Source organism: Budorcas taxicolor, chromosome 1 (assembly GCF_023091745.1).
Source record: "Budorcas taxicolor isolate Tak-1 chromosome 1, Takin1.1, whole genome shotgun sequence".
Classification (NCBI taxonomy): Eukaryota; Metazoa; Chordata; class Mammalia; order Artiodactyla; family Bovidae; genus Budorcas; species Budorcas taxicolor.
This window is the reverse complement of record NC_068910.1, coordinates 174,668,772-174,957,129: the sequence shown is the minus strand read 5'-3', so window position 1 is coordinate 174,957,129 and position 288,358 is coordinate 174,668,772. Positions and strand designations below refer to the sequence as shown.

Below are 288,358 nucleotides of genomic sequence, written 5' to 3'. Positions count from 1 at the left end.
TGGTGACTGCAGCTATGAAATTAAAAGACGCTTACTCCTTGGAAGAAAAGTTATGACTAACCTAGATAGCATATTCAAAAGCAGAGACATTACTTTGCCGGCTAAGGTCTGTCTAGTCAAGGCTATGGTTTTTCCAGTGGTCATGTATGGATGTTAGAGTTGGACTGTAGGAAAGCTGAGTGCTGAAGAATTGATTCTTTTGAACTGTGGTGTTGGAGAAGACTCTTGAGAGTCCTTTGGACTGCAAGGAGATCCAACCAGTCCATCCTAAAGGAGATCAGTCCTGGGTGTTCATTGGAAGGACTGATGCTAAAGCTGAAACTCCAGTACATTGGCCACCTCATGTGAAGAGTTGGCTCATTGGAAAAGACCCTGATGCTGGGAGAGATTGGGGGCAGGAGGAGAAGGGGATGACAGAGGATGAGATGGCTGGATGGCATCACCGACTCAATGGACATGAGTTTGAGTGAACTCCGGGAGTTGGTGATGGACAGGGAGGCCTGGTGTGCTGAGATTCATGGGATAGCAAAGAGTCGGACATGACTGAGCGACTGAACTGAACTGAACTGATAGATGTATAGAGTTAGAAGGGACCTCAGAGTTGATACAATTTTGAGATTATATATAAAACACTCTTAACAGACAGCATAAACAAGTGAAGTATCAGGCAACTAGGGCACCATGTCACATCAGAGAGTTCCTGCCCTGTGTTAAGGGACAGTCACTTTCCTTCTCAGGGGATTTGTTCCCATGTAGAAATGTAGGCTTCTTATTGCCCCATCTGTTGATTTCTTTTTCGTCTTTTTTTTTCCAGAGAGGGTAGAATTCCAAGTTCTCCAAAAATTTCCCAATTTTTTAACATTGCCAACTAATTTGAATTTTCCTCAGGCCAGATGAAACACATGCATGCGTCTCATTCAACCTGTAGGCTGCCATTTTGTTCTAGACTAACTAGACTAACACCTTTGTTCTAGACTAACTCTTCCATTTTATAGATGTGGGAAGTAGCCTGTTCAAAGTGGCCTGAAATTGTTCTCTAGGACTCCCATTCCAAGGCTTCCATCACTTAACTACACCTTCTTTCAACAGGAAAACAATTTTAGATGACTTCAAAAGGCACACACACACACACACGCACACACACAAATTGCAGTTAAAAAGCAACACATTGATATATTTTTTTAAAGCACAAGATGATATGAAAACCATAGGGTGAATTTATGGGAGAGAAGTAATAGAATGCTCATGGCAGGAAGAATTTGAGAAGGGTTTTTGCAAGCGGCATTTGTGCTAGATCTTGAAAGTTAATGAAAGTTGAAAAGTTAAGTCGCTCAGTCGTGTCCGACTCTTTGTGACCCCATGGACTGTAGCCTACCAGGCTTCTCCGTCCATGAGATTCTCTGTCCATGGGATTCTCCGTCCATGGGGTTCTCAAGGCAAGAATACTAGAGTGGGTTACCATTTCCTTCTCCAGGGGATCTTCCCGACCCAGGGATCAAACCTGGGTGTCCCGCATTGGACGCAGACACTTTAACCTCTGAGCCACCAGGGAAGCCCACTAGATCTTGAAGGAAGTGATTAATACAAATTCATAAGAAGGAACAATAGGGGAATTCAGTAGAAGGGAACATAATAAAGAAAATTCTTGATTAAGAATTTGTAAATGGACAGGCAAGACAGCACAGAGAATGGCTTGATTTAATTAGGGGGTAAAAATCATGTCACTATCATTCATTCAAGAAATACTTCTTGAGATGCAACTGTGTGCTAGGCACTGTTCTAGGCCTTGCAGTAAACAAGAGAGCCAAGGTCCTGGTTTTTTGTGGACTGGTTTTTCCAGTGGCACAGACAGGTAATAAACAAGTGAAAAATGATATAAAGTACTATGAATAAAATAAAACTAAACAATGTGACAGTAGCAGCAGAGAATGCACAGTAGATGGGATGATCAGGGAAGACTTCTCTGAGGAATCAGTAGTTGCTGACTGAGTCCAAATGATGAGAAAAAGCCAGTCATACAGTGATCTGGGCAGAGAACTTTCACATCAGAGGGAAAAGCTAGTGTAAAGGGCTTTGGGCAAGAAGGAACAGAAAGAAACAAGTGAACTGTGACAAGCACAGTAGGAAACAAGGTCAGAAAGATAGGCAGACACTTTATTAGGCCTTGGTAAGGAGTCTGGAGTGAAATGAGGTTTCCCATAGAGAAGCAGCGTAATTTGATTATAAATGCTCAGTTTTCAACAAGAAAGTAGCATAATTTGATAAGAAAAGGAGGTAGATAATGGAACTCTTAAGTGGAAGCTGATAAAATGCAGTTAATTTTAGGGAATTGCTGTAGATTCCAGCGGGCAGAACAAGGATGAAAATGGTAGCTGAGAGTCTGTTCTGCCTCCTGACTGCAGACTGGGTTGGGGTTGGGGGCTCTGGGTAGAGACTGTTGGACAATCCAGGGATAAGAAGGATTAGGATTCATTCAGGAGTGGTGGAAATGAAGGGGAGGAAGCAGTTATCACGAACTCTAAACAGAACAAATTGAGACAAATCAGAACAACCAGATGAGAAAAACTGTTGTGGGGGACTCTCAAGTGTCAGAGTTGGAAGTGACCTTGGTGATTAAGAAGGGAGAGAATTCTATCAAGATACTAACTCTCAGGGGATCATGAGACATCTTTTATAAACAACATAAAATATAAAATTAAAGAGGCTTTGGAGGTGACAGAGCAGGGGAGGAGAGAGGTTTAGAACTACTCTTTGTGTCAATAGAAATTGAGGCTAACAGAGAAGCAGAACTCCCAGGAGGTAATATAAAGAAGAGAAACAGATTTAAAAAACCTCAATCCTGATTTTATCCATAGTAAGGTTGAGAATACAGTGTAACTAGGTGTTTGTTCTTCTTTTTTTAATTGATCTGCTCAACCAAGGACAAAAGCACAAAGCCCATCTGTCAACTAGAGTTTAGGGGAAAAAAAGTGTGCTAGAAACACGTAGCTATTCTATATAAATGTATTAATAATAAACACTAATATGTTTTACTATAAAAAGTGTTATTTGAAGCAAAATTTAAAGGAATGTAAAACAGACTCAGATGGCTTCTCTCTCATTTTCACTTACTATTGATGATTGGGCTTCCCTCGTAGCTCAGTCGGTAAATCATCTGCCAGCAATGCAGGAGACCTGGGTTCAAGCTCTAAGTCAGGAAGATCCTCTGGAGAAGGAAATGGCAACCTACTCCAGTATTCTTGCCTGGAGAATTCCATGGATGGAGGAGCCTGGCAGGCTACAGTCCATCGTGTTGCAAGAGTCAGACACAACTTAGCAACTAAACCACCACCACATTGATGATTACATAATATTTGAATGTAAACCTGAGTGTTTTCCTAGAATCTTCAGCCTCTCTATACAGTCTGGGAAGGTTGACAGTCCTGAACTGGAAAGCTCTGAGTTTGAAAACCAAACGAAACAAAATTTTAGGCAGACTTTTAAACCAGCTCTTTACTCTTAACATAGCAAAGCACTGATTTTATATTTTAAGAAAAAAATTTTAAACTTTTATACCCACAAATATTTATCAGTGCCTATGTACAAGAATGAAGATATGGTCCCTGTTCTCGTGGAGTTTACAATTTTATCAACAACAAAAAAAATTTGGTAAGATCTTTATAGTAGAGGAATAACTTTTAGCAGACCAGAGAGAGTTAAAGAATAAGCAGCTGATTGTTTTCTAGGAAGACCCATGGCTATTGTCAGTTCCCTTTAAGAAGAATCAAGCTCATAATACGAGTACCGAGGAAAAGGTCAAGTACCTATTTTCCCAGTAAAAATGCCAAATTGTGCCTGCCTCCGAAAAATTCTCATAAATTTTGCTTGGCCAATGAGGAAAATTCTAGATTTCCTTCAGTTATTTTTAACAATGCATTCAAATTTCATTGTTTTGATTTTGAGGAAAAATGCTACTGCTTTTAACATGTTCATCAATCCTTGTCATGAAGAATTTGAACACTACACATAGTACAGATATGAACATGAAAAAAAATCATTCCACTTTCCACTACTTCATAATGACTTCATCATGATTATGAGTAGAAAAATATTATCTGGGTGCTTATACACAGATAGAAAGATCAAGTAGAAGGGTAAAAAGGAGGAGGGAGATAGAGAGCTATAACACTTATATAAATTAGGTTCTGTGTTGCTATTTTCAATAAAATATATTACATTTAATTGTATACGAATTTCAACTAGGAGAAAAGGAAAACAAAAGGGTAAAAATAGAAGAGAAAAAAAGGTGGAATAAAGTGTGAGAAAACACCACCAACCACTGAACTCTGGCCTCTGGTGCCATGGCACTCTATACTAGGTGTACTAATCTGTGACTTAGTAGAGATTTATTAGCTTTATTTATGTTAAGGTACATGTTTAACACTTTGCTTTCATGTATTACCCTTAACCTTTCGTGTTTAATCCAATTTGGTTATAACATATGAGATAGCTTTCTATCATGAGAACATATTTTTCTATTGATATACTCTGAAATCTAACAAAGATACGTAGAATAGGAGGTCTTTTACATGGTTTTGATATGTGTGGATTTCAGCTATTACACATTAATTAATAATACTAGGCCCACAATAACACAGTTCATATCTTACTCGGCATGCTCTACGGTTGGAGAAGGCAGTGGCACCCCACTCCAGTACTCTTGCTGGAAAATCCCACGGACAGAGGAGCCTGGTGGGCTGCAGTCCATAGTGTCGCTAAGAGTCGGACACGACTGAGCGACTTCACTTTCACTTTTCACTTTCATACATTGGAGAAGGAAATGGCAACCCACTCCATTGTTCTTGCCTGGAGAATCCCAGGGACGGGGGAGCCTGGTGGGCTGCCATTTATGGGGTCACACAGAGTAGGACATGACTGAAGCGACTTAGCAGCAGCAGCAGCAAGTGCATAAAGTACAAACTTTGTTCCTAACACTTCAGCGCACCAATCACTATGTAAATAACAGATGTACATCACGATCCATGACTAATCACATCACTTCCTCCAAAGCCTGTATGGCCACCTAGCATCTGTTATTCAGTTCACCCAGATTTGTTTGTTATCACAGAGATAGCAAAGTGTGCAGTTGCCCTGCTTCCTTGTCTCGCAGAGATAAACCTCTGTGACATTTTACAGAAATGGTTAACCAGAAGAGGGAATTGATCAACAATGAGGAAAGCTCAGCCAAGTACAGAAAGAGAGAATGCTGGAAGTAAAATCTGAATCCAGTGTGAATGGAATTATAGAAGAAATAACAGACTGTGGTGATATTGGCATTGCTGCAGTGTGAGCCCTTCTCCATGTGCAGCCAGAGGCACCTAGTGAACAAACTAATGACATTAAAGAGGAAAGTGGTTGTGATGAAAGGGTGACGATGTCCCAGAGGAAGTGAATCCAGGAAAAGACGTCATATTGAAAAAGCTCTTGGAGACATTTCACAACAGCGAACATGCAAGGGATAAAATGTTGGAAACTGATCCAAACTTAGAAAGAAATGACAATTTTGCCAATGCATGGAAAAGATTTATAGCAAGTTATATGATAAGACTATAAGTACAGTTGAAACTACTCTTGATGTGGCTTTCACAAAGAAATAAAATACTTTAATCCTCAATATTTCTAATGCTTTATAGTTTACAGACTGTCAGTATTTACTACTTTTTTCTTTTTCCTATACATTTAAGAGGAGACTTAAGAGGATTTTTAATGTTTTCAGAGAAAATTTTAAATGTCTTGGAATAATCATAATATTTCTGATTGATTAAGAAGATCACTTGGTACGGCTTCAGCTTGCATAGTCATTTTTACATTCTACACTGAAGCAAGGTGAGATCTGTCTGTACTTAAGTATCTTGTGCAAATTAGTACTTAAATATAATCTGTCCCCATTTTTTGTATCTCGACTTCTCAACTGAATTTGAAACTGCTTAATTTCAGATATAAGGCAAGCCCTCTTACTTCTACATTGCCTATTCCACCTAGCATAGCACTGAATATTTGGTAACTGCTTAAATAGCACTTATTGGTTTACTAAATAGCTACTCTTAGGGTGAACGAATGAGAGGGATTTTATAAAATGTAAAGCCATAATAATAAATATTATTCCTTTCATGAGAGTGTAAGATTTACCCATTTCCACTGTTGGAATAACAAAGTATGGTTCCCAAGATTGTATGCTCCGAGCTCACAGGTACAGTATTCTTTTGAATGATGGTCTATGGATTTGCTTTGTGTATGATCTGTATAAAATCCCACAGGTAGCCCTGATATTTATCCCTAGCACCTAGAACAATGCCTACCTTACCAAACGCACATGATAAACATTTATTATATGAATGTAATTAGTAATAATCACTAGGACTGTGCATAGCACACTACTTTGTACCAGATGTTTTATACATATTATCTTACATTATCCTTACCAATCCTATGGTCACCATTTTATAGATGAAAAAAACTTGGCTCAGAGAGATTATGTGACTCACCCAGCAAGGGTCTACTAACTAGAGTTAGAATGCAAATATATAGCTGTTTGATACTAATTCCACTACACTAATAATATAGTGACATTAGTGACATCAAATGATGTGAAAATGGATTAGAGAGAAAGAGATGATGCAATTTAAAATCTCTTCAAATTCATTTCCTTTTATCCCAGGCCTATTTTGACAAGGGGAGAACTTATCATCAAATTTATTTTTGCACAATTTTCTATTTATAATTTTCCTTGTGACATTCCTTTTCTAAAAACCAATTTTTAAAAAGAAACACAAAATTTTCCTACAATATTAGCTTAAAGCAGAAATGATTATTTAGAACAGTCTCTATGTCAGTTTATGAAGCTCTCAGTATATGTGTGTGTGTGTCTATGTCTGTAACACCTTATACCTTTTCAAACATGAACAAAAGTTCATGTTTTAAAAAGTCATTTCAGACTTCCCTGGTGGTCCAGTGGCTAAGATTCTGAGGTTCCAATGCAGGTGGCCTGAGTTCAATCTCTGGAATCCCTGCCTAGGGAACTAGATCCCACATGCTAAATTCTGCATCCTGCAACTAAAAAAAAAGATGCTGCAATGAAGATTGAAGACCCTGTGTGCTGTAACTAAGACTAGTGCAGCCAGATAAATTAAAAAAAAATTTTTTTTAATCACTTCATTTTCTGCTTTGATACTTTCCTACACAAACACTTTATAGGTACTTCATGGCTAATAAACTAGCAATTGCCAGAGAAGATGCATCACTGCAGCAGCACACACTACATAAATTTCTATTAATTTGTCATTCTAGTAGCGGCACCTCAGATCAACCACAGCAGGCTCTTCATGGGAAGGGTCAGGAGGCACATGAAACCTGAAGAGGCCATCATGGGCCATCAGAGACTGTGATAAACCTGGGCAAACCCACTATTGGTGGAGGGTTGTTATCACTGTCAACCCAGCAAACGTCCCTGCTTCAAACTTGAGTTAGTCTGAATTCACTGTTGAACAGAATATGGGTTACTATCTAATTTCTCTCCATCCCCTCTCTGTGTTTGTCTTTCTCTTTTTCCTGCTTTCTCTCCCTGATGGTATCCACCTGCTGCTCCATCCGTTTTCTCTCCCTAGGATTCTTTCTTAAAACTGCTTTTTAAAATAAAGCTTTTGTTCTTTGGTATTTTTCCTACTTTTAGATTTCTTACTGTGTACCTTACAGTGCTCTTTCCTGGCCATTTACTTTGTCCTCCTTCAAATCTTCACAGTTGTCTTCTCTCTTTAAACTAGCTCTGTTGCCTGAGCATTTAGTAAATGCTCTATTAGGGTAGTAGCTTGTGCTGAGGACCAGAAACAAACAGTTCTATTGGTGGTGGCCAGTTAATGGGACTTTCCCATCAATATTCTCTCTCAAATATCTCACTCTTCCTGGGACTTAAACTATATCCCCTCTGTAGAGACTCATTCATGGGGCATGACTATGTGCTAAGCCTATAGATATGATTGTAAACAGAGCAAATAATTTCCTATCTTCACTGAGCTTTCATTTTAGTGGGGATGACACTGAACAAAACATCAGCTCAGTTCAGTTCAACTGCTCAGTCGTATCCGACTCTTTGCAACCCCATGGACTGCAGCACACCCAGGCCTCCGTGTCCATCACCAACTCCAGGATAAACAATATAGATTTTGGTAGATAAGTGCAATCATAGAGGAAAAACTCTTCCTCTACTGTCTTATGATCTGTAGCTTGGACCTGTCTGACAAATGACAGATTAAGTAGCAGAAAAGCATATACACTTTATCTGATGTTCATATTTTTATATGGTATGGGGGCTTTAAAGAGGAAAGAGGTAAAACCCTAAAGAAGCAGTGAGACACGGGGGCTTATACACCATTTTAACAAAGAGTGATAAATTGTGGAAAAGTAACTAGAAAAGGAAAGGGTTTAGGTTTCCAGAGGTAGTAAATTGTGAAAATGTGACTAGGAAAAATATGAGAGGACCTAATGGAAGGGAAAGTTTATTATAATAAGATTTATTTATGCAGATTCATCTTGGTATCAATTCATCTCCAGATAAGAATGTTTTATTTTTTCTGATACCAAGGGGGCATTTTTTTCACTGGAAATTTATGCCATGCTTTTAGGTAGAAAGGGTGAAGAGCAGAGAGCCCTTGCTGCATCTGCTGTTTCTCAATTGTCTTCAGCTCAAAATAATAAATACACCAAAGCAGTGTATTTGGAGGTGCATGTTCTGAATCTCCATAAAGGCAATAAACTGGGTACTGTGATGGGGTAGAGATGCATTGCTTCAGATAGGGTGGTTACAGAAGGTTTTTCTTAGGAATTGACATTTGCTCTGAGAACTGAAAGCTGATATCTTGGATAGTCAAGTGAAGATTCCAAGAAAGAAGTTTGCAGATAGAGGGAACAGCATCGCTGCCCTATGGCAGCAAAGAGCAACAGAGACAGCCCTGCTAAAGAACAGAAAGGTAGCCAGAGGGGCAGAGGAAGGTGAGCAAGGGTGAGCATGGAGGAGATGAGGTCAGGGAATCATCAGGGGCTGGATCCTATGAGGCCTTTCAGAGCCATGGGAAGGAATTTTGATTGGCTTGGACAAGGTGGTAGCAGTAGCAACGGAAAAGTATATAGTTATAGAATACATTTTGGAGGACATGCTGATGAGGTAGACATATATGGGATAAGGAGGAATGAAAAATGACACTTGAGATTTTGGCTTGACCACTACTATGGTGTGTTTACTGAGATAGGAAGGATCAGGGAAGCAAGTGTTTGTGGAAGAGGAATGAAGAGTTCTGTTTGTACATGTTCAGTGTGAGTGGCCTATTAGAAATCCCAGGGGAGCTGTGTAAAGCTTGGAGTTCAGCAGAGGTCAACATCTCTTGCCCTTAAGTTTGGCAGAAATTTTACCGAGCAAATAGTTTAAGAGAAATAACAATATGTCTATACTGAAGTTAGAATTATCAATATATCTTCTTTTATTAACGTTTGAGTCAATTGCCTTATTTTGGAAAGCAAATGACTGGTGACAACAGGTTAATGCAACAGTAGGGCACTTTTGACATTTGCTGTTAAATCAGTGTAGATAGTATTTTTCAGAGCAGGATTCTTAAAGTATGCACCTGGGAATGTTCCAAACAAGTTCCCAGTGTATTCTGATATTTGACTAGATTTAAAACCCAACTCCATCATTTACTAACCTTATGGCTGTGGCAAGTTATTAAAGTTTCCACAGCCCTGTTCTCTTGTGTGGAAATGGAGATAATATTGACCTCAGAGTGTAGATTTCATCAATGGCCTCTTTAGTCTTATGTGGACATTATGCAAAAGGAGACAAGAGATCAGTGAAAGTTATATTTGTCTATGTCTCCCAAAGCTGACCTAGATCCAAGCTGGATAGGCCCAAGAGATGCTAGCTAAGGTGCTCAATACAACACTATAAGGAGGCCTGAGCCCTACCCATCACTTACTCCACTTTGAGATGCATGAAGATAGTGAGGCCTGCTGGCAACCTGGAGTGGATGATCATTTAATAAACTCAGGAGGGTGTGGCATCGATCTGAGTCTAAGTCTGGGGCTATTAAGATGTGCCTTGAGAAAAAGACTACATGCTTGTTATTCCAACTGATTCCACTAAGCAGTGGTTCTCAAATTTAAATGTAAATCAAATCCCTGGAGGGCTTGTTAAAGCACAGATCACTGAGCCCCACTACCAGAATCTTAAATTCAGTAGGTGTTGGATGAGGCCCAAGAATTTGCATTTCAACAAGTTTCCAGGTGATGGTGATGCTCTGAGAACCATACCGCCCCCCTGCATCCCAGAGAGCTAGGCTGTATGTATGACTGTGACCTCATATTCTGTATCTGGTACAGGCAGGAGTTATCTATCTCAGCAACAATGTTGACAACACACATAAAACAATTGTTACCGATTCCAAGCTTGGTCTGCTTGCTGCAAGACAGGCCAATTAACCTAAGGACTAGGTGTTGAGGCATCCTAAAAGATGATGCTATAAAAGTGCTGCACTCGATATACTAGCAAATTTGGAAAACTCAGCAGTAGTCATGGGACTGGAAAAGGTCAGTTTTCATTCCAATCCCAAAGAAAGACAATGCCAAAGAATGTCCAAACTACCATACAATTGCACTCATCTCACATGCTAGCAAAGTAATGTTCAAAATTCTCCAAGTTAGGTTTCAATAGTACGTGAACTGAAAATTTTCAGATGTTCAAGCTGGATTTAGAAAAAGCAGAGAAACCAGAGCTCAAACTGCCAACATTTGTTGGATCATAGAAAAAACAAGAGAATTCCAGAAAGACATCTACTTCTACTTCATTGACTACGCTAAAGCCTTTGACTGTGTGGATCACAATAAACTGTGGAAAATTCTTCAAGAGATGAGAATACCAGACCACCTTACCTGCCTCCTGAGAAATCTGTATGCAGGTCAACAAGCAACAGTTAGAATCGAACATGGAACAATGGACTGGTTCCAAATAGGAAAAGGAGTACGTCAAGGCTGCATATTGTCACCTTATTTAACTTATATGCAGAGTACATCATGAGAAACGCTGGACTGGAAGAAGCACAAGCTGGAATCAAGATTGCCAGGAGAAATATCAATAATTTCAGATATGCAGATGACACTACCCTTATGGCAGAAAGTGAAGAGGAACTAAAGAGCCTCTTGATGAAAGTGAAAGAGAAGAGTGAAAAAGCTGGGTTAAAACTCAACATTCAAAACACTAAGAGCATGGCATCTGGTCCCATCACTTTACGGCAAATAGATGGGGAAACAATGGAAACACTGACAGACTTTATTTTGGGGGGCTCCAAAATCACTGCAGATGGTTACTGCAACCATGAAATAAAAAGACTCTTGCTCTTTGGAAGAAAAACTATGACAAACCTAGACAACATATTAAAAAGCAGAGACATTCTTTTGCCAACAAAGTTCCATCTAGTCAAAGCTGTGGTTTTTCCAGTAGTCATGTATGGATGTGAGAGCTGGATTATAAAGAAAGCTGAGTGCTGAAGAATTGATGCTTTTGAACTGTGGTGTTGGAGAAGACTCTTGAGAGTTCCTTCAACTGCAAGGAGATCCAACCAGTCCATATTAAAGGAAATCAGTCCAGAATATTCATTGGAAGGACTGATTATGAAGCTGAAGCTCCAATACTTTGGCCACCTGATGTGAAGAACTGACTCATTTGAAAAGACCTTGATGCTGGGAAAGACTGAAGGCAGGAGGAGAGGGGATGAGAGGATGAGATGGTTGGATGGCCTCACTGACTCGATGAACAAGAGTCTGAGCAAGCTCTGGGAGTTGGTGGTGGACAGGGAAGCCTGGCATGCTGCAGTCCATGCAGTCACAAAGAGTCGGACACAACTGAGCGACTGAACTGAACTGAACTGATCCTGGATCTTCCTGTCAGAGCCTATATTGTTCTCATTGGAGGTTTTCTTGATGTCTGACTGGCACCTTAATCTCCTGTCTCGTTGTGCCACAATCTCCGTGACTTGTATTACTCCTCCCACATCCCGACTTCTGTTCTGTCTGCCTTCTGGAATGAATGTCTCTTCAATTAGGTCAAGGTACATTATACTGCAATAACATGAAATCCTGATAGTCTAGTGGTTTACTACAACAAAAGTTGTTTTTTGATTTAATTTCTCATTCATGTTCTATTCCATGTCACTTTTATTTTGGGACTTGGAGTGAAGGAGTAATCACTACCTGTGACACACTGGTCATTTTAGAGCAGAGAGAAAAGCAATGGCAGAACTATGCAGTCGCTTTTAAAAGTCACGTGTCCCTTCTACTCATATTTCCTTAGTCAAAGCAAGTCAGAAAGCCAAGCCTAATAGTGGTGTGTGGAAAATATTATCATCTTTTAGTATAATTCCTTCTATAATATAATATTTCCTTGTTGGGAGGGGCTGGCAGGGTGGAGCTGGACCTGTGTTTGCTTTTGCAAACTGATACAAATTAAATTCTAACTTTATGGACATGTAGGAGATCCAAGTTAGCAGTGATCTACTCCACCCTTCTTCCTTTTTATTTTTGCAGCCTCCCTGTTTTCACTGGCCATTTTACTCATTTTCTTTCCATCCTTCAAGCCATAATCAGCTTCTTTGGACTCCACAAAAGATCTCAAGCTATCTTTGGTTGAGAGGTTGAGAAAAGGAAGAAAGAAGTGAAACAGGAGAAAGAGGAAAGGAAACTACCTTACTTAAGAAGCTTAAACCAATGTACTTTCATAGATTTAAACAAAACTATGCTCCATAGCAAAATTTCATCTGTCCAGCATGGTACAGGCTAATGACATTATCAGTTGTCAGTGGCCATTTTTTAGTCACTGCCATGTTTGCTGTGATCGCGCATAGATGTGGGGGTACTTTATGAACCCTCTTGACTCTGTCTTGTCCAGAGAGTACAAAGACCATGGGACTGTTGGAAGAGCTGGTAAGAAGACGCAAATAGCTGTGATGGAAACCAAAGTAGAGAGAATAAACATTTTAAATGAGGAGAAAATGATGAGAGTTGCATGTGTGTAAGGGATGAGTTGTTTCCCAGAAGGAATAGTTCTGAAGGACAAAGAGAATCAGGCAGCAATTGAAGAACTGGGCTTTTGCAATCAAGGGTAATCAGCAAGAGATGAGGCACAGTGATTAACAAAATGGAAAGCCTTGCCCACAGAGATAGATCATCAGAATCAACACAGATGTCCTTTAGCCTGTGTTAATTCAGGAGAAGGCCAAGAGTTTGTTTGAGAACTTAAAGGCTAAATATGTTTGTGGTAGACCAAGGCCGGGCCTGCCTACAAAATAAGTGGAAAACTCCTACACCCTGCCGCCCAGGTGTAGATAAGGAGCAACTGCCCCAGGCTGGGCACAGCAAGCATTTCAAGGTCTGGAATCTGGACATAAGCCTGCATGAAATGGCTTACTGAGTAACTACATTTTTGCCTTATATGGTAGCATAAATTGTTTCTGGTTGCTAACGTGTCTGGAGGTAGGAAAGATATTGAGCCCACACCTCTGGGCTCCCCTGACCTCCCAGACATCTCAGTCTCTTCAGGCTGCCAAGATGAACAAATTTATGATGACTCTGTGAAAAACAAAGGAGGCAATAGACAGCTGCATCTGCCTTACCTCATGTCTATCCTTTGCACTGCTTACATCCTGCTTTGGAAGTAAATCAAAGTGCAGCATCTTTGAACTGAACTCAGAGTGTCACTCTCTCCCGTTCTCTCACCTAGACCAGGCTCCACGTTCTGACTCCACGTGGGGTGAAAGTACTGCTAAGGAAGCTCCTGTTAATAGCCACGAGTGGCCCATTAGTTTAAGGCTGGGCCCCATCTGCACTGTCAAATCACTAGGTAAGTGCAGATATTATATCTGCAGAGGTCAAGGGATTACTGCCTTGAAAGGTTTCCAAGGATCTATTCTGGTGGAGAAAATGCCCAGTAGCACACATGTGTCAGGAGAGACAGGACAAGTGATTTAAGTTTTGAGAACCGTCTAACTCCTATTAGATAGAAATGTGCTTATTTATTACAAGCTTAAATTCTCAGTCACATTAGACAGTGGCAATGGGGCCCTAATCCCACCTCGTTGGCATCTCCCTTTCCCTCTTAAAGTCTCTTCCCAGGCACCTTTACAAACCCCAGGCTCCTTTCAACATAATATGAACAGCGCTGTCCGACTTTATTCAATATTAGTAAGTTATAGTACAAACTGGGGCATTTTTAACCAAACTGTTGGTAATGATGCCAAACCATAGACCTAACTTGGGACCCTCATGGGAAAACTGGGATTACAGTCACCCTGTAGATGTCCTAATTCCAGTATCTGCCTGCTGAGGCTCCTTCTGAAGAGACCCTGTTCTGTCCACAACCCCTGCTGGAGAGGCAGCCCCAGGCTCATCAGACTGACCCTAAGCCACAAGACTGAATTCTAGTTGAGCATGTGACCCAAGGCTGGTAAACAACCCTAGGCTAGTGACTCTGGGAGACCTTGAGGCTTGGCTGGACACGATAAGCCTGGTCAAATGGATTCTCTCCTTCATAAATCAGAAATACTGACCAAAAGAAGCTGAGGGGGTGTGATGATTCTATTTTTTCTGCCTCCACACTGTTAACATGGAGAACAAGCATTGCCATTGTCAGTAAGTAACATCTGTCATTACACTGCAACAATTCTCAACTGCTTAGGGAGTGGAGCAGGGAAGTGGTAATGTAAAAGTCTCCAGCAGTATCTGCTAAAATCACAAATGTATGCATCCTTGACCGAGTAATTTCAAGTAAGTCTAGAAATTTATCAGATATCCTTGCACATTTGCAAAGTGATATAGGTAGATGTCATTCACTGTGTGCATGTATGTGTGTGCATGCTAAGTTGTGTCCAACTCTTTGCGACCCCATAGACTGTAGACTGCCAGGCTCCTTTATCCATGGGATTTCCCAGGCAAGAATACTAGTGTGGGTTGCCATTTCATTCTCTAGAGGAGCTTCCCAACCCAGGGATTGAACTCATGTCTCCTGCATTGTAGGCAAATTCTTTTACCATTGAGCTACTGGGGAAGCCCTGGCATTTTATAATAGGTGCCAAAGATATTAACAGTTTATGGAAATATATGAAAGACACAGGAATACCTTTGATTTCACCAGATTTTCATAAAGATTAATACTGATTCAGTGAATCCCCTCCCCAAACCATTTTGTTTTCAATGCCTGAGGTTATATAGCTGAACTTTTTATATTATTCCTTTTGCTTACACCTGCTTTCACAGTGAGGGTTTCCCAGGTGGCTCAGTGGTAAAGAATCCGCTTGCCAAGCACGAGACACAGGTTTGATCCCTGGGTCAGGAAGATTCCCTGGAGATGGAAATGGCAACCCACTCCAGTATTCCTGCCTGGGAAATCTCATGGACAGAGGAGTTTGGCAGGCTACAGTCCATAGGGTCACAATGAGTCAGATACGACTTAGCACTTAAAATACCACCACTACCACTTATGCAGTGAACAGAATTATCACCATACAGAAAAACATGGAGAGTCTGTCCTCCATAGCCAAGAAGAAAATGCATTGAGGATTTAACAACTATTGTACATATTTCATTTGTTCTCTTAGTGACTTAAAGCAATGTCAAGAAGACTATGCTTTTAGGCTGGTGTGTACTCTTTAATATTTCAAGTAGTGTTTGTAATGCTCAACAGTTTTTAAAATGGACTATGAACATATCAGAGTACAATTATAACTGGAACAACTTCTTGGGAAGTTCCTTTGCTTATACAAGAAATGGTTCAAATATGATAGAGTACAGTTGCTTAATTACTCTGTTTTCATTTTTTATGAAATGCTTCTCTCCGGTTTATGATATTGTGATGTAACTTTACCATTAGCCTCTACACAAACACACACATATCCCAACTACTTATCACATTTCTAAGATAATTTTTCCCCTGAGTAAGATAAGACTTAAATGTTGAAAGAGGAGGGAATTTATGGGCTCTCTGCTAGAATTAGAGATATTTGTTGTGGAAATGGTTTTAGAGAATATGTGTCTAAAACTTTTATTTTGTAGACAATGAAAAATGAGACCCCAGGAGGCAAAATTACATACCCAATGTCACACAGATGGTCAGAGAGGCAAGATTGGAATCCATTTCTTCTGACTTTCAGGTTGAGATTTGGTAGACTGATCAGAAGCAGCAAACCTTTAAACAATTCGTGTTAAAGGTGCTACTTGGAACCCATGTTCCCTTGTTCCTGGCGACTTTCTGCCCCCTCCTGTTTCCTTATCAGTACTTTTGGTTGAAATGTACAGCCTAGACGCTTCTCTGTCTTTCACCTCCTTGCAGCCTTTCTTTTATCCTTCCCCAACTCCACTCCAGTTCTTATGTGTACTGCTGCTCCTTCCTAGTGTGCAAGGATTTTACAAATCTGCTCAAAATTCAAAGGAAGTCACTGAGAGAAGCATTATATAATACAGAAGACTAATGGTTTAAAATGTAGACAGCAATGGAAGAGAGGTTTTTATTTGTTGATTACATTAATTCAGTGAATAATCTTGGTTGGAAGATGGGAAGGCTTAGTAGCATGGTTTTCAGCCTTTGAACAGACGCTTACTCCTTGGAAGAAAAATTATGACCAACCTAGATAGTATATTCAAAAGCAGAAACATTACTTTGCCGACTAAGGTCTGTCTAGTCAAGGCTATGGTTTTTCCTGTGGTCATGTATGGATGTGAGAGTTGGACTGTGAAGAAGGCAGAGCGCCGAAGAATTGATGCTTTTGAACTGTGGTGTTGGAGAAGACTCTTGAGAGTCCCTTGGACTGCAAGGAGATCCAACCAGTCCATTCTGAAGGAGATCAGCCCTGGGATTTCTTTGGAAGGAATGATGCTAAAGCTGAAACTCCAGTACTTTGGCCACCTCATGCGAAGAGCTGACTCATTGGAAAAGACTGATGCTGGGAAGATTGGGGGCAGGAGGAGAAGGGGATGACAGAGGAGGAGATGGTTGGATGGCATCACGGACTCGATGAACGTGAGTCTGAGTGAACTCCAGGAGTTGGTGATGGACAGGGAGGCCTGGTGTGCTGTGATTCATGGGGTCGCAAAGAATCGGACATGACTGAGCAACTGAACTGAACTGAACTGAGTGCACTATGTGGAGAAGGAAATGGCAACCCACTCCAGTGTCCTTGCCTGGAGAATCCCAGGGACGGGGGAGCCTGGTGGGCTGCCGACTATGGGGTTGCACAGAGTTGGACACGACTGAAGCGACTTAGCAGCAGCAGCAGCAGCAGCAGCAGCAGCAGCAGCAGTGCACTATGAGGAGAAGGCAGTGGCACCCCACTCCAGTACTCTTGCCTGGAAAATCCCATGGATGGAGGAGCCTGCTGGGCTGCAGTCCATGGGGTCTCGAAGAGTCGGACACGACTGAGCGACTTCACTTTCACTTTTCACTTTCACGCATTGGAGAAGGAAATGGCAACCCACTCCAGTGTTCTTGCCTGGAAAATCCCAGGGACGGGGGAGCCTGGTGGGCTGCCGTCTATGGGGTTGCACAGAGTTGGACACGAATGAAGCAACTTAGCAGCAGCCGTCCACTATGAATCATCAAAACTTAAAACCACCTTTGTATGAAATGAAGCTTAAAATCCATAGGAAAAATAAGAACTATGATTTAAAAGATTGCCCTTTAAGCCTATAAAACAACTAACATTTTTAGAGTTCTTTACAGTTTATAAAGCACTTACACATTCCTTTTCCTCTTTGGGCTTCAAACAATCAGGTGAGCTCAGTAAGACAATCTGTGTTGTTATCTAGAGGAAAAACAGAGATTCAAAGTTAGACAGATTTACCCAGGGGAGACTCAAATCTTAGTCTTCTAATTCTATAAATCCCATGTTCCTATCATCTCACTGTTCTGTCTCTCAAAAAGTCCAACCACAAACCCTCACAATTTAGAAACTGAGGAAATTGGACCAAATCTGTTTAGAAGGTATGATGGTTAATTTAATGTACCATCTGCAACAGGTCCAGGTGGCTGTGCAAGGTGCTCTGCTGTTTGGGCCAAATGATCCTGGAAGGTTATATGGATAATGGTTTAAGGTACTCTTCCCTGGATGCTGTGGCAGATGAGATCAGAGCACAAGGCACAGATATGCATGCTGGAGAGAAACTGGTTGGTTTGAGATGGTATAAATATGAGAGTATGCGCTCATTTACTTACTCATTTTTATGAAATGCTTCTCTCTTGCCTACATACTGACAGAGATTTTACTGATGAGAGGGCTGATATCAGACAGAGAGCTGCCTCATTTAAAACCCCAGTATGAAACTTCTCTTCCTGCTCAGAAGATCGAAAAAGGCCTCCTTCTGCTCTATTTGTTTTTGGGCCTGAAGGAGCAAAGAACATTCCCTTCAGGACAGCACAGTCTTAAAGAAGGGGAAGTGCTGGGCTACTCATGAGCTATTACTCTTTCCTAACTCAGATGTCCAGAGAAGAGCCAGGATTATTACATTTATTGAGCTCCCACCACACAGAAGGAGACATCAGGAGTGGAAAGATATGTTCCTCCTTACTAAAGTTCGGGAAGATTTCAAGACTTAATGTAGGTGAAATACTTAGGGCCTGGTCCAGAGTCAGTACTTGACCCATGCAAGTTGTGCCAATTAGAAATTCACAGACTCATTTCTGATTCCAGCTCCTCCATTAACTGTGTATTTTAAGGCAAGAAGCCGCGTCTGTCTGGTTCACTGTTGAAGGCCCAGAACCAAGATTGGTCCCTTGTACAGCACCAGTAATAATAATAACAATAATTAAAAAAATAAATTATCCTCTTGGAATTTATTTCCTCATCCATAGAATGAGGAATTTGATGTCTTGATGATACTTAAGTTTCTTTTTGCTCTATCGATCTAATTCTATAAGAGGGAGTTGCAGCAAATCTAATACACCTATTTTGTTTGTTTTAAAAAATATATAAAAGGATTTGCTGCTGGCATCTAGTCTGTGTATATTGAATCCCAATATTTTAAAAGAGCAAATTCACTTAGAATAGCAATATATGTATAATTCTTTAATTATGTTGGGGTTAATTAATTTTACTCTACCCTAAAATATCCCAATTTTAGTAATAGTGCCAGTATTTTCTATTATTCTTTATAATTTTTCAAAAAACTTACATTTGGGGTACTAAAAATCTTAACCCTATTAGTAAGTGTCCACAGCTATGCTACTATAAAACCTTCTCATTTTAAAAGTTTAGGATTTTATGGAACAAATCCAATGTTGCCAAGCATTCAGATAATTGTTTTAGAAAATAATCTCTTCCTTGCTCACCAAGCCAAAAACAAAACCATCCTCCAATTGTTACCATGTGAGAGATGAGAAAATAGGCTCAGGTAGTAATCTTGACCTTCTGAGCCACGAGGGAAGCTCTAGTAATATGACCAGGGCACAAAGTCAGTAAGTGGCTGAATCTAGTTCTGAGATTTTTAAGGTGGCTTTGTATTTTATTAGTATCTTATCAAGCAATTGGTACTTATAATCATGTGCCCCATTGTCCACTACACCGCTGGAAATTTAACATGGTCTGGAAGAGAACACGCACTGAACATAGTAGAATTTAGAAATTTTCCATTAGAAAATATAAAGTTTCTTATTTACGTTTGGATAGATTTGCCAACAAGGACAAATATCATAAATCTAAACCTGAAATAATCACATTGTTAACTGGCTATACCCCGATACAAAATAAAATGATGGCACTAAAAAAAATGTTTTTTAATTAAAAATAAAGTGAACTGCCTCAAAAGGCAGTGAAAAATGTCACAGTAGGTGACTGAATTCAGCAACTTAAAAAACAAAGTTTCTTCAAGACTCAGATCTCCTTTCTGCCCTGCTGTTTCAGTTTGGAGTCTAAAAGACTATCTATCTACTTTGTGTCTGACTTATTTTCCTGTCAGACAGGAACTGGAATTTGAACTTTGCTCTCCAAAAGCCAAAGGCCAACTAATTTAGAAGGAGACTCTCAAAATCAATGATGGTTTCTTCTAGTTTCATTAGTTTTGTCTAAAGTGATTAAAGAATTTGATTCCCAGATAGCCATGAAACTTACTGCTATTTTTACAAATCACATTAATTTCTATACTTAATTCTGATCACTTGTGGCATTCCTGAGGCAAGTCTGGATTCATGCAGCATTCCAACCCCAGTGCCTTTTCAAGTTTCCAAAAAAATCCTGTGCCAGTGAGTGATGATACCTTTATTGTAGTAGCCCCAAGGTGTGGAAGTTGTTTCCTGTGGCCTAGACTCAGCCCAACCCCTCCACTTGTTGAAACATCTGCAAATACTTTGTTCATTTCAGAGGCATCTGACCACAGCTAGCCTTCCATCTGGATTGCTTCCTCTTTCCTGATTGCTCACATAAAGCATCAATAATCTGGGAAGACACTCAGCAAGAGAGAAACTAGGCGGGCCTAGGGATTAGATTGAAGTGCTTGGAAGTTAGTTCTTAGGAGTTTTCTCTCATACTCATTAACTGATTCATTCAATCATCACCATTTATTGGGTGATACTAGTGGTGCAAATATCAACAAGAAGCAGTCTCTGTCCTGAAACAGGAAACAATATTACATGCTACATTTATTGTCTCAAGTAAGGAATTATATTAATCAGTTTATAATAATAAACTGTATTTACTAGGTCTCTTCTATCTGTAAAGTTCCACAATTGCTTTTATTCTTATCTTCAGTAGGTATAAGGTTTATAGAATCTTTTATCTGTTTGCCCACTTTGAAACTATATAAAACTGAAAGCAATACTCTCTAAAGGGTTTTGTAAATAATCATTAAATAATTTAAGAAATATCCCAGGAATTTTTACTTGATATGTGAAATGATAAATTGTGTTCCTCTGAGTAATCACATTCCTTAATATGTTGCATTTGCTTTAACATTTCTATATGTGAAAACTATTAGTATAAAACTATCTGCTTAACTATTATTAGAAAGACTATATTTTAAAAGATTTTAATGCAGTTGGATTATTTTTATGCTCTTACGTGTTTTAAAAACATAAAATTCCATGTTTTAAAAATATATCTATATTGTGCACACATTTGCACATTTTATTAAGTTTTTTATAATCAAACCATACAAAGATCTAATTAAGTCATCCCAGGAGTTGCTGAGCAATAATTATACCTTCAAAGTACCAGAAGATTTAAGGCGTATACAGGGCGGGACCCATCCACCCAAGATTTCAAAACCACAAGGTTCTTCAGGTCCTGTTGGGGCTTATCTATTTGCACGTCTTCCCTTGCAGGAGTTTGGACTAATCAGGTCACTACATCTTGACTGTAGTCTCTACCATTCATTGTTTGCAACACTGAAGTACTGTCAACAGACCACAGGGAAGTTAGCAATGGATAATGAAAAGGCTAATAGCAAGGCTGTACCCAGGGTTCAGCAGGACAGATAGCCTTTGTCAAATCATCTGATATCAAATCCAACAAACGAGCTCAGCCAAAAGGTTGAGCCACGTTGTCTGATGGCATTGTGTCCTCGGGTTGCAATGCAGTACTAAGCAAACTGTTGCACGTTGACAGTTCTTGCAGTTTGCTAAAATGGAAAAGTCAGGTTGTTTCTCCAGCACTGTTTCTGTTTTGCTGCAAAACATTTCCTACAGGGTTCATGCCTCAGCTAATCATCTTTGATCCAGATATTAATTGGTCATCTTGGAAGCAGACAGGCCTTCCTAGGTGGCCTAGTGGTAGAGAATCTGCCTGCCAATGCAGGAGACAGGGGTTCAGTCCCTGGATTGAGAGGATTCCCTGGAGAAGGGCATGGCAACCCACTCCAGTATTCTTGCCTGGAGAATCCCATGGACATGGGAGCCTGGTGGGCTCCAGTCCATAGGTTGCAGAGAGTTGGTCATGATTGAAGCGAGCTAGCACGCATGGAAGCTGACAGGAGTTGGTTCATTTCTCCTTCAGCCTTGGCTTCTTCCCATCCCCCAGTGCTCCCTGTCTGGAGACTCATAACAGAGTAGTGCTATTAAATATAGTATGAAAATACATGTCGAAGGGCAGATGAGAGCTAGGTGCCTGAGAACTTGGAATAACAGAGAGAGCCCCTGAGCCTTATGGTACTTTGTTCAAATTTTTTAAAAAGACACTACTTCCTGAGGTGGGTGACATATATCTTAGCAGGTAGAGGATGGAGTTCAAAGCCTACCCACCTCCTCTGCCAGGCACCATTATGCAGTCAACAAACTGCACATGTATATGGTCGCCTGGCAGAAAGAGTATCAGAGCCTTCCAATCATAGATGAGAGCACTGAGAAAGATGAAGTCAACTTTGATATGAAGAATAATGGAAAACAGGCAGTACTGGGTGGTTCTGTCTCATGATTCTCTAAGTAGAAGAGGCTGTTTAAGTATGGTATCTGCCTTCTGATTCAACTTAAAACTATACCATTTTATGGTGACTCCTTTCCTCTCAGGAGATTTCTTCTAAAAGTTCAGATGAGGAGCAGGTTTTACATGCACACAAAGATGTACATATTATATTTCTATTCCTAAGGTGGTCTGCATTTAAACAGAGGCAAAAACATTTAAAAACTGGTTACTGCTCTGTCCCCAACACCTAGAGCAATACCTGAAACACAGTAGGTCCCTTAATATGCTGATTAAATATATCTCTAATCCTAGACATTGAGTCACTGAGCATCAGGAAGCAAGAGGTATCTTGCTTTCAAGATTCCTCAGATCAAATTAGAGTCATCAAAATTAGTTTTCTCTTAGGCATGTCATAGGCCACAGGTCTCAACTCTCTTATAAAATAACATTACCACAAATACTACTCAAATGCCAATTATTTAAAACATCCCTTGAACATCACCAACAATAAAATGTCTATAAGCCAAACATTTTAAAAAAGGATGCAGCCTATATATAGTTCAGTGCTTGATAAGACTGTGAAAAGTGTGAAAGTGTTAGTCGCCCAGTCATGTTTGACTCTTTGTGAATCCATGGACTGAAGCCCACCAGGTTCTTCTGTTCATGGAATTCTCCTGGCAAGAATACTGGAGTGGGTTGCCGTTCCCTTCTCTAGGGGATCTTCTGGACCCGGTGATAGAACCCAGTTCTCCAGCAATGCAAGCAGATTCGTGACTGTCAGAACCAACAGGGAAGCCCGCTTGATAGACAAGTACAAAAAAAAAGTTGGTCGCAAAGATGCTTATAAACATTACTTTTTACTTTGTAATTTTATATATGGGGTTGCAGAATCACAGTGTATTATTTATAATTGAATGTATCACCTTCCATCAAAGATTTCAAAGCACCTTTGGTGAGTAGGTATAGTCCTCCCCACACATCTGGTGAAATAGGTATGCTATAAGCATTATTTTTATCAAACCAGGATCACACATGAGTCAATGTCAGGGCTGTATTACTCACTCAAGATACTTTAGTTTAGGGCTCTAACCCTCTGAGGACTGACTACACATTCATTCATTCATTCATTCATTCAAAACATTCATTTGATGCCCTTTGGGAGGCACTTAGGCTCAAGTCCCTATTTCCTCACTGAACTTGCATCATATGAACATTACAATATGTTAAAAAAAACTGTCATAACATTAAAAATTTTTCTGCACATGATGATTAATCCTAATTGTTTCATAGAGACATACCTGCCAGTGAGTCACATGCATACTGAGGAAATGACCGAAATACAAAAAAATTTAAAGATCACTTCTCTCTTATTTATGGATGTTAATCATGTGTCTATAACATGAGGCCTTTTTTTTTTTTTAATGTTTGCCTGGTGCAACTAAATACGTGGCGATTTCTGTGTCTAATTATAAGTTTCCGCTGTGTGTTGTAGGTGAGTTGGTACAAGATGTTCAAAACCATGAAATGATGAATGTAATGGCTACCTCGTGTCATGGTCTCAACTTTTTTTTTTCAGTTCATTTGTCCTTTTAGGTAATCATACTGTTTGTACTCTGACTCTCGTACTGAATCCACAATTATCGGTCTTGCCAGACCATGCCTCCAGACTTAACTGTATAAATTAAATGTGTATTCCTATGCATGCATATGCAAGCCGTGTGCACTGCCTGTTGAACGAAGTAATGTAAGCAACTTAAAGGCACATTTTAATAACCTTTGAGTTCCCGTGTTACAGTGGTTTTTAGACAGTTACCTACTGGGCAAAGTATAAGACAAGTGATTCACAGAGGTCATTATCAGTGTGCGCCTCGCAAATCGGTTTGATCGAGGAATCCAGCCCCCCAAGTGTGCAAGTTGCATTCTCCACGGTGTTCTTCTCTGGCTCCCCGCCCCCTAGAAGGGGCTGATTCACCCTCAGCTCCCTCTGCCGGAGCTAGCGTGCGGGGCGGGGCGGCCAGGCCACCGAGGCAGGGCGGGCGCGCAGCCGAAGCCGGGCTGCGTGACAGGCTGCACTTCCCAGCCCGATGCTGTGGTAACTGCCTGAGCTCATCGCCGCTCGTCACGACACGCGGTGCTTCGGTTGCACGCGGCGTAGCGTGAGAGGCGCCGGGGCTGCGCCCACCCCGGAGCCTGCGTGCGGATGCGCCCCACCGCCCCTCGGAGGCCCAGCCTGCCCGTCACCACGCCGCCGCCGTTCTCCGGCTGCAGGAAGACGGCCCTCGGACGTCAACAAATAACCTGACCTCCCAGGCGGTAGCCTTCGCTCTTTTCAGCCTCGGAGGACCCTGTCCCTCACCGCCCCCAGACACACAGCTGCCAACCCCCTCAGTGTGGGGAAAGCGCCAGGTCAACCGGGTCAGTCGCCTGGCAGCGCCACTTGCCTCCCGTGCGCCCCGAGTTCCCGGCAGAAAGGGCTGCGGTAGGGTACTGGGGGTGGAGGGCGCGGGACCTTCATCCCGAGGCACAACACCGGTAGGGCGCAAGGCCGCCAGGCTGCTGTGGTTGCCCGGGCAAGGCAGGCGGCGAGGAAGCGTCGGTGCCACTTAAGAAGCCGAGAACTGTCCGCGGAGGCGACTCGTGACTTCTCGTCCGCGTTCCCCTTCGCCCCTGTCCCGCCGCCCGAGCTCTTTGCCCTACAACAGCGGAGCTGGGTACTTTTCGGCGTTAAAATGAGTGCATTAGCCGCTCAGGCTCAAGTTGGCGGCGGGTGCCGGGAGGAATCAAGGATTCCTCACGGGATTAGGCGGCCGGCCCGGCACGCGAGGCGGACGCAGCGGCCGCCAGGAAGCCCGGGTTAGCGCGGAAGCGGCGAGCGCAGGCAGCGGGGGCGGGGCCGCGGGGTTGCGTGACCCGCCGCCCGGCGGCCGCACGCACTTCGTGCCCCGGGCAGCCCTCCCTGCCGGGCTCGTCGCCGCCGCCGCGGGGCGGGAGCGCAGGTGCAGGAGGGCGGTGCCGGGTTTCCACTTTTACAACCGCAGCGGGGAGGGGAGTCACGCTATATTTCTGGGACAGGGAGTGAGTTCACCCGGGAGGACACGGCGTCTCCTTGTTATCGGAACCTGGGTAACATTCAGTAATAAAACCCGCTCAGACAGGATGTATTAAACGAACTGGGAACCAGAGCTGCTCTATCAATAAGCAGTCGTTCCGGGGAAGCTTTCCAAGGAAAGCTTTACATTTAGAGGCTCGGCACACAGGTGCGTTCGTGTGACATGCTTACACAGGAAGGAACCAGAGCGAGGACGGCGGCTTTGGGACGCAAGTTTTGTGCACTCTACACAAAAATTAATAACAGAGTCGTGATGCTGGGCAAACTATCATTCCTCCTAGAAGCGTTCTTGCCAGTGCTTTATTTTGCAAGAAGAGAGAGATGCCTGGTTTTAATGGCGTACAAACGGGAGAGGCCTCTTGCATGGTGACTCAAGAGTCCAAGGATATTTGAAAAAGAAAAAGAAAAAATAACTGACTTTACAGGGGACCCCAACCAACTTCCTTCTAAAGACCATGCGGGGGGAAATGTTTTTTTCATTCAGATATGTTTATACAATTCAAATGTTTGTCAAAAATATTGACACCAAGACAGCTTAACATAAAACCACTTGGGTCGGCTGACAAAATTACATATTAGATTATTTAAAATTTCATTTGGTGGATCTACGCTCTTATTTCCCTGTTATTACCTTTGTGCCAGTGGTGCCTAGTTTCATACTCTTTTGTTACACAAGAAGCACACCCTCATGTAAGAGGGGCTTCTCTGGGGTTAGGGTACCTACATAAACTCCCAGAAGGCTCTTTCAGAATACATATGTTCACCTTTCAACTTACTACATGTGGAAAGATAGCAAGATTCACTGTTTAATTTTAAAATATTCTCTCAGTTAACTCAGATTCTCACTTCTGTAGGTAAGAACATTTATTTGCCTAGCACTCTTCCTTTCTTCTGGGACAGAACTGCCCCTTCTCCTCGGATTCTTCTCTCTCTTCTCTTCTAGACGTGTAATTAGAAAGGGAGGTACCATCCTGTATAGCCTGGCCTCCCTGGGAACCACAGTTGGTCAGGAGACTGGTACCTGACTTCTCCTGGTTTCAGTGATTTGATCAAGGGATTGGGATATAACTCAAGGTGTGCTAAACAGTCATTTCCTGGAATTTTTCTAACTGGAGGTTGGGAATAAAAGTCTCATTTCCTCTTGGTTTCAAAATGGTTAGCCACCACTGCTCTGCCACCGACAAGAAACTAAAAGAGAAAGGAACCAACTTTGAGTAAGTGGTAGATTTAAAGGGTTGAGACTTTCTATGGCTTTTTAGAGTTCCCAGAGTTCTCAAAGCAGTCCTGTTTCTTGTTTTCTTGAAGCTTGGTTATTTAGCTCTACTGCTGATTCTGTGAGATACCTTTAATATCCTAATAGAATATACATTGATAGTAATATGGAAGATACATGTATATACACTTAGAATGCTATTTGGAATCAGTTCAGTTCAGTCGCTCAGTCATATCCGACTCTTTGTGACCCCATGAATCGCAGCCCGCCAGGCCTCCCTGTCCATCACCAACTCCTGAAGTTCACTCAGACTCATGTCCATCGAGTCAGTGATGCCATCCAGCCATCTCCTCCTCTGTCGTCCCCTTCTCCTCCTGCCCCCAATCCTTCCCAGCATCAGAGTCTTTTCCAGTGAGTCAACTCTTCACATGAGGTGGCCAAAGTACTGGAGTTTCAGCTTTAGCATCATTCCTTCCAAAGAAATCCCAGGGCTGATCTTCAGAATGGACTGGTTGGATCTCCTTGCAGTCCAAGGGACTCTCAAGAGTCTTCTCCAACACCACACTTCAAAACCATCAATTCTTCGGCGCTCAGCCTTCTTCACAGTCCAACTCTCACATTCATACATGACCACTGGAAAAACCATAGCCTTGACTAGATGGACCTTAGTCAGCAAAGTAATGTCTCTGCTTTTGAATATACTATCTAGGTTGGTCATAATTTCTCTTCCAAGGAGTAAGCGTCTTTTAATTTCATGGCTGCAGTCACCATCTGCAGTGATTTTGGAGCCCCCCCCAAAAAAGTCTGACACTGTTTCCACTGTTTCCCCATCTATTTGCCATGAAGTGATGGGACCGGATGCCATGATCTTCGTTTTCTGAATGTTGAGATTTAAGCAAACTTTTTCACTCTCCTCTTTCACTTTCATCAAGAGGCTCTTTAGTTCCTCTTCACTTTCTGCCATAAGGGTGGTGTCATCTGCATATCTGAGGTTATTTTAAAAATTTATAATTCTATTTGTAACTTGCCTTTTTTCATAGAAAAAGGAATAGAATCCATTGGGACATTCACCACCAATAAACTACATTATCATTTTTAACAGCTGCACATTCTTCTTGTTTGGTAAATAAATTTATTTCATTTTGATACCTCAGATTTTAAACATTAGAAGCAACATTGTTATGAACATTAAGTATTTGTGCTAATAAGGAAGAATTTTTCAGAAGCTTACAGCCGACTTCCTTTGGAGTCTGTTTGGTCAGAATTGGGTCATAGGCCCATTCCTGATTTAAATCACTGGTAAAGGGAAAGTGGTCAGCAGAATTGATCTAATCATTCCTGAAGTTGGGCTGATTTATGTGTGCTTAGGGGTAGAGGGTGCAGCGGGGCGGATGATGAAGTCTGGATTTCTGAACAAGAGGAAGAAGGGAGAATCAGGTGCCCACTATAATAATTTTGAACATTTTAAGGTGTTTAAAACATAATGTATTAATTTTTCATGCTTAAAGCAGTGTTTAAGAGTGGTAATTGTGGGACTTCCCTGATGGTCCAGTGGTTAAGAATCTGCCTTCCAATGCAGGAGGTCTGGGTTTAACTCCTGCTTGGGGAACTAAGATCCCACATGCCAAGCCTGCATTCTGTAACTAGAGAAAGCCTGCATGCTACAACAAAGACTGAACACAGCCAAAAATACACATTAAAAAAGAGTGCTAGTTTCTCTATACCCTTGCAAACCAGGGCTACTATGATTCATCTTTTTCACCTGTTTGATAGTGTTTGATTTTTTTATCAATAGTTCATAAGAAAATACTTTTAAGATGATTCACAACTCCTGATTTAATGGCATTAAAATATCCTATTACTAGAGATGTAAAAAAAAAAAAAAGACAGGAAAATTACTCCAACTTGAATCTTATACATTCCACAGTTACCTGAAATTATAGGTGCAGAAACATGAACTTCATCTCTGTAAAGATAGAATGAAATCACTGCTGCCAATCACTTATCAAAACAAATATTAGATGCTTCATTAGAATCTATGGAAATCTCAGAAATAATTTCATTAAAAAAGCAAGTTCTTTAAAAAGTTTTTAGAGTGTATAAGGCAGTTATCAACTTTCAGTCTGATTTTATTGATATTTGTTATAGGCTAGATATTGGATGCTAAGGTTAAAGAACTGTCAGTACAATAATTTTGAGCATCAAATTCATTACAGAAGTATTAAATGAGTACTGTTAGCACTTTATTCTTTTTGTGTTTTAAAATATATTCATGAAAATAATTCCTGTGGATGTAGTGTTTCAGCACTGTGACATACTGTACTGTTTATCTGAAAGAAGCTAAGAGCATATCTTAAAAGCACTCATCATAAGAAAAAAAAATTGTATCTATCTGTGGTGATGGATGTTAACTAGACTTACTGCCTTTATTTTACAATATAAACAAATATTGAATCATTTTGTTGGATACCTGGAACTAATGTATTTCAGTTATATCAATTAAAAATCAATATATTCATATGATAAATATTAACATAATTGGCACACTACATTTTTGGGTGAAGCTCTTATCAGTAATGAACAGGCCACAAGAGTACACGTTTATAGTCATCAAAGGGTTCATTGTAGAGCTTGACTTTGAATATTTGAAAGTAGATGTTTATTTCTTCAAGGCCTAACTTGTCTCATTGGAAATTTTGTTCAATAATATTCTCAGGGCTAAAAAGAATATAGTATACAATTTATTGCTGAACAGATGACAAATCATTTGAACTCCTAGTTCAGTTCAGTAGTTCAGTCATGTCCGACTCTTTGCCACACCACGAACCGCAGGACGGTTGGATGGCATCACCAACACAATCGACATGAATCTGAGTAAACTCTGGGAGTTGGTGATGGACAGGGAGGCCTGGCGTGGTGCAATCCACGGTGTCATAGAGCCGGACACGAGTTAGCGACTGAACTGAACTGAAATGTTAACATGACAACACAGAGTTGTGTGAACCACGTGGAAAGTCCTAGGTTATCACTTTATATAGACTCCAAAAACTAGGAAGAATTTTTCTTTTCTTATCTCAGGGGTCAATGACCTCTGAGAAAAATTGACAGAAGAAAAATTATAATAAAGGGTCACAGTCAGTTCAGTCGTTCAGTCATGTCCGACTCTTTGCGACCCCATTGAGGGGTGAGAGGTAGACGGACTTTGTCTTCCACTTCTGCCACCGTCATTCCAACCCGCCTCTGGGCTGGAAATGTCTCCCTCCATCCCTGCAGCCGCCCCCACGACTCCAGCCCGCCCTCCTCTGCCTCGCCCTTAGCGTCCCTTGCCTCCCACTCACAGTACCCAGCGTAAACTAAGCCCGTTCTTTGACCCCAGCCAGGAGACTTCAAGCTTCCGCCCAGGACTTGGCCCGGGGCGGCGCAGGGGTGTCCTGTTTCCGCGTTGGCGAGCGGCGTGGGTCGTGACGTCATCGCGCCTTGACGTCAGGCCGACGTGCAGCACGGTCTCCTGGGAGACCAGGAAAGCCTTTTGCCCCCGGCGGAATCGAAGTATAGGTGAGAGAGACAAGGAAAGGCTTTCTTGAGCCCTGGAATGATCTGGTCCCGGCGCGCAGTTCCGAAGAAGAGGCGTGCTGGCACCCCGGGGGCAGAGCCGGAAAGCCGAGCCGTGGTGCCGCGCCCGGGGAGTGGGCCCCGCGCCTTGCCTCTGACCCCAGCTGCTGCCTTTGTCGAGTCTTCGCGAGCCCGTCCAGCTGGGTGCCCTCTTCTCCTCTGCGTGGCTAGGATAGGCCTCATCCCCGCGCCTTTTCTTCTTCCCGCCTTCTCGGGTCCCGAGGGAACGGGGTTATAAAGGGACATATTTCAAAACCCTTGCAGCCGGTTTTGGCTGTACTTGCAGTTAGTTTCTATTTGGAAAATCCTGTCCCTTCAGAAAGTCTCAGGACGTGAACTCCCTGTTCACCTGACCTTGACCTCATCTGTGGTGATTCACACTAAAGGAATAGTTCTTTAGGGAAGGGCCTGAAAGCTGAACGTGAGTTAATGGCCCAGCGTGACACTGGTGTCATGAAGGGAATCGGAAGTGAACGACTAGGGATGGGTCTGTATTTTTGACATCTTCCTTGTAACCCTGTCAGAGCAGGTTCACCAATACCTATGCGGCTACCGCCGGTTATCACCGCACCTCATGTCGAAGAAGAGTCTACAAAGTGTGTAATGTGAGAGAATAAAAGGGCCTGTTTGATTAAAAAAAAAAAAAGCAAAATAATGAAAGAGTAAATTAAGTTAAAAAAAATTTTTTTCCCCCTCTTGCTAAAGGGAAAGAGATCTGTCCCATCCCTTTCTTGGGAAACCTTTTACGGCTGTGTGCTTCCTCTGTTCCTTCAACATGTATGTATGCAAATCTTTTGAAGACCCAGAATATTTTTCTGGAGGACCTGGGAGCCATTTCTTTAAAATGTAAACATCAAGGGAAACCGGGCCCATATCTCCATATTACTTTGGGAGTTTAGTGCTTCTAGTAACCAAGTGCTTTGTCTAGAGATATGTATTCATTTGAACAAACGCTGTTAGCTAGCACAGGTGGCTACTTCAATTACCAGGTGAATTTAAAACAAACTATGAAATAGAGTATAGTAAGCTCTGTTGAGGACAAATTATCTTTTATCTTGGGAACATGTATGTAATGGAGTGTACCTGCTTGGCTATATTAAAAAGTGGGATTTCTTTCTGTCCTTGTGATCTTATTAGCAGATTAGCTGTGCATCACAGTTTAGTTAAATGCTTATGTGATAATAAAATTGCTTTCTGCATCGTGGGGAAATTTTCTGGATGGCAGGATTTTAAAAATTTCCCTCAATAATCAGACCTACGAATTCTTCCCACTCAGTATAGTAAGGCCACAAAATTGGAATAGATTTACAATAACGGTACTGTTCCACTGTGCCACTAGATTCATGCTCTCAAAATACATTTAGGTGTGAAATTTTAAAAAGGAAATTTAGTTGGTTATTTTAGGAAAAATTCTGCTCACAATAGAGTTTCATTAAGATGAAGCCATCTTATTTTTCTGATGGTGAGCTCACTGTAAAATGACAGAAATGAGAATAATGAGCTTTCTGTGAATAATGAGCTCTTGCCACATCACTGTGACAGTCTGCCAAACATCAGATTATTATGTACTTGGCCATGCGGGCCAATGTTCACTACGTCAGCTAACTTTACTCTCTCTGTCCATGCACATTGTATTACCTTTATCTTTAGATTGGAAGACAGCCCATTAGTTATTTATTTTAAACAGCAGCTCATTAAACATGGAACTTTGCTAACAAGGGGGATTGGAAATCCACCGTTCCACCAATACTTAAACAATTAAAAAAAAAATACTGCCTCACAGGAACTTTTGTCAATTACAGTTTTCTTGACATCTTGCTATGTGGCTGGGGTTACTTTTTCTAATAGAGTACTGTGCCTCTTTAGTCTGTTTGTCAAAATCTTGTCCAGATCAAATGTAAATCTCCTCAGGAAGCCTTTGCTAATTCCCCATTCCCATGAGGAAGATAAGACATTTTTTTCCTGGAACTTCTAGATCCTTCCTTATCTACAGCTCCTGACCCTCAGGCCTTTCCTGCTGTGGAATTGTGCCTATATTATCTTACTCTACTGTCCCCCTTCACTTCCCATATATATGTGTGTATATATATATGTATCTGTATATACCCATACATATGAATGAACATCTCTCACTCCTGAAACTGGACTGTCTATTCTTTCTCCTTATTTGGGAAACAATAAGAAAAAGAACTCAAAGTGCCCCTTCATTAATCTTGTGTGATTTTATGAAAGTAGTGATAGAGTTTTATATTGAATTGTTTTATTATAAAAGAAAATTATTAGAAGTTAAACATCTGCGTAAAAATTATATAAATGTCCACTTTTGGTAAAATTGGCGCTTCTTATGGTGACTTTTCTGTTCAGTGCTTGCCTATCATATTTAACTTGATAACTCTAAATATTTTTTCCTGTACGTCATTTAAACCAGCGTTAATGTCACAGTTGCTTTCTTTTGTCTGCTAAACTATTCTATAGATATTTTTTCCAGCAGTTTTTCAGGGGAAAAACTTTTCTTTTAAATGAAATAAATGGATCTGTTTAAAATTTTGTGATCCTTAATCTGTATTTGCAAAACAAATAACTCGTTGTAAGCCACTACAGAGTTACAATTATGAAGTTCCAAAGAAAGAAAATGTTATTTTTAATTCAGTAGTCTCTCTAGGTCCTTCCTGTTCTGTTGGCCTAATAACCACATGTGAAAACCTCATTTGTACCTTTTAACATTGAGTTGATAAAACAAACATCTGTAAAAATAGTTATCCCCATTGATTCCCAAATACTTGTAGGAGTTTATCTTTTAATTTAAAATTTTTTCATATTGTTTTAATTCTAATTATCACCATCAATGTTTTTAGATTATTTTACTTCAAAGCTCCTTCAGTATATTTTGGGAAATTATGGATCGTCATGTTCCCATGCATGCATTACCTGAAGAAATCCAAAAGGTATGATATTATGTTATTACAGCACAACATTAGAATTTTAACAGTTAATTCTAAAACATGGGAGAATGAATTCAGAGGTTTTATATTTATTTTAGTCAGGGGATCTGCAGTGAATTGGTGAAGTGGGGAAGGGAATAATTATAATAGTCAAAACGGTAGAATTCAATTCAGTGCAAAGAATGTTCAGCCTGTGAAAGAAGCTGGATATATAATTCTGGCATGGTATTTGACCAGGTGTTTTTGGAGCCCTTGTAAGGGCTCCAGCAATGGCCAAATACTATACTTAGATATTTATCTTGCAGCTTTTCAAAGAAAAAAAAAAAACTGACATAAATGGGTCCGTTTCAAATGTTAAGTAATCCTTATTGTGTATTTGCAAAACAAATAATTAGTAGTAAACCACTACAGAAATTTTCAGTTCAGTTCAGTTGCTCAGTCATGTCCAACTCTTTGTGACCCCATGGAATGCAGCACGCCAGGCCTACCTGTCTATCTCCAACTCCTGGAGTTTACTCAAACTCATGTCCATTGAGTTGATGATGCCATCCAACCATCTCATCCTCTGTCATCCCCTTCTCCTCCCGCCTTCAATCTTTCCCAGCATCAAGGTCTTTTCATATGAGTCAGTTCTTCACATCAGGTGGCAAAAGTATTGGAATTTCAGCTTCAACATCAGTCCTTCCAATGAACACCCAGGACTGATCTCCTTTAGGATGGACTGGTTGGATCTCCTCACAGTCCAAGGGACTCACAAGAGTCTTCTCCAACACCACAGTTCAAAAGCATCAATTTTTCGGCACTCAGCTTTTCTTCTTCTTTCCAACTCTCACATTCATACATGACCACTGGAAAAACCATAGCCTTGACTAGATGGACCTTTGTTGGCAAAGTAATGTCTCTGCTTTTTAATAGGCTATCTAGGTTGGTCATAACTTTTCTTCCAAGGACAAAAAATTTTAGTTTGTAACTTTAAAAAAAATAATTTTTGTTTATTCATGGCTGTGCTGGGTCTTCATTGGTGTTCAAGGGCTTTCTCTAGCTGCAGGGAGTGGGGGCTACTCTTTGTTACAGGCCCTAGAGCACACAGATTTCAGTAGTTGTGGCACACAGGCTTAGTTGCTCCGCAATGTGTGGACTCTTCCTGGATCAGGAAGACCCATGTCCTCTGCATTGGCAGGCAGATTCTTATCCATTGTGCCACCTGGGAAGTCCTACTTTGTAACTATTTATGATGCAAAAATTTTAAGGGTGTCTCTCTATAAGGGTCTATTTCAGTTTCACCTGAATTCTTATCTTTTACCATGTTTTAAGGCCTTTTATAGATATCAACTCATTTAATCTGGTTAACAATCAATTCTTTTCACCATTGCTATGCTATTTTCCTACCTGTTAATTTATATTTTTCCTCAGACAAAATCATTTCTCCCATATTTACTGTGGCAATGCATACATTGCTAACAGCGTAATTAAAAATATCTCTTTGAGACTGATTGACAAATTATGAATTAAAACCTCAAACCTTAACTGTCATTTATCATTCAGTTTTTAAGGTAAATCTATAGTCAGTTTAAGATTAATCACCAGTACATTAGTTTTTAATTAAAAACTGCAGTCAGCTCTCAGGTATATTTTTATCTTTTCTGTATGTAATGCCTGTTAGCATTAATCATGCCATTGATTTAACTTGATGTGTTACTTCTACTGCATGTCCTTTAGATTTATGTAAACTGCAGCCTAGCAGGACCTGGAAGGGAAGTCCAGTTACCATAAAAGACCTTTTAAACCATTGCCTTTAATTCACTTCACCTTTAAAGTTAGATATAAGAGAAAGTTCAGAGAAAGCTCAGCTATGCCATGCTTACCTGAGCAATGGTACCTAGATGTGTTTGAATACATGGAGTGTCCTCACATTCCCTCAAATGATTTCCTTCAGTGTACTAGCCTGGTGTGGTAGAGATAAAAAGAAACAAAACAATCTGCAAGAAACAATATCCATACTCAGATACCAGTCATCTGTTAGAAAGCAACTATATAATGACATGGAAAAAAAAAAAAGACCCTAAAGACAATGTTTGATTTAAATGTCATGTAAGATACTATCTTTTCTAAAAATAGAGAAAGTGGGAAGAGGAATCCTTGAGTATCATGATGGTCAAAGGAGGATCTTTATGCAGGAAATAGAACTGGAATTGGCCCTTGAAAGCAAAGTGCTCCTAGAGACAGACAGGGAAAAGGTTATTCTGGGCTAAGTGAACAAAATCTCACTGGTAAGAAAAAAAACTGGCCAGGGTAGAGAATGTTTAACAACGTCAGTGTTTTAAATGCATGAAAGAGTATATGTTTAACAGAGGTTTTAATGAGTTGAAGAGTGTGGTTTTTTTTCTTGTTTAAGGTACTTATATAAGTAAATTTTCAAAGAATGCTAAAACCAATCATTTTTAAATACACGTATATTCTCAAATCTTAAATGATGGGGAGCTGTCTGTGTAATGCAGAGAGGTAAGGAGGCCAGGGGTAGCTTAGCTGCCTAAGGCCCTGGACAAGTGAGTTGATTGTAGCACTTGGTCTGCTGAATGCTTAGCCTGTAAAGTGCATCTTTGCGCTTTTTCAGACTGAAGTTAATACACTTGTACGACAAGTGTTTATCAAGTCCCTGTAGTGTCCCAGACATGTTTTGGGTACTTGATTATAAAGCAATCAAAAGTATGCACATGCATCCCACAGCCTGTTAGAGCTTGTTTTGGGAATGTCAGTTACTCGTTTTCCATAACGTCTTACCTAATATTTGATTCCTCTAGATTGTCCATAATGTGACTCGTTAAAGCATATTTATTTAGTCAGCTTGCATACATCATTCTATATACAAGCACATTAAACAGATATATAAGCTTATAATAGCAATAAGAGTACTTCAGATTAGAACCATTTCGTTATTAAAGTTTAGTCGCTCAGTCATGTCTGATTCTTTGCAACCCCACGGACTGTAGCCTACTAGGCTCCTCTGTCCATGGGATTTTCCAGGCAAGAGTACTGGAGTGGGTTGCCGTTTCCTTCTCCAGAGGATCTTCCTGACCCAGGGATCGAACCCAAGTCTCCCACATTGTAGCCAGACGCTTTACCATCTGAGCCACCAGGGATTTCATTATTAAGATAAAACAAATCTTAGCCTTTCATAATGACTTGGAAATTGTGCTATAGTTCTTTATGGGATAAGAAAGAGGATGGGTGGATCAGTGTACAGTGACACAGAGGACTTTTAGAGGCTTTTTTTCTTGTTCTTTTGTTAACTTTCTACGTTAGTTTTTATGCCGGTTCTTCTTTCTAGGGGATTCCCTGGTGACTCAGATGGTAAAGAACCTGCCTGCAATGCGGGAGACCTGGGTTCTATCCCTGGAATATCCCCTGGAAAAGGAAATAGCAACCCATTCCACTATTCTTGCCTGGAAAATCCCCTGGACAGAGGAGCCTAGCAGGCTACAGTCCATGGAGTTGTGAAAAGTCAGACAGGACTGAGTGACTAACACTAATAGGTTCCCTCTAGAGAAGCCCCTGCTGTGTTTCCTTTTTTGCTGTGTGTAGGCAAGAAAGGTTAGTGTAGAAATCAGGAAAGAGGAGTGAGGGAAATCTTTTTCTTTCTGTACTTTTGCTGTATAATATGGAAATAGGATGGCTGATCAATTACTTGAAAAATATATGATAAAGGAAATGGAAATGACTGTACTACACTGTACACACACTAGTAAAATAGGTAGCAGTAGATAAGAGTTGCAAGAGAATATAAATGTGGGGGGAAATGGCCAACAAAGGAAAAGTGTGGAGAGTACTGATAATACTAAGCTCTAGTTAGTTCATTACCTTATTAGAAAGAGAAGATTGTTAAATCGTCTTGCCACTAGTCTCACCTTCTTAGGAAATCTTAAGGAAGAAAGAAAAAAGATAATCTTTTGACAACCACTCCCAGATCTTTTTGTTTTTTATCACAGTTTCTGACTGAGCATAAACACATTTCAGATTCCCGTCTCCACAAGTAGCAGAAAATGTCTAACAGACTAATGAGCTGGAAGGCAAGACCATACTCATCCCCTTTGTCTGCTGCTGGACTCTACAGCTTACTTCTTTATGTACTTAGACTATATCTCTAAATATACTCTCTAGACAAAGTTGACTCCTACCTGTTTCTAACTTCCAATAAGTTAGCAGCTTTGCTGGAATTTTCATCTAGCAGACTGAAAGCAGAATGCACTTGTAATGATAGTACACTTTGTGTTTAGTATTTTATTGCCACAATTAAAACTAAAACACTTATAGATTAGCAAAATAATAACTCTATATTTCTTCCCTTCCTGAATGTGCACCTATTTCAGAAACATATGGACTCTTTTTAGAAAGAACAGTGAGTAATATTCCTATTTGCTGTTTTTGCTAGAAGATGTACACAGAAGTCAGAAAACCTCAACAAATCAGTGGAAAAGTCAGTTATTTTGCAAAGGTAGAACTGATCTCTTGTTATTTTTTAATGGTGACAAAATGAGCACTTTTAATGGGATTTTAGCCTCAGGATATATTTATTATCACAGGACACAAAGTGAAATAAAGAGACCAGAGTTGTTTATTTTATAATACAGAAGTGGCGGTGCAAGGGCTGGAGAGCACACTGTTCTTTCTGGGATAACAATCCCTTTCCTTACCAGCAACAGCTCATTTTGTCCTGTTTCAGTAATTTTGGTACTTTGGAACTTTGAAATTTATTCAGAATAACAGTTTTATATTTCCAAGCACAGGTTATCATTGCCAGAAAAAATAAACTTAATTTTCCAGGTCATTTTGGGCCACTGTGGCTAGGATCAGATTTTGTGTTGAATTAAAGTAGAGGAAAAGGAGAGAAAATCATTGAAACATTAGCGCTATTATCCTGGAAAAGTAGTGATATGTCTATGTGTGTGGGGGTATATGTGTTGTCTTTTTAAGCAATTGTAGTTTTGAAACTAGTAACAAAAGACATAGAGCTGTATAATTTTTGAAGAGACTGTTCACTTAATATTGTGACCCAAGAGAGTCCATTAGGGAAAACTTAAAAAAAATAACTATGAATATTGAAAAATCTGTATTTGTTAATTTATAGTCCAGAATACTTTTGCTGCCTGGCCATAGAGAGTCCCAGAATTTACTAAGGTGAAGTTTTCTAGAAAAATAGGTGTTGGGGTAAAAATACTTTGGAGGTATGTTTAAATGTAACATAGTCATGTCATGTATAATTTGTATATGAAAACAATACTTCTTAAAATTGCTTATTGAAATTTCTCTGTGGATTAATCTCTAGCATTTTATTATCACTTTATTTATTTTATATTTTATTATTTTGAAACCAAACCTTTTATTTCAAGATCATTGTAAACTCACAAGAAGTTGTGAGAAATGATACCAAGAGATCTCATGTACCCTTCCCCCAACTTGCTCCAATGGTAACATCTGGCAAAACTCTACTAGATATCACAACCAGACATTGACATTGACACAGTTAAGGATTCTGTGACAACAAAGATTCCTCATGTTGCCCTTTTATAGCTACATTCACCTCAACCTCTGCTTTCACATGCCTCCACTATCCTACCCCTAATTCATGACCTCTAGCAACCGGTGATCTGGTCTCCCAATAACTTTGTGACCTCAAGAATGTTATAAAAATGAGATTATGCAATATGTAGTCTTTGGGATTAATTTTTTTTTGAATCAGTGTAATTTTCTGGAGTTTTATACATATTGTTGAGTATATTTGTAGTTTATTCCTTTGTATTGCTGAGTAGCATTCCATGGTATAAATGTACTGCAATTTATTTAACCTGTTGAAGAACATCTGAGTTTTTCCTGTTTGGGGCTATTATGTATAAAGTTGCAGTAAATATTAGTGTACAGGTTTTTATGTGAACTTGTGTTTTTATTTTCATAGGACAAATGCTCAAGTACAATTGCTAGATTGTTTGGTAGTTGCATGTTTAGTTTTCTAAATGCTGCCAGACTTTTCCAGAGGGCTGTAACATTTTACATCCTCACCAGCAGTGTATGAGCGAACCAGTTTCTCTGCATGTTTAGTACTTGATGTTGTCATTGGTTGAAAAAAGTTTTATTGAGTTATAATGTACAAAATTATATGTTTCAGGTGTATAGCATAGTAATTCACAATTTTAAAGGTCATATTCCATTGATAGTTATTATAAGATATTGGCTATATTCCCTATGCTCTATAATATATCCTTGTGGGTTATTTATTTTATATATAGTAGTTTATACCTCTTAATCCCCTATCCCTAATGTGCCCCTTTTCCTTTCCCCCTCCCCACTGGTAACCACTAGCATGTTCTCTTAATCTGTGATTCTGTTTCCTTTTTGGCATATTCAGTAGTTTGTTGTATTTTTTAGATTCTACATATATGTGATATCATACAATGTTTATCTTTGTCTGACTTATTCCATTCAGCATAGTACCCTTCAAGTCCATGCTTGTTGTTGCAGATTGCAAAATTTCATTCTTTTAATGGCTGAGTAATATTCCATTCACATCTTCTTTATCTGTTCATCTGTTGATAGACACTTAAGTTGTTTCCATATCTTGGGCATTGTAAATAATGCTGCTGTGAACATTGTGGTGCATGTATCTTTCTGAATTAGTATTTTCATTTTTTTCTGGATATACACCCAGGACTGGAATTGCTGTATCATATGGGAGTTCTACTTTAGGGTTTTCTGGGTTTTTTCTTTTTGAGAAACCTCCATTCTGTTTGCAAAAGTGGTTGTACCAATTTACATTCCCACCAACAGTGTCTGAGGATTTGTTCTTCCTTGCATCTTCACCCACTTTTGTTAATTTTTTTTTTTTATGTTGGCCATTCTTAATAGGTGTGAGATTATATCTTTGTGATTTTTAATTTTCATTTCTCTGATGATTAACAATGTTGAACATCTTTTCAAGTGCCTATTTGCCATCTGTATGTATTCTATGGAAAAAGATTTATTCAGGTTTTCTATTTTTAAATTGGGTTTTCCTTTTATATCAAGTTTTATGAGCTGTTTGTATTTTGATTATTAACCCCTTATCAGTCATATCATTTGCAAATATTTTTCCCATTCCATAGGTTGTCTTTTTGTTGTTGTTGAAGGTTTCCTTTGCTATGCAAAAGCTTTTCAGCTTGATTAGATCTCATTTGCTTATGTTTGCTTTTGTTTCCTTTGCTTTAGAAGAAAGATCAAACAATATTGTTGATTTATGTCAAAGAGAGTTTTCGTCTAGGAGTTTAAAGATTTCTGGTCTTACCTGTAGGTCTTTAATCCAGTTTGAGTTTATTTTTGTATATGGTGTTAGAAAATGTTCAAGTTTAATTTTTTTTTTTACGTGTAACTGTCCTATTTTCCCAGCAGCGCCTATTGAAGAGACTGTCTTTTATCCAATATTCTACCATATATTCTTGTCGCCTTTGTAGTAGATTAATTGACCATAAGTGTGTTAGTTTGTTTCAGGACTCTCTCTTCTGCTGCAGTGATCTATGTGTCTGTTTACTGTTTTTGTACCAGAACCATACTGTTTTGATTGCTGTAGCTTTGCATTATAGTTTGAAGTCACAGAACATGATACCTCTAGTTCTGTTCTTTCTCAATATTATTTTAGCTATTGAGGGTCTTTCGTATTTCTATACAATTTATAAAACTGTTTGTTGTAGTTATATGAAAAATGCCATTGATATTTTGATAGGAATTGGATTGAATGTGAAGATTGCCTTTGGTAGTATGGTCATTTAAATGATATTCTTATAGTCCATGAACATGGTATATCTTTTCATCTGTTTGTTTCACCATCAGTTTCTTTCATCAGTGTCTCATAGTTTTCCCTACCTCCTCAGGTAGGTTTATTCCTGGGTTAATTTTATTCTTTTTGATATAACTGTTTCTTTAATTTCTCTTTCTGTCTTAAAAAAAAATTTATTTATTTATAAATATAAATTTATTTCTTTTAATTGGAGGCTAATTACTTTACAATATTGTATTGGTTTTGCCATACATCAACATGAATCCACCGTGGGTGTACACGTGTTCCCCATCCTGAACACCCCACCCACCTCCCTCCCCGTACCATCCCTCTGGGTCATCCCAGTGCACCAGCCCCGAGCATCCTGTATCGTACATCGAACCTGGACTGGTGATTCTTTCCACATATGATATTATACATGTTTCAATGCCATTCTCCCAAATCATCCCACCCTCACCCTGTCCCACAGAGTCCAAAAGACTAATTTCTCTTTCTGATAGTTTATTGTTAGTATATAGAAATGCAACAGATTTCTTTTCATTCATTTTGTATCCTGCAACTTTACTGAATTCATTGATGAGCTCTAGTAGTTTTTTGGTGGTATCCTTAGGATTTTCTATGGACAATATTGTGTCATTTGCAAACCATGACAGTTTTACTTCTTCCTTTACAATTAGAATTCTTTTATTTCTTTTTCTTACCTGATTGCCATGGCTAAGACTTCCAATACTATGTTGAATGAAAGCGGCAAGAATGGGCATTGTCTTATTCCTAATATCAGAGGAAATACTTTCACTGTTGAGTATGATGTTAGCTTTGGGCTTATCATACACAGCCTTTATTATGTTGAGGTATGTTATATCTATACTCACTTTGTGAGAGTTTTTATCATAAATAGGTATTAAATTTTGTCAAGATTTTGTACCTATTATGAATGCAGAGTTCCAAAGAATAGGAAGGAGAGATAAGAAAGCCTTCCTCAGTGATCAGTGCAAAGAAATAGAGGAAAACAATAGAAGAGGAAAGACTAGATATCTCTCCAAGAAACTTAGAGATAGCAAGGGAACATTTCATGCAAAGATGGGGACAATAAAGGACAGAAATGGTAGGGACCTAACAGAAGCAGAAGATATTAAGAGGAGGTGGCAAGAATACACAGAAGAACTATACAAAAAAGATCTTCACGACCCAGATAATCACGATGGTGTAATCACTCACCTAGAGCCAGAAATCCTGGAATGTGAAGTCAAGTGGGCCTTAGGAAGCATCACTACGGACAAAGCTAGTGGAGGTGATGGAATTCCAGTTAAACTGTTTCAAATCCTGAAAGATGATGCTGTGAAAGTGCTGCACTCAATTTGTCAGCAAATTTGGAAAACTCAGCAGTGGCCACGGGACTGGACAAGGTCAGTTTTCATTCTGGTCCCAAAGAAAGGCAATGCCAAAGAATGCTCAAACTACCACATAATTGCACTCATCTCACACACTAGTAAAGTAATGCTCAAAATTCTCCAAGCCAGGCTTAAGCAATACATGAACCATGAAGTTCCAGATGTTCAAGCTGGTTTTAGAAAAGGGAGAGGAACCAGAGATCCAGTTGCTAACATCCTTTGGATCATCAAAAAAGCAAGAGAGAAACAGAAAAACATTTATTTCTGCTTTATTGACTATGTCAAATCCTTTGACTGTGTAGATCACAATAAACTGTGGTAAATTCTGAAAGAGATGGGAATATCAGACCACCTGACCGGCCTTTTGAGAAACCTGAATGCAGGTCAGGAAGCAACAGTTAGAACTGGACGTGGAATGACAGACTGGTTCCAAATAGGAAAAGGAGCACGTCAAGGCTGTATATTGTCACCCTGCTTATTTAATTTATATACAGAGTACCTCATGAGAAATGCTGGACTGGATGAAGCACAAGCTGGAATCAAGATTGCCAGAAGAAATATCAATAACCTCAGATATGCAGATGACACCACCTTTATGGCAGAAAGTGAAGAAGAACTAAAGAGCCTCTTGATGAAAGTGAAAGAGGAGAGTGAAAAAGTTGGCTTAAAACTCAGAAAATTAAGATCATGGCATCTGGTCCCATCGTTTCATGGCAAATAGATGGGGAAACAGTGGAAACAGTGGCTGACTTTGTTTTTCTGGGCTCCAAATCACTGCAGATGGTGATTGCAGCCATGAAATTAAAAGATGCTTACTCCTTGGAAGGAAAGTTATGATCAACCTAGACAGCATATTTAAAAGCAGAGACATTACTTTGCCAACAAAGGTCCGTCTAGTCAAGGCTGTGGTTTTTCCAGTGGTCATGTATGGATGTGAGAGTGGGACTATAAAGAAAGCTGAGCGTAAAAGAATTGATGCTTTTGAACTGTGGTGTTGGAGAAGACTCTTGAGAGTCCCTTGGACTGCAAGGAGATCCAACCAGTCGATTCTAAAGGAGATCAGCCCTGAGTGTTCTTTGGAAGGACTGATGTTGAAGCTGAAACTCCAATACTTTGGCCACCTCATGCGAAGAGCTGACTCATTTGAAAAGACCTTGATGCTGGGAAAGATTGAAGGCAGGAGGAGAAGGGAATGACAGAGGATGAGATGACTGGATGGCATCACCAACTCAATGGACATGGGTTTGGGTGGACTCTGGAAGTTGATAATGGACAGGGAGGCCTGGCGTGCTGCAATTCATGGGGTTGCAAAGAGTCAGACACGACTGAGCGACTGAACTGAACTGAACTCAACTGAATCTGTAGCAATACAGATTTACCTTGAAATCAGGTAAAATACTTTTCCCACTTTATTCTTGTTTTTCAGTACTCTTTTAGCTTTTCTAGTTCCTTTGCCTTTTCGTATAAATTTGAGAACAGTAGTGTTTATATCTTAGAAAAGCACATATTGCTGGATATAGGGGTTTTGGGTAGATGGTCCTTACCAAAGTGGTTTTCAAGTTGGAGGTACTGCCAGTTGACTTACTGAAAGGAAGGCTTTTGATGGCCTTATGAACTGGTCAGGCGGTCTGTGTTACTAATGACTTAAAAGGTCCTCTGTTCTGTCTGAAAATGTTTCTCCCAATCTGAATGAAATTCACTAGCTAGACACTTATTGTTTTGAGTAAAGGTATCTTTTTTAATGTAAAACTTATTAGAACGCTTAACATTTTATATGTGCTGTCATTTTTATAGCAGTGAATTTTTTCCTATTTCTTTCCTCCTTATGCAAGTATAGAAAGCATGGAATGGGTGGGGAAAAGAAGGGAGAACAATTTTTTTGAGCAGAGAATGCTTCACTTGGGCACTAGGAGGTTACTGAGTATTTTTTCCATTTGAAGCATAGTTAGCTTTGAAAAGCATCTGAAGCCTAATTTAACCTTTTAAAAAATTTGCATCGTTTTATATTAAATAACTATAATTTGAAAAGTACAAATATTACATTTGAGAAGTATAGTTTACAATTTATTTTTAAATGGCTCCGCATTTGTTTAATATACTGCTTTTGTTGATACCTCCTCCAAAGTGCATCTTGTAAAAAGCAAAAACATCCTGCTAATGATAGCTCTTTTCTCAAGAATGACAACATGTCATTATTTTACTTACAAAACGACATGATACAACACCAAGTTATAAGAATGAAGCACAAATTATATTTCACAAAAAACAGCTAAGGTTTACTTAGTTCATTTGGGAACATAATTATAGTATTTCATATCTTCTCAAGTTTCACAGAAATGTCCTAAGTAATTAGCCTATACAGATACAAAGACTTTGAAAGTGTTATTACATTTTACTGTTGCAGTTTTACTTACCGAAAACTATCTACAATTTAATAGCACTGAAACCTTTGTTCAGTATACTTGTTTCATGTAGATCATCAGTGACTTAGGTTATACTAAATGAAACCTAGAGACTACTCTTATGGATTTATTATTTATTTTATAATTGTTTTGTTTCCTAGATTATAGTAAATATCATATTTTGGCTTCCTATACTGTACATCTAGAAGCCTGATTTATAGCATGTATATTTCACTTATTTCAGCTTTTCCCACCATGCTTGCTATGGTGGAATAACATTCTAATATTTTCACAATTTTGAAGTTTATATGTTCTGTGTTTTGTACATCAAAAGAGCTTGCAAATAAGCTCTATCCAGCAAGAGTTTTCTTTAAAATAAGGACACAGCATTTTCCCAGGAGCAGGGAAAGAACTGTGATTAATAGGCTAAGGATAAAAGTTCTTTAGAGTAAGAATTTTTAAGTTGATGAGAAGGAACCAGAACTCATGATGGGCAAAGGGACTGTAAGAAAATATGCATATGTTCTGCATTCGTTCAGGTCTTTTGACCTGGATGATTTATATTCCTGGGGACTGATAGTATATTTCAGTAGGACTGCAGTGCCACTCTTGGTGATCTTTGAAAACATGTAGAGAGTAAGAGGATAACATACAAATACCATTCCATGTATAGAATGACCATTAATTACTACCAGTGAACTCCCAGACAAGATTCTAGACTATATTAAAGGGCAATTTGGGCGTTATGTTAGGGAAGACGACAACCCTTGAGCCAATTTTATGTTCTTGAACAGAACTAGCATGTAGGCTTTGCCATTCCATTTTGTGCAGAGTCACTGGATTTAGGGACTGTAGTTGACATAGAATATATGGAATTTATGAAGGCATTTGACAAAGTTTGTCTTAATATTCCTAAAGTCCATATGAATAAATATAGACAGGTTACATAAGTCATTGGGTTGTTTAGCAACCAGTTGAAACACTGTATCTGTAATGTGCTGAGTAATGGATTTAGTATTAACCAAGTAGATATGATTGCCTGGAAAATCCCATGGACGGAGGAACCTGGTAGGTTTCAGTCCAGGGGGTCGTGAAGAGTCAGACACGACTGAGTGACTTCAGTTTTACTTTTGACTTTCATGCATTGGAGAAGGAAATGGCAACCCACTCCAGTGTTCTTGCCTGGAGAATCCCAGGGACGGCAGAGCCTGGTGGGCTGCCGTCTATGGGTTTGCACAGAGTCGGACATGACTGACGCAACTTAGCAGCAGCAGCAGCAGCAAGCAGATATGAGAAGGAAATGGCAACCCATTCCAGTTTTCTTGCTTGGAGAATCTTATGGACAGAGGAGCCTGGTGGGCTACAGTCCATGGTGTTACAAGAGTCGGACATGACTTAGCAACTAAACCACCCCCAGACCAAACCAAGCAAATATGACAAGCTGTAGAGTTCTACCCTCAACCTTATATTGAGGGTAGAACTCATATTCAACATCCTTTATCAATAAATTAGATGGATAAAACAACTTGCCAGAATCAGTTTTGCAGAAGATACAAAGCTTAGAATTTTCGGGATACAAAGTCATGAAGGTTATTGGTTGTAGCTTTAGGGGGAAAAGTGAGAATAGTGGGAGAATATTGGGTATGGATTCCAAAAGGCAAGTAGGGTAATTAGGTCTTAGCAGGGACTGGAGTAAGGAAGTGGAAGGTCATTGGGTATGAGATAGTATCTGGTGCCAGTTTCTTTCTCTCTTACACTGGATCTGCAGTGTCTTTTTCTCATCTTTGTGTGTTTGCTCATTCTTCTCTCTCATCCCAGTAATGTGGTTTACTCTGTACCTTGCATGTGATCCTTATATATCCTGACTGTGCTAAAGATGTCCTCATTGCCTGAGACTATAAGAGTCTTAGCTGGGTCATCCCAGCTCAGGACTTGGTTTTTCTAGGTTAGATGTCCAACCTTCATTTATCACTCAGCCATGCTAGGGTGGCTTGTTGGAGTAGTCGTATTACCAGAGTAGCCAGGACTATGGAAGGTGGATTCTCTACAAAAGGGGACATAAGTGGGAAGGAATGGCTTGGTATATTCACTATAATGGGACATGGTTTTACACTGCAGTGTGTTTTTGGGTACGGGTTTTATTTAACATAAAAGCCAGTTATAGTATATAATAGCAACATATAATTGGTAAAAATACAGAAGACCATTGTGATCTGACTGTGTTAAATGATGTTACTAATGGTATTATTGAGATCTTATAATGAGGGAAATATGGGTCCACTCTTACTCTGCTTTAATGAGACCAACAGTAGTATTCAATTCTGGACTCCATACTTTGAAATAGATATAGAACACTGGAACATGTTTCGACAAAATTATCTAGACTGAGAAAGAAATTCAAAACTGTCATTATGTGAAATAGCTGAAGGGATTGGAAGTGTTGACCTAAAGAATTAAAAGATATGTAGTGTTCCTAATAGCCGTCTTTAAATATTAGAAAAAGATCTGGTGATTCCTTATGGTTACTAGGTGGTTTAGGACTGGTGGATGCTCCAGGGAAGCAGATTTGGGATCAGCATGAGAAAGAATTCCCTCATAGACAAAACCATCAGAAGATGAAACAGGCTGTTTTACAAAGTAGTTTCCCATCATTTTTGAGTGCTGAGATAGAATCTGGATAACAACTTATCTAGGTTGGGATAGTCTCAATGAAGACATCCACGTTTAAGCCAGGTTATCTTTATGATTTCTTTCAAACTTGTTTCATAAATCTATAAATTTGGTGTCAGTCGCAGTTAGATGACTGATGTAGTCATTCATCTGAATCCCATAGTATTATATCATAGTTTTTAATTTGATATTTTTATTAAGTTTAAATGAAAATAACTATAAAAGTTATTATTAGTTTGTGTCAAGTAACTCTTTTATAATGGCATGGATAGGCACATATGGTAGATGGCATTGATAGGCATATATGGTGGCATCACTCTTAGTTATAGGAGCAGTTTCTATAGTCTTAACAAAGTTGCATTAAGAGTAAGCATTCTTTGTATAGTCCAAGAGTTGCTTTAGTTTTAGTGCCCTGAAGCAAATATTTAATGAATCTCTCTTATCTTTATGAAAAGCAAGACAGGTAGAGGCTGCTTGAGGAATATTTATATACTTGATACAGAAAAAAGAATTACGTCTCTCGTGACTTCACTAAAATTTTATTTTTCACTCCCTGTATCTGGCCAAAGATATATAAGCATTTTATCTGAAGGAAGTAAGAGAATTTAGCAGACATTCACATGGTAGATAAATATGATACAAATGATTACAGGCATAAGTGCTGGTTTTAAAATAGACTTGGGTTTAATGTCAGCTTCTCCACTTATCAGCTGGTTATTTAACTTCAGTAGTCCCTATGTTCTTATCTGTAAAATAGGTATAACTATACCTACCTGAGGGGGAAAAGAACTGATTTAGGGAGAGGAGATTAAGTTCAAAGTGTTTCTTCTATCTGTGGTTTTATGACAGAATGTTAAATTCTGTGCAAATCATAAAATGTTAAAACTGAACAGGAACTGAGAACTCATTTGGCCCAATGCCATAATTGTATAAATGAGGAAAATGAAGTCTGAATAAGCTAAGAGCCATCTCCAGGATCACAGTGCAGTTGGCAGTGAAAGGCCAATTATTTCTTCCCATATCAGGGAAAATTCATCTTAAAGCAAGAATTATAAAGATATTTTCATCAAAAAGTTTTACTTTATGGCAGATATTTCAAGGGTAAATCTTTCTTAGAGATACTGTGGAGAAATTATTACCCTGAAAGATCCTATTCTAATTCCAAGATTTTGTCAGTCAATATCACGCCATTTTTAAAAATTTTATGAAGTGTTGTAATTATTACTCCATGGCAGAGCACAATATACATTTACTTCGTTTGGCCAAGATGATTGTAATAACATCTTCAGTTGAACTTTATTTTTTAGAAATAAAAAAATATCATTTCAGTAAATGTATGTTCTATTTTATAGATGTCTCCTGAAGAAAAAGTTTGTAAGTACTGTGGAGTCAGCTATCTAATTCTACATGAGTTTAAGGCTATGGAAGAAAAAGTAAAAGCAATGGAAAAAGAGATGAAATTTTATCAAGGAAGTATGGAACGTGAAAAGAGACTTCAAGAAAAACTACAGTCTCTTAGCCAAGATTTTGAACAGTGCAAAATTGACAATGAATCCAAAACAGAAAGGTTAGAGTATGTTATTCTTTTCTCTCATTTATTTAGTTTGGAAAAAAAGTATAGAAAATAGATTTGACTTTTGTTTTTCTAGAATTTATCTATATCAAGTATAATTTATACCTTGGTACATTTGAATTTGTTCAGTAATTATTACTGATTACTAAGTATAATTTCTAGATACAATCTGAACATTCCTTTGAGGCTGTGTTTCTGTCTGAATCATTGGTGGTGGTGGTTTAGTCGCTAAGTCACAACTAACTCTTGTGACCCTTGTACTATAGCCTACCAGCCTCCTCTATCCATCTGAATAACTGGAAACCAATTAATTCAGTAACTATAAGTTGAGATGGGTTGACTTTTACTTTTCTCCAGATTTATATCTTAATTTTATCATTAGAAAGCTTTGTCTCTAAAAAGTCAGGTGAATTTTGATAGTTTTTATATCTAGTATTTTTTTAAGATGTCCTTGACCATTTAGATTTATAGAATAAGGTTTTCATGTTATGCAAAGGTTGCCGAAACATTAAAACTGGCACCTGATTCTAAATCAATAAAGCTGGAGTAAAATCAGAGATTGAGTTCCTAATGCTGGTCAAGTCCAATCAGCAATTTATTCTGCCTAAAGACACCTCATTGGGCTTATATAAGACAAAAGGATTTTTGCTGTTGTTTCATGACTTTTCCTTTGAATAAATATTTTTCCACTTTAAAATATCGACAGTTAATGTAATAAACAATGAACTAATGAATATATTGAACATTGTGTCCTTGTAAAGTAGAAGTTTTCTTATATCTCTTAGGATTAAGTACTTGTCTTAAATTTTATTACAAATTTAAATAATTATATTAAATATCAGTTCTTAGTCTTTGGCTAGGAAAGTTTTGTTTCCTTGAATTTCAGGTCTGAAAAAGTATTTAATCATATTTGAGTGGAAAAATTAAAAAAAATAAAGTATTTAGTTTAAAATTTTAAATACGGAGGGTTTTTGCTTGTCAGATTCTTTTGTTTAGTGTAATAGTTTACTTTATTTAGTAATTATATGAATAATACATAAACATACAAAATAAAAGAAATATATAGAAGAAAATTCAAGAAAGTCCTTTTTTATTCTTCTGATTACTTTCTTTCACCGGAAATAAAAATTAATACTTTTAATGGTTTGGTGTATGTTTCTAGATCCTTCATTGTTCCCTAAGCTTTATTAAAGATATAGATTTTCAATATTTGTAATGTATTATATTTAAGTTATGTAGTTTTAAAACTTTTCAATAGACTAGTGTTTAATATAAGTAATATATTAAAAGTATGTGTGACTTTTACCACTTAATTTTATATTCTGGAAATTGTTCCATGTTATACATGTAGATCTATCTTATTCTTAACTGCTACAATGTCTTCCTTACTAAGAATATGCCATGATTTACTGAACCATTTCTCTTTTCAACGTTTAGATTATTTCCAGTATTTATGACTACACATAGTATTTATATTTATATTCTTGTGTACATATGTTTTTCCATAGGATAAATTCCTGGAAGTGAAATTGCTGAAAAGAAAGTAAATGCCAATTTAAGATTTTGATGGACATTATACCAAATTGTCCTTTGAGAAGACAGGGTTAATTTATATTTGGCCAATAGTTTATAAAGTGGCCATTTTCTTAGATCTTGTTAGTACTGGAATCTTCTTAAGTTTTCTCAAATTTTCACTCTTTTTCTTGGTGAAAAAAAAAGTTACTTCATGATTATTTAATTTGTGTTTCTTTATTGCTAGTGAGGTTGAATTTTTTTTCATGTTTATTAGATATGTATATTTCTTCTTTTATGAATCACTTGTTCATATATATTGCCCGAATTTCTATGGTACTATTTCTACGTTTCTGTTTATGTATAGGAGTTTTTAATATAATATGGACTTATACTTTATTTACACATTGCTAATATTTTCTCATGGTTGTTTCAGTTCAGTTCAGTTCAGTCGCTCAGTCGTGTCCGACTCTTTGTGACTCCATGAATCGCAGCACGCCAGGCCTCCCTGTCCATCACCAACTCCCGGAGTTCACTCAAACTCACAATATCTTACGCTGAATTCTGGAAAGGGTTCTGTGTCAAGTCCTTTTGGTTGCAAACAACAGAAACTTGTTCTGTCTTTTGCTAACCTAGATTCAAGCAAGTTGAAAAACAACATATATTTAAAACCTTTATGGTATTGTTGTTTTGGTAAGTCTTTTAATCTGTTTATTAGTTAGATTTGTGATTTCATGTTTTTTATTGTTCTTTTAAAAATATTTATTTATTTTTTGTTCCTATACACCTATAAGCGCTTCCCTGGTGGCTTAGCAGTAAAGGATCCACCTGCAATGCAGGAGATGCAGGTTTAATCCCTGGGTTGGAAAGATCTTCTAGAAAAGGAAATGGCTACCCACTCCAGTATTCGTCCATGGAGAATTCCGTGGACAGAGGAACCTGGTGGACTACAGTTCATAGGGTCACAAAAGAGTTGGAAATGACTTAGCAACTAAACAACAACACACCTATAACTTCTCTCATTATATACACCCCATATTACAGAGAAACATTTGTTATAGTTAATGAGCTTGTCTTGGTACATCATTATTACCCCAAATACATGGTTTTACATTAGGGTTAGCTTTTTTTTTTGCCACTTTATTCATTTTTTTTTAATTGAAGGGTAATTGCTTTACAGAATTTTGTGGTTTTCTATCATACATCAGCAAGAATCAGTCATAGGTACACCCATGTCCCCTCCCTCCCAGAACTCCCTCCCATCTCCCTCCCCATCCCACCCTTCTAGATTGTCACAGAGCCCCTTTGATGTTGTACATTCCATGAGTTTTGACAAATGTTAAATACCATGTATCTACCATTGTAGTATCATACAGAATAGATAATGCTGCCCTAGAGATCCTGTGTTCTGCCTGTTTGTCCCTCCCTCCCCTCTAAGGATGGACAATCACTGTTCCATTGCTGTCTCCACAGTTTTGCCTTTTTCAGTATGTCATAATGTTGAAAATGTCCATTGACAGAAGAATGGATAATGAAGATATGGTACACACATACAATAGAATATTACTCAACCTTTAAAAAGAATGAGAGAATGCCACTTACAACAACATGGAAGAACCTGGAGAGTGTAATACTAAGTGAAATAAGTCCGAGAAGGAGAAATACTATATGACATCTCTCATATATGGAATCTAAAAAGAAATGATGCCAATGAACTTACTTACAAAATAGAAACAGACTCAGAGACTTAGAGAATGAACTTTTTGCTGGGCAGAAGGAGGTGGGGAAGGAATAGTTAGGAAGTTTGGGATGATTGACATGGACACACTGCTACTTTTAAAATGGATAACCAAAAAAGACCTACTATATGGCATATAGTTATGTGGCAGCATAATGGTATGTGGCAGCCTGTATGGGAGGGGTGTTTGGGGGAGAATGGATACATGTATATGTGCGGCTGAGTCCGTTTGCTGTTCACCTGAAACTATTATGTTGTTAATTGGCTGTACTCCAAAACAAAATGGGCTTCCTAGGTGACAGTAGTGGTAAAGAACCCACGTGCCAATGCAGGAGATACAAGTTCGATCCCTGGGTTGGAAAGATCCTCTGGAGGAGAGCATGACAGCCCACTCCAGCAGTGTTGCCTGGAGAATCCCATGGACTAGAATCCATGGGGTTGCAAAGAGTCAGACATGACTGAAGAAGAAAGAGAATGTCATATGGTTAGAGTAATATAGTGTGTAACTTTCTAAAAATTAGCATCTTTCAGTTAGTAATATACATTTTAAATTTACTCCATGTCTTTTCATGGCTTTACAGCTTGTTTCTTTTTTTAGGACTGAATAATATTCCATTCTCTGGATGAAACACAGTTTATCCATTCACCAAACTGAAGGACACCTAGGTTGCTTCCAAATTTTGGCAGTTATGAATAAAGCTGCTGGAAATATCTATGTGTAGGTTTTTGTGTGGACATGTATTTTCAGCTCCTTTGGGTAAATACCAAAGAGTGTGATTACTAAATCAAATAGTAAAAGTATGTATAATTTTGTGAGAAGCTACCAAATTGTCTTCCAGAGTGGCTCTCTCATTCTGCATTCCCAGCAGCAATGAATGAGAGTTCCTGTTACCAAATTCTCACCAACTTTTGGTGTCGTTGGGGTTTTGGATTTTCACCATTCTAATAGGTATGTAATAGTATCTTGTGTTTTACTTTACATTTCCTTGAAGATGTATGAGATTGACTAGATTTTATTATGTCTGCTATCTGTATGTCTCCTTTTCTGAGGTGTTCATTCAGGTCTTTTGCCTATTTTAAATCAGATTGCTTGTTTTCTTATTGTTGAGTGTTAATAGTTCTTTGTATATTTTAGATAATAGTTCTTTATCAGATGTCTTTTGCAAATATTTTCTCCCATTAAGTGGCTCATCTTCCACTTCTCTTGATATTCTCTTTTGTAGACCAGAAGTTTTAAAATTTAATGAAGTCCTGCTTATTGTTTATTTCATGAATCTTGCCTTTGGTGTTATATTTAAAAAGTCACTGCTGTACTCAAGGTCATCTAGGTTTTCTTCTATGTTACCTTATAGGAGTTTTGCAGTTTGTATGTTATATTAGGTCTATAATTCATTTGAGTTGATATTTGTGTAGTGTGTATGACCTGTGTCTAGAATCCTTTTTTTGAGGATGGAGGAGGGGGCATAAGGATGTTGTCTAGTTGTTTCCAGTTTAAAAAGACAATTTTTGCTCCATTACATTGCCTTTGCTCCTTTGTCAAAGATCAGTTCACCATATATTTATTTGGTTCCATTTTTGGATTCTGTTCTGTTCCATTAATCTATTTGCCTATTCTTCCACCAAAACTATACCATCTTTAATATTGTGTAGCTTTATACTAAGTCTTAAAGGCAGATTTTGTCAGTCTTTCAACTTTGCTCTTTTCCTTCAATATTGAGTTTTTTCCTCTCTATGTAAATTTCAGAATTTGTCCATATCCACAAAATAACTTAATGGGATTTTGCTTGGAATTGAATTAAATCTGTAGATCAAGTTGAGAAGAATTGATGTCTTGACAATGTTGAATCTTAATAATCCACAGACATGGAATATCTCTTTCATTTTGTTCTTCTTTGTTTTTGTTCATATGAGTTTTATAGTTTTTCTCATATAGTTCTTATATATATTTCATCAGTTTGCACTTCATACCTATATTTTTGGAAGGCACTAGTGTAAATGGTAATGATTTTTAACTTCATGTGTTCTCGGTATATAGGAAAGTTACTGACTTTTATGTAATCAATTTTCTATCTTGGAGCCTTTCTGAAAGTGCTTGTTAGTTCCAGGAGTTTGTTGATTTTTCCAGTTTGTTTGTATAGGTGATCATGTTGTCTGTGAACAAAGTTTAATTTCTTCTTTCCTAATCTGTATACCTATATTTTCTTGTCTTCCTGAACAAGTTGGGACTTCATATACAATGTTAAATAGCAGTAGTTAGAGGAGATATCTTGTTCTTGCTCTCAGGAGGAAGCCTTCAAGTTTTCCACTATTAAATATGACATGAACTGTAGATTTTTTGTAATTTTTTTTTTGTCTGTGCTGCGCAGCATTTGGGGTCTTAGTTCCCTCACCAAGGATCAACCCTGTGCCCCCTACAGTGGAAGCACAGAGTCCTAACCACTGAAACTTCAGGGAATTCTCTAAATTTTTTTTTTTATAAAAGTGAGGAAATTTTTCTTTATCTTAGTTTGCTGAGAGTTTTATCTTGAATGGATGTTGGATTTTGTCAAATGTTTTTTCTGTACCTGTTGAAAATGCTTGTGTGATTTTTCTTTAGCCTGTTAATGTGATAGACTAATTGGTTTTTGACTATTGAACCAGCTTTGATACCTGGAATAAATCCCATTTGGTTGTGGTATATAATTAATTTTTACATATTTTAATATTTTGTTGAGGACTTTACTTCCATGTTCATGAGAGATATTGATCTGTAGTTTTCTTGTAATTCCTGTGTATGATTTAGTATTAGGGTAATGCTGGCCTCATTGAATGAGTTGGGAAATATTCTCAATCTTTTGGAAGACAGAATGGATATAATTTTTTCCTTAAATATTTGGTAGAATTTACCAGTGACTCCATCTGGGCCTAGTGCTATCTGTTTTGGAAGTTTATTAATTATTGATGAAAGTTTTTTGAAATTTTTTTTATGGTTAAGCTATGTTTAAATTGTCTGTTCTTGTGTGAGTTTTATCATTTCTTCAAGGAATTGAAATATTTTATCTTGGTGATCAAATTTTTGGGCATAGAGTTATTCATAGTATTTCTTTTTAAAATTTTTTGTACTTTTTTCTTTTTCTGTTGAGGTATAGTTGATGTATAATATTATATGTTACAGTTGTACAGCATAGTGATTTATACTTTTTAGAGGTTACAACTCCACTTATAGTTATTATAAAATATTGGCTGTATTCCATGTTGTACAGTATATCCTTTTAGTTTATTTTATACATATTAGTTTATATCTCTGAATCCCCCACCTTTGTATTGTCTCCTTTTCTCTCCCTGCTGGTAACCACTAGTTTGTTCTCTGTGATTCTGTTTCTCTTGTTATATTCATTAGCTTTTTTTATGTTTTAGTTTCTACACATAAGTGATATGTTATTTGTGTTTTCTTGGTCTGACTTATTTCATTTAGCATAATGCCCTCCAAGTCTATCCACATGGTTACAAATGGAAATTTTTCATTCTTTTTTTTTATGGCTGAGTAGTATTCTATTGTATAACTATAACACCTCTTCTTTATCCATATATCTCTTGATGGACACTTAGGTAGCTTTCATATTTTGTCTATTGTAAATAATGCTGCTTTGAATATTGGAGTGTGTGTATCTTTTTGAATTAATGTTTTTGTTTCCTTTGGTTCTATACCCAGGAGTGGAATTGCTGGATCATATATTTTTAGTTTTTTGAGGGATCTCTATTGATGATTTCTTTTTAACTTCTGATATTAGCAATTTGTAATCTTCTCCCTTTTCCTTTGTTCACCTTATCTGAAGATTATAAATCTTACTGATATTTTCAAAGAAGCGGCTTTTGGTTTTATTGATTTTTTTCTCTGTTGATTTCCTACTTCAATTTTATTGACTTCTGGTATAATTTTTTTTGGAGTTATATAAATTATTATTATTTCTTTTCTTCTGCTTACTTTGGATTTAATTTGCTCTTCCTTTTCTAGTTTCCTAAAGTGGAAGTTTAAATTGCTGATTTTAGATCTTTCTTTTCAAATAAGTGTTTTCAGTGCCATAAATTTCCCTGTAACCACTGCTTTTGCTACATCCCACAAATTTCAGTAAGTTGTATTTTCACTTTCATTTAATTCAAAGTATTTTAAAATTTCATTGTGATTTCTTCTTTGATATATCTGTTAATCAGAAGAGTGTTGGTTAATCTCTAAGTATTTTGGGATTTCCTAGCTCTTTCAGTTTAATTTCTAACTTTATCTCATTGTTAGGTGTCTGAGTGCAAACGTTGTATGGTTTTTTATTCCTTTAAATTTGTTAAGATGTATTTTATGGTCCAGAATGTGGTCTATCTTGGTGAATGTGAGCTTGAGAAGAATGCGTTGTACTGCTGTTGTTGGGTGAAATCATCCATGCATGTTAGTTTACATCAGTTGATTGATGATACTATTGAGTTCAACTTACAGATTTTCTGCCTCCTGTATCTGTCCATTTTTGGTAAAAAGGTGTTAAAGTCTCCAACTCTAATAGTGATTAATCTGTTCTTCCTTGTAGCTCTATAGCTTTTGCCTTACATATTGGGTTGGCCAAAAAGTTTGTTTGGGTTTTTCCATAACATCTTATGGAAAAATCCAAAGGAACTTTTTGTGTCAACCCAATATTTTCATGCTCTGTTGTTAAGCTCTCTTGTTAAGGATTGTTATCTCTTCCTAGAACACTGACCCCTTTATCATTATATAATACCCCTCTTTATTTCTGATAATGTTCCTTGTTTTGAAGTCTTCTCTGTCTGCAATTTCTTTTGTTTAGTGTTAGCATGATGTATCTTTTTACACCCCTTTCTGTTTAGTCTGTGTGTGTCTTTATATTTAAAATGTGTTTCTTGAAGACAATGTGATAGTTGATCTACTCTGACTGTCTTTAAATTGGTGTATTTAAATCATTGATAATCAAAGTAATGACTGACATAGTTGGATTAATACCTATCATTTTTTGGTTATTGTTTTCTATTTGCTGCCCTTTTTCTGTTCTTATTTTTGTCTTTCACAATTTTTTTCCTGTCTTTTGTGGATTTAATCAAGCATTTAATATAGTTCCATTTTATCTTTTTCAGAATATCAGTTATACTTCTTTTTCTCACTTTTTAAGGTGTTGCTTTAGAGGCTTCCCTGGTGGCTCAGACGGTGAAGAGTCTGTCTGCAATGTGGGAGACCCAGGTTCAATCCTGGGTCAGGAAGATCCCCTGGAGAAGGAAATGGCAACCCACTCCAGTATTCTTGACTGGAAAATTTCATGAATGGAAGAGCCTGGCAGGCTGCAGTCCATGGGGTCCCAGAAAGTGGGACATGACTAGTAACTTACACACAGAGTTTGCGATATATTTTTATGACTAATCCAAGTCAACTTTTAAGTAACACTTCACTGCTTCACCAGTAGTGCAAGTGCCTTATAATAGCTAAATATTCCTAATTTCCCCCTCCCATCCCTTGTATCATGGCTGCCATTTATTTTACTTATAAATAAGCATACATAAATATGTATGTATATATAAATATATATGTGCGTGTGTGCTCAGTCACTGCAGTCATGTCCAACTCCTTGTGACCCTGTGGACTATATCCTGCCATGCTCCTCTGTCCATGCCAGGCAAGAACACTGGACTGGGTTTCCATACCCTCCTCCAGGAAACCTTCCTGACCCAGGACTCGAACCTGCGTCTTCTGTGATTCCTTGCATTGCAGGTGGATCCTTTACCACTGAGGCACCAGGAAAGCCCATGCTAAACCTTAGTTGGCATTTATCCTGCTTGGTATTCTCTGAAGTTCCTGGATCTGTGGTTAGTGTTTGACAATATTATAATTTAGAGGAAATTGTCAATCGTTTCAAATATTTCTTCTTTTCCTTTCTCTATATCTTCTACTTCTGGTATTCCTATTAGGCAAATGTTATATCTTTTATAGTTGTCCCAGAGTTCTTGGATATTCTATTATGTTTTTAATTTTTTTTTTTTTGCTTTTTAGTTTTAGAAGCTTTTCAATTCTATTGTCATATCCTCCGGCACAGAGATTCTTTCCTCAGTAATGTCTATTTTAATGAGCCAGTTAAAGACTTTCTTCATTTCTGTTAAACACTATTTTTTTTTAAAATCTCTAATTTCTTTTTGATTCTTTCTTCAAAGTTCAATGTCTCTGCTTATATTATCCATCTGTTCTTTACATGTTGTCTCCTTTTTGTATTACATCCCCTTTCACATTAATCATAATTTTAAAAAATTTCTGATCTAATAATTCCAACACTCCTGCCATATCTCACTCTACTTTTGATGCTTGTTCAGTCTCTTCAGACTCCTTTGTTGCCTTTTAGTGTACACTATAAGTTTTTGTTGATAGGTGGACAAGACATAAAGGTATAAAAGGAATTGCAATATATACCTTTAGTAATGTGGTGGTAATGTCAAGGGAGGAGAAGTATTCTGCAGTCCTATGATTATGTCTCAGTCTTGTAGTGAGCCTTTGCCTGTGGACTGTCAACTTAACAGATATTTCTCAGTTGCCAGATCTTGCATCCCCCACCCTGCCCTTAGGTGACACAGTATTTCTAGAATGAGCTAGAGCTGGGTTTTTCCTTTTGTCAGGTCAGTTAGGCTCAGATAATATCCCAGCAGGTTAAGGTCTGCTAAAATAGTTTCTCCTGAGGGAAGGCCGTGTTAAACATAATAGAAAGCTCTGGCATATTTAAAATATTTGCTTTTCCCCTCCCTCTGACAGAAGCTCAATCAGGTTTTTCTTTAGATGTTAGGAAGTATCACTTAACAGATTTACTCTCTTCACTACTTCAGTTGTGATACTGTCTTCACTACTCTGATATGTTGTATTTTCATTTTCATTCAGTTCTGTGTGTTTTTGTATAATTCTTAAAATTATCCTTTGAGAGTTTTTCTTTGACATATGGATTATTTAGAAGTATGCTATTTAGTTTCCAAGAGTTTATAGACTTTCTTGTCAGATTTCTATTAATGATTTCTAGTTTGATTCCACTATGGTCAGAGAACATACTCTGTATGATTTCAACTTTAAAAATTTTGTTAAAATTGTTTTATTGCCGAAGATATGCATCTGCCTTGATGACTGTTCCATGGGTACTTGGGAGAAAATGTGTATAATGCTATTGTTGGGTGGAGTTTTCTAAAAGTGGCAATTAAAACCTGGTGATTGATGGTTTTGAGTTCTTTCATTTCCTTGCTGATTTTCTGTCTAATAAGTCTATCAGTTGCTCATAATGGAATATTGGAAGTTCCCAGATCTGATTGTGGGTTTGTCTGTTTCTCTTTGAGTTTTATCATTTTTGCTGCATGTTATTTTGTAGCTGTTTTGTTTGGTATGAACATATCTAAAATTTTTGTTTTCCTGGATTGATTGTTGTATCATTATGTAGTATTCTTTGTCTCTAGTAATTGTCTTTGCTCTGAAATCTACTTTATCTGATATTGGTATAGCAACTGCTGCTTTTAAAAACTGTTTATTACATGGTATACTTTTTCCATTATTTTACTCTCAACCTACTTATGTCATTGAATTTAAAGTCAGTCTTATGGACAACATATTTTTGAAGAATGTTTCTTTTTTAATCCACTCTGCCTATCTCTTTTAATTGGTGTATTTAGATTTACATTTATATTTAGGTAATTTTTTATATGTTAGGGTTTATGTATGCCATTTTATTTGTGTCCAGTTTATTTCCTCTGGTTCTCTTACTTCTGTTTCTCTTTTTACTTTCAGATTGGTTTGCTGAATATTTTTTAGGATTATATCTTGACTTACTTTTAGTGTTTTAAATATATTGCTTTGTATAGGTTTCTTAGAGGTTGCTCTAGTCATTGCAGTATATATACATAATTGGTCATAGTCTATGGTTTAATTATGATGGTCTTAACATGGATTTCTTTGGGTTTATTCTATTTGTATAGAAAAGACTCTTTCCTACAGCTTGTTGAATCTGTAGGTTTATATCTCTTGCCCTTAGAAGTTTTCAGCCATTATTGAATATTATTTAATCATACTTCCTCTTTATTCTCTCCTTTTCTGACTTTAATCATATGAATTTTAGCTTTTTGTTGTTGTTTTGTCACACAGGTCTCTGAGACTCTGTTAATTATTTTTTCTATTTTTGTTCTTGTCTAGATTGGGTGTTGATTTGTCCTAACATCCTCTGATTTTGTTTTCTGTCATTATACTCTGCTGTTGAGCCTGTCTTATGAGGTTTGTTTCTTTTTTTCTTTCACTTATTTATCTTTCAGTTCTATCATTTCTACTTAGTTTTTTAAACTTACATTTCTTTGCTGAGATTTTCTATTTTTTCTTTTGTTTCAAGAGAATTTTTATGATGGCTGCTTTATAATCCTTATCAAATAATTCCAGCATCTGATTCATCTCAATGCTGGGTTTGTTGATTATCTTTACTAATTAATGTTATGATTTTCTTGGTTCTGGCATGATGAGTGATTTTCTGTTGAGTCCTGATTATTTTGGAAGTTACACTATGAGACTCTGGATCCTATTCTCTCTCTCTCTCTCTCTCTCTCTCTCTCTCTCTATATATATATATATATAAAACACACACTCCCCTTGTTGTGGTAAAGCATGAAAGCCAAATGGGTGTGTTTGTTCAGCTTCCTGCTGTGTCCACAAATACTACTTTTCAAAAGTAAGGTTCCCCCTGCCTTGTATCAGACTGGTGAAGTTGAAGTTAACATATCACCCTTAGCCCCACTCACACCTTTCTGGCAAAAGTGAGTCACCAACTTGCAGGTTCTTGTGTCTCTGCATGGGAATATAAGATCAGTTCCCCACTTAACTCACTGTCACCAGAAGGGGAGAACCAAAGAGCTGTCTCTCACTTTTTTGTAGCGGAAGTTTGACTTCTTTCTGTGCCCCATTGATACCAAAGGATGGGAGAAGTTAGGTGCCAGCTGGCCCTGATTCTGCCTTACTGATGCCATCTGGGAGTAGAGGCTCAGCTCCCTACACATCCCACTGGCACCAGAGGATGGGAAGCAAAGTGACTACTTTGTCTCACACCACCTTCTTCTATCTCACTGATGCTGGGTGGGGTTAGAGGCTTCTAACTGAAACCCTCTGACACAGGATATGTTAGGGAGTCAGAATAAGAGTGCCACTAGTCTTGTTTTTCACTGCTTCCTTTGGTCTCTTTGCTGCCAATTGGGTTTGATTCCCCACTGGGCCTCACTGACACCAAGAATATAAGAAAAGTGGACTGTGTGCTCAGTCACTCAATCATGTCAACTCTGTACGACCCCACAAACTGTAGCCCGCCAGGCTCCTCTGTCCATGGAATTTTCCACGCAAGAATACTGGAGCGGGTTGCCGTTGCCTACTCCAGGGGATCTTTCTGACCCAGGGGTTAAACCCGCATCTCCTGCATCTCTTGCGTTGGCAGGCAGATTCTTTATCACTGCACCACGTGGGAAGCTCAGAATGGACTATTTACTACTAACAACTTGTACCACTTTGTTCGGATTCATTGGTGCAGGGTAGGGGTGGAGGCTCAGCTCCCCATTGACCCCACTGACACTGCCCTGGTGGGGGGTATTGGAGCATGCCTTGCTTCTACAGAGGGGAATGAAAGATCAGTTCCTAGCTTACCCCACTGATACTACACCAGCCAGGAGACTTGGAGTGCACCACCTGCATCAATAGGGCAGGGCTGTGGCAGTATGGAATATCAACTCTGCTCAGTTATGTCTGTCTTTAAACTGTGAGCTGGGGAGGTACAGTTTTACAGTTGATATTTGGCTTGAGAAAGTGAATATTACAAAGATTGTTTTCAATTATTTAGTCACACTTTACCTGATCAGCTAAGTTGATCAGACTTTTTTGGAGCTTTTCGTTTTCTTTTTTTGGGGTCTCTGCTGTTGGTGGTTCTGGGTTGGAAATTTCTGTAACACTCATCTGGGATATATGGGAGATAATAATAAAACTCAGGAATCTCATTGCCTTGGTGTTTCTCAAATCGTGAAGTCAGTAGGCCATCTGCCATCTTCTTTCTGCCTTTCATGGTTTTGCTGTGCTTGTGTTATATGGTATCAGGGTTTTTTAGTTAAGAGATGAACTTGGGAGTAGAAGAGCTACTCCATCTTGGTTGTGACCTTGGGTTGATTTTTTAGTAAAATTAAATATTGTTCTGAGTAACTAAGAACATTTTTTTTAAAGTAATGACTTAAAATTTCACAATGTTAATAGCTAGCTCACAAAAGTCAGTAGTTAGATATATGCATCACTACATGCTTGCTAAATAATTTCAATTTCTCTCGCTTATGCCAAATTGAGATGATCCATGGAAATTTGAGGAACAAAAAGATAGGCCTGTCTATGAGGAATTAGACTTAGGAGTTCTGTTGATAGCTGGCCATTCTCACAGCTATCAAGGAAGTCAAGTCTAGACTAGTCAGCTCAAGGAAAGGGCATAAGTAGGTACCAAGGGTTCAGAGCCCACAGTTTGGAATCCAATTAATAGAGTGTAGAGACACTGAGTTTATAAATGAAGACAGTTGGAGGAAGAGATGTACCTGGCTGGAGTAGAGGATAATAGGGTCAACGTGGCAGATTTTGTGAGTCATCATCTTCCTCTGTCAAAACTGCCTCCCTCATAGACCAGTTATGTCAGATAATAACACTTTCTATAGCAAATGGCTTACATGAACAAGGGTTTATTTGTTTCTTGAGTTAAGAAGGGGTGTAGGCATCTCAGAATGTCACCAGGGATCTAGCCTTTTCCATCTCTCATTACATCTTTCTCACTGAGTAGGTCTTCAGTCTCATACTGATCTCCTCATGATCTCAAGATGGCTTTTGCACTGTCAAAAGTATACTTCTAGGCAGAAATATGAAGAGAGAAGCTGTCAGGGGAAGTGCCTGTGATAGGAGGTCAGAAGCTTTCCCACAACTGCAGGGTAGTTTGGGGAACTTACTTCAGGGAGTTGGTTTGTTGCTTTCTGAAATAATAGGTTCTGTGGTAAGGAAGGGGCTTCCCAGGTGGCTCAGTGGTAAAGAATCCGCCTGCCAAGCAGGAGACGCAGGAGACCCAGGTTTGATCCCTGAGTCAGAAAGATCCCCTGGAGAAGGACATGGGACCTTACTCCAGTATTCTTGCCTGGGAAATCCCATGGACAGAGTCTGGTGGTCTATAGTCCACGGGCTCGCAGAGTCGGCCACGACTTAGTGACTGAACAGCTGCAGAAGTTGTAAGAAAGAAGACACTAGCAGGCCTCCCTCTCTGTGCATTACATTTCCCTCCAGAAAATCACACATTCATGCTTACTTTAATTCCTGAAGAAGGAAAAAATTAGTATCTCAAGAAACTTATCCAGAGCTCCATTTTTCTTTAAAGGTCTTATCTTTAAGATATCTAGGCTCAGCTTTTTCTACTTGTACCATATTCTCTCTTGTTTATGGAAATAATATAAGAGGCATACATGTGAAAAATGTTTGGGACAATGAATTTTGAGTAATCAAGATTTTATAGAACAAAGAACTGATGAACTATAGCTCTCATTGTTTGCGCATACTTCTTAGACAGAGAGTTGCACATGACTGAGCGACTAATCACAGCACGTAGACAATTATTTCAAATACCTAGGGGCCTTCTCAAACCTTCATTTCTCTCCTAGGATTCTGATTTACCTTTTGGGGCCAAGTGGGAATCTCTGCAGTGAAACAAAAGCTGTTACTGATGAGATTGTATTTGGGCATGTGAGCATGGGGAGCACTGGAAAGAAAAGGTTGAGTACCATTTGGAAGAGCATTGGTTCTTTGCAGGCCACTGAAAAATGACTCCAATAGACACAGAGTGTCATTAGCACGTAGTTTAAACCTGGATGTCTATATCGTGTTTCTCTTAGTCTAGATGTATAGATATCAATATATTATACTGATATTTATATTATGGATTTCTTAAACATTGAGAAACCTGAAAAAGTTTTATTTATACCGTGTAGCCCTAAGATCAGGTAATCTTTTCATTTTTCTCCTCTACCAGCACTAGATTGTGTTCCAGACTAAAGTACTTAGGGATAGAGCATACTCTTTTTCCATTCTCCTTTTTTCTCTGTGGATGCATTACACATAGTATATACTAGAATTTGACAGCTCTTTTTTACTATTGGTATAAATAATGTTTACATGGGTTTCTCATTACTAGATCTGGCAAGGTTGTAGAGACTGATATTTATTCAACAACATTAATAGACCTATGTATTCGTGTATATCTTTTATTACCAGTGTAACTTTGAAAGCTCTTCTGTGTATCATCATGTTGTTACTATAGCAACATGGTTACCAAAATAAGGTACACTTCTTCCTGCTTTGTGTTCTTAAAGATCTTTTTTCCCCTCAAGCTTTTTAATTATCTCTGTAGAGTTTCTGTCCCAGACATTCAGTACCCCTTCTATTTATCTTTTCCCCTTTAATTTCCCTTACTTAAAATTAGTTATCATTATAATACAAAATATAGTTTTTATTGGACTAAATCCTAGTAGGACAAGAATAAAGGAAGGGAAGCAGTGTATGATGTTGTATAAACAGTAGAGGCTCAGCTATCGCTTAACTCCCAACCTTGCCTGCCTCATAATCTTTTTGTACTTCTAGCATATAGCTTTTTTTTGGCCACATTGTGTGGCTTGTGGAATCTTTGTTCTCCAACTAGGTATTGAACCTGGGCCCTCAGAAGTAAGAGTGCTGAGTCCTAATCACTGGAGTGCCGGAGGATTCCCTCTTTTTGTGCTTTTGATTCTTCATTTATAAAGTGGTCAGAGAAATAGCTACTTCACAGGCATGATACACACATTACTCTGTGCCTGGCAGCAATTCGGCTCTGTTTCGCTTCTCTCACCTCCTTTTTTTCCCTTTCTGTGTTTGTTAACCAAGGTTAATAGTGTACAGTCATTTGTCCCCCTCCTCGCCACCATAGATACCATCACATTCCCATCTACTGTTTTTTTTTTTACTTATTTTTAATTGGAGGATAATTGTTTTACAATGTTGTGTTGGTTTCTGCCATACAACAATGTGAATCAGCCATAAGTATACATATATCCCCTCCCTCTTGAGCCTCCCTCTCACCTTACTCTCATCCCTCTAGGTTGTCACAGAGCCCCAGGCTGAGCTCCCTGTGTTATACAGCAGCTTCCCACATGGTAGTGTATATATGTCGTATGTAAATGCTACTCACTCAGTTTGCCCCTCCTCTTCTTCCCCTGCTTTGTTCATTCTCTCCATCTGCATCTCTGTTCTTGCCCTGAAAATAGGTTCATCACTACCATATTTATAGATTCCATATATGTGCATTAGTGATATTGGTTTTTCTCTTTCTGACTTACTTCACTCTTTATGACAAGGCTCTAGTTTATCCACATCACGACTGACTCAATTTCATTCCTTTTTATGGCTGAGTAATAAGGTCCCTTGGACTCCTCTGAAGGAGATTAGCCCTGGGATTTCTTTGGAAGGAATGATGCTAAAGCTGAAACTCCAGTACTTTGGCCACCTCATGCGAAGAGTTGACTCATTGGAAAAGACTTTGATGCTGGGAGGGATTGGGGGCAAGAGCAGAAGGGGACGACTGAGGATGAGATGGCTGGATGGCATCACTGACTCAGTGGACGGGAATCTGAGTGAACTCCGGGAGATGGTGATGGACAGGGAGGCCTAGCATGCTGCGATTCATGGGGTCGCAAAGAGTCGGACACGACTGAGCGACTGGACTGAACTGACTGACTAAATATTCTATTGCATATATGTACCACATCTTTATTCATTCATCTGCCGATGGACATGTGGGTTGCTTCCATGACCTGGCTTTTGTAAACAGTGCTGTGATGACCACTGGGGTACATGTATCTCTTTGAGTTAATGTTTTCTCAGGATATCCCTGGTGGCTCAGATGCTAAAGTCTGCCTGCAGTGCATGAGATCCAGGTTCAATCCATGGGTCGGGAAGATCCTCTGGAGAAGGAAATTGCTACCCTCTCCAGTATTCTTGCCTGGAGAGTTCTGTGGACAGAGGAGCTTAGTGGATTATAATCCATTGAGTTGCAAAGTCAGATACCGCTAAGTGGCTAATACTTTCACATGCCCAGTAGTGGAATTGCTGGGTCATATGGTAGTTCTTCAGAGAAGGCAATGGCGCCCCACTCCAGTACTCTTGCTTGGAAAATCCCATGGACGGAGGAGCCTGGTAGGCTGCAGTCCATGGGGTCGCTGAGTCAGACATGACTGAGCGACTTCCCTTTCACTTTTCACTTTCATGCATTGGAGAAGGAAATGGCAACCCACTCCAGTGTTCTTGCCTGGAGAATCCCAGGGACGGGGAAGCCTGGTGGGCTGCCGTCTATGGGGTCGTACAGAGTCGGACACGACTGAAGCGACTTAGCAGCAGCAGCAGCAGCATGGTAGTTCTTTGTTTAGTTTTTTAAGGAATCTCCATACTGTTCTCTACAATGGCTGTATCAATTTATATTCCCACCAACAGTGTAGGAGGGTTCCCTTTTCTCCACACCCTCTCCAGCATTTATTGTTTGTACACTTTTTGATGATGGCCTTCCTGACTGGTATAAGATGATACTTCATTGTAGTATTGATTTGCATTTCTCTAATATTGAGTGATGATGAGCATCTTTTCATGTGCCTCTTGGCCATCTATATGTCTTCTTTGGAGAGATGTCTATTTAACTCTTCTGCCCATTTTTTTTGATCGGGTTGTTTTTTGATAATTGAGATCCATGTGCTGTTTATATATTTTGGAGATTAATCCTTTGTCTGTTACTTCATTTGCAAATATTTTCTCTTATTTTGAAGATTGTCATTTGTCTTATTTATGGTTTCCTTTGTTATGCAGAAGCCTATAATATAACACTTATATTTTCAAACAAATCATTTAACAGTAGAGTAGATACTGTCTTATTTTGTGTTTTTGTTGATGGTTGTCCTTAAGTCTTGCCTTTTAATATGTCAAAATCCTTGAGGGCAGTAACTGTCTTTATCTCCCCCTGAATAACCCATTAGGACCTAGTACCTAGTGGTGGGTACCTAGGCCTGCGTGCTTAGTCACTCATGTCTGACTGTGACAGAGGAACCTGGCAGGCTGCCATCCATGGGACTGTCCAGGCAAGAATACTGGATGGGGTGCCATTTCCTACTCCAGGGTATCTTTTTGACACAGGGATTGAACCCACATCTCGTGTCTCCTGCATTGGCAGGTGGATTCTTTACCACTGTGCCACCTGAGTGTGTGGGAGGTATTTGCTAATTTGCTGAGTGATTGAGATGTATGATATTAATCATGAAGCCGTGGTTTTTGTAATGTATTTCATTTGTATTTTACCACTGTACATAACATAGAAATGTTTTCTGGAAGGTACTCAGGCATATGTGTTGTTCTGTATTATAAATGATATTCATGTCAAGAATGGAGAAATGGAACAGTATATCTCTTGCTGCCACTTCTGTTTTCTGTTAACAATAAATCCATGTAGGCTTCTAAATGGCTGTCTGCCATGAATTGCATCATTTACAATGGCTCTTAATATGCCTCCTGGCATTTCAGTTTCTGTCTCAGCAGGCAACCTCACTCATGCTGAATCCTTTAATATTTGTACCCAGATAAATGCTTAGATTGCTGTGAAAGATTCTCTCACTTTGCTTCTACATGTTTCAGATGAATGTCAATGACACATTGGAAAGCACATCATTCAAACATAATTTAAAATATTGAATCATAACAATTTCCTAGAATTTATATTCCATTTTTCTGTTAATGGACATGAGTTTTTATATTGAGTTTTGTCACCTGTATATGATTACTCCTGGGTTTTATCATCTTCTGCTCTCAGAAGAGGAGAGATGTATTTTACCTGCTGCCAGCCGGTGCCTTGTGAAATACCTGGGCTTGAGTTCAGGGTGGGGAGCAGAGAAACAGAGAGAGGAAAAATGGAAAATGATTTTATGATATTTTCCTTGCCCAAATTCCGGATGGAGTATGGCAAGGAGCCTGGGAAGAAGGAAAATGCATATTTAAATGTGGTATTAGCTTTTAATTTATTAAAGCTAAAGATAACAAGAAAAAATTTTACTTTGTAATTATACATTTTTAATGTATCAGTTACGCAGAAGAACTTAACAAACATCTTTTTAAAGCTTTTATTTTTCCTTCAGGATCCATTGTGTTTAGACTCATATTGTATGTGAGATAAAGGTAAAAGAAAATCACATTTATTTTCATGGAAAACAGTCTTTTTCAAATTATCTATTAGTGAAATAGTAGATTGGTTTTCTTTTTAAGGAATAAGACTTCATATTTAAAATCAGTATTCATAAATATTATGCATTATTTTTTAGATGTTTTGTGTGGTCATCAGAATCGTACCTATGAATTCAGAATTCTCTATTGAAAACTACTTGAAAAAAAGGAGAAACTTGAATGATTATATATTCTGCTTTATTGGTATATTAACAGAAACCCCCTGGTTATTACTCAGGGGAGATTACTCAAATAACAACTCATATAATTATATGTACTTTAATCCTAATGTTGGTTTAATTTGGAATCATTTTTCTCTACTAGAAATTAAAAAAAAATTTAAATGGAATATAATTATTGTGGTAAGGTGCTGGGGTCAGGGTAATCCTTCTGTCTCTCCACCTGCCATTTGAATAAAAATCTATAGATAAAGATTTAGGTTAACTCATTCACTCATTTATTCATGAATGACTCATCACTTTCTAATTTTTTCCTAGTGGTATATCTTAAGAAAAGTGTTTGAATATTCATTTGTATTTATTTTGTATCATTCTGTAATTATTTTGACAAACTTAAGAGAGTTGTTAAGTCCATGTTCTATCATTAATAGGCAAATAGAGTTGTGATAACAGTGAACATAATGATACAATGAGGGAATAGAAAGAATGTCTTCATTATCAGTATGTTCTAATAACAATAACATGGATGATGAAGATGAGGTGGTTGGATGGCATCACCAACTCAATGGACATGAGTTTGAATAAGCTCTGGGAGTTGGTGATGGACAGGGAAGCCTGGTGTGCTACCGTCCCTGGGGTCGCAAAGAGTCAGACATGACCAAGCAACTGAACTGAACTGAACTGATTCTTTCTAATATGTGATCTAAGTTTATGTAGCTTTTCTCTCCATCTAATGCAACTATCCAGCTGAATCCTATTGATTTAGAGATGGTCAATGGAGGTAGGAGAGTTTGGAGTAGGAGAGAAGGGACAAAAGAGTTGGTCAACACTTAGTTAAAAAGCAAGTGTACCATTGGGAGGCAAGACCAATCTTAACAGCAGAATATATCCCAGACCTAGGCTGAGACTGAAAATACAACATGGCCCAGGAAAACTAGTGCCAAATTCACACTTTAACTAAGCCATGTATAGATCTGTGATTTATGTTTTGTTTATCCTTTTGTTAATAACCTTGGTTTTGTAAAATAAGTAAATTTGTGAAGTGAAATTAATGGCTTTCTTTTGATAGTAAGTCAGAAGGTTTTGGAGAGGCACAGAGAGAGTAGCAAAAATAAAATGATTAAAAATGCCTATTTATTGATAGAATATCCAGCCATCTTGGGGGCTGCTAATGTGAGGAAAGAGACAACTAGCTCAACGTGCTGTATTCTTTGCTCCTTTCCTTTTGCTTAGATTTATTTGTTTTCTCTTTCTCTAATCTTTTGCTTTTAACCTGTCGTTTTTTTCTCTTAAGTTGTGTCTGTTAAAGGCAGACTTTTCTTGGAATATTTATCATTATTGTTCTTCTGTGTTAGACTTTATCCAGTGTTTTCAGGTCTTTCTTACCAGCGTCATATTCCAAACACAAGCCTGTCTCTTCTTCTTTTTTTAACTTCATGAAAAACTAATTAGAATATGAGCTGAAAAACATATTATGTTCATGCCTCTGTAAAAAGAAACATTATTGTAGCCTGTTTTAGAACTCTTATTTTCTGAAATAGAAAGTTTATTTTCTTGTAAATGTTAAATCCTAGATTTCTTTATTAATATTGTTTTATTTGGCTAGATATTTTATTCACTCATATCTTTATATCTAGATAAATAGGTTATAGTTTTCTCTGTTTCCTATCACTTTTAGAGGAAAAAAAGTTAGCTATGGAAGTAGAACTTAAAATTGTCAAGTTAGAAGCCAACCATTTAGTACCTCATTTATACTATAATATTAGCTTGGGGTTTAACACTGTTGTGAGAGGGAAGTCATAGCTCAGCTTGAGAGCTTTCTAGCGTTGATAGCAAGGATTATACTAAAGAAAAATATGTTTCATATAATTACGAGCATGTTTTGTTTGTCACAGTAGAAAAAGAGAGAAACACCAATAACCCCCTTGTGCCTCTTTCCTCCAGTACCTTTCTTTTGCCCAAATCTGAAGCCAGTTTGGAGGGAGTTAGAAGGAGATGAAAGAGATTTGCTGTGGAAGCTAGAATATTAAGTGCTTTGGCAAGCATTTGTATTTTCTCTCAGGAGGAAAGGAGCGGAGCAGTATGCCAAATTCTTACGGTGCTGAAAGACAGAGACTAACTGGGGTTGATTGTGAAAACATTTTATACTCATGAAAATAAAGTTTCATGAGAATTACCACTGAACTCTTTCCCTCTGTGAAGTCCTGGGTTTTGTGAGGGAATTAAAAAAAAAAAAGGATGTTTGGGAATATGTGTAAAGTTAATCTTCTGCTTAACTTTCCTTCATGTACATAACATTTTAAGCTGCAGCTCACTTCCCTTTCTTGATAAGGCCATTTCCCACTCCTCAATTCCTGTCAATTTCCAGTAAGTATCAATTTAATCAAGACAGAAGTCAAAGTACAATATACAAATAAAAATCCACCTTCCAAAGTGATATGCAAATAAATAATCAAAGGCGCAAAATCAGGGTAAAGTATGGTCAACTCCATGTCAGTAGCAGGATGGGTTCAAATCCTGGCTTGATCTTTGCTGGTTGTGTGGCCTAATTCAGCTTGCTTACCTCTCTGCCTCTTCATTCCCTTATAAAGAGGGAAATGAAGGCTGTCAAATGGGGCTGGTAATGAATTAACCTCATAGGAATATTGTGATGTTTCATGTAAATATTTAAGCATAGTGTCTGGCACTTGGTAAATGCTCAGTCGAGTTCCTTATTACTTTTGTTGTTATTGTTGTCATTGTTATAAAAGTTTTCTGAACTGTAGGAAAAAATGATTTTGAAAAATAAACATTTTAATATCAATACAAGAGCAACAGTATTGTATATAAGTTGTATATATAGTATATAAATTGTAGTATTGTATATAAAGCAATATAAAGTAGCATACTGAACTAACTCATTTATTTAAATGCCAAAATTAAGAGAAGTGAAATCTCACCATTTGTAATTCACCTCAAAATTCAGCATTATTTGCCAATAGCAATCTAATTTTAATACATATTCAGTTTTAATTCATTGAATCTATATAAATAATAAAACCAGGATGACAAAGCATTATGTGCTTGAATACTTCACCACTTCGATTTAATAACCCTTAACCTAATGTTGGGTTTTCTAGGTAGAGCAGTGGTAAAGAATCAGCCTGCCAGTTCAGGAGATGCAAGAGACGTGGGTTCTATCCCTGGGTTGGGGAGATCCCCTGGAATAAGAAATGGAAACCCACTCTAGCATTCTTGCCTGGAAAATTCTGTGTACAGAGGAGTCCATGGGGTCGCAAAGAGTCAGACATGACTGAGCACACACACAGAGCACAAACCTAATGTTATACTTTTTAATTATTTCTAAATGTAAATAGTTTGTACTTATTCTGAAGTTGTAAGTCATTATTAAATTAATATTTCCATCATAAATAATGCAGACAAACTAAGTGCATTCTTTTGTTCCAACTGTCAGAAATTCCTTGTTAGTATATTTGGAGTCAGTTAAGTTGTAATATTGCATTATATTTATCAGGCAACTCTGAGGTGTTAATTGAGATCAGCATTATCAGTTCGCCCCTGATGCCAAAGAGCATTTCTTTGACAGAAGGTGGGTAAGAAAAGAGGCATCAACCTTGAATATGGGCAGTTATTTTCTAAAAGCATGTTTCTATTTTACCAAAGCAAAGTACAGTATTTATGGGAAACTAGATAAGCATCTTTATATTTGTTTATACTGTGACACTGCAGAAGAATCTTTTTAAAATTATACAAGTTTCAGTAAACAGAATTATGATTTGACGTGTCTGTACACTACAAAGTGATCATCACTGCAAATCTAGTAACCGTCCATCATCATACAGTTGACCCACTTTACTTGTTTTGCTCACCTCTCATCTTTCCCCTCTGATAACCACTAATCTGTTCTCTGTATCTATGAGTTTTTGTTTTGTTTGTTTTATATTCCACATATGAGTGGAATCATAAGCATTTGTCTTTGATTTATTTCACTTAGGGCTTCCCTTGTGGCTCAGCTGGTAAAGAATCTGCTTGCAATGTGGGAGACCTGAGTTTGATCCCTGGGTTGGGAATATATCCCCTGGAGAAGGGAAAGGTTACCCACTCCAGTATTCTGGCCTGGAGAATTCCATGGACTGTATAGTCAATGGGGTCGCAAAGAGTCAGACACGACTGACCTACTTTCACTTTCACTTTTATTTCACTTGGCATAATGCCCTCAAGGTCCATCCATGTTGTCACAAAATGGTAGGATTTCATTCTTTTAGTTGTTGAGTAGTATTCCATTGAGTGTACCTACCACAGCTGCTTTATCTGTTTATCCTTCAGTGGACACTTAGGTGGTTTCTGTATCTTGGTTATTGTAAATAATACTACAGTAAACACATGGCTGCATTTATCTTTTTGAATTAGTGTTTTTGTGTTCTTTGGATAAATACCCAGAAGTGGAATAGGTGGGTCATGTGGTAGTTGTATTCTTAATTTTTTGAGGAATCTCCTTTCTGTTTTCCATAGTGGCTGCACCAGCTTATAGTCCCACCAAAAGAATATGGAAGTTCCCCTTTCTCCACATCCTCTCCAGTATTTGTTATTCCTTGTCTTTTTGATAATAGCCTTTCTAACAGGTATAAAGTGTCACTTACAAATTGGTGCTTGCCATCTACCTCAGCAAGAATCAAATTATGAGCCACTGCAGCTGTTGACCTTCAATACCTCCAAAAGGAGTTCAGTATAGAGATCAGGAATGATGCACTCTGTGCTCTGGGAAAAACTGATGGAATAGGACTTCAGATAGATAGATACTTTCAGGAGACAATTTTATGAACCCAATTCCTGCATCTCCAAATATCTAGAAAAGCAGTCAAATCCTTCATGGGGACATCTGCTCCTCGTAACATTCACAAGACTAGCGGAAATCTTCTGCAAAATAATATGAGGATGATTGCATCTACCAAAATCATGTATATACTGACCCCCGCTACCTCTTTGGAGCCATTTCTTAAAACTGAAATGCTGTCTCCTGGGATATAGTCCTCAAATAAAACTTAACTCACAACTCTCATGTTGTGCATTTTTTTTCAGTCAACAGAAGTGATATCTTATTGTAGTTTTGATTTGCATTTCCCCAATGATTAGTGATACTGAGCACCTTTTCATATACCTATTGACTATTTGTATGTATTCTTTGGAAAAGTGTCTATTCAAGTCCTTTGTCCATTTATAAATCAGGTTATTTGTTTTTTGAGATTGAGTTGTATGGCTTTCTTATATAGTTTGGAAATTAACCCCTTATTGGATATATGATGTGCAAGTATTTTTCTCTTCATCCATAGGTTTTTTTTTTTTTTTTTTTTTTTTCAGTTTGATGATAGTTTCCTTCACTGTGCAGAAGCTTTTTAGTTTAACACAATCCCCATTGGTTTATGTTTGTTTTTGTTTCCCTTGCTTTTGGAGACAGGTGCACAAAAACATGGCTAAGACCAATGCAATGAGGTTACCACTATGTTTTCTTCTAGGAGTTTTAGGTTTTCACATTTTACATTCAAGTCTTTAATTCTATTGAACTCAGGCCTGGAGTCAGAATCGGTGTCCTAACAAGCAGGAGAGAGAGGAAGGAGGAGAAAGGCTTGAGGGCAGGAGTTCAAGTCTCTAAGTGGGGGAATCACATGGCAATAGTTGTGAAGTAGAGTAAGCACTGATTGATACTCTCAATCAATGAAAACATCTGTAAGTTGAACTGTATAGGCGAAACAAGATTCTAAAGGAGAGGACTGATAGGAGGAGAGGGTTCTCCTCACATGTTCCTGAATTTCAGTCTCTGTGGAAGTTTCTTAGTGACTTCTAACAGAGCAGTCTTTCTAAAAGGCAAATCTGATTCCTGCCTCAAATCCTCCAGTGCCCCCTAGCACTGAGGGAAAAGTGCACATTTCATAACATGGCTCACATAATCTCCAGTTTGCTCTTAATTGTTTTCACTCCACAGGAACCACCAAGAATTAACCAGAATATGCTCTTCTCTCAAGCTTCTCTGGTTTGGCTAATACCCTTCTGAAATTCCTCCCTTGTTAGGCCCTCCTCTGCCCTACACTAACCCTAACTCATCTTTTACCAATATAACTTCCTTGACTGAATTCTTCTCTGTGCTCACATAAAATTCTATGCATGCCTGCTGTTACAGTACTTAACCTTTAGTGCCGGTTAACCAACCAGTGAGTCTTCTGAATCAACTGAAGTTCTTTGATAAATGAATAAATGAATAGATGAGACTGAGTGGAGAGAATTATTGCGAAGATTTAGCCTGGTTTGATGGTCAGGTTGTTTGAAGTGCCTCAGGTCTGCTAATGATAGCTTCCTGTTTGCAGTAAAGTAGCTATTCAGAAACTTTCAAGACGTCTTCCTTAGTCAGCTTCTGTTTTTCAGGAGAGCCCTTTGTGGGATACTGAAGCCTTGTAAGGTCAAGATATATAGGAGAATCTCTGTTACTGAGGTGCTCTGGAATTCTAACTATGCCTTTGCTGTCAGGGGAGGTTTCAGGTTCTAAATTTTGGAGAGTAGAGAAGTCTAAAATAATGTATTTTTGTCTTCAAGATCATGGTGAAGAACTAGCATTGGATAAACCTTCTTTGGCTATTAATTTTTATTCATAAATCTTGAAGTTCATGGCATGGGCCTCTTGGGAAATAATCTGAAAATCAGATAGATCAGACTTTGTGGATTTAACTATGGGATAACTTGTGGATATGAGAATATACTCGTCACTAGGTCCCTTCATGTGTCTTTTGGATTGGCCTTACTGATCTTTAATAATCAAAATATTAACATTCAACTTCACCAAGATTATAGGAACAGCATCCTTAAGTGCAGTACTATCACTCTTCTTTCAAAATCAAATAAATTGTCTAGGTTTGGGGTAGAAAATTGGTTTTGGGGTAGTGAATGTGCCCCAGTTGTTTCCTGCAGGTTAGGAACAGGATTGGGCTCATTGGCCTGCCCAAGGAGTCTAAGTTGAAAGCAGTGGATCAAGGGTGAACTTAGAGATGAAACAAAGGGTCTGGAGTTGGAAACCACTTTGGTTATCAAGAAAGCTTGTAGAGCCAAGCCTGAGACAATCCCTGAAATATTGTGTAGGGGAAGGAAGTCTTTAATGGAGCAGAATTCCTCCTGGGCAGGAGTCCCTCTGAAGGGGGACAGCTTATGTGGCCAGATGTGAGTCCTTTTCAGGACTCAGTAAGGAAAGAAGAATCTCTGTTCTTGTTGAGAGTACCCGCTGATCTGGTCGACTTTCTGCCATTTGTGGATATGTTCTGACACTCTATTGAAATGAACATTAAATAAAAAGTTATCACATAGAGTGGTTATTAAATTAATACTGAAAATGGAACACACTCAAAGTATGTTCAAAAGGATTCCTGAGAAATGTTGCTAAAAAAGTATTCTGTGGTCAGATTTTAAGTTTGAAACATACTCTACATCTGTCTTCTTTTGGTGATTTTTTTACATATTAGCATACTAAAAGCTGTGAGAAGTCTTACAATAAAGAAATCTGTTTTTTGCAATCATAGTTTCCTATGAAACCATTAATTGTGATGGAGGCTTACTGTAGAACACACCTTGACATCACTAAAATAAGGGTTAATGAAACATTTGGTATGGTGAGGAAACTGCTAAATATCAGGCAAAAATCCCTTGATTGGTACTAAAAGGAGATTGAAAAGCTGGAGCTAAACCTTAAAAGCTTAAATCAGAACATCTATAAAGCATGTTGCTTTGGGCCATTTGCATAGTTGGTGCTTGGTCATTTCTTTCTGCAGTTATTAATATGTTTGTTGTTTGATGGGAAAGGAGATGAAAATGCCTATTCTTGCCAGCTGTATGACAGCCAAATTGCTGTCAGTAGGGTAGATATCAACTAATCTTTCAACTAAGGAACCACTGCAATTTTGAAGCAGTCACGGTTTCTCCTTGCCTTTAAGTTTTAGTATCTTGGTAACTGTCAGTATAAATTTAGATTTTTCTCTATGGTTGTTAATGTTCTTTCTAGTTAGATAGACAGATAGACAGATGGATAGATAGATAGGTATACACGTTTTTATTTTTCAAAGTAAAAATAGAACTAATTTATTCTACAGGATTCCTCAAGTGAGTTACAGACAACCATCTTTTGTAATTTTTAAAGAAGAAAATATTTGAAGTAGCCAAAGGCTCATTCAGCCGGCCTCATTTTAGAAGTAGGCAGAAAGGCAAATTAAATTCCTGTGGAGTAAAACAGGTATGCAGAATAAGTGAATTAAACAGGCTGGGTGGGAACTATAGTGCTCAGAAAAGCACATGCTCATTGCGTAAGGCAGCTGCTCCAGGAGACAGAATTGTGAGCTGTTGTTTCTGAACTGCTTGACTTTTACAGAAAAGCAGAGAATATGCATCTTTACGTAAAACCCCTCAAATTTTAAAGTAGTGCTCATTAAAAAAAAAACACAAACCACTCTGTAAGTCAAGTAAAACATATTCAGGAACTGATTTGCAGCTTCTAAATTAGGCAAACATAAGATTGTTCACAATGAAGCAGGCCAAAGGCTAACAGGGTTTTGCCAAGAGAATGCACTGGTCATAGCAAATATCCTCTTCCAACAACACAAGAGAAGACTCTACACATGGACATCACCAGATGGTCAATACCGAAATCAGATTGATTATATTATTTGCAATCAAAGATCGAGAAGTGCTATATAGTCAGCAAAACAGCACTGGAAGCTGACTGTGGCTCAGATCATGAACTCCTTATTACCAAATTCAGACTGAAATTGAAGAAAGTAGGGAAAACCACTAGACCTTTCAGGTATGAACTAAATCAAATTCCTTATGATTATACAGTAGAAGTGACAAATAGACTCAAGGGATTAGATTTGATAGAGTGCCTAAAGAACTATGGACAGAGGTTCATGACATTGTACAGGAGGCAGGGATCAAGACCATCCCCAAGAAAAAGAAATGCAAAAAGGCAAAATCGTTGTCTGACAAGGCATTACAAATAGCTGAGAAAGAGAAGCTAAAGGGTAAGGAGAAAAGGAAAGATATATCTATCTGAATGCAGAATTCCAAAGAACAGCAAGGAGACATAAGAAAGCCTTCCTCAGTGATCAATGCAAGGAAATAGAGGGAAACATTAGAAAGGGAAAAACTAGAGATCTCTCCAAGAAAATTAGAGACACCAAGGGAACATTGCATTGATTGCTGAAGAAGGCTTTCTTATCTCTTCTTGCTATTCTTTGGAACTCTGCATTCAGATGCTTATATCTTTCCTTTTCTCCTTTGCTTTTTGCCTTTCTTCTTTTCACAGCTATTTGTAAGGCCTCCCCAGACAGCCATTTTGCTTTTTTGCATTTCTTTTCCATGGGCATGGTCTTGATCCCTGTCTCCTGTACAATGTCATGAACCTCATTCCATAGTTCATCAGGCACTCTATCTATCAGATCTAGGCCCTTAAATCTATTTCTCACTTTCACTGTATAATCATAAGGGATTTGATTTAGGTCATACCTGAATGGTGTAGCGGTTTTCCCTGCTTTCTTCAATTTAAGTCTGAATTTGGTAATAAGGAGTTCATGATCTGAGCCACAGTCAGCTGCTGGTCTTGTTTTTGTTGACTGTATAGAGCTTCTCCATCTTTGGCTGCATAAAATATAATCAGTCTGATTTCGGTGTTGACCATCTGGTGATGTCCATGTGTAGAGTCTTCTCTTATGTTGTTGGAAGAGGGTGTTTGCTATGACCAGTGCATTTTCTTGGCAAAACTCTATTAGTCTTTGCCCTGCTTCATTCCACATTCCAAGGCCAAATTTGCCTGTTACTCCAGGTGTTTCTTGATTTCCTACTTTTGCATTATAGTCCCCTATAATGAAAAGGACATCATTTTTGGGTGTTAGTTCTAAAAGGTCTCGTAGGTCTTCATAGAACTGTTCAACTTCAGTTTCTTCAGCGTTACTGGTTGGGGCCTAGACTTGGATAACTGTGATATTGAATGGTTTGCCTTGGAGATGAACAGAGATCATTCTGTCATTTTTGAGATTGCATCCAAGTACTGCATTTTGGACTCTTTTGTTGACCATGATGGCTACTCCATTTCTTCTAAGGGACTCCTGCCTGCAGTAGTAGATATAATGGTCATCTGAGTTAAATTCACCCATTTCAGTCCATTTTAGTTCTCTGATTCCTAGAATGTCGACGTTCACCCTTGCCATCTCTTGTTTGACCACTTCCAATTTGCCTTGATTCATGGACCTGACAATCCAGGTTCCTATGCAATATTGCTCTTTACAGCATTGGATCTTGCTTCTATCACCAGTCACATCCACAACTGGGTATTGTTTTTGCTTTGGCTCCATCCCTTCATTCTTTCTGGAGTTATTTCTCCACTGATCTCCAGTAGCATATTGGGCACCTAATGACCTGGGGAGTTCCTCTTTTTGGTATCCTATCATTTTGCCTTTTCATACTGTTCATGGGGTTCTCAAGGCAAGAATACTGAAGTGGCTTGCCATTCCCTTCTCCAGTGGACGACTCTCTGTCAGACCTCTTCACCATAACCCGCCCGTCTTGGGTTGCCCCGCAGGCATGGCTTGGATTCATTGAGTTAGACAAGGCTGTGGTTCTAGTGTGATTAGATTGACTAGTTTTCTGTGAGTATGGTTTCAGTGTGTCTGCCCTCTGATGCCCTCTTGCAACACCTACCATCTTACTTGGGTTTCTCTTACCTTGGGTGTGGGTTATCTCTTCACGGCTGCTCCAGCAAAGCGCAGCTGCTGCTCCTTACCTTGGACGAGGGGTACCTCCTTACCACCGCCATTCCTGACCTTCAACGTGGGACTAGAGATCTCTTCAAGAAAATTAGAGATACCAAGGGAACATTTCATGCAAAGATGGGCTCGATACAGGACAGAAATGGTATGGACCTAACAGAAGCAGAAGATATTAAGAAGAGGTGGCAAGAATACACGGAAGAACTGTACAAAAAAGATCTTCACAACCCAGATAATCATGATGATGTGATCACTAATCTAGAGCTAGACATCTTGGAAAGTGAAGTCAAGTGGGCCTTAGAAAGCACCATTACGAACAAAGCTAGTGGAGGTGATGGAATTCCAGTGGAGCTGTTTCAAATCCTGAAAGATGATGCTGTGAAAGTGCTGCACTCAATATGCCAGCAAGTTTGGAAAACTCAGCAGTGGCCACAGGACTGGAAAAGGTCAATTTTCATTCCAATTCCAAAGAAAGGCAATGCCAAAGAATGCTCAAACTACTGCACAATTGCACTCATCTCACATGCTGGTAAAGTAATGCTCAAAATTCTCCAAGCCAGGCTTCAGCAATACGTGAACCGTGAACTCCCTGATGTTCAAGCTGGTTTTAGAAAAGGCAGAGGAACCTGAGATCAAATTGCCAACATCTGCTGGATCATGGAAAAGCAAGAGAGTTCCAGAAAAACATCTATTTCTGCTTTATTGACTATGCCAAAGCCTTTGACTGTGTGGATCACAATAAACTCTGGAAAATTCTGAAAGAGATGGGAATACTAGACCACCTAACCTGCCTCTTGAGAAATCTGTATGCAGGTCAGGAAGCAACAGTTAGAACTGGACATGGAACAACAGACTGGTTCCAAATAGGAAAAGGAGTACGTCAAGGCTGTATACTGTCACCCTGCTTATTTAACTTCTATGCAGAGTACATCATGAGAAACGCTGGACTGGAAGAAGCACAAGCTGGAATCAAGATTGCCGGGAGAAATATCAGTAACCTCAGATATGCAGATGACACCACCCTTATGGCTGAAAGTGAAGAGGAGCTAAAAAGCCTCTTGATGAAAGTGAAAGAGGAGAGTGAAAAAGTTGGCTTAAAGCTCAACATTCAGAAAACGAAGATCATGGCATCTGGTCCCATCACTTCATGGCAAATAGATGGGGAAACCGTGGAAACAGTGTCAGGCTTTATTTTTTTGGGCTCCCAAATCACTGCAGATGGTGATTGCAGCCATGAAATTAAAAGACGCTTACTCCTTGGAAGAAAAGTGATGAGCAACCTAGATAGTATATTCAAAAGCAGAGACATTACTTTGCCGGCTAAGGTCTGTCTAGTCAAGCTTATGGTTTTTCCTGTGGTCATGTACGGATGTGAGAGTTGGACTGTGAAGAAGGCTGAGCGCCAAAGAATTGATGCTTTTGAACTGTGGTGTTGGAGAAGACTCTTGAGGGTCCCTTGGACTGCAAGGAGATCCAACCGTTCCATTCTGAAGGAGATCAACCCTGGGATTTCTTTGGAAGGACTGATGCTAAAGCCGAAACTCCAGTACTTTGGCCACCTCATGCAAAGAGTTGACTCATTGGAAAAGACTCTGATGCTGGGACGGATTGGGGGCAGGAGGAGAAGGGGACAACCGAGAATGAGATGGCTGGATGGCATCACTGACTCGATGGACGTGAGTCTGAATGAACTCTGGGAGATGGCGATGAACAGGGAGGCCTGGCATGCTGTGATTCATGGGGTTGCAAAGAGTCGGACACGACTGAGTGACTGAACTGAACTGAACTGAAGGGAACATGTCATGCAAAGTTGAGCACAGTAACGGACAGAAGCAGTATGAACCTAACAGAAGCAGAAGATTAAGAAGAGGTGGCAAAAACACAGAGAAGAACTGTAGAAAAAAAATCTTCATGACCCAGATAACCACTCACTTAGAGCCAGGCATCTTGGAGTCTGAAGTCAAGTGGGCCTTAGGAAGCATCACTACAAACAAAGCCAGTGGAGGGATGGAATTCCAATTTAGCCATTTCAAATCCTAAAAAATAAAGCTGTGAAAGTGCTGCACTCACTATGCCAGCATATCTGGAAAACTCAGCAGTGGCCACAGGACTCGACAAGGTCAGTTTTCATTCCAATTCCAAAGAAAGGTAATACCAAAGAATGTTCAAACAACTGCACAATTGCACTCATCTCACACACTAGCAAAGTAATTCTCAAAATTCTCAAAGCTAGGCTTCAACAGTAAACGTGCTGAGACCTTCCAGATGTTCAAGATGGGTTTAGAAACGGCAGAGCAACCAGAGATCAAATTGCCAACATGCACTGGATCATTGAAAAAGCAAGAGAATTCCAAAAAAAAATCTACTTTTGCTTTATTGACTATGCCAAAGCTTTTGACTGTGTGGATCACAACAAACTGGACAATTCTTCAAGAGATGCGAATACCATACCATCTACCTGCCTCCTGAGAAATCTTTATGAAGCAATGGTCAGGAAGCAACAGTTAGAACTGGACATGGAACAATGGACTGGTTCCAAATCAGGAAAGGAGTATGTCAATATTGTCACCCTGCTTATTTAACTTATATGTAGAGTACATCATGCAAAATGCTGGGCTGGATAAAGCCCAAGCTGGAATCAAGATTACTGGGAGAAATATCAACAACCTCAGTTATGCAGATGACACCACCCTTAAGACAGAAAGCGAAGAGGAACTGAAAAGCCTCTTGATGAAAGTGAAAGAGGAGAGTGAAAAAAACTGGCTTAAAGCTCAACATTCAGAAAACTAAGATCATGGCACTTGATCCCATCACTTCATGGCAAATACATGGGGAAACAGTGACAGAATTCATTTTTGGGGGCTTCAAAATCACTGTGGATGGTGACTGCAGCCATGTAATTAAAAGACGTTTGCTCCTTGGAAGAAAAGCTATGACCAACCTAGACAGCATATTGAAAAGCAGACACATTACTTTGCCAAGAAAGGTCCATCTAGTCAAAGCTATGGTTTTCCCAGTAGTCATGAATGAATTTGGACCATAAAGAAAGCAGAGTGCCGAAAAATTGATGCTTTTCAACTGTGGTATTGGAGAAGACTCTTGAGAGTCTCTTGGACTGCAAGGAGATCCAACCAGTTTATCCTAAAGAAAATCAGTCCTGAATATTCATTCGAAGGACTGATGCTGAAGCTATAACTCCAATACTCTGGCCACCTGATGTGAAGAACTGACTCATTTGAAAAGACCCTGATGCTGGGAAAGGTTGAAAGGCATGAGGAGAAGGGGACAGTAGAGGATGAGATGGTTGGATGGCATCACTGACTTGATGGACATGAGTTTGAGCAAGCTCCAAGAGTTGGTGATGGACAAGGAAGTCTGGTGTGCTGCAGTCCATGAGGTCGCAAAGAGTTGAACACAGCTGAGTGACTGAACTGAAGATTGTTCACAGCAGAACTCAGGCATGTTATCACATCATCTCAGTTCTAGGTTCTGTATTATGGTTCAACTCTTTACAAAGAAACTAGTGTAACAATGTTCCTCAGATCAGTTCGGTTCAGTTCCTCAGTCATATCCGACTCTTTGCGATCCCGTGAATCACAGCACACCAGGCCTCCCTGTCCATCACCAACTCCCGGAGTTCACTCAAACTCATGTCCATTTAGTTGGTGATGCCATCCAGCCATCTCATCCTCTGTCGTCCCCTTCTCCTCCTGCCCCAAATCCCTCCCAGCATCAGAGTCTTTTCCAATGAGTCAACTCTTTGCATGAGGTGGCCAAAGTATTGGAGTTTCAGCTTCAGCATCAGTCCTTCCAATGAACACCCAGGACTGATCTCCTTTAGGATGGACTGGCCAACCCCATAATTGAGTTTTTTTTATGAACCTTATGAACATCTGCTTATAATTAATTTGAGGCCTCAGTACCATTATTTGATGATCGGAAAAAAAGTCACATACATTGTCTTTTGCCCATTAGGAAATTTTCAGTTTAAGATGATAGGATTTGAGCTACACAATATTTAGTAAAACACTGATGGAAGAAAAACTGGTCAAAGGTAAAATAATAATCTTAACTGCAAGAATATTTTGGCTATTATATTTTTATGTGATTAAATTATTTTTAATTGGAGAATATTTTATAATTTTATTTCCTCAGAATATGGCTGGAAATAAGTTGAATTTTGAATAAATACTGCTTAGTTTTTGTTTTTCTTATTCTCTTTGAATGATGAACTGAAGATCATGTAATATCTTGTTGAAAAGATTTTGGGGGGTTTAAAATGTCACTGCAGTATTAATGAAGTTCTTTGTGTGACCTTTTTGGTTTGGGAGTAACCACAATGATTTATTTTTTCTCCTGATTATTAAATATTATGAGAAGGAAATTAAAACTTTGTAACAAATCTTCGTTTATTCCCTCCTTTACTCTTGGCTAATTGCCTCCCTCTTTTCCTCTCCCTTCCCTCCTTGCCTGTTTACAACAGCATGTAAGATGCAATTAAAGAGACTTCTCTAATCAGGAGCTTCTTCATGCTTTCCAGGACACACAAATAGCAGCTGGTACTTGCCTCTTTCTGCTTCCTCTCACCTGCCTTCTTCCTTTATCACTTTTATAGCACTATAATGTGACTATCTTATTTTTTACTTTCTTCCACATCTAATCATTAATCACTCAACAAGTACCATACCTTTACCTCTAAATAAATAAATGGGTCTGGTGTGGTATAGTGCATGTAGTATATAGTAGACATGTAATATGTACTTTACTTCCCTGATAGCTCAATTGGTAAAGAATCCAGCTTGCAATGCAGGAGACCCTGGTTCAATTCCTGGGTCACAAAGATCCGCTGGAGAAGGGATAGGCTACCCACTCCAGTATTCTTGGGTTTCCCTTGTGGCTCAACTGGTAAAGAATCCAGCTGCAGTGAGGGAGACCTGTGTTTGATCCCTGGGTTAGGAAGATCCCCTGGAGAAGGGAAAGGGTACCCACTCCAGTATTCTGGCCTGGAGAATTCCATGGACTACAGTCCCTGGGGTCACAAAGAGTCAGACACGACTGGGTGACTTTCACTTTCACTAATACATACTTTAAAGTGAATTACTTTTATCCTTCTTTTTTCTCCCTAGAGTAATTACAGTTTTATCAGAAGATACAGATAGTGAGATTCTGTCAGATATTCTCTTTTCCTTTTATTGAAACAAGATTACTGTTTCAAACCTAGAGTGGGAAGAAAAGGAAACCTTTAATTTTAATGATTCTTTGAACATCTTATAGTTGTGTGTGCTGTTTCTGGAAGCTCACCTATAGCTCTCTCGAACCTCTGCAAAGAAAAGTAGATGTTAGACTAGTATTAAAACAACTAAAGTAATCTAATGATATTTTGGGGCACATTAATAAATGGGTTATCTTATTGTGTTTCAGTTGTACTCATTTTTCATTGTTCCAAATGTTATTATATAGATAATTTGTTAATGTATTACCTATTCTTTAACAAAAATTAGCTCTTGTATTTTTTCTATACATATTATGGAATATTTGGAAAGTAAAAAGTAGGAAATTCCCTGGCAGTCCAGTGGTTAGGACTCTACACTTGCACCACAGGGGGCACAGATTCAATTCCTGATCAGGAAACTAAGAACCTGACAAGTCACACAGCAAGTCCTAAAAAAGAAAATAGAAAGTAGATGAAAAAGATTGCTGTTTATTTTATTTCCTGTGATAACTGATATTAACTTTTGAAGTCAGTTTCTTCTTTTAAAATGTATTCATTATATTACTCCCCAAAACTTTAAAACTCACATTTAAAAAAGTATATTTCAATGAGAAAAGACATTTAGAAGTTCTTTGTTGTTTTCTATAAGAATTTTAATAAAAGTTTTAAAATAATATTTTATAGATATTTTACTATTACAGGATAAAATTAATAAATGTAGCTTAGCTAAGGGACAAACATATAACTAAATATCACTGAGAACATCCTGAACAGCATGTAAGAATATATTGAAATTGAATTTCTAAGAATTGTTATATGTGTTTGAACCACCAACAGTAAAGAAGGAAAACAACCAATTGAGCAGCCAGCCCCTTACCAGAGTAGCTGTATGTTCCTATGTTTGGAGAACAACAGCTTTTATCCCTTCTCACAGAGTACTAATAGAGATCAACTTTTTACTAATATCAGCATTAAGAATGCAAATTATGTTCCCTGTTAACTATTGAATGATATGTAGCTTATATTGTAAAAATTTTCCTAGTCAAAGACATATTCAATTATTTTTATTGTTTATATAGTTTTTAAAACATTTAATTTTGCAATCTGATATCTTGATTTTTAAAAATCCAGCACCAAAATATAAGCATATTTCAGTGTTATTACACACACTTGCTATAAAATTATTTCTAATGACTAATACTCCATTGAATAAATTAATAAATCACTTTCATATCAAGCATTTGTGTTACTCTCAAAATTTTGCTACTGCAAATTACTATGGTGATTGGCTTTCTTTAAAGCCAAAGAAAACAAAAACATTTTCTATATTAAGACCTTTTTTAAAAATTAATTTATGATTGCACTTGCTGTGCAGGGGCTTTCTCTAGATGCGGTGAGCAAGGGCTGCTCTTCATTGAAATGCACCAGCTTCCCATCTGGGGACTTCTCTTGTTGCAGAGCACAGAATCTAGATGCATGGGCCTCAGCAGTTGTAGCAGGAAGGTTCAGTGGTTGCAGTATGTAGCTCTAAGGCACGTGGGCTTCAGTTGCGATACATAGGCTCCATAATTGTGGCTCATGGGCTCAGTAATTATGGAACATGGGCTTAGTTGCTTTGCAGCATGTGGAATCTTCCTGGACCAGGGATCAAACCTGGGACCCTTGCATTGGTAGGCAGATTCCTATCTACTCTAGCACTAGGGAAATTCCAAGAATTATTTCTTACTGCTGGATCCCAGCAGTGGAATTCCTGGGTCAAAGAATATGAATATTTTAAGCTCACAATAAAGTGGGAAAATTCTTCAAGAGACAGGAATACCAGACCACCTGACCTGCCTCTTGAGAAACCTGTATGCAGATCAAGAAGCAACAGTTAGAACTGGACATGGAACAACAGACTGGTTCCAAATAGGGAAAGGAGTATGACAAGGCTGTATATTGTCACCCTGCTTATTTAACTTATATGCAGAGTACATCATGAGAAACCCTGGGCTGGATGAAGCACAAACTGCAATCAAGATTGCTGGGAGAAATATCAATAACCTCAGATATGCAGATGACACCACCCTTATGGCAGAAAGTGAAGAAGAACTAAAGAGCTCTTGATGAAAGTGAAAGAGGAGAGTGAAAAAGTTGGCTTAAAGCTCAACATTCAGAAAACGAAGATCGTGGCATCTGGTCCCATCACTTTATGGGAAATAGATGGGGAAACAGTGGAAATAGTGGCTGACTTTGTTTTTCTGGGCTCCAAAATCACTGCAGATGGTGATTGCAGCCATGAAATTAAAAGACGCTTACTCCTTGGAAGAAAAGTTATGACCAACCTAGACAGCATATTCAAAAGCAGAGGCATTACAACAAAGGTCCGTCTAGTCAAGGCTATGGTTTTTCCAGTGGTCATGTATAGATGTGAGAGTTGGACTATAAAGAAAGCTGAGTGCTGAAGAAGTGATGCTTTTGAACTGTGGTGTTGGAGAAGACTCTTGAAAGTCCCTTGGACTGCAAGGAAATTCAACCAGTCAATCCTAAGGGAAATCAATTATGAATATTTATTGGAAGGACTGATGTTGAAGCTGAAATTCTAATACTTTGGCCACCTGATGCGAAGAGCTGACTCATTTGAAAAGAGTCTGATGCTGGGAATGATTGAGGGCAGGAGGAGAAGAGGACAACAGAGTGAGATGGTTGGATGGCATCACCAGCTCAGTGGACATGGGTTTGGGTAAATTCCAGGAGTTGGTGATGGACAAGGAGGCCTGGTGTGCTGTGGTTCATGGGGTCACAAAGAGTTGGACACGACTGAGTGACTGAACTGAACTGAATCCATAGTTTCAAAATGTGTTACAAAAACATATGAAATTTTATACTTCTAGAAATGGTGTTAGAGAATTCTGTTTCATTATAACTTGTCTATTAAATATACTCATTTTTGTTAAATCTTTGTTAATTAGATTAAAATATTTTTTCAGTTTTCATTTCTCTGACTTCTAGTGATGTATGTTAAAAAAAATTTTTTTTACTCAGAATATTTATTTTTTTCTGGTTTGCCTACTTATTGTCATTTGCTTATATATATGTCTTTTATTCTTAAGGATTGGTATAAAGCATTTGGTCCTCAAACACTATTAGTTGAGACTCTTGGCCATAAGTGATTAAAATCTAGCTTGAACTAACATACGCAGAAAGTGTTTACTAGATCACAGATTTCAAGGAAAATTTGAACAGGGAAGGATTTATGAAGCTAGGCTTCAGGAATAACCTGAACAAAGACATGACCACCCCTAAGATTTTCCTTTTTTTGATCTTTCATTTCTACTTTTCTTTGTATTTTGCCTTTATTCTCTTAAACTGCAGATTGTATTTTTTTAGCTAAAGGAAAAGTTGTTGCCCACAATGCCTAAGTTTTCATTCTTAAGAGAGACTGCGTGCTGTTATACAGCCATGGGACATAGCCCAAGAAAATAATCCTGGATAAGCAGAGACATTACTTTGCCAACAAAGGTCCATCTAGTCAAGGCTCTGGTTTTTCCAGTGGTCATGTATGGATGTGAGAGTTGGACTGTGAAGAAGGCTGAGCACCAAAGAATTGATGCTTTTGAACTGTGATGTTGGAGAAGACTCTTGAGAGTCCCTTGGACTGCAAGGAGATCCAACCAGTCCATTCTGAAGGAGATCAGCCCTGGGATTTCTTTGGAAGGAATGATGCTGAAGCTGAAACTCCAGTACTTTGGCCACCTCATGCGAAGAGTTGACTGACTGGAAAAGACTCTGATGCTGGGAGGGATTGGGGGCAGGAGGAGAAGGGGACGATAGAGGATGAGATGGCTGGATGGCATCACTGACTCGATGGACATGAGTTTGAGTGAACTCCGGGAGTTGGTGATGGACAGGGAGGCCTGGCGTGCTGTGATTCATGGGGTCGCAAAGAATCGGACATGACTGAGCGACTGAACTGAACTAAACTGAAGAGTTCTTAGCCAGTTTAGGGCAGATATTTCTTCCACTAAGCCATTGGGGTTGGGTCAAAGAACATGGAAATTTCTGTGGCAGTCATATGAATGGTTGAAACTGTAAGAGTTGGGTAGAAAGAGGCAATTTCTTGCATAAAGCACTGATGATTCCCAAAAGAAAATTATATTAGGTGGACCAAATAGTAGGTAACTACTATTAGTAAGTGAAAAAAGATGATATCCAAGCCTATATGCTTGTTCATCCTTAGGGTTGGTTAATCAATAGAAGAATATTTATCAATGCCTACTATGCTGCTAAAACTAAAGTCGCTCGTCGTGTCTGACTCTTTGTGACCCCCTTTGTAGCCTACCAGGCTTCTGCATCCATGGGATTCTCCAGGCAAGAATACTGGAGTGGGTTACCATTTCCTTCTCTAGGGGATCTTCCTGACCCAGGGATCAAACCCAGGTCTTCCACATTGGAGGCAGACGCTTTAACCTCTGAGCCACCAGGGAAGCCCCCAGTCAATAGAAGAATATTTATCAATGAGAAAAGGAAAGATATAAGCATCTGAATGCAGAGTTCCAAAGAATAGCAAGAAGAGATAAGAAAGCCTTCTTCAGCGATCAATGCAAAGAAATAGAGGAAAACAACAGAATGGGAAAGACTAGAGATCTCTTTAAGAAAATTAGAGATACCAAGGGAACATTTCATGCAAAGATGGGCTCGATACAGGACAGAAATGGTATGGACCTAACAGAAGCAGAAGATATTAAGAAGAGGTGGCAAGAATACACAGAAGAACTGTACAAAAAAGATCTTCACAACCCAGATAATCATGATGATGTGATCACTAATCTAGAGCTAGACATCTTGGAAAGTGAAGTCAAGTGGGCCTTAGAAAGCATCACTCTGAACAAAGCTAGTGGAGGTGATGGAATTCCAGTTGAGCTGTTTCAAATCCTGAAAGATGATGCTGTGAAAGTGCTGCACTCAATATGCCAGCAAGTTTGGAAAACTCAGCAGTGGCCACAGGACTGGAAAAGGTCAGTTTTCATTCCAATTCCAAAGAAAGGCAATGCCAAAGAATGCTCAAACTACTGCACAATTGCACTCATCTCACATGCTGGTAAAGTAATGCTCAAAAGTCTCCAAGCCAGGCTTCAGCAATACGTGAACTGTGAACTCCCTGATGTTCAAGCTGGTTTTAGAAAAGGCAGAGGAACCAGAGATCAAATTGCCAACATCTGCTGGATCATGGAAAAGCAAGAGAGTCCCAGAAAAACATCTATTTCTGGTTTATTGACTATGCCAAAGCCTTTGACTGTGTGGATCACAATAAACTCTGGAAAATTCCTCAAGAGATGGGAATACCAGACCACCTAACCTGCTTCTTGAGAAATCTGTATGCAGGTCAGGAAGCAACAGCCAGAACTGGACATGGAACAACAGACTGGTTCCAAATAGGAAAAGGAGTACGTCAAGGCTGTATATTGTCACCCTGCTTATTTAACTTCTGTGCAGACTACATCATGAGAAACGCTGGACTGGAAGGAACACAAGCTGGAATCAAGATTGCCGGGAGAAATATCAATAACCTCAGATATGCAGATGACACCACCCTTATGGCAGAAAGTGAAGAGGAACTAAAAAGCCTCTTGATGAAAGTGAAAGAGGAGAGCGAAAAAGTTGGCTTAAAGCTCAACATTCAGAAAACGAAGATCATGGCATCTGGTCCCATCACTTCATGGCAAATAGATGGGGAAACAGTAGAAACAGTGTCTGACTTCATTTTTTGGGGGCTCCAAAATCACTGCAGATGGTGACTGCAGCCATGAAATTGAAAGATGCTTACTCCTTGGAAGAAAAGTGATGAGCAACCTAGATAGTATATTCAAAAGTAGAGACATTACTTTGCCGACTAAGGTCCATCTAGTCAAGCCTATGGTTTTTCCTGTGGTCATGTATGGATGTGAGAGTTGGACTGTGAAGAAGGCTGAGTGCCGAAGAATTGATGCTTTTGAATTGTGGTGTTGGAGAAGACTCTTGAGGGTCCCTTGGACTTCAAGGAGATCCACCCAGTCCATTCTGAAGGAGATCAACCCTGGGATTTCTTTGGAAGGAATGATGCTGAAGCCGAAGCTCCAGTACTTTGGACACCTCATGCGAAGAGTTGACTCATTGGAAAAGACTCTGATGCTGGGAGAGATGGGGGCAGGAGGAGAAGGTGACGACCCAGGATGAGATGGCTGGATGGCATCATGGACTCGATGGACGTGAGTCTGAGTGAACTCCGGGAGATGGTGATGAACAGGGAGGCATGGTGTGCTGCGATTCATGGGGTCACAAAGAGTCGGACACAACTGAGGGACTGAACTGAACTGAACTTGCTACCTAAACTACTAGGAGAGAACAGTTAGGGAAATAAGAAATGTTAAGTTCTTGCATTAAAGAATAAATAGGTGATTTTTAATTAGAGTACTTAAAGTGATAGTGAAAGTGAAAGTGTTAGTCACTCAGTTGTGTCCAACTCTTTATGAGTCCCTGGACTGTAGCCCATCAGGTTCCTCTCTCCATGTAATTCTCCAGAGTAGAATACTTGGAATGGGTTGCCATGCCCTTCTCCAGGGGACCTTCCCAACCTAGGGAGTGAACCCAGGTCTCCTGCATTGCGGGCAGAGTCTTTACCGTCTGAGCTACCAGAGAAGCCCATTATGTAAAACTGTGTTTTATATGAGTAATGTGATTTTATTAAGAACACTTTAAAACAATGGAGATTTCATTTTTTCTCTAAATTGTCTTTTATTTCTTTACTTTCAATAAAAATACAGTAAAACATTTTGCCTCTGTTTTGTGAAGTGTATACATCAACTCTAAAATATGTGTCCTGGCTTTTTATTAAGTCAGGGTTTAGAGTTTTAACATCTGTTTCTTCACTAGGGTCTTCCCTGATAGCTCAGTTGGTAAAGAATCAACCTGCAATGCAGTAGACCCCCATTTGATTCCTGTGTTGGGAAGATTCGCTGGAAAAGGGATAGGCAATCCACTCCAGTATTCTTGGGCTTTCCTTGTGGCTCAGCTGGTAAAGAATCCACCTGCAATGCAGGAGTCCTGGGTTCTATCCCTGGGTTGGGAAGATCCCCTGGAGAAGGGAAAGGCTACCTACTCCAGTAGTCTGGCCTGGAGTATTCCATGGACTGTATATAGTCCATGGGGTTACAAAGACACGACTGAGCCATTTTCAGTTTCTGTACTACTAGTGAAGCTTATCATATTTAGTCAAAAGAAGATCTATTGTTTTAATACACTCTGTGCATATTAAAGAGACCGGGGGGAAATAAGTGAATAATCAAAGACTGAATAAAACTCACATGAGGTTAATTTAAGCAAGCAATGTTGATTCAATACAATGCAAGATACCTTTCTCTCACCATGTTGGGAGAGGGTGGGGAGAGACAGAGACAGAGGGGAAAGGAAAGAGGAGGGAATGAATATGAATGTGTTTTAGATTTTAGACATTAGACTTTTAATATTAGACTTTTAAGAGCCTTTCCTATTAGCAAAGCTAAGTATTCCTGATCCTTAACTCAATAAGGCAAGCATGTTTCAGAAGGAGTCAAACTATTAAGGAATGCATTGTAAAGGGTCAATGTGCAATCCACTGGTCATAGCAAACACCCTCTTCCAACAACACAAGAGAAGACTCTACACATGTACATCATCAGATGTTCAATACTGAAATCAGATTGATTATATTCTTTGCAGCCAAAGATGGAGAAACTCTATACAGTCAGCAAAGATAAGAGCAGGCGCTGACTGTGGCTCAGATCATGAACTTCTTATTGCCAAATTCAGACTTAAATTGAAGAAGCTAGGGAAAACCACTAGGCCATTCAGGTATGACCTAAATCAAATTCCTTATGATTATACAGTAAAAGTGACAGCTAGATTCAAGGGATTAGATCTGAGAGACAGAGTGCCTGAAGAACTATGGACAGAGGTTCATGACATTGTACAGGAGGCAGTGATCAAGACCATCCCCAAGAAAAAGAAATGCAAAAAGGCAAAATGGTTGTCTGACAAGGCATTACAAATAGCTGAGAAAGAAGAGAAGCTAAATGCAAAGGAGAAAAAGGAAAGATATATCCACCTGAATGCAGAGTTCCAAAGAACAGCAAGGAGAGATAAGAAAGCCTTTCTCAGTGATCAATGCAAAGAAATAGAGCGAAACAATAGAAAGGGAAAAACTAGAGATCTCTTCAAGAAAATTAGAGATACCAAGGGAACATTTCATGCAAAGATAGGCTCGATAAGGGACAGAAATGGTGTGGACACAGAAGCAGAAGATATTAAGCAGAAGATATTAAGAAGAAGGGGCAAGAATACACAGAAGAACTGTACAAGAAAGATCTTCATGACCAAGATAATCACGATGGTGTAATCACTCACCTAGAGCCAGACATCCTGGAACGTGAAGTCAAGTGGGCTTTAGAAAGCATTACTATGAACAAAGGTAGTGGAGGTGATGGAATTCCAGTTGAGCTATTTCAAATCCTGAAAGATGATGCTGTGAAAGTGCTGCATTCAATATGCCAGCAAATTTGGAAAACTCAGCAGTGGCCACAGGACTGGACAAGGTCAGTTTTCATTCAATCCCAAAGAAAGGCAATGCCAAAGAATATTCAAACTACTGCATAGTTGCACTCATTTCACACACTAGCAAAGTAATGCTCAAAATTCTCCAAGCCAAGCTTCAATAGTACGTGAACCGAGAACTTCTAGATGTTCAAGATGGGCTTTGAAAAGGCAGAGAAATCAGAGATCAAATTGCCAACATGCACTGGATCATTGAAAAAGCAAAAGAATTAAAAAAAAAATCTACTTTTGCTTTATTGACTACACTGACTTGTGTAGATCACAACAAACTGGACAATTCTTAAAGCAATGGGAGTACCAGACCACCTGGCCTGCCTCTAGAGATTCTGTATGCAGGTCAAGAAGCAACAGTTAGGACTGGACATGAAACAACAGACTGGTTCCAAACAGGAAAGGAATATGTCAAGGCTGTATATTGTCACCCTGCTTATTTAACTTATATGCAGAGTACATCATGCAAAATGTCAGGCTGGATAAAGCACAAGCTGGAATCAAGATTGCTGGGAGAAATGTCAATAACCTCAGATATGCAGATGACACCACCCTTATGGCAGAAAGTGAAGAAGAACTAAAGAGCCTCTTGATGAAAGTGAAAGAGGAGAGTGAAAAAAACTGGCTTAAAACTCAACATTCAGAAAACTAAGATCATGGTATCTGGTCCCATCACTTCTTGGCGAATAGATGGGGAAACAGTGGAAACTGACAGAATTCATTTTCTTGGGCTACAAAATCACTGCAGATGGTGACTCCAGCCATGTAATTAAAAGATGCTTGTTTCTTGGAAGAAAAGCTATGACCAATCTAGAAAGCATATTAAAAAGCAGAGACGTTACTTTGCCAACAAAGGTCCATCTAGTCAAAGCTCTGGTTTTTCCAGTAGTCATGTATGGATGTGAGACTTGGGCTATAGAGAAAGCTGAGCGCTGAAGAATTTTTGCTTTGAAATGTGATGTCAGAGAAGACTCTTGAGAGTCCCTTGGACAGCAAGGAGATCCAACCAGTCTTAAAGGAAATCAGTCCTGAATATTCATTGGAAAGACTGATGCTGAAGCTGAAACTCCAATACTCTGGCCACCTGATGGGAAGAACTGACTCACTGGAAAACTCCTTGATGCTGGGAATGATCGAAGGTGGGAGGAGAGGGGACGACAGAGTATGAGATGATTGGATGGCATCACTAGCGCGATGGACATGTGTTTGAGTAGGCTCCAGGAGTTGGTGATGGACAGGGAAGCCTGGTGTGCTGCAGTCCATGGGGTCACAAAGAGTCAGACACTACTGAGCAACTGAATTGAACTCAACCAGGGTAATGACTCTTCAGGATAAAAGTAAAACTACTTTAGCAGAAGAATATATTTTGATAACCAAGTTAGAACTTTTGTAGTAAGATATAAATATCACACTAATTTTTAAACATAAAAGGAATAGAATGCCATGCAAGAGGAAATTGTGTTCACAAATAATTTTGTCTTAAATACTGCTACTCTTCTTTTCAGTAGAACTTATATGTTAGTGACATTTCCAATCCTGTGTAATCTCTTGTTGACATTTTTGAAGTTGCCATAGGTCTTGATAATAGGCAAAGGAGCTTGGGTTCTGCCTCTGGGGTTTTACAGAGTGCTTATGACTTTTCTCTGCAAAATAAGGATTCTTTCTAGTTTAATTGAATCCTATGTGATTTACCTACCTACATACGTGGGCTTCCCACTCTCACTGTCTGTTTTCTGGAAAGGTAATGTAATTTTCTGGATGCATTTAGATAGTGATTGATTCCAATAGAGTGGTTACAGCAGCCACTTCTGATAGTCATATGTCAATGTCTAAAATCCATTTCCCAAGAACTCTTGAAGTACTATCTTGTTTTGATTGATTTCTCTGTTGCAATTCTAATTTTCCCCTTGATAGTTAGATGCCTTTTCCTGTCAGTTCTTGGTAGGACACAATCCTGAAAATCATCCACTGTATTTTTTTCATACCTTGAACTTCCATCTGTCATCTCAAATTGCTGCAAAACCAGTTTGATGGAAAGACTAAAAATAAGTGAATCCTTCAAGCCAGGACCTTGACAAAAAGAAGTTTAGGTTTCAGGTGGTAAAATACCCAATGATGTGATTGGCTTTCTTGTTGTCTTTTCTAAAGCATTTGACTACAGAATGGAGGGACGTTAAAAGGACATTTAAAAGTATTTTCCTTTAGAATATTTTTATTATGAATAACACTGATAAAGAATGATCCAAATGAAAATATGTAAGAAGAGACAATAATACCTTTCCCGAATTTGTTTTAGAACTCTGTGATTCTTACCACAATCCATTTTAATCAAGTTGGCTAAGGGAAAAACTGGAAAATAAGGGTAATAACTGTGTTGTTCTCATGGTTGCATTGGCAAGAGGGTTATAATACAAGTCATCTAACTCCCAGTACAGAACTCTGTCCACTAGAACATGCTGTTGGTCTTACTGTTTTCAGGAACACCCTCTCACTAGACAACAGCATGTCCTCACATCAATCAACATAGTGTTCAAATTCCATGCAGAATTATGACTCTTAGAGAAAACCATGTGCTTGCATAGTACATATTGGATTAAAATATTTTGTGAATTATTTATTTCATAAACTTAATATAATGTATACAATAAAAGTGAACATTAATACCTTTCATGCATATCACTTTTAGCCATATCAGTTTGATTGAAAGAAGTAAAGTAGCATTAGCAAAGACAAAACAGAGTGAACTAACGTGACCTAACTTTTCAGGGAGTGTTGTCAGAGGGCTTGAGATGTGATTTACAAGTAATATTCATTTGGGGAATATGACGTTATAAAGTTTTAATGTGCATTCTTTTCCTAATTACAAATAGGAAAATGTTTGTAAAAAAAATCTTCAAGTTCCTTTTAAAAAAAATATTTATTTTTTTTGGCTGTGCTCGGTATTTGTTGCTTTCTTTCTTTCTTTTTTGTATCAGCTTTCTCTAGTTGTGGTGAGTTGGGTGGTGGCTACTCTTCACTGTGTGTGCGAGCTTCTCTTTATGGTGGCTTCTCTTGTGGAGTACAGTCTCTAGGTACACCGTCTTCAGTAGTTGCAGCACACAGGCTCAGAAGTTGTGGCTCGTGGGCTCTACACCTCAGGCTCGGCAGTTGTGGTTCATGGGCTGAGTTGCTCTGCGGCATGTGGAATCTTCCTGGACCAGTGATCAAACCTGTATCTCCTGCATTGGCAGGTGGACTCCCATCCACTGAACCACCAGGGAAGTCCTAGAATTCTTTTCTGGGTAAATCTTAATAGCTGCAATGGGCTTTTTAAAAGAATTTAATTTTTCATACAATTTTAAAGGTTATACTCCATTTACAGTTATTATAAAATATTGGCTATATTCCACATGTTTTATTAAGGAATGTTTATACAAATTTCATTTAACCCCCAAATATACTAATGAGATTAAATTTTCTTCAAATATTTCTGGGCTTTTTGACCAATTTATCAACCTTAGATAAACACATATAATGAGATTAGGTGCTTTTTTAATTCAATTTTATTTTATTTTTATAAACTTTTATTGAAGTATAACATATATAAGAGAAAAATGCACAAATAATACATGTACAGCTAAAACTAAATTTCACAAAGTGAATTTCTCATGTAATCAGCACCCATATCATGAAACTGAACATTGACATCCCCCTAGAATCCCTCTTGTACTTATCTTAGTCACCCACTTAAAGGAAACTAGCCTTGACTTATAACACCATGGATTAATTTTGCCTATTTTTGAACTTTATGTAAATGGAATAATAGAGTATGTATTCTCTTGCCTAATTTTCTTTATTTAGCATTATGTTTGCGAGATGCATCCCATCTTGTTATGGGTAACTGCTGTTCATTCATTCTTATTGCTGTTCAGTTTTCCATGGTATGAATATACCATGATGGATTTATCTATTCTGCTGTGAATAAGCATTTGGGTGTTCACTCTTTGGGGCTATTAAAATCAGTGCTGCCATGATATTTGTATGCATGTCTTTGGTAAACATTTGAGCACATTTTTCTATTGGATATGTACCAGGTGTGGAAATTCTGGGTCATGGCATTATGCATATGGCCAGGCTTCATAGATCCTACTATTTAGTCAAAGTAGTTGTGTAATTTACATTCACACAAGAGTGTTTGGAAACCCTTGTTGACCTGTAAATTACAACTTGCTTTTTGTTTATTTCTTGTTAAGTCTTGGCATTCTTTCCATGCCAGGACATAAAAATCTACTTCATTCTTTTTTTTAAATATAGTATTCCATAGGAACATAGGTTACTTAATGTTTCTCTAATATTGACCATGAAGGTGTTTCATTTTTTATATAAAAATTGCATAACTTCTAAAATTTAATGTATATCCACCTTTTTACAACATAGTTTGTAACACAGATACATTCACATGTACAAATTATTCATTAAATATATACAAGTGATTTTATAACTTTTTATTTTGAAATAATTGTAGACTTATAGAAAGTTGCAAAAATAGTACAGCATTTTCTCATATACCAAGCCCCTCTAATGTTAACACCTTCCATAAATTTGGTACAATTATAAGATCTAAGAAATTAGCATTGGTATAATACTATTAACTAACCTACAGATTTTGTTTGATCTTATCAGTTTTTCCACTGACATCTTTTTTCCAGTTCGTGATTCAATTTGGGGTCACTGATTGCAATTAGACCTCATATCTTTTTAATCTTCTTTGATCTGTGACAGTCTTTCTTTGTCTTTTGTGACTGGAGGTTTTTGAAGAGAACTGGTCAGTTGTTTTGTAGAATCCCCTCAATTTGGGTTTGTCTGATGTTTACCCATAATTTTATAGAGATTATTAATTTTTTAACAAGAATGCTACAGAAATGATGTACCCTTTCCAGTGTATCAAATCAAAGTGTATATAACCTCAGTATGTATTTTTGCAGATGATGTTGAACCTTGATCACTTGGCTGAGGTGGTGTTTCCAGCTTCCTCCATTGAAAAATTATTTTTCCCTTTATAATTAATAAATGTTTGGGGGTAGAAACTTTGAGAATATTCAAATATTCTATTTCTCCTTAAACTTTCACCTACTTTTTACCATAGATTTTGCTTACAGCAGTTATTATTGTTCTCTTCTAATGCTTTTTCTTTTTCTCATTCCTTCTATATTTTTTAATCAGAGTTTTTCTGTAAGGAACAACTGTTTCTTCTCTCCTATTTAACTATTAAATTATTTGTTAATGTCAGTATGGATTCACTTACTTTTATTTTGTGGGTTATAACTCATCTCACATGCTAGTAAAGTAATGCTCAAAATTCTCCAAGCCAGACTTCAGCAATACGTGAACCGTGAACTCCCTGATGTTCAAGCTGGTTTTAGAAAAGGCAGAGGAACCAGAGATCAAATTGCCAACATCCGCTGGATCATGGAAAAAGCAAGGGAGTCCCAGAAAAACATCTATTTCTGGTTTATTGACTATGCCAAAGCCTTTGACTGTGTGGATCACAATAAACTCTGGAAAATTCCTCAAGAGATGGGAATACCAGACCACCTATCCTGCTTCTTAAGAAATCTGTATGCAGGTCAGGAAGCAACAGTTAGAACTGGACATGGAACAACAGACTGGTTCCAAATAGGAAAAGGAGTACGTCAAGGCTGTATATTGTCACCCTGCTTATTTAACTTCTATGCAGAGTACATCACAAGAAACGCTGGACTGGAAGAAACACAAGCTGGAATCAAGATTGCCGGGAGAAATATCAATAACCTCAGATATGCAGATGACACCACCCTTATGGCTGAAAGTGAAGAGGAGCTAAAAAGCCTCTTGATGAAAGTGAAAGAGGAGAGCGAAAAGTTGGCTTAAAGCTCAACATTCAGAAAATGAAGATCATGGCATCTGGTCCCATCACTTCATGGCAAATAGATGGGGAAACAGTGGAAACAGTGTCAGACCTTATTTTTTTGGGCTCCCAAATCACTGCAGATGGTGATTGCAGCCATGAAATTAAAAGATGCTTACTCCTTGGAAGAAAAGTGATGAGCAACCTAGATAGTATATTCAAAAGCAGAGACATTACTTTGCTGACTAAGGTCTGTCTAGTCAAGGCTATGGTTTTTCCAGTGGTCATGTACGGATGTGAGAGTTGGACTGTGAAGAAGGCTGAGCGCCAAAGAATTGATGCTTTTGAACTGTGGTGTTGGAGAAGACTCTTGAGGGTCCCTTGGACTGCAAGGAGATCCAACCAGTCCATTCTGAAGGAGATCAGCCCTGGGATTTCTTTGGAAGGAATGATGCTAAAGCTGAAGCTCCAGTACTTTGGACACTTCATGCGAAGAGTTGACTCATTGGAAAAGACTGATGCTGGGAGAGATGGGGGCAGGAGGAGAAGGGGATGACCCAGGATGAGATGGCTGGATGGCATCACTGACTCGATGGACATGAGTCTGAGTGAACTCCGGGAGATGGTGGTGGACAGGGAGGCCTGGCGTGCTGCGATTCATGGGGTCGCAAAGAGTCAGACACGACTAACGACTGAACTGAACTGAACTGAACTGAACCCAATATTACAGTTATATATTTTGGTGCTCACTCATTCCAGTTCAGCCATTAGGAGCTCTTTCACATGGCTCCTGTGCCCTTTTAACATGCCTCTGTCTTCCCTTGAACTCTTCCTTACTTTCAGCATCATAAAATGTACTAAGATCATTTAAAATTTTTCCTGCTTCACCCGTGCCAATGCAGGAGGTATAAGGGACATGGGTTATATATAACCTTGTCCTGTATTTTCCAAGTCTCCTGTAAATATGTTATCATACTTTCATAATTAAAAAATTTTTTAAATACTAGATTATATAGAAATAAACATATGGTAAAGAAAAAATGTGATCATGGCATAACATGTAGTGCACTAGTGAATAATATCAACACTAGATAGAAAGATTATTTTAACTATATTGCAAGGATGAGGGGAAGAAGGCTTTGTCTGTGTGCATGTGGTGTATGTGTGTGCGTGTGGTATGTGTGCATATGTATATGTCTCTGTAGGTGTGTAGGTATGTATAGGAGGGTTAATTCTTTTTAGGATTGTGTTAGAGATTGCAAGCTACCCATCCCAACATACATTCTTCTTTCTTCCTTTGTAATAGAATTATGGATATATCTGGGGGTTAATCTTTCCAATTAAAACATTATATTTTTCAGATTCACTTTCAGCTAGGAACAGTCAGATATTTAGGTTCAGGAGAAGTATACAGAGGTACTTCTAGGAAATCTCCTTGAAAGGGACAGAGGAGCCTTCTGCTGCTGGTGGTCTGGAATAGGAAAGTAATGGTCAGTGTTTTTGCCATTATCATAGACCATGAGAATAATGAACACACACCAATTATAGTAGACCAGAGAGTTGAAAGGATCCTGGGGCTGTGATGATACACTCAAGCTATCATATATCAGCATTGGACTGGCTACCAATACGTTCATCTTATGTAAGATAATATACTTCTGTATATTTAAGTCATCATATTCAGGTCTCAGTTAAGTAGCAGAACCAGATCTTAACTGATTTGTAATTCACTAGGTAATATCTAAAATGAAATTTAAGAACTAACAGTGTAAGTATGTTATTTAATAATGTACAGGTAAATACAAGAATAAAAAAGTTGAAAGTAGTTATTTTTGGCAGTAAAAATTGGGGTAAAAGCAAATGATTAATATTTTTTCTAACTCAGTAAAATTTGACATTTAACAGGTATTACTTTGATAAAAGTTAAACTATTTGTTTAGGTACATTTTAATTAGTATTTCAAGTAAAAATACATCTTCATTGCAAAAATTCAAACACTACAGAAGATAAAGAGTACAAGTTATGCTTCCCTTCAGTATTTGTTGCATTTCTTCTGCCTGTCAGTTCTACTCTCTCCCCAGGGATAGTGGCTATTTGGCATGTTTCTCTGGAGAAGGCAATGGCAACCCACTCCAGTACTCTTGCCTGGTAAATCCCATGGATGGAGGAGCCTGGGAGACTGCAATCCACGACGTTGCAAAGAGTTGGACATGACTGAGCGACTTCACTTTCACTTTTCACTTTTATGCTTTGGAGAAAGAAATGGCAACCCACTCCAGTGTTCTTGCCTGGAGAATCCCAGGGATGGCGGAGCCTGGTGGGCTGCTGTCTATGGGGTCGCACAGAGTCAGACACGACTGAAGTGATTTAGCAGCAGCAGCAGCAGCAGCAGCAGCATGTTTCTCTCTATACTTTTTCTATACATTTACTTTGCCTATAAAAGAGGCATAGTTTTCTCCTTTTATTTATTTTTATTGAAAGTAGATTTAATTAAAAAAATTTTTATTGGCATATAGTTGATTTATGATCTTGTGTTAGTTTCATGTGTACAGCAAAGTGAATCAGTTGTACATATACATATATCCACTCATTTTAAAATATTATTTTCCAGTATAACCATTAAGAGTATTGAGTAGAAGTCCCTGTGCTACACAGATTCTTATTAGGTTCTTATTAGTTATTTATTGAGATGGCCAAAACGTTCATTCAGGTTTTTCCATAAGATGATATGGAAAAACCTAAACAAATGTTTTGGCCAACCCAATATTTTTTATATAGTACTGTGTACAAGTCAATCCCAACCTCCCAATTTATTTCTCCCCCTTCTCATTCCCTGGTAACTGTATGTTTGTCTTCTATATCTTATGACTCTGCTTCTGTTCTGTAACTAAGTTCATTTATACACCTTTTTTACATTCCACATATAAGTGATATTATATGATGTTTGTCTTTCTGTGTCTGACTTCACTCAGTATGACAATTTCTAGGTCCATCCATGTTGGTGCAAATGGTATTATTTTTTCTTTTTTATGGCTGAGTAATATTCCATGTATATATGTGTACCACATCTTCATCCATTCCTCTGCTGATGAACATTTGGGTTGCTTCCATGTCCTGGCTATTGTAAATAGTGCTGAAATGAAAAAAATGGTTCTAAATTTTTATTAAGTACTGATGAGGAAATATTTAGATTTATAATAGTTGTTATTTATTTATATTTTTAGGATTCAAGATGCAAGCATGAAGTTAAAAAGTTACCAAGATGAATTTCAGAGGGTACAGAAAGAATTGAGTCAGTTGCAACAGGAGTTAAAAATTAAACAAAAACAATCACAAATCTTCAGGTAAGTAAGATTCCTTAAAAAAAAAGGAAAGTTATAGTATTGAAAAGATACACTCATTTAATACTAAGTTTAGAAACATTCAAACACATTTTAATAATATAGTTTCTGTTTTTATATAGCTTAATGTTATAGTGTTGCTAAAAATGTAAACACTTTTTGAAAGCTATTAGGTCAACTGAATATTTTCACTGGTAACCTTTTTTCCTTGGCTGAGGGGCAGGTGCTGAGTCCTTGTTGCAGTTGTGGGAGCTTCTCATTCTAGTGGCCTCTCTCCTTGTGGAGCAAGGGCTCTAGAGCATGTGTGGGCTTCAGTAGCTGTAGCTTGTGAGCTCAGTAGTGTGTGGTGCACAGGCTTAGTTTCTCAGAAGAATGTGGGATCTTCCCAAATCAGAAATCAAAGAACCCATGCCCTCTGCATTGGTAGGTGGATTCTTAACCACTGGACCACCAGGAAAATCCTGCCAGTAACATTTAAATCAGGCAAACACCTTGTTCTTATTTTCAGGGTCATTTAGAATGAAAGCACAGTAACTAATTCATTTTCCTCTTGACCAGTATTTCTTGGTGCATGTGATCTCCTGATAGTTCAGTGACATGAAAAGAATAGAATGGAGAAATTTTCTAACTGGATAGTAATAGACTTATAAATTTAGAAGTTTCCAACATAAAAGGTGTTAAATCTGTTTTTATATAATCTTCAGAGGGTTTATAATAACTAAAGGTAAAACCCAACAGTCTAAAAAAATAGGAAGTATTTTGAAAAAATAAATATATTGCACATATCAGAAAGAATGAATAATTTTCAAATTGAGTAACTTTTAGCTCTTAGAAAAGTGGAATAAGTTAAATGAATATTACAAATAGACACAGGTTCAGGTTGACTAAAATAATATGCCAGGTGAATATTTTTAATGTTCTTATTTTTTCCAAACTACTAGTTATTCTTAAAAATATTTTTCTGTTAAAAAAATGATCTGACTAATAATTTATATGGAGTGTCTGGTGAAAACCTGTTAACCATCTATGTTTCATTAATACCTTACACAAAACTGATGTTTGAATGAATGAATGAGTCTGCTCACAAAACAGATGGTAACTTTTGTCATCAGAAATCTCTGCCTTTTCCTAGAAATCTATATTGAATCAGCAGGATACCACCCAGGTGACCTCAACTCTCCATTTTAGTCAGGACCATCAGTATTCAATCTTGGCTCCAACAATAGCTTTCGTCCAAGTCTTCTAGGGAAACCCATTTTTTTATCCATAAATGCCATTATGGATGGCAGGATTGACTACATTTCAAAGGTTAGACTAGGACTAAATTAGATAATTAATGCTGCTTCAGAATATTATGGCCATTATGGACTGATACAGCTAGTCTTTATTATTTACATTTTACATGTAATTTGTAGTATTTTAAATTCTTGAAGAAACGTATACATCTTTAAATGCTATTTTTATTCTGTGTTCTAATTTTGTCATCATTTTACTGGTTATTTTTTCAAATGCTTTCAAAAGATCTATGATTTTTATATGAAAGTGAAAGTTAGTCACTTAGTCATGTCCGGTTTTTTGTGACCCCATGGACTGCAGCCCTCCAGGCTTGTCCATGGAATTCTCCAGGCAAGAATACTGGAGTGGGTTGCCATTTCCTTATATTTCTAGCTAAAAGATCACAAATTGGGAGTATGCTGCTGCTGCTAAGTCGCTTCAGTTGTGTCCGACTCTGTGCGACCCCATAGATGGCAGCCCACCAGGCTCCGCCATCCCTGGGATTCTCCAGGCAAGAACACTGGAGTGGGTTGCCATTTCCTTCTCCTAATGCATGAAAGTGAAAAGTGAAAGGGAAGTCGCTCAGTCGTGTCCAACCCTTAGCATGGACTGCAGCCTACCAGGCTCCTCCATCCATGGGATTTTTCAGGCAAGACTATTGGAGTGGGGTGCCATTGTCTTCTCCTAATTGGGAGTATGGGATCTGATTTATTTTTAAAAGTAGCATACTAAAAATTTTGAAAGTAACCATATAACTAGACACAATGTAAATAAAGTTTGTCACTGATGAATAAAGGTAATTACTTGTTTTATTAATGCTCTCAGTAGTAGGTGCATTGCATGGCAAAGAGCAATCAGGTGGAAATAAAATCAAACCCAAAGTTGTAGAGTTCAGTGATTTTGTTGCCTTACTAAAGGCTCGTTTTAAACTAGTTTACTGATTATTTAAAAAGTATCTACTAGAACATAAAACTTTGAGTTTGCTGTGGATAAAGAAAAGGAGCTTATAGTATTCTCTCTTAAGGTGGTAAGAAAAAGAAGCTTGAGCTTTAGCTACTCAGATGTAATCGTCTTAACCTGTGGAGCCCAAAAGGAACTTTCAAGAGATTAGTGAACTGTGTCTTTGATTCACTTTGCTCTTTTTAAATTATCCTCTCATTTGTTTAATTGCGATCCGGTTTAATCACCTAGCCTGCAACAAAGTGTTCTTCGTGCTTTGTATTTTCCCTGACATCATTTCCAACCTGTCTCTTGCAAAGGGATGATGAGGAGGAATATCTGTGGTTTGCCTCAGTTAGCTCAGCACATCTGCTATTTAGACTAAAGTGTCTTTTGAGAATGGAAATTAACTTTTGAAAACCTGTAAAGTAGATATTAAAAAACAGTGTGAAATATAGGTATACTTCACTTTATGTAAAGAGGGAATGGCAACCCACTCCACTATTCTTGCTTGGAGAACCCCATGGATAGAGGAGCCTAGCAGGCTGTGGTCCATAAGGTTGCAAAGAGTTGGACATGACTGAAGCAACTCAGCATGCATGCATGTGTATAACTCCAATATTCCAAATCAATCTATATTTGAAATATTTTAGACTAATGCTTACTTTTATAGGATTCCTATTGTGAATCTTCTGTAAATTGTTTGAAATACACTTATCCTTTAATTTTTCTTATTTGTAAATAAATCCAGAGTCTGTCATTTCTGAAACTTTAAAGCCAACTCCCCAAATCTCTCACTTTCACAACAACTCTTCGGCCACATTAAGACTTAGAGTATTTACTTTTTTTTCTGATTCTCCCAACCATTTCGGATTTCTCTTTGTTTTCTACCCTTGATACTGTAGTTAATAACCTTATATATTTAAATAGCTTTTTGACATATAAATTACAAACTACAAAATCCACAACCTTTTAAGTGGATAATGTACTGATTTTTAGTAAACCTACTGAGTTGTGCAACCATTACCACTTCCAGTATTAGAATATTTGAATAGTCCTGAGGAGACCCTCATGCCATTTGCTGTTAATCTCTATCTTTACCGCCAATCCTAGGCAATTACTTATCTTCTTCCTGTTTTTATAGATTTATATTTTTCTGAACAATTCAGTTACATGGACTCCTACAATGTGTTCTTTTATATCTGATATCTTTCACTGATATTTTTGACATTCATCTATGCTGTATTTTTTTCATTTTCATTGCTAAATGGTACTCCATTGTATGAATTTACCCCATTTTATTTTTATTAGTTGAAAGACATTTGTTAGCATTTATTAGTTGAGAGACATTTGGTTTTTTTCTGCTTGTTGGTAGAATACTGCTACTGTAAACATTCACATACTTTATGTGGATGTATGTTTCATTTCTTTTGAATAAATACCTAAGTATCAATAATTCAGAACTACTGAGTTGTAGAGAACGTACTGGTCATAGCAAACACCCTCTTCCAACAACACGAGAAGACTCTAAACATAGACAACACCAGATAGTCAACACTGAAATCAGATTGATTATATTCTTTGCAACCAAAGATGAAGAAACTCTATACAATCAGCAAAAAAAAAGACCGGGAGCTGACTATGGCTCAGATCATGAACTCCTTAGATATGGGGAGGGAGGTGGCAGGGGGCTTCAAGATGGGGAACACGTGTACACCCATGGTGGATTCATGTTGATGTATGGCAAAACCAATACAATATTGTAAAGTAATTAGTCCCAATTAAAATAAATAAATTTATTTTAAAAAAAAGAAAAACTAAAAAAAAAAAGCCAAATTCAAACTTAAATTGAAGAAGGTATGGAAAACCACTAGACCATTCAGGTATGACCTAAATCAAATCCCTAATCATTATACAGTGGAAGTGAGAAATAGATTTAAGGGCCTAGATCTGATAGACAGATTCTCTGATGAACTATGGACAGATGTTTGTGACATCATATAGGAGATAGGGGTCAAGACCATCCCCAAGAAAAAGAAATGCAAAAAAGCAAAATGACTGTCTGAGGAGACCTGACAAGTAGCTGTGAAAAGAAGAGAAGTGAAAAGCAAAGGAGAAAGGAAAGATATACGCATCTGAATGCAGAGTTCCAAAGAATAGCAAGGAGAGATAAGAAAGCCTTCCTCACTGATCAATGCAAAGAAATAGAGGAAAACAACAGAATGGGAAAGACTAGAGATCTCTTCAAGAAAATTAGAGATACAAAGGGAACATTTCATGCAAATATGGGCTCAATAAAGGACAGAAATGGTATGGACCTAACAGAAGCAGAAGATATTAAGAAGAGGTGGCGAGAATACACAGAAGAACTGTACAAAAAAGAGCTTCACGACCCAGATAATCATGATGGTGTGATCACTCACCTAGAGCCAGACATCCTGGAATGTGAAGTCAAGTGGGCCTTAGTAAGCATCACTATGAACAAAGCTAGTGGAGGTGATGAATTCCAGTTATTTCAAATCCTAAAAGATGAAGCTGTGAAAGTGCTGCACTCAATGTGTCAGGAAATTTGGAAAACAGCAGTGGCCACAGGACTGGAAAAGGTCAATTTTCATTCCAATTCCAAAGAAAGGCAATGCCAAAGAATGCTCAAACTACCACACAGTTGCACCATTTCACACACTAGTAAAGTAATGCTCAAAATTCTCAAGGCCACGCTTCAGCAATACATTAACCGTGAACTTCCAGATATTCAAGCTGGTTTTAGAAAAGGCAGAGGAACCTGAGATCAGATTGCCAACATCCGTTGGATCTTTGAAAAAGCAAGAGAGTTCCAGAAAAACATCTATTTCTGCTTTATTGACTATGCCAAAGCCTTTGACTGTGTGGATCACAATAAACTCTGGAAAATTCCTCAAGAGATGGGAATACCAGACCACCTGACCTGCCTCTTGAGAAACCTGTATGCAGGTCAGGAAGCAATGGTTAGACCTGGACATGGAACAACAGACTGGTTCCAAATAGGAAAAGGAGTACGTCAAGGCTGTATATTGTCACCCTGCTTATTTAACTTCTATGCAGAGTACATCACAAGAAACGCTGGACTGGATGAAGCACAAGCTGGAATCAAGATTGCTGGGAGAAATATCAATAACCTCAGATATGCAGATGACACCACCCTTATGGCAGAGAGTGAAGAGGAACTAAAGAGCCTCTTGATGAAAGTGAAAGAAGAGAATGAAAAAGTTAGCTTGAAGCTCAACATTCAGAAAACGAAGATCATGGCATCCGGTCCCATCACTTCACGGCAAATAGATGGAGAAACAGTGGCTGACTTTATTTTCTTGGGCTCCAAAATCACTGCAGATGGCGACTGCAGCCATGAAATTAAGAGACGCTTACTCCTTGGAAGGAAAGTTGTGACTAACCTAGACAGCATATTAAAAAGCAGAGACATTGCTTTGCCAACAAAGGTACGTCTAGTCAAGGCTATGGTTTTTCCAGTGGTCATGTATGGATGTGAGAGTTGGAGTATAAAGAAAGCTGAGCGCTGAAGAATTGCTGCTTTTGAACTGTGGTGTTGGAGAAGACTCTTGAGAGTCCCTTGGACTGCAAGGAGAACCAACCAGTCCATCCTAAAGGAGACCAGTCCTGGGTGTTCATTGGAAGGACTGATGTTGAAACTGAAACTGATATTTTGGCCACCTGATGGGAAGAGCTGAGTCATTTGGAAAGACCTTGATGTTGGGAAGGATTGAAGGCAGGAGGAGAAGGGGAGGACAGAGGATGAGATGGTTAGATAGCATCACCGACTCAATGGACATGAGTTTGGGTAAACTGAACCCAAACTGTGCGACTGAACTGAACTGAGTGACTGAACTGAAGTAAACAACTGATGGTAAATTGATATTTAACTCTTAAGAAACTACCAAAGTATTTTTCAAAGTGGCTGTACCTATATTCCTACCAGGAATGAAGATTCTACTTTTTCTTTGTTCTTGCCAACTTTTTTATTGTCTTTTTTTTTTATAATATCCATTCTAGAAGCTGTGAAATTGTACTTCATTGTGCTTTGATATGTGTTTCCAAAATGACTAATGGTGTTGGGCATCTTTTCATATGTTTATTAACATTTGCATGGTTATTTGCTGAAATATATTAAAATATTTTGTCTATTTTTTCACTGGTTTGTTTTCTTGTTATCAGATTGTAAGAGTTCTTTGTATGTTCTGGTTACAAGTCTGTTATTTGAAATATGATTTGCAAATTTTTCTCCCAGGCTGTGGCATATCTTTTCATTTTCATAATTGTGTCTTTTTGAAGAACAAAAGTTGTTATTTTCAGTGGAATACAATTTAATCAATATTCTCTTTTATGGATTGTGCTTTTGGTAATGTATCGAAGAATTCTGCTTAACCAAAGGTCACAAGATTTTTTCCAGTAGTTTGTTCTAAAGGTTTTAGAGTTTTAGGTCTTAAATTTAAGTCAGTGATCCATTTTAACTTTTGTGAATGATGTAAAGTAAGGATCTAAATTCATCTTGTTTTCATGTTCAATTGTTCTCTGTAAAGGACTTTACCAATACTCTAGCTACTTTTACCGCTGCTTATTTACCCTTAAAATCCTCATCTTTATATCTACATATAGAGTGTTAAACACCAGGTCCTCAATTTCCCTAATACTATTCTAATTCCTCAATATTCTGCTTAAAATTCTTTGTGCTACTTGTCTCTCAGCAGCTAGGTGTCTGGCCTTATATTTTTCAGGAAGAGAATTAAAAGTTATCAATACAGGCATATTTCCTGTGACTCAAATGATACTTATGTTTCAAACCCCCCCCACACCCCCCGCCCCGCCGCCCCAAGCTTCTGGTAGTGCCCCTGGCAAAAGTAGGTTGGTTTTAATTTGTAGGATAAATTTAAATTGTAAAAACTCTGTTTCTGTGTTATGATTTCCCTTATCTTACTTTGGGATAGTCATTGGCATTTGGGGGATCTGAAAGGGAAAGTCAAGTTGGGAATATACATTGTAACTGCCATTTAGAAAGACATTTTCAGTTCAGTTCAGTTCAGTTGCTCAGTCGTGTCCGATTCTTTGTGATCCCATGAATCGCAGCATGCCAGGCCTCCCTGTCCATCACCATCTCCCAGAGTTCACTCAGACTCACATCCATCGAGTCCGTGACTCCATCCAGCCATCTCATCCTGGGTCGTCCCCTTCTCCTCCTGCCCCCAATCTCTCCCAGCGTCAGAGTCTTTTCCAATGAGTCAACTCTTCGCATGAGGTGTCCAAAGTACTGGAGCTTCAGCTTTAGCATCATTCCTTCCAAAGAAATCCCAGGGTTGATCTCCTTTAGAATGGACTGGCTGGACATTTTAGACTGCATTAATTACACAAGCAAGACATTGAAGATTAAAAATCAGGGTGTATATGGATTTTTTAAATTAATGAAAAAAAAGCAATGAAGATAAACAATTTAAACAATAGAAATTATTCTGTCATGAAGAAACAAATTTTAACTTCTTTTTAGATTACATCATAAGAGATGCATTTTCAGTAAAATTTCTTGGATTATTTTGTAATCCATTCAGTGAAGAGGAATTCAAAATTTGAATACATTGAGGAGAAAGATTTAAGTTTCTTGCTGATTTGACAAAAGCTGAATTTGACATTACTGAATATAGCATAGAATCATGGTATACTATTTCAGGACATCTGAGATAAACTGGTTCATTAGTTTCATCATTTCAAAGATAATTTAAGGTGTCATTTTCTGATAAAACTTGAAATTCCAAAAATTTATCATATATGAAAGATTTTCACAAGGATTTTTCCAAATTTGACAATGCTTAATATTTAAATGATATTACCAATAATGGACTCTAAAGCTAAAAGAATCTTTCTAAATTACCACTGATAATAAAACTAATGGCCATGCTAGATGAAAAGCTGTATAATTTTTATATTTTCTTCACATAAAGTATTATTATACAGTGGTTCTCATATGAAAAGGTGCTTGTGAAGCATGTAGCCAAAAATTGTAGGCAAAAAGTATTGTAGAGCTGTTACTTACTTAAAAGTTATATTGTGTTTCGGTATTTTGTGATATTGATGGGACTTATTAACATTTACAGTTGTTTTTGTAATGATTTTTCTCAATCTACAAATAAGTACACACTTTTAAACCTAATTTTTGTAGTCATCTTTTAGAACAAAGCCATCCTTCTATCCACACCGATCATGTAAGATCTAGGCTCTACAAAATGTGATGGAAATGCTCTTATTTAAGAAGCTTGAATTTTCTGTTTCCTGCCCTTTTCCCTGCAGAAGCACATGCATCCACAACATTCTTCTATTAAATATCTCTTTGGGCCTTGACCCCCAGGTACATTGCTTGCTCTCAGCACCTTACATTGGGCCCATTAGTCGCTTAATCTTTACTTAGTTCATAGTTCTTATCTCTTTTTCTTACCATTTACTGGCTTTATGTTCAAAACCCTATTCTCACTATTGGGCCCCTTGATTTAGTGATTTATATGGACTCTCTCTTTGATTCTTTTTTTTTTAAACTGAGGTTCGAGTGATTTACAGTGTTGTGCTAATTTCTGCTATAAAGGAAAGTGACTCAATTATATATGTATATATACATTCTTTTTTTGTATTCTTTTCCATTATGATTTATCTCAGGATATTGAATATAGTTCCCTGTGCTATATGCTGCTGCTGCTAAGTCACTTCAGTCATGTCCGACTCTGTGCTACCCCATAGATGGCAGCCCACCAGGCTCCCCCGTCCCTGGGATTCTCCTGGCAAGAACACTGGAGTGGGTTGCCATTTCCTTCTCCAATGCATGAAAGTGAAAAGTGAAAGTGAAGTTGCTCAGTTGTGTCTGACTCTTAGCAACCCCATGGACTGCAGCCTACCAGGCTCCTCCGTCCATAGGATTTTCCAGGCAAGAGTACTGGAGTGGGGTGCCATTGCCTTCTTTGCCTGTGCTATATAGTAGGACCTTATTGTTTATCTGTTCTATACGTAATAGCTTGCATCTGCTAACCCAACCTCCAAATCCATTCCTCCCTCACCCCACCCTTTCTTTGATTGAGGAACCCCTATGGCTTTTGATCACTCACATGGACCTTAGTTGACCACACAAAATGACACCATCCTTCTTCCTAACAAAGTCTAATCTTTCAGCCTTTGTTTTACATCTGTCCTTTCTACCTCTTTGCACAAGAAATGATCACATCTCTTGCATGTGTTTTAATCTCTGTGACTGCACTCCTACTCAGCTATGTACACACTCAGGTGTCTCCCATCCTAATAAACTATTCTACTGTGGATCTTCTTTCTCTCCTTGTTGCCTCAGTCAAGGTTCTTGATTGCACATAACTATTTCCTCTTTTCTGCTTTACTGCTTAGTCTTTTCCTACCTGCCATCTCTGAAATTGTCAAAGGCCTCCTCAATACCAGGCATAATGGACTGTTTAGCCTTTATCTGAGGACTAAAATACTGACCACTACTCTTTCTTTAAATTCTCTTACCCCTGGCCTTTCAGACATTATCCTTTTATTTGTTTGTCTGTTTTTCCTGACACACTGATTGCTCCTACCTCGTCTCCTTTGAGAGATTCTTTTCTGTTTTATTCCCATAAATATTGGTGTTGCCCAGTATTTTATCCTCAGTACTTCTTACTTCTTTATCCCTCAACTGAGTGATTTTTTTTAAATCATTCATTCATTCATCAGTATGTACTGAGTATATACTATGTGGTAGGTACTGTGCTAAGTGCTAGGGAGACTGTGATGAACAAGACAGATACACTCTCTGCATAATAGGTCTTAGTCTACTTAGGGAGATAAATATTAACAAAATAATTAACTGCCATGGTTTCAGTCCTTTTCTTTTTCTGATAACACTCAGATCTGTTTGCATCTTGCTTGATCTGTTAGGTAAATGTTAGCCAGGACATCTGAAGTAATAAAAATCATTGGGATGACAAAACACATGTGGTTACTTTGAGTTGTGGCATTTGATGAAGCAGAAGCACTGGATCAGTCACTTAAAAAGTTTCACTTATTATTACCCCATGTTTTATACTGCCTATAGGGCCATAGCACAGGAAGAATGCTGTCTACAAATTTGAGACTCTGTTTTAGGCTCAGACACTGAGTCACTTTTGACTTAATTTTCTTCAAATGTTTGCTGTTAATTTTTAAAGAATAATAGAAAAAAATGTATAAGAGGATAGTTAGCCATCTTTATTTATAGTTAAAAATAACAACACAATGGAAATGAATTGGGGTGATCATATTACCTCAGTCTTTCTGGAATATCCTGTTTATATGTTGTCTTGGCATAATGTAGATAGCACCTCCTTTCACTTTCAAAATTGTCTCCATTTGAGTGGTAGATTATATGGTTACTGTAAAACCATTTTTCAAAGAAATTTTTAAAAAATAATTGTTATTATGCCTGCTATTTTTTTAAATCCTAATTTTTCTTTATTACTTTACAGTCAGAGATTGATGGAATACAAATATTTCTGGACTAAGACTCTTGCATTACTTACTTTTACTAAAAGCGAGCTGAACAGTATTAAAAATGAAGTATATGATTATTTTAAAAACTGGACTTCACTGAAGAGAGAAGTTTTTCTACAAATTAAATCAATAAGTGAAACAGCCTTGACAGGTTTGTTAAATATATTTAAAATATAACCATCCCTTTTCTGTAAATTGTACATCATAAGTAATAGAATAATGATATTTCACTTTATGTGATGGGAATTATGATTAATTTTAAACCTATTATTTCTTTAGATGACCATTAAAATCTATTCCAACCCCAAAATTCAATAATTATAAGCCTGATCTAAGATAAGCTCTGATATGTCAGTCTTGAACAGTGGCCGGAAGTCTGGTTATTCCTGTTAAATGTACAAATTTGTATTTTAAAACTTTATCTTCTGTTAATGACTGATCAGATTAGATCTAATTAGATCAGATTTCCCACAGATAACAATTATAAATTCTGGACAAAATAGCTACTTGAGAACACTGGAGAGTGACCAAGTCTAAACACATGGAAGGAACATTAAAAAAAAATTGAAAGAAGGTCTATAGCTGTTTGAAAAAGCCAATCTAAAAAGGCCATATACTGGATGATTCCAACTATATGATGTTCTGGAAAAGGCAAGACTGTGGAGATAGTAAAGAAATCAGTGGTTGCCAGGATAAGAGGGAAGGATAATAGGTAGAGCATGGAGGGTTTGAGGACAGTGAAACTGTTTTGTATGCTATGGACCGCGTAGAAGTGTGGCCAAGAGGAGCTACCCCTCGCCCAAGGTCAGGGGTGGCGACCGAGAGTGCCAAGTTGCATTGGCACAGAAGCGGCCAAGAGGAGCTACCCCATGTCCAAGGTTGGGGTGGCAGCTGAGAGGAGCAACCCCACTTCCAAGGAGCAGCGGCTGTGTGGGCAAAGGAGGGCCAAGAGGAGCTACTCCACATTCAAGGTCAGGAAGGGTGGCCTTGAAATACCCCTTGTCCAAGGTAAGGAGCAGTGGCTGCGCTTTGCTGGAGCAGCCGTGAAGAGATACCCCATGTCCAAAGTAAGAGAAATCCAAGTAAGACAGTAGGTGTTGCAAGAGGCATCAGAGGGCAGACACACTGAAACCATACTCACAGAAAACTAGTCAATCTAATCACACTAGGACCACAGCCTTGTCTAACTCAATGAAACTAAGCCATGCCTTGTGGGGCCACCCAAGACGGGGGGGTCATGGTGGAAAGGTCTGACAGAATGTAGTCCACTGGAGAAGGGAATGGCAAACCACTTTAGTTTTCTTTCCTTGAGAACCCCATGAACAGTATGAAAAGGCAAAATGATAGGATACTTAAAGGGGAACTCCCCAGGTCATTAGGTGCCCACTATGCTACAGGAGATCAGTGGAGAAATAACTCCAGAAAGAATGAAGGGATGGAGCCAAAGCAAAAACAATACCCAGTTGTAGATGTTACTGGTGATAGAAACAAGGTCTGATGCTGTAAAGAGCAATACTGCAGAGGAACCTGGAATGTCAGGTCCATGAATCAAGGCAAATTGGAAGTGGTCAAACAGGAGATGGCAAGAGTGAACATTGACATTCTAGGAATCAGTGAACTAAAATAGACTGGAATGGGTGAATTTAACTCAGATGACCGTTACATGTACTACTGTGGGCAGGAATCCCTTAGAAGAAATGGAGTAGCCATCATGGTCAGCAAAAGAGTCTGAATGCAGTTCTTGGATGCAATCTCAAAAACGACAGAATGATCTTGTTCGTTTCCAAGGCAAACCATTTAATATCACAGTAATCCAAGTCTATCCCCCAACCAGTAATGCTGAAGAAGCTGAAGTTGAACGGTTCTATGAAGACCTACAAGACCTTTTAGAACTAACACCCAAAAAAGATGTCCTTTTCATTATAGGGGACTGGAATGCAAAAGTAGGAAGTCAAGAAACACCTGGAGTAACAGGCAAATTTGGCCTTGGAGTACAGAATGAAGCAGGGCAAAGGCTAACAGAGTTTTGCCAAGAGAACGCACTGGTCATAGCAAATACCCTCTTCCAAAAACACAAGAGAAGACTCTACACATGGACATCACCAGATGGTCAACACCGAAATCAGATTGGTTATATTCTTTGCAGCCAAAGATGGAGAAGCTCTATACAGTCAGCAAAAACAAGACTGGGAGCTGACTGTAGCTCAGATCATGCACTCCTTATTGCCAAATTCAGACTTAAATTGAAGAAAGTGGGAAAACCACTGGACCATTCAGGTATAACCTAAATCAAATCCCTTATGATTATACAGTGGAATGAAAAATAGATTTAAGGGACTAGATCTGGTAGACAGAATGCTTGATGAACTATGGACTGAGGTTTGTGACATTGTACAAGAGACAGGGATCAAGACCATCCCCAAGAAAAAGAAATGCAAAAAAGCAAAATAGCTGTCTGAGGAGACCTGACAAATAGCTGTGAAAAGAAGAAAAGTGAAAAGCAAAGGAGAAAAGGAAAGATATACGCATCTGAATACAGTGTTCCAAAGAATAGCAAGGAGAGATAAGAAAGCTTTCCTCAGCAATCAATGCAAAGAAATAGAGGAAAACAACAGAATGGGAAAGACTAGAGATCTCTCCAAGAAAATTAGAGCTATCAAGGGAACATTTCATGCAAATATGGGCTCAATAAACGACAGAAATGGTATGGACCTAACAGAAGCAGGAGAAGCAAAAAAAGACACAGATGTGTATAGTGGACTTTTGGACTCAGAGGGAGAGGGAGAGGGTGGGATGATTTGGGAGAATGGCATTGAAACATGTATACTATCATGTAAGAATTGAATCACCAGTCTGTGTCCAATGCAGGATACAGCATGCTTGGGGCTGGTGCATGGGGATGACCCAGAGAGATGTTATGGGAAGGGAGGTGGGAGGGGGGTTCATGTTTGGGAACGCATGTACACCCGTGGTGGATTCATGTCAATGTATGGCAAAACCAATAGAGTATTGTAAAGTAAAATAAAATAAAAATTAAAATTAAAAAAAAGAAGAGGTGGCAAGAATACATGGAAGAACTGTACAAAAAAGATCTTCATGACCCAGATAATCATGATAGTGTGATCACTCACCTAGAGCCAGACATCCTGGAACGTGAAGTCAAGTGGGGCTTAGAAAGCATCACTATGAACAAAGCTAATGGAGGCGATGGAATTCCAGTTGAGCTATTTCAAATCCTGAAAGATGATGCTGTGAAAGTGCTGCACTCAGTATGCCAGCAAATTTGGAAAACTCAGCAGTGGCCACAGGACTGGAAAAGGTCAGTTTTCATTCCAATCCCAAAGAAAGGCAATGCCAAAGAATGCTCAAACTACTGCACAATTGCACTCATCTCACACGCTAGTAAAGTAATGCTCAAAATTCTCCAAGCCAGGCTTCAGCAGTACGTGAACTGTGAACTTCCTGATGTTCAAGCTGGTTTTAGAAAAGGCAGAGGAACCAGAGATCAAATTGCCAACATCCGCTGGATCATGGAAAAAGCAAGAGAGTTCCAGAAAAATATCTATTTCTGCTTTATTGACTATGCCAAAGCCTTTGACTGTGTGGATCACAATAAACTCTGGAAAATTCCTCAAGAGATGGGAATACCAGACCACCTAACCTGCCTCTTGAGAAGTCTGTATGCAGGTCAGGAAGCAACAGCTAGAACTGGACACGGAACAACAGACTGGTTCCAAATAGGAAAAGGAGTACGTAAAGGCTATATATTGTCACCCTGCTTATTTAACTTCTATGCAGAGTACATCATGAGAAAAGCTGGACTGGGAGAAACACAAACTGGAATCAAGATTGCCGGGAGAAATATCAATAACCTCAGATATGCAGATGACACCACCCTTATGGTAGAAAGTAAAGAGGAACTAAAAAACCTCTTGATGAAAGTGAAAGAGGAGAATGAAAAAATTGGCTTAAAGCTCAACATTCAGAAAATGAAGATCATGGCATCTGGTCCCATCACTTCATGGGAAATAGATGGGGAAACAGTAGAAACAGTGTCAGACTTTAATTTTTTGGGTGCCAAAATCACCGTAGATGGTGATTGCAGCCATGAAATTAAAAGATGCCCACTCCTTGGAAGGAAAGTTATGAACAACCTAGATAGCATATTGCAAAGCAGAGATATTACTCTGCCAACAAAGGTCCATCTAGTCAAGGCTATGGTTTTTCCAGTGGTCATGTATGGATGTGAGAGTTGGACTATTAAGAAAGCTGAGCGCCGAAGAATTGATGCTTTTGAACTGTGGTGTTGGAGAAGACTCTTGAGGGTCCCTTGGACTGCAAGGAGATCCAACCAGTCCATCCTAAAGGAGATCAGTCCTGGGTGTTCATTAGAAGGACTGATGCTGAAGCTGAAAGTCCAATACTTTGGCTACCTCATGCGAAGGGTTGACTCATTGGAAAAGACCCTGATGCTGGGAGGGATTGGGGGCAGGAGGAAAAGGGGATGACAGAGGATGAGATGGCTGGATGGTATCACCGACTCAATGGACATGAATTTGAGTGAACTCCTGAGGTTGGTGATGGACAGGGAGGCCTGGCGTTGTGTGATTCATGGAGTCGCAAAGAGTCGGACACGACTCAGCCACTGAACTGAACTGATAATGATGAATATGTGTCTGTATACATTTTGTCAAAACCCATAGAACTAGATCACTGAGAATGTACCGTTAATGTAAATATAGGTTTATGATAATGATGTGCCAGTGCAGGTTCATTAATTGTAAAAAATTTACCACTCTGGAGCAGAATGTTGATGGTGGAGAAGCCATGCATATGTCGGGGGCAGAGAGTATATGGGAATTCTCTGTACTTTCTGCTTAATTTTGCTATGAACTTAAAACTGATCTAAAAAAATATATTATTTTTTTAATTAAAAGAAGGGAATAGCACTGGTTGAATTCCTTGTTTGTCGTTGTTGTTTGTTTTGGTGTTTATTAAATGACTGTTAGATTGAGGGCAGTGTACAATCTATTCCATGCAGGGATGCTAAAACTTTGACAAAATCTGTGTCTTTTTGGTTTGAAAACTTGTGGACAGCTATCAAGGCAGCCCTGGCTTTGAGAAGTGAGAGAATACCCTCAAAAAGAGATAGAATGAGACAGCTCAACTTTCGCTTATAAATTCTTCCCAGATCTTCGGCTTATCCCTGAAATACATGTGCACAAGAAAGACTTTAAACAGCTCATCTAAGGTTAAACTGACATTACTGCTACTTACCCTAAGGGGAAACAGTCTTAAATATTTGAGTCAGCCAAGTTAACTACTTGTTAAGGCAAGACTAGAGTGGGTTGTCATGCTTTCCTCCAGGGGATCTTCCTGACCCAGGGATTGAACCCACGTCTCCTGCATTGCAGGCAGATTCTTTACCTACTGAGCCATTGGGGAAGCCCACTAAAACAAAGCAATTCCAAAAAAAAAAAATCAATACTCTAGAGGAATGTAATAGAATCCAGCATCTCCATAACATAACATCCACAGCATTTAGGATATGATCCCAGACCACTTGTTCTGGGAAGAAACGGAAAGATGGCTAATACTCAAGAGTAGACAGTCAATACAGACCAGCCTTGAACTGGACTAGATGATATAATTAACTGACTAGGATTTCAAATCAGCCATTAACTGTGTTCAGTGACATAGAGGAAAATAAGCTAAGAATGAATGAAAGTATAGAAACACTCAGCAAAAAACTATTAAACATTGGAAATTCAAGAATTTTAAAATATAATATCTAAAATAAAAATCTACTGGATAGACTTTTATATCATATTGTGATTACCAAAGAAAGAATCAGTGAACTTTAAGATAGATCAATTGAAATTATTCAATTTGAAGAAGAGAGATATACATTGAAAAAAATGAACAGGAAAGGATTAAAATATACTACAATTAATAAGTATCAGTAAATATGAAATTCCTTTTACCTTTAAATTGAAAATTATCTATGCTCATTTAAAGCTAAAATTATAACACTATATTGTGGGGCTTATAGAGTATTTTCATTTAACTTTTAACATATGACAACCAGAGCATAAAGAACAGAAGGATGGGGTAATAGATCCATATAGTTCCATGCTTTTGTATTTTATGTGACATGGTGCAGTATTCAATATATGTAGACTAAGAAGTTAAGGATGTATAATCCCTACATCAACCACTAAAACAAACACCAAAAGCTATTAAAAAGATAATAATAATGGAGAATTAACATCACCCAACTTAAGATTTATTATAAAATCACAGTAAACAAGTCACTGTAATACTGGCATATGAATCAACAATAGATCAGTGAAACAAAATAGCCTTGTAAATGACACCTGTTGATATGACCATTTCGCTTTTGACAAGGCACGAAAACAATTCAATGGGAAAAGAAAGTCTTTCAACAAATTGTGCTGGAATAACTAAATACTGATGTGGGAAAATATACTTTGACTCCTATATCACATTGTACATAAAAATTAATTCAGGATATATCAGAGCTAAATATAAAAGCTAAAACAAAGAACACCAAAATATCTTCATGAATTGATAGTAAATGAAGGTTTCTCAGAGAGGACAGAAGTAAGAACTACCCCCCAAAAACTGATTAATTAGACTTCATCAAAATTAAAAACTTCCACTCATCAATAGATACCGTTAGGAAAATGAATAGGTAAGTCTCAGACAGAAAATATTCAAAAAATCTGTGACAAAGGACTGCTGTCCAGATTACATAAAGAACACCTATAAGTCAATAGTAAAAGGACAAACAATCCAATCAAAAATGCCTAAAAGATTTGAACAGAACACTTTACAAGAAAAGATATACCAATGACCAGTAGGAACAGGAAATGGTACTTAGCATTATGAGTCATAAGGGAAATGCAAATTGAAACCAATGAGATACCTGTACATACCCACTAGGTTAAAGTGAAAAAGACTTGACAGCAGCAAATTTTGGTGAACAGGGCAATCAAAACTTTCATACAAATAGGTCAAAGTATAAAATGCTATAGTCACTTTCAAAGAAGTTCTGATAATTTTTTAATAAAACTAAAGATACATCTGTCTGATGACTCTGAAATTCTTCTCTTTGGAATTTATCATGTCCCGTAAATGAAAGCATATATTTATAAAAATATTCAACAACTTTATTCAAGCTTTATTAATAGCCTTAAATTGGTAAAAGCCTGGAAGTACATCACTAGAATGGATTATTTAAAAATAAACAGCAACTGAACAAACAATGGAAAATAAAATGGACTATAGTAATGCAGTAACCTGGATAAGCATCAGAAATGTTACGCTGCCTGAAAGTAACCTTATACAAATAATTGCATATTGTAACATTCCACTTATATGGTGTTCTAGAATAGACAAAACTGACCTACAGTGGGGAAAAAAGACAAGTAACACTAGTTATCTCAGAGGGGAAGATTGACTCAGGAGTGGCATGAAGGCACTTTTTGTGGTGATAGTAATGCTTTCTATTTTGACAGAGGTTTGGGTTACACGATGGATGCATTCTTCAAAACTAATCTAATGATACATTTGAGGTTTGTGCATTTCTTTGTAGGTAAAATTTCATTCAAAAATTAGAAATCTATATTGAATGATAATTAATAATGTGTTTAGGGAATCAAATATATTGTCTTATCTTGAAATGCATAAAAATGTAAGGTGAATAGATGAGTAGCTATGTGATTAAGCAAATATAGTAAAATGTTAATTGAAGAATCTAGGTGTTGTGTATATTTGGTTCAATTCTTCCAACTTTTCTGTGTATTTTAATTTTTATTTTTTTTTAGTTAAGTGTTAGTGAAAAGAAAGCATCTTAACTGTATAACAACTTCAGCTAATTTTATTATATGATGTGTGCCTTTAGAGGTGAGCTGTGTATGACAATATAGTACTCCTAAATTTTTTACTTAATTTTGAGGATTAAATTTAGACAAATACAGATAACTATTATAACAACCATGTTTTCAGCTGCAAAACTAACAATTTTTAACATTTTACTTTTTTAAAAATATAATTGTTTATACTTTAATATGTATGAAAAAAGAAAAGTGAAAGTCACTCAGTTGTGTCCAACTCTTTGAGACCCCATGGAATATACTGTCCATGGATTCTCCAGGTCAGAGGAGTGAGTAGCCTTTCCCTTCTCCAGGGGATCTTCCCAACCCAGGGATCCTGCATTGCAGGTGGATTCTTTACCAGCTGAGCCACAAGGGAAGCCCAAGAATACTGGAGTGGGTGGCCTATCCCTTTTCCAGGAGATCTTCCTGACCCAGAAATCAAACTGGGGTCTCCTACATTGCAGGTAGATTCTTTACCAACTGGGCTATCAGGGAATCCCAAATATTTAAATGTGAATGGAGAATCCCATGGACAGAGGAGCCTAGTGGGCTACAGTCCATGGGGTTGCCAAGAAGCAACTTAGCATGCACGCAGAAATCCTACCAGCAGGGCTCTTGAGTCAGATAGCCAAAGTTTACATACTTACTTTACCACTTACAAAACCTCTGGACCTCAGTGTCATCATCTGTAAAATGCACATGCACACACATGCCACAATATGCCTGTGACAGTAAAAATCAAGATATGTCAGCTTCTATTATTTTATTCTTTTTATTCTAAAGTCTGTGTTCCTTCTGTTGTATTAGATCTTCACTTATCCTACAGAAATGTTCATTTGGTTGTCTTGTAGATTTTCTCCTAAATAATGGAACAAAATTAATGCTCTTCACCTATAGTTTAAATATATGTACATATATGTGGTGTACTGGTTTAGTTGCACAGTCGTGTCCAATTCTTTGTGACCTCATGAGCTGTAGCCCACCAGGCTCCTCTGTCCATGGGGATTCTCCAGGCAAGAATACTGGAATGGGTTGCCATGCCCTCCTCTAGGGGATCTTCCCAACCCAGGTCTCCCGCATTGCAAGTAGATGCTTTACTGTCTGAGCCACCAAGGGAAGCCCATATATATATATATATATATCTCCATAGTGGCATTATTTACAATACATGCAAACATGTCCAAGACATGCAAACAACCTACATTTCTGTTAATAGGTGAATGGATAAAGAAATTGTGAGATATATATAACACAATATTATATATCATATAATATTATATATTATGATATTATAAATTACATATATATATAATTGGATATTATTCAGCCATAAAAACTGAAATCTTGCCATTTGAACAACATGAATTGACCTTAAAGAGGTTATGATAAGTGAAATAAGTCAGAGAAAGATAAAAACTATATGATATTCTTATATGTAGAATCAAAAAAAACAAAAAATAAACAAGAAAAGCTACTAACCAGACTCATAGGAAAGAGATTAGATTTGTGGTTATCAGAGGTGGGAGCGAGAGGAGGGAGAAGGGGAGTTGAAGTAAGACTGTTAAAATTTAACACTGCTCTATGATATGTAGGAAATTTGTTAAGAGAGTAAATCCTGAGAGTTCTTATCACAAGGAGAAAATTGTTATTCTTTTTATTGTATCTATATGAAATTATGGATATTATTAAACCTATTGTGGTAATCATTTCACAATAAGTATAGATTAGACCATCATAGTGTACACGTGAGACTTATACAGTGATATATATCAGTTATTTCATAATTAAATTTTAAAACTAAATTTATATGTGTATGTGTTTTTTTAGATCCATACAAATATACTCAACAAGGTATTTTTTTTTTGAGATACAATTGATGTACAAAATTATATATGTTTCAGGTATATAACATAGTGATTCACAATATTTAAAGTTTATATTCCATTTATAGTTATTATAAAAAGTTCACTATATTCCCTGTGTTTTGCAGCATATCCTTGTAATTTATTTGTTTTGTACCGCCCAACTAGTTCTTGATAAGAGTGACTAGGTTTTTGACAATGATGCACAGTAGAGGAAAGATAGCCTAGCCTTTTCAACAAAGGCTGGATGGTGCTGGATATCAAAGACCTTGATCCGAACCTCATACCTTATACAAAAATTAACTCAAAATGAATTATAATTTTAACTGTAAAGGATAAAGTTACTAAACTTTTAGGGAAAAAAGAGAATCTTTGTAACCTCACATTCTTAGACTTAAAAGCATATACATAAAAGGAAAAACTGATAGAGTGGACCCCAACAAAATTAAGAACTTTTCCTTTGTGAAAGACCCTGTTAAAAGGATGGAAAGGCAAGTTACAGACTGGAGAAAATGCATATCTGGCAAAGGGCTTATATCTAGAATTTTTTTTTTAACTTTCAGAGCTCTACATCAGAAAAATAGTTTAGTTCGAAAATGGGCAAAATACATGAGCAGAAATTTCACTGAAGAAGATATATAGGTGGCAAATAAGCACAGAAAAAATGTTTAGCATCATTAGCCATTCAGTTCAGTTCAGTCGCTCAGTTGTGTCTGACTCTTTGCGACCCCATGAATCGCAGCACGCCAGGCCTCCCTGTCCATCACCAACTCCTGGAGTTCATTCAGACTCACGTCCGTCGAGTCCGTGATGCCATCCAACCATCTCATCCTCGGTCGTCCCCTTCTCCTCCTGCCCCCAATCCCTCCCAGCATCAGAGTCTTTTCCAATGAGTCAACTCTTCGCATGAGGTGTCCAAAGTACTGGAGCTTCAGCTTTAGCATCATTCCTTCCAAAGAAATCCCAGGGCTGATCTCCTTCAGAATGGACTGGTTGGATCTCCTTGCAGTCCAAGGGACTCTCAAGAGTCTTCTCCAACACCATAGTTCAAAAGCATCAATTCTTTGGCGCTCAGCCTTCTTCACAGTCCAACTCTCACATCCATACATGACCACAGGAAAAACCATAGAGTTTTGCCAAGAAAATGCACTGGTCATAGCAAACACCCTCTTCCAACAACACAAGAGAAGACTCTACACATGGACATCACCAGATGGTTAACACCAAAATCAGATTGATTATATTCTTTGCAGTCAAAGATGGGGAAGCTATCTACAGTCAACAAAAACAAGACCAGGAGCTGACTGTGGCTCAGATCATGAACTCCTTATTACCAAATTCAGACTCAAATTGAAGAAAGTAGGGAAAACACTAGACCATTAACCATTAGGGAAATGCAAATTAAAACCATGATGAGATACTATGAAATATCTCTTACAATGTCTAAAATTTTAATTGAGTATAGAAGTGTTGGCAAGGATAAGAGAAACCAAATCACTCAATATTGCTGGTGAGAATGTGACATGGAATAGCCATTCTAGAAAATAACTTTACAGTTTCCTCTAAAGCTAAAAATGCACTTAACACATGACCCAGCAGTTGCGCTTTTAGGCATTTATCCGGAAGAAATAAAAATCTAAGTTCATGAAAATACCTGTACATGCATTTTCATAGCAGCTTTGTTCATAATAGCCCAACCTGGAAACAACCCAAATGTCCTTCAATGAATGAACAAACTGTCCTTTATCCATAACATGGAATACTACTCAATAATAAAAAATAAGTAGATTATTAATACATGCTCAAGGGAATAGGCTGATTAAAAAAATCTAGCCTCAAAAAGATTACATATTATAAGTCTATGTATATAGCATTCTTGAAATAAAATTCTAGAGAAGGAGAACAAACTAGTTGTCGCCAGCGATTATAGCTGGTGGGGATAGGAGTAGGTGTGGCTGTAAAGGGATAGCAGGGTAACTTTATGGTGATAGAATAATCTTGTATTTTGATCGTATTGGTATTAATAGTTATATAAAGCTACATATGTGATAATATTGCATAGAGCTATGCCCATGTGCACATGTGTGCACACCACACACAAATAAAGGTGTGTATAGCAGGTCGAATCTGAGCTAATTCTGTGGATTATACCAAGATCAGTTTCTTAGTTTTGATAGAGTACTGTAGTTATACAAAATGTGAACATGGCAAGAGGAGGAATAAAAGCGACACAGGACCTTCCCATACAGTTCTTTATAACTGCCTGTAAATCTGTTTCAAAATACAGGTTTTTTTTTTTTTAATCTATATAGTGTTTTATGATCCCTTCATTAAATAGTAAATCTAGCATTTCAGAGTTTTTAAATATTATTTTATATCAGTATGCCTTGGTGATAAAGTTATATATAGAGGCTTCCTAAAAGCTTATTAACTTAATATATTTTTATGATAATTTGACTAAGCTAACAGGACTAAACAATCAGAGAGTCTTATCAAGGCAAGTAAATTGATTGTATGAGATTAATTTTGATACTAATAACTATACTTGCATCAGGTAGCAAATTATATCACACCTACTTTAAAGCTAAAAACATCCATTGGCTATAAACTTGGACAATATTACATTTTATTTTATATTTTTTAAAAATTATTTATTTTTGGCTGTGCTGGGTTGCTACACACGGGCTTTCTCCAGCTGTTGGTGAGCTGGGTGCTTGAGCTTCTAACTGCAGTGGCTTTTCTTGCTGCATAGCACAAGCTCTAGGTGCATGGGCTTCAGTTGTTGATGCTCACAGGCTCTAGACTGCTGGCTGAGTAGCTGTGGTGCATGGGCCTAATTGTCCCATGGTGTGTGGAATCTTCCTGGACCAGGGATCAAACTCATGTCCCCTCCATTGGCAGGCGGATTCTTTACAACTGAGCCACGAGGGAAGCCCCACAAACATTTTAAACAATATACTTCTTTTCTTTTGTGATCCACACTTTTCATAAAATTGATGAAATTAGGGATAGAATAGGCCTATTTGCTTATCCTATTTAAAATGTTTGCTTCTTTTAGATGTGCATATTTACTGCCTTACCAAGTCTGACATTAAATAATTTAGGGCTCAAAATGCTTGCCTCTGAAGTGAAGGGAGAGGTAAAGTAAACACATATTTAGGATCTTCAACTAGTGGTATATTAGCAACTATTAGAAGCTTTGCTCAGTAATGCTTTTACTCATTTAGTAGACATTTATTGAGCTTCTGTTAATTCTAGGATATTGTAGTAGAAATTATAGGAGGAATAAAAAGTGAGTAAGATACTGTTGTTCAGTTGCCAAGACGTGTCCGACTCTTTGTGACCTCATGGATTGTAACACACCAGGCTCTCTGCCCTCCACTAACTCTGGGAGTTGCTCAGATTCTTGTCCTTTGAGTCTATTACCTACAGCCTAAAATAACTTGCTGTCTAATAGGAGACCACATGTTTACATATGATCAGTGCCATAGAAATGGTGTAATTGGTGTAACAGATCTGATCAGGAAACATTTCCAGGCAGAGGTATCATGACAGCTGTGGTAGATCTAACATATGAGGCTAGGAGGAGCTTCTTCATGGGATAGTGCAAAGATAGGGAAAGCATGAAGTGGGTACAATGACCAGAATAAGTAAATCATAATTTCTGAATCCCAAATTGGGACACATAACTGATAATTATGAAGTTGTGTTAATGACAAAAGTAGGATTGAGTATTTGACACCAGGATTGCCATAGGTATAGGGGATGTATAGTTTGCTAAGGGTGAGTTAATTGACCCCATTGTGTTTACTCTTCTAATTCCATGTTAGAAACATTGTGCTTCCTGTTAGTTTTAAAATCTTGCTGTACTTTTCCATGTGTCAAAATATATTTCACAAATGAATTTTTATTGCAGATTCTTATTCTTTTAATATCAAATAGAAAGTCACATTGACACGAGTAGTTATTTTAGAGACAGATAGTAGTGTACACTGAGAGAGTCAGCCTGCAAACCTAACCAGTATCATTCTGGCAAACGATAAATAGGTCACAGCATGTGTGTGCTCCTCTGCAGTGTCATTCTGACTTCATCTTAGATAGATATGGTTAGGGTATGGTACAATTTATTCAGCCACGAGAAGCCACCTTTATGGCTACAAAAATACCCAGATTTTTTTAGGCCTGAAGAAAAATTGCAACCTCCTTGTTTTCTTCAACTATATTCTTTTAAAAACTCTATGTACTGTTAGTAGTTTTCCTCACACAAATGGTAACATACCCATAAATTTTCAGAAGCATATAGCTAGTCCTAGAAGAAAAAATTCCCATGTAAAGGAACCCCTGGAATATAATTGACCCTCACTTATTTGGTCTCTGCCAAATTATTTCTCTAGGTTTTCCATTTTGAGTAGGAATAAAAGTGAAGAAGGTGCCAGACCCCTTGTGTTCATGCCCTTGGTCTACTTTAAGTGCCACTTTTTCTTCCAGAAGTACTTTCTTCCTACAGAAAAACATTTTGCTTTTCTCTCCTTAGACTACATTTCTGATCCTACTCATCCCCATCCCTTAGGGCATGCTCTCTTCTCTCTGCTCTGTTCAGCATACTGCTTTATTTCTCTTGTAACCTTTTACTGGTCATGTTGCCTCTGCAGCCATGTGTATCCCGTAGAAGTCTACTTCTCGTCTTCACTGGCCCATGTGGCTACTATTCCTGCTGCAAGACCAGTAAACCAAGCCGCCTTTCTTTGACACCCTATCATACCCTAAACCAATCACATAGTCCAGGATGAGCTAAACAAGGAAGGGAAAGCCACGTGAACTCTCTAGAAAAGCAGACTGTCCAGATTTTTATGTAGATCACCTCTTCTTCAATTCAGTTAATTGTGGTTGTACAAATTTTATAGTATTTTTTATTATTATTGCATGTGTGTTTGTATGTTTTAATGGTGATTTAAGGCAGCAGTGCTGAAAAGACTGTTGGAGAGCTTGATGCTTATCATTCTGACAGATAAAATGTTCTATGCATTTCTCACAAAATTGTATAAAATTAGCACATTAAAATCTACATAATGCTGTGAAGGCATATTTTTATTAAACTTAATCTAAGTAGATAGAGTAATAAGAAGTGATTGCTATGATGAAATTCTAGTCTCATTTTGAGGGGACAGAGTGTTATTAGAATCATTAAGATATACTAACTAATACTTTCTGCCCATAAATTTATTAGTTTTAAACACTGTTTCCTTTTATTTCTCTCCAACCCACCACCTTTCTTCATAATTTATGTAGAATATAGCCTAGTTATCTCCCAGAAATTCCTCACAACCAGCTCATGCTAGCTCATTTAAATTTACTTTTCTGAATCATGTTGCCAAGAAAACAATTTAATTTCAATAAAACCCAGAACATTACAGAGATATTATGCTATTTATTCATGTGAGTATTTAAAAAGCAGGCAGGATTGTCATTTAACACAATTTACAGGCTTTAACAAAAACTACTAAAAGGTTTCATGTATCATTTTGCGATACAGTCTTTTTCATCATTTCTTTTTCAGAATAACCTCTAAGTTAAAACTCAACTTTTTGGTTATACTCTCTATACACTCAGAGAAGTCATCTTGGCTTTCAACTATCAATTTTCTAAAATAAAATAATCAGTTTTTTAAAGAATTTTATGACCCAATGTTGTCTGTTTGTAAACTTTGAATTTTCTTTATAGAAATAAAGATGCTAAATAAAAGTTTGACAGTGTCCCAGAGAAACAATGTATGCCTTGAAGAGGAAATGAAAAATCTGAAGTTGTTGTCAGATGCAGCCATATTGAGATCTCAGCAGATTCAGACATCCAAACAACAGGAAGTAAACTTGCAAACCAGATGCCATGACTTGCAAAAGGAAGTACTAGGTAAAAGAGGATTATTTTTTGCTGTCGTTAGCAACTAGCTGTAATAAGGAAATGTATAAATTTTTATTTCTCTTATAATCACAACAAAAATCTTGTTTTAACTAGTTTGTGTTATAAATATACCTAATTATTACTATGCCAATAACTGATTCTGTTATAAATGTTTGCTATCACCCATTCCTAATCTGCCATTTACAGTGGCAAGTATTAGTGAATATAATAAAGACTTTTCAATTACAGTGAGATTTCAGGAAAACAAAGTAGGAGTTACTTTTGTGTATCATCATCCCCAGTGGGTGGTGGTTTAGAATACTGAAAGACTATACAGCATATGCTGTTATATAAGGTAGGCCCAAATTTTTAGGTGTTCCTTCATTTCCCAAATGAAAATATTAAAAATTATGTTTTGAGAGCCTTCAACAAGGTTTTAAAGTTTTTACCTTAGAACATTGAGTGTATCAGCAGTAAGGCTATGGGGATTTGTACTTTTTCCTGAAGGCAGTAAGAAATCATTGACAACTGGTAATCAGGAGAATGATATAACACAAGAAGTGTTTTAGCAAAATTAAACTGTTAGCACTGTATGGAGATGTTCTGAACATCAAAGAATTGGAGTCAGATAGCCATTTAGAAAACATGTTTGCTGGTAACCTAGTCCCTAGACCAACCATAAGACACTGAAATAGGGTAGAACATAGAACACTAACATTTTTTTAAGTGGTAGTATGTACTAGGGGCTTTCCAGGTGGCTCAGTGGTAAAGAATCTGCCTGCAATGCAGGTGATGCCAGTTTGATCCCTGGGTCAGGAAGATCTCCTGGGGAAGGGATAGGCTACCCACTAGTATTCTTGCCTGGGAAATCCCATAGACAGAGGAGCCTGGCAGGCTCTATGTTGTTGTTTTTGTTTAGTCACTAAGTCCTGTCTGAGTCTTTTGCTACCCCATGGACTATAGCCTGCGAGGCTCCTCTGTCCATAGGATTTCCCAGGCAAGAATAGTGGAGTGGATTGTCATTTCCTTCTCTAGTGGGTCTTCTCAACCCAGGGATAGAACCCACGTCTTCTGTACTATGCTGCTGCTGCTGCTGCTAAGTCGCTTCAGTTGTGTCCGACTCTGTGCGACCCCATAGATGGCAGCCCACCAGGCTCCCCCGTCCCTGGGATTCTCCAGGCAAGAACACTGGAGTGGGTTGCCATTTCCTTCTCCAATGCATGAAAGTGAAAAGTGAAAGTGAAGTCGCTCAGTCGTGTCCGACTCTTAGCGACCCCATGGACTGCAGCCTACCAGGCTCCTCCGTCCATGGGATTTTCCAGGCAAGAGTACTGAAGTAGGGTGCCATGGCCTTCTCCCTTCTGCACTATAGGTGAATTCTTCACTGCTGAGCCACCAGGGAAGCCTATGTTAGCACTGTATATAAATTACTTCTGTTAATCTTCGTAATGACTATGAGTAGCAGGTACAATTATCCCATCTTTAAAAGGAGAGAATGAAGGCCCAGAGAGGTAACATACCTGTCCCCACATAACTGGTAAATGGCAGGAAATGAAAGCAAACCTAGTTGGACTCCATGACTTACGCTTGTTACACTATGTCTCCTTGGCCCTCTCCATGGCCGCACTGCTACTGCTGCTGCTAAGACACTTCAGTTGTGTCTGACTCTGTGCAACCCCACAGACAGCAGCCCACCAAGCTCTCGCATCCCTGGGATTCTCCAGGCAAGAACACTGGAGTGGGTTGCCATTTCCTTCTCCAGTGCATGAAAGTGAAAAGTGAAAGTGAAGTCGCTCAGTTGTATCCGACTCTTAGTGACCCCATGGACTGCAGCCTACCAGGAGCCGCAGAGGAGCCTGGTAGGCTGCAGTCCATGAGGTCGCTAGGAAGGCTTAAATAAAATCAGAGTTAAGAGGACTACCCAGGTCTAGAGAGTATGCATCTGGCTGAATAGACAAGGGAATGAAGGAGATCACAGAGGGCTCTCAACCTCCTTGCTGGGGAGTATTTAATGATGGAGTTTTCTAGAGAGAGAACCTAGTTTTGAAAGGTAAGTTGTCACATGAATGTGGAAGCAATATGAAACTGAATACAAATTTTAAAATCAGGTATTTTAATGTCTCTGGTCAATTACTTTGTCAATTAGATTTTCCCAGTTTTCTATTGAATTATTAGAACTTTCCAACAATTTTAAGGGCAGTTTATATACTAAAGTAATTAATTATCTTCTATATTCAATTTTTTCTAATGTATAATTTGTCTAGTGATTTTTTTCACAGTAAATTGTACCATATCAACATTTTTCTTTTTGGTATTATAAAATTATTATTTTTTATTGTTTCTAGTTAGTCTTAGTTCAAAAAGTCCATTTCATTTCTAGATTATGTATATAGTCTCTTAGATTTTCTTTCATTTATATCATTAATACATATGCAGTTTACCTTTTATATGGTGTGAGATTTGAGGTCCAGTTTTATTCTTTCCATATGCATAGCCATTTGTGTCAGCATTGTGTATTACAATAAGTAATCTATCCTTTACCTACTAAATAAAACTACTGTCTGTCATATGGCAAAATTTCAAAATGCTGACATCTATTACTATATTCTGTTTTCTGTTCCACTAATGTATTGGATGTACCATTAATATCATATTCTTTAGACTTAATAGCATATTCTCATAACTGGTAAGTCTTTTCTTCTTTGTTCTTACTTTTATATACATTTTAAAATATATTTTAAATATTTGGAAGTTTCCTTCAATTTGAACTTCAAGATCATTTATTCACCTCTAATCCAAAGACTCTGATAGAGATCTAGTAAGGTTTTTCTCTTCCCGTCTGTATACTTTTCTTACGTATTCACAGGTAGATATTCTTCCACATAAAATTTAAAGTAATTTTATTCAGCTCTAATCCCAACAAGAATTCTAATTGGGATTGCTTTATATTTACACTGATTTTTAGAGAGTTAATATTTTTAGTGATATTAAGTCTTATTAATATTAATATTATAAAAGTTTTCTCATTCAAGAATATGATATGTCCATTAACTTCTTTAAGTGTTATTTTTAATGTAGTGAGCATCCTTCTATCTTTTATAATTTTACAGAAACACACTGCTGAAAAACTTTGAGGTTTAAGCAGAAATTAAAGTGAATATAAAATATCTGGACTTGTGTTGTATGAAAAAACACTACATATCAAGAATTTGTGTGATGCAGCCAAAGTGATGCTTTGAGGGAGATGTATAGCTTTAAATGAAGGAATAAACTCAACATAAAAGAAAAAATACAATAAAAATAAGAGCAACAGTTAGTGAGATAGAAAACAAAAATATGATAAAGAAGATAAACAAAAAAGCATTGATTTAAAAAAAAAATAAAACAGACAAACCTCTAGCAATTCAGTCACAAGAAGAGAAAAGAAACAAATGAAAAATATAAGGAATGAAACAGGAAAAGTAACTGCAGATGAAGAGTAAAAAGAAAAGTGAATGCTGGCAACAACTTTGAAATTTTACCTGAGATGGACATATTAGAAAAATATGTCTTACCATGGCTTACTCAAAAAGATTAAATGTTCCTATAACTATTAAAGAAATCAAAGCAATATTTTCTCACCAGAAAAAAGCTAGATTATATTTTATAAGCAATTTCTGCCAACTTTCATGGAAGAGAGGATCCTAATTTTATACAATATTTTCTAAACAATTGAAAAATTGGAAATATTTCCCAACTCATCCTATAAGGCCAGGGTAAACCTGTTACCAAAATCAAGACAAAAATATTAAAGTAATATTATAGATACATTTATGTTATAAACATCAGTATAACAATTTCAACTGTATATTTGATACTTTCAAAATATTTTGAACCACTTGAATATATTCCTCATTGATAAAATTAAATAAAATTATATAAAATAAAACTCTTAATATGCCATTCTATTATTTCAGACTTCATAGAGGAGGACAAATTTAGGATGGATTTGCTAAAACATATATTTCATAGTTATAAATAACTTAAAAAAAATGCAGTCCCCCCCAAATCAAAGGTTATTATTCTTATCTCTTTTATTCATCATTTTAATCTGATTTCTAAGATAAGCCATTTCCTTGAATGTTTTTGTTTCTTAAAAGAATAGTAAAACACTAGAGAATGTGTCTTATATTGCATGTAACAGGCAGTTAAGGGTTAAGTCAAGTAACTACCTTTCTATATTTGAAGAAAAGAAGTAATTTACTGACATAAGACAAGACAAAAAAAGGAGAACACTTTCACTAACTAGGAACCCTCTCTGTGCTAGTCATTTGACTAGCACTAAGCATCTTTCATCTAATCCTCATAGTATTCTAACGTATGCATGCAGTCCTGTCCAATTCTTTGTTACCCTATGGACTGTAGCCCTCCAGGCTCCTCTTGTCCATGGGATTCTCCAGGCAAAAATACTGGAGTGGGTTGCCATTTCCTTCTCCAGGGGATCTTCCCATCCCAGGGATCAAACCCAGGTATCTTACATCTCCTGCACTGGCAGGTGGGATCTTTACCACTATTGCCACCTGGGATCAGACACAGAGAAGCAGGCCATGGCCACACTGCTAAGATTCAGACTCAGGTCTCTGTTGGGCCAAAGCTTGTTAGCTCTTTAATCATTTCACTCAGTTCCAAAAAGGCATATGAAAACACTGAACTCCTTTTCTGTGTAAAAAAAAAAAAAAAAAAGAAGGGGATGAATTTCCACCCTCCACTTTCCTCTTACAAAAATGGACCATTAGCTTAACAAGTTTTCTCAGAATTAAAGCTAAGGAAGTGTTTTCCAAAATTGCCCGACCACAAGAATATCTAGGACTGTGGAAATTTGTGTGGCGAGATAATAAAGGAACCTATTGAAAGTGTATAGTCTTTCACATCAGTTCAAACACATTGAGTATCTCCAAAATTCTGAGATGCTGTACTCTTAATAAATGCTCAAGGTGATTCCTGTGATGAGGCAAATTTTGTGCCTATAAAAATGTAGAATACCTGAATTAAAAAACCTGCCAAACAACATAAAAATAGATGGAAAAAAATTTATATCATATATGGTATGCAAAGGGTTACTATCCAATCCATATAAATAATTTATTCAAGCATGTGAGAAGACTCCAAGCAGGAAACTGCTAAAAAACAGAAACAAAATTAACACCAGAAATATGGTAAACAAGCAAGAAACATTTAATTACTAATAACTAAACAAAATTAAAAACATTCACCTCCTTTTATATTAGTACAAAGACTTTAGTGGTAAAGCTTCTCCCTTTCTTTGGCAATAGAAAAATATTATATTTTTCTAACCCATAAAACATTATACAAAATGCCAGGCTGGATAAATCACAAGCTGGAATCAAGATTGCATGGAAAAAAGCAATAAACTCAGATATGCAGATGATACCACTCTAATGGCAGAAAGTCAAGTGGAACTAAAGAGCCTCTTGATGAGAGTGAAAGCTGGCTTAAAACTCAACATTTAGAAAACTAAGATTGTGGCATCCTGTCCCATCACTTCATGGCAAATAGAAAGGGAAAAAGTGGAAGCAGTAACAGTTTTATTTTTGGGGGCTCCAAAATCACTGTGGATGGTGACTGCAGCCATGAAATTAAAAAATTCTTGCTCTTTGAAAGGAAAGCTATGACAAACCTAGCCAGTGTATTAAAAAACAAACACATCACTTTGCCAACAAAGGTCCTTATAGTCAGAGCTATGGTTTTTCCAGTAGTCACATATGAATGTGAGAGCTGGACAATAAAAAAGCCTGAGTGCCAAAGAATCGATGCTCTCGAATTGTGTTCCTGGAGAAGACTCTTGAGAGTCCTTTGGACTGCAAGGAGATCAAACCAGTCAATCCTAAAGGAAATAAACTCTGAATGTTCACTGGAAGTTCTGCTGCTGAAGCTGAAGCTTCAATATTTTGGCCACCTGATGTGAAGAGCCAACTCGTTGGAAAAGACCCTGATGCTGGGAAAGAATGAAGACAAAAGAAGAGGGTGGCAGAGGATGAGACGGTTAGATAGCATCACCAACTCAATGGACATGAATTTGAGCAAACTTCAGGAGATAGTGACGAAAAGGAAAGCTTCTCATGCTGCAGTCCATGGAGTCGCAAAGAGTTGGATATGACTCAGCGACTGATCAACAAACCCATAAAGATGTTTGTGATCAAATAATCTCCTTTTTTGAATTTATGTTTAGAAAACTGCTGAAGAAATTTATTTACTCGCAAAGATCATGTTTTTAATTGTGAGTGGTTAGGAATAATTTATCCCTAACTCTAATGAAATAGGTAATAAATTATCATATGCCATTACTCGGAACATTATTTAGACTTTTAAAATAACAATATGAACACTGGGCATCAGCATGGGAAATGCTGTAAATATAACATTACATACTAGGAAAAAAAAATCACAAAATTGTGTATACTTTAGAATTATGTCAAAATAAGTGTGTTTATGAATAGAAACTAGAAGAGAACAATAAAGATATGAGAATAAAATTTAATGTGATGGAAATATGGGTGATTTTTCTCTTATTTAATTTTTTCTGATTATAAAGAATAAACTTTCTTAACAAAAAGAAGAAAAGTCTACAAATATTTCAAGACTCAGCTCACATTCCACCTCCTACAATTAAAAAAAAAAAAAACTCACCAAAATAATTTGATGCTGGTTAGCCATAGCTGTTATATTCATTAACTCCTCACTTGCATTAACTACAGTCCATATACAAATCAAAGGTGCAGCTGATCTGTTCAGTTCTTCATGTAGAAGTTGTGTAGTTATAGGTGTAATACAGGTTCGTCTAAAGGACAGTGTAATTGCAGGGCATAATAGCACAAAATTTCAAGACTAAATTAGGTTTCTGCTGCTCGTATAGAATAGATTCACTCCATGGGTAACAGCATTCAAACTGTGTTAAGAAAGAAAGAAACCATCTTAAAAGGCTATCTGTTACCGCTCTCTTGGTTGAAACCATTGGAAATCGATAGGTCATAGTGGACAGGATCATTAATGCTTTTCGTAACTCAAGATGACAAGTACCGCTTCCTATGAACCTACCCATGATGGGAAATAGGTTTGTTGTTGTTTTGTTTTTTGGATTTTTTTTTTTAAACCACAACAATCTTATTTCCATATCAAGTTCTCTATTGAAATCGTCAGAACATTTGGAATGTTTTTTAATGTCCCTCTTACTTTATCCACAAGTACCCTTGGGTGAACTGATTGCACCAACATATTTCTCTTCAATTCATTTTACAAAAGTGGATACAGTGGCTTACGAAAGCTATAGAACTACAAGTGCAGGAAAGACAGCAAAATTTCCATCTCAGGTCTTGGCAGTATTGTATTCCCATACTTGGTACACTTTTTTCTCCCATCTAGGGTCCATGGGGGAATTTTACAGGTGTTCCCATTTCTAGTGGTCCAAGACAGCCCCTCTGCTACCCTCCTCTCAGTACCTGTTTTCTATTTGCTATAATCTGCTTTTGTCTATGCTCACTATCCATTGACCTATATGCCGGGCTCTTACCACAATGCATCTTTTCCCATCAATTGGGCTGACCATATCCTGGGAATAGCTTCATTTTTTCAGCAAATATTTATTTGGCATTAACCACCTACCAGCCAACTGGCCTTATTTTCACTTTGACTTCTGGTGTGCAGATACTCTTCACCTCTTTACAGGTCTTCATGGGATGTCTGATTCCTAGCCCCACACTGGTTATATGTGCCAGCACTCTTAATGTTAGCCATTCTTAACAGCCTTTTTTTGTCCTTTATATTAAGAACATGCTATAAATTTCTCTAGCTCCAATTTTGTAGCCATTCAAATTACTTTTACTTTCTCTACTATTTTACATTTACTTTCATAATTTTCATAAACTTTAAGAATCTTACTTCTTAGTCTGCTTTCTTTTAAATACATGCCTAATTTTTCAATTACTAATGAATTAATGTGCTTAAGATTTTCCAATATCTCAATAATCATCATTGATAGCTTTTCCAGCTTATTAATATCTTTTCAGAAATCATGTCAATTATTTGAGAAGAGGAAAAACCATGCATCATAGTGAATATCTTCTCCTCAGACGAATCACTGGATTAACATAACGAACATAGCATTTTACAGTTTCTTTGGCCAGATTAAAATAAGGGCAGACTAATACTGTTCATCTCTTGACTCTCCCTGTGTCTTGTTTTAAAGAAGCATAATTATTTGTTCAAAGAATACAATAAAAAGTATTTAAATTCATTTTTTTGATATGAGCTTTGTAAATGACTTTTTATAATTAATAATCTTAAATCCAGTTTTTAAGTATTTGCATTGTTTATATTCCTTCTTACAAGTCCTTTTCCTGGCTTCTCCACAGTTGCAGAACCAGCTTTTAAGTGAGTGATAAGCATCTCAATAAGGCTTCCTTTCTAGTACTAGTTAAACTTCTTCCCTTCTGTTTTCTAGCCTAATTTATCTGCTCTAGCTTCTGTCCCCTGTTTTTTCCTTCAGAGAATTCAAAGGTTTTACTATTAATTTCCCCTGTATCTTGCAATCTCTAATTTCCTATCACTTGCACTTTTATACTGTCTTATTATTTATGCTCTTAGTTGTTCCTAAATCTCTCTTAGCTTCTCTCTTAATAAATGAATTAGCATGTTATACTTTTAACTAGCATGAAATATTTTTTATATTCTGAATTTTTTAAACCTGTGCTGTATACTGTGTCATTACTCTGTGTACTTATAAATAGAATTTAAAAGTTCTAATATTTCATATAAATATTTTTATTTTTACACTGATACTTTTTCTTTTAAATCACCATTGAACAATTTCAACTTTAATTCAAGTATATAGTCTTTATGATCTTTACTTTTCTACATAAAAACTTTTCTTTGGCCCACATTTTCCCTTTGTCTTTTGAAACATAAATGCTTGAAAATGTAAGTTCATATGATAATTCTAGTCCATATATTTGATAGTGGTGTAAAAGTAAATCCTAGGCACTAATTAGCAGCTTAATCTTAATGCCAAACTTTCCTCTTTTTCATAGGAGAGCTTATAAATGAAATTTTAGAAGCTAAATTCTCAGTTCCCTTTTAAAGATTTATTTACATAACTTCTGTAATTTTATGTTTAGCTCACACTAATATAGCTTCCAAATGCATAATTTATCTCAATTGATAATACTCCTCTTAGAGGTCATTGTGACCCACAAACCCATCCATTTAAATGATTTTCCTTCCACCTAGTAGAATAGAGTGTCCTTTACTTTTTGTCAGCAGTCACAAATATTAGCAGACAGAATTCAGATAAATCACTTTAGCATTAATGTTCTTCCTAAAATTTATTTGACCAACTTTAAAATTTATTCCTAGTGAAAACACTTTTGGGTATTTTTTTCTCTCAGGAAACTTTTTGATGTAATAAATAATACATAAATATTTTACTTAAATTGTTTTGCACATATGTTTTAACATCCTAGTTGAACTTTTAAAGAATAGCCTTATTGAGAAATATTTAAATATCAGAAAATTTATGCATTTTAGCAAATTCAGTGGTTTTTAGGATATTTACAGAGTTTATGACCATCACCATGATCTAATTTTAGAACATTTCTATAACCAAAAGGAACCTCCTGGTCATTTATTTCCCTTGCCCTCCTGCCCCTCCGCCACAAGTCATTCTGTATAGATTTCCCTATTCTAGACATTTCATATAAATAGAATCATATAACATGATGATTTAACGTGATCTTTGTTGTCTGGCTTATTTGACTTAGCATAATGTTTTTGAGTTTCATGCATGTTGTGTAAGGTATAAGTACTACATTCCTTAATTAGTAGCTCCTGTGTTAAATTGAAAAAAAAAAAAGAGTGACGTGGTTCAGTTTAAAAAAAGTACTGATTCAGGGGTCAAACACATCTGCTTTTTGGCAAGTTTATGCCTTTTGCAGGACTTCTGAATAAGTTATCAATTTCTTTGACTCAGTTACTTCATCTATAAAATGGGAATATGATCAGTTCAGTTCAGTCACTCAGTCATGTTTGACTCTTTGCAGCACACCAGGCTTCTCTGTCCATCACCAACTCCTGGAGCTTTCCCAAACTCATGTTCATTAAGTCTGTGATGCCATCCAACCATCTTGTCCTCTGTCATCCCCTTCTCCTGCCTTCAATCTTTCCCAGCATTAGTGGTCTTTTCTAATGAGTTGGCTCTTTGCAACAGGTAGCCAAAGTATTGGAGCTTCAGCTTCAGCATCAGTCGTTCCAGTGACTATTCAGGATTGATTCCCTTTAGGATGGACTGGTTGGATCTCCTTGCAGTCCAAGGGACTCTCAAGAGTCTTCTCCAACACCACAGTCCAAAAGCATCAATTCTTTGGCACCCAGCTTTCTTTATGGTCCAACTCTCACATCCATACATGACTACTGGATAAACCAGAGCTTTGACTATATGGACCTTTATCAGCAAAGTAGTGTCTCTGCTTTTTAATATAGTGTCTGGGTTTGGCTCAGCTGCTAAAGAGTCCACCTGCAATTTGAGAGACCTAGGTTCAATCCCTGGGTTGGGAAAATTCCCTGGAAGAGGGAAGGGCTACCCACTCCAGTATTCTGGCCTGAAGAATTCCATGGACTGTATAGTCCATGGGATTGCAAAGAGTTGGACACAACTGAGAGACTTCATTTTTGAGATTGCATCCAAGTACTGCATTTTGGACTTTTTTGTTGACCATGATGGCTACTCCATTTCTTTTGAGGGATTCCTGCCCACAGTAGTAGATGTAATGGTCATCTGAGTTAAATTCACCCATTTCAGTCCATTTTAGTTCACTGATTCCTAGAATGTCAATGTTCACTCTTGCCATCTCCTATTTGACCACTTCCAATTTGCTTTGATTCATGGACCTGACATTCCAGGTTCCTATACAATATTGCTCTTTACAGCATCGGACCTTGCTTCTATCACCAGTCACATCCACAGCCAGGTATTGTTTTTGCTTTGGCTCCATCCCTTCATTCTTTCTGGAGTTATTTCTCCACTGACCTCCAGTAGCATATTGGGCACCTACTGACCTGGGGAGTTCCTCTTTCAGTATCCTATCATTTTGCCTTTTCATACTGTTCATGGGGTTCTCAAGGCAAGAATACTGAAGTGGTTTGCCATTCCCTTCTCCAGTGGACCACATTCTGTCAGACCTCTCCTCCATGACCTGCCCATCTTGGGTTCCTCATGGGCATGGCTTAGTTTCATTGAGTTAGACAAGGCTGTGGTCCTCGTGTGATTAGAATGACTAGTTTTCTGTGAGTATGGTTTCAGTATAGGGGACTGGAATGCAAAAGTAGGAAGTCAAGAAACACCTGGAGTAACAGGCAAATTTGGCCTTGGAATGCGGAATGAAGCAGGGCAAAGACTAATAGAGTTTTGCCAAGAAAATGCACTGGTCATAGCAAACACCCTCTTCCAAAAACACAAGAGAAGACTCTACACATGGACATCACCAGATGGTCAACACCGAAATCAGATGGATTATATTCTCTGCAGCCAAAGATGGAGAAGCTCTATATAGTCAACAAAAACAAGACCAGGGCTGACTGTGGCTCAGATCATGAACTCCTTATTACCAAATTCAGACTTAAATTGAAGAAAGCAGGGAAAACCACTAGACCATTCAGGTATGACTAAAATCAAATCCCTTATGATTATACAGTGGAAGTGAGAAATAGATTTAAGGGCCTAGATCTGATAGATAGAGTGCCTGATGAACTATGGAATGAGGTTCGTGACATTGGACAGGAGACAGGGATCAAGACCATATCCACAGAAAAGAAATGCAAAAAAGCAAAATGGCTGTCTGGGGAAGCCTTACAAATAGCTGTGAAAAGAAGAGAAGTGAAAAGCAAAGGAGAAAAGGAAAGATAAAAGCATCTGAATGCAGAGTTCCAAAGAATAGCAAGAAGAGATAAGAAAGCCTTCTTCAGTGATCAATACAAAGAAATAGAGGAAAACAACAGAATGGAAAAGACTAGAGATCTCTTCAAGAAAATTAGAGATACCAAGGGAACATTTCATGCAAAGATAGGCTCGATAAAGGACAGAAATGGTATGGACCTAACAGAAGCAGAAGATATTAAGAAGAGGTGGCAAGAATACACAGAAGAACTGTACGAAAAAGATCTTCATGACCCGGATAATCACGATGGTGTGATCACTCATCTAGAGCGAGACATCTTGGAATGTGAAGTCAAGTGGGCCTTAGAAAGCATCACTACGAACAAAGCTAGTGGAGGTGATGGAATTCCAGTGGAGCTATTTCAAATCCTGAAAGATGATGCTGTGAAAATGCTGCACTCAGTATGCCAGCAAATTTGGAAAACTCAGCAGTGGCCACAGGACTGGAAAAGGTCAGTTTTCATTCCAATCCCAAAGAAAGGCAATGCCAAAGAATGCTCAAACTACCGCACAACTGCACTTATCTAACACACTAGTAAAGTAATGCTCAAAATTCTCAAGGCCACGCTTCAGCAATACATGAACCATGAACTTCCTGATGTTCAAGCTGGTTTTAGAAAAGGCAGAGGAACCAGAGATCAAATTGCCAACATCCGCTGGATCATGGAAAAAGCAAGAGAGTTCCAGGAAAACATCTATTTCTGCTTTATTGACTATGCCAAAGCCTTTGACTGTGTGGATCACAATAAACTGTGGAAAATTCTGAAAGAGATGGGAATACCAGACCACCTGACCTGCCTCTTGGGAAATCTGTATGCAGGTCAGGAAACAACAGCTAGAACTGGACATGAAACAACAGACTGGTTTCAAATAGGAAAAGGCATATGTCAGGCTGTATATTGTCACCCTGCTTATTTAACTTCTATGCAGAATACATCATGAGAAACGCTGGACTGGAAGAAATACAAGCTGGAATCAAGATTGCCGGGAGAAATATCAATAACCTCAGATATGCAGATGACACCACCCTTATGGCAGAAAGTGAAGAGGAACTACAATGCCTCTTAATGAAAGTAAAAGTTCAGTTCAGCTCAGTTGCTCAGTCGTACCCGACATTTGCAACCCCATGAATCGCAGCACGCCAGGCCACCCTGTTCATCACCATCTCCTGGAGTTCACTCAGACTCACGTCCATCGAGTCCATGATGCCATCCAGCCATCTCATCCTTGGTCGTCCCCTTCTCCTCCTGCCCTCAATCCCTCCCAGCATCAGAGTCTTTTCCAATGAGTCAACTCTTCGCATGAGGTGTCCAAAGTACTGGAGCTTCAGCTTCAGCATCATTCCTTCCAAAGAAATCCCAGGGTTGATTTCCTTCAGAATAGACTGGTTGGATCTCCTGCAGTCCAAGGGACTCTCAAGAGTTTTCTCCAACACCACAGTTCTAAAGCATCAATTCTTCGGCACTCAGGCTTCTTCACATCCAACTCTCACATCCATACATGACCACAGGAAAAACCATAGCCTTGACTAGACGGACCTTAGTCGGCAAAGTAATGTCTCTGCTTTTGAATATACTATCTAGGTAGGTCATAACTTTTCCTCCAAGGAGTAAGCATCTTTTAATTTCATGGCTGCAGTCACCATCTGCAGTGATTTTGGAGCCCCCAAAAATAAAGTCTGACACTGTTTCCACTGTTTCGCCATCTATTTCCCAAGAAGTGATGGGACCAGATGCCATGATCTTTGTTTTCTGAATGTTGAGCTTTAAGCCAACTTTTTCACTCTCCTCTTTCACTTTCATCAAGAGGCTCTTTAGTTCCTCTTCACTTTCTGCCATAAGGGTGGTGTCATCTGCATATCTGAGGTTATTGATATTTCTCCCGGCAATCTTGATTCCAGCTTGTGTTTCTTCCAGTCCAGCATTTCTCATGATGTATTCTGCATATAAGTTAAATAAGCAGGGTGACAATATACAGCCTGACGTACTCCTTTCCCTATTTGAAACCAGTCTGTTGTTTCATGTCCAGTTCTAGCTGTTGCTTCCTGACCTGCATACAGATTTCTCAAGAGGCAGGTCAGGTGGTCTGGTATTCCCATCTCTTTCAGAATTTTCCACAGTTGATTGTGATCTACACAGTCAAAGGCTTAAAAAGTTGGCTTAAAGCTCAACTTTCAGAAAATGAAGATCATGGCATCCAGTCCCATCACTTCATGGCAAATAGATGGGAAACAGTAGAAACAGTGTCAGACTTTATTTTGGGGGGCTCCAAAATCACTGTAGATGGTGATTGCAGCTGTGAAATTAAAAGACGCTTACTCCTTAGAAGAAAAGTTATGACCAACCTAGATAGTATATTCAATGCAGAGACATTACTTTGCTGACTAAGGTCCGTCTAGTCAAGGCTATGGTCTACCAGTAGTCATGTATGGATGTGAGAGTGGGACTGTGAAGAAGGCTGAGCGCCGAAGAATTGATGCTTTTGAACTGTGGTGTTGGAGAAGACTCTTGAGAGTCCCTTGGACCGCAAGGAGATCCATTCTTCAGTCCATTCTGAAGGAGATCAACCCTGGGATCTTTGGAAGTAATGATGCTAAAGCTGAAACTCCAGCACTTAGGCCACCTCATGCGAAGAGTTGACTCTTTGGAAAAGACTCTTATGCTGGGAGGGTTGGGGCAGGAGAAGAAGGGGACGACAGAGGAGGAGATGGCTGGATGGCATCACTGACTCGATAGACACGAGTCTGACTGAACCCCTGGATTTGGTAATGGACAGTGAGGCCTGGCGTGCTGCAATTCATGGGGTCGCAAAGATTCGGACACGACTGAGCGACTGAACTGAACTGAACTGAGAGACTTCAGTTTCTCTTTCACTAGGTTTGTCATAGCTTTTCTTCCAAGGAGCAAGCGACTTTTAATTTCATGGCTGTAGTCACCATCTGCAATGATTTTGGAGCCCAGAAAATAAAGTCTCTCACTGTTTCCATTGTTTCCTCATCTATTTGCCATGAAGTGATGGGACTGGATGCCATGATCTTAGTTTTTTGAATGTTGCATTTTAAACCAGCTGTTTCACTCTCCTCTTTCACTTTCATCAAGAGGCTCTTTAGTTCCTCTTCACTTTCCTGCCGTAGGGGTGGTGTCATCTGCATATTTGAAATGACACCTCCTGGTAATTACCGGAGATGACTTCTTCCGGTAATCTTGATTCCAGCTTGTAGCTTTCCTTAACTACCTTGTAGTGTTTAGAGAGTCAACAGGACAAAATGTAGGAACACAAAAGAACTGCACAAATAGAGAACATTAAACCACCATTTTAAAGTGGTTTTTCCTGGTGTGAGAGGAAACCAAATGGTTATATTTAGGATAAAAGTATTAGAATTTCCTTAAATACTCCTTTAATAACCAATGAAAACTATGAATTTTAATTTACTCAAAAATCTGCCTCTACTAATTTATTTTCAGTCAGCATTGGCTAGTTGTAACAGCAGTTTGCCTGCTCTTAGAACACATTGCTGAAGAAGGGAGTGGCTGTGATTAATTCAGGAGTCATCTCATGCATGGCAGATGGAAGACTCTCTGAACAGAGTTCCACTGTGACCTTACCTGCAAGGCATGATTTTCAAAGGGAGTTCACTGTAGTGAATTGACCAGCCCTGTGATTGCTTTTGAAGCCTTGAACTCCAGAAGGAATAACATAACCTTGTCTTCCAAAACAGAAGAAGTGCTGATTTTATAAACAGAAAACTAGGGAGGTTTAAAGTAATCCTTAGTTTTGCTAAATCCAACAGCTGTTTTTTCTTTAATGGAAAAAAAAATTCTTTGTTTCAAAACAGATTTTCTCAAAAAGAAGGAAGTAGGAGTAGAGGTAGGGAAGGAGGTAACACTTAAATTCTTTTTTAAAAATTCTTTTCCATTTTGGCTTATCATAGGATATCCCAACAGATCTTAAAAGAGGCTAGCGTGACATTGGGATACTGTTTGGGATGCTTCTATACCCAGAAGCAGGGATTTCACACACACACACCCACTTCCACAAAAAAATACATGGATAACCTACAGACTCTAGACAAGTTGCAAACCAGATGATCTCAACTAGAACCCAGAGAGTTCTTATATAAAAACAAGTCACAACTGGAATATGGAGAGTAATAAAAGGGCCTGTTGTAGAAGCCAGTTCATCTTTGATCACTGGAGTCTTAGAAGAAGTCTTTGTTTCCTTTGTCGTCTGCTCCTGATTTTGAGCTTTCTTATAAATATTATCTCTATTTTACATATTTTCTTCATTTTACAAATGTTCAGATCTTAGAATTTTCTTCACTTCTCTTAGGCATCCACTCCTTAGTACGGTTATCTCTTCTCTGAGATTCCTTTCTCACCTTTGGGATAGCTGTTATTCTGGTTCATTCTCTAGTCATGTTTCACCTGTGCCAAGGCAACCTTCTTCCTCTCCCTCCTTCCCCTCCAGCATGATTTTTCTCTTTTAAGGCTAGATCTTAGCCTTGCCACTTTCTCTGACTTTTCTTTGACTGCACTATTGCCCTCAGGTCCTTGGGTTAAATTTAGACTTTTTTTTTTTTAAATTTAATCCTGTGGACTCTGCCCTTTGCCTTAATTCCTAAATCTGCCTCTCTGGGAAAGATTAGCACCATTCATTCTTTTTGCATTATTGAAATATAATTAATGTATATAACATTGTGTTAGTTTCAAGTGTATGAAATAATGACTTGACAATTGCATATACTGTGAAATGATCACCACAATGTCTAGGAACCATCTGTCCCCATGTAAAGTTAATACAATATTTTGTACCATCTTCCTTATGATGTATATTATAGCCCATGACTTATTTATTATATAGCTGGAGATCTGTACCTCTTAATCTACTTCACCTATTTTCCTCTAGCAACCACCCATTTATTACCTATGAATCTATTTTCATTTTATTTTTAACATTCTGCATATCTGTGAAATCATGTGTATTTGTCTTTGTCTCATTTATTTTACTTAGCATGTTTGGTTCCGTTGTGTCTGACTCTTTGTGATCCCATGGACTGTAGTCTGCCAAGATCCTCTGTCCATGGAATTCTGCATGCAAGAATATTGGAGTGGGTTGCCACTCCTTTCTCCAGGGGATCTTCCAGACCCAGGGATCTGCCCTGCAGGCAGATTCTTTACCATTTGAGCCACCAGGGCTGCTGCTGCTGCTGCTGCTAAGTTGCTTCAGTCGTGTCCGACTCTGTGCGACCCCATAGACGGTAGCCTACCAGACTTCCTGTCCCTGGGATTCTCCAGGCAAGAACACTAGAGTGAGTTGCCATTTCCTTCTCCAATGTATGAAAGTGAAAGGTGAAAGTGAAGTCGCTCAGTCGTGTCCAACTCTTAGCGACCCCATGGACTGCAGCCTACCAGGCTCTTCTGTCCATGGGGTTTTCCAGGCAAGAGTACTGGAGTGGGGTGCCATTGCCTTCTCCAGAGCCACCAGGGAAGCCCCCCTAAAACCATCTTTATTGCTGCAGATGGCAAAATTTCATATTTTTATGACTGAGGAATGTATATATGTATACTTATATACCATACCTTTTTTATACATTTATCTGTTGATTTAATGTGGTGTAGAATATTGATTGATTTGCAGGTATTGAACCATCCTTGTACCTCTGGAATAAATATGAATTGATTATAGTGTATTATCCTGTTAATATATGGTTGAATTTGGTTTGCTATATTTGTTGAGGATTCTTTTTTCTATGTTTATCTGTAATATTGGCCTTAATTTTCATCTTTTTAATTTCTATTTTATTGTATTGATGGTATCTTTCGCTGGTTTTGGTATCAGGGTGATGCTGAGCTCCTAGAAAGAGTTTTGAAGCATTTCTTCTTCTCCAATTGTTGGCATGGTTTGAGAAAGATACGTGTTATCTTTTTTTGTTTTCCTAATGGTGTGTAGAATTTGCCTGTGAAGTCATCAGATTCTGGAGTTTTATTTACTGGGAGTATTTTTAATCACTGATTCAGTTTGATTACTGATAACTAGTCTGTCCATATTTTCTGTTTCTTCCTGATTCAGTCTTGGGAACTTACTCATTTATTGTCCACTGTCCATTTTATTGGTATGTATTTGTTTGTAGTAATCCCTTATGATACTTTGTATATATTTGTGGTGTCAGTTGTAACTTTCATTTCTGATTCCACTTTTTTCCGCCCTCTCTCTTTTCTCTAATGAATCTGGCTTATCAATTTTGTTTATCTCTTCAAAGAACCAGCTTTCTGTTTCATTGATCTTTTTGTTTTCTGATTTATATTTCTCTTATATCTCTCTGATCTTTATTATTTGTTTCCTTCTGGTAACTTTGGTTTTTGTATTCTCTTCTTTATCTAGTTATTTTAGGCGTAAGGTTCAGTTCAGTTCAGTTCAGTTCAGTCGCTCAGTCGTGTCCAACACATTGCAACCCTATGAATCTCAGCACGCCAGGCCTCCCTGTCCATCACCATCTCCTGGAGTTCACTCAGACTCACGTCCATCGAGTCCGTGATGCCGTCCAGCCATCTCATCCTCGGTCGTCCCCTTCTCCTCCTGCCCCCAATCCCTCCCAGCATCAGAGTCTTTTCCAATGAGTCAGCTGTTCGCATGAGGTGGCCAAAGTACTGGAGCTTCAGCTTTAGCATCATTCCTTCCAAAGAAATCCTAGGGTTGATCTCCTTCAGAATGGACTGGTTGGATCTCCTTGCAGTCCAAGGGACTCTCAAGAGTCTTCTCCAACACCACAGTTCAGAAGCATCAATTCTTCGGCACTCAGCCTTCTTCACAGTCCAAATCTCACATCCATACATGACCACAGGAAAAACCATAGCCTTGACTAGACAGACCTTAGTCGGCAAAGTAATGTTTCTGCTTTTGAGTATACTATCTAGGTTGGTCATAACTTTTCTTCCAAGGAGTAAGCGTCTATTAATTTCATGGCTGCAGTCACCATCTGCAGTGATTTTGGAGCCCTCCAAAAATAAAGTCTGACACTGTTTCCACTGTTTCCTCATCTATTTCCCATGAAGTAATGGGACCGGATGCCATGATCTTCGTTTTCTGAATGTTGAGCGTTAAGCCAACTTTTCGCTCTCCTCTTTCACTTTCATCAAGAGGCTTTTTAGCTCCTCTGCACTTTCTGCCATAAGGGTGGTATCATCTGCATATCTGAGGTTATTGATATTTCTCCCGGCAATCTTGATTCCAGCTTGTGTTTCTTCCAGTCCAGCGTTTCTCATGATGTACTCTGCATAGAAGTTAAATAAGCAGGGTGACAATATACAGCCTTGATGTACTCCTTTTCCTATTTGGAACCAGTCTGTTGTTCCACGTCCAGTTCTAACTGTTGCTTCCTGACCTGCATACAGATTTCTCAAGAGGCAGGTTAGGTGGTCTGGTATTCCCATCTCTTGAGGAATTTCCCACAGTTGATTGTGATCCACACAGTCAAAGGCTTTGGCATAGTCAATAAAGCAGAAATAGATGTTTTTCTGGAACTCTCTTGCTTTTTCCATGATCCAGCGGATGTTGGCAATTTGATCTCTGGTTCCTCTGCCTTTTCTAAAACCAGCTTGAACATCAGGGAGTTCATGGTTCATGTACTGCTGAAGCCTGGCTTGGAGAATTTTGAGCATTACTTTACTAGCATGCGAGATGAGTGCAATTGTGCGGTAGTTTGAGCATTCTTTGGCATTGCCTTTCTTTGGAATTGGAATGAAAACTGACCTTTTCCAGTCCTGTGGCCACTGCTGAGTTTTCCAAATTTGCTTGCATATTGAGTGCAGCACTTTCACAGCATCATCTTGCAGGATTTGAAACAGATCAACCATCCCTCCAGTAGCTTTGTTTGTAGTGATGCTTTCTAAGGCCCACTTGACTTCGCATTCCAAGATGTCTGGCTCTAGATTAGTGATCACATCATCATGATTATCTGGGTCATGAAGATCTTTTTTGTACAGTTCTTCTGTGTATTCTTGCCTCTTCTTCTTAATATCTTCTGCTTCTGTTAGGTCCATACCATTTCTGTCCTTTATCGAGCCCATCTTTGCATGAAATGTTCCCTTGGTAGCTCTAATTTTCTTTAAGAGATCTCTAGTTTTTCCCATTCTGTTGTTTTCCTCTATTTCTTTGTATTGATCACTGAAGAAGGCTTTTTTATCTCTTCTTGCTATTCTTGGTGTAAGGTTAGTTTATTCATTTAAGATTTTTTTTTTGTTTGTTTCCTGACGTAGGCTTGTTGCAGGAAGAGGGACCCCTTCCAGGGCCCGAAACTGGGCTCTTATCTAACACTCGGAAATGAATTGTCTGAGGTGACACCTGTGCTGACAAAGCAAGAGATTTTATTGGGAAAGGGCACCCAGGTGGAGAGCAGTAGGGTAAGGAAGCCCAGGAGAACTGCTCTGCCGTGTTGCTTGCCACGTTGGGTTTTATGGTGATGGTATTAATTTCCGGGTGGTCTTTGGCCAATCATTCTAATTCAGAGTCTTTCCTGGTGGTGCACGCATCACTCAGCCAAGATGGATGCCAGCAAGAGGGATTATGGGAAGTGGACGGACATGCAGTGTCTCCTTTAGACCTTTCCTGAACTCTTCCGGTTGGTCGTGGCTTATTAGTTCCGTATTCCTTATCAGGATCTCCTGTCATAAAACAACTCACGCAAATGGTTACTATGGTACCTTGCCAGGGTGGGTGGTTTCAATCAATGTGCTTCCCCCAACAGGCTTGTACTAATATGAACTTCCTTCTTAGAATTGCTTTTGCTGCATCCTATAGACATTTCTGTTTTCAGTTGTTCCCAAGTATTTTTTGTCTGATTTCCTTAGTAATCCATTGATTGTTTAGTACCATATTGTTTAGCTTCCACATGTTCTGTGTTTTTGCAGTTTTTTTTTTTTTCCTTATACTTGATTTCTAGTCTCATGAATTTGTGGTCAGAAAAGATGCTTGATGTGATTTCAATTTTCTTAAATGTATTGAGACTTTTTGTGTGGCCTAGCATGTGATCTAATATGGAGAGCATTTCATGTGCCCTTGAATTAGTATTCTGTGGCTAAGTATGTGATCTGATCTGAAGAACATTTCATGTGCACTTGAATTTGTATTCTGTATATTTCAAATGAAATATCTCTATATCCATCAATTCATTTAGTTTAATATGCTGTTAAAGCCAGCGTTTTCTTATTTATTTTTCTGTGTAGATGATCTATCCATTGTGTAAGTGGGGGTTTTAAGTTCCTTACTATCATTGAACTACTGTCTGTTTCTCCCTTTATGTCTACTAATATTGGCTTTATATATTTAGGTGCTCCTGTACTATATGTGCACAAACATATACACATACATATATAAACATATATATGAATATTTTAATGAGTATTTCAAGTTAATTATCTCTTAAGTTCAGTTCAATTCATTCAGTCACTCAATCGTGTCCAACTCTTTGTGACCCCATGGACTGAATGAAGCATGCCAGGTTTCCCTGTCCATCACCAATTCCCAGAGCTTACTCAAACTCATGTCCATTGAGTTGGTGATGCCATCCAACCATCTCAACCTCTGTCATACACCTTTTCTCCTAACTCCAATCTTTCCCAGCATCAGGGTTTTCTCAAATGAGTCAGCTCTTCACATCTGGTGGCCAAAGTTTTGAAGTTTTACCTTCAGCATCAATGAATATTCAGGACTGATTTCCTTTATGATGGACTGGTTGGATCTCCTTGCTGTCCAAGGGACTCTCAGAGTCTTCTCCAACACCACAGTTCAAAAGCATCAATTCTTTGGCACTCAGCTTTCTTTATAGTCCAACACTCACATCCATACATGACTACTAGAAAAACCATAGCTTTGAGTAGATGGACCTTTGTTGGCTAAGTTATGTCCCTGCTTTTTAATATGCTGTCTAGGTTGGTCATAACTTTTCTTCCAAGGAGCAAGTGTCTTTTAATTTCATGGCTGCAGTCACCATCTGCAGTGATTTTGGAGCCTCCCAAAATAAAGTCTCTCATTGTTTCCATTGTTTCTCCATGTATTTGCCATGTAGTGATGTGACTGAAGTAGTGATGTGAAGAAGGCTGAGCACTGAAGAACTGATGCTTTTGAACTGTGGTGTTGGAGAAGACTCTTGAGAGTCCCTTGGACTGCAAGGAGATCCAACCAGTCCATTCTGAAGGACATCAGCCCTGGGATTTCTTTGGAAGGAATGATGCTAAAGCTGAAGTTCCAGTACTTTGGCCACCTCATGCGAAGAGCTGACTCATTGGAAAAGACTCTGATGCTGGGAGGGATTGGGGGCAGGAGGAGAAGGGGACGACCGAGGATGAGATGGCTGGATGGCATCATGGACTTGATGGACGTGAGTCTGAGTGAACTCCGGGAGATGGTGATGGACAGGGAGGCCTGGCGTGCTGCGATTCATGGGGTCGCAAAGTGTCAGACACGACTGAGCGACTGAACTGAACTGAGCTGATGGGGCCAGATACCATGATCTTAGTTTTCTGAATGTCGAGTTTTAAGCCAGCTTTTTCACTCTCCTCTTTCACTTTTATCAAGAGATGCCAGGGTCCAGCCCCGGTGGATCCAGGGAATTCGAAGCCGGGACGAAGTTGGCGAGGAGAGACCTATTTATTAAAGATATAAAGAGAGATTAGAAAATAATAGTGTAGTAGGAAAATTAGTGGAGAAAAGAGGCTGAATAACTTGGTTTACGTGGAAAACCAATAAAACTCCGAGACAAGGAGCTTGCACCATCTACGTAGGCCACTGGTGCCCTCTTGAATAGCGGAGGGTGCCCCACCTTGGGCTCCCTCTTGCATGGGTCTTAGAAGCCAGGGCAAATAAGTAGACACGGTGAGCCTCCACGCTCCAGATAGGAATTCAGCCAGAAAAGGGAGAAAAGTACGACATGGGGGAGCCAAGCTCAGTGCCAGACCCACAGCTTTATTTTCAAAAGCAGCTTATATACCCCAAGTTGTACATAAAGAAATACTGGAATATGCAGAGTTATGCAGGATCAGCAGTCCTGACCCTTATTGAGACCCGGCTTTCTTTATGCATACCTTCCTGTATACAAAAGGTCTTAGGTGGTTTTACATCATCTTCTGGCCAGGGGGCCTGTTAACATTTTTATGGCTCTTTTCCTAGATAAATGTCTATCAACCAGAAAACTCTTTTTCCCTTGAAGTGTGTTTTTTTTTTTAATCTGCATCACCCTCAAAGTACTAAATAAAGTTACATTCCTGTAGAACAAAGTTGCAGTGGGTTATAACAAAGAAAGTGCTTAACTCAAAGATCTAATGTTGCTAATGCCAGGGCTACTACCTGTTTTTTCTACATACCAACTATATCAACAAATAAAAGATACGAAAACTTGGCAGCAAGTATTGGCTCAACAAATGAAACCCTTAATCAGTCCTATTCTAATGATTTTGACTCCTTAGAAGCCCCTAAATTCCTAGGATGTTTTAAGCTTTCTGTGCCTCTCACGGTTGGGAGGCCGCAAACAATCACATGCGCAGCTGTAAGAGTCCGGCAGGCAGGCTAGAAAGCCATCAGAGGGGTTTTTGGATTGAAACACTCTTATTATGCCCAGGAGATTTATTAACTGTAGTCCTAAGTTAACTCCTTTTCAGAGGAGGTGGTAAGGGACAGCCCCCCATAATGTCAGAAGTATAGGTGAAAGGCATAATGCAGCAAGGCAGGCAAACTCTGGTTTTGGGGCAGATGCACGAGCAGATCCAGCGAGGTTCCCTTAAGGCCCAACTCACCTTTGCCTGTCGGGCCTCTTAACCTCATGACCTTTGCCATGGGCAGGACTCCTTGTGCTGGCTCCTGGCAAAGAGGCTCTCTAATTCTTCTTTGTTTTCTGCCAGAAGTGTGGTGTCATGTGCATGTCTGAGGTTACTGATATTTTCCCAGAAATCTTGATTCCAGCTTGTGCTTCATACAGCCTGGCATTTTGCATGATATACTCTGCATCTAAGTTAAATAAGTAGGGTGACAATATACAGCCTTGATGTACTCCTTTCCTTATTTGGAACCAGTCTGTGGTTCCATGTCCAGTTCTAGCTGTTGCTTCTTGACCTGCACACAGATTTCTCAGGAGGCAAGTCAGGTGGTCTGGTAGTCCCATCTTTTTAAGAACTGTCCACAGTTTGTTGTGATCCACACAGTCAAAGGCTTTGGCATAGTCAATAAACCAGAAGTAGATGTTTTTCTGGAATTTTCTTGCTTTTTTGATGATCCAACAGATGTTGGTAATTTAATCTCTTGTTCCTCTGCCTTTTCTAAATCCATCTTGAACATCTGGAAGTTCACTGTTCATGTACTGTTGAAGCCTGGCTTGGAGAATTTGGAGAATTACTTCGCCAGCGTGTGGCGACAGAATGGTCTCTCTTCGTTTCTGAGGCAAGCCATTCATTATCATGGTAATCCAAGTCTATGCCCTGACCAGTAAAGCTGAAAAAGGTGAATTTAAATGATTATATGAAGACCTAGAAGACCTTCTAGAACTAATACCCCAAGAAGATGTCCTTTTCATTATAGGGGACTGGAATGCAAAAGTAGAAAGTCAAGAAACACTTGTTACTCCGGGTATTTGCCAAGGCAATTTTGGCCTTGGTGTACAGCATGAAGCAGGCTAAAGGCTAGTAGAGTTTTGCCAAGAGAATGCATTAGTCATAGCAAACACCCTCTTCCAACAACACAAGAGAAGACTCTACACTTGGACATCAACAAAGGGGCAATACTGAAATTGGATTGATTATATTCTTTGCAGCCAAAAATGGAGAAACTCTATACAGTCAGCAAAAACAAGACTGGGAGCTGACTGTGGCTCAGATCATGAATTCCTTATTGCCAAATTCAGACTTAAATTGAAGAAAGTAGGGAAAACCACTAGGCCATTCAAGTATGACTTGAATCAAATCCCTTACGATTATACAGTGGAAGTGACTAATAGATTCAAGGGATTAGATCTGATAGACAGACTGCCTGAAGAACTATAGGCAGAGGTTCGTGACATTGTACAGGAGATAGTGATCAAGACCATTCCCAAGAAAAAGAAATGCAAAAAGGCTAAGTGGTTGTCTGAGGAGGCCTTACAAATAGCTGTGAAAAGAACAGAAAGGAAAGGCAAAGGAGAAAAGGAAAGACACACCTATTTGAAAGCAGAATTACAAAGAATAGCAAGGAGAGATAAGAAAGACTTCCTCAGTGATTAGTGCAAAGAAATAGAGGGAAACAATAAAATGGGAAAGACTAGAGATCTCTTCAAGAAAATTAGAGCTACCTAGGGAGCACTTTAGGCAAAGATGGGCTCAATAAAGGACAGAAAGTGTAGGGACCTAACAGAAGCAGAAGATATTAAGAAGAGGTGGCAAGAATACATAGAGCTATACAAAAAAGATCTTCATGACCCAGATAATCACAATGGTGTGATCACTCACCTAGAGCCAGACATCCTGGAATGTGAAGTCAAGTGGGCCTTAGGAAGCATCACTATGAACAAAACTAGCGGAGGTGATGGATTTCCAGTTGAGCTATTTCAAGTCATAAAAGATGATGCTGTCAAAGTGTTACACTCAATATGCCAGCAAATTTGGAAAACTCAGCAGTGGCCACAGGCCTGGACAAGGTTAGTTTTCATTCCAATCCCAAAGAAAGGCAATGCCAAAGAATACTCAAACTACTACACAGTTGTACTCTTCTCTTAAGTTCAGATGCATTCTAACAATTGTACATTTTCACCTCCCTACCACGTTTAATGTTTCTGATGTTGAATTTTTGCATCTTCTTGGATTTATGTATCCTTAATTATTTTTATTGTGCATATAGATGATTTTGCTACTTTTTTCTTTTAATCTTTCTATGAGTTTTATAAATGTTGGACCTACTGCCTTTATTATATGCTTGCCTTTACCAATGAGATTTTTAAATTTCTTTTACAATTTTATTATTTCTAGTTGCAGTAGAAAAGTCCCTTTACTATTTCTTGAATAGCTGGTTTAGTTGTGCTGAGCTCATTCAGATTTTGCTTAACTGTAAAATTATATCACCTTTAAATCTGAATTATACCCTTGTTGGGTAAAGTATTGTTTCTGAGTTTTGTTTTTTTTCCAGCACTTTGAATATATTATACCACTCCTTTCTGGCCTACAAAGTTTATGCTAAAAAGTTAGCTGATGGTCTTTTGGGCGTTCCCTTGTATGTAACTAGTAGTTTTCCTCTTGCTACTTTTAATGTCTTTCTTTATCTTTAATTTTTGCCATCTTAATTATAATGTACTTTGGTATGGACTTCTTTGGGTTGATCTTATTTGGCCTTCTCTTTACTTCCTGGACCTAGATGTCTTTTTCATTTCCCAGGTTATGAAAAATTCTAGCTATTATTTCTTCAAATAATTTTCTTCCCTTTTTTCTCTCTCTCTTCTCCTTTTGGGAGCCCTATAATGCAAATGTTCATGCACTTGCTATTGTCACAGAGGTCTCTTAAACTACCCTCATTAAAACAGATGGATTTTTGTTTTGGTTTCTGTTTAGCTTGGGTGATTTCTATTTCTTTGACTTTCAGATTAATAACCTGTTCCTCTGTATTGTCTAATATGTTGTTGCTTACTTCTAATATATTTTTGTCAGTTATATAATTCTTTGGCTCTGTTTGGGTCTTCTTTTATATTTTCTAACTCTTTGGTAAACTTGTCTCATGTTCATCCATCCTTCTCCCAAGTTCCTTAAGCATCTTTGTAATTGTTTCCTTGAACTGTTTAGTGGGTAGATTTCTTATCACCATTTTGTTTAGTTCTTTTTCCTCAGCTTTTTTCTTGTTACTCTGTTTGGAGAATATTCCTCTGCCTCCTAATTTGACCTAATTCTCTATGTTTTTTTTTCTATGTATTAGATAGGCTGATTATATCTTCTGATTTAGGAGAAGTGGCCTTATGTATAAGATGTTCTATGGGGCCCAACAAGCACATTCTCCTCTGATCATAAAAGCTATATTCTGTATGGATACTCTTATGTGGACTGTGTAGGCCTTCTGTTGTGGCAGGGCTGACTACTGTGGGTGCGCTGGTAGTTGGGGCTGGCCACTGGCACTGTGGTAGACAGGACTGGGTCCTAGGGCAGCTGGCTGCCAGGCATGAGGAGCCCATGACACCAGGGCTGGTGTCAGTTTGCTGGTAAGTGGTTTAGCCCCCAGAACTAACAGTCTAGAGGAAGGACTCCAAAATGGTGCTTGCCAGTGTCCTTCTGGTAGAATAAACTCCCCCAAATGACTGCTTCTGATGTCTCTCTCTCCATGGAAGCCCCATTTGCCTCCTGTATCTCCAGGAGGCTCTTTAAGATAAGCAAATAGGTCTGGCACAGGCTCCTTTCAAACTCCTGGCGCTATACTGGGACTCATGCCATGTGTGATTTTGCATGCCCCATTTAAGAGAGGAGTCTCAGTTTCCTAGAGCCATCCAGCATTTTCATATGCAAGCCCCACCAGCCTCCATTGTCAGATGTTCTGGGGACTCATCTTCCTGGTGTAGCACTCCCAGGCTGGGGAGCCTGATTTGGGTCTTAGACCTCTTGTTCGTTGGGGAAAAATTCTGCAATTGTTTTTATCCCCTCATTTATGGATCATCTACCTGAGGGTCTTGACTATTTTGTGTCTCTGCCCCTCCTATTTGTCTTATTATAGTTCCTTTATGTCTTTAGTTGTGGAAAATCTTTTGTTAGTCTTCAAGTCACTTTTGTAGATAGTTTCTCTGCAAACAGTGGTAATTTTGATGTGCCCATGGATAGGAGGTGAGCTCAGGGTCCTACTCCACTATTTTAGCCACTCCTTACCCCCATTTATTCTTTCTTCAATTCTGTACTTGTGGCATTAGGTGATGCAATCCTCTTTCCTCTCCCCACTAACCTAAGTAATCTTCTGCCCATCCAGTCGCCAATCATCTATTAATTTGGTCATTCAGCATTATTAAATAGCACCTGTGTCATTAAGTCTAGGCTTGATTAGGAACAGATCTTCTGTGTTATACATGGCTTCTATGCTAAGCATGATGCATTTTCAAGGAAGCTCCATCTGAGCAGTGAGAGGAGGGAACTATCCTCCACCCTGTCCCTAATACCCACATGGACATACTCATGACAACACTTACAGCCAGTCACTCTTTCACACATAGCACTCTTTTACCCAGGTACACAGCATACCTAATGCTCATAGACATTTACAAATCATCCACATTATGGGCCAGTAGCATGAGTATTACTGACACTATCTGAGTGAAAAATAAATGATCCATCCCCCTTCCCCAACCCATATTCAGTGTCTCACATCTTATGAGCATCTCTTTCCCACTAACTAAGCATTAATTACATGTCAAACACAGTGAAGCCACTGTGTACCCTCTTATTATCATCCTCCTGGGTTAACCACTTTTTTAGTATCTCTAGTGTACAAATGAGATTACTAGGGTATAAAGGAACTAAGTTATTCACCCAAGGCAACACAGCTACTAATCAGCAAATTGGAACCCAAGTCCAGAACTATGCTGCCAAAATTTGGGCTCTTAACCTTTGAATTCCACCACACATTGTTATCATTAATTTATACTTCAGAGAAAGCTACTTTATCAGGCTACTTCCAGTACTCTCAATAAAAACAAGTTTCTGTAAGGGGAAGGCAGAAGAGGTTCCAAGAATGGTAGACACCTGGTGGTGGAGTACACAAATGATCAATAGGTTATGAAATAGGTTATACAATGGGTATAGGAGAAGGCAGTGGCACCCCACTCCAGTACTCTTGCCTGGAAAATCCCATGGATGAAGGAGCCTGGTAGGCTGCAGTCCATGGGGTCGCTAAGAGTCAGACACGACTGAGCAACTTCACTTTCACTTTTCACTTTCATGCATTGGAGAAGGAAATGGCAACCCACTCCAGTGTTCTTGCCTGGAGAATCCCAGGGACGGGGGAGCCTGGTGGGCTGCCATCTATGAGGTCGCACAGAGTTGGATATGACTGAAGCGACTTAGCAGCAGCAGCATAGGTATTATTATGTGATTCAGTGCTATGCTACTTTAATATGATTCTTTTATTCTCTTTTACCAAAATAATCCATATTCACTATTGATCAGGAAATTCCAATATTTGCATAGTATCATAAGCATTTGATGTATATCCTCCTAGATTTTATGTTTTAAATATATAAATTTTTATGAGTGGAATAAATCTTCAATTGCTCTCAGTTTCTTCTATTATGAAATCTTTCCATGTCAAAAATATTCTGATATGGGATGAATCATAATTTTTAATCATATCTTATTTTTGTACAGTTGTTTCACTTTTTTCTGTTAAAATGATATGGTGATAAATAACACCATACCCAAGTCTTTTCACATGTACGTTAGTGTTGCCTTCCCTTGCTTCATTCTTAAAATTATAAAATGTTTTGGTTTTGTGCTTCTTACCTTTAAGTTACACAGTTGTGGGGTAGAATTTTTAAATGCAATTAGTACCAATTAGTTTTGTAGCATGAAAGATTCTTTTGAAGAAATTCTTGCCCTGTGCCTATTTTATGGCCATCCCAGCACAAGGAAAAATGGCACAGCAAAGAGAATCAGTACCCTGTGAGCCTGAAGATGTGTTCCATCTCCTTCCCAGTTTGCATAGAATCAGTGCTGCACACAGGAATCTCTCCAAGCATTCTGATTGGAGAATACACCAATTGATGAAAGAAAGTTGATGTTTATATGATTATGTGACTTTATTTGAAAATTTCTTAAATATTGTTAGATTTAAACTTCTCTAGGTTCCATTTACTTTATTAATAACCCTGTCTTCTTTTTTATCCCGTAAATATTTTCAGCTAATATTCTGTTCAATATAAGTCCCTGTCCTTCTTACTTCACTCTAGTCTATCCATATCTATTACTAATATATTTGTCTTGAAAAATCTCATTATTTCATATACAAAATAATATATAAATACATATATAAAATGTATAATACATAAAATAATGAGATATAATTTTGTGAATTTATTTATACAAATCTATCAGAAAACATAATAGTGTTCTGTTGTATTCAGAAGTTCCTAAATCATGAGGATTGCCAGTTGATAAAGAGTAGTTAAATGATTTAACCAGGGTTAAAAAAGAATTTAAGATTCCTTCCATGATTTGTTATATTTTATAAGCCCCTACTAATGACAATTATTTTTATATTTGACTAGTCTTCAGAATAAAAATACAGTGGAGGTTTATAAGCACTTTTTTGCATTCTGAAGCAAATTCTTGATCCTTAGTATTAGACTAAAATTATTTCCAAATTTTAAATATTTGATTATCTCCCAAGCTTGATTTCATCTACTCTCTCCTCCCCACACACACCCAGATAAATAGTTTTCTGATTTTAATATAACTACTTCTGGACCAAATTATAACTTTTTAGCTGAAAAGCCACACCTGTTTTATCATCTGATTTATAAAAATCTCCAAATGTTATTTCAGTCCCTTCTGGTATTATGCAGAAAATGTTAATGTACTTCAAGTATACTGTTTCAAAATAGATGTGAATCAAACCTCTGAAATACAGCCCCTAAAATGAACTTTCCAAGTGGCTGTACTCACCATCTGAGCTTTATAAAATATTTGCTTAAATTAAAAGATGTTAATGTGCAATTGATATAGTTGAATGCTCATTAAAGAACTTTCTTTTATTATTGGTATACATTCTTACATCTGTAAAGGTTTTCTCTGTTAATACTCATTAAAAAAATTAAGTGAAATACTACTTTTGTGAAGCTCTATGCTCAAACTGTGGTACAATAATATATATATATGACATCTAAATGCAGCATACTGATTGTATTCATTCACATCAGTTACATCTGATCAGAAATCCCACAATTTCAGCCACATAATTAACTGAAAATCTAACTCAATAAAGTCATTTAAAATGGTAGGAAAATAAAACAGTTTCAAGTTTAAAGGAGTTACTGATTTGTCATTTAAAACATAATTTATCATTCATGAAGGAAAATGAGGCATTTGATTATAATTTCTCAAAGGACAAGGAAATATATCTTATTGATAGGTAGTCAATAAGAGTCTATTGAAATAAAATGACATATTTATAAGAAAGTTACACTTTAATGCCAAGATACATATTAGGTATTACCAGTGAAAACTGCACAACTCTTTCAGTTCCATCCACTTTAATCTTAGATACATAATTTTAAAAGCTTATTTGCTGGAATTCTTATTTCTAGTATCTCCAAAATTTCATTCTTTCAACAGTAATTTTTTGAGCACCTTCTTTGTTTCAGACACTATGAGTATGAAAGATAAGGTTCCTGCACTCATGGAACTTACATTCTAGTTAGTTTACATTGGGAAGATTAAATGAGGTATAATGCACTTAGAATGTACTCTTGCCTGGAAAATCCCATGGACAGAGGGGCCCGGTAAGCTGCAGTCCGTGGGGTCGCTAAGAGTCAGACACGACTGAGTGACTTCACTTTCAATTTTCACTTTCACGCATTGGAGAAGGAAATGATAACCCACTCCAGTGTTCTTGCCTGGAGAATCCCAGGGACGGTGGAGCCTGGTGGGCTGCTGTCTATGGGGTCGCACAGTCAGAGACGACTGAAGCAACTTAGCAGCAGTGCACTTGGAATGTAGTGTCTGGCACATGGATTCATCTTGTTCGGGTTCTCTGTGCTCTTTGTACTTGGATATCTATTTCCTTCTTCAGGTTAGAGAAGTTTTCAACTGTAATTTCATTAAATACATTGTCCCCCTTTCTCTTTCTCTTCTCCTTCTGTGACCCCCTATAATGCAAATGTTAGTACACTTGATATTGTCTAAGGTCTCTTAAAACTATTCTCATTTTTTTAAATGTGTTTTTCTTTCTGCTATTCTGAATGGGTGATTTTCGCTGTTCTATCTTTCAGACTGCTTATGCAGTCTGTATCCCATAATTTTGCTGTTATTTCCTTCTAGTATATTTTTTATTTTAGTTATTATATTCTTCACCTCTGACAAGTTGTCATATTTTCAGTTCTTTGTTGAAGTTCTATGTTCGTCTATTTTTTTCTGAAGTTCAGTTAGCATTCTTATTACTATTGCTTTGAACTTTTATCAGGTAATTATCTGTTTTATTAGGGTTTTTGAGGGGTTTTTATCTTGTTCTTTCATTTGAAGGATATTCCTCTGTCTTCTCGTTCTGTTTAAATTTCTCTGTTTTCCTTTATGATATTAGGTGAACCACTTACCTATCCTGATCTTGAAGGCATAGTGTCATGTGTGAGTGTCCCTATGCAGTTTGCATGTGCCCAGTGGCTTTGCTAGGAGGGCCAGGTCTGAAATGAGCACAGGCCAGATCTTGCCCCAAGGTGTAATGGCAGCTTCCACCATGGTGGAAGGTCATGCTGGATTTGGACGGGATAGGACTGGAACCAGGTATGAGCCAGGGCTCTTCCTAGGCCCCATGGAAGTCAGTACCCTATGGGGGCAGGGCCAGGGCCTAATGGACTAGAGCACAAGCCCCAAGGGTATTCCGCTTCTCCCTCCTGGGATAGCAATCTCCAATTTAGTTGGGCGCATGGCTGAGGAATTCAGCCTGCATTTCTGAGCTGGTTCCACTTTTCCCCTGCTATGCACACCTTGGTTAGAGGCTTGGTTGGGCATAGCAGGGTCAAGTCACACTACTGAACTAGTCCTACTCCTTCCCAAGTGTGTGTTCTCAAGGGCATACTGTGATTGTAGTTGCCATTGTGGAACTGGTTCTGCTCCTGCCTGAGTGTCAGGGTCCTTGTGCTCTGCCATCTTGTTCCCACCTCCAGTAAGAAGCTTTTGTTGCAGGATTATTTGTTGTGACATACTGGGCTTCCCTTGTGGCTCAGCTGGTAAAGAGTCCGCCTGCATTGTGGGAGACCTGGGTTCAATCCCTGGGTTGGGAAGATCCCTTGGGGAAGGGAAAGGCTACCCACTCCAGGATTCTGGCCCAGAGAATTCCACGGACTGTATAGTCCATGGGGTCGCAAAGAGTCAGACATGACTGAGCAACTTTCACTACTGGGCAAGCAACTTAGATTTCATCACTATTGGACTAGATCAGTAAAATTTGGTACATGCACACAATTAAATATTATATATCAGTCAAAAAGGAATAAATTTTATCTGTGTATAGCTACCGCAATAGGTCCAAAATGCAGCAAAACCAATATGAATTAAGATGAAATTTATAGCTTTACATCATCAGTGTAGTTTTTTAAAACACCTACAAAAGTACTATTTTTCACATGTTAAGTACAGATTAGAAGGCAAACATTAAATTCATAAGTGTGGGTACCCTCTAATTAAATTCAAATAAATGTCCCAATATCTTAAAACAAAAGCAAAATAAAAAATCTTTCCTTGTTACCATATCCCCTTCAACTGCAATTGAATTTCTCTCCTCCCTATTCACCAAACCAGTGAACTAAACCTTCCTAGTCACAAAACCAGTTGCTTTTGGTTTCAACCTCATCCTGCACCCCCACCAAGTTCTAGCCATCTTGTGTTCTTTTGCACCTTGGACACACAGAACTGAGTTGATTAGACTTCTTAGTACAGAACATGCTATCCTTGACCTGTACAAGCAAGACCCCTCTCTAAACAATAAATCTATAAAATATGTCAAACACCAAAAAATACAGTGAATAATACAACAAATGTGTGTGAATTCATCACCTGTATTTTACAAGTTTTAACATTTTGTCATAGTTAACTTTGTAGATCATTTTTTAAGTATATAGTTAAAACCTTCATATTTACCCTTCCCTGTACAAAGATAACCACTGATGACACCAGGTCCAACTGTAGGAACAAGGTTCACAGGTTAAGAAGTGAGATTCAGAGCAGAAGTAGGGGGCAAGGGGTGGCCTTACTACCACTCCCCATGATGATAACCAGTAGTTATGTAGTGCCCACTATGTGTCTGGCACTTATCTCCTCTTTACCTATATGAAGTCACATAATTCCCAGAACAATCATATGCTATAATAACCATTTTATAGATCAGGAAACTAAAATACCTGAAGTCGCTTAGTTTATAAGGAGCAGAGCTAGGATTTGAAGTTAGGCAGGTGGCTTTAGCATTCATGCACTCCACCTCTCTGTTATCCTGTCTTAGGAGTGTATTCAAAGAGTGGTGAGTTTTTGTATTTCCTTTTCTTCAATTGTCTCTACCATTTAAACAAACAAACTATATGTGTATATATATATCTTCCACATTTTCATTTAAAAAAATTCTCCTAGATCTGGATCTCTGGGTGCCAGCTCTCCTGCCTGTTTGTTCTTCTGTTCTGCTGCTTGAACCTGGAATCATTTTCCTTCATATTGTACTTTGAATCAGATTTTAAATTCCTTTTATGTGTATTTTCTTTATCCAGAAAGTTTTAAGCTTGAAATATCTCTCCACTATAAAGGTTTTGTTTATTGTTTTCTCAAACATTATGCTTACATAATTTACTCTCCAAATGACTATAAAGTTTTATATCCTGCTATAAAATAGCTAACTATGGATACCTTTTGTATCTGTAGATTCTAGAAATCTTTTGGAATAATAGGATTCTCTTAAATGACTAGTTACTCCAGATCTGATGCCTGTGTAATGCTATCTAGCAAGGAGCTGTCTTCGTATGAAGAGAGGATAAGAGCTCCTTTTTGTCTTGTTCACTTAAAATCATTTGCTTTTTATTTAATATTTGCAAAGAATGCAGTTACCTTATAGCAGAATTTGCTGTGTAAATTTTGGATTGTTTCCATGGGTTCTGCCTTACATCTGCATGGTGTTTAAAGCCAATGCTTCCTTTCTTTTTGTAGGCATTCAGGGCCTTTTGCCTCATAATCCAACGACATGCTGAATGACAGAAAATTGAAGTTGAGTTTATCTGACTATAGGGAAGGACTACACAGAACAATACGTCTATTTAAGAACTCCTTATCTCAAGGACTGAAGGAGCTGTCTTATGCAGGTGGCTCTGCTGCTAAGCCTAACTATGTGTCTTTATTTATTAAGGACAGGAACTGGGCACTCTGCTTCCAGAAACAAAAAGACCCCACTGATCTATCAAAACCAACAATAAACCAATAAGATGCATACACCTCATTCAGAACAGTAACAAAATGTTCTTTATATTTTTAAAATAATTCTTCTTATTTTTTTATTATAGAAAATTTAACCAAGTTTTTAAAAAGCTATGAAAATGTATTAACCAACTCCTAAGTATATACTGGTGGGCTGCTTACATTATAGATTATTCAGAATGAATCTTTTTTTCTTGATTCTATGTGGTATCTTCTCTCCTTAAGTAAAATGACTTATTCATTGACATTACTTATATTTCTACCTAAATTTCTAATGGTTTCTTTGTTTTAAAGTAATAAAACATTTATTTACTTTCTCTATTTTTATTCAGAGGTGCTGTAAATATCTAGTGAATAATCTGAAGGAACTGGCTTCCCTGCTCATTGGGTACTGTGATTTAAAGACTGAGATAAGCTGTGTTTATCTTGAAATAGGGAGAAAGGGAGATTTAGGTGGGTATGTAGAGAGAAGAATATTGGAAAGCATAATAGCTTTTCCTTTCTTGATTTGAGTCATGACTGTGTCACTTATTTTCCTCTAAATCTAGCAAGTTCTAGAACTTTGATACACAAGTATATCTAATTGTGATCTTAAGAATACTCTTCAATGCTATAAAAATGGGTTTTGAATTAGCTATCATTTTTACTGTCTGCTAAATTATCTACCAGTTATCAAGTAATTGAGAATTAATTGCATAAAATTCATATATCAGGTACCAATTCTTTAGAGTTCATTTTTAAGACAATAAGTTCTTCCTCTTAGCAATAGCTGCATTTAGAAGTAATATTATAGAATTTATCATGCGGGCTCAGATCCATGCTTCATCTCATTTAGGATTATATCCTGACAAAAGCATCAAGGGACATTTAATAGACTTCCCTGGTATCTCAGATGGTGAAGAATTTGCCTGCAATGCAGGAGACTTGCATTTGGTCCCTGAGTCAGGAAGATCTTCTGGAGAAGGGAATGGCAATCCACTCCAGTATTCTTGCCTGGAAAATTCCATGGACAGAAGAGCCTGGCAAGCTATAGTCCATGGGGTCGTGAAGAGTCAGACACATCAGTACTGTAGGCAGTCACAATGATACTGTATTTGTCTTAATGACTTTCATCAATTATATTAACTTTTAAACTTTCAAAAATTAAAATCCAAATCACCTCTTGGAACTGGACATTACACTAATTTAGTACCTATTTTATGTAGTAATAAATAATATTTTTCATTTACCTTAAAGATTCTAGGATATGCTAAACAAATATATGGCCATACTGACCACATTTTCATGGACAAATGTCATATCACCTTGAAGCTTATATTTTTGATGGTCCATGTAAGAGAGAAAGATCAAGACTTTGGGATGAAGCCAACCTTAGTTGAATCACAGGATCACTTCTAAATAGCTCTGTGACTTTTTATGTTAGTTAATTACTCTGATTCTTAGAACTTTCTGGTAAAAATAAAATGTATATCTGTTTTTCATGATAGTTGTGACTATGAATTAAATGATATAGGCGAGAGCATCCTGCACAGCACCTGGAACAGTATACCATCAACAAATGTCAACTTTCCTCCTTATTCTTCAGAGGATGGGCAGAAATGTTTTAGCTGTGCCTGTGTGAATAGAACCCTCTGTAAGCCCACATGTTTTTAATAATAAAGTAACACATTATGCATATTCTTTAGAGATTGCCTTGTTTCAAAAGATTACACTCAAAACTAAACTCTATGTGTATGTTATTTTATCTTTTCTCTCATATACTGATATCACTTGGTAAGTGGAAAAGATATACCACACAAATACTATCTATCAAGTCCATGTTGAATTATTTATTTAAATAAGGAGCTGTACTCAAATAAATCCTGTACTCAAGTTTAAAATCCTGTCAGTTTGACTGCTGGCTAAAGCATTTACTCACTGTAAGATACTAAGCAAGATAATCAGAGATCTCATTTTTCATTATCTGAAAAAATGGGGCTATTTGCATTTATGTGGCAGTTTGAGGGATAATATTAATATATGTGAACATGCTGGATAAACATAAAAATTTATACCAATACATAGTGAATTCTAATTAAAACATTTGTTTAGAGTGAATTTATTTTCTGATTTAAGGAACTGGCTTATCTTCATAAAACAAAGTTAAGAAGGCAGATTAAAGATACATATAGAAATGTTATATATTTGTATAGATGCATAAGCTAGATTCAAGATAGGCAGGAGAAACATCAACAACCTCAACATCAACAACCTCAGATATGTGGATGATACCACTCTAATGGGAAAGCGAAGAGGAACTAAAGAGCCTCTTGATGAGGGTGAAGGAGGAGAGTGAAAGAGCCAGCTTAAAACTAAATATTAAAACAACTAAGATCATGGTATCCGGTCCCATTACCTCATGGCAAACATAAGGGAAAAGGAGGAAGTAGTGACAGATTTCTTCTTGGGCTCTAAAATCAGTGCAGATAGTGACTGCAGCCATGAAATCAGGCAGGAAAGCGATGACAAACCTAGACAGTGTGCTGAAAAGCAGAGACATTACCCTGCTGACAAAGGTCCGTATAGTCAAAGCTATAGTCTTCCCAGTGGTCACATACAGATATGAGAGTTGAACCGTAAAGAAGGCAGAGTGCCAAAGAATTGATGCCTTCGAACTGGAGAAGACTCCTGAGAGTCCCTTGGACAGCAAGGAGATCAAACCAGTCAATCTGAAGGGGAAAAAAACCCTGAATATTCATGGATTGATGCTGAAGCTGAAGCTCCAGTATTTTGGTCACCTGATATGAACAGCTGATTCACTGGAAAAGTCCCTGATGCTGGGAAAGACTGAAAGCAGAAAGAGAAGAAGGTGTCAGAGGATAAGATGGCTGGATGGCATCACCGATGCAATGGACATGAACTTGGGCAAACTTTGGAAGATGGTGAAAGACAGGGAGGTCTGGTGTGCTGCAGTTCATGGTGTCTCAAAGAGTTGGACATGACTGGGTGACTGAACAACAACATGGGTGCATAAAGATTTTATAGTTTACTTTTAAAATACATGATTAAAACACCTGAATAGATGTAACAGAAATTTTATAAATTCCAGTGTTTTTTAAATTATTTTCTTCATAGAAATCATTTAGTCCACCCATGTAAATTTGTTTTCCATCTCATATCCAAAAAGAATACCAAGAGCTGTTATTGAGTGTAGGGTTCAGGCCTTAGTCCATACACACAGGCTATTGGTGGGACTCAGATCATTCAAGCCCTATGTTCTTTCTGCTCTAGTTTCAATTCTCTATCCATACATGTGAGATGTGGCTACCTGAATAATCTTCCTCAAACATTACTTGAATTCCCCAATTCAAGACTCTATGGAAGCCAATTTCCGGCTTGTATTTTTTTGGCTTTGAAAGTCATTAAAATGCCATTAGTTGCTACCCAGAGTTAACAGATTCTTTACCAGAAGCCTTGCACGTGGTTTATATATTTTGGTTCTTACTGAGAGGCCTCAGCAATACTTCTCAGTTTCAGATTGCAAGAGTGAGCTTAGGCAGTCAAGTGTTTCAGAAGTGAGTCACATGATCAAAAATTCATATGTGTGCTGCAACATAAATTGCCTTTGAAAACATTAGTAAAATTTAGCCAATTAGCTGTTAGAAAATTCGCATGATGTTAGGGGCAGAAAGAGGCTAATAAATGGAGTCTGTCAAAATCCAGTAATTCTGTTAAGTTGCAGAGTACAGATGAGTATGTAATCCAAGTAAAAATGGAATAAACAACTGCATTATTCTTCAGGAGCTGAGTGGCAACTCTAGAAGAATTTTTTCTATAAAAATATCTGGACACTTAAAATATACTAATCAGAAGAATACACTATGTCATTCCAGATTTACAGTGTCAAGTCGAAGCACTTGGGCTAAAACTTCAGAAGGCAGTGACTGAGATGGACAACTACAAAGAAAAGCTCAAGTAAGATGGTGACTATTGAACAACCTACAAGAATTTAGAAAGACCCTCATGTATTCTCTGTGACCTGGGACAGTAATTTGGTTGTGTGGGTATGGTCTACTGCTATTTTTCTCAATTTTCTGGCTTATATTGAAGGACCTGTACATGTTTTTAAATACATGAAATATTTCTTTACATATCCAGGGAAAAGTATTAAAGGTTTCCCTGTTTATTCAAATGTAGCAACTTAATATTCTCTGAATTTTTCTCTTTTCATCTATTTATTATCTGTCCAGAAGAAACAACATTGAAGTTGTTTCTTAAAACTATCAATTTTAGATTCAAAAAGACAGTTGGTGCTGCTGCTAAGTCGCTTCAGTCGTATCCGACTCTGTGCGACCCCATAGATGGCAGCCCACCAGGCTCCCCCATCCCTGGGATTCTCCAGGCAAGAACACTGGAGTGGGTTGCCATTTCCTTCTCCAATGCATGAAAGTGAAAAGTGAAAGTGAAATCACTCAGTTGTGTTCAACTCTTAGCGACCCCATGGACTGAAGCCTACTAGGCTCCTCTGTCCATGAGATTTTCTAGGCAAGAGTACTGGAGTGGGGTGCCATTGAGTATCTTTGAAATTCTGGAGTGCTTGTGCATTACATAAGTGAGAAAGAAAAATATTAGAAAACAAATGATAAGACAATGCCTTCGTAAAATATCCAGAACAATATTTCTTTTTAAAATGATTTTATTTCAGAAATTTCAAATATTATAGTGTAAATATTTGTGCTCAATTGCTCAGTCATGTCCAACTCTTTCTGACACTTTGGACTGTAGTCTGCCAGGCTCCTTTGTCCATGGGATTTTCAGACAAAACTGGAGTGAGTTGCAATTTCCTCATCCAGGGAACCTTCCCAACCTAAGGATTGAACCCACATTTCCTACTTCTCCTGCATTGCAGGCAGATTCTTTACAGCTGAGCCATCAGAGAAGCCCACGGTGTAAATATAGTACATCTATAATTATAAAAAGAATTTATATAATCTTTGAAATGTAAGTAAATTTTTTACTTTGTGGTATATGATCTGGTAACCTTGGTTTTCAGTTCCTATATTTTAGAAGGATGAGCCTCATAAGAAATATAAATATTTAGAATGCTTAGCAACTGAATGTTGTGTTGACCTTGAACGACTCCTAAGAAAAATGTGTTCAACAGAATTCCTAACAAGGAAGAACAAATTTTAAAAATACTCTATCAAATTAATGTATACTTTGACTATTTGCAGCAAAATAATTTATTTTCAAAAGTCAAAACCAAATATTCATGATTTACAACACTGTGGTCAATATTGCAGTAAATAATAGTTCAATTCTCTGTGTATGATGGCTGGGGTTGAAGGAATGAGAGGACAAGTGGTATTAGCATGACTCACTGGGCCCAGCGAGGAACTTTCTGATGAGAAGAAACAGGAAAAAGAGAAACAAGATGGGAATTGCCAGTAAAAAATCATTAGTTTCCACCCTCTAGTAACATCAGGGAAGAGGGTACTGACCACATGAATGTCTGATCTGGAGGGCTGCCAAGTCTGGCCACAACCCATTTAATATTAATACATGCCTTGTGATACTTTTTGTTAGTTAATTTTTAATATAATTTATAATATGAGTGCTGAGAAATGATAAGAGTCAAAGGAGACTGAAGTTGGAGGGAGGAAATACTACATCACTAAAGTCTATCAAATGAATTACCTGGAGAAAGTCACTATACAATTGCAAAAATGGTGATGCTGTTGTTTCAGTTTATAACAAACCTGGTTCTTCCTATATGAGACCTTCTTTTTTTTTCTCTCTCTACTGTTATTTATTTTTATTTTATTTTTTAATATAAATTTATTTATTTTAATTGGAGGCTAATTACAATATTGTGTTGGTTTTGCCATACATCAACATGAATCTGCCACAGGTGTACATGTGTTCTCCATCCTGAACTCCCCTCCTACCTCCCTCCTCATACCATCCCTCTGGGTCATCCCAATGCACCAGTCCCAAGCATCCTATATCATGCATCGAGCCTGGACTGGTGATTCGTTTCACATATGATATTATACATGTTTCAATGCCATTCTCCCAAATCATCCCACCCTCACTCTCTCCCACAGAGTCCAAAAGACTGTTCTATACATCTGTGTCTCTTTTGCTGTCTTGCATACAGGGTTATCAGTACCATCTTTCTAAATTCAATATATATGCATTAGTACACTGTATTGGTGTTTTTCTTTCTGGCTTACTTCACTCTGTATAATAGGCTCCAGTTTCATCCACCTCATTAGAACTGATTCAAATGTATTCTTTTTAATGGCTGAGTAATACTCCATTGTGTATATGTACCACAGCTTTCTTATCCATTCATCTGCTGATGGACATCTAGGTTGCTTCCATGTCCTGGCTATTATAAACAGTGCTGCGATGAACATTGGGGTACACGTGTCTCTATCAATTCTGGGTTTCTCGGTGTGTATGCCCAGCAGTGGGATTGCTGGGTCATCTGGCAGTTCTATTTCCAGTTTTTTAAGGAATCTCCACACTGTTGTGGCTGTACTAGTTTGCATTCCCACCAACAGTATAAGAGGGTTCCCTTTTCTCCACACCCTCTCCAGCATTTATTGCTTGTAGACTTTTGGATTGCAGCCATTCTGACTGGCGTGAAATGGTACCTCATTGTGGTTTTGATTTGCATTTCTCTGATAATGAGTGATGTTGAGCATCTTTTCATGTGTTTGTTAGCCATCCGTATGTCTTCTTTGGAGAAATGTCTATTTAGTTTTTTGGCCCATTTTTTGATTGGGTCGTTTATTCTGGAATTGAGCTGCAGGAGTTGCTTGTATATTTTTGAGATTAATTCGTTGTCAGTTGCTTCATTTGCTATTATTTTCTCCCATTCAGAAGGCTGTCTTTTCACCTTGCTTATAGTTTCCTTTGTTGTGCAGAAGCTTTTAATTTTAATCAGATCCCATTTGTTTATTTTTGCTTTTATTTCCAATATTCTGGGAAGTGGGTCATAGAGGATCCTGCTGTGATTTATGTCAGAGAGTGTTTTGCCTGTGTTTGCTATGTTTTATAGCTTCTGGTCTTACATTTAGATCTTTAATCCATTTTGAGTTTTTTTTTGTGTATGGTGTTAGAAAGTGTTCTAGTTTCATTCTTTTACAAGTGGTTTTCAAGTTTTCCCAGCACTGCTTGTTAAAGAGATTGTTTTTTCTCCATTGTATATTCTTGCCTCCTTTGTCCAAGATAAGGTGTCCATAGGTGCATGGATTTATCTCTGGGCTTTCTATTTTGTTCCATTGATCTATGTTTCTGTCTTTGTGCCAGTACCATACTGTCTTGATGACTGTGGCTTTGTAGTAGAGCCTGAAGTCAGGCAGGTTGATTCCACCAGTTCCATTCTTCTTTCTCAAGATTGCTTTGACTATTCGAGGTTTTTTGTATTTCCATACAAATTGTGAAATTATTTGTTCTAGCTCTGTGAAAAATACCATTGGTAGCTTGATAGGGATTGCATTCAATCTATAGATTACTTTGGGTAGTATACTCATTTTCACTATATTGATTCTTCCAATCCATGAACATGGTATATTTCTCCATCTATTAGTGTCCTCTTTGATTTCTTTCATCAGTGTTTTATAGTTTTCTATATATAGGTCTTTTGTTTCTTTAGGTAGATATATTCCTAAATATTTTATTCTTTTCATTGCAATAGTAAATGGAATTGTTTCCTTAATTTCTCTTTCTATTTTCTCATTATTAGTGTATAGGAATGCAAAGGATTTCTGTGTGTTGATTTTATATCCTGCAAAGAGAACTGTTTAAAATTAGAAAATAAACAAAGTAACCACTTTTAGAAAACCTGAGTTACAAAAGATAGAGCCACTTAAATGGTCCCAGCTGCTAGAGACCTTTCTCTGTGCTGCCCATACCTCCCTCTTCCATCTCTACTCCTTCTATACTCCTTCACTACTAGGATGAAGTTGAGTAATTTGGGTGTTTGGGATCAGAGTCTGGGACAGCTTAAGGTACTCAGAGCTCAGTAAGTCTCCAGTAGTATTTAAATACTATTTTATTAATAGGTTAAAACCAAATTTTCAACTTGGCCATTGTTTTATGATAAATTCAGTTTGATGTCAAAATAATCCACTAAAAAATTCAGACATACAATTTCTTAATAAATTTGAGATTTGCTCTACATTCTCAAATCTGTTTGAACTTCCAAAAATTGGAAGGTGCTATGAAATTTGATTAAAAAAAATTAAATTCCTACTCTTTATGTGTGTGGGGTTGGGGGGGGTGCAGGAATGAGTTTCACCTATCCAACTTAATATAATTGTTTTGTTTAAAGATTTTTAAATGTTTGGATATAGATATTGTGGATTTTTATTTATGGGAAGAGGTACTTTTTAAATGGATGAGTTGAGCTTCTTTTTTTCCTAAGATGTATAAGGAAATATTTTCCGAGGTTTAGAAGAACTTGTTACGTATTTGAAAATAGAGATTTTATCACTTAGGATTCTTTGAGCTATAAGTAACAGAGGCAGAGGGGTTTCAACTTTAGTCAATCCACCCACTCAACAAAATCACTAAGGATCTTGATGTTCTTTCTGTGTCCCTTCTGCTGCCCTCAGCACTGGCTTCACCCCAAGGCTAAGTCTCCTAACATCATGAAATGACTGCAGGTCCAGGTACCACATCCAAATATAACCACCCCAGGGGCCAGAAGGGCCTGTTTTTCTGGAGTCTCCTTAGAAGTGAGATCACAATTTTCCAGAAGCCGCCAAATAGCTCTCTCATTACATCTCTTGGCTAGAACTCTTTACAACTCTCTCCTAAATGAATCACTGGCAAGGGCAACAGGACTACGAGAGTTAGGTCAAGTAGAATTTGTCCTGAGAACAGATGATAATGGGGCTCTGATGGAAGTGAAGAAAGCTATAGTACATGTCCAGAAGGTAACCAGTAATGTTTACTAAAGAAGTAGAGTGTTAGTGGTGCTCTAAAAAGTAATGACATTTTCTACAAATTTCGTGTCACATCTGGATTAATTTAGGGAAGACCTCCCTAAAGTAATAAAAAGTACAGATGCTGTTAAATGCAACTTTATTAGTTTTAACTATATATGTATATATAGAGAACTAGGAAATACACTTTTGTTTTATATATAGAAAGAGGAGAGTGAAAAATTTGGCTTAAATCTCAACATTCAGAAAACTAAGATCATGGCACCTGGTCCCATCACTTCATGGGAAATAGATGGGGAAACAGTGGAAACAGCAACTGACTTTATTTTTGGGGGCTCTAAAATCACTGCAGATGGTGATTGCAGCCATGAAATTAAAAGATGCTTACTCCTTGGAAGGAAAGTTATGACCAATCTAGATAGCATATTCAAAAGCAGACCCATTACCTTGCCAAAAAAGTCCATCTAGTCAAGGCTATGCTTTTTCCAGTGATAGTGTATGGATGTGAGAATTGGACTGTGAAGAGAGCTGAGTGCTGAAGAATTGATGCTTTTGAACTGTGGTGTTGGAGAAGACTCTTGAGAGTCCCTTGGACTGCAGGAGATCCAACCAGTCCATTCTAAAGCAGATCAGTTCTGGTGTTCATTGGAAGGACTGATGCTAAAGGTAAAACTTCAATACTTTGGCCACCTCATGTGAAGAGTTGACTCATTGGAAAAGACTCTGATCTGGGAGGGATTGGGGGCAAGAGGAGAAGGGGACAACAGAGGATGAGATGGCTGGATGGCATCACTGACTCGATGGACATGAGTTTGAGTGAACTCCGGGAGTTGGTGATGGACAGGGAGGCCTGGTGTGCTGTGGTTCATGGGGTCGCAAAGAGTCGGACACCACTGAGCGACTGAACTGAACTGATATAGGATAAGATGGAGAAGGCAATGGCAACCCACTCCAATACTCTTGCCTGGAAAATCCAATATCCTTCAAAGTACATCCAGGATTGTAACCATGGAAGAATAACAGCCTATTACAAAAAAAGCTATTAGGAATTTTATAAATCAAAAATATGGTTAGAAAAATGATTCTGCTCTTGTTAAAAAATGTATATGAAGGTACATAAAATATATATGGATTCAAATTCATTGAATAAATAATTGGTAGAATTGCAATAGTTTCTTCCGGGGTGAGACTCAGGGGTATGCAGAGATTCTTGTTTTACTCTCTATATATGTTTTACTCTATATACTTATATATTGCTTGAATAGCTTACAGTGTGAATGTATTCATTTTCACATATGTAATGAAAAGAATAAAATTCATTTAAAATGACTTATCACTTAAAATGATTTTATCAGTTACTGGTGAATATGTCTAAAATGGTTATATAAAATATGATTTCTAATTTGAGGACCTTTGTAACCTACTTATACTTTAATTTTATTAGCAGCCACCTGTTGCAGGAGGGCATCAGGGGCAGACACACTGAAACCATAATCACGGAAAACTAGCCAATCTGATCACATGGACCACAGCCTTGTCTAACTCAATGAAACTAAGCCATGCTGTGTGGGGCCACCCAAGACAGACGGGTCATGGTGGAGAGGTCTGACAGAATGTGGTCCACTAGAGAAGGGAATGGCAAACCACTTCAGTATTCTTGCCTTGAAAACCCCATGAACAGTATGAAAAGGCAAAATGGTAGGATACTGAAAGAGGAACTCCCCAGGTCACTAGGTGCCCAATATGCTACTGGAGATCAGTGGAGAAATAACTCCAGAAAGAATGAAGGGATGGAGCCAAAGCAAAAACAGTACCCAGTTGTGGATGTGACTGGTGATAGAAGCAAGGTCTGATGCTGTAAAGAGCAATATTGCCTAGGAGCCTGGAATGTTAGGTCCATGAATCAAGGCAAATTGGAACTGGTCAAACAAGAGATGGCAAGAGTGAACGTTGACATTCTAGGAATCAGCGAACTAAGATGGACTGGAATGGGTGAATTTAACTCAGATGACCATTATATCTACTACTGTGGGCAGGAATCCCTCAGAAGAAATGGAGTAGCCATCATGGTCAACAAAAGAGTCTGAAATGCAGTACTTGGATGCAATCTCAAAAATGACAGAATGATCTCTGTTCATTTCCAATACAAACCATTCATTAATATAGTAATCCAAGTCTGTATCCCAACCAGTAATGCTGAAGAAGCTGAAGTTGAATGGTTTTATGAAGACCTACAAGACCTTTCAGAACTAACACCCAAAAAAGATGTCCTTTTCATTATAGGGGACTGGAATGCAAAAGTAGGAAGTCAAGAAACACCTGGAGTAACAGGCAAATTTGGCCTTGGAGTACAGAATGAAGCAGGGCAAAGTTAGTAGAGTTTTACTAAGAGAACAGACTGGTCATTGCTAACACTCTCTTCCAAAAACACAAGAGAAGACCTACACATGGACATCAGCAGATGGCCAACACCAAAATCAGACTGATTATATTCTTGGCAGCCAAAAATGGAGAAGCCCTATACAGTCAGCAAAAACAAGACTGGGAGCTGACTGTAGCTCAGATCATGCACTCCTTATTGCCAAATTCAGACTTAAATTGAAGAAAGTGGGAAAACCACTGGACCATTCAGGTATAACCTAAATCAAATCCCTTATGATTATACAGTGGAATGAAAAATAGATTTAAGGGACTAGATCTGATAGACAGAATGCTTGATGAACTATGGACTGAGGTTTGTGACATTGTACAAGAGACAGGGATCAAGACCATCCCCAAGAAAAAGAAATGCAAAAAAGCAAAATGGCTGTCTGAGGAGGCCTTAGAAATAGCTGTGAAAAGAAGAGAAGTGAAAAGCAAAGGAGGAAAGGAAAGATATACACACTTGAATGCAGAGTTCCAAAGAATAGCAAGGAGAGATAAGAAAGCCTTCCTCAGTGATCAGTGCAAAGAATTAGAGGAAAACAGTAGAATGGGAAAGACTAGAGATCTCTCCAGGAAAATTAGAGCTACCAAGGGAACATTTCATGCAAAGATGGGCTTGATAAAGGACAGAAATGATATGGACCTAACCGAAGCAGAAGATATTAAGAAGAGGTGGCAAGAATACACAGAAGAACTGTACAAAAAACAGCTTCATGACCCAGATAATCACAATGGTGTGATCACTCACCTAGAGCCAGATATCCTGGATTGTGAAGTCAAGTGGGCCTTAGAAAGCATCACTACAAACAAAGCTAGTGGAGGTGATGGAATTCCAGTTGAGCTGTTTCAAATCCTGAAAGATGATGCTGTGAAAGTGCCATACTCAATATGCCAACAAACTTGGAAAACTCAGCAGTGACCACAGGACTGGAAAAGGTCAGTTTTCATTCCAGTCCAAAAGAAAGGCAATGCCAAAGAATGCTCAAACTACCACACAATTGTACTCATCTCACACACAAGTAAAGTAATGCTCAAAATTCTCCAAGCCAGGCTTCAGCAATACGTGAACCGTGAACTTCCTGATGTTCAAGCTGGTTTTAGAAAAGGCAGAGGAACCAGAGATCAAATTGCCAACATCCGCTGGATCATGGAAAAAGCAAGAGAGTTCCAGAAAAACATCTATTTCTGCTTTATTGACTATGCCAAAGCCTTTGACTGTGTGGATCACAGTAAACTGTGGAAAATTCTGAAAGAAATGGGAATACCAGACCACCTGACCTGCCTCTTGAGAAATCTGTATGCATGTCAAGAGGTAACAGTTACAACTGGACATGGAACAACAGATTGGTTCCAAGTAGGACAAGGAGTACATCAAGGCTGTATATTGTCACCTTGCTTATTTAACTTATATGCAGAGTACATCATGAGAAACACTGGGCTGGAAGAAGCACAAGCTGGAATCAAGATTACCGGGAGAAATAACAATAACTTCAGATGTGCAGATGACAGCACTCTTATGGCTGAAAGTGAAGAAGAACTAAAAAGCCTCTTGATGAAAGTGAAAGAGGAGAGTGAAAAAGTTGGCTTAAAGCTCAACATTCAGAAAACTAAGATCATGGCACCCGGTCCAATCACTTCATGGGAAATAGATGGGGAAACAGTGGAAACAGAGGCTGACTTTATTTTGGGGGCTCCAAAATTACTGTGGATGGTGATTGCAGCCATGAAATTAAAAGACACTTACTTCTTGGAAGGAAAGTTATGACCAACCTAGATAGCATATTCAAAAGCAAAGACATTACTTTGCCACAAAGGTCCATGTAATCAAGGCTATGGTTTTTCCAGTAGTCATGTATGGATGTGAGTGTTGGACTGTAAAGAAAGCTGAGTGCTGAAGAATTGATGCTTTTGAACTATGGTGTTGGAGAAGATTCTTGAGAGTCCCTTGGACTGCAAGGAGATCCAACCAGTCCATCCTAAGGGAGATCATTCCTGTGTGTTCACTGGAAGGACTGGTGTTGAAGCTGAAACATCAATACTTCAGTCACCTGATGCGAAGAGCTGACTCATTTGAAAAGTCCCTGATGCTGGGAAAGATTGAGGGCAGGAAGAGAAGGGAACGACAGAGGATGAGATGGTTGGATGGCATCACCGACTCAATAGACACGAGTTAGGGTAAACTCCGGGAGTTGATAATGGACTGGAGAACTGGTGTGTTGCAGTCCATGGGGTTGCAAAGAGTTGGATACAGCTGAGCGACTGAACTGAACTGATTTTCCTCTTGCCTCTCTCATCATTCATGAGAATATTTTCTCTAGCAAGCAGGTGGCCTGGTAGCAAACCTGTGTCAGAGTATAGATCCATGATCCTGGATTTAAGTGGCTAGATTTCCTTGATTTACCTATTCAATACAAAATGCTCATTGAGAGGCAGGTATGAGCCATGATTTTGCATGCAAGCACTAGATAAAGGAGTAACAACATTGACAAGCTACAATAGGTAATTTCAGGTAATATTAAGTGCTATAAAAATATAAAACAGGCATAAAACAATGTGAGTGTGGGGAAGAGTTGTATGCTTTTGATAGAGTGGTATCCCTGAGCAGATGGTGTTTGAGTTAAGATCTGAGCAATAGAAAGGAGCTACAGTGCTAACAAGGTAACATCTGGAAGCAGAGAGATTAAAGATAAAAAATTCATGGGAGTGAGTTTTACAAGTAAAAGAAACATGAAAGCCAGTTGTGGTTGACAGAATAATGGCTTCCAAAGATTTAAATGTTCTGGTCCCTGAAATCTGTGAGTATATTACTCCATGTGGCAAAAGGGATTTTGCACATGTGATTAAATTGAAGATATAGAGCTGGGTAAATTATCTTGGATTATTCAGTCAGACTCAATGTTGTAGTAGCAAAAGTCCTTATGAGTTCCCTGGTGGCTCAGACAGTAAAGAATCCACCTAAAGTGCATGAGACCCATGTTTCTATCCCTGGGTTGGGAAGATTCCCCTGGAGAGGGAAAGGGAATAGCTACTGACTCTGGCGTTCTTGCCTGGAGACTTCCATGGATTCTGGTGGGCTACAGTCCATGGGGTTGCAAAGAGCTGGACACAACTGAGTGACTGACACTTTCATTTCACTTATAAGATGAAGGCAAGAGAGTCACAGTCACAGAAATGGGTGTGAAGATGGAAGCAAAGGTTGGAGTGACGTGATTTGAAGATGGAAGAAGGGACTAAAAGCCAAGGAATTCGTGTCATCTCTAGAAGCTAGAAAAGGCAAGGAAATAGATTCCCCCCTGGAGCTGCCAGGAGGAACAGAGACCTCATGACATCTTGATTTTAGGACTTCTTACCTTAGAAATATAAGACAATAAATTTGGGTTATTAAATTAGAGCTACCAAGGGAGCATTTTATGCAAAGATGGGCTCAATAAAGGACAGAAATGGTATGGACCTAACAGAAGCAGAAGATATTAAGAAGAGGTGGCAAGAATCATGAATGTGTGATCACTCACACTCACCTAAAGCCGGACATCCTGGAATGTGATGTCAGGTGGGCCTTAAAAAGCATCACTACGAACAAAGCTAGTGGAGGTGATGGAATTCCAGTGGAGCTATTTCAAATCCTAAAAGATGATGCTGTGAAAGTGCCATACTCAATATGCCAGCAAATTTGGAAAACTCAGCAGTGGCCACAGGACTGGAAAGTCAGTTTTCATTCCAGTTCCAAAAAAAGGCAATGCCAAAGAATGCTCAAACTACTGCACAGTTGCACTCATCTCACATGCTAGTAAAGTAATGCTCAAAATTCTCCAAGCCAGGCTTCAGCAATACGTGAACCGTGAACTTCCTGATGTTCAAGCTGGTTTTAGAAAAGGCAGAGGAACCAGAGATCAAATTGCCAACATCTGCTGGATCATGGAAAAAGCAAGAGAGTTCCAGAAAAACATCTATTTCTGCTTTATTGACTATGCCAAAGCCTTTGACTGTGTGGATCACAGTAAACTGTGGAAAATTCTGAAAGAAATGGGAATACCAGACCACCTGACCTGCCTCTTGAGAAATCTGTATGCATGTCAAGAAGTAACAGTTACAACTGGACATGGAACAATAGACTGGTTCCAAATAGGAAAAGGAGTACATCAAGGCTGTATATTGTCACCTTGCTTATATAACTTATATGCAGAGTACATCATGAGAAATGCTGGGCTGGAGGAAGCACAAACTAGAGTCAAGATTGCCGGGAGAAATATCAATAACCTCAGATATGCAGATGACATCACCCTTATGGCTGAAAGTGAAGAAGAACTAAAAAGCCTCTTGATGAAAGTGAAAGAGGAGAGTGAAAAAGTTGGCTTAAAGCTCAACATTCAGAAAACTAAGATCATGGCACCCGGTCCCATCACTTCATGGGAAATAGATGGGGAAACAGTGGAAACAGAGGCTGATTTTATTTTTCTGGCCTCCATAATCACTGTGGATGGTGATTGCAGCCATGAAATTAAAAGACACTTACTCCTTGGAAGAAAAGTTATGACCAACCTAGATAGCATATTCAAAAGCAGAGACATTACTTTGCCAACAAAGGTCCATCTAGTCAAGGCTATGGTTTTTCCAGTAGTCATGTATGAATGTGAGAGTTGGAATATAAGAAAGCTGAGCACTGAAGAATTGATGCTTTTGAACTATGGTGTTGGAGAAGACTCTTGAGAGTCCCTTGGACTGCAAGGAGATCCAACCAGTCCATCCTAAAGGAGACCAGTCCTGGGTGTTCATTGGAAGGTCTGATGCTGAGACTGAAACTCCAATACTTTGGCCACCTACGTGGAGAGCTGACTCATTTGAAAAGACCCTGATGCTGGGAAAGATTGAGGGCAGGAAGAGAAGGGAATGACAGAGGATGAGATGGTTGAATGGCATCATCGATGCAATGGACATGGGTTTGGGTGAACTCCAGGAGTTGGTGATGGACAGGGAGGCCTTGTGTGCTGCAGTTCATGGGGTCACAAAGAGTCGGACATGATTGAATAACTGAATGGAGCTGAAACCCCTACATTTATGGTAATTTGTTACAGCAGCAATAAGAAATGAATATACCAGTATGTCCAAAGTCTAGTGAGGATTTTGGATTTTTGCAGAGGGAAACTATTGGTGGTGGTGTGTGTGTGGGGGGCGGGGTGGTTGGCAAGAGAGTGAATTGATCTGATTTGTTTTAAAAGGTTGGCATGGCTATTACATGGGAAATGGACTGAAATAGATATGCAAGAATGATCAGGGAGATGAGGTGGGAGGCTGTGCATTCATGCAAGTAAGCAGTGACTGGCTTAGAGTTGGAAAGAAATAGAGGCCAGGGATCAATCTAACAGGGTTTACTGATGGAGTGGATATGGTTGGGGAGCAAGAGGATTGGAAAAGAAATAATAAAGAATGAGGTTTGGGGCTTTTCAGCATCTGGGTAGACAGTTTAGAGGCAATAGAGTACAGTGACTAACAGCCTAGAAGCCAGATGGAGACTGCTGGGGTTCAAATCCTAGCAGTACTACTTAGCGGTTATGTCACCTTGGGCGTATTACTTACCTCTGTTCTCAGTTTCCTCTACTGTAACAAGGGCTGAAAAAGGGCTGGTTTGAGGGTAGTGTGAGACATGTAAGGTGTTACTATTAGTATCATTATGTGTTGGTGCCATTTATTGAAGTGGGGGAATCTGTAAAAGAAATAGATATGGCAGTGAGGAAATTAGAAAACAATGCTTTTGATCTGTTAGATTCGAAACGCCTTTTGGACAGCAAAGTGGAAATATCAAGAAAGCGGTTTAAGAATAGCTATTTCACATAAACGAATGGAATGTAAGACCCTTGCCTTTCAAATTAGAGGAAAATATCCAATTATTCTATCTTATTTCCTTTGCTTTGATTGACAGGAGCAGCAGGGGCCTTTCCTTAGGCTTATTCAAAATAGTTGAAGAGAAAGGATTAACACTATTTATTGAGAGTAAAAGAAGGAATGTGTGTTTAAAGAGATGTAGGCATTGTTTCTATTCCTTCCAATTCCTCCCATTCTAATGAAGGTGAAGATAACAATCAGGCAGTGAAGGGCAGACCATAAAAAGAGTGGCATGGGGGTGGGAGATGACCATAGTGAAGAGAGTTCTTGGGATAGTAGACTCCCCAGGGAGCTTTTTTCCAAATTGCAGCCAAAATTAATTGTCCACATAGTAAAATAACCACTTAAAATAGTTCTGCTCTCCCTGCCTCTAGTTTCAGAAAAGTGTATGAGTCTGAACGTAGAGTGAAAGTTGTGGTTAGGGCTTCTGAGTCTCAAAGCATTTCTAAAAGGAACATTTTTGTTTGATTTCAAAGTAAATGCATAAAACTTGGGAAATACAGAAATACTCACAAAACAAACATTGTCTTTATATTTTGATATATCCTTGTAGTCCATTTTTCAAAGAATGCATATTTTAAACATATTTTCAGTTAATAATATATCCTGGATATTTTCCCATGTCATTGCATAATACACTTAGTTTTCAAATGGCTATATCTTTTTATGACATGGACATTTTTGAAGAATGTAGAACCCTTCATACTTTTTTTCAATAAAAAATTTTCCATTTTGTATTTTTCTCTTGATTAGATTAAGGATATGTACTCTCAGCCAGCTTACATAGGTGAGCACAAGCGCTTCTCAGGGCATCACAGCTGGAGGCACATGAGCATCTGCTTCTCACTGGTGATGTTAATTTTGATCATCTGGTCAAAGTAGAGCTTAGTTCTTTCACTGAGGGTTATTGCTGAGGGCTGTTGTTCTGTTTCAACCAGTAAACAGTCTATAAGAGACGCTTTAAATACATACACGTGCTCTGATTTTCATCAACATTTATCCATAAATGCAGCATCCATCGATGATTTCTGCCTCATCCAGTCCTTATCCAGTTGTTGTTAGATGATTTTTCCAACTCCAGATCTCCCTCCTCATTTATTAATGAGTCCTCTTCATTCTACTTTAAATAAGAGCCTCCCTTCTTCCCATTATTTATCAATTATTGGTATGGATTCTTGAACTTTATTTTGTTCAATGGTTCACCAGTCATTACTGTATTTAATTACTTTGGCGCACAAGTTAGCTAGTGGGGGCCCCTTCAAGCTGATTCTTACAATGCTGGAACACAATCCCATCATCTTGTATAAGTACTTCTTTACTTTCATTATAACAAACTGTTTCAGGAATACCTACTCTGCCCCAGCCTTGGAATCAGCTGTTTTTCTGAGCAGTCCTGGTTCCTTTGAGTGGGAATGGTATTGGAAACCAGTATCTAGGCTCTAAGTATGCTCAAGTGCTACTTGATTTTAGAGATAGTTTTTATACATATGTCAAATCTTTCAAATTGTGTGAGTTTATTGTATGTTAGGGGCTTCCCTGGTAGCTCAGCTGTTAAAGAATCCGCCTGCAATGCAGGAGACCCTGATTTAATTCCTGGGTCAGGAAGATACCCTGGAGAAGGGATAGACTACCCACTCCAGTATTCTTGGGCTTCCCTGGTGGCTTAGCTGGTAAAGAATCCACCCGCAATGTAGTTGACTTGAGCTTGATCTTTGGGTTGGGAAGATTCCCTGGAGGAGGACATGGCAACTGACTCTGGCACTTTTGCCTGAAGAATCCTATGGACAGAGGAGCTTGGCAGGCTACAGTCCATGGAGTCACAAAGATTTGGACATGATTGAACAACTAAGCACAGCACAGCATCGTATGTTATGTTATTGAGTGTTCTATGATCACTCAACTACAGTCAGACAGCTTGGAGTGAGAAGTCAAGATGACTTTAGGAAACATCACTATGAACAAAGCTAGTGGAGGTGATGGAACTCTAGCTGAGCTATTTCAAATCCTAAAAGATGATGCTGTGAAAGTGCTGCACTTAATATGCCAGCAAATTTGAAAAACTCAGCAGTGGCCACAGGACTGGAAAAAGTCAGTTTTCATTCCAGTCCCAAAGAAGGGCAGTGCCAAAGAATGTTCAAACTACCGCACAATTGTACTTATTTCACATGCTAGTAAAGTAATGCTCAAAATTCTCCAAGCTAGGCTTCAACAGTATGTGAACCAAGAGCTTCCAGATGATCAAGCGGGATTTAGAAAAGGCAGAGGAACCAGGAATCAAATTGCCAACATTCACTGGATCATAGAAAAGGCAAGAGAATTCCAGGAAAACATCTGCTTCATGGACTACACTAAAAGCCTTTGGCTGTGTGGATCACAACAAACTGGGGAAAATTCTTAAACAGATGGGAATACCAGACCACCTGACCAGTCTCCTGAGAAATATGTATGCAGGTAAGGAAGCAACAGTTAGAACTGGACATGGAACAATGGACTGGTTCCAAATTAGGAAAGGAGTACATCAAGGCAGTATAAAGAGCCTCTTGATGAAAGTGAAAGAGGAGAGTGAAAAAGCTGGCTTAAAACTCAACATTCAAAAAACTAAGATCATGGCATACAGTCCCATCACTACATGGCAAATAGATGGGGAAACAATGGAAATAGTGAGAGACTTTATTTTTTGGGGCTCCAAAATCACTGCAGATGGTGACTGTAGCCATGAAATTAAAAGACATTTCCTCCTTGGAAGGAAAGCTATGACAAACCTAGACAGCGTATTAAAAAGCAGAGACATTACTTTGCCAACAAAAGTCTGTCTAGTCCAACCTATAATTTTTCCAGTGGTCATGTATGGATGTGAGAGTTGGACCATAAAGAAGGCTGAGTGCCAAAGAATTGATGCTTTTGAACTGTGGTGTTTGAAAAGACTCTTGAGAGTCCCTTGGATTGCAAGGAGATCAAACCAGTCAATTCTAAAGGAAATCAATCCTGAATATTCATTGGAAGGACTTATCTGATGCTGAAGCTCCAGTACTTTGACTGCCTGATCCTAAGAGCCAACTCACTGGAAGAGACCCTGATTCTGGGAAAGACTGAAGGCAGGAGGAGAAGAGGATGACAGAGGATGAGATGAATAGATGGCATCACCAACTCAATGGACATGAGTTTGAGCAACCTCTGGGAGATGGTGAACGACAGGAAAGACTTGGCGTGCTGTAGTTCATGGGGTCAAAATGAGTCCGACATGGCTGAGTGACTGAACAACAATACAACAATAGTATGTTAGATCAGGAAGCAACACTTAGAACTGGACATGGAACAACAGACTGGTTCCAAATAGGAAAAGAAGTACGTCAAGGCTGTATATTGTCACCCTGCTTATTTAACTTATATGCAGAGTGCATCATGAGAAACGCTGGACTGGAAGAAACACAAGCTGGAATCAAGATTGCCAGGAGAAATATCAATAACCTCAGATATGCAGATGACACCACCCTTATGGCAGAAAGTGAAGAGGAACTAAAAAGCCTCTTGATGAAAGTGAAAGAGGAGAGTGAAAAAGTTGGCTTGGAGCTCAACATTCAGAAAACAAAGATCATGGCATCTGGTCCCATCACTTCATGGCAAATAGATGGGGAAACAGTGGAAACAGAGGCTGATTTTATTTTTCTGGGCTCCAAAATCACTGTGGATGGTGATTGCAGCCATGAAATTAAAAGACACTTACTCCTTGGAAGAAAAGTTATGACCAACCTAGATAGCATATTCAAAAGCAGAGACATTACTTTGCTGATTAAGGTCCGTCTAGTCAAGGCTATGGTTTTTCCAGTAGTCATGTATGGATGTGAAAGTTGGACTGTGAAGAAGGCTGAGCACCAAAGAATTGATGCTTTTGAACTGTGGTGTTGGAGAAGACTCTTGAGAGTCCCTTGGACTGCAAGGAGATCCAACCAGTCCATTCTGAAGGAGATCAGCCCTGGCATTTCTTTGGAAGGAATGATGCTAAAGCTGAAACTCCAGTACTTTGGCCACCTCATGCGAAGAGTTGACTCATTGGAAAAGACTTTGATGCTGGGAGGGATTGGGGGCAGGAGGAGAAGGGGACGACCAAGGATGAGATGGCTGGATGGCATCACTGACTCGATGGATGTGAGTCTGAGTGAACTCCAGGTGTTGGTGATGGACAGGGAGGCCTGGTGTGCTGCGATTCATGGGGTCGCAAAGAGTCGGACATGACTGAGCAACTGAACTGAACTGAACTGGTAATACAAATAAGCTATTTTACAAAAAGTAGATAATAAAAGAAACATGTTTAAAAATTTTTTTTTATAAAAAGAAGAAGGATTAAAGTATAGTGTTTAGGGATAAAACTTGGGCAATGCAACTCCAAAGAAAATCAAAGTGATTACCATAAAATTCATGAGAATGATCAATTTAGGGGAGAGGGAGTTGACTATGATCGAGTCGAGGGTATGAAGCTTCTAGGCTAGCTGATGAGGTTTTGTTTTTTTATCTGGATGGTAGTAATTAGAGTTTCTTCATAATTCATTATATAAATTGTTTACATAATTTTCTGCAGCTTACAATTTTATCATATTTTACAGTAGAAAAGAAAATAAATGAATAAAAATAAATGAATGCTGTTCATGTTCATTGTATATTAGGAATCAAAGTTACTCTGCAAGTAGGGCAAACCCATCAATAATCTAACATATTTCTTTGTACATTCATAAACTTATTAAAATAACTTATAAAGCTATTGTAAAGTATATTCATGTAATAAATTATTAATGAGAAGCCTATACAAACTAGAATATTAATCTTTCTTAATATGTTAATTTTTTGAATATTGTTACAAACCCAATCATATAAGATCAAGACAAATATTTATTTTGTTTTGGAATTTCCATTTCATTCTTTTTAGTTTTAATTTTTTTCATTTAACTTTTTATTGTACATTGAAGTATAGTCAACTAACAATGTTATGATAGTTTTAAAGTCCACAGCAGAGCAACTCACCCAAACATATACATGTATCTATTCTCCCCTAAACTCCCCTCTCATCCAGACTGCCATAAAATATTGAACAGAGTTCCCTGTGCTATTCAGTAGGCTCTTGTTGGTTATCCATTTATATATAGCAGTGTGTACATGTCCATCTCAGACTCCCTAACTCATTTTGTTGTTTTTAATGGTTTTTATTTCTCTGCTGAGATTTTTAATCTTTTCAAGAACTAGAGTAGATTTTCCTTTATGTATGTCTTCAAGCAGAATTATAACAGTGCTAATTTCAATATCTGGGTCATCTCAGAGTTAGTCCCTTTTAACAGTCTTTTCTCTTTAGAATAGGTCCTGCTTTTCTGTTTCTTTTTATGTTGAGTAATTTTTAAAAATATACTGTAAACTTTGTGAATGTTATGTTACAGAAATTTTAGATTCTGTTATATTTCTCCAAATACTGTTGATGTGGTGTTGGGGAAGGGATTGTGTGGCTTTAAATAGGCAATTAATTTGGTTGGCCTAAAACCACAACTCTGTTTCTATGGCAACAGCTAAACTCTCAGTTCAGTTCTTTCATCTTTAATTAGGCTGCTTGGAGTCTTCCCCAGGTCACCTGTAGTTCAGGCTCAACCAGACATGTAGACAGAGTTTATAAGCAGTATTTGGGATTCCCTCTCTCTGGGTCACTCCCATTCAGGGTTCACTCTTCACCTCCCAGCAGCTGTGGTTGTCCTCAAACACTGTCCTGTAGTTCTTCAAGCCAGAATGACTGTGAGTTTTCTATTAGAAATTTGATTCTCCTGTATGGTGCAGTTTGGGGCCTGCCCTCAGGCTTAACATCATTTAAAAACAAAAACCTGATCCCATGGCTGTCACCTCATTGGAAGTATCAGCTTTCCTCCAGAATCATCCTGCTTTTGGTCACTTGCACATAGGGGTTTTTCTTTTCTTTCCTCTTTTAATGTTGTCTAAAATTTAGACATTTTATTTAAATGCAGATCTGCCTGATAGGAGATGACTTGGCCAGTACAGAAATGGACTGAATATTTATTTCTTTAAAGAAATGGTAATATAAAGATGCTAAGAAATTTTTAATGGATAAATAAAATAATGATATAGAAAAACACATATAATTGGGCTAACAGATTAAGGTATTTTTGGCAAACAAAAACCCTTTGAATATGTATTCTAATTTTAAGGAAATCTGTGTATGTAACAATAAGTAGAATATAAAGATAAGTAATAAAGGAAAAATAAATCTTAACAAAAGGGAAAACGTTTTCACTTTAACTATGTTGAAATAAAATATTTGAACCTATTTTGTATTATTTTAGGAATAAATCTAATGAAGCTGACGAGTATCAAAGAGAGCTTAGAAAACTGAAGTTTGAATCCATTATTTCTGACTCACGGTACACATTGCAAATTTTTTATTTAATGTTTTTACTAATTGAATTTGAAACCATATTTTAGATATTTAAAATGCACTTAACTTTTTTTATAGTACTGCTTGTATAAACAATACCTAACCCTAGTTTATAATGTATTGAAGCTGTTCAATGATTTTTGCCTTTGCCTAGATATGAAATTTTTTAAATCACAGAACTATCTATTTATGTAGCATTCTTATTTTAAAAATTAAAGTTATACTCTTATTTTTAAATGAGATGTTTATATATTTTTGATAAACATAAAAATATAGCATTAAATGCATATTGGTTGGGGTTTTTTTCCTTATTCCATTTTAGGCACACCAGATTGCTTAAAGAAAAAGAAGACTCTTTAATGACTTGTCAACAGATATATAAAACTTTACAGGAAGAACTGACTGCAAAAGAAAGGCAAGAAGATGACTTAAAAATAAGAATTAATCTTGCAGAAAATGAACTGGAAATAACCAGAACTCTTCTGAATCAGACAAAGGAAGAAGTTGTAACACTGAAAAGTGAAAGGTACAGTCAAGAATAATTTCTTCCAAATTTATTTTATGTTTAAGTCAGTAATCCATATATATTTAAAGCATCAGGGTCCTATATATTTTGATAACAGTGAATCCAAGATTAAAGATACATTTCATGTGAAAGGTCATCCTATCCTACCACCCCATTTTACAGGTGATTAAACTGAACCCCAAACTGGTTAAAGGACTTGCTTAACTTCACTGAGTTAATGCAAGTAGAATGGAACCCACATGGCATTTGGTGTTAGATTTTTGTTAAATTGAAGAGATCATGTGTGGTACTTACACTACTGAATTTCACTTTGGCCAGTAATTTTTGAATTCTGTCATCTTCCAACAGAAAAACAGCTCTTTATCACTTTTTCCTTTATAAGCTCCTACTTTTCTTCTCTCTTTGTTATTTGTCAACACCTCATATTGAAGACTCTCCAAAAACACAGATACTTCTGGTATTGAGTTAATATCAAAGATACTAAGAAGCATATTCCTCCAACCATCCTAGATATTTTTACTCAGTTACTTTGTCTTTACTTATCTGTACTTAATATCTCAACCGTACTTTCCTTCAATTTTCATTTGCCTGACAATATCTTTTATTATTTGAATCCTTTTGATTTAGATCCATATTGGTATATAGCATAATGTTAGGGGTTTTCCTTTTGTTTTGAATTCATATTGGTATATAGCATAATGCTAGGGGTTTTGTTGGCTTTTATTAAATCTAGGAGTCTTTACGGGGAAGGCAATGGCACCCCACTCCAGTACTCCTGCCTGGGAAATCCCATGGGCGGAGGAGCCTGGTAGGCTGCAGTCCATGGGGTCGCTAAGAGTCGGACATGACTGAGCGACTTCACTTTCACTTTTCACTTTTATGCATTGGAGAAGGAAATGGCAACCCACTCCAGTGTTCTTGCCAGGAGAATCCCAGGGACGGGGGAGCCTGGTGGGCTACCGTCTATGGGGTTGCACAGAATCGGACATGACTGAAGTGACTTAGCAGCAGCAGTAGCAGCAGGAGTCTTTAATGGGAGGTATTATGCCATTTACATATTCCATAAGAATACAAGTTTCATGAGGATAAGAATTTTTGTCTTGTATTATTCTCTGTGTACAGAAGGCATAATTAGATATTTGTTTTTCATTTTTTCTGTATTTTATTCGTTTTATTTTATGAGTATTTGACTGCTTTCTATTTAGAAGATTTATAATCTTGTTTTCGTTCTTTCTGAGGGCAGCTGTTTGCTCCCAGAGGTGGAGTTTGGGAGTGAGGCCATGGAAATGGATATCAGGCACCTTAGAATTAGGTTCATTGTCTCCAAACCTTCTCACCAACACTATGCCCTGGATTGTATCTCTGTCTACTCCAGGCTAGAGTTCTGTCTAGTTCACAGAGGAACAAGGTTTATCTCTTCTCTCCCCTGAGATAATATTCATTTACTTCTCTTTGGTTGAGTCAGATGAACAATTGCAGAGCTTATTACCACCCACCATTTATTCCTCCACCCTGCTACACCAGTAACATGCCTCTTGCTAAGGTGTTGCGTCTTGTAGTTCTAAGAGTCTTCATCCCGCCCCCACTTCTGCCATTTCACAATTTTGTCATTGTTAATCCCAGTACATATTAGAAGCAGCAATTTTATAAGCAGGAAATTTGCAAGAGCCAGACTTACTAATAGTAACAAGAAGTGATAGCAGCTGAAAGACTGACCATGCATAAGAAGAAAGAAAAACTAAGTGCAAATAAATATCTTTAAAAGCATTGCAGTTTGGCCCAATATGCAACAGAGACAAGCACCCCTACGCATACCAGTAATCTTCAGTGCCCCTTTGTTTATAGCTCGTGTGTGCTGTCGTGCCCAGTCCCTTCAGTCATGTCCAACTCTTTGCGACCCTATGGATTGTAGCCCACCAGTCTCCTCTGTCCATGGCATTCTCCAGGCAAGAATACTGGAGTGGGTTGCCAGGCCCTCCTCCAGGGGATCTTCCCACCCCAGGGATTGAACATACGTCTCCTCCATTGCAGGTGGATTCTTTTCTGCTGAGCCACTGCGGAATCCCGTGTTTATAGTATGGGTTAATAATTGATGGCCATAATGATGACTGCATCACAAAGATTAAAATCAGCTATATACTCTCTATATATGAAAGGTACAGAATACCCCACTTCCAGTGATGTCAGATTAATTAGATCTAGCCGTTTATCCAGATGAATTCTGTCTCCTTCATTGTGGTCATTGAGAAGATTCTGTCTTTGTTCAAACATTTCTGGAACTCTTTTCTGAGGATTGGCTTAAGTATGCATGTTTTAGAATATCCTCAGTATGATGAATCTTTGACCTTTAGGAATGAATTTGATATTTAAAACAATCTCAATAGGTCCAGTGAAAGCAAGTCCAAGGAAAATGATGGGAAATCAATCTGGGAAATATCACTGGGGATTAAAAATAAAGTAAAATGTTTTCTCTTTTTTTGTATGCTTAATAAACTATCTCTGGCAGCAGTTTGAAGATGGCAGTTTCATGAATGTTTTCAGGATTAACATTATTAGAATAAATATAGAGCTTTCTTAGGGCATTGTTTGCTTTGAAATAGCATACCAAATTTGCTGTTTTCTTTCATTTTTTTAAATTTAGTATGACTCTAACCTTATATTCTATTATAAGTGTTAAAGATAATTTCTTTAAGTTTTCTGAGAATAGAGACATCACTGGACTATTTTCTCCTCTTCTTTTCCTCTCTTCCCTGCCCCTCTTTTTTCCCTCTTGCTCTTTTTCTTTCTTTATTCTCTATACTTTAGTCTAGCAAAAAGCAGGCAAGATATTCCTTTGTTTAGTGGCACCAAATACACTGACATAATGTCTGTCACATAATAAAAATTAATATGTGCTTGCAGCCCAGTAAGTTATTGTATTATGACAGGATTACTCCTAGATATAAGCACTGTCTTTTTTTTCCTTGTCCAGGGTTTCCTTCACATTTTGTCTGCCTTGTCTTTTATTATATCCTCAAAATCTGGTACATGTATGCACTCAATAAGTATCTGTGGGGTGGATGAATAACTTGCTTTGGGTAATTTGGTTAACTAACAATTATTTGTTGAGCATTTACTATATGCCAGGTACTCTGTACCCTGGGGATACAGTGGTGAATCTGAAACATTCCTTTCCTTTGAAGCTTACATTCTAATGAGAGAGACAAACAGTAACAAAATAAATAAAGTAGAGAACTAACCAGAATAATTATACATTGTGATAACAGATAAAAAGTAAGTAAAGGGGTGTTGTAGTAGAGACTGCAAGAATGGATATCTGCTTTGGAAAGGGTGGTTGTAAAAGTAACTTCCAAAATGATGCATAAAGGAAGATAAGTAGAGGTTCCCATGCCAAGGGCCAGGGAAGAGTTTTACAAGTGATAAATGAGCTTGGTGAGTTCTCAGAAGTGGCAGTGTAACTCGAAGCCTAGCAGATGTGAGGGACATGGAGGAGGGCCAGGTCGTGCAGGGCCTCACAAGCCTGTTGGAGTACAAGTATTAATTCCAGTGAGATGAAAAGAAACCACTGGAGGGATTTAAGCAGAGGAATGACACTGTGGAAGGATCACTCTGACTGCTGGGTGGAGAAGGGATTGGCAATGGGCAGTAGGAGCAAGTCAGGTCTTTTACTGTTTTGAGATCATAGTTAAGCCTAAGAGACATTTGAAAAGTGAAAATCTTTAACCCCCTGCCAGTTTCCATTGGATTGTTTGAATGTCTGTACCAACCAGATGAGAGCAAATAGCCAGGGCTTACAACATTCAGAAAACGAAGATCATGGTATCCGGCCCCATCACTTTGGGAAATAGATGGGGAAACAGTGGAAACAGTGTCAGACTTTATTTTGGGGGGCTCCAAAATCACTGCAGATGGTGATTGCAGCCATGAAATTAAAAGATGCTTACTCCTTGGAAGAAAAGTTATGACCAACCTAGATAGCATATTCAAAAGCAGAGATATTACTTTGCCAATTAAGGTCCGTCTAGTCAAGGCTATGGTTTTTCCAGTGGTCATGTATGGATGTGAGAGTTGGACTGTGAAGAAGGCTGAGTGCTGAAGAATTGATGCTTTTGAACTGTGGTGTTGGAGAAGACTCTTGAGAGTCCCTTGGACTGCAAGGAGATCCAACCAGTCCATTCTGAAGGAGATCAGCCCTGGGTGTTCTTTGGAAGGAATGTTGCTGAAGCTGAAACTTCAGTACTTTGGCCACCTCATGCGAAGAGTTGACTCATTGGAAAAGACTTTGATGCTGGGAGGGATTGGGGGCAGGAGGAGAAGGGGATGACCGAGGATGAGATGGCTGGATGGCATCACTGGCTGGATGGCATCTCTGACTCAATGGACGTGAATCTGAGTGAACTCCAGGAGTTGGTGATGGACAGGGAGGCCTGGAATGCTGCGATTCATGGGGTCGCAAAGAGTCGGACACGACTGAGCAACTGAACTAACTAACTAACTAACTAACTCCATGTTGAGCCAGAGGAAGATGGGAGAGCCAGGGTAAAAAGACATCCTTAAGAACAAATGACCTTTCAGAGGCTTTGACATTACTGTCTAAACCTGCCTCGAGATTTTGACTTCATAGGCAAGCTGTTATCCTGCCCCTTTCCTGTCTCTGTTTTGGTTCTTTGTCTTCCCCTCCTATGATCATGTGACAGCAGATATTCCTTAAGGTTCGTAGATGAACTTGGCTTTCCTCTCTCCACTTTCCCCAGTTAACTGTCTCTCAACTGAGCAAATTTGCTCTTGGAGCTCTGGTTGGAAGCACCAGTAGAATTTCTAAATAGAGGTATCCTTAAGCAATTGGAGATGTGAAAGTCCTTCCAGAAAAAGAAGCTGGGCTCAGGAAAAAAAACCTTAAAATAGAGATATTTGATTAGACCCATAGAGATTCTAATTAAGCAGGGCTAGGCGGTGCCTGGGAATCTACCACACAGCAAGGTCCCAAACCTCTGCCTTGGAAAGACAGCAACCAACAGGCCACAAGATGTGCTCTCCAGAGGCCAGAGCCCAGCTTGCTCAGGGTGCCAGGGTGGGCTTTGCAAATTCAGGCACTCTCCCCACACTGCCCCTCCTTCCCTTCCTCTCCCCACAGCAGAGCCATTTGCCATGGTTGCACTGGGACCATTGTGGAAAGTGCGAGACTTATAAGCTATGTAGCTTCAGAAGAGGAGGAAAAAAGATATGAAAAGCCAGAACTGGCTCTAGAAAAAATCAGCAGAATTTCTGAATTTGAAGCAGGAAAGGAGTTGTTGACTAGGAAATAATTCATCCTTAATACAAATCTAATTAATTATGTATTGCTTTGTCCTCCACACTCAGCTGAGGATGCTCCCTTAGGAGAAGAGGCTCCACTGGAAGGAAGAGAAGTAGTTCCTCAAGATCCTAGATGCTTGGGGTAGAGAAGGTCTGGCCAGCTTGGTCACAGGCACACTGGGGCTGGAGAGAGGGGTCTCCTCCGGGCATGGCACAGGAACAGTGCCAGAGAAAAGTGTGGCTGTTTTTAAAATTCTGTGTAAAGAGAGCCCTCGACTCTTATGCTTCCAGGCTATAAGGTCTCTTAGGCCAAGGCCAGAACTCAACCTGGAAACATGAATTTGTGACACCACTTCAAAAGTATTACAGATTAAATAGGGTTTTGTGGGCTGGCCTGCAGACCTAATTCCTTCTTTTTGGAAAACTGCTGCTATAGTAAAATGTGTTGGGAATTTCCTGTAACCAACTTACAAATACATTTTAGAAGAACATATGTGTTTAAACTTGAAGGCTGCCCACGTATAACACTGAGAAATTCATTTACGAGTAATGTGTGGCCTACAGTGGTACCACTGAGACATGCAGCTGTTTGTAACAGCTCACACCGTACACCTTCATCCCCAGGAGCTGTGTAGGCCCTATCTTGGTAAATTCCAAGAAAAAAATATAGAATTATTATGATTTATTTGCCAATAATATGACAAGATTAGTGAAGAATGTTGTTGGAGGAAAAGCTTCATTGTGTCCAAAGTTAGGTGCAACTGACTTGCATGTAAATGATTTTGTGAAATAAATAATATCTGTCTGTATCTCAAGCTATCTAGCTCTTTACCTACTTTAACTGAAATTTACCTAATTGCACCCTGTCCCCCCAAAGCATATGTTTGAGGCTGTAGGGAAGGATTTTATTCCCCCTCTCACACACACATTAACTTCTTTCACAATTTCTTCATCCTCTTCTCTTTCTCTTTTATAATTGAGAGCTATAGACCCTCACCTCAGAAAAATAGACATAAAGCCTGGCAAATTATTTCAGAAGATTCATGGAGTTTCCTGTTCTATATATGACATGACCCCTTGATTAAACATATCTGCTTCTCCAGGCTCTCTCTTCCCCTATTCCTTCTTTTCTTTCTTCTCTCCTCCCCCATTTCTCCCTCTCAAGCTCTCTCACCAGCCCCAAGTTTCACAGTCGTGGGGAGCCCTCTGAATGCTTCTGTGGACATGATTTTGTTTTCACACAGCCCCAAGCAAGATGCATCTTTGTGTGGTACTCATTAGAAGGAATCAGGAATCTGAAAACCAGCCTGAACTCTGCTCTCCTTACCCCTTGCCACAGAGGAAAGAGCTTATTTTTCTTGTATAACTGTGCCATTCCCTCTTCACCAAGCCCTGTGTCCGTATGTCTGGTCTCACTCAGAAGGAGCTTTTCTTCTAATTCACCAACCCAGAGGGAAAGCCATTTTCAAATTTGCACAAAGACTCTGGCCAGCAGAGTTGCGGCCCTCTCTTTTGAAGCAGGTATTATTTTCCACATTTTTCTCTTGAGGAAACTGAGGCTAAGCAAGGCTAAGTGTCTTGCTCAGGTTAACATAATTAGCAAAGACAGAGTCAAACTCTGTTGTATCTAGCTTTTAACCTGTGTTTCCCCCACTACTGTTTATACAGTTCTCTTAGCGTTTGTCCTGAAGGGATCCATTCTGTCAGCTTCTCTTTCTCAGTCATGTAACACTGAATCTTCAGGGAACTTCCAGCCCTGCAGAAAGCAGTAAATCCCAGAGTACCCCTCTCCCCTTCCCCTTGCTTTCTTACCCTACCTCTCCACTCTTTCAGGATTCTTTCGTTCATTTAATAAATATAACATGGTGACTTTTGCCTTCCTTTCTGTAGTGCCTTGGCAAAATCAGAAGTAGAACTATATCTTCAAAACAAAAGTAGAATAAAAACATTTCACAACACATTCTGTAAGAAGATAAACTTGGTGTTTAGTTACTTTTTTGAGGCTTGTCATACTTTCATGAAGGCTAGAAGCAATAACAATATAAAAAAGTATGTGGAAGCAAGGTTTCAAGGGTTCTGTTACCTCGTGGTAGTGTGACTTAGTATTGAATATAAAAAGAATGGACTTTTAAGTTAAGAAAACATAAACTTAAATCCCAACTTGACCAGTCAAGTTTGGACAACTAGCTTAACCATTTTAAGGGTCATTGTCATTTTCTGTAAAATGGGCATTTTAATAACAGCTACCTTCTTGTAAAAATTAAAGCATCTAGTATCATGCCTAGTAGGTTGCAGGTGCCCAGAAAGTATTTCTTCTCTTTCATCTTTCCTTAGGTTGTTAATCTCTTAAAGCATCATATCTTATTAATTTTTATACCCTGCACTGGTGATTTAGATATTCAATAAATATCTGTTGAGTTCAGTATTATCTGCTTTACTCTTAAACTTGTAAAGATTAGTCCATGGAGTAGTTTATTTTGGATGCACTTCTGTTAGTTTAAAGCATTATGAAATGAAGTGTTCTAGTAATATCATTCTAAAATAACAAATCTTATCTGATATTTTCCCCCAGACTTACCTCTTTCTCTGATTTCCTGTCTATCAATAGCTTTCAGAACAAGAGACTTGCCAAACTTCTTATGATATCACAGACACTACTTTTAACAGAGGCAGGATTTGTGCAAAATCAAAATTATCTCTATGATTGACAATGTGAAGACATTGCTAAAAGAACAACTTGTGAAACAGAATTTAAAGCTGTCATTTGGCATTATGGTTTGACATTTGTTTGCAGTTATGTTTTTAACTACAATTAAGGGAATCTAGCTTTTTGCATATATGTATGAAATTAGATTCTCATTTTCTTTTTAGTCTAAGAATTTAAAAGTTAAAGGGTTTTTTTTTTTAAATAAATAATTGTGAGTAGATCCTAATTTTCCTATTAGGTGAACTCCAAATGTTGTTTTTGAAATGTATTGATAAAATTACAGGGAAGAGAGCCCTAAGCTGGTATAAGCTTGAATCAGCTCTGCCTCTTGTGAATCATGTCACTTTAGGTAGTCATTTACCACTCAGGATCTTCTAAAAATTAGGGAATTGCATTAATGTGTCAGCAAATGGCAAGAAAGAATGACTATATCCCTAAAGCCTGAAAGAGTGCCTGATACATAGTGGGTACTCAATAAATATTTGCTGGTTGGATGTATGGATGAATGGGAATGAATTTAATCTCAGCCAAACCACTGATCACAGAATTTAAAACTTGGAAGCTCTCATTGTCTGCTAGCGAGTCAGCTTCTGACTTGCCAAGTATCAATTCAGACTCCTGGCTTCTAGGGATGATCTTCTTTATTGGATTCTTAGTAAAATCCAAATATAGGATCTGAATCTGTGTTGTTTCTTATTCTAAAGCATCAATCTCTCTAGAACTGGTTCTAAAGAGGAAATTGGATATCTGTATGATATTCAAAAATAGTTACACATTTTCAGCTTTTTAATATATGAATATACCTCTAACAATATTTTATTTCTTAAAATCCTCTAGGTTTCTCCCAGAAAGTCTTACTAGAGTAAAAGTCAAAACTTCATAGTTTCTTTCAAGACAAAGAGTGGTTTTTCTTTTTCAGTGTCTTAAGATGATTTTATATTCCTGAATAATGTGCAAGCTCTTTCTTGAGTGTACTATCTAAGTGTGTTTTTATTTTTAGTATCAAGATTATCTTTTTCATACATATAATCATCTCTGTATACATTACTCAGTGCCCAGCCCATGATAATCAAGGACAGCGTGTTTGCAACATCATGTATAATCATTCTTTCTGTCTTGTCTCATTAGAGAATTGCACTGAAGAGTCAAGAACAGAGACTCAGCAGGAATCAAAGAGATATGAAAGTCCTAATTTCTGTAGCTATAATATGAAGCAAAATTATCATCCCACACAAGTTCATAAATTTTCTAACAGTTCTCAAAACATCTTATATTTTGTGGAAATGTCATAGAAAATATCACAACTCTTTGTCAATTTCATGAATGATTATCACTTCATTAACATTGTTTGAACTTTGGCTTACTATATTTTAACTTCTATAATCTACTAGCCTTTCACAGTTTTTATTCTAAACAGATAGATACACATATAACCCATTGTACTGGGTCCATTGGAGGAATGTATGTGAAATGGATTCTACTTTTGTTGATATCAAAATTATAACTGTCTCCAAGAGACTAAAATTCAAGCACCTCAAATATTCAATACCATCCATTTTATAGTAAAGGTAACTTCTAATGTACTCATAGGCACCCAACTGAAAATGTTCACTGGAATTTTCTAATCAATAAAATCTCTTTTCCAATAGGAAACCTGGCTTAAGTAAAAAGTTGTTTTGCTCAATATTAATCTTCAGAACAGAGCTTCAGTATAATTTACATTTTAACATTTAATATGTCTTTTAATCTTTAATAAAGAATCTGAATTAGAAAAAAAGAAAGAAAATGAATCAAATTGCCAGGATTCTGTTGCCTTTCCACTTCTAACAAGCACATAGCCAGTCATATCCATCCTATAGTACTGGTATTTTGAAAGCCAAGTGAAGTATTACTTTATTTCCATTGACTGCTGTTCCTTATTTTGTCAAGTTTACTATTATAAGATTCTAATCTTATACCTGAAAGTTGTATAATAACACTTGAAAATAAACCAGCATAGTTTTCTATTGCTGCTGTAGCAATTACCACAAACTTCAAACAATACAAATATATACAGTTCTGGGGGTCAGAAGTCCAAATGAATGTTAAGGGGCTAAAATCAAGATGTCAGCAGGGCTGGCTCTTTCTGGAGACTCCAAGGGGAGAACCCATTCCTTTTTCCTTCCAGCTTTTAGAAGCTGCTGGCATTCCTTGGATCGTGGTCTCATGAATCTAATCTGTGTTTCCAGTGTCATATCACCACCTTCCCTTACCCTCCACATTAACCTTCTTACCTCTTTCTCATAAAGACCTTGATAATTATACTTAGGGTACACCCAAATAAACTAGGATAATCTCCTCATCTGAAGATCCTTAATATAATCACATCTGCAAAGTACCTTATGCCATATTTACAGACTCTGGATTAGAATATGAATATCTTTGAAGGCGATTATTTAGCCCACCACAACTGTGACGAGTTAAAGATAGCCATTATCAACTCTAGAGCAACCATTAGATAAAGCTAAACAGAGAGTTATAACTAATATGGCAACAAAGCAGATGCAAGTGAATCATAAGCCATATGTTGTTGTTGTTCAGTCTTTAAAACTCTTTGCAACCCATGGACTGCAGCACACCAGGCTTCCTTGTCTTTCACTGTCTCCCAGAGTTTGCTCAGATTCATGTCCATTGAGTCAGTGATGCTATCCAAAGAAGGCAAAGAAGGCAAAGCAAACAACAGATAGGACAAATAGGCAAGATAATGGATTTAAATCCTACTCTGTCACAATTCAATTAAATGTAAATTGTCTAAGCTTTAAAAGACAGAGATTTTCAAATTGTATAAGAAAGTAAGATTCAGCCGTATAATGCCTACAGGAAATATATTTTAAAAGTAAAGACACAAAAAGCAAAAAATAAAAGAATAGGGACTTCCCTAGTGGTCCAGTGGTTAAGAATCCTCCTTGCAACATGAGGGATGTGGGTTCAATCCCTGGTCAGGGAACTAAGACACCACATGCCATGGAGCAACTAAGCCCATGCACCCCAACTGCTGAGCCTGTGCACCCCAACTGCTGAGCCCGTGCACCCCAACTGCTGAGCCCATGCACCCCAACTGCTGAGCCCGTGCACCACAACTGGAGAGTCTGGGCACTGCAGCAAAAGATTTCCCATGATGCAACTAAGACCTGACACAGACAAATAAATCAATAATAAGTTATATAAGATAAAAGAATGGAAAAAGATATACCATGCTGACACTAATCAAGAGAAGCTAGAATGTGTTTATTAATATTAAGCAAGGTAGATTTTAGAACAGAGACTATTACCAGGAATAAATAAATTCATTTCATAATGATAAATGAACCAATTCATCAGAAGGACATGACAGTCCTAAATGTTTGTGCATCTAATATGAGAACTTCAAAGTACATTAAGTAAATACTTACAGAACTACAAGGAGAAGTAGACAAATTCAGTTATTTTTGAAAGGCCAATAGCTCTCAATAATAGATAAAACATACACAGCACAATTAGTCAGGCTATAGAAAACAAACTTTACAGTCAATCAACTTCACCTATTTTGTCCAACAAAAGCAGAGTACACCTTTTTTCTCCAACAGCATATAAAATATTCACCAAGAGAGACCATATAATTTAACTATAAAACAAAACCAAAGAAATTTTAAAAGACTCAAACCATACAAATTACATTCCCTGGTATCAATTTAATTGACTTAGAAATAAATTACAGAAAAGTATCTGGAAAATCCCCCAAATATTTATGAATTATAAAACAATTCTAAATAAGATATGGGTCAAGGAAAATATCAAAAGGGAAATTATGAAGATTTTTTAACTAAATGGAAATGAAAACATCAAAATGTGTGGAACATCACTAAAGCAAAACATCAGGGGGCAAATTTATGGCAATAGGCAATATATGTCTATGTGAAAAAAGAAAAAAGTCAGGTTCCACATTAAGAAGTTAGAAAAAGAAGAGCAAACAGAACCCAAGATAAACATAAGAAAGTAAATAATAAAGATCAGAGCAGAAGTCAGTGACATAGGAAACAAAAACAATATAGGATATCAGTTTAAAAATCAGTTTCTTTAAGGAGGTCAATAACATTAATAAACCTCATGTCAGACTCACCAGGACAAAAGAGAAAAGACAAAAGTTTACCAATATCAGAAATGAGAGAAGTGACATTACGTTCTTCAGATCCGAATACATTTATAGAGGAATATATTTTAAACAACCTTATGCCATTATTTTTTAAATTCAAAAATATTGCTAAAAAATTCTATCTATCACCTGAGCCTACAGTGAGTCTTGGTAGTAGCATCAAAAATCACTGATCATGGATCATCATAAATATAATAAACATGAAAAATTTGAAATATTGGCAAGAATTACCAAAATGTGACACAAAGTGAGCAAATGCTGTTGGAAAAATGGCACCACAAAGCCATTTGCTCAACTATGCCATTAACTTTGACTGCTCTGAAAAAATGGACACATTTTTTTGAAATACAAACTTCCAAAGCTCACTAAAATGAAATAGATAACCTGAATTTATAGTTTAAATTTTTCCTACAAAGTAAACTTTAGGCCCAGAAGTTTTTTCAAGCATTTAAGGAAGAAATAGTACTAATTCTATTTAAACTCTTCACAAAATTAAGGAAGAAGGAATAGTTAACTTATTTCATGAGGCTAGTATTACCTTGATACCAAAATCTGACAAAAACATACAAGCAAATTAACAGACCAACATCTGCCATGAGCATAGATGCAAAAATTCTAAACAAAAATTTAGCAAATTGAATCTAGCAACATGAAAAGTGAAAGAAATCATGAATGTGTGGGGTTTATCTCAAGGATGCAAAATTGGTTTAACATTCAAAAATCAATTATTGTTATTCAAAACTTTCAAAAGAAAAACTATGATTATGTCAACAGAAGCAAAACAGTTGGCAAAATGCAATGTTTTTTCCTAAATTTTTAAAAAAAGCTCAGAAAAGTAGGAATAGAGGCGAACTTCTTCAGATTGATACAAGGCATCTACAAAAACCTACGGATAACATCATCCTTAATAATGATAGACTGTATACTCTCCTCCTAAGATTAAGATCAAGAAAAAAACATCCACTGTCATCAGTTCTGTTCATTGTGCTGAAAGTTCTAGTCAGTACAGTCAGGCAAGAAAAAGTAATATCAGACTGGAAAGGAAGAAATTAAATTTTGTAGTCACAGATGACATGCCCACTAACATGAAAACTATAGAACCTACAAAAGAAGTTACTAGAACTAATAGATGAGTCTGACAAAAAGTTGCAAGGAAAAAAACCAACATCCAAACCCCAAATTAATTTCTATATATTTTCACAGAACAATTGAAATTAAAAAGCTGTATGTATAAAAAAATTTCAAAACACATGAAATACTTAGTGATGAATCTGACAAATAATGTGCCAGACTGTATATTAAAAACTACAAATCATTGCTGAGATAAATTAAGAGGATCTAAATAAATGGAGAGAACAGAAGTCTCAATGTTGTTAACATTTATGGATTTATAGATTCAAAGCAATCACATTCAGACTCACAGCAAACTTCATGTAGAGATTAACAAGATAATTCTGAAATTCATATAGAAATGCAAAGGACCTAGAAAAACAAAAAGAACATTGAAAAAACTTTGAGCCAAAAGATTAAAGTCACTACCTGACTTCAAGATTTATTATAAAACTATAAATAATCAAGGCAATGTGGAATTAGTCTCAAGATAGACAAATAGATCAATGGAGCAGAATTAAGAATACAGAAATAGGCACAAATGTATAGTTAACTGATCTTCTACATGGGTGCCAAAGCAAGTCATTAGAGAACATACAGTTTTTGTGACCATTGGTGGAACAAATGTATACCCATATGCAAAAAAAAAATGAACTTTGATTCATAGTGTGAAATATATATAGAGATATTAACTCAAAATAGATCATAGCTCTAAATATAGAACATAAAATTATATAACTTCTAGGAGAAAACATGAGCCATATCTTTGTGACCTTGAATTAGGCAAAGATTTCTTAAGATTCAAACCCAAAAGCAAAAAAACAAACAAACCAAAAGCACAATCCATAAAGAAAAAAAACTTGATAAGTTGGACTTCATCAAAGTTAAAACTTCTGTTCTTTAAAAGGCATTGTTTAGAGAATATAGACAAGCCATCATCATAGATTTGTATAATACATTGATATATGCCATAAAGGACTTATTTTCAGAATATGTAGACTTATTTTCAGAATATGTAAAGAACTTTAGAAACTCAGGTGACCATAAACAACCAATAAAAAAAGAGCAGATTTGAACAGATACTTCACCAAAATATACAGATGACCCATAAACACATAAAAAAAGATACTCTGTATTATTAGGCATTAGGAAAATGCAGACTAAAACCGTAATGAGATACAACCACACACTTCTGTTTTTAAATATTTTTTATTTTTCTTTTTTGCCCACACCTCTTGGCATGTGGGATCTTAGCTCCCAGACCAGGGATTGAACCCATGCCTCCTGCTGTGGAAGCATGGGGGCTTAACCCTGGACTTACAGGGAAGTCCCATGACCACACACTTTTAGAACAGCTAAAATTAAAAAGCCTGAACATTACCAATTGTTGGTAAAATGTGGAAAGACTGGACCTCTCATATTCTGCTGGCTGGAATGTAAAACAGTACAACTCTTTGGAAAACAGTATGAAAGTTTCTTAAAAAGTTTAATATACACTTACTTACCTTGCTACCTAGCTATTTCACGCCTAGCTATTTACCCAAGAGAAATAAAGGGAAATATCCATACAACTACTTGTACACAGATATTAATAGCTATGTCTCTAAGAGCCAAAACCTGTGAAACAACCTAAATGTCCATCAACAGATGAATGGATAAACAAATTATGGTATATTCAGTTGATGAAATATTACTCAGCAAAAAAGATAATGAACTATTACTTCATGGTACAACATGGACAGATTGAAAAGGAATTATGCCAAGTAAAAGATACCAAACAAAGAAGAATATACTGTATGATATATGGAGAATTTTTATAGAATTCTGAAAATACAAACCAATGTATAGACAGAAAGCTAACTCTTGATTTCTGAGGGCAAGAAGGCAGGAGTGAAGGATTTAAAAAGGGCATGGTGAAACTTTGGGGGATAATAGAAATGTCATTATTTTGATTTTACACACATTATTTTGGTTTTGCACACATATGTTTATATATACCTTTAAAACTCATCCCTCTAGTATATGCTTTTAAAATGTATTTGATTGTTTTCAACTATATCAAAACAAATCTGTTTTTATTATTATTATTATTATCTCGAAACCATTTCTCCTCCAAATCTATGGATAGGAAATAGGTGAAAAAAGCTATCTCTCAATGGGGCAAAATCTCTAATGCCCCCTTCTGATGTGGTAAGACTGTATAATGAAAAAAAAAAAGTACATCTCAGATAGGAAAGCCAGGAGCTGTGGTGAAAAATGGACTGAGAAATTACTCCCAGGTGAAAGAACCACAGTCTAAGCAAGGATTTTTCTTCACCTTCAGAGTAGAAATCCTCACAGTTCCTTCCAGTTGGATTTCAGAGTTGTGATGGACTCCACAGGGTGCCTGTTGGTTTACTGTGCACCTCCTAATGAGAGGACTATACTGTCCACACCTGATTCACATCAAACATGTCCATTTGATTTGTTCTTGTCATTGAAATATGAGAGAAGTGACATGTACCGATTTCTGAGCAGAAGCTTTAACAGATCCTATGTTTGGGCAATTTTTCTCTTCTGTCTGCCACAAAAACAGCATTCCCAGGTAGGAGTTGCTCCTTGGGCTACATCCTAGAACAAAACATGAGGAGCAGAGCAGCAGATGACATATGAGCAAAAAAATAAACTTTGACATTGTAAGCCTCTGAGATTACAGACATGTTGAGTTTTGGATGATTCTGAAATTAAAAGAGCAATCAGGTGGAGAGTTGGAAACATGAGTCAGATACTAACAGAACAGATGTGCAGTGGAGATAAAATCTGGGAGTTGTCAGCAACTATATTGCATTTTAACCATAGGCATGGATAAGATCAGTTAGAGAAACGGGGGAGAGAGAGAGAAAAAGAGGCCCCAGAATGAAGTGCTGAGGAACATGAACATGTAATTGACAGGCAGATAAAGATGAGTCTGCAAAGGAGACAGGAATGGCCAAATATTTGGAAGAAAGCCACAAACGAGGTTTTAGTGTAATCCTACTTTTGCTGTTCTAATTCTTTTGTTCCTTCTGCTTCACTTCCTCTTCTCTAGCCTAGAGACTGCTGAGCAAGCATAGAACCAGATCTGCCTCACATTTTAAAAGATAAATCTTCCTTTTATATTGCTGGATTTTGAGCACCATCTGGACAGGGACCCTGTCCTCATGCACCTCTTTCTCTCCAGGGCTTGATGACACTGTCCTGTCCATAGTGTGCCTTGTGGGCAGGAAAGTCCACCCTGCTGCTCACTTGCCAATTTCTTCTCCTTGGTCTTTCACTTTAATATTCTTTTCTCCAAACACCCATACTACTATTGCTCAGGCTAGTTATTTTTATAAATATTGAGTAGATACATAAAAAAATTTAGATAGGTTTAAAGTGTGATGCTGGATCATCGGAAAAGCAAGAGAGTTCCAGAAAAACATCTATTTCTGTTTTATTGACTATGCCAAAGCCTTTGACTGTGTGGATCACAATAAACTGTGGAAAATTCTGAAAGAGATGGGAATAACAGACCACCTGACCTGCCTCTTGAGAAACCTATATGCAGGTCAGGAAGCAACAGTTAGAATTGGACATGGAACAACAGACTGGTTCCAAATAGGAAAAGGACTACGTCAAGGCTGTATATTGTCACCCTGCTTATTTAACTTATATGCAGAGTACATTATGAGAAACGCTGGGCTGGAGGAAGCACAAGCTGGAATCGAGATTGCCGAGAGAAATATCAATAACCTCAGATATGCAGATGACACCACCCTTATGGCAGAGAGTGAAAAGGAACTAAAAAGCCTCCTGACGAAAGTGAAAGAGGAGAGTGAAAAAGCTGGCTTAAAGCTCAACATTCAGAAAACTAAGATCATGGCATCTGGTCCTATCACTTCACAGCAAATAGATGGGGAAACAGGGGAAAAAGTGTCAGACTTTAATTTTTTGGGCACCAAAATCACTGCGGATGGTGATTGCAGCCATGAAATGAAAAGACACTTACTCCATGGAAGGAAAGTTATGAATAACCTAAATAGCATATTCAAAAGCGGAGATATTACTTTGCCGACTAAGGTCCATCTAGTCAAGGCTATGGTTTTTCCAGTGGTCATGTATGGATGTGAGAGTTGGATTGTGAAGAAAGCTGAGTGCCAAAGAATTGATGCTTTTGAACTGTGGTGTTGGAGAAGACTGTTGAGAGTCCCTTGGACTGCAAGGAGATCCAACCAATCCATCCTAAAAGAGACCAGTCCTGGGTGTTCATTGGAAGGATTGATGCTAAAGCTGAAACTCCAGTACTTTGGCCACCTCATGCGAAGAGTTGACTCATTGGAAAAGACCCTGATGCTGGGAGGGATTGGGGGCAAGAGGAGAAGGGGACAACAGAGGATGAGATGGTTAGATGGCATCACTGACTCGATGGACATGAGTTTGGGTGAACTCTGGGAGTTGGTGATGGACAGAGAGGCCTGGCGTGCTGCAATTCATGGGGTTACAAAGAGTTGGACACGACTGAGTGACTGAACTATACTGAACTGAAAGTGTGAAGAACTACAATACAATGAACACTCAGTTTAGGAAAAAGAAGTTTACCATTAGCATTGAAGTCCCTTGGTACTTCACCCTAATTCCACCACATGGCATCCTTGAAGAGAAGGGTAATTCCTCACACTGATTAAAGGCATCCACAAAATACTACAGAAAACACCCATTGTTCCTTTGCTTCACTCTATAATTTTACTGAGGCTTCCCAGATGGCAGTAGCAATAAAGAATCAGCCTGCCAGTTTGGGGATGCAGGAGACACAAGTTCAATCCCTGGGTCTTGGAAGATCATCTGGAGAACAAAATTACAACCCAGTCCAGTATTCTTGCCTAGAAAACTCCATGAACAAGAGCCCGGGTGTGCTATAATCCATGGAGTTGCAAAGTCGGACACAACTGAGCACGCGTGCACATAATTTAACTGAGTATGTTTGTATTCCAAACAAAAAGATTTTGCATATATTTTGTCTCCATGGAACTAAAATTATACTATATGCATTACTCAGTGATTTACTCTTTATGCTCAAGATTATATCCCTGGGATTTTTGTCCATGATGTTACATGTAGCTGAAAATCATTCATTTCTTCATCTGCATTATGTTCTAAAGTATACCACAATTTGCTTATCTTTTCTGCTTTAGCTATATTTCATAACTTTTGATGTGTAGAAATTTCATTATTATTCAATTCTGAGTATTTTAAATGTCAATTATGATTTTTCATTTGACCCGAGTTAATCAGAAACACATTTTTTTTAAATTTCCAAATACATGGAGATATTTATCTTTTCTTACTGATATTTCTTTGTATTCAGAGAATATAGATTATCACAGTGCTGTTCAGTAGAGGTATAATGTGAGCCACATATGTAATTTTTACAAGTTTAATTGCCACATTAAAAGAGTAAAGATAAACAGGTAAAATTTATCTTAATATATTTTAGTTAACCCAGTATATCCAAACTATTATTTAAATATCTAATCATCTATTAAAATTATCAGACATTTTAGATTTTTTTGAGTTTTCAAATCTGCTGTGTATTTTACATTTATAGCACATTCTAATTTGGACAAGTTATACTTTAATTGCTTGGAAGCTCCATGTGACTGCTGCTGCTGCTGCTATGTCGCTTCAGTCATGTCTGACTCTGTGCGACCCCATAGACGGCAGCCCACCAGGCTCCTCCATCGATGGGATTTTCCAGGCAAGAGTACTGGAGTGGGGTGCCATTGCCTTCACCGACATATGACTAGTGGCTACCATTTTGGAATATATAGGTTTATAGTCTTTAAAATTTGTTTAAATTTATGTTCTGGCCTAGTATGTGGTCAATTCCATGTAAACTGAAAAATATTTGTATATTTTCCCACTAATTGGGTATCTTAAATCAGTATCCCTGAAATTAATCTTATTTGCATTAAGTCCTCTATAATTTTTACTGAATTAATTGTCTGGCTGACCATAGGTTGCTACAATACATATTACAGAACCATTCACATAACAGCCTAGAGTTATGCAGTGTACACTTTCATGCCTTATACAGTGGTCCCAGATTGCCTTACTATAACTAAGGAAGCTGTGTTTAATTCTACCACTATGGTGTGGGTTTGACAGTGTTTCCTTTAAGTTCCAAAAAGTTTTGCTTTATATATTTTGAGGGTATTTTAATAGGTGCTATAAGTTTAGAATATTCATAGTGAATTATCCTGTTAGTATTATCAGCCCAGAGTAATGAACTTTTGTCTTAAAGTCTGTTTTGCCTGATATTAATATAGTTGCATACTTCTTTTTCTTTAATATGTTCCCGTTAGAAATCTTTTCACGTCCTTATGTTTTAGGAATGTCTTTTACAAAGAGTCTATTGCTAGAGTTTGTATTTATCAAGCCTGTTTCTGTCTTTTAACTCATGTGTTTAGTTTATTTGCCGTTATTATGATTGTTACTCTAAGCTTTCTATTTCTCCCTCCTTTTCTGTACTCTTTCTCCTTTGGGGCCTTGGACAGGGGCAATATTGTTAGAGTTTCTTTTATATTCTTAGTGCATCTTCTTCTAGTGGCATATTTTATTCTTTTAGTGGTTATTTTTGAGATTTTTGCCATGCAAACTTAATGAAGTCCAAAATTAATATATCCTGAATAATGCAAACTTCTCTTGAATATCTCAAACTTCTCTTGAATAACACTTGAGCTCTGATCGTTGCCATCCTGACATACATTCTACATTTTTGTTTAGTGTTCTAGTTCTGATCTTTTGATAGCCCCACTAATTATATGCAGTCAAAACTAATTTTTTATACAGGTGATATTTATTTAGAAGGACCTACATATAGAGTCTCTACATAATTTTCAAGGTCCAGCACAATATGAAAATGTGGAGCCTCTTCAAAGAAAGACAAAGAAGTTTCTCCTTTCCATAACATCTCTCTCTCAACTGGTCATGGTCTTTTTTTGTTTATTTGCTATTGAATCTTGTGCTCCCTTGGGCACAGAGAAATCCAGCATGGATGCAGGCTCTCACAGGCACCAGTGACCTGCCGCAGACTCAGCAAATGGGACACAGTTAGCAGACCCAACCCTCCCCTGCCTGTGCCCAGGCCTGCATTCTCACTAGAAGCAGAGGATGGCAGGAGGTGGGACTATGTGTGAGCCAAGGTTCCAAGCCCCTAGTACATGCCTGACTGTCCTATCAGACCTCACTTACAAAGCACAGATACAAAGATAAAGTTAACTCCTCAGTGGTGACCACAGAGCATGAAACCTGAAGTGCAGTCTCCTTCAGCGTATAGGCCCTATGCAACTATCCTGATGACACACCAAGAAGCCCTCCCTGCCTGTATGTTTGCCAGTTCCTTTGCTCAGCATTTTTTCTTGATCATCTGACTTTCCTTCTGAGATCATATTCCTTCCTGAAAAGCATATTTTTTAGCAGTCCTTTAACTGTCAGTAAACACAAGATTTTATTTTTCTGAGCATATTTTATTTCAGCCTCTTTCTGAAAGATAGTTTTGCTGGGTACCCTACTTCAGGTTGATGGTAATTTTCTCATGGGGTTTTTAATGTTGTTGTCTTTGGCCTTCCTTGTTTTTACTGGAGAGTAAGCTTTCAATGTATGGATGTGAGAGTTGGACTGTGAAGGAGGCTGAGCGCCAAAGAATTGATGCTTTTGAACTGTGGTGTTGGAGAAGACTCTTGAGAGTCCCTTGGACTGCAAGGAGATCCAACCAGTCCATTCTGGAGGAGATCAACCCTGGGATTTCTTTGGAAGGAATGATGCTAAAGCTGAAATTCCAGTACTTTGGCCACCTCATGTGAAGAGTTGACTCATTGGAAAAGACTCTGATGCTGGGAGGGATTGGGGGCAGGAGGAGAAGGGGACGACAGAGGATGAGATGGCTGGATGGCATCACTGACTCGATGGACGTGGGTCTGAGTGAACTTTGGGAGTTGGTGATGGACAGCGAGGCCTGGCATGCTGCGATTCATGGGGTCGCAAAGAGTCGGACATGACTGAGCGACTGAACTGAACTGAACTGAACTGAACTGAACTGAACTGAAGCTTTCAATATGTTTGAGTTCCTTTGAAGATAATGTTTTGTTTCCTCTCCATCTTCTTTTGAGGTCTCTTTAACTTCAGTATTCTTAATTTTCACTATCAGGTCCCAGATATGAGATTTGTTTTTATTTATCTTGCTTGGAATCCTTTGGGCTCCCTAGATTTGTTGTAACATCCTTCCTCTCCCTTTCTCTTTCTTTTGCTTCTGAAATGAAAAATAGATAAATACTAGATCTTTTCACTCTGTCCTCCATATGTCAAGCTCTTTTTTATTTTACATATTTTTTACTTCCTGTACTCAGTTCAGTTCAGTCACTCAGTCATGTCTGACTCTTTGTGACCCTGTGGACTGCAGCATGCCAGGCTTCCCTGTCCATCACCAGCTCCTGGAGCTTGCTCAAACTTATGTCCATCGAGTTGGTGATGTCATCCAACCATCTCATCCTCTGTCATCCCCTTCTCCTCCTGCCTTCAATCTTTCCCAGCATCAGGGTCTTTTCCAATGAGTCAGTTCTTCACATCAAGTGGCCAGAGTATTGGAGTTTCAGCTTCAGCATCAGTCCTTCCAATCAATATTCAGGACTGATTTCCTTTAGGATGGACTGGTTGGATCTCCTTGCAGTCCAAGGGACTCTCAAGAGTCTTCTCAAACACCTCAGTTCAAAAGCATCAATTCTTCGGAGCTCAGCCTTCTTCACAGTCCAACTCTCACATCCATACATGACTACTGGATAAATGATAGCTTTGACTAGACAGACCTATGTTGGCAAAGTAATGTCTCTGCTTTTTAATATGCTGTTTAGGTTGGTCATAATCTTTCTTCCAAGGAGAAAGTGTACTTTTAATTTCATGGCTGCACTCACCATCTGCAGTGATTTTGGAGCACCCAAAAATAAAGTCTCTCACTGTTTCCATTGTTTCCACATCTATTTGCCATGAAGTGATGGGACCAGATGCCATAATCTTAGTTTTCTGAATGTTGAGTTTTAAGTCAGCTTTTTCACTATCCTCTTTTCACTTTCATCAAGACATCATTCAGTTCCTCTTCACTTTCTGCCACAAGGGTGGTGTCATCTGCATATCTCAGGTTATTGATATTTCTCCCAGCAATCTTGATTCCAGCTTGTGCTTCATCTAGCCCAGCATTTCACATGAAGTGCTTCCTGTACTGCACCCTGTATAATTTTTTGAATCTCCCTTTCAGCTTATTACTTCATTTTTTAACTGTGAGTAATCTGCCGTAGGATCATCTACTGTGTTTTCATCTCAATTATTATGTTTTATTTCTATAAATTCAATTGGTTCTTTTCAGATTTCATTAGTCATTTAAGTTAATCTTTCATTTCTTCTAACATACTAAATATTCTTATTTTATATTCTATATCTGAAAATACTTTAGAATTTGTGACTTTGATTATGCTGTCATTTGTATCTGCTCATTCTTCCTCTTACTGGCTTTTTAAAAACTAAATTTGTGAGTTTTAAAATTATGATCTCATGGGTCTTGAAATCTGTAGGAATTCTTTGAGTTTCAGATTTAAATTGGTTTCTCCCAAAAATGTTAGTGTTTTTCCTACCAGGCATCTAGAGACAAGGTTATCCTAGGACAATTTTATGATATCTCCTCAATTTGAGGCTTTTGGGGACTCTCAGGTAGTGTGAGTTCAGGATAAAAACCTGCATTAGTATTGGCTTGTGTTTACAAATTCTTGTGAGAGATTTGTATTTTCCCCTCCACTTAGCACCAAAATTCAAGCTAGAAATTTGGGTTTTGTTCCTTGACAGGAGATGTTTTTTGTATTTTGTACATACTGGGTGTGAATTTCATATTCTGACATACAGTATGACAGAAATGACATACTGCATGTGTTGCTCTTTGAGATACAATTTTATGCAGATAAGTTTCCTCTCAAGCTCTTCCTTTCTCTCCTGACTCCAGTGCCCTTCATGGCTGTGAAATTTAATGCTCAAGTACATCATATTTGGAAAGTTCCTTCAAGGTGAGAGTTAGCTTTAATTCTCAACTTATTGTTGGAGTTATTCCTTTCACTTCATTTTTTTTTTTAATGAAGTTTGGAGTAATTTTGTATTTACAGAAAAGTTAACAAAGACACTAAAAGGATTTGTTTCCTTGGTCCCATTTTTTATAACCATGGCACATCTGTAAAAACTAAGAAATTAATATGGGTATAATACAATTAACTAACCTACAGACTTTATTCAAATTTCACTAGTTTTCCACTGATAACATTTTCCTGTTCTTTTTCTTGATTTGTGTGTCCTTCATCTTCCTAACTTTTTGTCCTGGTCACTAATGAATTTTAAGACTTTTTTTTAATAAGTGAAAAAACACTTATTTTCAATAGAAAAGTTGTCAAGGTACCTAGTCTGACACATTTCTAAAAAGAAGTCTAAGGAGTTTTATCCTTTTCAATCATCATCACTTGAATAATGTAATCCTGGTTACCAAGTCCAGCTGTCTTTGTGACCTCAAAATTTTCTAGCCTAGAAATGTAGGCACTATTTTTATTAAAAAATGTTTAATAATATTCTAAGAGTGAGGCAAGAATAGAGATCAAGCAATAGGTTGACAATCTATCACAATACTCTAGGTGGGAAATGAAGTCAATAACCTTAACTGTTGGTAGTCATAAAGGAAGGGAGGAAATAGTTTGAGGTATGCCAAGGAGCAGAATACATAGAACTTGTTACTGAATGGAAGGGCTTCCCTGGTGACTCAGATGATAAAGAGTCTGCCTGCAGTGCAGGAGACTGGGGCTCAATCCCTGGGTCAGGTGGATCCCTGGAGAAGGGAATGGCTAACCACTCCAGTATTCTTGCCTGGAGAATCCCATGGGCAGGGTAGCCTGGTGGGCTATAGTCCATGGGGTTGCAAAGAGTCGGATGTGACTGAGCAGCTAACACACACACACATACACACTGAATGGATGCGGCAGAACAAGAAGGAAGAGTCAGCGATGACTCAGGGATTTCATGCTAAAGATTTTGATTGTTGAAGCTTTCAAAGTCCAAAAGAAAGGCAACATTGTGGGAGATGATGATGAATTTCTTTCTTGACATATGGAATCTTTAGTGTTGATGGCTCATCAGAGTGGAGATGTTTAACAGGAAGTTATAAATGAAAGTCACAAATCTGAGAAAGAGGATGATGATGAAAAACAAAGGGATTAGAAAGAGGAATAAGCAATGGAGAAGAATCCCTTACACAGAAAATAAGAAGGGTTATGTGTGGATCACAATAAACTGTGAAAAATTCTGAAAGAGATGGGAATACCAGACCACCTGACCTGCCTCTTGAGAAATCTGTATGCAGGCCAGGAAGCAACAGTTAGAACTGGACATGGAACAACAGACTGGTTCCAAATAGGAAAAGGAGTACATCAAGGCTGTATATTGTCACCCTGCTTATTTAACTTCTATGCAGAGTACATCATGAGAAACGCTGGACTGGAAGAAACACAAGCTGGAATCAAGATTGCCGGGAAAAATATCAATAACCTCAGATATGCAGATGACACCACCCTTATGGCAGAGAGTGAAGAGGAACTAAAAAGCCTCTTGATGAAAGTGAAAGAGGAGAGTGAAAAAGTTGGCTTAAAGTTCAACATTCAGAAAACTAAGATCATGGCATCTGGTCCCATCACTTCATGGGAAATAGATGGGGAAACAGTGGAAACAGTGTCAGACTTTATTTTTTGGGGCCCCAAAACCACTGCAGATGGTGATTGCAGCCATGAAATTAAAAGACGCTTACTCCTTGGAGGAAAAGTTATGACCAACCTAGATAGTATATTCAAAAGCAGAGACATTACTTTGCTGACTAAGGTCCGTCTAGTCAAGGCTATGGTTTTTCCAGTAGTCATGTATGGATGTGAGAGTTGGACTGTGAAGAAGGCTGAGTGCTGAACAATTGATGCTTTAGAACTGTGGTGTTGGAGAAAACTCTTGAGAGTCCCTTGGACTGCAAGGAGATCCAACCAGTCCATTCTGGAGGAGATCAACCCTGGGATTTCTTTGGAAGGAATGATGCTAAAGCTGAAACTCCAGTACTTTGGCCACCTCATGCGAAGAGTTGACTCATTGGAAAAGACTTTGATGCTGGGAGGGATTGGGGTCAGGAGAAGAAGGGGACGACCTAGGATGAGATGGCTGGATGGCATCACTAACTCGATGGACATGAGTCTGAGTGAACTCCAGGAGTTGGTGATGGACAGGGAGGCCTGGCGTGCTGCGATTCATGGGGTTGCAAAGAGTCGGACATGACTGAGCAACTGAACTGAACTGAACTGATGGTGATTATAGAAGGGGGTGTGGGACTCCCTGACCAAAAGGCATGCTTTTGCCACAATTTCTGGTATAATATTAAATACTGGGAGTGAGTAGCCTTTTCTTTCTCCAGGGGATCTTCCCAACCCAGGAATTGAACCCAGGTCTCCTGCATTGCAGGCAGATTCTTTACTAACTGAGCCACAGGGTGGCTGGATCATCAAAAAAACAAGAGAGTTCCACAAAAACATCCACTTTTGGTTTATTGACTATGCCAAAGACTTTGGATACATGGATCACAACAAACTGTGGGAAATTCTTAAAGAGATGGGAATACCAGAACACCTGACCTGCCCCCTGAGAAATCTGTATGCAGGTCAAGAAGCAACAGTTAGAAGGACTGATTTTGAAGCTGAAACTCCAACACTTTAGCCACCTGATGTGAAGTACTGAGTCATTAGAAAGGACCCTGATGCTGGGAAAGATTGAAGGCAGGAGGAGAAGGGGACGACAGAGGATGAGATGGTTAGATGGCATCACCAACGTGATAGACATGAATTTGGGCAAGCTCCGGGACCTGGTGATGGACAGGGAAGCCTGGTGTGCTGCAGCCCATGGGGGTCACAAAGAGTCAGACACGACTGAGCGACTGAATTGAAGTATAATATTTAAAGGCTTAATTTCAGCGCCTCTGTGAATGTTCTCATAAATCTCTCACACTTGCTTCCACTCAGAGGGTCACAAACTTAGCTTTAAGAGCCAATTACCTGGATTAAAAGATTAAAATGTTCTTTGTGTTTTCTCTCCTATTTTCTATTATGTTTTGTACTATGCTACATCTCAGACATTACCCTTTACTTAATTTGGTTTGTTCCTATTAGCATGTGAGATAAATTAAAGGAAAATAAATCTAGCAGAAACCACAAATGTGGTGATTTTGTGGCATACCCCAGCATATTTTCCTTTTTTAAAGTAACAAAATATTATCTATTGTCTAGTGTCAGAATTTAATCAGAAACTTTGGAACCACAATGTTTAGTATTTTATTATATTTCTAACTCTACATATGTTGTTACTGTTTCATATAAAAATAATAATAATGCTTATTAAGCAAAAATTAAGCCTGACCTTGTTGCCAGTGTTTTAAAATTGCTGTTAACAGTTAAAATGGTATGTAATATCATATGTTTTTTCCTAAGGGGAAGAATATACAGATTGAGTTGTGAAATAATCTCTAGAGCCAGGAATTGTAATTTAGGAAGAGTGTTATGGGTGTGTCTTGACTCATTTGTTGTGTTTATGGTTTTCAGGGAGTTGATGCTGATTTCACATCAGAAAAGCGTCGAGCAGCTGCAGGAAACCCTTAGACAGAAGCTGCTGAATGATGATAACTGGAGGGAGAAGGTAATGAAAATGTGACTTTCAGCAGTATGTGTCTTATTTGCTTTTTAAAAATTCTGTCCATTTGCCAGACTACTTCAAGTAGGTTTCTTTGCTTCTATGCACACCTTTGATTCCTTCCGGAACTTCCTAGACCAAACATGCTTATGATATGTGTTTTTTCCAAAATATTAGACAAATAGGAAATTAAAAGGTAAAAATAGAATTTGAAACCTTATAAGTTTAAGATAGCTTTTCATTCTCATGTAAAAGCATAATTTTTGCTTTTAAATATTTACTGTTTTTCCCCATAAAATGACAGAATCTGCATTTGACCCTATCCTTAAAAACAGGGGAACATTAATTCATTCTTACAGTTTCTCTGCCTTTAAGAAGATAATAAAAGAGAATGAAAAATGACTTTAAAATATTCAGTTATGAACTTTTGGCAGTAAAATAAGTATTTAGCTCACTATTTACAAAGAAAATGCTTTTAGAGTATGAAAAACTTTTTCATTGATTTTTGTCTTCAGAGTTTTCTATATTTTCAAATTTTCAGCAGTGAGTATATACTTCTTTCATAACTTTAAAGAATGCAAATTATACTTTTAAAATTATTAGCCTTTGCTTTCTCAGGCCTTGCACAGCTCTAGTCATTAAGGCTAGACATCATTTCCCTGTTATAAACTACCAGTATTTTTTGACTGATTCCTTGGCTTTATCATGCATACTGTGCTGAAACCTTTGCAACCAGCTGGGTCTCTTCCTTTACCAGTACCTAATCCTAGCTCTAGCCTTCCGTCTTGGTTTTCTGATTATGTCTCACATGTGCATCAGAACTAGAGCTGGCTACTGAAATTCAGATAACTTGACTGAAGTCCTGACAGACTGTTTGGTTATCACTAGATTCTTCTTGGTGACTAGACCTTATAATTTGTAACCCTAAGCAGCAAGCAGTGGCCACTTTCAAACTAACATCTCCACCTGGAATCCCCAAATCTGCCATCTACAAATGAAATCCTCTAGGTGTTGTTGCTGGCTCAGGTCAGTTCTAAACTTGTCACTTTCCTTTCCAGCCATCACACAGTTGGTCACATCCAGTCTGGCCCTCTATAAATCAATCTCCCTTCCCTTGTTGTTTGGGAATGTGTTGTAGCCCATTTGGTCTATAACAAAGATGATCACTATAACAGCATTTCCATATGGGCAACGATGAAAATTTGAGAATATGGACTATGTATCTCATTCTTTTTTATTTTGTGGCATAGGCTTTTTCTTCTCCTCCTTCTCTAAAGACCACACCCCTTTAATTCTTTAAATATTATTTTTAGCCTCAGTGTACTCAGTTGACTAATCTATTCTTATTCACTTCCCATATCCTTACCAATCCATGTTTATAAGTGTGAAAAGATGATCCACCTACCTTTAATAAAAATCCAAATTAAAGCAGTGGGAGATTATTTTTTACAGCTTCTCTTTTGTCTTGTGATGAAGGTCATTAGACAGTTTTTCATTCATACTCTTTAAGGGACTGGAAATTACACTTTGAAGGGTAGTTTGACTATATGTATGCGTGCATGCTCAGTCACTCAGTCATGTCTGACTCTTTGTGATCCCATGGACTGTAACCCACCAGCCTCCTCTGTCCATGGGATTCTCCAGGCAATAATACTGGAGTGGGTTGTCATTTCCTCCTCCAGGGGATCTTCCCAAACCAGGGATCGAACCTGCGTCTCCTGCAGTGGCAGGCGGATTCTTTACCATTGAGCTACCTGGAAAGCCCTGGCTATATGTATAAAGAGATATTATAAACATTTCATCCTTTTCTTTTTGGTCCCATCTTGTGAGTCAGAAATTTCACTGATAGAGACTTCCTTGGTAGTACAATGACTAAGATTTCACACTCCGAATTCAGGGGCCCAGATTTGATCCCTGGTTAGGGAACTAGATCCCACATGCTACAACTAAGAGTTTGCATGCCACAACTAAAAGATCCCACATGCCACAACTAACACCCCACACAGCTAAGTAAATAAATAGATAGACATTAAAAAAGAAAGAAATTTCACTGATGGAAGTAATGTTTGTAGAGATTCACAGATCTTTCCCTCAAACTCCTTAGTTCCTCTTCGACTGAGAGAGTGAACTTTCCTGCCTTTGCTTATGTAGAAGTTCCTCGTCTCCATGATCACACATCACCAACATCCTTCAGATATTAATCCACTGGAGAAGAAATCTCAGCACTTATGATCCAGTCTAGTACTGCTGCTCAGTGTGCCCTGTGCCTAAAGTGCTAACACAGCATGTAGACCAAGTTAGTGTTAGCGTCTGACCATATAAGTGTATGCTCTTGCTTTATGCTGTTAATTTATTGATGAAAATAAATCTATATAAGATTCTCTAAGTTCTTATTAAGATCATGGATATCTTTCTAATAAATTAATTATATCATAGATGTATTTGGCTCATATAATTTTCTATAATATAAATGGATATTTCATTTTTTGAGAGGACATGACTTTTTGTTAATAAATTTTATCATTTAGTTTAGCAGTAAATCAACATCCAGACCAGTAAAGCCAATGAATGATAATTATCCTTGGCTGAGTTAGTTACCGAGACTATGAATAAAAAGTTCCCTGAAAGTCCTCTCATGAGAAAGAAGAATCACTAATATGACATTGTCATCTCTTTCTTGGGTCACTGTGCCTTTGCGTAGGAATGAAATGTTCCCTTTACAAATATATAATACACATATTAGAATAAACTTCATAACTTAAATGCTTTTAACATTCAAAAACAAGTAGATAGCAATTTATGCCTGTGCTTAATTATTTTAGAGTATGTAAAAAGCACATAATAGAATCAATAGTTGCTATGCAACAAGGATGGCACATTTTAAAATGACTGAGTATTTACTAATTGTCATGGATTTTTGTTTATTTTGAGTATTGCTTTGATGTGAAGAAAGCAAATTAATTTGCAGGCTGAACATTTTACATTGGCTCCAAATGCAGTGTTGGTACTTTTCAGTTAAAATGTTGTAATTAAAAAATGTCCTACAGCCAGACTGCTTACAATAAGTGATAGTCACTTACTGCCTATCACTTTGTAGTGCCCTAAACAAACTCCAATCAAATATTTTTTTGGATTATTACTAAAACATCACATTATGGGACATTTTCAATTATACTATTGACCTCATTTTAAATAATACATAGAGCTTGTAGAAACCAATAATTAAAACAAAGAAAACCTTACTTCCTCACTAAATGAATGGGAGAACAAGTTTACTTCAAAAAATAATCAATTCCAGCATTAAAGGGGAAGGCAAAGAAAATCTCAAATTCTTCTTTAAAATAGAAGAGACATATGACCTAGTAAGTCCTAATGTATTTCAGTGTCCTTTTAATCAAATTTATGAGAAACAAGTTATAAAATAAAATTTTACAGGAATAAAGTTGTCATTTTAAAAAATATAAATTTTCCTTTATGTATAATAAATGTATGGCTAAAATGAATATTGAGGGTATACTTTAATTTTTTTTAATTGTGCCATATATTGATAATTTCCAAAATTGAATTAATAAAATCATAAAATTTTAGATCAGAATAGCCTGCAAAGATCATCTGATTTAAACCCTTCAGTTCAGTTCAGTTCAGTTCAGTCGCTCAGTTGTGTCCGACTCTTTGCGACCCCATGAATTACAGCACACCAGGCCTCCCTGTCCATCACCAACTCCTGGAGTTCACTCAAATTCACATCCATCGAGTAGGTGATGCCATCCACCCATATCATCCTCTGTCATCCCCTTCTCCTCCTGCCCCCAATCCCTCCCAGCATCAAATATAGTCTCCATTATTAACATGTTTACTATATGTCAAGCCTTGTGCTGAATGCTTTTCATCAATGTAATCTTAATCACTCTAACATTATTATTCCCATTTGCGCATAGAAAAAATAAGACTCGGAGAAGTTAGATAATTTGCCAAGTTTATATAGCCAGGAATTGAGAACTGATACAACCCCTCCACCTTCAAAACTGAGAGCTAAACACAAAGTCCCACATGTCTGTATTTGACTTAGGTGGACTAATAGGAACCAGATTTACTCTCCTTTATGAAACAACTAAAACACTGGAGAAAAGATAGAAAACAATGGTTTCAAGACTCTGGACATCAGGCAGTGAAGGACAGTGATTCCTAGAGATAAGAGACAGACGAGGTAACCCCTATCATTACTCTAACTTAGGACCCTGAAATAGATTTAAGGCTATGGTAGAGAGAGTGGGAATCCAGGTGGAGTTTGGCAGATTCTGAGTTGAGGAGTCTTTCCTAAGAGTCCAGGGAGATCTATGTGGCTAGAATTCACAGTTGAGTGTTCTCAGAAGAGAGCTGCCCAGAGAAAGAATGCTGGATATCTGCAAAGAATCCCCATTATGTATATGTGACCCGTGCATATATATGGGGAAACTACCTAGAGCTAGGGAGATGAATCTGAAAGGATTAGAGATAAGAGTACCAAATACTTACATGATGTCAATAATAATGTCTGTTCTCACCAGCCAGACTGGAAAGCCAACAATTCACAGGGGACTGCGTAAAGTTCTCAGAAGGGTCTTGCATGAATTGTAGGGAATAATTAGCCCTAGACTAAATGGTGAGCTGGTCCTGCCTAACAGATTTTAAAAGGAAGACCTTAAAAAATATCAGGCTGATTCCAAGAAACTTAACTGCTCCCAGAAAAGAATTCAAGATTATTTATAAGAATACAAAAATATCCAGCATTTAACAAAGTAAAATTCACAATGCAGCCAATGAAAAAATTGCCATGCATGGGAATAGGAAAATAGAACTCATAGTGAGAAGAAAAATCAACAAATAAAAATTGACTCAGAAAGGCACAGATGTTAGAATTGTCAGACAAGGACATTAAAACAGGTATAACAACTGTATTCTTTATGTCCAAAAACTAGAGGAAAAATTGACCATGTTAAAAAGGGATGTAGAAGATATAAAAAAGATCTAACCTGAATTTATAGAGATGAAAATTATAATATCTGACATGAAAAATACACTGGATGGGATTAATGGAAAATTAAACATTCCAGAAGAAAAGTTTAATGAATCTGAAGACACAGCAATAGAAGCTATACAATGAGATTTATCTCTTTTAAGAGACTCAGAACAAACAAACAAAGAGCATCACTGAGCTGTGAAATAAATTCAAGTGGCCTCAGTTCAGTTCAGTTCAGTTCAGTTAAGTCGCTCAGTCGTGTCCGACTCTTTGCGACCCCATGAATCGCAGCACACCAGGCCTCCTGTCCATCACCAACTCCCAGAGTTCACTCAGACTCACGACCATTGAGTCAGTGATGCCATTCAGCCATCTCATCCTCTGTCGTCCCCTTCTCCTCCTGACCCCAATCCCTCCCAGCATCAGAGTCTTTTCCAATGAGTCAACTCTTCGCATGAGGTGGCAAAACTATTGGAGTTTCAGCTTTAGCATCATTCCTTCCAAAGAAATCCCAGGGTTGATCTCCTTCAGAATGGACTAGTTGGATCTCCTTGCAGTCCAAGGGACTCTCAAGAGTCTTCTCCAATGCCACAGTTCAAAAGCATCAATTCTTTGGCACTCAGCCTTCTTCACAGTCCAATTCTCACGTCCATACATGACTACTGGAAAACCCATAGCCTTGACTAGACAGACCTTAGTCGGCAAAGTAATGTCTCTGCTTTTGAATATACTATCTAGGTTGGTCATAACTTTTCCTCCAAGGAGTAAGCGTCTTTTAATTTCATGGCTGCAGTCACCATCTGCAGTGATTTTGGAGCCCTAAAACATAAAGTCTGACACTGTTTCCACTGTTTCCCCATCTATTTCCCATGAAGTGATGGGACCGGATGCCATGATCTTCATTTTCTGAATGTTGAGCTTTAAGCCAACTTTTTTCACTCTCCTCTTTCACTTTCATCAAGAGGCTTTTTAGTTCCTCTTCATTTTCTGCCATAAGGGTGGTGTCATCTGCATATCTGAGGTTATTGATATTTCTCCCGGCAATCTTGACTCCAGCTTGTGCTTCTTCGAGCCCAGTGTTTCTCAGGATGTACTCTGCATAGAAGTTAAATAAGCAGGGTGACAATATACAGCCTTGACGTACTCCTTTCCCGATTTGGAACCAGTCTGTTGTTCCATGTCCAGTTCTAACTGTTGCTTCCTGGCCTGCATACAGATTTCTCAAGAGGCAGGTCAGGTGGTCTGGTATTCCCATCTCTTTCAGAATTTTCCACAGTTGATTGTGATCCACACAGTCAAAGGCTTTGGCATAGTCAATAAAGCAGAAATAGATGTTTTTCTGGAACTCTCTTGCTTTTTCGATGATCCAGCGGATGTTGGCAATTTGATCTCTGGTTCCTCTGCCTTTTCTAAAACCAGCTTGAACATCAGGAAGTTCACGGTTCACGTATTGCTGAAGCGTGGTTTGGAGAATTTTGAGCATTACTTTACTAGGTGTGAGATGAGTGCAATTGTGCAGTAGTTTGAGCATTCTTTGGCATTGCCTTTCTTTGGGATTGGAATGAAAACTGACCTTTTCCAGTCCTGTGGCCATTGCTGAGTTTTCCAAATTTGTCGGCATATTGAGTGCAGCACTTTCACAGCATCGTCTTGCAGGATTTGAAATAGCTCAACTGGAATTCCATCACCTCCACTAGCTTTGTTCGTAGTGATGCTTTCTAAGGCCCACTTGACTTCACATTCCAGGATATCTGGCTCTAGATGAGTGATCACACCATTGGGATTATCCAGGTCGTGATATTTTGTACAGTTCTTCTGTGTATTCTTCCCATCTCTTCTTAATATCGTCTGCTTCTGTTAGGTCCATACCATTTTTGTCCTTTATTGAGCCCATCTTTGCATGAAATGTTCCCTTGTTATCTCCTAAATCAAATCCCTTATGATTATACAGTGGAAGTGAGAAATAGATTTAAGGGCCTAGATCTGATAAATAGAGTGCCTGATGAACTATGGAGTGAGGTTCGTGACATTGGACCGGAGACAGGGATCAAGACCATCCCCATGGAAAAGAAATGCAAAAAAGCAAAATGGCTGTCTGGGGAAGCCTTACAAATAGCTGTGAAAAGAAGAGAAGTGAAAAGCCAAGGAGAAAAGGAAAGATATAAGCATCTGAATGCAGAATTCCAAAGAAAAGCAAGAAGAGATAAGAAAGCCTTCTTCAGCGATCAATGCAAAGAAATAGAAGAAAAGGACAGAATGGGAAAGACTAGAGATCTCAAGTGGCCTAATATATGTACAATTGGACACCCCATAGGACAAGAAAGAGAGGACAGAAGGAATACTTGAAGCAATAATCGCTAAAAACTTAAAGTTTAATAAGAAGATTCAAGGAGCTCAATAAAGCTCAAGTACACCAAGAGACATTATAATCCAGTTGCTCAAAAATGTCAATTAAAAAATCTTAAAAGCAACTAGAGAATAAAAGACATATATAGAGGAACAAAGATAAGGATGAGAGCAGATTTTTTAAAAATCATAAACAATGTAAGCAAGAAGATAGTGGGGCTGAAAGTACTGAAAGAAGGGTTGGGCAGGGGTGAGGGGATGGCAGTGGGAGCTGCTAACTTAGAAATTCTATACAAAGTGAAAACATTTTTCAAAACATGAGGGTAAAAGAAAGATCTTTCAGAACGAAAAAGCTGAAAAAAATGTATCACCAGTACACCCACACTCTAAGTAATGTTAAAAGTCCTTTATTCAGAAGGAAAATTATACCAGATGGAAATAGGGATCTATACAAAAGAATGCAGAACACCAGAAGTGGTAGCAATGTGAATAAGTATGATATTTTTATCATTTAAATTTCCTTATAATTGACTATTTTTATAATTAATAATCTAATATGACATCTATAGCATGTAGAAGCAAAATATATGACAACAATACCACAATAGCTGGGAAGGGAGAGATGAAGTATGCTGTTGTAAGATTCTTTGTTTTAAGTGAAAATATAGTTTATTGGCTGTCTTAACTGCAGGGTTCAGTGGTGAGCTACCTTCAGGCACAGCTGGATTCAGGGCTCTCAAGCTGGTTTTCTGCCAGATTGGCTTCTCTTTCAGACTCATGATTGTCCCTCCTGATGGCAAAAAGGGAGCAGCTATGTTTCGCATCACTTCCCTACATTCTTAGCAAGAGACTGACTGTGGCTATCAGATTCTAACTGAACCATGCACTCAGTCTTGGACCAACCATGACAGCTGGCAAGACTGGGTATATTGGTTCACTCAGGCCTTGGTCATGTGCTCATCCTTGCAGGACAGAATCCCACTCAGTCATATTGACTGATAGTAGGAGAAGAATGAATCACTACAAAAAAGGAAAATAACAAATATCCCCTGAAGTTCCCAGATAAGAGAAGGGCCAAGAGATAGGGCAACAGGTGAGCAAACTGACAATGAGCTGGGAAGTACAGTGGATCCTTCTGGGGTATCTTCCTGGCAGATTACCCTTCTCTCTGAGAATTTCTCCACCTGCTGCATGGGTTGAGTGAGATTCCTTGCATTTTGCGCCCCTAGAGCCACTCTGCACCCTTGAAACCCTGCTTTCTATTCCCAAAGCCTGAATTGAATGGATGAGAGTAATAGTTCCTGGACCCTCTAACTTTTGATTGGGATTGGTGAGTAGGGAACAATGGCAGAAAATCTAAGGAAAGGAGGAAGGGATCCTTTCATTCTAGTTATATCCACTAATCAACCACCACAGCCCCCCTTTTCCCCCAGCTTTATGGAGATATAACTGACATGTGACACTGTGTAAGTTTATGATGTACAACATGATGATCTCTCTCTCACACACACATACACATATATATACAGCAAAATAATTACCACAATAAGATTAGTTAACACATTCTTTACACAATTATCTTTGTTGTTTTGGTAGTGAGAATATTTAGATTCTTATACAATATATAAAGTGATATATCAGTAGAAGATAGACTGCATAAAGTTAAAAATATATTCTGTAAACTCTAAACCAACTACAAAAATAGAAGAACAAAGAGTAACAGCTAATAAACTAGCAAAGATTTGAAAATTGAATTTTAAAATAATGCAAAAGAAGACAGAAAAAGAGGGGAAAACAATGAGATGGGTCAAACAGAAAACACATAGCAAGACAGATTTAAAGCTAGTCATATCAATAATCAAATTAAATATAAATGATCTAAACCAGAGATCAGCAAACTTTTTCTATAAAGGTCCAATTAGTAAATATTTTTGGTATCTGGACCATACAGTCTCTGTTGCAACCACTCCACTCTGCCCCTGTAGCTTAAAGGCAGCCACAGATGATATGCAAATGAATGGGCATGGCTGAAGTTTAGTCTGTGGGACATAGTTTGCCAAGCCCTTATCTAAATATCCCCATTAAAAGACAGATTGTCATGCTGGATAAAAATGAAAGATTCTACTATATGTTGCCTATAAGAAATGTATTTTTATATAAAGAAATATTTTAACAAAGAGGCCAAAAGTAATGGATTGAAAAAGAAGCTAGAGTTGCTACATTATCATCAAAATAGAGTTCAGAGAAAGAAATCAGAGTATTTAGAATATTACCAAAGATAAAGAAAGTCATTTCGTAATGATAAAGGGGTTGGTTCACCAAGAGGACATTTAACCCTGAACATTTTTTCACCTAGAAACAGAACTTTAAAAATTAAGCAAAAAGTGATAGAACTGCAAGGAGAAATAGACCAATCTTTAGAGTCAGAGATGTCGATAGCTCTCTCTCAATACCCAGAAAAACCATTAAGGATATATACTATGGAAAATAGTAAAATAGTTTATTCTTAAAAATATTAACAGATACAACTTAATTGATACATATAGAATTCTTCATTTAACAGCAGAATATGCATTCTCCTCATGTGTGCATGGGACATTTATTAAAGTAGATCATATACTGGGAATAAAGGTCTTAAAAATTATAAAAGAATTCACTGGACATGACTTTGAATAAACTCCGAGAGACAGTGAAGGACAGGGAAGCCTGGCATGCTGCAGTCCATGGGGTCACAAAGAGTCAGACATAACTGAACAACTGAACAACAACAACAAAAAAAGAATTCAAGCCGTACGAAGAATTTTCTCTAACCACAATGGAATTAAATTAGAATTCATTAACAGAAAGTTATCTGGAAAAAAATCTCCCAATATTTTGAACTAAATCAGTACCAACTCCATTCCCTTAACCACTGCACCATGTAAATGTGTGGGGAAGCAAGGTGCCTGGGAAAACTCACCACACTGAGCTATGGAGCCCACCAGAGACATCTGAGTGCACAGCCTGCCCCGCCTCATGGTAGCTCTAAGATCTTGGTGAAGGCACTAAATTTCTCTGAGTCTATTTCTTACTCTATACAGTGGGAACAATAAGTACTATACGTTCTTTCAGAATTGTTGTAAGAATTAAATGAGTTAGTAGAGGAAAAGAGCCCTATACCATACAACCTAGCTTGTATGAGGTACTCAGTGAACATTCTCTTCTTCTGTCCTCAGTTTTCCTCAGTTCTTGGCAGGACTTCAATACTTAGTCTGATTCCTTAGCATTTGCATTTTTAATTACAAAGTCTAGTGTTTGAATAGTCATCTACTTTTATAACATAGTTATTCAGTGGTTAATTTAGAAATAATCTGAAATACTAGTTTTCAATTACAATTTGTTTCTAACTTTTAGAAAATAGTAGAATCATTTTTGGGCTTCCCTGGTGGCTCAGAGAGTAAAGAATCTGTCTGCAATGCCAGAAACCTGGGTTCAATCCCTGGGTCAGGAAGATCCCCTGGAGAAGGGAATGGCAATGCACTTCAGTATTCTTGCCTGGAAAATTCCATGGACAGAGAAGCCTGGTGGGCTACAGTCCATGGGGTTGCAAAGAGTCCAACATGACTGAGCAATTTTCACTCACTCATAATCATTTTCAGGAGGTATATTAATATTTTGTTTAATGATAAATGTACATCAAATATAAACAAGTGGTCTGATTTCTACTTGACATTTGAAATTTTCTTGGTTTTAAAGGGATCATCAAATAATAAGTGATTATGTTGTAACATGGTGTCTGCCTCCATGAACACTGTCTCACTGTATCTCCCTTTGCATAGTGTTCATTGAACCCATGCTAGGCAAGGCACAAGCAGGGAAGCCGGAAGAAAACTCATGGAGTCGTAGGAATTGCAAACACATTTATTTTCTCCTAACTGGCACAGCAGCACTAGCAGCAGATACGCTGTCTTCTCTCCTCTTGCGGTTGACCCAGCCGTCACAGCCATAACACAGCCTCACCGCCATAACGCAGCCAAAATGTAACTGCAAGGGCTTTTTCAGGTGGAGCTTATATATGCTTACAGAACAAAGGTAGCCAGTGGCCAAGTGAGTACCTTGTGACGTGCATGCGCAGTGCTATAAGTGAGCTCAACTGTTATATAATCATTATTTACAAAACATGGGGCAAGAGTGAAAGGACATGGTGTGAGAGCCTGACCACCACTGTCTTGGCTAATTTGCTCTTTCCCTACAAACAGAAAATGATATCAGAATCAACCAGAAAGATCTCACTTGGGAAACAGTGAAAAGACAGCATTTTGCACATAAGTATTAGAAACAAATATTATAAAACACTAATTTATGCATTTCAACACAAGTACAAAAAGGATTTTAAAGAACAATATACTCAGAATGCTTTGAAGTCTTCAGAAGCCCTTCAGGAATGACAGTTGAGCTAGAGGAAGATACAGATGAACTAAAAGCCGGAATGTGTACACAGACAACAGTTGATTTTACTTTCTCTAACTCTTAAGCTCATATTTTTATTCATGCTTTTTTTAAATTAAAATTTTCTCAGAGTATCAGAATTACTATTATATAAGGAGATCAGTCCTGGGTGTTCATTGGAAAGACTGATGCTAAAGCTGAAACTCTAATACTTTGGCCACCTCATGCAAAGAGCTGACTCACTGGTAAAGACCCTGATGCTGGGAGGGATTAAGGGCAGGAGGAGAAGGGGATGACAGAGGATGAGATGGCTGGATGGCATTACCGACTCGATGGACATGAGTTTGGGTGAATTCCGGGAGTTGGTGATGGACAGGGAGGCCTGGCGTGCTGCGATTCACGGGGTCACAAAGAGTCGGACACGACTGAGCAACTGAACTGAACTGAACTGAAAGCAGTTCATATTTTATGTATGCACCATCACCTAATTTATGTATTTTTCATAAACATAAGTCCTGCCATCTAAGATTTTTGTAAACAAATAGCTGTTATCAACATGTAGGAAACATAAACATGACAATTTCACTTGAATTCATCTTCTCAATGACAATATACCAGCTTAAGCAAGTCATTGTTGGTGGGCTCATCGTTTTGTTCAGACTCTTCAGGTCTTGAAGGAACCGGTAGTGTCATCTCTCTGTGCTACAGAGTCAACACATTCAGATGGCTTTTGACTTGCCATTGCAGTGTCCTTAAATATTTAGAAGTTCCACCTGAAGTTCATCCCTTTGCTTCTCTTTCTCAGGTTGTACAAATTAAAAAATCAAATCAGTATATCACTCTTCTCCTTTCTATCTGTAGTGCTTTTTCTTTCCCACCCTCTGTCTGTTCCTTTCTTTTTCCCTCTCTCCTTACCTATACTAGTTTATTCCAAGGAATAGTTCAGAGGCAAAGAGCCCTTTCTTCCTGTATCAGGTAGAACAGAACATTCTACTCATTCAGCCAGTCAGCCACCCTCTTTCCTTCCCTGAATGCATCCTTTGTTTCATCTTCAAGGGACTCTGCTGATTTGCTAAATGACCTTTTCCTCATAATTTAAAGAACTTCTGTTTTAAAAGTTCCTCTGAAGTCCTGCTGTCACCTAATTTACAGTTTGTCCTGTCCCACCTCATTTGTGCACATTCTTCTTCTCTTGAGTCCATATTTTGAAAGATGTCTTTCTATCCTAAAATAACTATTTGGCTCTACCAATTAACTACACAAGCAAAATTTTTTGAACACTTGACATTTTAGTACCTCAGCACAAATTTTTCTTTAGCTTCTCAAAAAAAATGTTTATTTACTCTCTTTTTTAAAATAGTGTCAAAGTATCTTGTGGACTAGTAACTCAAAGTTTTATGAATGTTTTGTATTTGATTTCCTCTTTTCACGTGTTCTTAACTTATCTATTCCAGCATGGCTAGAGCACAGTAGTCAAATGGGAAATACAGTTTGAAAGTCAGGTTGGAGAAGTCCAGGGCTGCCATACGTGGTGTCCTGCTTGTGCCATGAATAATAATAGCATCGGCCAGGGGAGAGAAGGGAGCTGAAACCAGGCCTGAGCTCTGCTCACCATGTCCTGTGCCCTGCCCAAGGCTGTGTTTATCTAAGGAAGGTGTGCTTTGTTGATTCTTGCAAAGGTGTCATAGGGGCTGGTGGTATTCTAGTAGAAGAGTTTGGATTGGGAGTTTGGATTTTATAATGCAGTGAAAAGCCATCAAGAGGGAATAAAAGAATTCAATGTACAGTTTGTGAAGAACACTCTGCTGTGTATCAGGGGTTGGAGAGAGGCAGGAGTAGAAATAAGGAGCCAAGTCAGGAGGTGGTGGTGACCACAACTAGGGTGCTGATAGTAAGAAGCACAGAGAAATCAATAGATTCAGTGTATCTTTTGGAGGCAAAATGAGCAGGGCTTGATGGTGGATTAGGTGTGGAGGGTAAAGGAGAGAGAAGTGTGAAAGGCAATTCCTCCAGTTACTGACTTGAATAACTCCACGGGCAGTGGCGCACATCCTGAGATAGGGAGCACTGAGGAAGGAACCGGTGGGGGGATTGTATCAAGATCTCTGGTACAGACAGTTTGTTTGAGACACCTATGATGTATCTATATGGTTACCAGGAGGCAAGAACAAAAGTAACTGAAATTCAGAAGAACATCTGCTTTTTTCTCTTAAGTGCCCTGAGGCTTTCTTTGCTTTTCACAACCTGATAACAACTTATCTGAACAATTCTGTCATGTGCCTAAATGATTATCGGTATTCTTTCCTCCAAACAATCTAGAAACTTATTTTGAAAGAGCCAAAACAACTCCGGTGCAGTGAGTATAAGCATAAGTGCTTTGCCTTGAGGCAAATGACCAGTGCAATAAGCCCCACTGACCCTATACTGAGGCTGGTCTTCTATCTGCATTTTATGTAATTTAAAGGGCTTCCTGCAAAGTTCCTTAGCGAGCTTTCTGTTTCCCAGTTTTAGTGTTCCCTTGAGAAATTCAAGTTGACCTCTCTCCTCTTACTGGCTTGAGAATCACAGTCACAGTAAGTCAGGTTTGACAGTTTTTCTCCCAAGTTATCTGCTTTTACTTGGTTTTAGAATTTATAATCTAAATAATTTATAATGGCACAATGTAAATCTAGAGCCAACCTGTCACTGGGATCCCTTCTCTAATCCACTAGATAAACTCCCAGGCGTAAATGACTCCAGTACTCATGGATTTGTTCTCTCTTGCTCAAGTAGGCAGAGCCAAAACCAATGGCTAAAAACCACAGGGAGAGAGATGTTGGCTCAACTAAAGGAAAAGCTTCCTAATGCTTAGTGCTGTCTGAAAATGGAAGTGCCTGCTGGGGAAGGAGTGAGTTATGGTTTCTGGTGGTGTCAATGCATAGAGCAGATAATCATTTGGTGCAGAGTCCATGGTAGAGATTGAAGTCAGAGTGTAGAAGTAATCTCCACTGACTGCTGAATTCCTGCTCCTGCAAGAGCTTTACACAGATGTTTCGTCTCATTTAATCCTCATAACAACCCTCAAGGGAATCAGTTATAACCCCACCAGGAGAGGTTACAGTCACAATTTAAGATCACACAGCTAGAGTGGCAGAGCCAGGATTTAGAGCCAGGATTTAAACTCTGAGTCCAAAGCCTTTGTTTATCCTTCCACAATTCATGGAAGCTTGAGAAAATGAACTAGGGGATTTTTAAGGTCCCTTCCAACACTGTGGTTCTGAGTAGAAATCTGGATACAAGCATCACTGACTATGTTTTCCTTCAATCACCCTTCTGGCCTCAATCTCATTAGAATGATAATCTATGACTCCAAAACTGTCTGTGGTCTCCATCACGAAAGGCTCATTTTTAAAAAATCAGCATTTATACCTTGTATCCACTCTGAGTTTTCAACAGAACTTAGTGTGAGAGCCTCAAAATCTTTTCTTCTTTTTTTTTTTTCCTTATAGGGTTGCTGGCAAAGGACAGAGTTTACACTATAAATGTACAGAAGACTAAGCTTTTAGCATTTCTGAAAACTTACATTGTCCTACCTTTTCTACTCATTTTACAGGTCTTAAAAGTCTTAGAAGATCTGGAGATATTTGACCCAAGGTCAGCTTCTCTGGTCCAAGTTCTGAATCAGATTTTTTTTTAACATTAGAATTTAAAAATTCATGTTAGAATTAGAATTTTTAAATGATTAGACCCTAAGAGTTCTCATCACAAGGAAAAGTTCTATTTCTTTAATTTTGTATCTATATGAGATGATGGATGTTCTGTAAACTTTTGTGATAATAACTTCAGGATATATGTAAGTGAAATCTTTATACTGTACACCTTAAACTTATATAGTACTGTATGTCAATTATATCAACAAACCTGGGAGAAAAAAATGAGTCTGAAAATAGGCTTAATTTACTTATGATAATATGGTGTTAAATTTATTTATGATAATATGTATGTTAAATGCTATTTTCTAGATTGAAGCTGAAATTACCAAAGAAAGAGCCCAACATTTGGTTGAATTTCAGGAGCAAGCTCTTCTCTTTAAGGAAGAAGCTAAACTGGAACTTAATATTGAAAAGGAAAAACACCAAGAAATAATCCAAAAGTATAAGAAAGAACAAGAAGAACTACAAATGAAGGTCTGTCATTATGGTATTCATCATCATTTAATGGATTTGAAACTGTAGGTGTTGGTTATCTCCTCCTAAAAGGACAACACTATGTTTCTAACTCTTATAGATTTCGTCATGGTCATCACAGCTTATTTTTAGATAGAATGATTTGGCTATTCTCCATAATGAATGACTGAGATAAATTATATAAGAATATAATCTAGCTATGTATGGAATTTTTCCTACTAAATAAATGTATTTTTTAAACAGCATAAATTACATAACTAATAATTAACACGGTTAGATATTCTAATACCTCAAATGTCCAACAAATGATAATGATGTGTTTTACATACCTAAATTTTACCAACAACTAAAGTCTATCCCTTTTAGTTGCAAATATTTTCAATTTTAGTTTTGAATGAAGGGGAAATATTTTTTACATATCAGACGTCCATTATTTCTTAAACAATGTTTACTAAACAAAATATAAGGTTTTGACAAGGTTCCCTTGTTTTCATAAGACCTGAAAGTAGAGTGTGTGTGTGTGTGTGTGTGTGTGTGTGTGTGTGTCTTTTTTGTGAGTATATTAACCAAGACCTAGTGGTAAAGTTACATTTTGAATAAACTCATTAAGAATTTATGTAAATTAGCATTAAATGAGACTTGCGGCCTCCACTTTGTTGTACAGGGGATATGGTAGTTTTTCAGTAGCTCACTGTGAATAGTCAGGGCCAGCCACGTGAATGTGGTATCATAGGTCCCCATACAAACCTTGCAGGCTTAATGCTGTCTTGAAATTCTTAATAATAATTTAATCTCTGAATTTCTGTTTTCTAAGTGCAGTCCTATTTGGGACAATGGGACAATGGAGCATGCGCTGGGAGTTGTAGCCTCGGCTCACCTAAGGCCCCCTCCTCCTCTTCTGGACAGTCCTGTCCTAGACATGCCCTTACTTCCCGGCTCCTGCCCCCACTCCCCTTTTCCCCTCACCCTGTGACTGCTGTTACTCTCCCAGGTGGCCCAGGACCATCAGCAGGGGAATGCTGAAAGGCAAGCCCCAACTTGCCAGGGCTACAGTCTTTTAAGAGCAGTCCTAAGTCCAGATTTTGTGAGTGAATTCTCTTGATTTTTTTTTTTATTGTTGACTCCCTTATTAAAAAATCAAAGCATGTTTATGGCTCTCTGAGCCTCCTCTTCCCAAGATAACCTGCTCTGTTTTAGTGGCAACTCTCCTCTGGATGAAGGAAACTACTGCTCAGACCCAGAAGTGACCCTCTTCTTCCCTGGGTTAATTGAAGAAAATGGAATATTAATTTATAAAAACTGTGGTGAATAGATTTCTTGTAAAAGTTATTATTAATGTAAATTTAACATTTGAAACACATTTTGGGTACATAACTCTTAAGTAATGGTTCACAAAATCCTTGGAACTTTAGTCTGTAAATGCTTTCCAGATTCTTCATGGGCTGATTTCTTGTTGTACTAATATTTATAATATGACAATATCCGTAGCATAAATAATGATATGTTTTGTCAGAAGCAGCTTTGCTCTTCCTGGTCTGTTTTGTGTTATTTGTTTTGCTTTTTTAAGGAGAAAAATAAGCAGTCTTTTCCCTTCTAAAGATGCTGTGACACTGAAAAGTTTCTCAAGTTGTTCTTTCCTCTGTTTGTCTAGAGGTACCACCTTCAGAAGCAGTATATTTTCAAAGTATTGTGGTATCCTCTAGAACTGCATTGTCTAATATAGTAACTTATGTGCCTACTTAAGTTTTAATTAATTGAAGTTAAATAAAATTGAAAATTGAGTTCCTCACTCATGTTTGCCACATTTCAAGGGTGCAATAGCCCATACTAGTAAGTGAGAGCCTACTATTAACACTTCTTCTCAGCTCAGTGATCAGTGATTTCACCTTCATAGCTTGGAATTGGTCATGGTGAGAGTGTTTACACCATGGAAACTGAATGCAAATCTGACTTCTGTGTGTGTGTGTGTGTGTGTGTGTGAGAGAGAGAGAGAGAGAGAGAGAGAGAGAGAGAGAGTCCATTGTTAAATATTTACCAGTGCAGTTGCGTCTGACTCTTTGCGACCCCCATGGACTTCATAGTCCATGGAATTCTTCAGGGCAGAATACTGAAGTGGGTAGCCTTTCCCTTCTCTAGGGGATCTTCCCAAACCAGGGATCAAACCCAGGTCTCCCACATTGCAGGTGGATTGTTTACCAGCTGAGCCACAAGGGAAGCCCAAGAGTACCGCAATGGATAGCCTATCCCTTCTCCAGCGGATCTTCCTGACCCAGGAATCAAACCAGGGTCTCCTGCATTGCAGGCTGATTCTTTACTAATTGAGCTATCAGGGAAGTATTTACCAGTACACCACTATCAATAGTCACATGTGGGTAGTGGCTACCACATATGACAGTGCAGAATATTTCTTCTTCTTGTTCAGTCACTAAGTTGTGTCTGATTCTTTGCAACCCCATGGGCTGCAGCACACCAGGCTCCCCAGTCCTTCACTGTTTTCTGGAGTCTATTCAAATTCATGTCCCCTGAGTCGGTGACTCTATCTAATCATCTCATTCTCTGCCGCCCCCTTCTCCTTTTGCTTTCAGTCCTTCCCAGCATCAGGGTCTTTTCCAATGAGTCAGCTTTTCTCATCAAGTAGCCAAAGTATTGGAGCTTCAGCTTCAACATCAGTCCCACTAATGAATATTCAGGGTTGATCTCCTTTAAGATTGACTGGTTTCATCTCCTTGCTGTCCAAGGGGCTCTCAAGAATATTCTCTAGCACCACAGTTCAAAAGCATAGTTTCGTCAGTGCTCAGCCTTCTTTGTGGTACAGCTCTCACATCTGTACATGATTACTGGAAAAACCATAGCTTTGACTATATAGACCTTTGTCAGCAAAGTGACGTCTCTGCTTTTTAATATGCTGTCCAGGTTTGTCATAGCTTTTCTTCCAAGGAGCAAGCATCTTTTAATTTCATGGCTGCAGTCACCATCTGCAGTGATTTTCAGAGCCCAAGAAAATAAAATCTGTCACTGTTTCCATTTTTTCCCCAGCTCTTTACTGTGAAGTGATGGGACCAGATGCCATGATCTTAGTTTTTTTTTTAATATTCAGTTTCAAGCCAGCTTTTCCCTCTCCTCTTTCACCTTCATCAGGAAACACATCAGTTCCTCTTTACTTTCTGCCACTAGAGTGGTATCATCTGCATATCTGGGGTTGTTGATATTTCTCCAACAGCCTTGATTCCAGCTTGTGCTTCATCCAGGCCATCTTTCACATAATGTACTCTGTATATAAGTTAAATAAGCAGGGTGACAATATACTGCCTTGAGGCACTCCTTTCCCTATTTTGAAACAGTCCATTGTTCCATATCTGGTTCTATATGTCGTTTATTGACCCACATACAAGTTTCTCAGGAGGCAGGTAAGGTGGTCATGTATTTCCATCTCTTTTAAGAATTTTCCAGTTTGTTGTGATCCACATAGTCAAAGGCTTTAGCATAGTCAATGAAGCAGAAGTAGATACTTTTCTGGAGTTTCCTTTCTTTCTTTATGATCCAACAAACATTGGCAATTTGATCTGTACTTCCTCTGCCTTTTCTAAATCCAGCTTGTACATCTGGAAGTTCTCAGTTCACATACTGCTGACACCTACCTTGAAAGATTTTGAGCACAACCTTACTAGCATGTGAAATGAGGGTGCAGTTGTATGGTAGTTTGAACATTCTTTGGCATTGCCCTTCTTTGAGACTGGAATGAAAACTGACATTTTCCAGTCCTATGGCCACTGCTGAATTTTCCAAATTTGCTCATGTATTCTGTCACTGAAGAAAGTTCTATTGGGCAGGGCTACTATAGAAGATGTGGTATCTAGGGTACCTTCAATCATCATATACAAGGATGAAAAAAAAATACATCAAAGGAAACCTTACTAGTATGATTTGAGTAGACTATAGCACCAAAGAATTGATGTTTTTGAACTGTGGTATTGGAGAAAACTCTTGAGAGTCCCTTGGACTGCAAGAAGATCCAATCAGTCCATCCTAAAGGAAATCAGTCCTGAATATTCATTGGAAGGACAGATTCTGAAGCTGAAACTCCAGTACTTTGGCCACCTGATGTGAAGAACTAACTCATTTGAAAAGACCCTGATGCTGGGAAAGATTGAAGGCAGGAGGAGAAGAGGATGACAGAGGATGAGATGGTTGGATGGCATCACTGACTCAATGGACATGAGTTTGAGTAAACTCCGGGAGTTGGCAATGGACAGGGAGGCCTGGCATGCTGCAGTCCATGGGGTTACAAAGAGTCGGACACGACTGAGCGACTGAACTGACTGACTGACTGTAGCCATGATGCTCTCCTACATGCATCCCCAAACATCAGGTATTTCTAGGTCCCAAAGTTACCCTAAAGTTAGTCCAGACAGGCACTTGATCAAGACTTGAGTTGTCCTTGGTAGTTCAGTTCCGTTACAAAGATTTAGGTATTTCAAAGTATGTTCAAGTGATTAATGCAATTCCATTTTCAGTGATAAAAATAAAATCTTAGTCTTAACTTTTAAAATCGTGAAGGCCTATATAGGTCATAAGATATGTTTTCATCAGATCAGAAGAGAATACCAATTATTTAGAATAAAACTCTTAAAACCAAGAGAATTCTCTGGATACCTAGAGACTATTACCTACAAACTAATGCAAGACTTATCTTACAGATATCCGACTTAATCGAAGGTGCTACTAAAGATCTAAGATTCAAACTCGCTGCTCTTGAAGAAAAACTCCGTAAATCCCATGTTCAATATACTGAAGAATCTGCATTAAAGGAGAAAGAAATTGAAAACCTTAAAAGTTTGGTTGTAGAATTTGAATCACGTTTGAAGAAGGAAATTGACAGTAATGGTTCAGTTTCAGAAGACCTGAGGAAGGAAATGAAAAAGAAGTCAGATGAACTGGAAAGAGTAATGCTGGCACAAACACAACTGACAGAGCAATTCAACCAGTCCCAGAAAGAGGTAGGAAGCAGGTGATGGTACCAACGCAGTTAGTGAAAGAGTGCTGGTCTTTCAACAAATAAACAAACAAAGACATGAAATGTAGCTTGGTGTCATGCAGAAGGTTCTGGACTAAAGTTCTGGGTCATATCCTGGCTCTGTCCTTAACCTCAGTTCAGTTCAGTTCAGTCGCTCAATCGTGTCTGACTCTTTGTGACCCCATGAACTGCAGCACGCCAGGCCTCCCTGTCCATCACCAACTCCCAGAGTTCACCCAAACCCATGTCCATCGAGTTGGTAATACCATCCAACCATCTCATCCTCTGTTGTCCCCTTCTCCTCCTGCCCTCAATCTTTCCCAGCATCAGGGTCTTTTCAAATGAGTCAGCTCTTTGCATCAGGTGGCCAAAGTATTGGAGTTTCAGCTTAGGCAGGCATTTAACCTCTCTGGACCTGGCTTCCTTTTCTGTAAAATAAATAAAACATTTATCTATGTAATCTCTAAGGTTTCCTTGGCAAGTTCTACTGTGTTGCAAATGACCATTTAAAACCTCTAAGATTAGAAATCTTTATATATTTATGTCTTATTTGTTGAAACATTACATTTTTGCCAAAGAAACTTTTAGAGTACTTGCTGTTTAATATTTTAGACAGTATATTTTAAATACAGTTGTTCTTTAAGGTTTTATTTTTCTGTCATTCTAAAGTTGTAAGATAATGTATTTGTCTTCTTTCCTGTGTATGCACGATTATTTCAGCAGTGTTTTATTTAAACAGGAGTGGACAAGTTCTTGTCTATGGCATCAGCAAACTTTGGGAGATGGTGAGGGACCAGGAGGCCTGGCATGCTGCAGTCCATGGAGTCGCAAAGAGTCAGACATGACTAGGCAACGGAACAACAACATACTTATTTTGGGGCTTCCCTGGTGGTTTAGTGGTAAAGAATCCACTAGCAATGCAGGAGACTCAGGTCCAGTCCCTAGGTCAAGAAGATCCCTTGGAGAAGGAAATGGCAACCCACTTCAGTTCTTGCCTAGGAAATCCTATGGTCAGAGGAGCCTGGCAGGATACAGTCCATGGGGTTGCAAAGAGTTAGACACAACTTAGCAACTAAACAACAGACTCATTTTGATTTGAATTTTGTTTTCCTAACAAAATCTTATTTCTGAACTGCTGACCATTTTAGAAATGGTGGATGCTATGGACTGAATGTCTTCCCAGATTCATATGTTAAATATAATCACTAGTATGATGTGTGGAGATGGGTCTGCCAGAGGTGATTGTGTCTTGAGAGATGAGCTAATCTCCTGAATGGAATTAGTGCTCTTATGAAAGAAAGCTTCCTCACTCCTTTCACCATGTGAGGACACAGTAAGAGAATGGCCATTTTGAATCAGGGTCCTTACCAGACACCAAATCTCTTGGCACTTTGATCTTGAACTTCACAGTCTCCAGAACTTTGAGAAATAATATTTGTTGTTTGAACTATGCAGCCTCTGGTATTTTGTTGTAGCAACCCAAACTTATTAAAACAGTGGGCAAATTTCCAATAGCCAAGAATTAGAATATTGTCATACTAGAATATTTGATCCTATTTATGACACTATAGCAAATAAAGGCAAATGGAGGAAGATTCTGAATGTTAGTGATAAATAATATTTTTTGGTTTCATTGGTGTTTTAAAGATGAATAAAAGGAAAGTGCTAGTGGTAATATTGATTATTAACAAATATACCATGTTTTCTTGCTATTTGTAAATTGTCAACCAAAATTCAAAGTTTATACCATCATTATAATTATGAACTGAACCTATTGCAAAGAAATTTTAAGTTAAATGTGGAATGAACAGAATATTGGATCAAGAATAATACCTAAAAACCCTATTAAAGTAGGAATTACTTCCATGTTACAGATGAGAAACTGACTCAAGATGTTTGAATAATTTCTAAGATGACCCAGCATGGTGGAGCCAAGATTCAAATTTGAATTTCTTAGATTTGGATCTCTAAATTTCATCTCCATGAATCTCTATATTTCCTCTTTAAGGATACTTGAATCTTAGTGATTCTACTTCTAAATTTCAAGTGACTTAAGGCTTGACACTCAAATCTCCAGAATACACACATATACACACACACACACACCCTCTCTCTCTCTCTTACTTTTAGAATAATGATAAACACACTAATGCTTTACTCTACCAGATGGTTAGGGTGTTGTGTGATTGAATGTCTCCTGTTGGAACACAGTGCCACAACCTCCCTTGGAAAAGGGGGCTGCTTCTCCAGTCCAGGCAGGAGTGGGAAGAGCCAGTATACACATGGTCTCAGCTCTGCTGGAGAAGGAGAGAAGTGATGCTTCAACTAAGACAGCAGTGTTGAAGTTCTAGAGGTGGGACAGCAGGTTAAAGGAGAGAAAGCAAAGTAACTAGACCAGCAGGTTTTCTAACTCTTAAATCTCCCAAAGAAATGGCAATATGGAAAGTGAAAAGTTATTTATAAACTAGGACATTTATTTATTCTCAGAATTTATAAACTAGAACAAGACTATAAAGGGTCAAATCCAGGAAATATATAATAGTCCAATGCCTATATTCAAGTGCAAGGCACTGTGCTAGTCATCAATATGCAATTATGAACATGACTGACAACTGCCATTCCCTGCTTTCAATGAGGAATTTGGAGAAAATATTATGTTGAGCAGTTAAAGTGATATCCAGAGGCAAGAATGACATAAAAAGAAATTTCCCATGTAAAAAACACAGACTAAAAGTTAACAATCTGGCCATAGGACTTGCATTAGTTATGTATTGTTATATAACAAATTGTCATCAAAATCAGTGGCTTCAAACAATGAACATTTATTTCTGAGTATCAGAGATCTGAATGTGCGGCTTAGCTGGATGCCTCTTGCTCAGTACCTCTCATGAGGTTGGTGTTAGGGTGTCAGCTGCTGCAGTCTCATTAAAAGGCTCAGCTGGGGGCAGGTTGACTTCCAAGCTCACTTATGTAGTTGTCAACAGGATTTACTTCCTCATGGTTGTTGGGCTGAGAGCCTCAGTTCAGTGTTGGCTGAAGAAGGGGAAGAGAAGACCCCCTCAATTCCTTCCAACATGAACTTTTCCATAGAAGAGCCTGGCAACATGGCAGCTAGACTGTCTCAAAACAAGTGAGTAAGAAAGAGAGAGTTCAAGAGAGGGTGCCCAAGATAGAAGCCACAGTCTCTCTAACTTAATCTCAGAAGTGGCATCCCACTGCTTTTGCTTCGTTCTATTCATTAGAGATGAAACAACAATTCCAGGCCACACTCAACTCAAAGGGGTTGCAGAAGGCTGTGAATAGCAAGAGGGCAGGGATAACCAGGGGCCATTTTATAGTTTGCCAACTCAGGGCCTCTAAAGGTAACTTTGGCAAGAGAAGCTAGACTAAAAGTGAAGACCGAATATCTTTTTCACACAAAAGCAGCTACATTTGGAATTCTTCCTGCTTGTTGGTTGTAACAGGAAACCACTCAGATGAAATTTTTTTACATGCAGACTTTGGAAAGAGACAAGATACTGAGCTGGAATATAAATGATCATAGATCATTACTGGGAAATAGAAAGGGATTGTAGCAAAAGTAAAGTTACCTTGGGACATGGCTGAGGGCAGACTTCCCTAGAAGTTAGACAATTACAACTGAACTGTAAGAGTAAATAATTAAGACTGCTTCTCTGTTTAAGAATGCTAAAGGCCAGAACATTCTTATTAAATTGGAAATGAATTAATAAAGTGATAGGAATTATGAGCCAGAAAGAACTGAGGTTGTTAGCATGTAAAGTAAAAAGTACTACCTTTTGTGACCATGCATTCCAGACACTTGAAATTTCCCAGGTTCTGGAGGAAAAAAGCCTCATTTAAGTGGAGAATAAATTCCCATTTGAAAGAAGATAAATTAATAGTCTAATAAGAAAGCTAATTAAAGAGAGGAAAACCCCACTCTCATTCAGGAGGCCAGAAAATAGGTAGGACTTTGTTTTTAATTGTGTAAAGAAAGTTCTCAAGGATAGGAGGAAAGCCATAGCCTCCAAAGGGCAAAATGGATATTCCTCCATGGAGCAGGGGTTAGTGGAGTGCTGCCACAGAAACAAGGGTCAAGAAGGTGAGGCAACAAAAGGTTCAGGTCAATAAGAAGAGAAAAAATAGGAAGTAAAACTATATGGAAAATTTTAATGTAAAAAAGGGGCTCCTGAAATTCTTTACAAGGAAAAGACATAGACATCAAAAATTGGAACAGTTTAAAAAAAAATAAGAAGCCAGAAAAGAAACATAATATGTTAGAGAACAGGACAGTATCATTTAAAACCAGCTTAAAATAGATCCCATGCTTTTTGCTGCCAGTTTTTCTTCCTTACTAGCTCCATATGAGCTCTACCAAGACAGTGTCGCTCCATTGTTTGGGGCCTTGGATCCAAAAGGAGAATGTGAAAAACAGATCAAAGTAAAGCCAGTACAGAGAGTTCAATATCTTTGTTGACTTAAAACTATAGATAAAGAAAACATAAGGGGCAGAAGTTTTAAATTTCCCACTTCCTATAGTTATCTAATGAAGATGAAAGATATTCAAAAATAGAAGGTAATGCTTTTGGTTAAACATAAATGATTAAATGCATATGTTTATCTCTGTGTCCATCCCCAAATACCACTAAAATGACACTAAATTAATTAAAGGTGAATAAATACATAAGGTAAAAAGAACAGGAAAGGAGATGACATTTGATGAAAAAAATGTTGACCAAAATTTGGAAAACCGAAAGTAAGGTATGGATGAGAGATAATCAGCAGGCTATGGATATTGAAACCTAATGCTTGTGGAGAGTGTGGGAGTCCATGGAATCCTAAAAAGGAGCAAACCCAATCACATTACAAAGGCTCACCAAATATCTCTCAAAGTGGGAGAGAAGAGTAGATCTGAAAACAGGGCTGTTTGAATGTTTTTTAAAGGTGCAGATGCTTAGATGCCCTCTGCAACCCCAGGCAGCCTCCACCTACCATCCTGGCAGGATGCTAAAGGTTTACACTCTAGAAAACCTGAATGCAAGAGTCTTTGGACTTGAGGATACACAAAAGTGGGATATGATATAAGGCAAGAGCTAGAGTGAAGGTCTGTATATTTCAGGGTGAGACCTCCCAGTCCCTGTCACCCACTCACTTCCCAGAACACAGACAACCAAGCTTATATATCAATACCCAGGAAATTGGAGGAGCCCTCTGTGGTAAAATGAGCTAGCTCAAAAGAAGATACCTCTGGCTTAGGAATGAACTTAACCAATGAATTGAAAGACTTATACACTAAAAACTGTAAGACACTGATTAATTGATTAAAGAAAGTTTAAAAAAAGAAAATACCTCTGGGTGCCAACAACTATTAGTACCTCTGAACACTAAATAACTTTTAATTAAAAGTTATATGCATGTCCAATGAAAAATATACCAGTAAACAAGCCCTTACCTAGTAGGCACACAGAGTTTCCAGTAACATTTTGAAGACTCATTTTTAAACACAAAAGTCAAAAATAACCTATCATTTGAGGAACACTTCTGATATGAAAGACAGAATCAGGATCAAACAAATAAGCAAAAAAAGAACAATGTGGGAAGAAAAAGTATCAAAAAAGAGCATAATCATATCCTTAGAGACAAAAGAGAAGATATTATATCTATGAAACGTGAACGGAGGGCTATAAAAAGAGAACAGAAATGAGTATCAAAGTATAAGAACTGAAATAAAAATATAATATTTGACTTAAATGATAAAAATGAAGAAATAACACAGAAAGTAGAAGAAAAGGTAACAAGATGGAGAGAAGAAAAGAATATTAGAGGATCAAGCCAGGATATCAAATACTTCATTAATAGGAGTTCCAGAAAGAGAGAACAGAGAAAATGGAAGGGAGAAAACTATCCAGGAATTAATCTACTCCAAAAATAAATTTTCTAAGTACTGAAGGGGATTTCTATATTGAACAAGTCCACTCAGCATGATGGATGGCAAAGCCAACATACCAAAGCACTTCATCATGAACTGTCACTACTTTAAGGATAAACATAAGGAATTAAAAACATTAAGGAAAATTATTTCCAATCTAGGATTCTCTATCTTGCCAAATGATCAATTAAATGCAAGTGTCAAAGATATTTTCAGACATTCAGTTCAGTTCAGTTCAGTCGCTCAGTCATGTCCGACTCTTGCGACCCCATGAATCGCAGCACACCAGGCTTCCCTGTCCATCACAACTCCCAGAGTTTACCCAAACTCATGTCCATTGAATCAGTGATGCCATCCAGCCATCTCATCCTCTGTCGTCCCCTTCTCCTCCTGCCCCCAATCCCTCCCAGCATCAGAGTCTTTTCCAATGAGTCAACTCTTCGCATGAGGTGGCCAAAGTACTGGAGTTTCAGCTTTAGCATCATTCCTTCCAAAGAAATCCCAGGGCTGATCTCCTTCAGAATGAAGTGGTTGGATCTCCTTGCAGTCCAAGGGACTCTCAAGAGTCTTCTCCAACACCACAGTTCAAAAGCATCAATACTTCAGCTTTCCTCACAGTCCAACTCTCATTTCCATGTATGATCACTGGAAAAGCCATAGCCTTGACTAGAGTAAGCGTCTTTTAATTTCATGGCTGCAATCACCATCTGCAGTGATTTTGGAACCCAAAAATAAAGCCTGACACTGTTTCCACTGTTTCCCCATCTATTTCCCATAAAGTGATGGGACCAGATGCCATGATCTTCGTTTTCTGAACGTTGAGCTTTAAGCCAACTTTTTCACTCTCCTCTTTCACTTTCATCAGGAGGCTTTTTAGTTCCTCTTCACTCTCTGCCATAAGGGTGGTGTCATCTGCATATCTGAGGTTATTGATATTTCTCCCAGCAATCTTGATTCCAGCTTGTGCTTCTTCGAGCCCAGTGTTTCTCAGGATGTACTCTGCATAGAAGTTAAATAAGCAGGGTGACAATATACAGCCTTGACGTACTCCTTTTCCTATTTGGAACCAGTCTGTTGTTCCATGTCCAGTTCTAACTGTTGCTTCCTGGCCTGCATACAGATTTCTCAAGAGGCAGGTCAGGTGGTCTGGTATTCCCATCTCTTTCAGAATTTTCCACAGTTGATTGTGATCCACACAGTCAAAGGCTTTGGCATTGTAAATAAAGCAGAAATAGATGCTTTTCTGGAACTCTCTTGCTTTTTCCGTGATCTATCAGATGTTGGCAATTTGATCTCTGGTTCCTCTCTGCCTTTTCTAAAACCAGCTTGAACATCAGGAAGTTCACAGTTCACATATTGCTGAAGCCTGGCTTGGAGAATTTTGAGCACTACTTTACTAGGTGTGAGATGAGTGCAATTGTGTGGTAGTTTGAGCATTCTTTGGCATTGCCTTTCTTTGGGATTGGAATGAAAACTGACCTTTTCCAGTTCTGTGGCCACTGCTGAGTTTTCCAAATTTGCTGACATATTGAGTGCAGCACTTTCACAGCATCATCTTGCAGGATTTGAAATAGCTCAACTGGAATTCCATCACCTCCACTAGCTTTGTTCGTAGTGATGCTTTCTAAGGCCCACTTGACTTCAAATTCCAGAATGTCTGGCTCTAGGTAAGTGATCACACCATCATGATTATCTGGGTTATGAAGATCTTTTTTGTACAGTTCTTCTGTATATTCTTGCCACTTCTTCTTAATATCTTCTGCCTCTGTTGGGTCCCTACCATTTCTATCCTTTATCCAGCCCATCTTTCCATGAAATTTTCCCTTGGTATCTCTAATTTTCTTGAAGAGATCTCTAGTCTTCTCATTCTGTTGTTTTCCTCTGTTTCTTTGCATTAATCGCTGAGGAAGGCTTTCTTATCTCTTCTTGCTATTCTTTGGAACTCTGCATTCAGATGCTTATATCTTTCCTTTTCTCCTTTGCTTTTCGCTTCTCTTCTTTTCACAGCTATTTTTCAGGCCTTGTCAGACTGCCATTTTGCTCTTTTGCATTTCTTTTCCTTGGAGATGGTCTTGATCCCTGTCTCCTGTACAATGTCACAAACCTCGGTCCATAGTTCATCAGGCACTCTGTCTATCAGATCTAGTCCCTTAAATCAGTTTCTCACTTCTACTGTATAATCCTAAGGGATTTGATTTAGGTCATACCTGAATGGTCTAGTGGTTTTCCCTACTTTCTTCAATTGAAGTCTGAATTTAGCAATAAGGAGTTCATGATCTGAGCCACAGTCAGCTCCCGGTCTTGTTTTTGCTGACTATATAGAGCTCCATCTTTGGCTGCAAAGAATATAATCAATCTGATTTCGGTGTTGACCATCTGGTGATGTCCATGTGTAGAGTCTTCTCTTGTGTTGTTGGAAGAGGGTGTTTGCTATGACCAGTGCATTCTCTTGGCGAAACTCTATTAGCCTTTGCCCTGCTTCATTCCGTACTCCAAGGCCAAATTTGCCTGTTACTCGAGGTGTTTCTTGACTTCCTACTTTTGCATTCCAGTCCCCTACAATGAAAAGTACATCTTTTTTGGGTGTTAGTTCTAAAAGGTCTTGTAGGTCTTCAAAGAACCATTCAATGTCAGCTTCTTCAGCATTACTGGTTGGGGCATAGGCTTGGATCACCGTGATATTGAATGAACAAGATCATTCTGTCATTTTTGAGACTGCATCCAAGTCCTGCATTTCAGACCCTTCTGTTGACCATGATGGCTACTGCATTTCTCTAAGGGATTCCTGCCCACAGTAGTAGATATAATGGTCATCTGAGTTAAATTCACCCATTCCGGTCCATCTTAGTTCACTGATTCCTGAAATGTCGACATTCACTCTTGCCATCTCCTGTTTGACCACTTCCAATTTGCCTTGATTCATGGACCTAACATTCCAAGTTCTTCCGCAATATTGCTCTTTACAGCATCGGACCTTGCTTCTATCACCAGTCACATCCACAACTGGGTATTGTTTTTGCTTTGGCTCCATCCCTTCATTCTTTCTGGAGTTATTTCTCCACTGATCTCCAGTAGCATACTGGGCACCTACTGACCTGGGGAGTTCCTCTTTCAGTATCCTATCATTTTGCCTTTTCATACTGTTCATGGGGTTCTCAAGGCAAGAATACTGAAGTGGTTTGCCATTCCCTTCTCCAGTGGACCACATTCTGTCAGACCTCTCCACCATGACCCGCCCGTCTTGGGTGGTCCCACACAGCATGGCTTAGTTTCATTGAATTAGACGAGGCTGTGGTCCGTGTGATCAGCTTGGCTCGTTTTCTGTGATTATGGTTTCAGTGTTTCTGCCCTCTGATGCCCTCCTGCAACACCTACTGTCTTACTTGGGTTTCTCTTACCTTGGACATGGGGTATCTCTTCACGGCTGCTCCAGCAAAGTGCAGCTGCTGCTCCTTACCTTGGAGGAGGTCGCGCCTCCTCGTACTTCCCTTGCAGCCTTTCTCAGGAAGCTCCACAATGAGGGAGTAAACTAAGAAAGGAGAAGACACAGGAATCAGGAAATGAGCATTCCAACACAGGAGAGAGGTAGTGGGAATCCCCAGGACCAGGACGATGGTGGGAAGAAATCCTTGGATGACAGCAGTGCAGCAGACTTAGAGAATAACCAGACTGAGTTCCGTAAAAGAATGGCAGATTTTTAGAAGTATGTCTCTGAGGGAAAAAGAAAGAGAATGGATAGATTACATGGAGTGCTTCAATGTGTTGAGAGGATATTTACACTTCTGTAAGTAGATTTGGTGAAAAATTGTTTATCAACACCTAGAAAACTAAGCAGATAAATAATGGGATAATAATAAACTCCAGAAGGGAACTGTGAAAGAAAGGAAATGTAATCATAGTACACTGTATGGCTAAGGAGTACATATACTTATATACTATAATCATATAAGGTGGAATATAGATTTGACTAAATTGTGGTAGAAATTGGGGAGGTTTTTCAATAAAATTGTGATAGGAGCCTCTCCTAGGGGAGCAGAAACATCTTCTAATGGAAGGTGAAACAACTGTAAGGAAGCTAAATCTTCATCTTTCATTCTATGAAATCAGTAGATAATGACTTCAAAATTGAAAACCATGAGGTAGCTATATAATAACATTATTTAGGACTATGGATATAAATATCATTAGAAACAGCTTAAAAACCTGAAAATGATTATTCCTAGGAGGCAGAACCTAAAAGTGTGAAGAAGTAAATGCTTTATTTCATTATAATATTATAGTATTATTTTAATCTTTAACTATGTATAATAAACTAATTTTTTAAAATAATTTAAAATAATGGAAAAGAGTAAATGATATAGAGGACCTGACAGATAGGGAAGCAGAGGAAATGATAAAGGACAAAGTTATAGAAGAGACTACAGGAAAGTTATAAGTACAGCAAATAAACAACAGAATATGAAACTTAATGAGATATTTTTTAAGATTAGAGAAAATTTTAAAATAAAGACAAAGCAGATTCTAGCTTAAATTTTAGTAACAGGTACTTGAAACATTTCTGTTTATTCTTCAAGTCCAAACAAAAGGAGTACTCTTCAGTGAACCCACAGAATCTACATCCAGCCTAATACAGCTGGTTGTTTTTGTTTTTTAATCTTTTTCTACTGAAGTAGAATATATATATACTCACACACCTACATATATATGAATTGTTATATTCAATGGGATGGTCAGAGGTCTCTCTGAGAAGATAATATTCAAGCAGACCTGAAGTAAGAAAAAGAACATTCCAGATGGAGTGAATAGGAAGTGCAAAGGCCCTGTGGCAAGAAGCATCCTGGGAACCTTTGAGAAACCACAAGGAAGTCAGCAAGCATTGCTGGAGCTTAGTGAGCAAGGAGGGCATGGTAGGAAGCAAGGTTGGAGGGGCCAATTCATGTGGAATCTTTGAAGGCGTTAAAGACTTTGGACATCTTCCAACTTTGGCTTCTCTTCTGAGCATCCCTTGGACTGCAAGGAGATCAAACCAGTAAATCCTAAAGGAAATCAACTCTGAATATTCATTGGAGAGACAGATGTTGAAACCGAAACTCCAATACTTTGGTCACCTGATGTGAAGAGCCAACTCATTGGAAAAGACCTTGATGCTGGGAAAGACTGAAGGCAAAAGGAGAAGGGGGTGACAGAGGATAAGGTGGTTAGATAGCATCACCAACTCAATGGACATGAATTTGAGCAAACTCCAGGAGACAGTGGAAGACAGAGGAGCCTGATGTGCTTCAGTCAGGAGTTGCAAAGAGTCGGGCAAGATTTAGCGACTGAAAAACAATGAAGACATTGGATTGTTGGACTTCCCTGGTGGCACAGTGGATAAGAATCCACCTGCCATTGCAGAGGACACAGGTTCAATCCATGATCCAGTAAGATTCCGCATACTGTGGAGCAACTAAGCCCAGGAGCCACAGCTACTGAGTCTGTGTGCGCAACTACTAAAGCCCAGGCACCCTAGAGCCTGTGCTCCACAACAGGAGGAGCCATCACAATGAGAGGCCCTCACTCCACAACTAGAGAGTAGCCCTTGCTCACTACAACTAGAGAGAGCCCATGCACATCAGTGAAGAACCAGTACAACCAAAAATAAATAATTTTTTAAAAAGATTTTGGATTGTTTCCTCGGTGTGGTGAAAAGCTACCTGGCAATGTTGAACAAGGGAGTGACATGATTTGACTTATTTTTAGAGAATCACTCTGACTACTGCGTGGAAAATAGGTTGAAGGGGGCAGGGCAAAATGAAAGCAGAAAGACCTATTACAAGGTCCTTGAAAAGGTCTAGAAAAGCATTGTTGGTCATCATCATAAAGGAGGTGACAATCGGCCAGATTTGGTATATATTTGGTATATATTTCCTAGGTGGAGGTAACAGAAGTTGCTGATGGGTGGGATGATGAAGAAGGGTAAGAGGGGTCAAAGATAACGCCAAAGTTTGGTGTCTCAACAACTGAGTGAATGAAAGTGCCATTACTAAGATGGAAAACACTAGTTAAGGAATACAATCGGGAGGAATATCAAAAATTTGATTTGGGATGTGTTAACCTTAACATATCTGTTAGATATCCAAATGGAGGTGTTGAATGGACAATACGTTCATATTGAGGAGACTGAGGAGAGATACTGATTTCAGAGACATCCACATGTCCTAAGCCTTGGAACTAAATGAGGTCACCCAGGGCAAGGACTCTAAGGAATGAAAGTGTCTAAAGAAGGGAGCCTGCAACTTAGACTCACAATCTCCTGTACAAGAATTTTGATTTCAGATAGGTTTTGAAATTCAGTTTTGAATCGTTGAAAGTTAATAAGATGCATATGCTCCTGCAGATCCAGGGTAGCCTCTCCATTTGTTGTTGCTGTTGTTTAATTGCTCAGTCATGTCCAACTCTTTTGAGACCCCATAGACTGTAGCCCACCAGGTTCCTCTATCCATGGGATTTTCCAGACAAGAATACTGGACTACGTTGCCGTTTCCTTCTCCAGGGCATCTTCTTAACCCAGGGATTGAACCCACGTCTCCTGCATTGGCAGGTGGGTTTTTTACCACTGAGCCACCAGGGAAGCCCCTGAGTTTTAAAATTTTTGGTGTTGTCAATATTTTCCAAATGTAAAGTGAAAGTGAAAGTCGCTCAGTCATGTCCAACTCTTTTGAGATCCCATGGACTGTAGCCTGCCAGGCTCCTCTGTCCATGAAATTCTCCAGGCAAGAATACTGGTATGGGTTACCATGCCCTCCTCCAGGGGATCTTCCCAACCCAGGGATCAAACCCAGGTCTCCTGCATTGCAGGCAGATTCTTTACCATCTGAGCCACCAGGGAAGCTCCAAATGTAAAGCCTATTTAAAAAAAAAAAAAAAAAAAGAAGGCCTATTTATTTAGGAAATGTTACTAACACATCTGGTAAGGATGGATTTATGTAAACTCTAAGATTAAATTTTAGGAATACATACATTTGAAAACATAAATAGCTTTTCTGAAAGAAGAATATGCCTAGTTTTAGGATATGCATTTGTTTGTATATTTATTTGATATAGAGAAAAATGACACATGTTTCTCTGGTAACTCCATTTATGAGAAATCAGTGAGTCAATTAAAAAGTGAGTAGTTCTCTGAACCTAATAAAGAGAACACTGAAGTGTCTTCCAAAGAGTAAAGGGGTAAATGGAGGCTCTCTGCCTTCCAGCTTCACAGGAACAGGGGCAGATGGGGTGGTGGGTGGAGAGGGGCTGTTCTGAGGGGTAGGGGCCTCAGACCAAGGGTCTCCAGTCATGGAGAAGGAGATCCAGGCAAAACTGTCTTTCACGTGTTGGAGAGTCAGCCCTGGTATGGAGTATGGATGCCAAAAATTTGACAGAATGAGAAAAATATGGAGAAACTGTTTTTGTTGTATCTAATTAATGTTAATTAAGTCTCAACTAAAATTAGCTTACTGACTTAGAAAGTAAATCCTGAACACTATGTCTTCATGGCCTCTTCCTCTCCATTCTAAAATCTGCTCTTGAAGGCTATCAGTTCAAGGGACTATCGCCCTCCATCTCTTCTTCTGTTTTAGCATGTCTGCCATGGTTCTTTCACAGTGTCCATTATGTTTGCAAGCATAGAAAACAATTTTAAGAACAACCCGCCTAACATCCATTTTGCTTCTTTCCTGGAAATTTATTCCGACTCTCCTCCCTGCCTTACCAAAAGGCCATTTCCACTGCAGTGTTTTGCCTGATCAGATTAGTTGAACAGAAGTCTTACATGGAAGGTTGGGCACATCCTTTGCTAACACCCACTCATCTTTCTGGTTTCCACACCTTTTCCACAGAGTCTCCTTTCACCTCAGCTCCCCACCCAGTTGGCCAGCCACCCACTCACCCTGGGAGAGATCTAGTTTGGGTTGGTGGAAACTGTAATCTGATCACTGCATGACTGGTTCAGACCTCACTGGGTATAAAGCATGAACAAAGACACCCATCTGTGCTGCTTCTTCACTGAGAACTTGCTTTCCTGGCATGTTCCCCCAAAATTATGCCAAATACAGCGGACTGCCATCACAAATGGAATTCTCACCTTCAGAATGATCAAGTTATCCAGCAAAGCCTTGCCTTGCTTCTTCCACTGTGTTTGGAATTGAAAGCAATCCAGCTGTCTCTAAGGATAAAAAAGAAAACAAACATAAAAATAAACCATTCTTACATTACAAAGAGTGGGGGAAATTGACCATTTTTTTTAATACTAGAAATTTCATACAGATGGTGAGCTAATTTATATTTTCATTTTGACATTTATTTTCCCAGTAGGAGTGCAATTAAGCCATATTTTAAGTCTGTTCAGCATGGCCATCATCTGAAAATATTGTAGGCATATCTATAGATAATGTTCTCACCCAATTGGCATGGGTTAAGGACTCAGGAATGCTAGCTCCCCTTCTCCTCGACCACCCCAACCAAGGGGCACTTGGGATATGAACCTGCTGCATGAAAATTGACCTCCTGTCCTTCCTTCTTCCTATCCCTCCCCACTCAGGGCTACTTTCTACAGAACTGGCAAAAGGATCTTCCTTTATTGTAAATTTGACCATGCCAGCCCCTGCTTAAATAAATCTTTCAAGACTGCATATGGCCCTCAGAACTGAGTTAAAACTCTACTATTAGCAGGTTGTCAAAATCATCCTTGATCTGATCCTGCTTGCTCTCGCTGCCTCAGTCCTGGTCTCTCCAGTTCTCTGCACTCTGCCCTGGAGTCATACTAAGCCATGTATCTTCCCAAGATGTGACTCTCCCTCTCTCACTGCCGGGCATTTGCATCACTGCCCACTCTGCCTGGAAAACCCACTGCCCCTCTTCATCTGACTCATGCCTTCTTTTCCATTTTGACTTACAGTTTAGTTGCAATCCAGTGATAACACTATTTTGCCATATTAAAATATGGCCAAAGATGCTTTTACCTAAAACTTTTAGAATGCTGTAGCTTCACTGATTATTCTTGTATTTGCCCATGATTTTCAGTCTTACTGAACATGTTCCATCTTAGATATTTTCCCATGTTGTTCAATGAAAATACATATTAAAATTCCACAACAACCTAACCTGACAAAAACATCAGCAATTCCGTCTACCCACAAGTAATTCTTTTTCACATATGGAACTTTCCGCTAAAGTATCTCACTGACTCTGGCCACATCCGTGTGTGCTCCTGTCATGCCCTGTCACATACACTCCAACTCTGAAACAGCAGTCCCCCAAACTTGATGTGTTCTATTTCATTTATTTATGCCACAACTGAATAAATTCTAACACCTGAACTACAAAATTGAGTTATAATCCAAATGTTAAAGAAGGTGGGTAATATTAAGTGTCAGAGGAGATACAGATATTGTGAGATTCATCTGAGATTTCTTAGTGTTTACAACAAAGACAAAATAGTAGACCTATCTTTGGATCCTATTCTCAGTTTAGAGGTTCTCTCAATTTGGGGAATAATAAAAGAAAGAGAATTTGTCCTTTGTTCTGGAAGCAAATAGCCTCAAAGGAGGATGAGTTCCAGAGCAGTGGGCCCCAGACCAAGGTGGTCAGCAGCGCTTCCAAAATTCAGTCTGGAGTTGGCAGGTACTTTGCTCCCACTGTGCTTGTTACCGGGACATCTTTGGGTTCACTCCATCTTTTCGTTTTCTCCTTCAGTGGAGTTTCTCCTTGCCTGAAATGGCTTTTGAGTAACTTCCTTTGAAGATGTTTTCCACAGAGTACTACTCCTTTCCTTTGAGATTTGAATTTAATTTTGTAAATGGATTGCGTTTTCTTTTCCTTTTAATGAGAGCCCTTGTTGTCATATCGTCCATCACTTTATCCTTCCATATTTGTGCACCTTTTATTCGTGTCACCCATTTATCGGTCACGTTGTTAACTTCTATAATTTTTTTCTTTTATATATTTAAATAAAATTGACTCTTTCCCATAGCTTTCTTATTCGAGGAAATTTCTATACTAATTTATTTAAGGCCTCATGAATCTAACCACTTCAATACATTTTGCCTGCTTACTCTACTAGTAGACAAAGAATAAAATGCATTGATGATTTTTCCTTTTACAAGAAAGTTTAAATTTAGAAAAGTTGGACAAAACCAGATGCATGTCTTACTGTTTTTTATTGCTTCATTGTTCTGGAACAAAATGGCCTCTGCCTGCTTGGTATAATTAATTAGACCCTTAATTTAGGCATAAGCAGCTTGGAGCTGGCTCTAGCGGCAAGCAGGGGCCCCACCATTTCAAAGCTGGGTTACTCTCAGCAAATTACAAAGCAAGTATGGGCTTCAGCGTCTTTCTTGGTCAAACATAATTGTTGGGAGCAGAAAATGAGAAGACACCTAACAAGGCACTTTATTAACCTCTTCTCTAGCCCTCCTTCTCCTGCCTTTTCAACAAGTATTTCAGGAAGAGTTAAGGAGAACCAGATGATAAAGCCACAAACACCATCCTTGGTCTCCTGTTCCTTAAAAAAAAAAAAAAAATTAACTGAAATTGAGTAACTAACCCCTATTATTTTTTAAAAAAATATGTGAATATGTGGATCATGTATGTCTACTGCTAATATATGTAAATAACGAGAGTTTGTTTGACCCAGACATGCCGCTGATTTTATAGAATATTAGTGTGCAACTGTTAATCTGGAATTGCTCCATATTCTTCAATTTTGATTACCAAATTTGGAATCGAATGGAGTTCTGACTGTAATCACAGGAACTCAAATACAGGAAGATGCTACTTTCCCTGATGCTTTGTTTTTAGTTCTACTGACAGCAGATTAGTCAGTCAGCACTTAGGAGGACGCTTTCCACCAAACGTCAGCCTTGGGAATGCCTTGGCTGTTCTTTACAAACAAGCTAACCAGGTAGAAAGTCATTTTCAGCTGAAGAATCCTATAGCGTGATCACTTTAACTGTAGTTACTTATTTGGATTTCATTTTCTTTCTTTTTTAAAAATATTTATTTGTTTCTTATGGCACACCGACTCTCTAGTTTTGGCCCCTGGGTGCCAGAGTGTGCAGGCTCGGTAGTTGCTGCCTGTAGGCTTAGTTGCTTTATAGCATGTGGGATCTTCGTTCCCTGACCAGGGATGGAACCTGCATCCCCTACATTGCAAGGCAGATTCTTAACCACTGGACCAGCAGAGAAGTTCCTGGATACCATTTTTAGTTCTTTACTTTTCAATCTCTTTTCTGAGATCCTGCAGACATGAATGTCAGGATATTAGGTAGATCCAAGACCCAATTTTTACCACGGAGCTTGAAGTAATTTTGATGAATTCCATAGATGAAAGATGGCTATCATTCTTCAACTAGAAATGTAGAGTCTCAATATTTAAAGAAGTTGTAATGATCTCTAGTCACATATTTGAAGTTTATATTTGCTCCACTACTTCCCAGTCAAGTGAGATTCAGCCCTTCAGAGTATCCTTAGACAGCTCTGGCTACTAAAAAATTCTTCTGTCTCTTTAACCCCCATTGCTTCTACCCTTGGCTCCAGCCTCTGTTGGGGATGTAAGAAGCAGCTCTACTCAAACTTACAATGGTGCAAACTTCTTGAGAGCAGGAACTACAACCACTATAGCTTCTAGTAACTTGATATGTGATTGCTGAATGAAGTTCAAAGCAGATTTTGTTCTTCATTTTGATATATATCTCACAAAAGAGCAAATCATCAGTATATTTAAGTTCTGAGAAAGCATCACATAAAATCACTGATTTTATTATCTAAATGCTACAGCTGATATATTTTATTCTCTCAATTTTCTAATTTAAGCAATTTTTATCTGTCTTATGTACTGTCTTATGTACCTTCATTATAAAATAGCATAATGACATTACAGATATTTATTAGACATCACATGTGCAGGACAGACTGTCTCAGGCACAGAGGAGTTGAAACCCTACTGAAGTAGGCATTCTGGGTTCCAGCACCACTAACATCTGAGTGACCCTGATTCTTGATTCCTCTTCTGCAAACTGCAAGGGTTGAACCAAATATTCTCTCAAAGTTCTTTCCATCTTCACAAACCATTTGCATTTTTGACTCATTTGTCCCTGTCAGAGAACACAGACCTCTGATTTCCAGTTCAATTATCCATTTATATTGCCAATAACTGTCCATATGTCCACTATTAAAAGCTATGGCTGCTTTTTCTTTCCTTTTTCTCATTTCAGAACACTTTTCTTCAGGAAACAGTGCGTAGAGAGTGTGAAGAACGCTTTGAACTGACGGAGGCTTTAAGTCAAGCCAGAGAACAGCTCCTGGAGCTCAGGAAGCTGAGCGGGCAGTTGCCACTGTCACCGTGCTCCCTCAGCCAGGGCAGCCTCACCTCCTCTGCTGCAGCTGGGAGTGGTCAGGGAGAGAGAAGGCTTGCAAGACTGAACTCTGAGAAAGTAATCAAAATCCCTGGCCTGCCTGGAGTGTCAAAGCCCTCCACTTCTGCAGCCTTTTCTCAGCCCAACAGGGTCAGCAGCTTAGGTTTGCCCACAGTCCCCCAGCCACATCCTCCCCGGGGTCGACCATCTTCAGTCAGTGAGACCAGGCAGAGACTGGCTGCTATTCTGAGGAGGAGACTGAGTCAGCAGTGATGGAGCCGAAGTCAGGGGCAGCTCCACACAGAGTCTCTATCTTTCCTGGAGTCCAGAGCCCCACTGTAATTAAGAATGACAAACTTCAAATTATTACTGCAGATTGAGAATGCATACTTAAGGATATTTTTAACAACTGGACAAGCTAATGAATTGTGAAGCCACATTTTCTAAGAGGCCCTTGAAACTGCAACAGATAATGAAGTTGTTGGTATTCCAGAGACCCAATCTCTGTATTTATGTATTGTGTGTTTCGATGTGCTCTATGAATATGCCCTTTTAGAGATCATAGGTAAAATTTTTCACCCATAGCATCTTTTCTACTTTTTTGCACTATTACAAGCAGATCTATTTCTACACACACACACACACACACACACACACACACACACACACACACAAGATTATATTGGTTTTGTTGGTGTTTATTCATTTGTTTGTTGAATTGAATAGGTTAAATAGATGAAATTAGCATTCCAAATAGCAAATGAAAGGACTTTAGTCCTTAATTTGATCATTTTCAAACTGCTTATTAGTTCAAATATTCACAAACTTCATCATCACCAAATTTTCTCTATTTCACCTCACAATCTAATTGGTTAATTTAATTTCTTTTTAAGCAAGGTCAGATGTAATGATAGGTAATCTTCAGGAAGACGAAAGGACAACAACTCCTGTTCAAGAAAAAGATGGGTTATTTCTAAAACTATGGAGAAGATTTTAGATAACAAGGAGCCTAGCCATGAAAGTATTATTTGGTAGAGATTTTCTCCATTAAATGCTCTCTGGTACTCCAGGTCAAGTTTTGGGTTTAACTGGTATTCAGTAGCTATTGTGTAGAGAACTAATTCAAGACAGTTTAGTAGAGGCACATAGTGCTAATTTGTGATTCAAATTTTATTACCCCTGAAAATGGTCATCTTGTTAGCATGTTTTCTATTTTCAGAGTGAAAAATTAAAACCAGAAACCAGACCAACTATTTTATATAATCATTAAGCTTTGTTTTGTAAAAGGCAACTCTTTACCTTATGCTATATTTGTCTATCCTTTTCTCCATATAATAAACATGTATTTTTCTTCTATAACTGATTTTATTCAAATCTTTCATCTGACTGCATCATGGATTCCCAGGCTTCTTACTCTCAGATTAGGATGATACTAACATATGTGAAATATGGCACATAAAACTCTCTGCTGTTTGGCCACCATGTAGATGAGAGAATCTAAAGATACCTGGAATCCCTCCCATGTGCAAAAAAAAAGTGTTACTAAGCCAAATCAAGTCTATCTCCAGTTTTTCAAAGGATTGTTCTAATCAATCCTTTCAAAGGATTGATCTAATCTAGGGTGTTTCCAGAAAAGACAATGGCACCCCACTCTAGTACTCTTGCTTGGAAAATCCCATGGACGGAGGAGCCTGGTGGGCTGCAGTCCATGGGATCACGAAGAGTCAGACATGACTGAGAGACTTCACTTTCACTATTCACTCTCATGCATTGGAGAAGGAAATGGCATCCCACTCCAGTGTTCTTGCCTGGAGAATTCCAGGGACAGAAGAGCCTGGTAGGCTGCCATCTCTGGGGTCTCACAGAGACAGACACGACTGAAGCCACTTAGCAGCAGCAGCAGCAGCAGCAGCAGGGTGTTTTAACCTCAAAAACATCCACATCAGGTCCATGAATTTCTCTGACTAGTTTAAGTGAGCACATCTTGTGTCAAGGCTTACAATGCTTACTTTTGTTTTACAGGGATTAGCATACTTACAGTGCATTAGACAGAGAACATATCATCTAATGGTGGTGTGCCAGAGAGGATCTTAGAGGTCACCCCCAACAATCTTTATTTTTGCCAGTTTATTCATGTTTTATTGACGATTATATGCTCAGGCCTTGACTGTGTACGTCTACGGTGGGTATGGCTGCTCCTTCCAGTGCTGCTTCTTGGTCTTCAGGTTCTCTTCCTGCTTGTTGAAGCAGTGGTGCATGGCACAGATCCAGGGATTTATACTTCTTGCCCTGAGAGAATTTCCTGAGGTTCACTTTCTGAGTCTGGTTAACAACAGTGAGAACATAGACGGTGGATTTGCTAGGAGACCCGGGTTCGATCCCTGAGTTGGGAAGATCCCCTGGAGAAGGAAATGGCAACCCACTCCAGTATTCTTGCCTGGAGAATCCCATGGACAGCGGAGCCTGGCGGGCTACAGTCCACGGGGTCGCAAAGAGTCGGACACGACTGAGCGACTTCACGCTCTCACTCACTCACTCACTCAGGTCTTGGAGAGTTTGGAAGCCTCACCACCTATCGCTTTAGCGACGTGCCCCTGATACAGCGCCACCTTGAGGTCCTCCGTTGTTTCAGCAGTTTCTCCCTGCTGCCAAGGTCTCAGGACCTTAATCTTAGCCACGGTTGTACAGGGGGCCGCAGATGACTTCTTGCAGGGAAAGAGCAACAGTCTCTTTACAAATAAGAAATAGATGCACAAAAAAGTCTGACTTGGGTACGGTGATCAGCTAGTTAATGACTGAGCTTTCCACCTCACTTTTCCATTTACCAGAGAATCCCAAATCTCCGTCTGACTTGTCAGAAGCTAATGAACTCAATTTTTAAGCTTCAATTTGTATGAAAAGGAAGCTTGACCCAAGGAGGAATAATTATAAAGTAATAAGCGGAACTTTAAGATAAGTGTGTATGTAGTAAGATACAAAATGTTGTTAATATAGCCCCTAATATTTTCTTGTATGATGCCAGCAGTACTCATGCCACACTCTGGAAAGCACTCCACCAGACCTCAGTGTTTCTGATCTGGTGTTTACATGTTCAGATTACAAATACTCATGACATAAGGTGGATGGCAAAAGGTAGTGGAACTTTTGGTGAAAGCACAAGAGAGGGAGGGGGGTTCAGGATGGGGAACACGTGTATACCTGTGGCGGATTCATGCTGATGTATGGCAAAACCAATACAATATTGTAAAGTAAATTTTAAAAAAAAAAAGAAGGAAAAGAAAAAACAAAGAGCAAGAGAATATTTGGACATCAGTCTTTGTTATCATATTTTACATGCTTTTCCACCGTCTTGCAACTTCAGCTCTCTCTTCAGGAACCATGTGTGTGTGTGTGCATGCTAAGTCACTTCAGTCATGTTCAGCTCTTTGTGACCCCATGAACTGCAGCCTGCCAGGCTCCTCTGTCCATGGGATTCTCCAGGCAAGAATAGTGGAATGGGTTGCCATGCCCTCCAGGGAATCTTCCGAGGGTTCAAACCCAAGTCTCTTATGTCTCCTGCATTGGCAGGTGGGTTCTTTATCACTAATACCACCTAGAAAGCCCATGGAGATACATTTGGGGAGGGGGCTTGCTGCCTTGGGTGTTCGTTGCAGCAGGGGGAGATCTTTGAGTGCAGGCTCTGGGGCACTTGGGCTTGGTTGCTCCACAGATTGTGGGATCTTAGTTCCCCAAACAGGGATCAAACCTGCATCCCCTGCATTGCAGGGTAGATTTTTAACCACTGGACCACTAGGGAAGTCCTCCCATAGGCTTTTCTAAAGTGATATAAAGACCATGCATGAAAAACCTGGTTTGTTGGTTTGTTGTTAACACTCTTGTTTTAAAATGAGTAACTGGGTAAATATCACTCTGAGAATAGAATCATGATCTTGCAGTCAGGCTGTATTATATTCCACAAGTATGTCAGAGAGGTAATTCCATGGATAAATAGAGATAATATTTACATTTATTTCAACCTAGACCATTTAAAGCAGTCCAAGTTGTGTGCGTATATCTTTTGAAAAAGACACTTCAAGAAGAGAATAGCATTAGAGTATGTAACTTAAGGATTAAGAACACATTCAAATCTTCCTTGATTTTCACACTGATTAACTCCTGGCATGAAAAAAAATATCAGGAATATTAAGAAAGTAGTGAATATTATGACAAAATAGGGGTCTCAAATGCATATAATGGATATTAAGTCTAACAGTTTTAATTTCTCTATAAACATACATTTTCCATAACCTCAATGGAAGAATTTATAGGTATCTAGAGAAAAGAATATCATAGAAAATATTCCTTAGAAAATTATAATATTGTTTGTTTTTTTCTTAAACTAGGATTGGTAGACAAAGATGGGAGAATTCTTCTATAGTTAACAGATTTCTCAAGCAATTTTTTTTAAAGTTTATTGATCTAAGTGACTATATTTATAGTTAGAACTACATAAAAGTTATATGTTCTGGTTGACTAGAAGAGATATTAATATTGAAAATTATGTTAGACTAAGATCTTTTAATTTTCTATTAATCTAAAGTTTTATAGTATATTAGTTATAGCTCATTGCTTTTAATTATGCAACAAAATTTCTCGTTTTATTTTTTTAAGTTATTACAATTATTATAATATTGTACTAGTAGACCAAACTAGTATCCTAAAAGGGTTAATTTTCTGAAGCTGAAAATTCCTAACCATTATGTTGACTTTTACTGAGCACAGAAAATCAATTTGGTATGTGCCCAAAGTTCACAAATCCTATAATAATTGTGGATTATTTTGCTTTCATGTTTTAAGAAAATAATTAATGTACACTGTATCTTACACAGGACAGTTTTAATGATCTCAAACCATGATAGACAATAATGGGAGCATTCCTAAGGCAGTGCTTGTGGAACCGTAAGGAAGAAATTCTACTTATTCTTTAGAAAATATTAACCCTTTGATTTCTGGTTCCTCTGCCTTTTCTAAATCCAGCTTGTACATCTGGAAGTTCTCAGTTCACATACCGTTGAAGCCTAGCTTGGATTTTGAGCATTACCTCACTAGCATATGAAATGAGTGCAATTGTGCAATAGTTTGAACATTCTTTGGCATTGCCCTTCTTTGGGATTGGAATAAGAACTGACCTTTTCCAGTCCTGTGGCCACTTTTGAGTTTAATAATAAACTGTGAAGCCGGTATAATTGTGTTACATCTGTAGAATATGAAATAAAAATTATTCACCTTTGTATATTCTGAATTAACAGAAATTTTTAGCAAATTTTTGAACGTTAGTTCAATCTGAAACACACTAATCCTATAACAATATTTCATGATCCAGAAAGTTGAAAGTTCTCTCTCTTCTCTAGCATATAGTATAGTGCTTTCTATCCATTAAGTGAGCAAAAAATGTACTAAAAATCCTTTACCTTCATATATATATATGAATACTAGATCACAGAGATTATGTAATTTGTTCAAAATAAACACTACATAAGACTAATGCTGCAGTTTCTGAGTATCTTGACCCATAGATGAATACTTAGCCCATATTATATATTCACTCTTTTCTTCAACAGATATGGAGAATTTAAAAAGCATTATGAAAGTTACAAAGATAATTAAGATATACTACAGAAGCCCAAGAATTGTATAATGGAGGGCAGTGAGGAGCCGTATGTAGAAGTTATAATATAGGGAGGCAGGTGTAAGGAAGAGTGTGCTATATGAGTTCAACTTCTTGGTGGAAGAATCAGGGAACACTTTAGGCAAGAATTGGAATTTACAGTAGGTCTTAAAGAATGGAGTAGGGTTTTATAAAAGAAAGTATACCAGGTAGAGGAGATACGTAATCAGACCTGTAGATGTGTAGAAAATACTTGGTTAAGGGAAGAAATGGGAACCTGGAAAAGGCAGATTGACCCCAAAGCATGAAGATGTTGAATAAGAACTCATCACAGAATTTTGACTAGAAGTGGCATGCACTTTGCTGAAATTTGGGAACATTGCTCTGGCAGGGCTGAATAGCAATAATTATAGAGTGAAAAGGTGAGAAGTGGAACACCAGTTGGTAGATTAGTAACGTAGCCTAGACAAGAGTTAATGTTAAATTCTGAATAAAGATGTTGATAGTGGGAATAAACAGGAAGCAGCTGACTCAGATTCTATTCAGAATGGGAAAGAATTTGTTCACTGTTAAATGCACTTTGAAATAATACCAGCCATTGCTGCTTAGCAGTGGTGCAGTGTTTGAAATTGGTTCTAATTAAAGGAACATGCTTTATTTACAAATATTACAGCTTTTCTGAAAAATGGGAAATAATAGGAACTACATTTTTACTTGGGCAACAGAAAACTAACCCACAGACAGATTCAGTAGTCATAAGAATTCTTAAAGCAAAATAGAAATCTGATTAGTGTTCTAAGAATTATGAGAGAAGAATGTGGAAAGTGACATGAAAAATAGGTATCATCTTGGCTCAAAGAATGCACAGCACACTCAGTGATGAACTTTGGGAGTGATGCAATGCAATAAAACGTTTTTCCAATTTTTACTAACCATTTATGAGGGAAAATACAGAAAATAGCAGCCAAAATAAAAATAAGAATTATCTTAAATCCTTAAGTTTTATAGTTCTGAAGGGACCTGACCCATCACCTGGTCCAGATCTGTAATTTTACAGAAGGAGATAATAGGTCCCTTAGAGGCTAAATAATTTTCTATTCTTTTAGCTGCTTGACAGCCAACTTGATGAGAGAGCCTGGGCCTCCAACTGTTGGCCACCTCTAGAATGAAAGAACAGTATCAGTGCTCTAAAGTTTTGCTACCTACAGTATTCCAGCAGGATCAGTGTCTCCTGGGAGCTTATTAGAAATGCAGAATATCAGGCCTCACACTCAAATTTGCTGAAAGAAATCTGATTTTAATGAGCTCCGATGGCTCAAACAGTAAAGAAACTACCTGCAGGAGAACTGGGTTTGATCTCTGAGTCAGGAAGATCCCCTGGAGAAGAAAATGGCAACCCACTCCAGTATTCTTGCCTGGATAATCCCATGGACACAGGAGCCTGGTGGGCTACAGTCCATGAGGTTGCAGAGTTGGATACAACTGAGCAGCTAACACTTTCAGGTGATTCATATACATGTTAAAGTATGAGAATCACTGCTCACGGTGGTGCCATTGCCCCGGCATATTTCACCTCTGCAAGCTACGTGTTCGTGTTGGATAGAAATTGCCTCGTCATATGCAGCTCCCTTATACCTAATCTAAGACCACCACCGCCCAACCATGTGATCCCATTCAGCACCTCAGCTTCCAATGCACTCAAATTCTACTTCTTTGCCTCTTGACTGTGAATCTGTAACTGTCCAGGAAAACTAGTGAATTAAAGGAAATCAATACTCAGCCAATATTCATAAATATCTTATGTCATCACCCAAATTTCTGAGGCTGCAAAGAACTAAAAATTTGTTATTTTTAAAAATCCAATAGAAATATTTTGATCATTGGCAAGTCATTGAATAACCTTACATTTTAATCTCATAATAATATATACTTAGATATATGATTCCCAAAAGAAAACTTGACAATGCTGTTTGTCTTTTGAGGCTTTTGAAACATAGAATACATGGATAACTTCTTAGAATTATGAAGGAACTTAATTAATTAATATTAGAATATCATTATTCCCCCAAAAGTAGTTCCAATCACTTAAATATAAAACAGTAATTTGCAGTATTACATCTAAATCCATTTATTTTAAAGGTAGAACTAATAGCAACTGAATGAGAATTTGATTCAGATTCTCAAGGTATAAATCTGTATCTAATACAATAATGCTTGTGAGCATTGTCAACTCATACAGCAGGGTGGCCATATTCTTTAACCTTTTTGAATCCAGAAAATAATGAAAGGAATTGACTTCATTTGCCAGTAAAAGGTTTTGAATACTTTTTATTAACATACTTATTGCTGACATTTAACTTGTATGGTTATTTGTTATTAATATTAACTCATAAATAATAATAGTTCAAACCCAAGAATTAGACATATAATTTAGAACATTGAAGCATTTTTAAGGAGAGGTTTTCATATGACTTAACACTGGAAATATTTTTGTTTTCTGAAAAAATATGAACATCTGACTTTGGGCATAATGGAAAAATAAAATCCACCTTTCTCCCCCAAGTGAGCTTGATGTGGTCTAACACATTAAAGAGACACCTCTGCCTTCTTAAAGTGAATAAATGCTACAGTTGAAATTTTCTATCTGAAACCTTAAATTTCTAGGGAGTGAAGTTTACTGCCAAGATTTAATTATAATTTATCTATTTTTGTCTGCGTTGGGTCTTTGTTGCTCCATTGGGGCTTTCTAATTGGCGGCAAATGAGGGCTACTCTAGCTGTGGTGTGCGGGCTTCTCTTGTTGCAGAGCATGAGCTGTAGGCGCCTGGGCTTCCATGGTTGCAGCACGTGAACTTGGTAGTGTGGCTCTCGGGCTTAGTTGCCTCATGGCAGTGAGATCTTTCCAGACAAGGGATTGAACCCATATTCCTTGCATTGGCAGGCAGATTCTTAACCACCAGACCACTAGGAAGCCCTACTTCTTTTATTTAAAACGGAATTTCTAAACCCCAGGGCAGCCAGCTTTCCATTCTCTATTGTTGCTTAGTCACTCAGTTGTGTCTGACTCTTTTCCACCCCATGGACTGCATTCTCTATTAACAGACTTTCGAATGATTGAAGTTTAAGCTGGGATCTCATGGGATCTCGAAATTAGAATGCTTTTGTTCTTCCAAGGGGCACATGGTACTCAGCATAGAACTGAGGTTAGTAAGAGGAGATGAAGTTAGGGGGAAAGAATCCACTACCTTATTTAATAGAAGTGATTAAGTAAGGACTTATTACACATTCTTTCCAGAATTGTTAGTCAATATTTTTGCCAGTGTACCCTGAAAAAGAATTTTTTTCAACTATGTACTTCTTGAACATTTTTAGGTTGACATCTAAAACAATTAATTATAAATTTAAATAGTTGCAAAGGACATTGTAATGACAACCAGTAAATTATAAATATGGACATTTAAAAATAAAACTGTCACTTTAATTTTATAATTGTAAACCTTTTATTGCTCTCCTATCCTATTGTTTTTGTTCAGTCACCAAGTCGTGTCCTGTCCTATTAAATTACTAGAAAAACACATATGTAACTTTCCAAAGTTCTTCTGGATTGAGTTGTTACTACAATTATATTTTTTTATGTGGCAGGTTTTTAAATTCTTTATTGAATTTGTTACAGTATTTTTTCTGCTTTATGTTTTGGTGTTTTGGCCTCACAGTATGTGGGATCTTAGCTCCCCAACCAGGGACCCCACGCAACCCATGCCCTGAAAGGTGAACTGTTAACTACTAGACCACCAGGGCATTCCTACAGTTATTATTAATATGCTACAGTTAAAAAACATAAATAAATGCTAAATGTTGATAAATAATTATTAAGCATCAAAGTTGTTTTGTTGACAATGCATTTCTTGATAAGAAGAATCAATACCTAATGTTTCCCTTTGTAATGTAATGAAAAAGCAGGTAGATGCAGTCATACTTACCTGGGCCTTCCCCAGTGGCTCAGCAGTAAAGAATCCATGTGCAATGCAGGAGACACAGGAGACCCAGGTTCAATCCCTGGGTCGGGAAGATCCCTTAGAGAGAAGGGAATGGCAACTCACTCCAGTATTCTTGCCTGAAAAATCCCATGGACAGAGGGGTCTGGTGGGCTATAGTCCATAGCGTCTCAAAGAGTCAGACACAACTAAAGTGACCGAGCACACACACACACACACACACACACACACACAGGACCTTATTTACTTTATATTCAGTTCAGTTCACTTCAGTTGCTCAGTCATGTCCGACTCTTTGCGACCCCATGGACTGCAGCATGCCAGGCCTCCCTGCCCATAACCAACTTGCTGAAATACATGTCCATTGAGTCAGTGATACCATCCAACCATCTTATCCTCTGTCGTCCCCTTTTGCTCCCACCTTCAATCTTTCCCAGCATCAGGGTCTTTTCAAATGAGTCAGCTGTTCGCATCAGGTGGCCAAAGTATTGGAGTTTCAACTTCAACATCAGTCCTTCCAATGAATATTCAGGGCTGATCTCCTTCAGAATGGACTGGTTGATCTCCTTGCAGTCCTTCTCCAACACCACAATTCAAAATCAATTCCTTGGCGCTCAACTTTCTTTATAGTCCAACTCTCACATACATACATGACTACTGGAAAAACCATAGCCTTGACTAGACAGACCTTTGTTGGCAAAGTAATGTCTCTGCTTTTTAATATGTTGTCTAGGTTGGTCATAACTTTTCTTCCAAGGAGTAAGCGTCTTTTAATTTCATGTCTGCAGTCACCATCTGCAGTGATTTTAGAGCCCCCCAAAATAAAGTCTGCCACTGATTCCACTGTTTCCCCATCTGTTTGCCATGAAGTGATGGGACCAGATGCCATGATCTTCGTTTTCTGAATGTTGAACATTAAGCCAACTTTTTATTAGTAGGAGGAAGAAAATATTAAATATTTTATCATGAAATAAGATGAGGATTTTACTGTATTATAATAAACATTTCAAACAGTATCTAATAAAAAATTGCTTTAACTACTTCATTAAATAATAATGGCTAACTGGAAAGATTTCATAGAAATTTTATCTAGCATATCTCAAAAACTTTGATAGTCTAAGAAAACATTCTAACCGCATTTAAAATAATTAGTGATGCTATGCTAGCCTATACTGCATTGCTATTTAAAGTTTCTTTTCTTTCCAGCTAAGGATGTATCCAGGAAACAAATATCAAGAAGACCTGAAAAGGCTACTTATATTTAAATGCATTGCAGGAAGGGGCATTTTTAACACTCACCCTTTACTACTAATGTTAATTTTGCCTTACTTTCCTGGAACTATCCTCCAAAGTCATACTTTGAAGAAACCAAGTCATAAAAAAAGAGACTCATTAGTCCAAAATTGTCTGACTCCCATTGCTGCAGTCTACTTTGTATGTGAACTGAGAAAACCCCAGCATGGACTGAAATGTTGTTCTTAACATGACACTTTATTTCAAAGGAAGTCAGGGAAACATAGGAATGTCTATGAACTTAAGATCATCAATTCCTTCAGATATCCCTGGGGTACACATGCCTCATGTTACAGGCCACTGTTCTAACTTAGCAAGTCAAGTCAAATCTTCTTTGCATCGAAGCATTAGAACTTCTGGGCAGAACTGAGTAGAGTACCTCTGGTCAGAAGGCTGGACTCTCAGACCTCAGATACAAGACAAGAGTCTGTGTTTGCCTCCCGCCGTGAGTGCAGAATGTCAAGAAGAGGACCCAACAGCCACCTCCTGCCTCTTCTGGTCGTGAGCGGAGATCACAGAAGAGGAAATTTCTGAGTGCAGTATCACCAGGGCCTGATGGTTCTCCGTGACCATGTCACTGTGGACTCTTAATATACCCTTTTTTTTCTTATTTTTTTTCTCAATATACTCTTAACCAGAGAGACCCCAGCATCGACCAGCATAAGGCAGACCTGCGATCACCAAGAAGAAAGTTCCTCGAAATCTGGCTGGCATCAGTAGGAGAAGTAAAGAGAAATGTGAGCCACAAAGATCAAGTTGGGGGTCAGGGAGGGCTTAAATTCTTTGTAACTACATGGTTGGAACGCTGAGCCAATACATATTACTGTCACCAAATTCTTGATATCTACATTGTAATAACTTGGGGGAAAGAGATTATACTTGTTTTTTACCATTTGTGCCCTAGACATAGTATGTTGGTAGGGAAAGATGGAAAGAGATTTTTTCCGTGTTGTGATTTAATTATTTATGACTCAAATTTAGTCATACAACCAATATGAGAGTTTGTTTTGTTTATGTATTAAGGGCCCTTGAAAATGTTTGTCAAACCACCTGTAATTTGATGCTTTAAGTTGGTAATGATGCATTTCAGCAGCATATGTAGATAGAATCTATATTGCTGTTTCTCCTTGAGTTACTGATATCCCAAATATTTCTAATACTAAATTCATAGGTGCACTCTTTAATTATCAGTGGCCCCCAGATCCCCAGAGTTTCTGCAACCATCCCCACCCCTCCAGGATCAGGACATCTGTTGGAAGAATTCCAGGAAGGGTGAGCATCTGGCTGGGTCTGAGGCTGTGACCTGACTGTGTGATCCTGACTGTATTTCAACCTATAACATCTTTATGAACTGTCTATTTATTTTTGTTGTTTGTGCCTCTTCTGACCTTCTTAGTGTAAAAGCAGCTGAACTTTTAGTGAAGAAATTGTATATTCATACAATATTGAATACATATTTTTATATCCAATTTTGTATTCAAATTGTGTATTCATAGAAAGCTTCCCAGGTGGCTCAGTAGGTAAAGAATCTGCCTGCCAATGCATGAGACGCAGGTTCAATCCCTGGGTTGGGAAGAGTCCCTGGAGAAGGAAATGGCAACCCACTCCAGTATTCACCTGGAGAATCACGTGGACAGAGGACCCTGGTGGGCTTCAGTTTGTGGGTCACAGAGTCGGACATGATTGAGGGCACATGTACAGCACAGTATTAAAATTCAGTCATTAAAAGTTTAATGCAAACCGTAGTCTAAATGTACTGCCATGAGTTTCCATACAGCTCTTCTCATGAAGGTTCTGAACTTTTCTGGAAATATGATAAGAATATTGTCTCAGCAGTTTCCCTTGGTTGGCTGCCTTTGGATTTAGTCCTAGTGCTCCAGAGGGGATAATTTACCTCAGATCTTCTAACTTACTGAAATGCGTGTAAAAATGAGACTATTATACTCCTTTAGTCAACTCAGGTTTGACTGGGTTTTTGTTCATTACCAAAAGAGTGTGATTTTGAAAGGCATGGAGTCCTCCTTGACCAGTGAAAGGAGGTCTCCACAGGCATCAGGCTTATGCCCTCTCTTTGTGTCCCTGGTTTAACAGCAGAAAGCAGACTTCCAGTGTAAAACGGCATGGCATCTGACTAACAGGCCATGGTGTAGCCCCTTCCAATAGCCCCTTAAAAACCCTGTGATGGAAAAGGAAAGGTCACATATGCACGGCACACAGTCAGCCTGGCCCCCCCACTGCTGTGCCACAAGGGAGCCACCGCTCAAGGTCCCTGGGCCACCTTGCTGGGAACTCTGAGATGGCCATTCCTAAGAGAGGAATCTCGTGTGAGTGCCAGTAAGGAGGGAGAGATGGGTAGAGACGCACTGTACCCTGGGAAGTGGGATTCTCTCAAATAGCAGTGAGTCAGCAAACAGACTGAGCAGCCAGGTAGTGAAATGCACCCAATGGTACTTGAAGGAGTAGTAGTAGCAGCAGTAACAGCAACAAATCAGTAGTAGCAGCAGCAGCAGCAGCAATAATAAAGAAAATGGTAATGGCTGATATTTGTTGTTTATGAGGAGCAATGCACAGTACTAAGAGCTTTAAAGGTATTTCATTTAATCCTCCCAGGAACCCAATGAGGTTGATATACTTACTAGCTTCCTCTTACAGATGATAAAACTGAGGCATAGAGAGGTTAACCAACTTACCCAAAGTGACACAGCTAGGAAGTGGCAAAGCCTGGACTGGGGAATAGTCCCTGTAAGCTGAATGCTGGACCAGGTACCAGGAGTATCACCTCACCCGTCTTCCCAGTTGTGTCTCTAATAAGGGATATGACCCTCACCCCAGGGCAAATTTGAGAGACAGCCCTGTACCCTGTTAGTTGAAATAAAGATCTAGCTTCATCTGAGAATGAGAAATCAAGAAGGGAGGAACGAAGAAAGGAAGAAACAGTTTAGAAGCTATGAAAAAAAACATTACAGAACAATGGAAAGAAAGTAGCATATAGGAAATAACCAAACAGATCTACAGAAAAGATCTACTACACAATGCAATAAGGCCACGCCAGGAAATGATCTAGCATCCTACAGAAGCAGAATATTATAGGGCTCACACTCTTTTTTTAAAAAACTGTGTCATTTTCTTTAGGTCCTGTGCTTTTTTATTTATTTTCAGAATATGGAGCCCTAGCTGTAGCCTTTCAAAGCATTTTCTTCTTAAATACAGACAAAATAGAAAAAGTATATTAAGACTGGTACAAAAGGAGAGGGAAATAAATGATACAGCTGTTCATAAGATAAAGCTCTCCAGATAAAGTCAAAGGCCAAAATTTATAAGGATAAAAACACATTCTAAATTTAGTAATCATAAAAGTGCTCCTAAAAATTGTCTACAGAAGTCCATTTTTGAGAGAGAGTTCTTCAAAAGTTAAAGTTTCTTTTAACTGTAAATAATGTTAACATAAAACAGAAGGCCTTGATGCAGCCCCTTCCAAGTGAAAGTCGCACAGTCACATCCAGCTCTTTGTGAAGTCCATGGAATTCTCCAGGCCAGAATACTGGAATGGGTAGCCTTTCCCTACTCCAGGGGATCTTCCCAACCCAAGGATCGAACCCAGCATTGCAGGTGGATTCTTTACCAACTGAGCTATTAGGGAAGCCCTCTCAGCCCCTTCCAATACCCCATTAAAAGCCCTGAGATGGAAAACACTGGCCATAAGCTGAATGGTCTCCGGCTAAACCACTATGTACTTGAAATAAAGTCTTTGTTCTCAAAAGTCGTTTATACTCTGTTTTCATTGTTAACAGTATGAAATTATAGACAGTATGAACATTTTTGAGGGTATATGAGCTCCCATTGTTTTGTTTTGGGGCAAAGGGTCTTCAGGCTTTGTCTTTGCTCTTCTTCCTTTGATGTATTTCTACTGTCTCATTATGTGCTTTCCATCCTCTCTCTTTTTTTTTTTCCCTATCTTCTGAATAGAGTTTCTTTTTTCTTTTCTTCTTTTTCTTATTCCCACTGCCACTTCCTACTGCTCATTTGGAAATAATTCTCTCTACAACTATTTTTAGGAATTACCCAAGGAAACTGCCTGCAACGCAGGAGATCCAGGTTTGATCCCTGGGTTGGGAAGATACCCTGGAGAAGGGAATGGCAGCCCACTTCAGTATTCTTGCCTAGAGAATACTATGGACAGAAGAGCCTGGTTGGCAACAGTCCACGTGGTCCCAAAGAGTCGGACACAACTGAGCAACTAACACATCCACACGTTAACACGTTTACATGGTCTCTTGATGCTTCACCCAAACAATATAAGTACCTTAAATATTATAACTACAATTTTCACCCCATTCCAATTTAAATTATATTTTGAACTTGAATTCTATCTAGTTTGTTTAACTTCACAAATTAGATATTACTATTATTGTTATGTGTGATCAATGTTTGTCAATTTCTTTGCTCACCATTTCTCCTTGCATCTCAGACCTTTCTCCATTTATCCTCATAATCTTTTGCATAAAGCACTTTTTCATTTCTAAAAGTTTCATTCAATTTTTTTTCAATCTGCTAGATTTGTCTTAAAAATTCTCTTATTCCTTTTTCACAAACTTTTCATTTCCTTAAACATACCAAACATCATTATTTTATATTGTATCTGATCATCTTTATAGTTCTGATTTTTCTGTCTATTGTTTCTGCTGATTCTCACTCACAGTGCTTTATTTTTGTGAGCATGTGTGGTGGCGGGAAGGGCAAAACATGCCTAAGTATGTTTTTATGTGAGCTTATGTTCCTTGGAACTTTATCTCTAGGGCTTCTTTGAGACCTGGGTTGAGACTGTGTTCTTTCATAAAAGATTTGCTTTGCTTTTCCCAGTTGATTACACAAACATTCTTGGAGCACTTTCATTAAAATTCTCTTCTTTCAATTTTTCAATTACAGGTGATATAAACTTCAACCAAGAAATCACATGAGGGCCAGGTTGCAGGTACAGATTCTCAAGTGAGACTTCCTCCTACTTCCCTCCAGCATAAAGATCAAATCAGATGTGTGACTATCTCCTGCATAGCCCATTTTTTTCCCCTCACCCTTCAAATTGAAGGTAAAAACCCTTTGAGATTCCAGCTCTATCTCCTATAAGACTTTCAATTTTGTGTTGGCCTGAGGCTTTAACTCCTATCAAACATTATCCAAAATGTTCATGGTTTCCTTCCAGGTTTTGGCAGAAGCACCGAAAGAACTCACTTTGGTTCTCTTCTCCCAAAGTCACTACTTCTGTTTTGCTTTTTTATTTCTTCAGATTCCTTACTTCTGTGCCATTTTGTTGATGCCTTTAAAAAGTACTTCCTTTGTTATTTTGTCTAGCATTCTGGTTGTTTTCATTGGGTAAATCTTTTAGCATATCTAGTTTAGCAAACTTAAGGCAATAAATACTCTGTGCAGATGGGGAGACATCATCCATGATGTAGCATATGTGCTGAACTGAAGGCTTCTATAAAGCACTGTGTCAGAAGAGCACAGAGGTCTGGGACCAAAGGACGGAAACACAAGTGGCCTTACTTACATTATTCCAGTGACCACCATTCTCTTTTTTTGTAATATAATAATTCAAAGCTAGAAATTTCCTCTAATCACCTGCTTCTGGGAAAAGCAAATCCATACAGTGCTTAATGAAGTAGAATATATCTTTCTGTATGGAAAAACCCCAGAACATATTTATTTTGATTTTTTGGTTATTTTCAGTCTGTAGGATATTAGAACAAACATTGCTCTTTAAAATTCTCCTAAAAAGAAATGCTGATTTTTAAGGAAAATTATCCATATTCTTAAACTTTATATTTTTTTCTCTTCATTCATTTATTCATTTGACATACATTAAGTTTTTTTGTGCCAATCATTATGTTGAGGTGGTAAATTAAAAACATCTGTACCAGATTGTTAATTTCTTGCATTAAATACTATAAAAACTTTTAGAGAAGATGAAAACCCTGCTTTTCTGGAGATAACAGCTCAGTGTTTGACCCAAAAGCATTGGTTACCTGGTTTCAAATTGCTTCTAAACAATTCTCCAACACATTTTGAATGAACCCCAGGAGCTCCAGTGACTATGTCATTAATAAACTGTTTAACTCATAATTATTTACAAATAAATGGATCAAAGAAATTTAAGAAATGGAGGACGTAAGTTACATATTGCCTGTTGAATCAGTTCCCCACTAGTTCATTCAGTATAGATTCATGGCTTCAGGAAAAGAATATAAAAAATACTTTTAATCAAAAAAGCCTAGATTAAAATGATGAAAATTTGACTCAGCATCCCTCACTTTTTAGGCATTTCCAAACTCTGTTTCACTTTCTGTTTCCATTGGCCATGGGCAAGCACCATCTCACTTCCTTTTGCCCCATGGCACACATAGAGAAGGCCTGCAAATGCTGTGTGTATTTTGGGTTGGTTGCAAGTGTTAGCAGAGCTCTCCTGCATACCCCCAAATAATCTGTGACTGTGTCACATGTATTTCTAATTCAAAGTAAATTTCAAGTTAGTCTTGTACACAAATACCCTTTGAAGTCATGAAAAAGTTAAAGAGTTGAAAGAGGCGGCGTCTAATTGGTCTCATTAGGCATTGAGATCAAACACTACATTTGTTATCAGAAGAATGAGGAATACTTTGACCTTTCTTTCTTTATATGGCAGTTAGGCAAGAAATGGACTGTATAAAGATTTTTTAAAAATCATACTCTGCTCTTTCCTGAGCTGGATCACTTTTATGTTGTGATATCAGTTTTTCTTACTTAGAATTACCCCTTAATCTCTTATCTCAATAACGTATTCACACATATTGAATCTCCTTCTGTAACTGGCATTGACTAGGCTCCATACCTCATACCTAAGTAACTACCTGGGGTATAGTTTAAGAAGACAACTCTAAACTGTCTGAATCTGCTGCTTCATCATGCCTGCGAGAAACTGACTCACCTTTATTAATCTACAAACAGTTTTAAAAGAATTAAAATCAGAGTTTATCAAGTTCATGTTACTATCTTTATGTATTGGCATTTGGGAAAGTCTCCAGTCATTGTTTTTCATTATCACTATGGCTTTTAAAGCCTTCAATACAGTCATTTTGGCAAATGAGTGAACGCCAGCAACTGCATGAAAACAATGGCTTCGCTTTGTAATGTAATGTGGGGAAAATATTTTTTAATTTTCTAACAGGTGCTGGGCTATGAGTCTGACTCATAAAGATAGTAATTATACCGCCTTTTAAAGTGAAGCAGCAGAGAGAGAACATACTAAAATTAATGAAGAGAGCAAGACTTGGGTTCATTTTCTCTATCTGGAGAATTCATGATCCTGAGAGGTTTTTAAAATGAATCATTGCTTTGTGAAGTATAGCTCAGGAGCAGATATTTGTCTTTGTGTCAAAAACAAGGACTTTTAGCAAATTGAATCTCGTCCTACCTTTAGATATTTCAAAAAAGATAAAATCTTGAGGGCTTTATAGTGTTGAGCAGGGATAAAGCCTTCTTACAGATTGGAACAAAATTCTTACCTTTCAACTGGCAGATAAAAATGCATTTCAGAACTGATTTTCACATAAACAGTGTTGTAATATTGCAGCAGCATGCAGTCAGGGTGGTTGGTAACTGTGTACACATGCTACATTATGTGAAAATGAAAGCTGATTGATTCTTGTGGTGCATGTCTTAGCGATAGCATGAATCAGAATGAGAAATGTTTTCTCATTTCTTAAGTGGTGAAAGTAAGGTGGGAGGAGGGGCCGGGGGAGGCTTGGTTGACAGTAGTACTAGTTGGTTGACAGAGGTAGTATGACAGACCAGCTGAAAACAAGGGGCAGAAAATGCAAGGTAGGTACACTTTAATTTGAATTCCAAAGGGCAAGTGTCTGACCTTGAATATTTGCTCCATGCCTTATTCAGAACCTATAGCTCACAGATATGGGCATAAAATAGTCCCAAGTCCAATTCATTTCAGTAGAAGATTGTGTTCTCTCTCTCTCTCATTTTTGGAATATGATATAAAACAATAAAAACAGATTGATGAAAAAGGACACTACTAGGAATTACTTTGCAAAGAAAAGTTCTGAAGACTACCTCCTAGTCACCCTAGCTCCTGGCATTCCTACATGTCCTCAAATCATCCTCAGCTTTCCACCAAAGCCCCGTTTTGAATGCTTTTTATTTGGCTGCCATAAACTGACGAGGTTGCAAGAGCAGAGTGCCTGCTTGTACACAGTGACATGTTGTACAGCTTTGCAGTCAGCCCTGTCTTGGGTCTGGTACTGAAGATTTGTTTTGAGGTTTCCTTGGGCACCGAATGGAAAACAAGCAAACAAACAAAAGCTACATGAAATTAGATCTTTCCATTGGTTGTGGAGAAGGGCGTGTTATCACAGATGTCTATCACCTAAGCAGGCTATCGTTTAAAGGGATAGGGGAGCAAGAACAGCATAAGCCTGAACTAACAGCCAGGAAAGTATCTGTGGGTAGAATGTGGATCAGTGAGTTCATTCCTTCTTTTCACTGACACCTACAACTACAGGGAGTATAAACAATAACTTACGATGTTATGGACAGAACTGTGTTCCCTCCACCCCTAAATAGAAGCCCCAATTTTTATTATGAAGGATTTGGAGATAGGGTCTCTAAAGAGGTAAATATAAGTAGGGTCATTAGGGTGGGACCCTAATTCAATAAGACTGTATTCTTATAAGAAAAGGCAAGGAAATGATTATCCTCCAATTAAAAAATAATTTTAAAAAAAAAAGAAAAGATGGGGACTTCCCTGATGATCCAATGGCTAAGAATCCACTTTCCAATGCAGGGCACATAGGTTCAAACCTGTTCGGGAAATTAAGAGCCCACATGCAGTGGGCCAACCAAGTCCACGTGCTACAGCTAGAGGGAGGACCATGCACTGCAACAAAGAGGCTGCCTGCCAAAACTAAGACTCGACACAGCCACAATAAATAAATACAATATTAAAAAAAGAGGCAGAGACCCCAGGAATGTGCATGCACAGGGGAAAGACCGCTCAAAGACACAATGAGAAGACTTGCCATCTGTAAGCCAAGGAGGGAGGCCTCAGGAGAAGCCAAACCTGCCGACACCTTGACCTTGGATTTCAGCCTCCAGAACTGTGAGAAGATAAGTTTCTCTGGTTGAAGCCACCCATTTGTTATGACAGCCTGAGCAGACTAAGATTTGAGACGGTGTACAGGTGTAATGCCATCCCATTGCCATGCTAGGCTGCAGCCAAGAAGCATGGAGACAGCCAGAACTCCGTGAGAGCTTGACACACACACACCAAATCTGGCTTCTCTGTGAATTCCCACCTCCCTTGTGCATTGTACTAACAGAAGAAGGAATGGAAGGACCACCAGCTAGATCCCATGTGCTGGACACTGTGCTCTGAGGATGCAAAAGTGACTCACAGGGTTGCTTCCCCTAAGGAAGTCATCATCTGGAGAAAGGCAAGATGAGTCAGTCCTCTGACACAGGTATAGAGAAGGGCTTTGGGAGACAAGAATGGCTAATTTTCATTTAGGATTTGGGATCATGCGAAGGACAGAAAGGATCATAAAGGCTTCACAAAGATGGAGTCTGAGGGGAACTGTTTTGGTCTCTACTGTGTTCTAACCACCTCATCTAGCGGCATAAGATGCTCACCATCTCCTCATGCTCAAGGAGTCCGTGGGCCAGGAGTTTAGATGAGACGCAATGTGGATAGCCTGTCTCTGCTCCGTACTATCTGGACCCTGTTGGCTCAGAGTGACTCGGGTGACAAGGGGCGGGCCAGAAGGTGGCTCTTCACTCACGTGCCTGGCACCTGGGATGAAGGACAGACTTAGCTGGAATGCTGGCCAGAGTGCCCCTAGATGTCCTCTCCAACATAGCAGCCTCAGGGTAGTTGAGCCCTTACACTGTGCTTTCAGGGTGTCAATAAATCAAGTGCCCTTAGTGAATGAGGCAGAAACTGGATGGCTTTTTATGACTTAGCATCAGAAGTTACAGAGCATCATTGCCACTATAGCATTGGTTGAAGCAGTCCTATTTAAAGGGAAGGAACACAGACCCCTACCTCTCTAAAGAAGGAGTGATCAAATATTTGTCACCATGTTTCAAAACAGCCGCATGGATCCTGAAGCATAAATAGGATTTCAGGGCTTCTCTGGTGGCTCAAGGTAAAGAATTTGCCTGCGCTGCAGAAGACCCAGGTTCCATCCCTGGGTCAGGAAGATCCCCTGGAGAAGGAAATGACAACCCACTCCAGTATTCTTGCCTGGATAATCTCATGAACAGAGGAGCCTGGTGGGCTACAGTCCATGGGGTCGCAAAGAGTCTGACATGACTAAGTGACTAACACTTTCACTTTCAAACTTCATGCACTGATGCTCTATTGCCTACAAAAAGTTTTTTCTGATTTTACATGAAATGCACATTCATTATTTACAAGAAATTAAAATCATAGAAAAATAGAAAGAAACTTCCTCATTACTTCTTTAAGCAAGTTATATGACTGGACCTGAGCTGGGAATTAGAGCTATAACTTTAAACAAAACATACCTCAGAGGGTTTCCTACTAAACCACAAAGGGATAACCACAAAGGGATAACCACTGCTAATATGTTGGTGTAATCCTTCCCAATTTGAATAAAACAAATTGAGATTATTCTGTACCTACAGTTTTGTGTCCTGGTTTTTTTTGTTTTGTTTTGTTTTGTCTTTTACATCTGGTACACAAGATAGTGTGAGAATTTTCCTCATAATATTAAATATTGCACAAAACTGTGATTTTTGAATGGGTGTGCCACATATCATCACATGAACAGACCATTTTTTATTTCCCTGCTGCTAAACACTGAAGTTATTTTTGAATTTTGGCTACTACAAAATAATATTGTAATAAATATTCTTACTCATCTTTCTGCTTCTCTGACAATTTTCTTAGGATAAAGGCCTCAATTAATTGACTTACTAGTTCAGAAAGAAATAATGTTTTAAAAGCCCTTGCTTATGGCTGTGCAATTTGCTTTACCAAAATACTGTACCAGTTTGCACTTCCCCAGCGGGTGTTTGAGGAGCATCAAGCAACAGAACACATGGGAAGCAAGTCTGTTCCCCAGGTACAGGGAGGAGAGATCTGGTCCAGTCTGAATCAAGCAGAATACTGAAAGAAACCAAATGGGGAGTCAGAAACCATAGTCAACTAGTAACCAGCATGGGCTTGGCAGCTAAAGAGATGGACACTGGGAGATGACCACTGCAGAGTCAAGGTAAATAAACACTTCCCTGACTTTGGCAACATTCTGAAACCAAGTGGTACCTAAGGGGTGCTCAGAAACCCAGGTTTATTGGGGTGTGAATTAGGGCTCCTTGTGTGGTAAGCAACAGAAACTAACCCTAGCTAATCTATGCCAAAAGGGAATTTACTGGAAAACAAACAAACAAACAAACAGCTAATTTCTGAATGGCAAGGAAACCAGGACAAAATGGACAGGAACTGAGGTGCTTCATGGGCAGGAAGCAGCACAGAGTCAAGCGTCTAAGATCTAGGATCCCTTCACCACTGTCTCCTGGGTCCACTGCTGTGGATAAGCAATGAGCTCGAATTGGATTCTTTTAATGACTTTGCTCCAATTTGGGGTTCCAGGGAAGGCAGATCTGACTGACCTCAAAAGATCTGAATGTCTGAACTTGGGCTCAGAACAGGCAGGCACCTCGACTAACAGCTTCCTGTAGGTGGGAGAAGTGATTCCCACTGGTGAATCAGGGCACAGCCAGCCCAAACCAAACACTATCCACCATACCATGTTACCCAGCAGGGGAAGTACACTAATGCTTTACCACCGTGAATCCCTGAGCCCAGCCTCCCCATCCTGCCACACCCCACCGAAGCAGTCTGTGGAAATGAAAAGAGGCCCAGGGACCATCAGGCTTTGATGAGAGATGAGTGAGAAATGCTAAATATGAGCCACAACATATGAGGCACTGTGCTGGAAGTCAGCGCAAACAACCAATTAACATAAATCCTGATTCAACTTGAACTGAGTTTTAACCTCTTCACCTCCCCACCTCTTCTTCATCTGAAACACCAGGCTTTAATTAAGAGCAACAGGGAGGGGTGAGAGGTGGAAGGGAGGCTCAAGAGGGAGGGGACATATGTATACCTATGGCTGATCCATGTTGATGCATGGCTGGGGAAACTAACATGATATTGTGATTATCCTTCAGTTAAAAATAAATAAATGAAAAAAAAGCAACCAGGGAGCAACTGGACTGGAAGGAATCTTGACAGGGGGCCAAGGCCAGCCCCACATGCCACCTTCTGCTTGGCTGAAGTCCCCTCCTCCGTCTGGTGAGCCAGTGCAGAAGAGAAGAGTCAAAAGATACTGTGGCCTGGCTTTGTTAGGGGAGATCGTGAACATGGATGAGGACATGGAGTAACTTTAGGAGGCTGGCTCTCCCCAGGAGCTCTCCCCCAAGGACAACATCTCCCAGCCTTGCCTTTCCCTGCCAGCTGCTGAGAGTTACTCCTCATCCCAGAGATGAGCAAGGTCATCAGCCCTGAAGGAGCATCTCGTACTTGGGAACACAAAGAAAAGACCAGATCCCTCCCCGCTCAGATACCTCATCATTCAGCCAGGCAGTGACAGGACGAAAAGAAGGCGGGTAAGTCTCAGGGACAGAAGCAAGGTGACAAAGATTCATTGTACTTGGATGGGGGACATGAAAAGTCACGGGGTCAGGGAGGTGTTCCTAGGATGGGACAGTGTCACAAAGGGTGCCCACTGGGACAGGAGGGTGGGCAGCAAACAGCAGCTCCACTCTTTCTGGACCAAGGGCAGCAGCCCTGGTCTCAGATCCCTGTTGCTGTTCTCATCAGGAGAATCTGTGCTGCTGAGGAAGACATTCTGATGAGCAGGGCTGTAACTGCTCCCTTGGGAAGTGGGTGTTGGGGCACAAGGAGGGGAGAAGAGCCCTACATTTTTTGCCAGGGTCAACTTGTGCCTTCAAGAGCACGTTCTAGAAAAAACTACAGGATCTACACATCAGCAAGGCTGCGGCACGATCCCAACACCTCCCTGGTAAGCCCTTCCAGCACCTCCAAGGGTGGGGAGATGGCTACTTGTTCCAGTCCCCCTGCTGAGCTGGGGTGGGTGGGCTTTCCATCAGGGACCAGGGTCAGAGCAGGATGAGGTGTCCGGAGGGGTTACAGTGGCCCTGGCACACACAGAACTTCAAAACCGTGTAAGGACATCAACATTCTGATTTTTCCCGTGATGAACGCGTCAATCTTTTTTTCTGAAACGTGAAATTATATCCATTTCCCCCCTCCCATTTTCCAGCGCTCTGTCTGCTTAGTGTGCTTTGGGTAACTAAGTGCTGGGTGTGGTCCCACGAGGCCCAACCAGAGGGACTTTGCTAACTGTGCGGAGGCAGCCTGGATGCATCACAGCAAGAATTAAGTCTAGACGTGCCGCGCTCCCTGCCTGGAACATATGAGTCACCGTTCCCGAGGAAGAGAGTGATGTCCTGGCCAGCTCTGTCCTCCCCCGGCTGCTCCCGGGGAGCCCCTCAGCCCCTTCTAGAGGGCAAGGCTGGGGGACTGAGAGTGGGCCAGGTGTCTGCAGGGCCATCCAGGGCAGACTGTCACCCCAGAACTGACTTGTGCCTGTAGCTTCCTTCTCCTCTGGGCCCCCTCAGTCCTGGTCAGAGGGTCCTCACATTCCAGGGTGTGGCCACCTCAACCTCACCCAAATCCCATGTTCACTTCGATACCTGTTTTGCAGATTTGTCCTTGGAAATTGTCCGTCAGCACCTGTGTATCAAAGCAGAAGCTGTAGCCCGTGTCGTTCTTGCCCTTGTTCCCACGTTGCTGCTGATGCAATGGGGCCTTGCTAAGTCCAACTGCATCTCTTGCCAGGATGTCAGGGTTTCTCTCGTGGTGTCAGAGAGGAGCGCATGGTATCAACAACCTGTTTGATGCTGCAAATCTTTGATTTTTCTCATCAGAGGGCCCCAGCTGGCTTCCCAAGTCTGAAAGCAGACGACAGAAATCAAAGGTGAGAACGGCCATGTGGTTACCAGCGTCGCAGCAGCTATGCTGAGAGGCTCTGCCCCAAACCTCAGGCCTGTCCTCAGCCAGGCCTGTTCTGGAGCCCCTACAACTCCACAGGCCCCCACCCCCTCCATCCCCTCCCTCTCTGGCCCCAGCAGGTAGATGACATGATGAGGAGGGAAGGGCAGAGAGCCAACACTTTGTACAACAGCTCTGGTTTCCACTGTCATCTCGAGATATGTGGAATGAAAGTCCCTGTACAGTCATGAATGCGTAATGCCTCAGTCACAGCCTCACAACCTTCCATGCCTCAGCGAGGGAAAAGCAATCCCACAGCTCCTTCGTGGCCACTGGGGCCTCACTCAGACCCAGCTCCTCAACATGACAGAGGGTCGTAGTTTCAAAAAAAAGCCAGGGTGGTGGTTTGTTTCAACACCGCTTGCCATGTTTGAGCAGATGCACTTCATCAAAGCTTCACTGGCCTGTGGGCTGCCTCCTGGCAGATGGACAGCCCGTGCCCCCGGAGGCCAGGCAGTGACCTGTGGGGGTTACCTCCCTGTGCACCGAAAATATCCCGATCATTTCTACACTCTGCAGTTCGTGCCAAAGTAGGTACATACCTTCCCTGAGTTTGTATGTGTTGATTAATTAAGCAGCGAGGGTTCCTCACAACCTGGTAAGATTTTAAAAAAAAAAAAAAAGGTCTTTCATTTCAGTTTTTTTGTTGTTATTTTTTGCCTTTTTAGTCTTCTTGGCATGAACCCAGGTACCTCTTGGTAGCTGTTGTGTTGTCTCCAAGACGACAACCTCCGCAAAAAAAATATCCGTATTTCACAAAGGATGGGCCTTACCCTGTTCTCTCTTTCTCCACCCCATTTAAGAAAATTCCAGAGTTTGGCTAGCACTGTGACAGCCTGTCAGAGAAAAAATATTTGGCCAGAAGCTATAAATAGCTACCTTCTGCTGATGTATTATAACAGTGATGGTTATAGCAGTGGGGAGCAGGTCTGGGTAAGATCCTCACTGGGCAAGGTGTCTGATACTTCCTCTCAGCCTCCTTCAGGAATCTCCCACATTAGTGGTTCGAAATTGGGGCCATTTCTGCCCCCAAGAAACACTGACAGTGTCTGCAGATATTTTTGGTTGTCACAACTGGGGAGGTGGGAGAGTGCTACTGGAATCTAGTGGGTAGAGGCCAGGGAGGCTCCTAAACATCCTACAACGCACAGGATAGCCCCCCACATCAAAAAATGACCCTTGTGCCAAGACAGAAATCATGATGGTATTTGCTAAGAGTTGGTGATGGACAGGGAAGCCTGATGCGCTGCAGTCCATGGGGTCACAAAGGTTGGACACGACTGAGCAACGGAACTAAACTGAAGTCACCCCCACTCTTATATGACATTCCAAGTACTCTGTGGCATATACAGACAAACTTAGGATGGAGGAAAAGTCACCCTTCTTCAATTCACTCAACGTCATTAAAATGTATCAAACATGTCTACCTGTGTAAGGGCCTGCAGACAGGATTGCGTCTTTGCCCTCCAGAGGTCTGATGCCAGCAGTGAAGCTGCCAGTGGTGGTGAGAGCCTCTCACATGAAGGGCTGGAAAACTGAGAGGGAGAGACAAACTCCCTGTGACCTGGAGGTCCTCTGAAAGGAGAATTCATACTGTAAACATGGACAAGGAAACCTCTGCCCTCAAAGTGGGAGGAGAAAGCGCTGAAGGCTTAGGAAGAACTGAGCAAAGACTGAGGCCTGCCTCGTGGCAGAAGACCTGAAGTCAAGCTGGGGGCTCTGGCATGGGCTGTGCAGAGCTTTGTGACAGAGAATGAGGCCAACCTTCTTTTTGTTGCATTTACTTTTTTTGGAATAATAGGCCACATGTTTCTGTTTCAGTTTTTCATAGCTTTCCCTTTGTTTGCTATGGTAACATTACTATTCAGTTGAGAATCTTGCCATTTTATGCAGTATTTAAAGGGGGCAAAGGGTTTTTGCCTAAAATGTAAATTATCAAGTTCCTCCTGGGGCCAGAACTAAATAAGATTCTGTACTTGGTTCAGTCGCTATCTTCTGTGAGATCCAATTTGTTTTTAGAAAAACTCGCTTTGAGTGTGTATATCCAGAACAATCTCAGAATCATGATGTTCTAGGAAGGAAAGAAACCTCAAGAAGCATTCAGTTTTGGTTTTGTCCAGACCAGCAGACAGGCTCTGGTCATCCCCACTGGACATGTGAGACCCTAACATTTCTGTACATTTCAGACAGAGAATCAGCTTATACTAAATGGAAGGATATTTTTCTTGGAAACATTGGCGAAGGGGTATAGTTCTTCAGCTTTGGAGGAGAAACCATTGTCCAAGTGGTTCTGCCCTGAGTTGATGACCCAGAGATCAAGGAGATAATCTTTGCATGTGTGTATGTGTGAATGCAGGCCTAAAGGGCAGTAAGAAGCCACCAAGCTCAAGATTTATAGGGATGAGGAGTCCTCATCTCCACCGGCCAAGGGAGCAGAGCCAGTGCAATCCCTGGAAGCAGATGTGGGAAGAGCTGAGACTATTAACAGCCAGCAGTCAAAGCCCATCAGCAGACGGTATTTGTCCGGGAATTCCTTGCACACTGGAGCCATTTTAGGAAATGCAGACTTTTGGCAGAGCAGACAGCCTTCCTTGGTAGGGGCAGGGGCTGGGTCTCCGCAGGGATCTTGAGTGCCTGTGGCTACCGAGAAGCTTGCTCTAGCCCAGATTCCCTGAATCCAGTCTCCCTGGGGACCCTCCCTGGTTCAGAAGCTCTGACTTGATTACAGCTTCAACTGAGATGACCTTGTATTTTCCTATCAAAAATGCACCCCTTTTCACGTCAACATCCCCAGTGTGGGGATTGTTACCACATCATTTGTCTCACTCCAGGCAGGACCCACCCAGGGAGAAGCCCCAATTTTCTTTCTAAGGGACCTCCCTAGTTTACCATAGCAAATGGATTATTTCCTCAATACTGGGTCACTCAGTGTGTGACCCAGAGAGTTGCCTTTCTGTCAGGTCACACGATGGAGAAGGAAATGCTGTGGGGAAGCACCAGATCCTTGGCTACCCATTTCCTAAAGCAAGCCTTACCCTGGTGTCATTACATGACTTTGGCAGCCTTCTACCTGCCACAAAAGAACTAAAAAGACAGACGTGTAAAAGCAAGATCCTTTTTGTGGGACAACATAAATGCTTTATGAGATCTTTTTATGGCAGCCATTAATCATTTACTCACCTTTTGCTCAACCCAGGGATGGTCCCCTTCAGCTCAGAAGAAATAGAAGAAAGGCAACTCCCTATAAAACAGGCTTTGGTGGTATCCGTGACAGGGAGGGGAAAGTGGTGAGATCGTTCCTGGGCATGGCTTCTAGGAATTGGTGGTAACTTCCAAGATAACCAAGTCTTGGAATCAAGGTCATAGGAACTGCTTCCATCCCATGTGGAAGAAGCCCAGGCTGCCCTATGGATGTTCAGGCTCCTGGCCACTGGCTGTCTGCAGGAAGTGACTTGCGCATTTGCAGAAGTGAGTGCTTGGGCCAAAGGCGCCAAGCTATCAGTGGTTAAGGTTTCTTTGGAGTAGAAGCAGGTACACTGCTGGGTGTGGCCCTTCATGTCACCTGAGCTTTCTAACACTCCTGGTGACATAGGAGTGATTCGCCAAAGGCAAAGGGCACTTGTGTTACACCAAGGGTCTTTTTCCACCTTGGGTTCCAGGTCTTCTTGTGGGACTCCGGGGGCCTGCATTCTTGTTCACAGAAACTGTGGAATCAGAGGGCACCTTATTCCTCAGCCTGATCCTCTCAGGTGCTCAGCGGCTGCCTGACTATGGCCATCACTTCTGGAGTCTGACCTGAAGATTATTTATCGGAATCTTTCCAATGCCCCGATGCCCTGCTCAGAGCTACCATTTACCAAGCATGGATTCTTGCCAAGTGTTTCCATATGTCATCTATCTTAATCCTCACAAGGATCCTGTGCTCAGTTTACAAGAAAGGAACTCTGTCCATGCCGGCCACATCCACCCACACCTGGTCTGAGACCCAGCTAAAGGTAGGAGACCAGACAGGCCCTGTTTGAGCATCCTTACAGCACTTGCTATCTCTTTACAGGTCTGATTTTTCAAATCAAGTTGCTATCCAAAACTCTAGGCCTCCTACTGGGAAAGTGATACCAGGAAGATGGGGGTGCCTTGGGTGTGGCTGGCCTGAGATAGTGAACGACTCATGGCAGGAGCAGTAGGTCATGGGGCATCCCAGATAGCCACACTGGCCATTCAGCGTCTGTTTCCCCAAGAGAAGCTGAAAGCTAGGTTCTGGTTTCTGTCTTATATAGGAAACTTCTAGTTTTAAATGTTGGCAATTGATTAAAAAACAAACCAAACAAAACTTGTTTAACTCCCTACAAGCGAAGTAACACATTTGGGAGCTCCTTTGCAACTTCTGAGTTAGGTTTTCCAAGAGAGCTGTCGCTGTTCAGTCGCTAAGTCATGTCCAATTCTTTGTGACCCCATGGACTGCAGCACCCCAGGCTTCCCTGTCCTTCACTATCTCCTGGAGTTTGCTCAAACTCATGCCCATTGAGTCGATGATGCTATCCAACCATCTCATCCTCTGTTGCCCCCTTCTCCTCCTACCCTCAATCTTTCCCAGCATCAGGGTCTTTTCCAGTGAGTCACTCTTCATATCAGGTGGCCAAAGTATTGGAGTTTCAGCTTCAGCGTCAGTCCTTCCAGTTAATATTCAGGACTGATTTCTTTTAGGATTGACTAGTTTGATCTCCTTGCTGTCCAAGGGACTCTCAAGAGTCCTCTCCAGCAACAGAATTCGAAAGCATCGATTCTTTGGCACTCAGCCTTCTCTATGGTCCCACTCTCACAGCTGTACATGACTGCTGGAAAAAACCATAGCTTTGACTATGTGGACTTTTGTCGGCAAAGTGACGTCTCTGCTTTTTAATATGCTGTCTAGGTTTGTCATAGCTTTTCTTCCAAGGAGCAAGCATCTTTTATTTTCATGGCTATAATCTCTGCCAGCAGTGATTTTGGAACCCAAGATAAACTGTCACTGCTTCTACTTTTTCTCCTTTCTATTTGCCATAAAGTGATGGAACCAGATGCCATGATCTTAGTTTTTTGAATGTTGATAAAGCCAGCTTTTTCACTTTCCTCTTTCACCCTCATCAAGAAGCTCTTTAGTTCCTCTTCACTTTTTGCCATTAAAGTGGTATCATCTGCATATCTGAGGTTGTTGAAAAATATGAATATAGGATAGAACAGGACTCATTTTTTTTTCACAAAATATACTTTTTATTAGAGTGTAAAAAGTCCTCAAAATTCTAAAAATACAAAGTTCTAAAAAATATAAATGCTTAGGTATTTTTGTCACTAACTTTATTTTCCATATTAAGACCACCTTCTATTCATATGACAGTTTACATAGTGCATTAAGATTGAGTCTATCTTCCCATTAATTGCTCACAAGGCAGCTTTGAAGTAGGCACTGTGACCTGCATGGGTGCAGACAGGGCAACCGAAGCTGAGTCTCAGCCACTGACCCGAAGCCGCGGGACCACACATACCGACAGCCTGAAACCCAGCCGCGGCTTCCCAGCTCTACTGGTCTTTTCGTTCAGTAAATCTTGATTTTCAGTTTCTGCCACCAGCACTACTATACAATAAGTATTATCCATTCCAAGCCACATAATTTTTTTTCCCAAGTCAGCTCCAGCATTAAATAGAAAAGAATTAATAAACACCCCTTTAACCTAGCACTTAGCTTTTTTGTTTAAGAGGCCACTAAGGGAGAAGGTGCTAGCTCTTAACCAGAGTTTGGGTGTGCTGAGTGAGTGAAACAGGGAAGCCTGAACCCTCTGCAATTATCTGCAACACTGTGTGGAGCCCTGCGCTGGGCTGCTTTGGGGAAGGAGACTGGAGCTTTCTCCGGTAGGGGGGGTCCAGCTTTCCTGGAGAGGGCACGAGCTGTGCAAGTCTGACTTCAAACCCTGATCTGTGTAAATACTGAATCACAAATTGGCAACCTGCCTAAATCTGCAAACTGATTTCTCCCCAATACCTTCCTCCATCAGGAAGATGTAACTCAGGTCACTTTGCATCTGGAATTAGTCATCACCAACTAATTTAATCCCTCGCTTATTAATGGCTTATTAACATGGACCCAGCTATGTTCCTGTAAGACAGGCCTCCACAGATGTTACCTTCAGCAGACCTCAGACTTTATAACTGGTTTCTTCTTACAAGGCCCAAACCCTCTTTCCCTGTCAAGAACATTGCAAAACACTTTTGAACAAAATATAATCTTTTTATGAGGCAATAATTACTCTGTGCTAACAATTACATGTTAAGAACTCTCCTACACTGTTGATGGGAATGCAAATTAGTGCACCTACTGTGGAAAACAGTATGGAGGCTTCTTTAAAAATAAAACTGCCAGGTGACCCAGTAATTCCACTCCTGCATATATATCCAAGAAAAAACAAACTGCTAATTTGAAAAGATACATGCACCCCAATGTTCATAGCAGCATTATTTATAATTGCAAAGATATGGAAGCAATCTAAATGTTCATCAACAGATAAATGGATAAAGAAAATGTGGTATACATATACAGTGGAGTACTGGATTGTGCTATGCTTAGTCACTGTGAGACCTCATGGACTGTAGCCTACCAGGCTCCTCTGTCCATGGGGATTGTCCAGGCAAGAATACTGGAATGGGTTGCCATGCCCTCCTCCAGAGGATTTTCCCAATCCAGGGATCAAACCCAGGTCTACCAGGGAAGCCCAATGGAATACTACTCAGCCATAAAAAAGGATAAAGTTTTGCCATTTGTAGCAACAGGGATAGACTTGGAGGGCATTATGCTAAGTGGAATAAGTCAGACAGAAAAAGACAAATACTGTATGACTCACTTACATGTGAAATCAATAAGGTACAACAAGCTGGTGAATATAACAACAAAAAAAAAAAACAGACTCACAGATAGAACTAGTCAGTGGGGAGAAGGAAGAAGGAAGGGGCAATATAGGGGTAGAGGATTAAGAGGTACAAACTATTGGGTATAAACTAAGCCAAAGGGATATATTGTACAACATGGGGAATATTGGAAATATAATAACTACAAATGGAGTATAACATTTAAAAATTGTGAATCACTATACTGTATACCCAGAGAAGGCAATGGGACCCCACTCCAGTACTCTTGCCTGGAAAATCCCATGGATGGAGGAGCCTGGTAGGCTGCCGTCCATGGGGTCGCTAAGAGTCAGGCACGACTGAGCGACTTCATTTTCACTTTTCACTTTCATGCACTGGAGAAGGAAGTGGCAAGCCACTCCAGTGTTCTTGCCTGGAGAATCCCAGGGACAGGGGAGCCTGATGGGCTGCCATCTATGGGGTCGCACAGAGTCGGACACGACTGAAGTGACTTAGCAGCAGCATACTGTACACCTGTAACTTATAAAATATTTTCAATTACACTTAAAAATTTCTTAAGGAATATGTAAAAAGAAGGACAAAGTAAACGACAAAGTAGCAGGTATTTCTTCTATTAGAAAGGCTTTCTGGATAGTGCAAGAACCCATTGCAGGAACTTCTTACTAGATGGTACAGAGTATCAAGGACCTAGAGTCTCACCTAAGTCATCGCCTTTGTGACTGTCTGTGGGAGGCAACATGCAGAGAGTTTTTATAACAAGGGCTGAGGAGCCCCCCAGAAACAACATCACAGGGAACCATGGCAAAAGTGTGGTCAGGAGGCCTGGTCTGATACCCACCCTCGCACCAGCTCAAAGTGTAACTGGGGACAACATATTACCTCTCAAGGGCTCCTGAGCTCCTGTCTCTCTGACAAAACGACATCTAGGGAGAGGAAAGCCAAAAGGGAGTAAAATCAGCCATCCAGAAAGCTGCTCCACGTTGATCCTAGGAAGCCGGGACCCCACATCTTTTCGCGTCCACAGAGGATGCTCACAGCAAGTGAGAAAGCCCCTGAGAAGCAGAGACACCTGTAAGGAGGAAAAGGCACATTTAACCTAAACGAGCATGAAGAATATTGACTTAGGGCTGAACAAGAAGTCATGCGAACTAGATACACTGAGAAAATACAGAGTAGCCCTGTGTTTTCAAGATAGCTGAGCAACGAGGCAGGCCAGAGTGGAAGCAGCAGTTATAGAGAGCCTTGCTGCAGCCACCCAGCTCTTTTTCATTCTCCTCTCTTTCCTTTTGAACGCAAATCAGCGTCACACAGCACTGTTCATCCCGTTTCCTCAGCACAAGGGTTTCTGAAGAACATGCCTTTGAGGTGCAAAGTGCCATGGGGACAAACATGACTGTTGAGGCAGTACCAGGCTTTGTGACACACTGATCAGATTCATATTTTTCTATTGCAGTAAACATGCTTCAAGTAATGGAACTTATCAGCAACACTAACCATGGGCCACCCTGTTCTTTTATTTCCTAAGAAATAACATTTTCAAAAGTGACAAAGGATGCTGACAAAGGCCCAGCCATGGGGGTGAGAATGACTCAGGTGGCTAAAAGGGCTCTTGGCA

The 288,358-nt window shown here is 38.6% G+C and overlaps 1 protein-coding gene and 1 long non-coding RNA gene across 3 annotated transcripts; both read left to right on the top strand.

The window, feature by feature from the left end:
* Window positions 1–48,943: 48,943 nt before the first annotated feature.
* On the top strand, window positions 48,944–255,039 carry LEKR1 (leucine, glutamate and lysine rich 1). Its single transcript, XM_052645445.1, has 11 exons — window positions 48,944–49,158; window positions 102,596–102,715; window positions 113,443–113,618; window positions 128,952–129,137; window positions 168,122–168,203; window positions 187,825–187,902; window positions 188,239–188,442; window positions 215,423–215,516; window positions 231,285–231,449; window positions 236,147–236,446; window positions 254,626–255,039. Exons 1-11 carry the CDS (start codon window positions 48,944–48,946, stop codon window positions 255,037–255,039), a joined length of 2,034 nt encoding a protein of 677 aa, XP_052501405.1.
* A 23,054-nt stretch (window positions 255,040–278,093) lies between these two features.
* On the top strand, window positions 278,094–279,621 carry LOC128053886 (uncharacterized). 2 transcript variants are annotated; one of them, XR_008199972.1, is made up of 3 exons: window positions 278,094–278,378; window positions 278,705–278,794; window positions 279,500–279,621. It is a non-coding gene; the product is annotated as an uncharacterized LOC128053886 (long non-coding RNA). The 2 variants fall into 2 exon arrangements; XR_008199971.1 differs by lacking the exon at window positions 279,500–279,621 and adding an exon at window positions 279,056–279,166.
* The last annotated feature ends 8,737 nt before the right edge of the window (window positions 279,622–288,358 follow it).

Coding starts and splice junctions, on each gene's coding strand:
- LEKR1 (XM_052645445.1), top strand. CDS start 48,944: ATGTCTCCTGAAGAAAAAGTTTGTAAGTACTGTGGAGTCAGCTATCTA. Junction 129,138..168,121: donor CTTGCAAAAGGAAGTACTAG/GTAAAAGAGGAT, acceptor ATGTCATTCCAG/ATTTACAGTGTCAAGTCGAA. Junction 188,443..215,422: donor GTAACACTGAAAAGTGAAAG/GTACAGTCAAGA, acceptor TATGGTTTTCAG/GGAGTTGATGCTGATTTCAC.